At 44.5% G+C, this 288,358-nt stretch overlaps 1 protein-coding gene across 1 annotated transcript; it reads right to left on the bottom strand.

Annotated features, from left to right (window-relative positions):
- Nucleotides 1–56,386: 56,386 nt before the first annotated feature.
- On the bottom strand, nt 56,387–247,044 carry SLC15A1 (solute carrier family 15 member 1). Its single transcript, XM_069640488.1, has 23 exons — nt 246,699–247,044; nt 197,421–197,449; nt 172,335–172,419; nt 172,099–172,240; nt 163,072–163,191; nt 160,047–160,146; nt 155,109–155,199; nt 154,224–154,307; nt 138,295–138,377; nt 134,438–134,524; nt 129,225–129,314; nt 114,951–114,995; nt 114,811–114,843; nt 114,608–114,696; nt 108,433–108,514; nt 107,716–107,844; nt 96,653–96,796; nt 90,241–90,287; nt 77,074–77,184; nt 76,875–76,971; nt 64,012–64,161; nt 60,493–60,600; nt 56,387–57,230 (listed from the first exon to the last, which is right to left on the bottom strand). The coding sequence occupies exons 1-23, from the start codon at nt 246,700–246,702 to the stop codon at nt 57,030–57,032; spliced, it is 2,151 nt and encodes a 716-aa protein (XP_069496589.1). The 5' UTR covers nt 246,703–247,044; the 3' UTR covers nt 56,387–57,029.
- Between the last annotated feature and the right edge of the window lie 41,314 nt (nt 247,045–288,358).

Genomic DNA, 288,358 nt, shown 5'->3' with positions numbered 1-288,358 from the left:
GACATAGCCCAAATCTACTCCTACAAAAACAATGTCACACCAGATGATTCTGTCACATAGTCAGTCTCAACTTGTGAAGGAAGCCTAGTGAAATTTCCAAACCCAGCCTAATGAATCATATAAAGTTATCATTTAAATCTCTGCAACATAGAGAACATTTTTACATGGCCCTACTACAAACTTTTTAAACCTTGGAGAAAAAAAGAAGAATTATAAGGTGACTATGTCTCAATTGAAGCTGCATTCAAAGCAAATGAAATTAGTATAACAAATGTCAATTTCAAACAATACAAAGAAATGTTGTACAATGAGTGCCAATAAGAGGAATACATTGAAGCTCAACTAGATAAAGACACTCCTAAGGGCAGTCAACCTTCCCTAACAGGAAGCCAAGAACCATTTGGAGAACCACTCATTCTAAATGAAGCAGCCATGACTGAGGTAGAAAATACCATGTATTAATAAAAACAATCTGAAGAAGACTAGTCAGTGCTGAAATCACAGCTAAATGATGAACAACTCACCATTTATCTAGAAGTCATTGAAGAAAATGACCATGATTTTAAACATAAAACTAAAACTTGTAGCTGTAACAATCACAAACCTCTGCTCCTGTATGTAAGTGGTGAAGCTGGTTCTGATAAAATGTTCTTAATTAAAATAATCAGCAAAGTTCTACAAAACTTAACAAACAACAACCTTTCAGCTGTTTTAACAGCCCCCACAGGTTAAGCTGCCTACAACATATGAGGTGCAACTTTACACCGACTACTGCTCCTTCCAGAGAACTCCAAAACAAATTAGAATGCTGCACATTATCAGCAGAAGATGCTACTGAAGTATCCAGAATTCTGAAACAAATGAAAGTGGTCCTAATAGATGAAGTAAGCATGGTTTCCAACCTCATGTTGGCTTTAATCCACCTCAGAATGCAAGATGTCCTGAAAGCTCACTGCAAAGAACTGCTTGGAGGAAAACACATTATTGTTTTCAGAGACCCCCTACAGCTAACATCAGTAAAATGGTCAGCCTATTTTCAAAACATTAGGGCACTAACAATGCAGCAACACACTCAGCAGCATTGGAAATGTAAATCTCTGGCAACATTTTCAGTACAGAGCACTAACTCAAAACATGCACCGGTCTGCAGACCTCACCTATGCCAACATTTAAAAAAGCATTATAACTGGTCTGCTTACAATAGATGCAAAATCCATCTTAAATACCAGACTAATCCATGAGCTATAAAGGCAAAACAGATCTGCTCTTATGCAATGGAAAAATGAAATCAACAAAATCTAAAATGCATGTCTTAATGCCAACCCTTCCAAGCTGTAGCCAATTCAATGAGACAATGTTAAAAAAGAAATGCAACCCATACTACATATCAGCTCCACAGACAAACTAGAAGTGCACAGCATGACATCTGTATGTGTCAACAAGCAACAGCACCACTGAATACCTTAGAAAAATCTATCTCCGACACAGCTGGATTGGAGAAAATATTAACATTGTGCCTAAAAAGCAGAACAATTCTAAAACATAACTTTGATGTAGAACAAGGTTTAGTTATTAGAGCAATTGGTACAGCTTTTGGCTTCCAAACATATCCACATGACAACAACATTCAGTTTGTCAACATCTCCATTAAATCAATGGTCGATTCCTGGTTCACTTTGATGCAAACAAAATCAACGCTGACATTCCTTGCATCCTACAATACAAGAGGCTACGTGCACTGGACAACCACATCTAGATATGTACCTAAAAAACTTAAAAAAGAACATTAATACAACTACAACCTATAACAGATCTTTCAACAATACTGCTAAAAAACAATTACCAACTGCTTCTCCATCAAATAATACAACTACAAAACGGTCTACTACAAACTGAACTGGAGATCCATCAGAAGACAAAGAGTAAAATATCTCTTCTCAAAAAAAGTGCATGCCCATCAAACGATGCAGAGCCACAACTCTCTGGTCCATTTAAATTCAGCAACACAACTGGAGTAAATTGCTATGAAAATGTAACAATCAATCTTCTCTTCCAATTGCCACCAATTGTTCATGTTCACAACATTTACTTAAATGGCTTGGACCAGTTGTGTTTGCAAATGCTCATCTTTCATGTAAATGCCACAAATAATCCTGATAACACTTACAGTGTTTCAGGTATAAGGCAATAATTCGACTAGTGTGCAGGAATGGTAAAATTTACCATAAACACACAGGAAGACCCACAAGAATTCCTAATGTACGTACTACATGTACTGGAAACCAAACACATCCCTATAAATGAAATCTTCCAGCTTTCATACACGTGGAAACATACATGAACAGTCTGCAACCATGTTTTACAAGAGCACATCCTGAATGAACGATTTGTATACGTATCCATACCAAATTGTGAATCCATGTCATTTCACCAGCTTCTGCAGAATGCAAATCATGGCATAGTGTGCCCTTTTTGCAATTCAGTCAATTGTTCCAGCATACAAATAAACTCACATAGCCAATATGTCATACTAATGCTTCTAATGTACAGTGCAGATGGTACCAAAAATAACTGTAAACTCACTACCTTTACACACGGTCAAGTATCTCTTGGCAAGAAAATCTTCACAACAGTAGGCATAATATATATACGCGTGCCACAACCACTTCAGTTCACAATACTGCATATGTCACAAAAAGAAGTGGTTGGTTTGAATGTAACAACACCTCTGTTACTCCAAAACATAGGTTACCAGCAAATCTAACAAATGCCTACTTAATATTCCTTCAACCCAAATGTACTCACTAAACTGTAGCACAATAATTAGTTACAATATGCCAACAGGTATTTAACTACATACATAATACTGCAATAGTGTTTTTAAAAGTGAAAATAGATAGAATACTCCAAAAGGTATCTAGCTACTTCAAACATACCCTTCATTCCAATACACTTCAAATATGCCACCACAGTTCTTGTTACTGCAAAACTTCTTGTGAAGTCTAATATAGTTAGAATATGCCAACAGGTATGTAACTATTTTAAACATTCCCTTAATTACACCACACTTCAAACAAACAGACTATCACACTTACACTCACATAATTATAATAGGGTGTTTTTAATCCTGTATGGATGTTTTTCCCAATGACCCAATGATTGTCTCATATCAATACAACAACAGTGTAGTACACACTAATGTTGTACCAAAAATAGTACATATATTCTACTCTTTATGAGGGTCAAATAAAGTAAATGTATATGTAAAATTGTATACAATTAGAGCTTTTGAACGATCCTGCTTAACATATTTTACTGGGGTTTATTCACAGCAAAAGAACTAGAGATTTCAGCTGTATTACTGTATGCAACCAAGTAACCATACCAAGTATAAACAAATACATATTCCATAAGCACTATCCTCAATTGTACTACAATCATAAATTCCATATACACTTCAATTATATCATTCCACCACATTACACATACTGTATGCTCCCCTTACAGTACCTATAATTACTGTACACATATTACTATAGTGTTTGTGGCCAGTGCCCAGATTATTGGGGGCATGCCCCCAAGAATCTGGCCACTGGCCTCATCCACCACAATATAATTAAACCATATAACAAGTACGTACAATACACCTTCAAATAACAAAACTCGCCCTGAACTCCCTGCAATTAAAATTATGTCAACGGACATCAAAATTGACCGGGCAACATCTGCAAATGCTTTTTTCACCTACATAAACAGCTCCATATCCTCTTTATTCCACTCCTCTACCCTTTCCATGCCCTCTTTCAGCCACAAAATAACCCCAAATGTGTATTTCAAACTGTCCATTCACAGTGCTGTCCCCAGACTACCGCAGTGTCCGCGGTCTCAGCGGCACCTACATGCCCTTTTTTACCTATTAAAACAGCCCGCGTATTATCTTTATTCTACCCGCCCACCCTTTCCAGCCCCTCTTTGAACCACCAAATAACCCTAAATGTGTTTTCCAGACTTTTCCCCAGCATATTATCCATGGACACCGGCAGCTGTCCACAGATCCATGATGACCGTTTCAAAAGATATGACGCACCTCAGGCTTTTAAGCATCCAATCAGTGGGTGCATATGATGTCCGCAGATATCACGCCGGATACTGGTTGGTCCAGGGGGCATCCACTGACCCGAATGGGGAAGTGAGTTGGGGACCGGACCTGGATGTCATTAAAAAAATGTTACCTACTTTTTGGCCTTTTTTTAAAAAAAACAACTGGATGGATTTACACCAATCTTGGGACCAAGCTGTCGCTCCTGGCACACATTTGGTGAAAATCCGTCCAGTGGTTTGGGCTGTATGCATGAGCAAAATTAATTTTCCAGTGCATCTATGAGAATTTCCACAAATGTTTGGATCTCGTCTATAATCTTTCCCCCCTTGACAAAACTGCACCAAACATTGCAGAATCATTACTGGGGAGTCACATACTTATTTTGCAATGTTTTGTACCGATTTGTCCACAGGGAAACACAAGATCAATTTTTGCCAAAGCGCACAGCCCACACCGCTGGACGGATTTGGACAAAGGTCCAATACAACTTGGGCATGAAGCATGACTTGCGATCCATGTGTGGTTTGGGGTTATTCTGTCCAGTAGATATTATAATAACTGACAGATAATGGTGTCCCCCCTAAATTACCCGAAGCAGGGTTTTTTAGAAATGAAACAGCCTCCATCTTGTTTTTCTCTCAATGTGAGAGATAGCCGTGGATAGAACCGAGAATATTGAGAAATGAAGCATAGGAAAAAAGCTATTTGCAGGTCAAAAAAGATGCAACTGCCATCATGCTAGAGGTGGGGGTGGCTAGAGGGCACCAAGTGAAATTTGGGAGTTGGAGTGGGTCTAAGGACTGAGTTTGCAACACAAAGCTTTCTGTAGCCTTGAAAATCTGACATCTCAAAGCAAACTATGTCACAGAAACAGTGTGTGTTGTCAGGAAAAAGTGAGTGGCCGGAGAGTTGAGAAGGCCATCTGAGGATTTGGGGGAGCTGGCACAGATGAGGGGGGCACTTGGTGAGGGCCTGGGGGCAGGAAAGCATTTTTGTTTTTGGCCATTTTTCTTATATTCGCAGCTCCAATGGACCACAGATAACCGAGGGTATGTGCAGTTCCGTCAGGGGCGACAAATCACTAGCCATGGCCAAAGACCATGGCCAGTGACACGAATGCCATCTAGGTCTCCCATCCATGCAGCAACCAGTACAGATCCTGCTTAGTTTCAAATTGAGGAAGGGGCCAGTCCCCTCAAGCCTTGGTGCCTGACAAATGAGCCAATGTTACAAGAGCACTTAGATAAATAGACAGCCCTTTACTTGCTTTGAAGCTAGGCAGGGTCAGTCACGGTTACAACATGGATGGGCAACCAAATGGGCCTCCGAATTATTATTATTTTTGAACCGTGCTACTGTCAATCCTTGAAAGTTTTGCACTCAGAGATCATTTTTTTTCCTTTTGTTGAATTGCATTCTGGTATTTGTCAATAATAATAAAAACAGATATATTTACAGCTACAGTGTATTTCCCATCCATGCAGTAACTGGGACCAACTCTGCTTAGCTTTAAAGTGAGGAAGGGGTCAACCCCCTAAGACCATGTTGCCTAATAAATTAGCTTACCTTATAAGACTGTTTAGAGCAACATGGCCTAAGGGGGATGGGTCCTTCCTTGCTATGAAACTAAGCCGGGTTGGTTCCAGTTACTGCATGGAAGGCAGACAGTCCACAGTCCCAAATGCTGTGTGTTTTCTTAGTTTTCAATGTCACATAATTCGTATTCCTTTTTTAAAACTGTGCTACTGTCAGTCCTTGAAAGTTTTGCACTCACAGAGCATTTTTTTGTCTTTTGCTGAATTGCATTCTCCATTTGTAGTATAACAGTCAAGATGAGGGGAATAATGCCACAATTGTACACTTTATGCCTAGCATAGTTCTATAAGGATTTATATATTCCAGTGACACTATGGTATGTGTACTTTTCAAGTTATCTTTATAATGAAGAGTATTCTTGAAAGCCATGTATGGGTGTGAGGAGGGGAAATGATGAAAGGGCAAGTAAGTCATGAGTATTTACCCATAATGTGGCAAGATAGAATTTATATGTGGGGCATTCATCAATAGTCTTCTTGCGACAGTATTGTGATGTCCTGAAATATATATGTAGTCCGTGAACTAAGTCACATTTAGAGTGTCAAAGGAGTGTTCCCCATCCTCCACACAACCATGAAAACAGAAAGACACTCTCTGAAATGCGCCACATATTCATTGAATGTTGTTATTTATGCCCACTGGTTAACACATGTTTCGGCCTAGGAGCCTTTTTCAAAATCAGACATGTGTCTAAGCGTTGTAAAACTGAAGTGCAGGAAGTAAGAATTGGCAATTTAAAGGTGAATGTCAGGAACGCAAAGGGGAAAGTGAGTAGGGGAGAAGGGCATAATCTGGGGTTACCAAAACGACCAACAGAAGTGCCAGAAGCAAAAGAAGGCAATGTAAAGGTGAATGCAGGATCACAAAAGGGAACGCAGGGAGGGGAGGAAGGGATAACCTCGATCTTCAAAGGGCCGTACCATTTTAGTTGTTTGATGAGGGGTGAGATTGGGTAAATAGTAGGTGCTGTGAATCAAATGTAATGCAGTAGTTGGGAGAAGGATATAAAATCGTAATGATGGGTACCCATATATAGCAGGATAATAGAACCTCACCTTCTATCCAGGATGAAAGCCATCTCTTCCTGATCACCCAGAGGATGCAAATGGCATGACCACAGCTCCTGCAGGTGCAGCTGAACGTGGTCCACTCATTTGTATTTCCCAAAATACACTGAGGGTATTCCTAATGTGCCACAAAGCCACCACAATTCAACAACGGCCCCGTTGCCCCACACAACACAAGAGCTTTGAAATGGCTAAAGCTGTGCCATTGCAGCCACAACTATTGGCAAAAGGGAATACAGGCCTGCAAAGGAGACCAAGGTGACGCCAAGGCGCGGGCTGGGTGGGGGAGGGACGGGGCTACTCCCCATGCAGTAACGAGCTGACACTGAAGTAGCGCCTCAAGTCTCAGGAAACGTGCCCACTAAAATGATTGCTTAGCGGAGTCCAGACAGAATTATGGATGTTTTTAATAAAGTTAGGATATTAGACCCAGCACGGAAATGACCGTTGAATATACATGAAACATTACCCCAGCGCTTATACAATTAGAATTCTAAATCCAGTGCTAAAATGACCCGTGATAAACACGAGTGATTGTCCCAAGCTGTACTTTAAGTGGGATTGGGAATTGAGGGGGGGGATATTTAGGGGGGGCTGCCTAAGGACCCACCTCCTAATGAGAGCCCCCCCTATTAAGGGCGGGGGGGAGGGGGGGCGGCGGCCGGTAAAAGATGGAGCAGTGGCACACTGGCATTATTACCTTTGATGGGCCCAGCCCCTCCTTTTAAACAAAAGAAGGGGCTGACACCAGTATGCCCCATCTCGCTCGCAGCAGGCAGTCCTTTCATTCAAGGAGCCCGCTTTAACCACGGGCTCCTTGAATGAAATGTCTGCACTTAAAACAGGAGGAGGGCTGGAGGGCCCAGTCTCTCCTTTTGTTTTCGATTAACTGGTCATCACCCAGCAACCTGCTGGGTGATGACTAGTTAGTTACTCGAAACAAAAGGAGAGCTAGGCAGTCCGGCCCTCCTCCTGTTTCGAGTACATAGACATCAGGCAGCCCGCACTGCACGGTTATGCCTGCTGCTTGCAGGTGTCAGCACTTCGAAGTGCTGACACCTGCAGGCAGCTCGCGTAACCGTGCAGCCTCTAAATGGGCTGCCTGAGGTGTTGGCTGGCTGGGGGTAGCCCTTTCTGGAGACTGCCAGGGCCCGGCCCGGCAGGCCCCGGCCCACTTAAAGCCCTGGTCCCAAGGTAGCCTTAGATGCGACTGAGAGTTTGCTTAGTGGACTCCAGACAGAATTACGGACGGTAAAGGTCCCTTTGCAGAAATATGAGCGATCATCCCAGTTCAACATTCTAATCACATCCCAAATGCTAAATACCATTTGGATTCACTTGTAAATGCCAAAGTGCGAGATGCTGTTGCAGTTCCATCTATGACTTTGTAACCAAATTCCAAGTAATATTTAGGAACATCGAAAAGTGCTGCACATTTCTGCAAAATCCCACGGTCGGAGTGTACAAAAAGAAGGAGAGGAACTATGTTCCCTGCTGGCCTGACCCCGCCCCCACTAACTCCATCGCCACGCCCCCTCCCACTCACAATACAAACCCCCAAACCAATGCGCCTGCTGTTTCAGAGAGCATTCAGCGGAGTGCACTTGAGTGCAAGTTTCAACTGCTTCCTACAATTTTATATCAAAACAAAACTTCTTCTTAAAATAAAAGTATAGGATTGGTAAATTGTGATTAAAAAAAAATAGAGGAGCACCGCTCCCGCCCACTTCGACGGCTGGCAAAATCCCATGTAGTATTTTGGGGTAGGCTTATGAACATGGCACATGTCTGAAACGATAGTTGAAATGGACGAGGAACCTGCGAGTACAATCTCTGAACACGGGACAGCATCCGAAAATGCCTTTTAGATCAGCGTAGACTTGCAAAACGTTTCAGTGTTTGCCCTAAAATAATATGTAGAGTGGCCTTTCTGTGTATGTGAATTACAGAGTAGTTTCCAATTCTAGCAATTACATGACATGTTGAGTCACCACTGATAAAGCAATATGCAGAGTAACATTAAACTAAACCTGGAAATGTCTCACTTTAATGCTGAATAATTAGGGTGTGTGTAGGATAGAGGAGTGTGATGCTCCAGGGTAGCTTGGGTCGTGGGTCTAGTTGTTTTGTCAATGTGAGCGCCGTGACTGTGTCATGACGCTCACGTGCTCATTTAATAAAAGAGGCTCTGCTGGCACTGCGAGGGCAGAGCAGCAGAGCCCCAGGAAGTGGCAACTCGTGTCTGTGTGTGTGTGCGTGTGTACAGGTTGTGGGCCTGCCACGTGGTCGTGGCCTTGTGTGCGGCGCGGCCCGAGTCCCCTCGGAGCCGCGACCGCTGAAGTCTGGGGGTGACACCCCCGCACTGTGGAGCCTGCGCCCAGTGACACTGGGTGCCGTAGGGTGCCTCCCTACACAAGACACGCCGGTTGTCCACCGACGTGTCTACGCCATCGGGTGATCCCGACGGCATCTGTGGGCTGCCCCGGAAACCGGAGACAGCCCACAACACTGGCGACGAAGGTGTCGCGCCCGTCTGCGGACATTTTCGGCGGGTGGACAGAAGGACCTGCGTACGTGGCCAGGGTCGGCGGCTGTGTGGGGAGCAGCCCCGCGGCGGCATTGAAGGGGAGTGGCCGCCCTGCCCAGAACGGGGCGCTTCTTCGCCAAGCCGAAGAGGTTCGGACTGCGGCATGTGCCGCATGGGGCCCAGGCCCTATAACAAAGAAAAGGGGCGGGGCCAGCCCTCTGGTGTAGCGTTGGCGTCGGCCGCTGGAGGAGTGGCACGCGCCACCTGGCACGAACGGCCGTGAGGGGAAGGTGAGAGACTTCCCTGGCCCGTGGCGGTGAATGCACCTGCCCTGCACCTTAGCACCTGGGACAAAGAGAGGGGGCGTGGCCACGGTGGGCCCGGGAGACGGGCCCAGAACGATGAGGGGGCAGCTTCTCACCTTGCACATAGTTCAATCTAAAGAAAGGGTGGCGTGCACCCCACCATCACTGCCCCATAAACAAAGTAAGGGGCATGGCCTATACGGACACCCGGCCTGCAGTGTCCCTAGAGAAAAGGGGAGAACAGGGCCGTGGTGGTGAGGAGCCTGGGCTGGTCCACACTGCATGTGGGCCCATCAACATCCGGCCTGAAAAATATAGATATAAAGACTGCCTGAAAGAGGGGTGTCATATCAATCCCGCGAGCTGTGACTGCTCAGACCCTAGAGGTTGCGGCTCCACTTGGAGTGCTCGTGCGCCCCTGGGCAGAAAGAACAACAGGCACCTATCAGCACCGGTGACTGCATTCGGCATTCCCAGCGGCTTTCAGCATGTCGGACGACGAGGGAGTATGTCGGGGTCAGCTGGCACCAATACCCCATTTCGCCGTCCTGGGTGCGCCGGCCAACCTGGGGGCCCGGTGGGTGGCCTGGCTGGAGAACCTGGAGCTGTACTTCGCGGCAATGGAGATCAAGGAAGCAGCCAAACGTCCAACACTCCTATACTCTGCTGGACTGGCCGTCCAGAGGCTGTTTAAGACATTAAGGCCCCAAGATCAGTCATACGACTCAGCCATCGCAGCCCTGAACGAGTATTTCAGACCCATGGTCAACAGGGACTATGAACGGTTCAGGATGAGGTGTGCAAGGCAGGAGGAAGGGGAAAGCCTCGATGCATTCCACGGGAAGCTGCGCAGAATTGCACTCTCCTGTGACCTGGGAAATTTTGAGGAGGACGAGATCCGGGCGCATATCATCTATGGCTGCAGCTCCAGCAAACTGCGCAAGCAGGTTCTGAGGGACCCAGCGCTGACCCTCGATCGAATATTGGAGCTTGGCCAGGCCCAGGAACTGGCAGAGGTGCGGGCCTCGGTCATGGACTCCTCTAGACACCACCTAAAGATGGAGGTCCCCATGCCGCGAGTGAAGGTTGAGGAGGTGGCGGCTGTCGGCAGGTGGCCAGGAGGAAGAGTGATGAGGAGGGGAGACTGGCGGAAGAGAGACCCCAATGCCACCATATGTCATCAGTGTGGGTGGGATCTTCCACACCCGCAGGACTGCCCGGCCATAGGACAAATCTGTGGAAGGTGCGGGAAAGGAGATCACTTCGCACGAGTGTGTCTCGCTCCAACCCCAGCCGGCATGGTGGGGGCATCATGGGGGAATGAGGCGAAGGGGAGAAAGACCCCCAAGGTGGTGGCGGTCCAGGTGGCGGAGAGTCCCCGAGAAGCACTGCAGGATATGGAGGAGGTGGAGTATGAAGAGAATATATTCTTCTTGTCCTGCAGCGGTGCCGGGGGCCAGTTTGATCCCGGGATTTTATGAGTTGGAGGAGCCCGTTATAGGGCCCCGTGGTGTGAGGACTGGAACACACCTGTTTGTTTTGCAGTGTCAAAAATGTTTGAGTGTTAGTAGCTTTTAGGTGGTGCGCGGACTAGAATGCACCAAATGTTTGCGGTGGGTCTTTGTTTGATTTTGTTTGCTTATAATAAAGGAGGGATGTTATGTGGGGGTCTAGTTGTTTTGTCAACGTGAGCGCCGTGACTGTGTCATGACGCTCACGTGCTCATTTAATAAAAGGGGCTGTGCTGGCGCCGCGAGGGCAGAGCAGCAGAGCCCCAGGAAGTGGCAACTCGTGTGTGTGTGTGTGTGCGTGTGTACAGGTTGTGGGCCTGCCACGTGGTCGTTGTCTTGTGTGCGGCGCGGCCCGAGGGCCCTCGGAGCCGTGACCGCTGAAGTCTGGGGGTGACACCCCCGCACTGTGGAGCCTGCGCCCGGGAACACCAGGCGCCGTAGGTTGCCTCCCTACAAGAGACACGCCGGTTGTCCACCGACGTGTTTACGCCATCGGGTGATCCCGACGGCATCTGTGGGCTGCCCCGGAGACCAGAGACAGCCCAAAACAGATGGCACCAAGCACTTGCACACCAACCTTATTCACAAGCACTTCTGTCCCCAAGTAAGCCTTCTTGTACAGCTTCACGATGTCCGAGGGCAGTTGTGCGTTCTATAAATACAAATAAATAAATAAAAATAGCTTGGCGTATGACTTTAAGCAGTCGGTAGGTTCTTGTAGTAAGAAGGCCCAAGAATGCACCCACACCTCCGCCGCCTCACACCGCCACCACCCTCGTCTCCCCCAAGGGATGGCTGGTGATTAGGGCTGAGAGATGTAGATTATATGAATTTAGCAAACAGTCGGCTTGTAAGAGAGTTTCCACTTTGAAAATACAACTGCCTTGTAGAATAAGTTCACGAGTGAACCCAGTGCAGACCCACAGATGATAAACATCCGAAGTGAAAGAGCAACCCAGTGGGTATAGTGTGCTAAAGATAAGATTGGAAAGCCAATTTGCAAATGCGACCTTTGTGGCAAGGACAAGGTCTGCCGCAGCAATGTGTCTGAGCTAAGGATAGGTTTTGCTCTGAATAAGTGAAAAAGCGTTGCTACATTTTAAGGATGCTGGAAAACAGCGCGATGTATTCTGAAGCGCGGCTGAACTCTAGTGGCCAGCATGGGTAACTACGGCGGTGCAGAATAGGCCATAAACCGATCCATCCAGTTTTTAGCAGGTTAAACGAGGCTCAAGAGTTCAAATACACAAGTCCTTCATTTTGAGGTCCGAAATAGCAAGAAACAGCCAGGTATAGAGGACAGTAGAGTAAGAAGTGGGCTAGCAAACCATGTCTTTTCAACAACCAGGAGGGGAAGGGTATTAAGACAGGAAAGGTGCTGATGAGGACACCTACATCATTCACTAAATCCCTCTTAGAAGAAATGTCCAGGTTTTGTAAAATACCTCTAGGGTCGCCAAACTTAGGCTCTCCAGACATTTGGAACTAAAACTTTAATCCTCCCTTCCCAATGCAGCCAATGGCAAAGGATAATGGGAGTCATAGTCCAAAATATATGGAGGCTAGCCACAAGGTGTGGATTTTTGGTCCTAAGTGGTGTGCACTGAGATTAATAGTCAATTCCTTAGTGCTAACACACCAGGCCTGGGGCCAGTGCTTTAAGTGGGCCGGGGCCAGCTGAGTCTGGGCCCCGGCAGTATCCAAAGAGTAGGGCTGACCCGGGGCCCTGCCGGGCCCCCCCCCCGGTTCCACCACAACATTGCTGTGACACATTATCCTGCTGCAGCTGCGACGGGAGATGCGTCCACCATTTGCGAGTTAGGCAAGCTGATAGAAGTCACTGTAACTTCCTCTTGTGACTTCTCACGCAAGGGGTCACAAGAGGAAGTTACTCTACTTTTGTTTCCCCGTCCCCCCCAGGTCACCGAGGCATCTTTGACCCTCAGCGAACCTGGAGACTGCGTGCTAATTTCTAAGTTTATAAGAGATGGCTTGAAATGTACACAATTCAAGCCATCTTTTACAAGGCTTTTCCGATAGACAAAGACGCCTCAGACTATGTCCGTCGTCAAAACTTTATAAAAGATGGATTGAATTGTGTACTTTTGAAGCCATTTTTATAAACATAGATGTTTAAAAAAGGTGGCTTGAAAAGTACGCAAACCATAAGATATGCACACAATTATATAAATGTTACATATTTGTGTGCGTACCTTACTATGGTTTGCGTACTTTTGAAGCCATCTTTTAAAAATATAGAAATATGTAGAGAGAGAGAGAGATATTGCTTTCTTATATGTGTGATGTGCATGCAGTAATGTGCTTTCTTGACGTTAAACTCATAATTGTCACCAAGGCCAGGGCACAGTAAGTCTAGATAATGGTGCTCCAATGCTATAGAGTCTTAAAACCTTTGTGTGTGTAGTGGCCCCATCAGTAAACCAATAACAATGTGCATCGAGCAAGTGCACAGAATGCTTACATTTGTATGGCCAGTAGACATATTACAATGTTCTCACGATCACTCTGCATGGGCGCATGCCCTGGGACACTGGGCATTTGCTTCACCCCAGAGGATCTTCTCAATTTCAGATATTTTCCCTCCACGCAAAGCATCATATTCAATTACTACTTCGCTAATGCTCCCAAACATCACTTTTTTCTCTTTCGTTTTTTATTAAAATCCTATTTAGTTTCCATTCTTACATCACATACAAATCTCGTAACAAATGCTATTTTCCAACACTTTAAAGCCATGCCAGCCACATGCTTGATTATCCATATTATGAATACAATTGTGCTTGGGTTTCATCAAATCCAATGCCAACCTTCAATCACAAACCACCTGCTTCAACCTTAATACACCTAACAATTTAGCGGCATGACTCGACTCCCTCCTTCATCTGGACACCCCTACTTTTTCAACTATAAAAGTACTTACATGGCCCTCCCTACTCGCCCTCCCTCCACCTTGGTTAACACGTTCCCCACCACCCCTTCTCGCCCTCCTTCCATCTCCTTTTAACCACAGTAGCACTTACCTGAAATGTTCTTTCAACCCATAGCACTTTTGCCTCGTCAGCAAACTGCACTTACTGTCATTCTAACCCTCCCCTCCCTTCATCGCTCCTCTCCATGCCTGCCCATTACCCTCTCCCCCCTTTATGTCCCCTTAGCAATCCTGGAACATACTCTCTTGTGTCTTGAAAGTGTTGGCTGACTAACCCGTATAATGTTAGTGGTCAATTACATCCTGGCTGCGACCAGATGACTTTGGCTCCTTGAAGTACTTGTGCGATCTGGCGTCTGTATCTAAGACACAAATACAATAAAATAAATATATTGCCAGTGTGAGTATCTATGATATCTGCCTTCCCTCCAGAAGATGATCCCAGAGCCCATCTGTGGCAAGAGTTTGGAGATCATGCATGAATTTCCCCTGGCACTGCTCTCTAGATTTCATGTTACACTACAATTGTTCAACAAGTTCCTGACGGATTCAATTTGCTGGCCTTTCTAAATAGCCTACAGACATGTGGTCCTATTTCTTGCCCCTACAGCTTACAAAGTAGCCAGTAAATGAAATTTAAAATACATTAAATTAATCCTTTTATGACAACTAGGGAATCGAGAAACATCATGTTGAGTGCTACAGCATGCTGGACATTCCCTAATGTTCTCACGGCTCCATTTGTTTCCCTTCCATATGCAGGTATTTTTTCACCTATCACCACAGACATTTTCCTTTCAAGTCCATTCTTTATTATTTATTTATTTATTTTCCCATATGTAAAGCGCCTAAGCCCTAAGGCATCAGGGCACTGTTGCATACCAGTTACACTTATACAAGGCTTAGGGATAATAACAAGTTACACATGAAAGTCTGTGATCATCAGGGGGAAGGACAATGTATTAGTGGTTAGGCAAAGAGCCAGGTTTTCAGGGCTTTGCGGAATGGCCACTAAGATTCTTGGGTTCTGAGGTCGGTTGGCATGGCGTTCCATTGGTGAGCTCTAACTGAGGGAAAACTTGCTCCTCCAGCTTTTGCTCTTTTCACTCTTGGGGTAGTTAGTTATTATCTCGGGCAGTACTGCTCAGTCCAATCGTTAAGTTCATTTCCTGTAGCACACCCGAGTACTGATGATCCATTGCGTTAGGAGTCCACAGTGTCCGCTTGCCATTGCTTGCTCGATGTCATATAACGGAGAATCTTCCATCACATTTATCATTTTGATCCACCAGCCCATTTTCGTATGATTGACCGGTGTTAAAGGTGCAGTTAAGTTAAGATCTGCTCTAATTGGATGGATTGGAGTATCAGCGGGCAGGTCAAGTAGAAGTGTCCCTTGCTTGCCTTCGTTTTCTAAAGAGCCGGGCATCGTGAACATTTAGAATTATTCCGGATGAACTAAGGTGTAAACTCCTAGTGGGCCCTCTTATCTCGGGGCAATTGGCTTTAGTTAGATTTGTGAACATATTGTTTCCTTTCAAAGGTATTAAACCTTTGAAAGAGCCACATTAAGAGATATTGGGGATTGGGGAACATGTCGGATGATTTTATCTTTGTATTTAACTCATTTTTGATTACTTTTTTTGTATCAGAACATTTTTATGTGAATTACATTTATTATACAATGTGTTTCACTTTTGAATCTGTTTTTCCTGTATCTTATTGCTGTTGTATGGTTGTACGCTCTGGCGACTATATTGCTGTGTTCTTATTTTGCATTGTGAAAAGCTCATTGTTTGAGCTATAACGCAATTGAATTTAAAAAAAATAATTATTTCTGAATTGTACATTAACCAATGAATCACCTTTTGAGCGTATCACTTAATCAAAGGTAACACTAAGCAACCCCTGTATTCTGTATGATTTATGAAAGATTCATATTACATTTCATATTTAGTCTTCTCTTAAGAGCCTGCACCTTTGAGCATAGTATGTATCTGATAGCCTACATGTCTGAATTATGTCACTGCCCCAAATAACAGAGAAAAGATTCTTCCCCTTTCTTTGTCGGAAAAGATGATAATTTTCATAATTTAGAAGCAATCCATTTCTGTCAGCAAATTGATATGGGTTTTATTTTATTTTATTTTATTTTATTTTTAAAGCGTGGATGTAGCTCGAGGACAGCGGAGTGCGGTATGGGTAGTGAGCATTTGGGCTGGCGTTTTTGAACAGCAGCGCAGTACTGTGAGTTGCCGACTGCTCGCCTGTCTATAATCCATTAGGATTAGTCCTCGATCAAGTGTTTTTTGAAAAAGCCACTTTTTGAGAGATTTGAGAAAATTGAGAATTGTACGGCATTCCAGGCAGACACCACAATCAAGTTCCCGTGGGTGGGTGCCTGATCCCAATTTGGAAGGAAAATTAAGTGCCTTTTGAACTGTATATTGCAAATCTGCCAACTAGACATTAAGGGGTAATTCATGGATTATTTGCGCCGAAGAAACGGGATGTGTACGCCATTCTGCCCGCAAATCCCTGTTTAACAAATGGGGATTTGCGGGCAGTGTGGTGCACACATCCCGTTTTTTTCGGCGCAAATAATCCATGAATTACCCCCTAAGTAAAAAAAAAGAGCAAGAATGGCACCTTGTTTGGCTCTCACATTGGAGCATATCACCTGAGTGAAGGTGCCAGAAGGTTGTGTGTGTTCTTATCCTTATTGAGGAGTCACTATGGAAGAGGGTTAATCGTTTAAGTAACCCAGTCTCTGAACTGCAGTCCCTTAGCACAATCACACAGTCGAATGCTGTTGAAAAGTCTAACATGAATCACTCGGTATAAATGGGATTCATTGTTGGTTTGTGCCTGCCCTAACAGAGTTCTGGTAAGTTCATTCTTCATTTTAGCACCCGAGAGGTCTCCTCATGGGACCTCCGAGACAATCAGGAAGCTCATGAGGTGGGTTATACCTCATGAAACTGCCTGCATTTTGACTCCCTTCACACGCGGGAGGCTGCCATTTCCCCTCCTGGAGCACCAGCCCTGGTGGCCTGCACCTTTTTCCCCTGCCCACTCACCACTTCCAACTCCCCCACGTACTCTCCCCGCCCCGGCCCGACTTACCTGGTGCATCGTCAGAACTTCGTCAGAGGCTGAAACACTCGCTGTCTCACCCCTTCCCCTCTGGGGCAGTAGCCACCATGGAAAAGAAGGAACTACATTTAGTTCCCTTCCCCCTATATCCATAGAGCCCATAAAGCTGCCGCTCTTAAATGCTTTCCTTTAGTCTTAAGTTTATTGCAGTTTACCAAATGCTTAAGGTGGCACTGCAGTTGAAACCATACATCAAAAAGCAGGGTTGTACTGTGCACAGATGTCATTTAATTATTTACGGTACCTGGGGAGTGGAAGATGAGTCTTTCTGAGGTTTATTTGCCCCACCCCCATCTTCCTTAGTGCTTAGGTTTGTGGTCTCGTCTCGATTGTTGTCTGCTAGGGCATTTCTGTCTTTCATCATAGAGACCTAATAAATTAAATAAGACTCTCATTTAAATAAACCTTTTTACAAGGAGTTGCTATGTGGTTCATTGCTCTGCCCAAAACTAGGATTTAAAGGCAAAGAGAGTGGGTTTAGGTGGAAAATAATGTAAAAGACAAAAGGATGGGTGTCCCTCAACCGTAGACCAGGGTAGCAAGGAAACTCAAAAAGTAAGGAGGTTTGCTCAAATGGATTAATGCACAATTAGTTCAAATACAATCGACTCGGATAGGTGGGAGAGTAGGCTCAGTCAGACATGGAATTATATAATCATATTTTATTGATATCAAAAATGACAATAGAATAGTAAATAATTATAAAGGTGCTAACATAAAGTGCTTAGCACTAAGCACTTTATGTTAGCACCTTTATACTTTTCCTTGTACACTGCCCTCGAAATCAATACGGCATGACTCATGACCAGCATTGTACTAAATGATTGTTTTTAGAATTTTCTATGCTCATATACATTTTATGATGTTATTGTGTGAATTATTTTTATTCTATTGTAATTTATGATACCAATAAAATATGATTATATAAATCTATGTCTCACTGAGCCTACTCTCCCTTCCACCTATCCGAGTGGATTGCATTTGAACTAATTGTGTATTAATCCGTTTGACCAACCCTCCTTACTTTTTGGGAAATAATGTAAGTCACACTGTGGAAGTGAAACTATGAGTAAAGTCTTGCCTGGGTGTATTCAACTAAGGAGGCCGGTGGGGGAGTGGAGGGGGGGGGGGGTTTGGAAGGAGGCAGAGGTGCAGAGAGGTGCAGAGGAGCATCCTGTCTTAAACCTCCAGGTTATCGTGTCTGCAGAAGCAAGGTGAAGTAATGTGCTTCCGGTCTAGATATGGCCAAGACTCCAAGCAGGTAAGGTAAGTGCTGCTTTATTGCTTAGGTCCTTTAGTCTGTAATGACACACCACAGCAGGATCATTGGTAGCAAGAACAATGGTTCTCCACACCCTCATCAACCTCTCCTTCCAACTTCCTGGACCAACGCTCCAACTCAGAACCCCAGACTCAGAACATTCTCACAGCTCCAACCTTCCATGTATGACATCACACAAGGCCCACAGCACTGGACCAAGTAACCACACACCTCCCCCCATTAATCTTACAATAAAATAGAGAACGATACCAAAGATGACCGGCACCTCAAGATACTACTGCACCACGATTTCCAAACCGCCACAAAAGCCTCGCTAAAATATGGCCACCAAAGTAGGGAAATGCCCAGGCGCTCCATGACCAAAAAGAAACCATAACCAGTTCTGTACCCAAAAACAGAGCAGAAACCACGACCAGTTCCATACCCGAAAACAAAATACCTGCCAAGAAGAACAAGGATGCCCATAATGAGAAAACAATGGAGTCTGGCTTCTTAGAATTAATGAAATTGTAAGAATCAGGACGAACAACAAATCTCACACGAGTAAAAGTAAACTTGTGAGATAACCAGGATGAACATAAATCTCACACGAACAGCTACGCCCAAATGCAAATGCATACATGCACAAAGTCAAAATTGCTCAATCAGGATAGCAATGCAGTGACCTGCCCCACCCACAACTTAACTGACATAGAACACAGACCACACCACTAGCTACTAATCCAAACCACAACTAATACAAACCACAACAAAACAGCAGAAACCAAGTCCACCAAAGTAACAAAAGGCCAACAAAAACTGCTCCTATCCCCACAGGAAATCACATATCAACAAAACAAACATCCCATTGCCCTGATCTGCCCCCCAATGCCTTGGACCTGCCACATCCAAGCACAAACCCAATGTATACTCCTCCTTGAGCAACATTTAACAGACTCTACCAATTCGAAACCTGTGGAGAAACACACAAAACGAACCTCACACAACCACCCTATAAAACCAACCCCCAGCAACTGAAGGGGCATGAATAATATGCACCCAAACGAGAAAACACCATAAACCATTCACACGCCCCACCAAGGATGCTGACTAACCTGGGAACAAAACCAAAAACAGTGAAGCCCCAACCCAATACACACACCGATGAAACACCTCAGAGAGCTGAAGACAAAGCCAGTGAAACCCTGAGAACAAAATCAGCAAACTAACCAAACTGTCAACCAGTAACTGGGATAACACAGCAAGTTAAAACCACCCAAATCTGAACCATCCAACCTCAAACAACAGTGATGGAACAAACTGGTATAAAACATATTCTTGTGTTTAAAATTACAACTCGCTGGGGCGTGGCTAGCACATGAACGATGAGGATGTGAGCCCCAGCAGCTCCCGCAAACGCCGGCCCTATCCTGTACAATATCCTGTTTTTTTGGGTCGGAGACTTGAATGGAGGGCACCATCCGACTCTAGAATACATGAAGCTACTTCGGATCGAGTTTCCCGCGATGAATTTGCAGGCTAACGGAGCAACAGCGATAATTGCTGTATGCCGGTCTCTCCCTCGAGCGGGGTTCAAGATGGCCGACAGCGACTGAAGCACCAGACAGCCGCGCACCGAGACTTCGCCAGCTCCATGTCACAGACCCCCGCGGCAAACCAAACGCAGCCCAGTATGTCCGGAGGCCAAAAAAATTAAAAAATAAAAAATAAAGACAAAACTGGTGGCTACCCCCTGACACGGGACTTACACAAGCGGTGCAATTGCACATCCATGCTTTCTGCGCTGCCCAGAGCCCACCCCGGTATTACTACCCCCGGAGACACTGCCCAGGAGCCGGGGAGCAACTACCAGCAGTAGAGGTGGGGGTGGCGAGCCATAACGAACAGGACCGTAGGGGACAAGACCGGAGCATCGGCCTGCCGCCCACAGGGACACATGGCAATGGCCCCGAGCAGAGGTGAGAGGAGTGGATCCCAGGCGGAGGAGCTGGGAAGGACTAAAAGGAACACTGCAACCACGACACGGAGGAAACTAGCAGCCCTGCCGGTGACCTGCCCGCAAACCGACTGCTCCCAGAATCAGATACTGGACCTTGTGACGAAGCCTGCACCTGAAAGCACCGACGCGTGCTAGCTGTTAGGCAGAATCCTATGCAGTTCCCTCAGGGAGTAGTACAGAAGATTAGCACTACAGGTATATGCAATAAATCCCCTTTGGTATCAGTCTGTATCGCACATATTTAGTTGGTAGCTGTGGCTGAGCAGCCAGACTTATCTCAAGAGGGAGATGAGCAGTATTCAGGGTTTACACAATAGGACTACCATACTATGGAACAAGGAAACACTGACCAAAGCTTTGTATCAAAAATAATATATATTTATTTTACACACTCTTAGTTCAACACACAAATCACTATCATTAAAGGAAGTCAAAACAGTCAAGAAAAGTATACACAACTCCCTATATAAATTGTAGACAAGTTTGAGCAAGAGTGAAAACTGAGCAAAATGGCACAGTGTAAACCAAGGCGAAATGGCACTCTAACAATTTCTTCAGAGAGAGGGAACTATCAAGTTATACAGAGTTAGACTTCTAAACACACCAGCAACACCTCCCAATTGGATTGTGAACAAGTAGGTAAGATAGTACTTTAGCATAAGCAATACTTAGGTGAAAACTGAGCAAAATGGCACTTCAACAATTTATAAAGGGTAAGGAAAGGTGGTTATAAGAGGTTAGGTGCACCAACACATTTCTTGATGAAAAGCAATCTAGAGAAGGCAGTTGTAACAGGATTACCCAGAGTCTATAGGCCTGTGCCAGTGTCAGTGGTACCAGGCAAAGAGCCCAGGATCAAACGGTGCTGCAGTCAAGTCTTTGTTTAACGGTCCAAAAAGGAGGGTGCAGAAAGTAAAAAGACAATGTTAGACGATAGGAATGGCCAGCCCAAAAGGTAATTAAAGGATTTAAAACACCTTTAGCAGTACCCAACGAAACGGGAGGCCTGGCGGAACAATGTACCTTAAAAGTGGATGCGGCTCCTGCGGTGGCGGTAGTTCCTGGCAGTTCAGGAAATCCAGCAGAGGAAGAGAGGCTCTTGTCGTGGAGGAAGGTTCAAGTCACTGCACTGCCCAGGGAAGAAACCAGCCGCGGTGATGCCAAAATGGAATAAAAGGTACGCTCCTTTAAATCGCGGTCGTGGTGGACGGGTGCCTGGCTATTCGATCTCCTAGTGCTTGGCACTGGCAATTCGACCAAGTCAGTTCCTCGAAGGCGATTGGTCAACTGGTTGGCCCCACCAGCTCAAGGGAAGAAGGCTCTTGCAGGCGAAGATCTTCTCTTGTCGTTGGAGAAAAGTGGTGAGGATCTGCAGCAGGGCTTCATCGGTGGTTCAGTCATTGCAGATGTCTTCGGCTTCTCTCCTCTTCAGATTTCTTAGGTCCAGTGGAGACGTCTTGTCTTCCAGTACTCAGATCCCTGCTTTTATGCAGAAAACCCCCCATTCATACAGCTTAGCTGTCACTCACGCAATGGGGTGGCTATCCTGGTGGGATAACCCTCCAGCCTATCAGGGCAGAGTGCGACTTGGGTTGCCTAGGTAACCCTGTCAAGGGTGCCTATTCCCCCTCCCACACATCTTGTCTACCCCAGCCCCACTGGCGCCGAAAGGAGGGCTTCTGTCCAGAAGCCCGCCAGAAGGAAGAACAAAGGATCCCGGCCTGGGTTAGGATTACAGAGGAAGATGCGAGAAAGAAGTTTTAACAGAGATATGGCAAAAACACCCAACCAGAGAATAATTAATAATTAAATAAACCGGGGGTATGTTTGAGGCTACTATTAAAAAAATAGCCTCGAACAATGGGAAAATCCCATAGGAAACTATTCACGGTACAACGAAAAGTGGTAGGACCAATGCCACCAGCCATACTCTGAAAAAGGGGGACGAGACATTGTCCTCTATGAAACAGACACAGCGGAAACACCATTAACCCCTCCAGTACTTCCATATAAGATGGTTTGTATTGGTTCTGTTCAATAGATTTGACTAGTAAAGTCAATGGTAACTTTACATGCCCTGGGAGACAGTAGTCAGTCCCACGGTATGAAGCCTATGTTGGGTGTCACTATGACACCCCTGTGTTACTGCAAAAGATGATACCTATGAGGGTGAGAAAAATCTCATTACCGTAAGCACAAAATAGCCTAAAACACACATCAGCAATATGTCTAAGAGTGGGAAAAAGAGTCTCACTCTTAGCAAGAGAAAAAAATAAACCCTTCAAATCCAGCAAAGCTGCTGGGGGACTCTATAGGTAAGGGAAATTAGCCTTTTTAAGAGAATTCTCCCTAACACTAGTGAAGGAGGTGGCTGAACACCCGCCAAAGGCTACATGACCGGTAAGAGGGTCACGACACTTGGCAAGTGAGGGGGCCCCCCCTTCAAGATTCCCCCACTAACACCCACAGCTCTCCCTTCCCCAGCCAGAGACATAGAGGCAGCAACTCTCTGGGAAGCGAGCCACCCAAAGGCCAATGCATAGGCACTGGGTGCGACACGGGAGGAGGGCGATGACCTCGCCCCCCGGTAAGGCGGTCTGCACTCAACACCCCATTGGACACTTACCACCCAACAGACCGCCAAGTGCGGGTCCCGCGCCGGCAACAACTGAACATTGGCACAGTATCACGGCCCCAATAAGCCTCTAACACAGAGGTGCGGGACAAGCTGAAGGACAGCGGCTTCACGACCATCAGCCTCCAGCACTAGGTACCAGAACCCCAGGGACACTGCAAACCCCACCACCTCAGGATCTCGACACCTGCAATTAACCAGGGGGTACCCATAACGGTACTCCACAGTGGCCTAGGAGCCCAAAGAGACGCGGAAGTACTGAAAGACAACAGGGCCTGACACTCCATACGACATCCAACAGAGGGCACTGGTGAAGGGAAGAGGGCTCTGCAATCACTGTCGGTGAAAACACGAACCGAGCCTCCCTGGAACTGCTGAACTGGTGGCGCACAACCACGTAACAGGACAGGGCCTCGATCCCGGCAAAGTTAGACCTCAATAGAACCAATACCTGGTGGCTGACCTAGTAATACAATGGGCAAGGATAAGCAACAACGGAAAACAGCCACACAGAGTAGCATGGATCAATTTGCGATCGCCAGCACTCTGATGTCGGTGAGTCAGGCGCTGTGCCCGAACTCCCCCGGGGCAAAGAAAACCTATAATTACGAGATGTAATGGCCGCAATAGCCAGCTCACGCTCCTCCATGGAGATTAAGATGGACAGCATTGCAGCGGATGTCTCTTTCCTATGTCATGATCTCCAGAAGCTTACCTCCCGCACATGAGAGGCGGAACACCTCATCTCTGGAGTGGAGGACAACATTAGAGGCATCAACCAGCAGCTATCACAGCCCCTGAGTCACCTGAAAATACTGGAAACCTATGTGGATGAAGGTGAGGGCAGATCGCGTCGCAACAATGTATGCATTCTCGGACTTCCGGAGGGGGAGGAAGGACTGAGAATGGAACTGTTTCTAGAACAGTGGCTGACGGACATTTTTGAGCCTCATTCCTTCTCCAAATTCTTTCCGGTGGAAAGAGCACATAGGATGTCCTCGGGTAAACCACCTCCTGGCACACAACCGCGAACCGTAATTGCTAAATTGCTGAACTACCGGGACAGAGACGCGCTGCTCCAAATGTCCCGCACAAAAGGAACAATTACCCATAACGGATCCCGAATCGCATTTCTTCCCGATTACACCAGAGAGGTACAACGTGCAAGACAATCATTCGAGCCACTTAGAAGGCAACTAGCCCTCATGAAAGTGAAATACGGGCTGCTGTTCCCGGCTCAAATTAAAGTCTACCACAAAGGGTCTACAATCCACTTTACTGATCGACAGGAGGCCTGGAAGTGGGCGGAAACAAACATCGAAGACAACAGGACCGCAAAATCAAAAAGACGTGAAGGGAGGCCCTGGCCCAGACCAGACCGCCCCCGCCAGGAGAAATCAATAGCCCATTGGATGGACGCCCCGGAACCTGCCGCAGACCGGGATGAACGCTGAGGGGCACGCCATGATCCCGTGTCAAGGGACCGTCGCGGGTGGTGGTGCAATGGCACACTACCACAGAGCTTCGGCTCGTTGCCATGTGATCTAATCCAACATGGAGGACCCAAACAGATGGCGCAGGAGACGGAGCTCCAGGAAGAGCCCCCCCAAAAGTTTTCTTCTTTTCATTTGTTCCTAATAGTATAGAAATGTAAAGCTGACCCCCTAAGCTTTAGAGGGTCGGCAATGTTCAGGCGACAGGTACTTCAGGTTGGGGTGGAGTACAGGGAAGGGGAGGGAAGGGAATGTTTATATGGTTCTTTGTTAGTTTGGGGCTGTCACATGTTCACACAACAATCCAATCACAACCCTTTGCATAAGTTACTTCACATTACAATACAGGGCACCCTACCCCGCAACACACACCAATGAGAGGCTGTTCTCCCCCGACTAAGACATCCTGTGGACCCCACAATATGTGCTCTAAATGGCACCTGCACAATCCCATTCGTTATCTGCTGATCGCGCCAGGTCTTTCAAACTGCTCACCTGGAACGTGAACTGGATGGGCTCTGGGATCAAAAGACGACTGCTGAACAGACACTCCCCCGATATGGCCCTGTTAACCGAGACACATCTAGCAGGGTCACACTGTACCCTCTTCCAGAGAACCAACTACCGGGCTGCATTTCATGTGGGATACACAATGGGATCCAGGGGTACTCTTATCCTCATACATAAACGTGTCCCATTTGCCTCACAGATCGTAGAACAGGACCCCCGGGGTCGCTATGTGTTAATCCTAGGAAAGCTTTGGGGTGAGAAACTGGCTGTTGTGTCGGTGTACTCCCCACCCAGACTGGGGCAAGAACTGCTAGACGAACTGGCCACTCTCATGGGAAAACATCAACTCGTTAGTTGGATTCTAGGGGGAGACTTCAATGACGTCATGTGCAACACCATAGATCTCACCCATCTCAGACAGCGCAACCCAGATACTCCCACAAAACTGGCCAATTTTGTATCTGCCTTAGGCCTTCGAGACGTGTGGCGGGAACTACATCTGGGAACTAGGGATTACTCCTTCCACTCGGGAGTCCATGGCTCCCTGTCCAGGCTGGATTACCTTTTTCTCCCAAACACAGACCTACATAGGGTAATGTCCGCAGACTTGCTTCTCCGTGGTATCTCGGACCACTCGCCTCTGATGGTGGAATTGCGGATACACGGCATAACCCCCCCTAGAACGTGGAGATTGAACAATTATTATCTTGGGTTCCCCGAACTGGTTGATCGCCTTACCGAAATATCAAACGAATGAATACTTTGTGATCAACGAAGCCGCAATGAACAACCCAGTAATAATATGGGAGGCCTATAAAACAGTGCTGAGGGGAGAGATAATCTCCTGGACAGCGAACAAAAAGAAAGAAAGACTCCAAAAGATCATAGAAGCCGAAAGGGAGATGATCCAATGGGAAAATAAACACATTCTCGATCCAACCACTGAGACTCAAGGGTCCCTTAAATGAGCCAATGAGTGCCTCCGAAACATGGTGCTGGATAATGCCAAACAAGCCCATAGGGACTCCAGAGCGAGAATTTACGAATTTGGGGACAAAGCGGGCAAAATGTTTGCCTGTCTGGAAAAGAGAGATGAGGGACAACGCCATGTCCGGGAGATTATCACCTCACGAAACGAGAGGTGCCAGTCAGACGCCGAAATAGCAGAAGCCTTTGCCCAATTCTATGCCGAATTATATCAAGCTCCAACTTCTTCACTAGACCCAACCCTGTTAGACGATATAACACTCCCATCTCTGTCAGCACAACAGAGAGAGCAATTAGACTCTGATCTCTCTGAAACAGAAATAGTTGAAGCCCTAACACAACTGCAGGCAGGGAAAACACCAGGCCCTAATGGGTTCCCAGCCGAAACCTGGCAAAAACTAGGCGGGAACAAAATGGCGCCCCCCCTTTCATAAAATGCTGCTTTGCGCCCGTGAACAGGGCACCCTTCCACCAGACCTGTGCAAGGCTACCATCGTAGTTATTCCTAAAACGGACAAACCCCCGGAGAGATGCGCATCCTATAGGACCATCTCGCTAATTAATAGTGAAGCCAAGATCCTTGCTAAACTCCTAGCTAACCGACTACAGTCAGTTGCACACACCCTGGTCCACCCAGACCAATGTGGCTTTATGCCACACAAGTCAACTCGAATGAATCTGCGGCAGCTCCACCTAGAATTAGAACGTGCTCCCATTATAGATACACCACTTGCCCTATTGGCAATTGATTTTGAAAAGGCCTTCAATTCGATCCGGTGGGACAGCCTTTGGGAAATTATGAGATGCAAGGGGTTTGGGGACAACTTCCTGGGATGGGTACACCTACTTTATACAAACACCCAGGCAGAGGTCAAGGTGAATGGGTGGCCCTCCCGGTCCTTTCCTCTCGGCAGGGGTACGCGGCAGGGATGCCCCCTCTCTCCCCTCCTCTTCGCCCTCGTGATTGAGCCACTCTCCCTGTGGCTCCGCCAGAGCACAGCCTGGATGGGATTTAGATGGCCTGAGGGGCATGAGGATCGGACCTCTCTATATGCAGACGATCTCCTGATATATCTGGGGGATCCAGCCCGGACTTGCCCTGTAGTAACACAGATGCTCATCCGCTTTGGTGAGTTTAGCGGACTGAAAATTAACTCATGGAAATCCATTCCCTGTCCGGTGAACGGTGGAGTGCTGGCTAACCCCCCAGGACTGCCCGTACCGAGTGGAGCAGCGCGGCTTTCAGTACCTTGGAATGTGGATATCCGGTGACCTCACTAACTATGTGATACACAATTTCCAGCCGATCATTGACCGCTTTGTCAGCGACGTTCACCACTGGAAACTTCTCCCCCTGACACTCATGGGTAGAGCCGCACTCTTTAAGATGATGACCCTCCCAAGATTCCTATATGTCTTACAGAATGCCCCATTCAAGAACCCAGACTCCGAATTTGACCGGGTAGAGACCCTGCTCAGGGAACTCATATGGGGTGGAGGCCAACCACGTATAGCATTGACCACGCTCCAAAGATCGATCTGGGAGGGCGGGAAAGGGGTGCCCCATCTCCAAACCTATTACTGGGCCTCACAACTTGCAGTGGTGAACGACCTGCTTCATGGGGACCGGGAACTACCCCACATAAGGGCTGAAATTTCCCCCATGCGTGACACGGACCCACTTCACTTATTATACCAAACTCCCCCGAGACCCCCCGCCTACAACCGCAGCGCACATTATTAGTGTTTCGAGACAATCACATGTGTTTGTAGGGTGGAATAATAAAATAACCACTGCACAACACCTTTGGCAAAACACCAACGTAACGGAAATCGGGAAACTCGAGCCATGGCCTCGATGGGTAGGGGCTGGGATTCTGAGAGTTGAAGACATCCTTGAATAGGGGAAGCTAACCTCGTTTGAGGATATGCAACTAAAATTCCAATTCCCGGGTACTGAACTACATACAACTGGCCCATGCCCTGAAAACTCATATACCTGCAAATGCCACCGTCCCGGACTACACACCGATAGAACATAATATGCTGGCCAGCATACATCCCCACCAGATGCACCTCCATTCTATACAATGCAATCTCATCCTTCGCCACTCCTGAACTGACAAGCTTGAAAGCTAAATGGGAATTGGATGTAGAAGAGATAGACCCAGAAGACTGGATTCAGGTGCTAAAGCACCCGCGGGAGGTTGCTATCTCCTCTAGGCTCCGGCTGGTGCAGCTAAAAATCTTGCATAGATGTATTATCCTAGAACGATCCTACATGGTTGGAAGCGGGCTTCGAATTCGAGCTGTGTCCGGTGTGGAGAGGAAGAGGGAACTTTCTTTCATATCCTATGGGCATGCCCCCAGATCTAAAACTTCTGGAATGCATGCTTCAATGAACTTACTAGAATCCTCGCTCACACCAAACCATTGGACCCAAAGGTCCTACTCCTAGGCATACCAGATGAGAGTGTTCTTAATAAGAGGGAAAGGCTGCTTTTGACCACAGCAGTGGGACTGATGAAGCGCAACATTGCACAAAAATGGGGAGCCCCAGAGTCGCCGACGCTGGAACAATGGGTAATGGACATGGACACATGCACATGTGCTATGATAGAGCGTAGAATATACAACGCAAGAGGCTGCCCTTCCAAAGCCTCCAAAATCTGAGGGAGGTGGGAAGAGGAGGGGTGCTTGAGCCCACGGACACAGGTGGTAAGACTCCCAACAAACACGTAAATGGCCATGGGAAATGCTTTTGGTGATTGGTGATACCGGTACTATTATTAGCCTATGATTGGACATGCTAGTCCTTAATTGTTCTTTTTTGTTGTTGTGATTGTCGTATAAAACAATAAAAAATGTTTTATCAGAAGAAAATAATTACAACTCGCAACAGCTGGAACCCCCAGCACAAACACAATAGAATGCAATGCACACTAGTGCAAAAATCCATAACCAGTAAAACAGGACCCACCTGGCCTCAAACAAATCCACAACCAGTAAAACAGGACCCACCTGGCCCCGAAACACAAATGATGATCTAGCCATCAGGGAAAGCAGGAAACCCACCTGGCTATTTCCTTAAACCCAACAAGGGTGACACAGTGACATGACAAATATGACAAATATGCCAACACCCCCAAGGTCATGCCCACAACCCTGCGCCCGCATACCTCAGACCCAAGAGTAGCAAGTAAATGTTCCAAAAATAAAGTCCATCCATAACCTGTAAAGGAAAAAAAACATTTTAAAAATGCACCAGTCCAAAAACCTGAAAAGGAAATAATTGTAAACATTGTACAGATTGGGAACACCTAAGTCCAAAAGGAAAAAGTCAATCTGAAACCCAGCACCCCAATGTGCAAATAAAAGAAAGAATTTGTAAAGTTAACCAGTGATTAAAACACTTCCCTGTGCAACCCCTCACCCACAAGTCTAATGACCCCATATCAGAATTGCAACAGAACTCCCTAATGATGGCCACCACATGAACAGCCCGCATGATCGAAATAACACAAGGCCTCACCAACTAACATATACCCATGCCCCCCAGACTGCATTACTAAACGCAATTGGCCATGACACACAAACAAGACAATGACAAAAAAATAACAAACAGGCCAAAAACACACCTAATCAAAAACCATACATGCCCCAACCACAGCCAAACCTGGCTGGATCCATAAACCACCTCCACAAATCAAAATCATGCATCTTCAGATTTTCTGAAATGCTCCGGCACCTCCTGCACACTTGCAGAGCACACCAGTCCCCATTGAGTCATGCCTCCTCAGCTTCCCCACGGTCGACTGCAGCAACAGGCTGGAACACCCGTTGAAAATCCCCATGTCCATGACACAACGTATCTGAAGACCCACACCCTGCAAAAGACCTCTGGGTGGACCCCTTTCATATGAAATAAGATAAGTAATTTATAACACATCTGTACATCTGAAAATCCATAACAGGGAACGCCTCTCCTACAACTTCCAAAGTACTGTGGCAGGGCAACAGCTGCATATACCCCAACGTTCCACCTCCTGATGTTGCTGCGTCCTGTGCTGCTCCATCATGAAGGCGTCCGTCTGCAAGCTCCTCTGCACTGCTGTGGTACTGTGTTGCTGAGGGTAGTTCCTAAAGTCTTGTGTCGATCCTGTGTAGCTGAGTGGGTGATTTGTGTGTTTGCGAGTTCGCCCATACCGTTCGCTGAGGTCTAATGCTGGAACGCATGTAGAGAGCCGTCTATGAGTTCCATGAAAACTTCCTACTAACTCTAAAGTCTGTACTTACTTGTTCAATAAGAACTCCTCTGGAACTCTGACTTTCCTGCATCTGAGCCCTATCCTGACCTTCCTACTGTTGGCCTCTGGACCACCAGTGTCCCTCTTCTGCCTCATAATAGGGAAGGACTTTTAAGTTTAAGGCCTCTGACTAGAAAATATATCAAGTGCTGCAAAGTACTTACTTGTAAAGGTGTTAGTGTGTAACTTTGATTTCTGAAACAGATTAAGTTACAAAGTGTTACTAAGTTCTTACTTACCTTTGAGCTGCTCGTTGCCGCTCTGAAAAGTATAAGAATGTATTTACTTACCTCTGAATTGTGTTCCATGTCTAAAAAGTAACTGAGTTGGTATTGCTTTATTATTCCTGAAACTGAATAAGTGTAACTGTTTACCAAAACGGTTCACTCACCTTAAATAGCTGCTGCTATTCAAAATGTGTACCATTAGGTTCTGACTTACCTTGAACTGTATACTGTCTTTCTGAAAAGTTCTTGCTTACCTTCGAATTGTGTCCCACTATTCTGAAAAGTATTGTGGGTGTAATTGTATCATTCCTGAGAGAAGAATAAGTTACATATGTTTATTTATGTATTACATTGGTTACATGCCCAGACCCTGGGGTATCACGTTGCAAGGGGTTTACTTGTAAAAGTGTTGGTATTACTTTATTATTCCTGAGACTGGATACATGTAAATGTTTACCAATATGGTCTACATAGTTTGAATTACATACTACCATTCTAAAAGTCTACCAATGTGTTTTACTCCCCATGAATAGCTTACTGTCATTCTAAATGTGTATCACTAGGTTTTACTCACCTTGAACTCCATACTGCTATTCTAAATAAGGTTTGTACTTTGGTTTGCATACATACGTATACTGCTGGTTTTTATAATTGTGTTTATGAATGATAATAGTACTTACCTTTCTAAATAATTCTCTTTACCTGTGCATATATAAAATAAACCATTATTTTTACAATACATATGTGTAACAGTGTTTCTTTGGACCATTTGTATGGTACAGGTTCTTTGTACATATCTACAGCCCACTCTCCCTCCTAAGGTAATTCTGACTGCTCTGTCCACGCTACCAGCAGTACAGGATTATAGTTAGAGTTGGAGTTTACTATATTGCCCCATAGGTATAGTTTTATAAAGCCCTGGGTGGACTATAGAGAATCTGTACTAACAGAGAGTATACCAGGTATAGATAAAAAACGCTTTTAAAATACAAAGTCCTGGCAGGAGAGTATACCAGGTGAAGTTAAGTTAATAATTTTGTGAACAAAGTCCTGGCAGGAGAGTATACCAGGTGAATACAAATGTGTGTACACATTGTGATGACGCTTAAGGGAGGACCATGCCTTTGAGACTATATACTATTGTGTGAATTGTTGAGACAAGTATCTCAAGAAGGGTAATATCATTATGGTAGTGAACTGTGAACAGAGTGAATAAAGGAAAAGAGAAGTCCTTAGAAGGATGTGTACCCTTTGGATAAGAACTGAAGAGAAAGCTTGGGAAAGGAGAAATTTCCTTGAACAAAGTGAGTACTTCCTCTTGGAAATTTGATGAATCTGTTTGGAATTTATGGTTATGTTATAAAGAGTCTGAAGAAGGAGGTTTTTTTCATAAAACTGTGAACATCGTCCAGGTGAAAACCTTTTTGTTGCATTTGAACTTTTGTGTTGAACTTTGTGCAGCTGAACAATTTAAGAAAGAAAGAGACATTACCCTTTCCACCTTGGAGCTACTTTAGAGTGTGAGGGCTAGAATAGTATTATGGACACAGGACGTACTTTTTTGTTTGGACATCTTGACATTGGACAGACCCATTACTTTTGGTTGTGGTAAGAAAACCCCTCTTAGATTAGGGGTACAGAGGCATTTTACAACCCCCATTTGTTTTAATAAAGGTTTGTAGCCACAAACATGTATCCTGTGTGTCCGTGTATCATTCCTGGCTCCCTCCCCCTGTTTCGTAGGGACACCAAAGGGGATATTATAGATCTGTCTGCGTTTATGAGTAATCCTAAAAATGTATGAAAATTATTGAACACTTCTAATAGTATCGGGACATTTACAAAAGGGTTGCCTACATACAATAGAGCATCATCTGCATGTAATGATATATTGTGCCAAGTAACACAATGTCAATTCCTGTCTCCGGTATACATTTCCTGAGGTAACAGCAGTGGTTCTAGGGCCATAGCAAATAAAATTCCAGCTACCAGACAGCCTTGTCTCGTCCCTCTCTCTAGTACCCAGGGAAAGGAAACCCATCCCCCTGTCTTTAACCTGACCATTGGGTCTCTGTATAGTAACTTGAACCATTGCAATATATCAGAACCTAGGCCAAATGCATCCAAGACCTTAAACAACCATGCCTACTCCACAGAATCGAAGGCCTTGACTGCATCTAAGGACATTAGGACCATATCTGCTTCTCCATGGCGTATGTGTTCCATGATGTAATGGAGTCGCCTCTGATTCATGAGGGTGTTCCGGTCCCCCACGAACCTGCATTGGTCTGGGTGTATCAGACCCAGACCCCCTTCAACAGCCTTTTCGCTATAACCCTCCCCAATATTTTTGCATCTACATTGATCAGTGACATTGGTCAATATGATTCAAAGTAATAAGGGTGTTTCTCCCTTTTCAATAGGACTGTGATTAGTGCCTCCTGCATCGATGCCGGGAGGATCCCCTTCTCAAATGTAGCATCAAACACCCTCTTCAGTTGGAGAATCAGTAGGTCTGTTTATCTATGGTAAAGTTCTACTGGGAGGCCATCGGTCTCCAGAGATTTATTCCTTTGCATAGTGCATATACCTGCCTGGATCTTCCCTTCTTCTATGGGCGCGTTGAGTACCTCATTCTGTACCTCCATCACCCGCGGTAGTTGTCCCTCATTCAATACATTACGTGTCTCCTCCTCCACATACATGCCCTCGGTGCTATACAGTATTCAGTAATATTCCTGAAATACCCAATTTACATCCCCCTGCGAGGTGGGCAGGTTTCACCCAGAGACATAGATATGTGTAATAGCGGTTCTTGGTGCCTCTTTCCTTATCAACCATGAAAATAAACTACCTGCTTTGGCGGTCATTACAACCTTGGTGCTAAGTGCACCAACTTTACCACCATGGTGTAAACTCTGTTTACACCATGGTGGATGGCGGATTTACCGCCCCATTCCAAGGTGAGTGGGGCGGTAAATCCCCATTTCCCATTTTCCCTTCCCCATTCCCATTTTTGCCCCATAGGGCATAATGGGAGTGGGGAAGGCGCTAATTACGCCGTCGTAATTTACGGCGGCGTAATTAGCACCATGGCGGGTTAGCGCCATGGATTTTAACGCCTGCTAAAAGCAGGCGTTAAAATCAGAATCAGGCGTTAAGGGTTAACGGTAGCGTTAACCCTTAATGCCTGAGTTGTAATGAGGGCCTTTGTGTCTCCTTCTCTGTATATCTTCCTAGTGTATTGTTTGCGCTCAAATTTGAGGAGCGCTTCCTGCAGGTCCCATTGCCCCTGTAAATCCTCAGCCAATTCTTCACCTACCCGGAGCCCCCTGATCTGCTCATCTTCTAAGCACTCAATATACTGTTCAGCCCGTCCCAATGATTCATTTAAGGTCCTACGTACCCCCACTGTTTTAGATATACATACCCCCTAATGGTCACCTTGAATGCGTCCTGTCACTGATCTCTCAGCCTAAAATAATGGAACCATCTCTTCCCTTACTGTATCTCTGAAGGCTACGTGCTACTGTGCCTCATCCTTCAGTAGCAAAAGTGATATCACCGGCCGCCTCTCAAACCAACTGTACTCTGTGACCAACAGTGCGTGGTCCGATAACATCCACTCCAAATACTCTGTTTTTAAGAATGTCGTGCATGCTCCCTCCCCGTGCAGATGTCTTCCAACCGAGAGTATTTTACATGTACCGGGGAGAAGAAGGAGTACCCCTAATGCTCCCCCTAAGATATTCTCCAAAGTTCCACCAATTGCAGGTCCTGTACCAGTTCACAAACTGAGTCAGATGATTCTGATTTAGTCAGCCCAGTTTTCCCTGATCTATCCTTATCCGGATCCAACAAACAATTGCAATCTCCTCCCGAAAGAAAGGTCCCTGCTCTGTCCTCACCCACATTTTCTTGTACCAACCTAAAAGAGTTCTCTGTGTCGGTGTTCGATGTGTAGGAATTCACTATGCAGAGGGGCTGTCTACTTTACTCTGTAGTGCTAATATCCTACCTTCCATGTCCCATGTGTCCTTAATATGTACCAGGGCATCTCCTCTAATCCAGATCAGAGTACATTGACCCGAACACCCTGCCTCCCTATTCGTGGTGTAGCTTGGCTAGTTCCGGGCCTAAAAAATGTGTCTCCTGGAGCAACGCTACCTGTATCCCATTTTGCTCCCACTTTCATTCTTTTCACCTGTTTCCCCAAACCTCAGACGTTCCAGGTCCCTATCTTACGTATCATGGTGTCTAGTTACCAATATATCTCCCCTCTGGGGCCCCAACCGCATGCACCTCCCAAGCTCATCCCATGACATGCATCTTGCTGCTTTCTTTAAGGTTGTCTCACTGTACCCATGCAACAAAAACATTGCAAACCTCAATCCCCTAAGTGGTCCAACTCCCAGCCCCTCTATCCTCTCCCCCTTTCCACACACCCACCCTTTGTCCATTAATAGCAGCTCGCCTCCCCACAGTATACTTCCCCCTGCTCGGTCGGGCCCTATCTCCCATATACCCCTACCCATCCCCACTGCCCAACATATCACAGCCCAACCCATTAACCTTCTGTAACTGTAGCAGCAACCTCCTCCTGCTGTCAAATAACCCTGAGTGGTAGTATCAGCAGTTCCTCGGTTGTGATAGTAATTTGCCAAAACTTGCCCCTAATGTTTTTCAATGATCATAAAGCCTTGAAAAACAAGTGCATCTTCTGGCAATGGCACACCAGAGGCTGTCTATTTATTATTAGAGATTATATTGTACATTGTATCAGGGGGGCATGTCCAACACTAATTTTGATTACATCCATGTGTTTTTAGGCTCTCAAAGTCTAATGGATGGCCTTTTATCTATTGATCTCAGATCCTACCCATTAGTGGAGGTAAAGATTGGCTTAAGATCCTTTGAATTTCTGAAACCCGTTTTGGTCTACCCCACCCAACCGGATATTAGGAGAGCCCATGGGCGTAGTTTTAGGGGGGGCAGGGGTGTTTGTCCCCCTAACTTTCATGGCACACTATTTTGTCCCCATTCATTTGGCTGGGGAACCTTTACTTCAGATGTCATGTCCCCCCAACCTTTTCAGCAAAGTTACTCCACTGGGAGAGCCACCAATTGCTCTTTCCTATGGTCCAAACCCATGGAACCATCTGTGAAAAATTCTAGCATATGGCTTGGTCAACACTCTGACGACCTTGAGCAGGTGGATTGACTAGGAGGAGGGGCTGCCTGTTGTATAGAGGATGCACAGGGCTATACATTGTTATCTTGGAATGTAGCCGGGGTGAATAGATTGATGGCTGATCCTGATTGGCATGTGTTCATTTGCGGTTTCCACATTATAGTAATACAAGAGACTTGGGTTTCTGAGTCCGTCCCACTGCAGGGTTATCCGTCCTTCCACTCTGCAGCTACAAAAGGCCACCAGGGCAGGCCGAATGGTGGCCTTTCGGTGTGGGTTGACATTTCATTAGGATGGAAGGTCGAAGTTGTGAACATTGATTCACCAGACTTGCAATCACTATTATTTTGGCTGGCTAAGGATGATCTGCTGTGTCTTTATCATGTATATAACGGACCCATACAGGGATTGGAGACACTCGTCCGTCTTCAGAACCTAATTAATCATATGACTTCTTCCTATTCTTGTTCCTATCATATTTTTGTGGTTGGTGATTTCAATTTACAGCTTGAACCCCTCAATGATTTGCTAAGACTGTGGGATGATCAGGCTTGGGCTATATCACCTCTATATGCTGCAGCCCCTCTACGAATGAATCATCTTTCCCTGGATTCAGCTTGTCTCCTTTTTAACCAGAATCTAAGGGCTTGTAATGGGCAATCGACTAACGATCAGTCCGCTAAGAAGACCTCTCATTGTCATAATGGAAGCTCATTGTTTATGTGTTGATCTCTGGGAAAGATTGGGCAAGGGTCAGAGATGTTTTGATCTATGAAAGAATGGAAAGTGATCACTACCCTTTATCAATTGAGGTTTCGGCCTGCCCAATAGATGTGGGTAGAGGTAGTGAACACTTCCCTAATCAAAATCTGGAGCTTACTGGCCACGCACGTAAACTGTTAAATTGATCAATTTCTTGGAACATGATGTTAAACCAGATATTTATGCTTCCATTCTAAATAATCTTAGTATTACATATGATGAGAATTCTGGTGATCAGTCTATTTTGGAGGAGTACAACAATCTTAATAGTAATCGAATTCCATTCATCTCTGTTGCCACTGGTGACAACAACAAGAGATTCTTGGTTAAGGCTGAGTGGTTCGACAGTGCCTGCCTCACGGCTAAAAGGGGCATTGAACTCTGTGTAAATTGCCCATTAGGGGTAGATAAAACTACATTACGGTTGCTTAGATCCAGATATAAAGGGCTCATTACCTCCAAAAAGAAAGAATTTGTTAAAGAAAAGTGGCATTCATTACTTAGTGCGTTGCAAACAAGAGATGTCTGCCATTCTTGGAAATTGGTTTCAGATAAAGAATTGAATGGGTATTGAGATATCCATTGTATTATTAGTGAAAATGCCTGGTGGTGTCATTTTTCCAGTTTATACCACAGATGAGTCTGCTGTGTGCTCAACCCAGTTGTTTTTAGTTCCTCCTCTTTTTCGAATTTGTTTTTTTTCAACTAGTGAAGTTGTAGCTGCCCTTAGTTCTCTGAAAAATTGCAAGGCTGCCAGTCTGGATTTAATTCCTGGTGATTGTTTTAAAGATGAGGTGGCAATCTGGGCTCCAGTGATATGCAAGACTTTTTAATGGCATTCTGAGTAGTGGCAAGATTCCTGAGTCTTGGTGTATGGCCACAATTTTGCCAGTCTATAAAAAGGGAGGCAAGGATCTTCCAGCTAACTATCAACCTATCTTCCTAATGCTGGCAAATGTTTTGGGAAATTAATCCTTAACCACTTGCAGAAGTGGGTTGATCATGGCAATATTATTAGTAACCTTCAGGCCGGATTCAGGGCTAGCAGGGGCACAATTGATCAATGTTTCATATTATACATGCTTATTCAAAAGTAGACAGGGCTTTGGAAAATGCATTTGTATGTGGTCGTTCTAAACTTAAAAACTGCTTTTGACTCATTTTCTAGAGAAATCTTGTGGCAGATCTTGTTGGCTCACAATGCCCCTATGTAATTGATTTCCTTTAAACACTCTTTATATAGTGCAAATAAAGCTAAAGTGTGTTTTGGGCCTGGTGGTGAGTTGACCAAAGCTTTTGATGCAAATATCGTGTCTCACAGTGTTGTGTCCTGGCACCCCTCCTATTCAACATTTATATTCAGGAAATCATCAACGCATTATTGGATGGGTACCAGGACTGCCGAGGCTGGCTACGGATAAGTATCACGCTTTATGTTATGCAGACGATGCCGCCCTACTTGCCATCACCCTGCAGGTACTGAGACAGCCCACACCTATTTTTTCTACTAAATGCAATAATCTGTGTCTTAATCTGAATCTTGTGAAGTCTACAGTAATGGTAATTAAACCTCCTTTTGCAAAAAGTAAGTCATTATCGCTGAGTGTGTGCAATACAACCATTGAGCAGGTCTCTCGTTTTGATTATCTTAGGGTGCACTTCCATCACTCTGGGTTTTGGGGGGCAAAGGTAGCGACATCTGTCATTACATTTGAGAAGTTTAGTGGTGATATTTAGTCTCTTTTTGTCAGCATGGCTGTGGTGCTATTTCACCTGCGTTGGATTTGCTCCACAAACAAGCTTTGTCAACCTCATTATGTGGTTCTGAGTTATGGGGCTGTAGTAATACTCGTAAGTTGAGTATCTGTGAAAACATTTTCTTGAAGAAACTGTTGCTTCTCTCTGTAAGTACCCCCTCTGCCCTGCTTTACTTGGAAATTGACTGTGTTCTGGCAGAGGTTCAGCTATCTTTTAAACCAGTTCTCTATTGGATTAGAGTTTGGAATACTGAAGGTCTAGAAAGACATTGGGCCTCATTACACGGTAGGCGGTAAGGGTTTACCGGTACCGGTAAGGGAACCGGTACAGGTAAACCCTTACCGCCTTTCTACGAGTTCCCTTTGCGGGACCCGACCTTAACGGCTGGTCTTACCAGCCGTTAAAGTAGGGTGCCGCAAAGGGACCTCGGTGCTAATTACGGTACCGCAATTTGCGGTACCGTAATTACCACCTTCCCCATTCCCATTATGCCCTATGGGGGCAAAAATGGGAATGGGGAAGAGCCTTGGTGAATGGGGAATTACCGGCCCGCTCACCTTGGAGTAGGCCGGTAATTCCGCCATCCACCAAGGCGGACACGGTAAAATACCAGCGTCAACCATGGCGCTATTAGTGCCATGGTTACCGCACAACATATTGTGATGCTCTAGTCCATATTATGAGCCTAGATGGAGGTAAGAGTTGGCTTACACATGTGAAATCAACGCTTACCCATTTGAACAGGATAGATTTTTGGAACAATCTGCAACATCTTAAGGGCCAGGAAAAAAGTGCCTAAAATCTGTTGTAAAAATGAGAGGCTATGAGATCTTGGTCGTTGGTGCTGCCAAACCGAAGCTGGGTCTGGACTATTTGGAATTTAAGATGGAGCCGGGTTTTAAAGACTAGTTGGATACAATATTTCCCTCTTTTGAAAAGTCTTTATATCTGCGCTTTAGACCTCATTACGACCCAGGCGGTAAGTTACCGCCTGGGCCGTGACTTTACCACCATGGCGTAAACTATGTTTACGCCATGGTGGTTGGCGGACTTACCGCCCCATTCCGACCTTGGCGGGGCGGTAAGTCCCCAATCCCCATTTACCCTTCCCCATTCCCATTTTTGCCCCATAGGGTATAATGGGAGTGGGGAAGGCGTTAATTACGCCACCGTAAATTACGGTGGCGTAATTAACTCCATGGTCCCTTAGCGCCATGGATTTTAACACCTGCTAAAAGTAGGTGTTAAAAGCGCCATGGCGCTAAGGGACCTCGTACTCAGGCGGTAAGGGTCGGCGCTGTTAACGCTGCCGTTAACCCCTTACCGCCTGGGTCGTAATGCCTGTAGCTTCCTTCACGTTATCATGGAGAAACTCTGACTCAGCCATTTTCCCTTTATGCATGTCTACCAATGAGACCCTGCTGAATTTTGTGTTAATCTGCGCAAAAACCTCTTGTTTGAGACGCATGTATTGGAGGCCCATTTTAAAGGATGCTGGCATTCGTCATGTGGTGCCTGCTCTGCTATATCTAAACCAGTGTTAGCATCCTTATGTGTTATATGCAACCAGGGCCAGCCTTAAGGCCAGCAGCGCCCTGGGCGAACTGGCACCCCCCCCCCTCGCCCACCACGCCCTCCTGGCTAACAGGGGGCGGGGCGGAAGGGGGCAGAAGGGGGCAGGGCCAGGATGGGCAACTTTTTTTTTTTTTTAACCTCCTCGCTCTGGTGAAGACGTTAAATAGGTGCCCTTAGCACCCCATTGTCATTGAATGAGCCCGCCATCGCGGGTTCATTCAAAGACAATGTGGCGCCTGCCACACCTTCTGCCACCACGCCAGCTTGGGGGAGCGCTTGAAAGACTCCCCAGAGCTGGCGTGGTGGGGTCTAATGGCGCCTTTTCTTGTGAAAAGTGTCCATGGCGAGGGGCGCATTTAAATGCACCCACCGCCGCGGGCACCTTTTACAGTAAAAGGCCGCCTGCTGCGCCTTGTCCCACAACGTCAGCTCGGGGGAGCCCTTGAAAGACTCCCCCGAGCTGGTGTGGCAGGGGCAAAAGGTGCCCTGAAGGGCGTGGCACCCCGGGCAGTCGCCGGCTCGCCCCCCCCTAAGGCCGGCTCTGTATGCAACCGCACGCTATATCCATAGGGTGTGGATTCCGTGTAACAGGGCTCTGAAGCAAGGTCTTAGTAGTGCTGTGGCCATTGACCGATAGGGTGTGATTGTGATTTTAGTTATTTTTTTCACTTTTATTCATATGATCGTATCTAGATCATACTAGTGTATTATCACACAATTAATTTATATTGTAATCTTGTTCTATGAATTCTATGTAGTTTTACCTATTTGTTTGTGCTTGAAGGTCAATACCGAATCAAAGCTCTTTGACTGACTGACAAATAACCCTGTGTCATCAATAACCATCAGTGCTATTCCTCCCTTCCCAGATTCCCCCTTCAGGGCAGGCAGACCAGTTGTCTCAGGGGTTAAACACGACTTGTGGTTCCACCCCATTCTCATTTTCACCAGCTCATTTGTGTGTTCTTCCCTCCCTCCTTCTTGTGTTCCTCATTTTTACCCACCATTCAACGTCAGTCCAGCGTGATTTCCATCACTGCGTTTCAACTCTGTTGGTCCATTCACTTTCCATCAGTTTTCTTTTTTCTTTGCCACTCTCCCTCCTACCCCTTCGGCTCCAGTCAGTTCCACACTTCCGTGGCAATCAGAAGAACGATTTTCTGTCTGCCAACACCTTCAATTTCACAGGAAAGAACATCATATAGCGCTGGTTGCAGTCTCTCAGTTTCCTTAACTGCGTCAAACGATCACCTCTGATTCTGGACCTCTTGGGTGAGGTCCAGGAAAAATAGGATTTTCAAATTATCTTTTGGGAAGTGTCTTCACCGTCTGGCCTCTTGTAAAATAGCATCACTGTCCATGAAGTTCAGCAGTTGTACTACAATTGCCCGCACGGTACCCCCAGCGGTGCTGCTCTCCCCGGTAACCCCTGTGCCCTCTCCACCATGAATAGTTGTACAGACCTTTCTGCTTGAACTCCTCTAGCAAGAGTTACTCCATAAACAATTCCATGCATTGGCCTTCCTCTCCCTCTGGCACCACAATCAGGTGGAAATTACACCTCCCAGAGCGCCCGCCCCTCTGCATCTTCAGCCCTGCCCTCCAATGTACTAGTCATCCCCGACAGGCCCATAACTTGATTCTTCAACAGAGTCAGGGTGTCCTCCACATCGCTCACTCTTTGTTTCATGTGCGTCACTCTTTCATTTACCTTGTTCAGGTCAGCACATATCAGAGTGACGTCCACTCCCACCTGCTCGATCATCCGTTCCAGGGACACCCTGGACTCTTAACACTGTCAGAAGGCTCTCCATGGAGACTCCTTCTGAGTTTCCAGCGATCTCCTTGTTTTCACTTTCCATTGCCCGAAGGTGTTTCCCGGGCCTGGGTTTGGTACCGACATATTGCTCAATTTTTTGTTGCCCTTTCACCATCATAGCCCTGCAGAGCGCTCCAGCAACGGATGTTCTGTACAGTTTTGGTTTCTCATCGCTCCTCGCCTTTCCTCTCACCTCTGGTTTGTCTCCACGGGGGTGCCTCCCCGTGCAACATTCTGTCCTCTGCTTTTGCGCACCCGGTTCTTCTCTGAGAGCGCTGCAAGCCTCTGGTGCCCCTTCCCACGCAGGTGCTAGCCATTCTTTTTCTGCTCTGCTTTCTGCCTGGCCACCTTAACAAATGTTCCCAGTTTCTACAGGACAAGTCTCGAGTGCTCAGCAGTCGCTGAGCTGCTGAGTTTATCTCCCCAAATATATCTCCACTTACGATAGCATTTAGGGTCCAGTTATAGGCCCAGTATCAACAGAACGCTGCTGCCTCTCTCAATCAATGTCTCTGTGCCTTCATGCACGGATTCTCCATCACCACCCTGCTTGCTTGGGGAGAACTCACATTGGGTCCTCCTTGTTGTTTGGTCCCTATCTCCAAACCAGCAATCATCCTCATCTTAATCTGCTGAACGCCTCCTGGACCATCAAGCTGCCTCGCTGGTAGTCTCTCTCATAGGCCACCATCTGACGTGTCCCACGGCCTCCAGCCCTCCGCTGCCTGGGATGTCGGATCTCTGCATCAGGTAGGCTGCAGCTCAACCTCCTGTCAGGTCTCCGTTGCACTGAGTGTGTGGGCACCCTCCTTCACTTACGTATCCCTGCTGCAACGCCGCTGATCCGTCTCATCACGCGTGATGTCAGGCATCTCGCTCACTGCCTTTTAGGCCGGCCACTCATTAATCCCACAACATGGCTGCTCTCACCGAGCAACGTGGCATTCTTCGTTCTCTGCTGTTCCAGCACCTATTGCTATGGGGAGCCCTGTCTTCTTTCGATCGTCACACGCTCCAGGAGCTGCTCTCCCATTAATTATCAATCCATCTGGTGATTATAGCTGATTTTCACAGGATATTTGCCGGTGAGCCACAGAGCTCCCAAACTTCACAACCTCATTGCTCAGCTCCTGGCCACGCCCCTCTACTCACAACTATTTCTTCTAATGTTGCTTTCCATTTAGTAGTCATGTCTTCTTTGGCTTCTCTGGGTGCTCTGAGACTCAAGCGGTGCTCCACGTGGTCCGAAGATATCATGGAGCTATGCAGGTCGTATCGCCAGGAGTTGTTTGACGATACCACTGGTTCGGGTCGATGAGTGACGTGATGCTCCAGTGGTTCAAGACAGGCTTCAAGTGAAGTCCTAGTGGTCTGATGCTTAGTTTCAAGATGGGGTGGGTGTAAGTCGACTGCACAGTGCATAAGTGCTCAAGCCGGTCAGGGGACGAGGCTCTGCTGGAGTGATATGGGTTTTGAACCGGTTCGATGGACGCAAGCACCATTTCAAAGGTGAGTTCCAAAGACTGCACCATGGGTCCTGGTGGTTCGAAAGCATTGAACACAGTTCAAATTCAATTTGAGTTGGTTTGAGCGATGAAAACAGGAGTCATGGCTTCTTTAGATTCTCTGGATGCTATGAAATCCACTGCTTCGGTTTCAAGGACAGGGTGAGTCCTTTTCAGTCTTTGCTCTCTCAGCTGAGATAGTTTTGCTGGCACAGTGGTAAGCCTTGGCCCTTAGCAAAGTCACCCCCATGTGCTCAGGGGATGGGTAGAGAGCATGTCTTTCCTCTGACTTTTAATGCCTGTCTTCACCTATGGCAGAGGGCTTTGGAATGGACTGCTCTTCCAACAGGGTCCAGACAAATTATTCCTGATGTCCTTAAAGGCCCAAAAGTGACTCAAAGAAGCAGAGGGAGACCCCCTCTTTTAAGGTTAAAAGGCAATAGGGGAAAGGATGAAAGCAAGTCTGCTTTAAGGGATCCCTTCCCTGTCCTTAACACAAGTGACCCGTGCCACCTGAAGTCATACCCACAGTGCATGGTTCCGCAGAAACGTGGATGGGACCGGAAGGAAAGAAAATCCCACAGTAAACCAAGATTGAGGAGTCTTCCCGTAAGCCCACTTGTGGTCTCTTACTGACCTAGCTCTGCCCCTATCCCAGCCTGCACATTCAAAGGCTCTGTGGTGCCACATACTAGCGCAAGGCAGGTGTTTGATATTGAAGTGCCTCTGCAAGCCAGGTTCCCAGCAGCTCTTCTATTGTGAGCTTCTGGCCTGGCATGGAGAAGTTACCCTTCATCCCAGAGAGTCAACAGAGGCAGGAAGCCTGTTGTTTGTCCATTCACTGGCATGCAGATAGTCAGGCTGGCTGAAATCCACATGGCCGCTCAGGTCTAAACTCACAGGGTTGATATGGGCATGCTAGAAATCGTATGGAGCTTTAATAATTATGTGAACTATCAGCTACTATACCACAACCTAGATATGTCTTATATTTCCAGATTAAACTGGCAGCAGATGTTAGTTTAGCATAAATATTATGGTTTTGGAACAGAGATGCAGATATAAATGCAACCTCTGCAGTGACTTTGTTGGAACAGCATCTGTGAAACAGGGTAAGTGTGACCTCTGAACCTGCTATGCGCCACTGGAGAGCAGGAGCAGCATATTAGGATACGTATGCAGTAGGGTACAGGTATGCACTATGCTTTTGGCAGGGAGTTTAAGGAAAGGGGGGGTCTGCTTAGCAGACAACACTTTCTGAGATGGATCACCTGCGTCATTTTATTATAAATGCACCTTTAAAAAATTGAGGGTTTTTCCACCCTTGCCAGATGATAATCCTTCCCAATCAGAACAGGTTTACAAGTCCAAGAAGCCCTTCTGTCTGCCCTCAGTAGATCTCAGAGCTAATCCTTAACCACGGTTGATTAATGAAACCCACGTATATGTATACCAGAAGATAAGTCAGGTGCAAACAGCATCTCCGTTCATCCAGCAGACAAAGTTAACTATGGAGCCCCACACAGTGGCAAACATGGCTACACAAAGTTCCAAGATGTTACCTGTTAAGATGGATTTTCAGAGCTAGCCCTAAGGGAGGGTCTTGAGAGGCCACCCTAGTTAGTGAACAGGGCATTAAGGTACATTCAGTAGATTAGGTGTACTCTCTCAATCTCACCACTCAATGGGAAGGCCATGGTGGATCATGGACCAGAACTCCACCAATTATGACCAGGCAAAGGAGAGTTGGGGTGTGGACTTTATTCCTGTACAACCCTATGGTGGGGGGGAGGCAGAAACATGTATGCATATTGCCCCCTTACTTCAAGCCACTGAGAAACTACCCCTTGGGTTCTCAGATCCATTGGGCCCACATCCTTTAGGTGAAGGTCCAGTTGCAGAAGGTCCGCTGCCCGTGGGTGAAATGGCAGTTTTCAGTGATGAAATCTGGCTAGATAGCTGTTCTAAACTCCAATAAGACGTTTCATGAGACCTTGACCCAGACACCACATGCCACCCACCTCTTCGAGTCCCACAATGAAAAGAGACCCCTGAGACATTACCGAAGCAGGCAACAGTAAAGAACACCCCAATCAGAGGGCAGCATGTGAAGCTCATTACATTGAGGAAGTCTCTGCCCGAAGAACGCCACTCTTTATGAGGAAAGCAGCAGCTTCACGGGAACATTCTTGGACAACAAGATGGTGACTTGCGAAGTTCAAAGCCAAAACTCAGAACTGGGACTGATGCACAGAAGATTCTCTGGATGAACCTGGTCAGTCCACAGAATGGTTCCGGGTTGCTTCTGAAGGCTTCTGAGAGCTGGAATCCTCATGTTGGAGTCTGGATTGTTGGTCCTGTCAGCCCATGAGTCAAAGCACCAACAGGGGTCTTCTGCAGATTCAGTAGTTCACCAGCTAACAGCTGGAGGCAACGCTGAATGTCTTCAATGGTCATCATCAGGTCTTCAGTGGCATGGAGCTCTTCGTAGGGGTCTTGACTGCAGACGAAGAGCTGAAGGACAGCTGCATGACTACTCCTTCTATTCAAAGCTCATGGCAGAGTCGCCCCAGCCCACCAAAAGTGATGATGTGAACCATTCAAACTGACACAGAGGGCTGGAGTGTGGATTGGGACTAGACCGGCCCAGCCCCACATTCAGCCAGATGTTTACACCACAGATTATCCCCCAGAAACTCAAGGTTTTGCATGGAAAGGGCATACCATGTCTGCATTTCCTGACCTGAGATGGAAGGAAGAAACCCAAAGTACAAGATGGCCAAAGGGCAGGGCAAAAACGTGTGATACAGCCATTTTGAGTATGCGGTACTCAAAATGGCATTATACAGTACAATGCAAAAGTGCAGGCAAAAAGAAAAACATGGTATAAAACTATCTGCTCCCACAAGCCAACTTCATTACATAGTAAAAGTAATGCACTGTCACAATAGAAAAACAAAACTAGCATATGAGGTACCCCTGTAGCACTGTAAGGTGATATTTGCTACATTAAAACAACAAAGGAATCTCACAAAGGAGATAGGGTCTAGCTGACCAGTGCCCCTAAAAGAAAGTTGATCAAACGTCAGCACTGGTTTCAAATTATAGCAAAATGCTGAGGGGTTCCATTGATATAAATGGAGGGAAAGCTGTAAAAACAAAATCTTTCGAACCATTGCCTATGACGCAGCGCACTTTAAACACTGCGGAACAAGCTAGTGAGCATATTAGAGGCCTTTAACCATTAATCCAATGCCAAACGGCTAATTAATACTTCTTAAGGGCCCAATCAGGGAACCGTTGGAAAAAAGACCAGTCAGATAACCCAGGATGGGTCCCCCAAAATGCAGACCAATACAAGGCCTGCTTACAAAGAAACATACCAGCTCAGGTATAAAGAATAGGCTAGAGCAGTCTAGTTAGGGGCCCATGCCAAGAAGAGGGAGCTGTGTTACTCGCGGCTCCTTGGGGAAAAAGGTAGACTCCTATTTGGACTGAAGAAGCCCACCTGTATAAAGCGCCATGCACCAAAGCGATGGGACAAAAAGGAAATGGTACAAAAATGTGTACAATTGAAAAAGGAACAACAATTTCAGTTAGATTACAAAAGAATATTTAAACAAGTGCAAAAGAGAGAAAAAGAACAGGAAGAACAGATATCAAGAGGGATTTTCAGTGCTAGCAATGAGAAGACAAGGAGGGTGAGGAACGGAAAGAAGAAATTGGGATTTTGAACTGAGTAAAAGGGAGCGAGAGTAGAAAGAAACTAGAGGGGAGCCGCTCCATGAAGATATTGGAACACTAGATAAAGAAAATGAAATAGTAGAGGAGCAAGCTGGTATGTAAGAAGACCAAGCATAAGTGAAAAGAACTGGAATAGGCGAGAGGATATGAGATCAGGATTTTAGTGCCATGAAAGGACAGGAATGGGCATTCTTGAGGGACATTTTGAAGATGGGAACGACATGACCGAGCCACAGAGGAAATGTAAAGGAAAAATTATAGGGAAACATCGAAGAGGACTCAGAGATTAAAAGCAGAGGAAGAAACAGAAAGGGATGAAGAGGGAAAGAAATAAACAACAGAGGCATACTAGAGGCAGGAAAGAAAACAACCTTTGTCTTGGATGGATTAAGGTGAAGATAGTGATCATACATCCAATATTGGCTATACAAAAACAACAAGACAAGGTTTATTGAATTGTGCCAGAATGAGAATAAAAAGATAGATATATTTGAGAGTTGTTTGCATAAAAATGGTGTGAAAGACTGTAAGAAGATATAATAGTGGCAAGTTGAGCTGTGTATATTGAAAAGAGAAAAGGGCCAAAAACAGAGCCTTGAGGAACACCAAAATGGAGTGAGACAACTGAAAACGGAGGCCCAGCCCATGGAACAGAATAAGAGCAATCAGTCAGGTAAGAATACAACCAATCAATTACAGAACCCTGACAACCAAGAGTGGAAATAGAGGGAAGTAGAATAGCATGATCAACAGTGTCGAAAGCAGTAGACCAATTAAGAAGAGGAAATTGTTTCCTATAACGGGCAGAAAGAAGGTAGCTGCAGGCAGAGAGAAGAGCAGTCTCTGTAGAGTGGAGAGAACGCATACTCGACTAATATAGAGGAAGAAGAGCAGACTGATTTACAAAAGCAGAGACTTGATTGTGTACTACGAGTTTCAAGAGAAAGAAGAGAAATGGAACAACGGTTAGAAGGTAGAGTAGGATCTACAGCAGGATTCCTCAGAATAGGGAGAGTGGAGGCATGTTTAAAAATTGAAGGAAAGGTTGCTGTAAGTAGAGAAGAATTATACCCGAATCGTGCATTTTCAATCCCTGGTTGTTTTCTTACTCTCATATTTCTTCTCTGGCTCGTACCCGTTGGTTTCAACTCTATAACAGTCATAAAATCAGCATTTTCTTACTTTTGCACTAACAATAGTTTCACATCTTAATTACTTCTCCTTCCTTTAGCCTGGTCTCTCTGCTATTGCCTATCTACTCTTGCAATCTATGTTTAATTATTATGCTTGCATAGTCTTCTCTCTCCCACTGCGTTCTGTGATGAATCTGTTGTCTCTTCTTCCCTAGGGGGAGCCCTTTTCCATGGGGGTAGGGCGGTGCATCCACATTATAATAGGCCCCCGGGAGAGGTGCACCGGGGGAGGATCACATGGGGAAGCAAGCAACCTAAGGGATTGGGAAAGACCACTCTCAGGGAACGCAGTATACCCCCACCTTAATACCTCCAACTCCTTCCCAAATAACAAATGCTCCTCACCTCTCTAAGTAGAGGAAGTTTGTTTGTTGCCAGATTAGTCACTTTAATATACCTGACAAACCTAACATACAAGAGAATACTAAGCATCTTACATCTGAATTGAAAGTGAGTACTGTGTATAAGAAGATGATGGAGTCCGAGGATCACTCGGGAGAAGCATAATGAGCGTTATAGATTCTCCCGAGATGTAATTTACCCGAACGAATATAACAGACCAGCACAGGAGTTCAGAAGGAGCTCAGCTGGGAGACAGAGAGAGAACACTGTGCACCGGACAGGCAGGTAGAAGCCACAATGGGAGCCAGGAACAGAGGGGAAGGAGAATTTGAGCGTTGTCCAAGTGGGAAAGACTACTCAGGCAGCTGCTGAGACGTACCTCTGGCATTCCAGGCTCCGGGGTAGCACCTGTGAGGAAGGACGTGCAGCCGGACAAGGACACCCTGTAGAACCGCTGGCGACCCCAATAGTCATCCAAACATGACTGGAGCCTCGAGGAACAACGCAGCTGCTGGAGAAACGCTGGTACCCATTGAAAAGAAAGGAATAGGTACAATGGTTACCCAGCAGCATTGGAGGTCCGTGGAAGTAAGCAGGTAAATATAAACATTGGTAAAGGAGGGTCTGGGACCCTGAAGGGATATTGCAAGTCTGGGACCCGCACCCATATGAAAACCAAAATATAAGAGGGTCTGGAACCCCGGAAATCACCAGGAGAATGGAATCATATGTTTTGGCAGGAGAGAAAACTGAACAAATATAATAATTGTGAGTCTGGGACCCGCACACATATGAGACGGAATCAGGTGTTTGACAGGAGAGTTAACCAAACACATATGATACCACAAGAATAACTAAGATACATGAGTCATAAGAGGATGTTAGCTTGCTGGTAGAGTGAACCAAGCTATATTGCAAGTCTGGGACCTGCACCCATGTGAGAATAGTTTGGCAGGAGAGGGAATGAAACTATATTGTGAGTCTGAGACCCGCATCCATGTGAGAAGAATACAATGATGTAGGACCCATGTGAAAAAGAGAGAATCCATGAGAAGCCATTAGCCTGGCAGGAGAGTGAACCAAGCTAAACTGCGAGTCTGGGACCCGCACCCACATGAGGCATGGGAGGATAAAATGTTGGCAGGAGAGTGAACCAAGCTATACTGCAAGACTGGGACCCGCACCCACATGAGGCATGGGAGGATAAAATGTTGGCAGGATAGTGAACCAAGCTATACTGCGAGTCTGGGACCCGCACCCACATGAGGCATGGGAGGATAAAATGTTGGCAGGATAGTGAACCAAGCTATTTTCCGAGTGTGGGATCCACATTCATGTGAAATGTGGAGAGGGCCAAGGACCCCAAAGCTGATAAAAGAAATCCTACACTTGATAACCGACTGTATAAAGTTGGTAGGATAAAGAATTGTGAATCCAAGAAACATATCCTCGGGAATTGTCATGAGATTTATCCCTAAGAGGATAAAAGGGCTCACAAGAGAAAAAAGGAAAGAAAATGAGACAAGGGGAAATCTTGGGGAAGGAACCTAACCCTAGCATTGAAGTCTTACGTTTGCCTAAGAGTGAGACAAGAAGAAATCTAGGGGAAAGGAACTAACCGTAGCTTTGAAGTCTAACGTTTGCCTAAGAGAGACAAAAGGACTCACAAGTCCAAAAAGGAAAGAAAGTGAGACAAGGAGAAATCTAGGGAAAGGACCTGGCTCTTGGTCTTTTTTCATCTAGCAGTTCTTTTTCCCTCCTATAATCCATGCCCTTCTCTTTCCTAATATTCTTGCCATCTCTTAGTCATTCCTCATCCACAATATGCTCACTCACGTCTTTCTTCTTTTTCTCTCCTATTCCCTCAGCTTTGGAATTTGCGTCCTCTCTTGTGGCGCTCATCTCACACTCTTGCTACATTGGGTGGCTTAGTTAAGATTCATTTAGTTTCTCCTTCTCAGTGTTAATTCCTGACGCTTGTCTTTGCTATTTGTATTTACTTTTATTTGTAACTGATTGTTCAACTACATGTGCAGCGCTTTGGCCAAAGCTCTATTTATTTATTTATTTTTAAAATGTATGTATGTGTCCTTGGTTTGCACTCAAACCGTACACAGGTAATAACAACGAATGTTAAAACAGCAGCAAAAAACACAAACCATAATACATTCACAAGAGCATAAAACTATTAATAAATACAATCTGCATACATCTCAGACACCTACAACCTCCTTCTAAAGTGCAATGAGTAAGTATAACAAAACATTTCGTTCATAACCATATCAAGTTAATTCTACATTCGGGAGCATAGATCAGGGGGTAACAAGCTCGCCTTGCAAGCAAAACGACACGGAGCATCACAGATTCGATCCTCGGGTCCGCACTTAGAAACCTCTGGGTATTAAGCGCCTTATAAATAGCCTGCAATATCTATGTAAAAATTGTAATAAGGAATTTGAAAGTGCAATAGAACAACCGCTATATATCTTTTTCCATAGAGACTGTCAAGCATCACATACACACTTGCTTATAGATCTGCCAAAGCACAAGGTTCTTAAATTCGTAAGAACGTCACAGTAGAAAACCAGATGTTTTAAGCGTTCTCCATATTTTGAGCAGCATCTGCACATGGGGCACAGGGTGTAAAATGGATCCCACAGGCAGATACATGTTCTCTCTGGTGTGCAGGAGATGCAAGCTAAATCTCACAATGGAAGATCTAAGCCTAGGTGAAGTGAAGCGCAGCAGGTACAGAACCTGCTGACCTAACATGTTATGTGTAGCTGCTATGTCTGAAACAGGTTTATATTTCCTATATCTAGGCAGGCCTCACACCAGTCCTACTTTCAAGGCTTCTTTTTCTAAGAAGAAGTCACACATGATTTTGATTGCCCGCAGTTCGTCAACCAGGCCCTGGAACGCATCAAAATCCTGAGCACTTTCAAAAGTGATGGCAAAGTCCTGACACTCTTTGCAGAACACATCAAAGTTAAAGAGTAGATCATATGGCTGGAGAAAGGAGTGGTCCTTTTGGACATGGGGACATATGGAAGGATCAAAGCCATGATAGGGCACGGTGGCTTCTCTGTACCTCATCCAAGACAGAAACCAAAAGAATCAAAGGTCCAGGAGGAGGATGAACCTTCCAGGGGTGAGAAAAGAGACTGCAAAGCATCTGGAATGAGGAATAATGTCAGCACGCAGACCTGGGTCCACGAAGCTAGGGGTGGGTGATCTAATTCTCTCATAAGGCCCCACGCACATAGTCCATCGTTTTCAAGATAGGTACATGATGGAGTAGTTGTCAGAACAATGGAAATTCTGCTTTCCTTGTGTGTATATGATAAGTCATTTATGACGTGCCTGTACACCAGTGTTTCTAGGCGCGATAAGATAAGGAGGGGGGGGCAGTGGGAGGACAAAACAACGATCTTACTAGGGCTTTTGGCATTCAGAGCGCACAAGTGCAGGGAGGAGAGAGGGGGAGAAGTGCCAGGGGGTGAGGGGGAAGTGCAGGAACTCATAAGTGCTGTCAAAAGGTTGCTGATAAGTGCAGAGAGACAGGGGACTGTAGGGTTGTAGGCACAGACCCTTAATTGCTTTGGGGGGTGCCAGAGGCAGTGCAAGGGCAACTGGGCATGCAGGAGCCTGGACCCCTGTTTCAGTGGGTGGCCAGGCAACCAGTGTGCAGAGCAGTCAGTGACATCAGCAAGGGAAAGGGTGAGAGAAAGCGTAAGCGAAAAGGAAGGTCTTGAGTTGCTACCGGAACCAGAGGGGGTTCTGCTCAAGTTTGAGAGAGGCAGGGAGGCTGCTCCATGGGAGGACACAGCCAAAGACAGAGATCTAACCCCCACTCTCTTCTTGGAGAAGTGTCTGACCCTCAGAGAGTTGGAGGTGGATGAGCGGAGAGCTCGAAAAAGGAAGATGTCTAGGAAGAGAACGTTGGAAGTAGTGCGGTCCCAGTACCCAGAAATCCTTGTGGACGATGCAAAGAGTCTTGAACTTGATCCTTGCAGCCATAGGGAGCCAGTGGCGAGATTTCAGAGCAGGAGAGATACGACCATCCCTGGGCTTGAGCCCAAGGACAACTCTCGCAGTCCTGTTCTGGATAAGTTGTAAAGGTCGAAGTGCAGAGGCAGGCAGATTCAGAAAGAGGCTGTTGCAATAGTCCAGCCTGGAGAGGACCAGAGCTCTGGAGACTGTGAGCTTCTGGGGGGAAAGTGAGAAAAGGCAGAATACCTCTGAGGAGGTGCATCTTACAGTGCGACTTCTTAGAGACGTCAGAGATGTGAGGAGAGAAGAAGAAGGTGGAGTCGAAGGTGACACCAAGGTTCTTAGCCTCACAGGAAGGAGCAGTATGAGGGCCCAAGGTGGGCAGGCCGAGTGAGAAAGGAAAGGAGGGAGCAGGTCCCCCCGATGAGGAGGATCTCAGTCTTACTGGTATTAAGGCAGAGATCATTAGCAGCCAATTACAAACATTATCACTTTGATTTCCATTACCATCATCTGGGAATAGTAAATCATGAAAATCGATGTGCATGGCCATTGGTGCCAAATGTAGTATTCAGTTTCTACACATAAGACATAAATGTATATTGTATGTGGCTCAGGATAAATTACACAAATTCATTTTTTCAAAATATAACATAATTAGCTATTTATATTTTGTTTTGTTTTTCTTATGTGTAGTATCCCATGTATCTCAGGTGATTGGATTCCTTCTTTAATGCACAGAATCCAGTTTCTGCACTAATTAGTTCCATACAATTTGAGAGTACAGCAGGTGAATCGAGGCCGCCTATGATGTATGTTTACATACTGTAGCAAACTAGGTGATGACAATGTTTCTGCATGACTTATGTTTTTATTAAGTATGCAAGAATTGTGCTATGCAAATTCGGCCACATCTGTTTCTTGAGAAGGTCTTGTATTTTTACATTGAATAGTAATTGCAGCATTGCTTAATTAAACATATTCTATGGATAATTTCAAAACAAACTGCCACATCAATTAAAAAAACAGACATCTGTTACCTTGAGCATTGCACTTCCACGGATATCCTGTGTAATGCTTATGCGAAAAGACGAGCTAAAACAACATAATGCCAGTGTGCAGCCATCTTGGACATTCACCTCCCATCACTGCAATGAAAGCCGACATCTTTCGTGGGCTCAGTAAAGTAAACGTGCATCTCAGCACTGAAGACAAGGCAAGGTCACATAAATATTGTTGCTGAGTGGATTTACTGTGGAGAATAGTTATTGCATTGTCCGCTGAAGGACGAGCCAGAATGGGAGTAGGAGCGTTCTGCAGGTGCAGTGATAAGGGGTACTGGGAATGAATGCGAGGAGGTGGAAGCTGGGTTTTTCCACTTCTGCCTGTTTTTTTCCACTCTTTGCCCCTTCTACTTGTGATCTGCTCTTCGGCCGGAGGCAGTCATAACTGAGAAGGGCTGGGACTGTCCCCATAAAGGGAAGAGGTTTTTCCTCTGTGGAAGAGAGTTAGAATTTGAACCCCCGGGTGATGCAGTCTCGCTGAGATGGAGGAAGCTCCGCCCCAGATCCTGTTAACACGAGTGAATCTCTCTGCCTACCTGCTCTGGGACTAAGCAGTGTTACTGGTGGCCGAGATTTAGGTGTCTTCTGCAACTATGATAAGGGTGATGATTTCTCTTAATGTCTATGTATAATCTACTATATATGTCTGTGTGATGTGTATATACGTAAGAGGTGAATAAAGGGCCTATAACGAGCCATTTACATTTTTTCTGTAACTATTGGTCTAAGCGTGATTTTTTTGCTTGTCTGAGTCCAATAACTGGTTTTGTCAGAGGACAGGGGAACGTAAGTTTGAGGTTCCCCCCACGTTGCCAAGCAAAAGCAAAACACCTGAAAAACAGATGTCTCTATGTAAACGTTCATGTCTTACAAACGCCGGACATCCCCAGTAGGAATATGGTTTGGCATGTGGCTGGTTTCAAAGAGGACGTTTATGAAACACGGAACTTGGGTCCACCATAAAGGGAGTGTGAAAACTGAAAACTTAGGGCAGAATGTAATGAAGAATTACAACGTAGACCCTGAAGAAGCTTTGGCTATGAATCATAGCATGTGTACAAAGTGCAAGCCACTTAAAATCCGAAAGAAGAGTCGCCCGGCATTATTCGCTCACTCCACGCGCATTCACTTCCCAGGGTACCTGACACTCGTTTTTGGCACCCCTTAGGCCGGTCACTCTAGAATGGGCGAGAAAGGTCATGGGTTTTGGCTTTGCTGTAAACATGGTTATTTCAAATGAGCTACAGGACCTCCACAGGCATGTGCTCAGAGCTAAGCAGTATGTCTTAAAAAGCTATTTGTAAACAAAGTTGCTAACTGGGAAAGGAGCAGCGATTTGTAAACAAGGTGCTGCTAATCAGTATGGGTACAGCTATTTGTAAATAAAGTGCCGCTTTGACTTACCTGCCCGCTTTAACCTTTCACCTTTAACCTCACCTCTGGAATCTTGCTGCAAAGGGATCATGTCAACTTATCATAAACATAGATCAAGAAAGGCGCTGGGGGGAATCGGATGGAATAACTGAGATAGGGCACAGACTGTGCAAAGAGTTCAAAGGATGGGGCAAGGTACAAGAGGACACAGATTGGAGACACAGACATGAAATTAGGGCACAGACAGGAATAGAGGGCACAGAGTAGAAGAGAGGGCAACAACTGGAAGAGATGACACAATATTCCACATACTAGGAGAGGACTCAAACTACCTGCTAGAGGACTCAAACTAAGAGTAGTGTACAAGAGGCTACATATTTGGAAAGAGGGCATATTTTATTAAGATAACAGAAAGCGATGAAAGATTGGACAGGCTAGTGAGAGGGCAGACTGGGGAGAGAGGGAACGGGTGAGTGAAGAGGGCACTAACCAGTGAAACAGCGCAGACTCATAGAGAGAGAGAGAGGACAGAGGCTGCTGCGATGTCAAATAGTGAGAGAGGGCTGCCTGCGTCATTTTATGTCTGTGAGTGCCTGCAGGTGTGCTTTTGTCAGCCAGTGTGTATTAGTCCTTGCCCCACTTCACTGCTCTGGTCATGTCTCTTTTGTCTATGGGTCACTGTGTTAGCAGTGGACAGGAGATCTTTTTAAAAGGGAGTCTGTAGAGGGAAGGAGGACATGATTTAAAAGGGGACCATACCACCTCCTAGCAGCTTGAGGAAGACTCGTTCATCAATGCACAGTGTTTTCATTGTACCGCCCACTCACCACTCTGTAAATGTGCACTGTTTTACATCTGGTTGAGCAGTGTGCAGATGTATGTTTTTTTCTAAACTCCCCGGCACTGTGTACACAAATGTCCTCATTTAACAACACATATGTACCAAGGACTTCAACTTCACAACACCGTCACCAGTGTTTAATTGTGCCCCGATGCCAAGCCCTCTACCACTGTAAAGCAGTTTGCTCGCTTCATTTCCCCCTCTCCTGTGTACCGTGGACATACCAGTGCTTACAAGTGATACCCATAGCACGGACCACGGTCACAGTTGTAGAAATATACCACAACTGTGCCCCCAACCCCTCAGCGTTGTATAGATGGATCTTCTAGTACAGAGGGGATCTGCCTCCTTTGTCCCTCCAGATGTTTTTTGCGCTATGACTCCCATGATCCCTCATCATTGACTATGCTTACTGGGGATGCTGGGATTTGTAGTCTGAAAGACCTGGAGAGACAAAGGTTGAAGACCCCTGTTGTACAGAGACTCTCATCAGTGCAGGAATGTGCACAATTCTGCTTCTGGGTCTCCACTGTCAGAACCTCATAAAGAACTCTAATAATAAAGGACTTCATTCAGAGAATATATTATTTATTTAGTGGTCCGTTCTCTATTTCTCCTACCTGGAAAGCCTTCTTAAGCATGTATCCGGTTCATGTTACCGTTTATTACAATGAATCATACAGTACGTGCTACCCAAAAATACATGTGCAATTGTTGCAGCCAAATAACATAGATTCACTGACCATAGTGCATTATGTAACCATTTGATAGGGGTAAAATTAGACAAAGGTATTCGAAAAACGAATTTCACTGGCTTTCTGTGCCCATGAACAAACATGAACACACAGCATTAATCCGACACTTCTTAAGGATACTAACAAATAATACATCACGGAAGAAAACAATCCGATTACGTTATCATTGCGCGGCGTTGAATACTGAATCGTACTCTCAAAGTTACACATAATCGGCACAAATCCCCCTGATTGTAGATGGTATGAGATCTGCCCTCAGGGAATAGCCCCGATAAAGTGGAAGATGGCGGACACAAGATTCCGGTCACGACTTGGTAGATTGTTCCGGTAAACGAAACGTCTAGTTTAATTCCCATTTCGGTGAGGTAGGCCTGCCCGTGTTATGCAGAGCAGTTTCAAATTTTCCTTAGTTGGCACTGCACTATTGATATCTGTTTTATCCCATCTGGCCTGCGAGTTTTACATTTTGGTTTGTGAGAAAGGTCCATCCCCATTTTCGTACATATTCGCCGCTATTTCCTTTTCCTTCTTCTTCCTGTCGGGGTCGTCGAATTGGGCTTCAATCTCGGCTGGATCCACGTAGGTGTAGAAGTAGGCCATGATAGAGAAGATGATGCAGACGGCAAAGAGTAGAGCTGCAAAGAGGAAGTACTCCGCCCACTGTAAACAAATCAAAGGTTCACAGTTAGTACCATTTGGTGGCATTTTACTGCTACAACCATTGTGGGCTGCTGATAAGATATTAGTAAGAACCTAAAAATACGGACAAATCACTAGCCGGTGGTGGCAGGGTCGTCGGTGCCCCTCTAAATGCTACAGATTCAGGTGCCACTAAGCCATGACCTGCGGATGTGTTAGTAAGGCAATAATCAATACTGCTTGCTTTCCCGCGTGCCCCTCCACATTTATACTAGGGAAGCAATAGTCAGTGCCCGCATCCTGACCTGCGGGCTGCGATTAGGCAACAGGGTGGGAATGCATTCTTGCACACAGTAGGGAAACTGGATGCGTGCCCCTTCTCTTCACCTCAATCCTACTGGAACTGAGATTCCCCCTACCCTCATGACGCTCCGGCCCTGCCCTACATTTACTTTACCCACATCAGTCTTCCTCTCAGATTCTGGGCAGTCATTTACCCAGAATCTTGGCATCATCTTTGACCCCTCACTTTCTTTCTCGATTTATTTTTCCACCTCCGGCGCCTTCCTGTTGCTTTCGACTTCATAATATTCACACAATCTGTCTTTTTCTCACTTTCTCTGCGACCAAAACTCTCACTGCCTCGCTGGTCTTCTCAGACCTTGATTCCTGTTCTTCATGACTACTGGGCCTTCCAAAAAACAAGGGGGGGGGAGGACCTGGGAGTCTCTCTGCCAGACATTAGTCCTGGTTGCGAGAGCCTTACCCAGATTCTTTAGCTCACTATCTTTCACAGAATCTGGGTAAGGCCCTTGTAACCAGGACTAATGTCTGGCAGAGGGACTCCCAGGACCCCCCCTTGTTTTTTTTATACTGGGCCTTCCTGCATGTGAGCTCTTGCCCCTCTTCACTTTATATTGTAATCTGCTATTCATCTTCTCTCTCTTCTTCATATCCAATCTCTCTCCTACTGTTACCGTTCTCCAGAGGCTTCCTTCCCACGCACATCTTCTGTTTATTCATACATTAGTTTTAAATGTGTCCATGACCTTGCCCCCCCTTCACTCTCGTCTCTCGTTTCATTGTGTCCTTCTAGCCGTACTCTTCATTAGCACCCTCGGTGGGTGCGCTGGCTAACCAGGAGTCTTGGTACAAGCCCGCGTTCCGAGCTGCCTGGGTGGCCATCGGCCCCTTCTCTTCCGGTCTGCCCCTTCACCACTAAGCAACCGTGTAGTTCCTACACGGGTGCTAATGGTGTCTTAAAAAAAAGAAATGTACCTTTATCCCGCGGACCAGCGTGGCGCAGCGCTGCTTGTCAGCGAAGTCCGTTTTCATGTTGATGACGTCAGCCTCATCAGCATTGAATACGGACTTCACTGACAAGCAGTGTTACGCGGAGCTGAACCGCAGGATAAAGGTAATTAATTTTTTAAGACACTATTAGGGCCATGTAGGGAACTACACGGGTGTTAATGGCGAGATGCCCCTCGGTGGCGGGCCAGCCCGGCCCTAAGTAATGGCACAGCCGTCCTCGTTAAGAAACCCCTGCTTCACTCGGGCCCCCAACTTGGGTGGCTGTCCATTACCAACAGGGTTGGACCGCCGTCTCGGGTCATATCCCCCAATCTTCCTCTCTTTTTCTACCGCCTGTTCCACATCCTCTATGCTCAATCCCAGGTTCGTTCTTATTCCCTTCTCACCCCCACCCTCTGCAATGCCCGCCCTCTGCCCTTGTGGTCCTCTCCTTCTCTTGCCTCTTTTCCCTCTGTTTTAAGAGCCCGTCTTCTAGCTGTCCCCGGACCCTAGAAAGTAGCTTCACGTCCATGGCCTCTTCTTTTCACAGATCGTTAAGTTAACATGTATTCATTTCTCTGTACTACACTTAGATGAACCAGCTTTATGAATTCAAATAAATAGAGTGACAGACGGAATTGACAATCGATTTGCCATGAGGCCACCATAAATAAGAAATAGATAATATGGCTACATGGAGATATAATGTGTGGTCGAGGATAAGCAAACGGTAAAAGGGGGAGTACAAGTATGAAATGCCTGAAGGGATTGCGCAGAAATTAAAACTGCCAGCGATTGTACTATATGCAAGATGTGACTATATTCTCCTTAATGTTATTTATATTTGGGGGGGGGTTGCATTGGGGCTAATTGTCTATGAATCTGCTATGGTTAATGAATTTGCTGCAATGTATTGATACAGCCAGAGTATATGTTATGATAAACAATGAATACTTTAAAAAAAAGCAATGATAAGTACCCCTCTATAGCAAAGTCACGTTACAACTTTGACATACCCCCTATGTGTATATTGCCAGGACCCTAGTTTTGGCCCGTGGCATGGTTTTCGTACCTTATTGCCATTGCCCCAAAATATCACCAGTGTCAACAAAGTGACACCACAATCACGCCAGCCAAAAGAGATAATTAAAGTGCCCTCTCTCCTGTAATTTAAATAAGGAGGAGTTTCTGCGGAAGGCAACTGGTTGCTCAGTATCTGAAATTGACGATGAGGAAAGTGAGGCCTTCACAAAGATGTGTGTGTCATCGTTCCAGGGGCCTGTGGCCCTTAGTGCCAGGATGTCTGTGCTCTTTAGTGCCACATTCCCAGTGACAACATCTACCAAACAATACAGCATGGACCTTGTGGAAATGGGCCAATTCCTGTTTTGGGCAGGCAGCACTGCCTCTCTGAGCCACTACATGCATGTGTGCATAAAGCACCGTGCACCTGTGCATGGATTCTGGGTATTCCATGTGTCATATTTAGGAATTCAATCACAGTGCGAATGGGAGCTGTTCTGCGAGTGGTACACTTTATAGCAATATTCATCACAAGATATCGTGGGCCTCATTGCAGGTTTGCCGGTATTTCTGCAGTAAATCTGCCAAAATACCACCAAACTCGATTACCGTTACAGCCACTTGGTCCTGCAAATTTAGCACGGGATTACAAGAGATGGAAGGATGCCGTGGGGATTTCGGGGAATTAACGCCAGTGGTAATTCTGCAGAGTTTTGGCAGTAAGGTGAATTCACCTCCAGCTTTTTGCTGGCGGTTTATCCTCCACCTTGCCACCCAACTAGTAGCACAGCAATGCAGTAATGCAGCGGTAAAATGGCGGTAACAGAATTACCACCAGGTTACCCCTGTTTTTTCCCGCATCAGCGTACTCGTAATGAGGCCCCTTACCTCATATTCATCTGTTGCAAATTCTGCTATATTGCAAGATTTCATACATTTCAGCAAAACGTGTCTTCTACCCACTTACCTGCTGTTCCAGACGAGATGCACCCGCCACAATCAAGACAATGACATTTCCGAATGCCACGGTCAGCTGCCAGCCCCCCTGAAGCACGGCCTTCATGTTGGAGGGTGCCTGTGATGAGAGAAGGAGCCACATTATTATTGATGAGAATGCCTTTGCTTTCCTCACTAAGACTCAGCTCAGATGCTGATATGCTGACTCTTAAGCCATTGGGCCTCATTACGACCCAGGCGGATTTCGCGGTGCTAAATGCACCGCGAAGCATGGCGGAAAGCCGCCGATAGCGCCATGGGGGTTGGCGGATTTACCGCCCCATTCCGACCTCGGCGGAGCGGTAAATCCCCAATCCCCATTCTGCCCTTCCCCATTCCCATTTTTGCCCCATAGGGTATAATGGGAGTGGGGAAGGAGTTAATTACGCCACCGTAAAATACGGTGGCGTAATTAACAACGAGGTCCCGTAGCGCCATGGTTTTCTCCGGCTGGTAAAACCAGGCGGAGAAAACCTCCATGGCGCTACGGGAACTCGTAGTATGGCGGAGAGGTACGCCATGCACTACGCTGGCGTAATACCCTCTCCGCCAGGGTCCTAATGAGGCCCATTGTAGCAAACTGCAGCGGAGGAATCTGAATGAAACCGCTCAGACATGCGACCATGTACATCAGAGGCCTACAACCGTATCTTTCCAGATGGCCCGGACTACAGCTCCATTCAACCCGAGACAGCATAGGCAATGGTGAGGTGTCGTTGGAGTCATTGTTCTAAACACTTGGAGAGCTGCAGTTTGAAAACCCATGCATGCACGTTCTTGATGCACTATAGAGCAGGGTTGTCCAACTCCAAGCCTTGAGGGCCAGAAACCTGATCGGTTTTCCTGATATCCCTCATTAAAATTCATGAGGAAAGATTTGCATACTCTTAGAATCATTGTATGCAAATGTGTATCATGAATATTAATGAGGGATGTCATGAAAATCTGACATGGATCTGGCCCTCGAGGCCTGCAGTTGGACAATCCTGCTATAGAGTCTAGACCCAGGCACCTATATGCATACAGATATATAGGGCAGCTGTGAAACAGAAAGGGTAATAGTGCAAAAAGCATCCAGTTATCAATAGTTCCCCAGTTTCTCTTTGTGTGTTTATTCCAATAACCCCATTAATTCTACATCCTGCAAAGACGCTGGCTTCAGGAAGCGGAGTCCTTGCAAATTAGCAGTGTGGCATATACTCTCCACGGCAGGTCTTAGTTCTGGCAGTGCCCGCAGCGACGCGAACAAATGTTGGCACCCCTTTTCACCCACATTGCCCCCCTTGCCGGTCAAGGCAGGGGAAGGTGTGGAGGGGGGAATGGTTGGGGCTGCTTTGCTAAACAGAGTGCTGCTGCCGGAACAGCATAAGGCGGCCCCATGCCAGTGTAGCACCAGCTACCTATTGAAATGAAAACCACCCCACTCATGTGCTGGAGCATCCAGCAGCAGCACGAGAGCGGGGCGCATTTCATTTCAATTGGGCACCTTGAACACGCCATCTCAGGGGAGCTGTTGAAAGACTAACCCGAGCTGACATGGCATGGCAGCTAATGTGGTGCCCCGGGCAACTGCCCGTGTCGCCCATGCCTAAAGCCGGCCCAGATACTGTCTTACACTTTACATGTTTATAAGGTAAAGCAAAAATTGTTTTTCAGAGTTCTACAGCATTCTTTTTTTTGTTCTGCAAATGCCTCTGAGACAGTCAATTTGGCTCATATGGAGCGGGACATGGCACAGTGGTGGGAACGCCCTTGTGCACTCAACGCATGATCAAACAGAATCCCTCCGTAGGCAATTTAACCTGTTGGCAATTCTAAAAGCTACTACTGGGAGAAACTTCAGTGGGCGGAGGGGAAGATTCAGCCAAGCAGGACGCTTTAGCACACAGCAGCAACAACCAATAATCTACCAGAGCTATCACCTGGCGTCATCCTAGGATGTCCCACAAGTGACTGTTATCTATTCATCACATGACTTCTTTTGGACACGTATAAAGCCCAGACTAGACCATCTAGGTGGTCCGTTGTCATTGGTAAAAAGGAGGAGAGAAACAAATAGGACGAAGGCGTGAAGAACCCAGACTTGGAGGTCCTCCTGGTCATGAGTCTTCCTAATGGATTGCAGGGGGGAGGTCCACAGACTAGCAGCTGGAGCTGAAATGTCACAGCCGCCAATCCTTGTCTAGTTGTGGAGTGGGATTGGCTAGAGGGGTGAGGAGAGGAGCTTAGGGGTCTTACAGATCTCCTGTCTGAATTTGTGGATGAGAACGTGCGGACTGAGTTGGTGGCAGGTCCGGCTCGCATAGTCTCCTGAACTTGGATCTTGCAGAGTGTGGTAACCAGTCAATTGAACCGAAAACAGGCAATTGTTCTCACTTTCTTCTCTTCCTCCGAACGTAACATGCTCTGCTTCCTGTCTGTACATTCTTTATTTTCACATGTTTATGTCGCATGTCAGTCAGAGAGTGTGTAGCCTAGGGTTGTCCAAGTCTGGGCCTCCAGGGCCGGAATCCTGACGGGTTTTCAGGATACCCCTCATTGACAGTCATAAGAAAAATGTGCACACATTTAGAATCATTGTATGCAAATGTATCTCATGAATATTGAGGGTACCGTGAAAACCAGGGATCGATCAGGGTTTTCAGGATACCGCTCAATGATAGTCATGAGAAAAATGGGCATACATTTAGAATCATTGTATGCAAATGTATCTCATGAATATTGAGGGTACCGTGAAAACCCGGCATCGATCTGGCCCTCAAGGCCTGGAGTTGGACAACCCTGTAGCCCTGCTGTCTACATTTCATACAGCGGGTCACACTTGACAAAGGTAACACATGAATGCACATCCCTGCGTACCTGAGGTGTCTTTGTTCACAAGTGGGATTTGCGCGATCAAGGCTTGTCCGCGCCTATATGAACTGTTGCGCCACAGGCTACACCGCAAGTACGGAAGGACTGTAGAATATTCATCTCTGACAGTGTGTGGCGATAAGAATGCAGAGATCAACAGTATAGGCATTTTCACAAGGCATGCGCACAATACCACACAGGCCCCAATTCACACTGTGCAGTAAGTGTGCGCATGCAGCCCTGGTAGTGGTAGCTGAAAGAGGACGCGGGTTGTGATTGTGTGAAATTATAGCACTGTATTTAGTGCATAAAGGAGGGCTGCACAACACTGTATCATGCTGTGTTCATGCAGGCATGTACATAAGTAGTCAAATGGACAGTTGCGCATCCGTAGCTTGTGATACAGATGTGAAAACCGTGTTGCTGGGTTTGCGGTTGTGTGCAAATTCAGAGCTTACGAAGGCAGATGCTGCACCATACCTTCTTCCTCATCTCAACTATTTTGGCAAATCTGGCCCTCTGGCTTTATTTCCCTACAGCTTTGAAATGCATGTCCAGTGCCACAGCTCGTGAAGGTGCCCAGAAGCAGCTGAGCACGAGTGGCTTCTGTGGTGCAGACGGGTGGCAGGCCACCTACCTGGGAATAGGAAAACTCCAGCCCGGTGACCGAGAAGACGACTTCTCCAGCCGTGAGGATGAAATACTGGGGGATCTGGAGAGCCATGTGGACACTGTTGGGTTGGATGTCCTCGGTGGAGTTCAGCTTCAGTCCAGTTGAGCTTGAGCACTGCATAAAGAAAAGAGCAGAGAATACAGCTGAGCATTCGCAAGCATAAGTATAAAATATCAGACAACAAGAACAGATGCTTGCAGACAACACTGAGACATTGTTGAGAAAATTCAAAATGTGGCAACTGTCTCACAGCTCATATCTGGAATGAAGCAAAATAAATTGAGGTTTCTTGCTTCCCTCCCTCTGTTGAACCCCTCTGCATTTCATAGAAATATGGTTCAGCCCTAATCAAAAAAGAGATATATGAAGAAGGATCAGGAACTCACTCAACACAGCCTTAGGAGCCTGGCACATGTGCATGTGCTCTGCGCTCTCATGTGCCATGTTTCAACCCAGTGCCAACGTTCACCCATGTGTAGTCCTCCTTCAAATCAGGAAAGATGGAGGCAGCTCATGCTACTTAGGTTCAATGCAGGCGGAGGGTTCACCCTGCCAGCGCGCCCTGACACCAGAGGAACAGTAGAGAGTGTCTTGTGGAACTGCCATTCGTTGGATTGCCAGGAGAAAAGAGGTCTAAGGAAATGGTGCATCTGCCAAAGTCAAAGCCACAGCCAACATTGCAGACACTGAACCTTGGAGGTCTTTACCAGATTCATCATTGAGGCCTGGGGGCTGGGAAAGACGGACACATAGAGTTATGCTATGCAAGCTAATTTAAGAGGGCACATGGAGCACAGCCCCCCTAAAGTCTCGGGAGGATAGCTTGGGGGCAACACGCTCGGCTTGGAATCAAGACGACGCAGAACAACACAGGTTCAATCCCCAGGTCTGCGCTATGACACCTCTGGGTATTAAGCACGTTATAAATAACTAATTATAATCATAAACTGACTCCCTTCTCTGTGGCTCCCTCTCTGCACCCCTTTGGCTTAACATGGAGAAGGATTGTGTCCTGCCTCTTTTGTGCTCTTCTGAACATCCGTGAAGATCTGCTCTCCAACCTTGACTCTAACATCTCCTCTGTCCTCATCCTACTTGATCTCTCCTCTGCCTTCGACACGGTCAACCATACCATCCTGCTCAACCGTCTCTGTGACAACTTGGGTATCACTGAACAAGCTCTGGCCTGGCTGACCTCTTTCCTCTCTGATCGACCATCCCAGGTCCAACTTGGGCCCTTCCTTTCCTCTATCTCCCTTTCTACTTGTGGTGTTCACCAGGGGTCTAACCTCTCACCCTCGCTTTTCAACCAATACTTGGCAACTCTCGCCCACCGCATTGCCACTTTCTGTTCAATTTTCAGTGCTATGTTGTTTTTTAAAAAAAAAAATATTTTTGAATTTTACATACCCTTGAAATACAATCGCACCAACAAGGTGCACAATCAAAACTTGAGGAAAAGGAAATGGGGAGGTGTAAAAGGTGGAGGTTTGGGAAAAAAGGAAGGGAAGAAAGAAAGGAAAAAAACATTACCCATTAACTGTTCCCCCCCCGAAGGCCCCCATTCCCCTCCCGCCCCGTATGAAATTAGAGCCCAATTTAATTCTTCATCAGTGTCCGAAATGTAAAGTTCAGAGGGATGTGGAGGATCTCAGTTCCATAGTCTCCTTTCAGGTGCCAGACGAATCAGAGCCTACAGATTCATTACTGTTTAGCAGATATGCAATATACAGTCCCCAGATGTCTGGGGGGCGTGCATGTAATGGTAGGGTTCTTATAAATTCGCTTTCCACATTCTGGCAGTATGTTATGTCTCTTTTCCAGTCATCAAGTTTGGGTGGTGGGCCTCTGCCCCAAGACATGGCGATCCTCTTCCGGGCCAGTACCAGAAGAAGGGCTGCTAATTTACGTGATGCAGCTTGAAGGTATTTAGTGAGACCCAGGAGTAGCCCCAGCGGAAGCGGGGTCACCTGTTCGCCTATGATGTCAGCAGTTATTTGTAAGACTGAGTTCCAGAAACGTCGTATTCCGGGGCAGTCCCAGGCCAAGTGGAGGAAGTCCGCACGAGCCGCTGCGCATCTTTTGCATTTGGGCGACGTGTCTGGATGATGTTTGTGCTTCTTGACTGGGGTATAGTATATTTGGTGTACAAAGTTAAAATGTATTAATTTGTAACGAGTATTCAGTGCGACCTTTTGGGTTTGGTTTAGGATATAGGACCAATCTTCAGAGGATATTGTCTCCTGAATGGCAGTTTCCCAATTTTGCTGGGTTTTAGTGTTGGGTTTCCCAATATCGGCCACCATGGATTTATATAACAGCGAGACCAATCTCCCTTCCCCATGCGCTTGAATTGTGTTATGTAGTAACTTCCAGGTGGGGAAATAACTTGTGTAAGGTATGGCGTAATCTAAAATAAAGGAAAACATCTAGGGAAGCATTACCCCCCCTATCTTTGGCCATTTGTGGGGTTAGAAAGGTGCCCTCAGGGAACAGGTCTCCGAGTGAGTGGACATTGACCTTGTCAGCCCATATTAGAAACACTTTTTCGTTTGTGAGGGGAATGCCGGGAATAAATCTGATTGGGAGTAGAGGGGAGAATCTCACGTCTACTCCGTATTTGGTCTCCATCTTTTTCCAGATTGCGTATGTAGACAGGACTGTGTTAAGCGTGTTATTCGGGACTGGGATTTGGCTTATAATGACAGCGCTTAGCAGGTCGGGTGAGGCCAGGGCTCGTTCCACTTGCACGTGTGGGCGAACGAAATGCTCTGCGTACCAATAGCTCAGGAAGTGAGCTTGGGCCGCCCAATAGTATTTTTCTATGTCTGGGAGCGCCAGACCCGCCTTGGATGTTGGCAACACCAGAGTGCTATACGCGACACAAGCCGGTTTACCCGCTCATATGAGCTCTAGAACTGCCGTCCTGATTTTTTGGAGAAAGGATTTGGGAAGGAGTAGTGGCATGTTTATAAATAAATACAGAAGTTTAGGAAGAATGACAATCTTGATCAAGGATACTCTGCCCCATATCGTTAACGGTAAAGATTTCCACCTATGGATACGTTCTTGCATTGAGTTTAGCGTGGTGACATAATTATCTTTGTAAATCTCATGATGGTTACGTGACATGTAAATGCCCAGATAGCGCACCTTTGAGTGCTCCCATTTAAAGCCATGATCGTCAATAAATTCAGTTGTATTGGGGGTCAAGGGAAACACTACCGATTTGGAATGATTAATTTTCAGCCCAGACATTTGGCCGAATCTTATCACTTTGCGCATTACAGGGTTAAGATTCTCTTGGGGGTCACTGACAAACAATATGACGTTATCAGCGTGAAGAGAAACAATCAATCTGTGAGGACCTAGTTTAAGCCCTCGGTGCAGTTAGTTTTCTCGTAATCTCGAAGCCAAGGGCTCCATGATAAGGGCGAATATCAGTGCTGAAAACGGGCAGTCTTGTTCCACGCTCTAGTGATATGCTCGTGGATCTAGTGTTACCCAGAGTGACATATGACCGCAGGTCGTTATATAACAGAGACACTAACCTGATAAAGAAATTACCAAAGCCCATCTGTCTAAGCGCTGCCGTCATGAATGGCCATTCAACAGAGTCGAACGCCTTCTCGGCGTCAAGAAGTAACGCAATCGCCTGTTGTGTTGGATCTATGCCCTCGATGACTCTGAACAGTCTTCTGATGCTGTATGTGGTACTACGTCCTGGAATGAATCCGGCTTGGTCTCCAATCACCAGGGCCGGCATGAGAGGGAGTAGTCGCGTTGCAAGTATTTTGGAAAGAATTTTGTTGTCCAGGTTGATTAAGGAGATCGGCCTGTAAGATGCGCATTCATCTGCGGGTTTGCCGGCTTTATGTAGTACCATAACATTGGCTTCGCGCAGTGTGGGGGGAAGGCTTCCGTGCTCAACTGCTTATTCATAGACGCGTAGCAGGAGTTGGGCGAGTATGGATCTGTGGGCTTTGTAAAACTCTCCAATGAGCCCGTCTGGTCCTGGCGCTTTGGAGTTTGGAAGGGATTTTATTGCCTCCAGAATTTCTTCCTCTGTTATCGGAGCGTTTAGTGGTTCTCGCAGGTCTGCCTCCACCCAGTATAGCTCAGTGTCGTTAAGATACTCCTGTATAGAGTTCAGATCTGAGTTACCTTTGGAACTGTACAGGTTCTGATAGAAATTCCGGAACGTGAGAGCGATTTCCTCCTCAGTATATACCCGCTGTCCTTGAGCGTCCTTGACACATTCAACTTGTGTCGGGGTTTTGTCCATTGACAGTAGGCGGGCCAACAAGGTGCCTGGTTTCTGTCTCTCCCCATATTGCCGGATTTGGTGACCATGACCCAGGAATTTTATCTCCCGTTCGGCCGTTTCCCTGAACTTCAGAAGATCCTCCTTTAGGTCGGCTTGAGTGTGAGAATTTGGAGCAATGAGAACTTGACGCTCTAGAGCTTTCAAACGCTTCTCACTACTTGAGAGCTCTCTCCGGATCAGTCTTAGTATGCTGTTTTCTTTGGCCAGGCATATGCCACGTACAAAGCATTTTAGAGCTTCCCAAATGGTGCCGGGGGAATCAACAGAACCAACTTTGTCTCGATGAAGGCCATTATTTCCTTGCGTAGTTCATCTGCAAAGACTGTGTCGGCGAGAGAGCCATGTTTAAATCTCCAGTTGAGTCCAGGAACTGTTGCGCTCGCTAGGGAGACGTCGAGTGTGACCATTGAGTGGTTGGACAGGGTGCGTGGCAAGATTTGACTCGTCCCCCAGATGAATGGGCTGTGGGAGGATGCCAAGATATAATCAATCCGGGAACTGTTGTTGTGGATGGCAGAGTAGAAAGTATAGTCCTTCGCATCACGATTATGCTGCCTCCAGGTGTCAGTTAGGCCAAATGTCTGGCAGATCACTTGAACCTGAGCGCTGGCTTTGGACGGGTTCCCCGCTGTGTTGTGGGATTTGTCTAGTCTGGGATCAATTGGTGTGTTGAGATCTGCTCCCCATATAATGGTTGCCGCATTGGTTTTTCCCAGTTGGGACATCACCCAGTTAAAGTTGTTTGGACCATCAGTATTCAGTGCGTAAGAGTTCACAATTACTACTTCTTTTCCCGCGATTATCCCCCTCACCAATAGGGCTCTTCCCTCAGAGTCTTTCTGCGAGTCTATTACACTGAAGTTCGTTCTCCTATCTATTAAAATTGCGACTCCTCTGGCATAGGATGAGTATGATGAGAAATACCTATGGCAGCCCCAGGATCTGGCCCAGTGCCGTTCCGACGATGGCAGGAGATGTGTTTCCTGCAGTATGGCAATGTTGATTTTATGCCTTCGGAGATATTGGAAGACTTTCCTTGTTTTCGCCGGCTGGTTACCTCCACGAATGTTCCAGGTGGCGACCTTAAGTGTTGTCGCTGCCATCAGGAAGCTCTGGTGAATTTATATTTGATGGGTTTGGATGATGTGACTGATGAATACATTCATGCGAGATTCTGGAGAGCTTGGCTTCTGTTCGGACAGCTTTGAGCTACGTGCTCATTGCGAGGTGGTGCGGGGTGAAAGGCGGCTGTGTTGAACTCGAATCCCTCCCTTGGGTGGGCAACCCCCAACAGGCCCACGACAAACAATCCCCTATAAACCAAACTGTCAACATTGCTGTGCAAGGGGCGCTAGTAGCCCTCCAAGACGAGGTTGCTCCCTCCCACTGTTGTATTTCTATTTCGTGGAGATTAATGTATTGCGTCGGCAGAGAGCGGGTGAATTTAATTTGTGTTAGCTCCCGGCGATGGCTTTATGGCGGGTCTCTCCTCGGGCGGTTCCCTCTCTGTGGGAGACCATTGTTATGGGCAGGCCTACAGCCGTTACGATCCAGATAGTCACTTGTCTCTTCGGGAGTGTTGAAAAATTGGGTCTTCCCTTTGAATTGAATGCAGAGTTTCGCCGGGAATATAATTGAATACTGAATTAGGTTTTCCTGCAGTCTGCGCTTCACAGATGTGAACGACCGTCTTTGTGTCTGGACAGCTTGTGAAAAGTCTGGGAAGAACTGTAACTTATCTCCATAGTATTGCAGATCTCCTTTGTCTCTTGCGGCCCTGAGGATTGCGTCACAATCTTTATAGTTCAGCAGCTTAGCTATAATGGGACGTGGGTTCGTCCCGGGGATAGGTCTTGAGTTAGGTATTCTGTGAGCTCGTTCTACTACAAAAAGCGTGGACAGGATATTAGGGCCGAACAAGTCCGTGCAGATCTTCTCTACATTGTCCTCCATCTTGGTGGTCAATTGGTACTTTCTGACTCCGACGATCCTTATATTATTGCGCCGGGAGCGACCTTCTAAGTCCTCATTTTTGGCCGTTACTATTTTCATTTGCGCTTCGAGTGAGGACACTCTGGTAGCCATGGCTGACGGCCCGTCCTCAAGGTCTGAGACCCTCTGCTCGACTGCGTCCAGTCGGTTCGCATGCTCATCCAGACGGTATTGGAGCTGGTCCACTTTGGAGGAAAGTGTGTCTAGTTTGCTACTCAGGCCTCCTATGCCGGCTTTGAGGTCAAGTAGTATTTCCCTGATATCGAAGTCCTGTGATTCTTCTCCGTCATGAGGTGGAGCCTGAGTGGGGAATGAGACCTACTGTTAGGGGGGGCCGTTTTGGTAGAGGAACAACTTTCAAAAGGCAGCTTTCTCTGCCACCTATCTGGTTTCCCCATTCTTGTTGTGGACAGGCGCGTCCGTGACTCTGGAAGCTGTGTGGTGCTGGTCTGTGCCATCGGGTAGGGTGATTGTATTTATACCTTGCCGGGCCAGGCGGTGGAGCGAGCCGGCCTGGAGACAGGGCCTTGTGTCACCTTCTATGATATGGCGTCTTCGTTATGCACCGGATATTTGCTGCTGGGTTGAGGGGATGTGGCAGTGCTGTTGGGAAGTATGCTTCTGGGTTAGCACCGGGGGCCGGCGCCACGGGAAATCTATAGCAATTCTCAGGGCTCGGGTCCGTATGGGGTGCCTATGTATGATGTCCAGAGTTCCAGGACCAGCGAGGCGTCCCAGTGTGTTTCAGCGTTGGGGCCCTGGGGTGCCACTCGCTGCCGAATTCTTCTCCCCGGACTCTCATACATGCGTGCCCGGGTCGCACCTCCCGTCGCTTTCTGCTGCTTTCTGGACTGGGGGCAGCGGTGTTCCAGGCCGGCATGGCCTCTGGAGTTATGCCTCGTGGTCGGGGGACAGCGCCGCTCACACCCGGCTCGCTGTCACGGGACCCGTAATGGCCTTGGTGGTTCCGTTGACTTGCCTGTCACACGGGGGAGCTCGGGGATTTGCTGCCGTTCCGCCGCGTGTGTGTATGCGGCGAGGGGAAGCGTCGGGCGCTCGTACCTGGGTTGCTGCTGGTCGCGTGCGGCTGCCTCGACTTTCTTCCCCGCACCGGCGCTGGTTGGGTCGCTCCTCTGAGGCCACTCCCAGGTGCCGCGGCCGCGAGACCGCAGGGCTCATCCGGCAGTCTCAGAGCCCGCCGCCTCCCGGATGTTGCAGTCAGGCGGCAGGCTCTTCACCGCCGAACGATTTTCCACGCTCCCAGTCCCCTGCGCCCGAGCAGAGGCAGCGACTCCAGGCCCGCACGGGGCAGAGGAGGGGTTCTTCTCCACCGGGAGTCTCAAGGCGAAGCATCAGGCAGCTGGCAGAATAATTGTGGATCTGAGTTCGAAAGCGCCTGGCCTAGATAATGCCGGCGTCAGAGCTTAGTTTCACCAACACGATAGCAACAATTCATCAGGATTTTGTGGGAGCTTCACAGAGCTCAGAAGGAGGCCGCCATCTTGGACGGCTCTCTAGCGCCCTCTCTCCAGTGCTATGTTGATGACACTCAACTCATCTTCAGGCTTTCCTCGGCCACCTATTCTCCTTCTCTCATCTCGGATTACCTATCTGCCATTCAGGATTAGTGTGCCACCAATGATCTCTGCCTGAATGTCACCAAGAGGGAGATCCTCTTCATCGGCATACCTTCACCCTCCTTTCCTGTCACTCTTTGGCCAGGCTCCCTTCGCCGTGCTCCTACGCCCACCTGCGAGGCTAAGAACCTTGGGGTAATTTTGGACTCCACGCTTTCCTTCTCTGCCCACATCTCTGAGGTCCCTAAAAAGTCAAACTTCCTACTGCACCTCCTCAGAGGTATTCTGCCTTTCCTCTCTTTCCCACAGAAGCTCACTGTCTCTCGAGCTCTGGTTCTCTCTAGGTTGGATTATTGCAACAGCCGCTTTCTAAATCTACCTGTTTCTACTCTCCGCCCTTTGCAACTTATCCAGAACAGGACTGCGAGAATTGTCCTTGCCCTCAAGCCCTGGGATCATATCTCTCCAGCCCTGAAATCTCTCCACTGGCTCCCAGGGGCTGCAAGGATTAAATTCAAGACCCTTTGCATTATCCACAAGGCTTTCTGAGCCTGGGACCAAAATACCTCCAGTTTTCCCTCCGTAAATATCTTCCCTGCCAAGCTCTTTGCTCCTCTACCTCTAAATCCCTCAGGATCAGTCATTTTTCAAAGAAATGAGCTGGGGGTAGATCTCTGTCTTTGGCTGGGGTTTCCCTCTGGAACAGCCTCCCTGCCACTCTGAAACTTGAGGAGAACCATTTCCGGTTCCGGAGGCACCTCAAAACCTTCCTCTTTGGTTCTGCCTTCTCTCCTCCTCTTCCTTGCTGATCCGTTCTGTCGCGGCATCGGGCACCTGGTCACCCTCTGACTTTCGGGCCAAGGTACCTGCTCACCCTGCCACCCAGCCGCACTGCCTCCTGGCAATCCTTTGCACTGGGGTCTGTATCTGTAACCCTACAGTGCCCCCCTTTTTCTGCAATTATCAGACACACCCTGTCTGCTGCCTTAAACCGAGCACTTGCCACTTGCTGACTGTACTACCACTGTTTGTTGGTTTTTTATTATTTATTTGTTTATGTTTTATTTGGTTTTGCTCAGCACTTTCCACCTCTCCCCCCTCCCATGCACTTGCGCGTTCTCAATGTCACTGGGACAGGTAAGATCGTTGTTTTGTTCTCCCTTGTTCCCCCCCTTGCCTCGTCTCATCCTGAAACACTTGTGTACGAGCGCGATACAAATAAAATATCAATTCAATTCAATTCTCCCTTTGACCTTAGCCCTCCAGAACACAACTTGGCTGTCACAGGGCGATGTGACTGGACCCTCAGTATAATGCAAGCCCTTTCTTTTTCGGCACTTTGCCTGCTCCGCCCCATCTACCAGCGGCTAAGCAGCGTTTTGTGTTTATTTTGGAAGCTGAAGCACTTTCAGTCTTCATGCAGTGGTACTTTATCGCACTACCCACGAATAATACCCCCTTATAAGCCATTAATACACAAATGATATGTGTAGTGGATCCATTTTATTCTAAAAGTTTAGTAGGTGTCGCATGTTCTGCTTTGCTAAGCATGTTTCAGCAGGTCTATCGCAAAGAACAGTATTTCCCCTTCTCTGTCCCCTTGTCCCTCTGCCCTTCTACTCCTCGTTTTTTTTTTACCACCTTCTATTGTAATGCTGGTTTTTGCATTTTGTAGATATCTTTTGTATCGTGCACAAAGACTCACTGTCCCAGAACCAAAGCTTTTTATTGACCTTTAAAACGTAATCATTCAGCACTTTGACCCTTTAGAATTTCCTTATGTTTGTAACGCTGTGGATGCTTTTTAAAGTCAGCAATAACCCTCAATGTAGGGGGCATTTCTGCTTTCAAAATGGCCAATGGCCAAAGTTACAAGCCCAAAAGAAGCTAAGGCCTTAATAAAGGCCCCAGCGTCACTAACAAGCAATAATTCCCCCCGTAGAGGGGGTTAAATCTATCAGTACCCTGGCAGGTTGTCTGGGGTTGCTAATAGTTTTTTTTTCAAAATGGTTAAACTCTGAGGTAGACATTTCACAATTGAAACAAATAACAAAAGAAAATGGCCATCATAGCAAAAGGAGTCCCATATCCCTTTCCATGGTTTCCATCGGTCATGGGACAGGTTGACTGGCTGTGGAAGCAGCGGCATGGTAAAGGTAGGTCCCGGGGTGATAGTGGGTGGGATGCTGGGGACCTGGAATCCAGCACTTGGTGCGACTTCAGGGGAGTGAAGTGGAGAAGAGACACAGAAGAATGGGGGGGACAGGTCAGAAGAAACACAGGAAGCAAAATGGTACAGCGGGCGACATCCAGCAGATCACGTGTCTGGAAAGACGAACAATACCGTGAGGTAATGTCTACCTTTGGAGCCCCCTATTTGGATGAGACGACATCCCAAGTCTCGAGTGGACTGCTAAATCAGTTTATCAATGTTTGGGAATAGTACTCCAGCTGCTTTAGCTGGTTTTTGAATATGTGATGGATAATCAATGACGTGAGGGGGCAAGAACATTTGAAATTTAGTGGACTGGTGCACCGGGGTACAGTGCGCGATCCTAGCTTAAGCAGCATGGGTACCAGTAGTCTTACAACCACCATCAAGATGGCCGTCAGCTTTTTAAGCGTGCCTGGCCTTTGTCTTCCCTGGAGAGGCATACCAATGTTCCAGCATCATGATTGGCCAATGGAACCAGCAAATCCACTGACCCGACAGAGCCAGGAGCAACGCCGGACCGAAGAGCAGATTTTAAGGGTCCTTTCTTTCCCTGTCCTTGCCTGGGAATTGCTCCTCTTGCCTGATGTGTAATCGTATGCCCTCCGCCACCTGTGCGTGCCCTGGAGCGCCCCTGCTGTCTCTTCAGGTAAGAGGTGCACTTTATCAGGCTCTCCCACTACTTTGGCCATTACTACTTGATACAGCCTATGTGCTGTCTACATCATCCCGATGCGAGTGCCATCTATCCATACTCCTTATGCTCCCTTTGAGCGTCTCTCGCATCATGCCTGCCCTGATTTCTGCAGCTGCCTGTACCGTTACTGCCTGGATCCCTTCTGAAACCTTTGCAGCACAGAACAATGGTCACCCGTACCGTAAACACTGACCGTTGCGCCGACATGCAACTCACCTCGTTCCTCTGGACAATGTGCAGTTACTAGTGTTGGTCTCATGTATTACGTCCCCCGATCCCTAATACAATAGCATTTACCTTTACCGATGGATCCTGACTCATCCGATGTCTCCACCGATACTGGGTTAACAAGTGTGCATTAATCCATTACTTAACTTTGCATCCTCTGTCAGGACTTCTACACATTTCTAATGTTGCAATTATCATTTTATAATACAAGCCGTTTTATCACTGCTACGCCCTGCTTACCTGCTGTACTATCGCCATACCATATCTGCCTTTGCCTACTTATTTAATATAGCCCTCTTATCCCTAATTGCATCTACCAAGTATGCACCTTACCACCTTCACTATCATATCCTGCATGCATTTCTGCCCGGCAACAAGAAGCAAGCTTTCCAAAGTATGTTCTCTATGTAACTGCCATGACCCTATATGTACTATGATGTAGTTCCCCGCAACAAGAGGCGAGCTTTCCAAAGTATGTTCTCTATGTAACTGCCATGACCCTATATGTACTATGATGTAGTTCCCCGCAACAAGAGGCGAGCTTTCCAAAGTATGTTCTCTATGTAACTGCCATGACCCTATATGTACTATGATGTAGTTCCCCGCAACAAGAGGCGAGCTTTCCAAAGTATGTTCTCTATGTAACTGCCATGACCCTTTATGTACTATGATGTACTTCCCCGCAACAAGAGGCGAGTTTGCCAAAGTATGTTCTCTATGTAACTGCCATGACCCTATATGTACTATGATGTAGTTCCCCGCAACAAGAGGCGAGCTTTCCAAAGTATGTTCTCTATGTAACTGCCATGACCATATATGTTCTCTATGTAACTGCCATGACCCTATATGTACTTTGATGTAGTTCCCCACAACAAGAAGCAAGTTTTCCAAAGTATGTTCTCTATGTACTATGCCATGCCCCCATATGTACTATGATGTAGTTCCCCGCAACAAGAGGCGAGCTTTCCAAAGTATGTTCTATATGTAACTGCCATGACCCTATATGTTCTCTATGTAACTGCCATGACCCTATATGTACTTTGATGCAGTTCCCCACAACAAGAAACACGTTTTCCAAAGTATGTTCTCTATGTACCATGCTATGCCCCCATATGTACTGTGATGTAGTTCCCCGCAACAAGAGGCGAGCTTTCCAAAGTATGTTCTCTATGTAACTGCCATGACCCTATATGTACTTTGATGTAGTTCCCCACAACAAGAAGCAAGTTTTCCAAAGTATGGTCTCTATGTACCATGCCATGCCCCCATATGTACTATGATGTAGTTCCCCGCAACAAGAGGCGAGCTTTCCAAAGTATGTTCTATATGTACCTGCCATCGCCCCATATGTGCTATGATGTAGTTCCCCGCAACAAGAGGCGAGCTTTCCAAAGTATGTATTTCTCTGCACTTTCAAGGCCGAATGTTTTGCCTGTTCTGTAACTCTATGTAACTTGTCTGATACCAGCACTTACTGTAACCATATAATTAAGTTAAAGCGCCTAGATATGCCTCTAGGCTTTGTGCGCTATATGAATACCAAAATAAATAAATAAATCGAATTTTATGAAGAGCAGGGACAGTTTTTGTTGCCCTCTATTAAAACATAAAACAAATTCAAAAGAAAAGGCCAAAAAAATGATAGTCAATGTTTTTCAGTCAAACCTTTCCACTGGAGCCACACAATAACGTGGCTAGGCCAGGAAACACAGCCCCCACAATGCATCAGTACTGAACATATGGATATAGAAGTGTGACGCAGCCTTTCTTAAATCATTACTCGGTCCCACTTGCCTCATCTATCACAAAGGTGTACGAGCTGCCGAAGCCAAACGCCATCGTGTTTTGACTGCACACGGGCCCGCCAGGAAGCGCAACTGAAATGTTTTTCCTGGAGAAATTTGAATTGGAAAATAACAAGTAGGTTGCAGCTTAAACGGTAAATATACAAAACAATATGAAAAACGGTCTAAATGTTGAACTGAGTACTCACGCTCCGGATTTGACCATTGTGTAGTTGCTGGACTCCAAGTAATTGACCGTCTGCAGCCACGCACCGTCCACTGTTATGTTGAGAGTGCTGTTCACTATGTTGTTGATAAATCTATAAGGGAAAGAGACAGGATTTTGGGGCCAATAATCATGTTTTGTTGCACAACTTCTACAGTATTTCTTGAAAGGAGGGCCTGACGCGGAGGAAGCCTGGGGTTCCCTGCGCTGTCAATCTTGGGCTTTGCTAAGCTGAGGATCCCAGGCCTGGACGCATTTTCCCAGCTCCTTCAGCCAAACCTCTCATATCCATCTGGAGGTGGCGCCTCCACCTCCAGATGGATATGAGAGCACACAGGTCCACGTCCTGCAGGGCTCTGCAGCCTGCGACTCTCCAGATGTTCTGGACTACAACTCCCATGATCCGTTACCATTGACTATGCTAGCCAGGGCTGATGGCCGTGCAGTTCGAAACATCTGGAGATCCCAAGGTTGCAGATCGCTCTGTTAGAGGGCGGAGAGAGGAGTTGAACATTTATGACACTTATATTTCGAGAGGATGGACGATATCCTGTGCTGGAATGAATGGCAATGCTCATTATTCTGATTGGGAGTAAACTCAATGACGCCTTGCGTCTCCCACCCCCACTGCATGACCTGCACCCTTGGTGTAGCTCCAAACACCGAAGACGGAAACAGAAATCATCAACTCTCCTCCCCCATGCCTAGATAAATGCAATGGTTAATTGGGTCAACTTTCAGTTACGCATAGTCCGGGAGTACCCCGCACCCCAAATTCTATTGCAATCATCACAGTGGGTCCACCAACCAGCTGAAAGGTCTTTCATGCATATTCTTGGGTAATGCATATTCATGCATATTCTTGCAATATTCTTTGCACAGGGGTACCCAAAACTGCTGCAACAGCAAACCCAAGGCCCCCGGGTTGAGCCTCAACCTGAATAAATAAGAACAGATCATGCAGGCCCTGAAATCACTCTACTTGTCCCAGGAGGGGCAAATAATCAAATTGAAAGGTTTGCGTGCCATGCACAAGGCCTTCTGGAGCAAGCAACTCTGATTACTGTCAATGTTGATGCCAGAGTTCGTCCCCACAAGGATCTTGATAGCCAGGCACTTCTTCACCATGTCTCGGGGGGATAGCTCAGGGGCCACGTGCTCGCCTTGGAAGCAAGATGGCACGGAGCAATACAGGTTCGATACCTGGCTCCGCGTTTAGAAACCTCTGGGTATTAAGTGTGTTATAAATAACAAATCATAGCTGGGGCAATTCAAAGTAAAATGCAGGAATTACTTTGAGGGTACCAGGTCATTTGAAACCCGGCCTTATCTTTCGTAGAGCCTGAAACGTTTTGACTAGCTGCCAAAGGGCTCTCCGTCACTCCCAGCGCAACTTAACACCATTTAAAGGTTTGTTCCCTGCTTAATCTGCAAGCAGATGTGTGAACCACGTGACTGCCAGAGAATGAAAGCTAACACCTGTGTATCAAAGTGGCTAAAAGTGAGCGTAAAAGGCGTCAAAGAGACTCGTTTAGCACTATCCAGAACTCCCTAAACACGTAAGGGACTAAGAATAGCACAACATGGTTTCTTACCCGGCAGTCTTACAAGTACATATTTACACACTCAACACATCCCTCACTCATTTGCTCGCTTATTTGCAGACCAAATCAGTTGCTTGCACACTTGCTTGCTCAACCCTGCCCCTTCTTATCCACTCAGTTACTCTCTCACCCACTTGCTCACACATTCACTCCCTCTAATCCACACGGGTTTCAGAATTCGTGCTTTTCCCAGGAGTGCCTGGTCGTTTCAGCCCCAGGGAAAGCTGTTCCATCTATTCAAATATTTTTATTTAAACGTAACTGATGTTTTGAACGTTCTCCTGGTTCCTATTAATGGTGCGTTACCATTCCCCCAAGACCGAAGAAGATGGAAGAATGAAGGAGCGGCGGCTCGGTGCCATGCATACTCGGACAGTGAGCCATTCGATGGGCCTCATTACGGGTTTGCCTGTATCCCGGGATACCGGAAAACGGTAACACCGTTACTGGCACTTGTCTGCCCGTAATACCAGCAGATTATAAGTGTCCGTTTTCATGGTAAGTCCCCACTTCCATGGAGTCCCATAGGAATGATCAGCAATGGTGTTACTGTGCCGGTAATACAGGTATGTTTTTGCCGGTAGGGGTCGGATTCCCCTCCAGCTCTTAGCTGGAGGTATATCCATCACACCTACCAGCAAAGTTGCAGTTGGCCGGTCCAGTAAAAGTGCTGGCACTTTTACCGCTTACCGGCCAACTCTTAATGAGGGCCACGTCTCGAATCTCACAGACTCTCAGTGGAAGTTTTAAGCAATCCAGCTAGCAGAAGCATGGTGTCTGGTGGGGTATTTGGACGACACTGCCCACACCATTTGGTGATAAATCTCTTGTTTTAGGGCACACCAAGCATTAAGCAGGCAGGGTTTGTCACACCTGTGCAGCGTGACTGCAGTGAAGTGGGCGGATTGGTGTAATAGGTTGCATGGTGGGGCCCACAGTTAACACACACTTGGCAGATGAGGCGGTAGTGTAGTGGGTCTGCAGGCACTCTAGCTACTGTAGCGGGTCTGCAGGTACTGTAGGTACAGTTAGTGGGTCTGCAGGCACTCTAGCTACTGTAGCGGGTCTGCAGGTACTGTAGGTACAGTTAGTGGGTCTGCAGGCACTCTAGCTACTGTCCCGGGCCTGTAGGCACTGTAGGTACAGTAGTGGGACTGCAGGCACTCTAGCTACTGTAGCAGTTCTGCATGTACTGTAGGTACAGTAGTGGGTCTGCATGCACTCTAGCTACTGTAGTGGGTCTGCAGGTACTGTAGGTACAGTTAGTGGGTCTGCAGGCACTCTAGCTACTGTAGCGGGTTTGCAGGCACTGTAGGTACAGTAGTGGGTCTGCATGCACTCTAGCTAATGTAGCGGGCCTGCAGGTACTGTAGGTACAGTTAGTGGGCCTGCAGGCACTCTAGCTACTGTCGTGGGCCTGCAGGCACTGTAGGTACAGTAGTGGGTCTGCATGCACTCTAGCTACTGTAGCGGGTTTGCAGGCACTGTAAGTACAGTAGTGGGACTGCAGGCACTCTAGCTACTGTAGCAGTTCTGCAGGTACTGTAGGTACAGTTAGTGGGTCTGCAGGCACTCTAGCTACTGTAGCAGTTCTGCAGGTACTGTAGGTACAGTTAGTGGGACTGCAGGCACTCTAGCTACTGTAGTGGGTCTGCAGGTACTGTAGGTACAGTTAGTGGGTCTGCAGGCACTCTAGCTACTGTAGCGGGTTTGCAGGCACTGTAGGTACAGTAGTGGGACTGCAGGCACTCTAGCTACTGTAGTTGGTCTGCAGGTACTGTAGCTACAATTAGTGGGTCTGCAGGCACTCTAGTTACTGTAGTGGGTCTGCAGGTACTGTAGGTACAGTTAGTGGGTCTGCAGGCACTCTAGCTACTGTAGCGGGTTTGCAGGCACTGTAGGTACAGTAGTGGGACTGCAGGCACTCTAGCTACTGTAGTGGGTCTGCAGGTACTGTAGCTACAGTTAGTGGGTCTGCAGGCACTCTAGCTACTGTAGCAGTTCTGCAGGTACTGTAGGTACAGTTAGTGGGACTGCAGGAACTCTAGCTACTGTAGTGGGTCTGCAGGTACTGTAGGTACAGTTAGTGGGTCTGCAGGCACTCTAGCTACTGTAGCGGGTTTGCAGGCACTGTAGGTACAGTAGTGGGACTGCAGGCACTCTAGCTACTGTAGTGGGTCTGCAGGTACTGTAGCTACAGTTAGTGGGTCTGCAGGCACTCTAGCTACTGTAGTGGGTCTGCAGGTACTGTAGGTACAGTAGTGGGACTGCAGGCACTCTAGCTACTGTAGCAGCTCTGCATGTACTGTAGGTACAGTTAGTGGGTCTGCAGGCACTCTAGCTACTGTAGCAGGCCTGCAGGTACTGTAGGTACAGTTAGTGGGTCTGCAGGCACTCTAGCTACTGTCGCGGGCCTGCAGGCACTGTAGGTACAGTAGCGGGACTGCAGGCACTCTAGCTACTGTAGCAGTTCTGCAGGTACTGTAGGTACAGTAGTGGGTCTGCATGCACTCTAGCTACTGTAGCAGGCACTGTAAGTACAGTAGCAAGGTCACAACAGTACTGAAACTGGGTCACTAATGGAAAGGAGGGCCATGTCGATAAAAGTGTTGCGACATCCGATCTTTTTTTGCGGTGGAAATGTAATTCGATAAAGAAACGGGAACCCGACAGTACAGAAAAACGTATTAGTAATGTGTCGTGTAAGCCTACACTTTTTATGTGATAAAGTGTTAGCCTTCGCATTAGTAGTAAATAGATTCAAATCATAATAATTTGATAAAAACCTACATTTCCTGAAAAGACATGTCTCATTCTAAAAAGAAAATGAGGGTTCCATTTGAGAACTATAATGACATTTTGCACTCAAAATGTCACTATTTGTGAACTGCCCACTAAAGGAAAAGATAGGCTGCTTGATCGGTATTTAACATGTATTGAAGTTTGTTGTATTAGACAAAGGTTTGCTGCAAATGGCCGCAATTAAACAGTTCCGGAAAGGAAGGGAATAGCCACCCCTTCAAGTGCCAGGCTATTATGCATGCTCGTCCTTGGCACTTAAGGGGTTAAAGTGTACAGTCCTGATTCCAACTTCCTCCTTCTCCCTCTTTAGGACGCTTTTGGGGCAGTTAACATGTCGTGTGAGCCCTCTTCAGAAACAATCAACAGAATCGCATTCAAATAAAACAGTGGATGTCACCAGAGACTCTTGGACCACAAGGGCACCCACAGAAGGCTGCCTGCCCCGGGTGGGTTCCCTTTAGCATGTGTTGTCATTGACCCAGGACTCATTAATGCTCACTCTCATAATCCTGATGGCAACATGACCCTCTGTGCTGCCCTGCCAACGAACCCTCCCCTTCATGGCCTACATGTGACTGTAATCTATACAACACCACAAACCACTCATCACCGCATGGTAGACCTCTCCCCTCCCGCCAACTGCAGCCCTTATTGGCCAGACATCCCTGGCTACTCTCCCTGCTCTTGTTGGATGGTATCACATCACAGCCAGCTTTAAAGTCTCAGGTTTTCAGAAACACATTTGCCTGTGAGACTACCGACAAATCAGACATAGGTTCCACATGTTTATTTGCACATGACAGGGTGGCATCGGATACATGCCTACTGGGTCTAGGGTTTTCAACTATAACAAAATAAGGAAGATTGCACCAAAGCTGTCAGGATGGAGTTTGCTCAAAAATGGTCTAAGGGCTTATTTTAAAGAGAGAAGGAGGTAACCTGGATACCTTGCATTTGTCAAGTTCAAGAATTATATTCGCCACGCAGTTTTGTGCTTGATTGTGAACACCGTTAGTTTATTAGGTTTGTTAGATTGTATATGCCCTTTATAGGTACAGTCGGAGTTCTTATGTCCCCATGTGGTCAGCCGACATGTGTTTCAGCCCGTAGGTCCTTCTCAAGGCTATGAAGTGCGGTCCGGTGCCCCCTGTGGGTTCTGGTGGTAGGTAGGGTTTGTTCTGTATATACAGTGGCTCCTGTTGGGCTCTGGAGTCTTGGAACGGCGTTAGTACACAGAGTCTCAGGGTTATAGCATCCAGCTTGCTTCTTGGCATCACAAAACAGTCCCAGGGATATAGCACCTGGCTCTAGCTCAATCGGCTGACCCATAAATATGTCTCCTCCTTGCTTTGAGTACGGGATTAGACATAGATATTATCTCCCTCCTGCCACAGGTTGCCATCTTGGGCTTGCAGCGACATCTTTAACACACTGCTACCATCACGTTTTTCCTACTCTTTTCATTGGGGTTTTTTCAGGCTGGGATGACGTTGCTCAGCAGCTATGGATTGTGTTTATAGGCAGCATATTTCAATGGCTCCTCTCTCTCTCTCTCTCTCTCTCTCTCTCTCTCTCTCTCGCTCTTTCTCTCTCTCTCATGCGTCCAATCTCAGCTAGTGTCTGAAATACATCCCTCAGCAGGCGTTCAACACATTCTCCTTGCCTGGGTCTGATGTCAGCCATTGTTTGGGATATAGGCCTCAGCAGGCGTTCAACACATTCTCCTTGCCTGGGTCTGATCTCAGCCAGTGTTTGGGATATAGGCCTCAGCAGGCTTTCAACACATTCTCCTTGCCTGGGTCTGATGTCAGCCATTGTTTGGGATATAGGCCTCAGCAGGCGTTCAACACATTCTCCTTGCCTGGTCTGATCTCAGCCAGTGTTTGGGATATAGGCCTCAGCAGGCTTTCAACACATTCTCCTTGCCTGTGTCTGATCTCAGCCAGTGTTTGGGATGTAGGCCTCAGCAGGCTTTCAACACATTCTCCTTTCCTGGGTCTGATCTCAGCCAGTGTTTGGGATATAGGCCTCAGCAGGCTTTCAACCCTTTCTCCTTGCCTGGGTCTGATCTCAGCCAGTGTTTGGGATATAGGCCTCAGCAGGCTTTCAACCCTTTCTCCTTGCCTGGGTCTGATCTCAGCCAGTGTTTGGAATATAGGCCTCAGCAGGCTTTCAACCCTTTCCTCCTTCTCTTGGCATGGTCTTAGCCACTGTTTGACAGGTAACCCTCAGCAGACTTCTATCATTCTTTGTAGAGCTCTGGCTTCTCCTTAATTCCTCCTGGTTGGTACCCCAATCTGACCCAGTACAGGCAGTGAGATTGTATAGTGCGTCTGATTGCACAGCGACTCCTAGTCTGATCCATGCATCAGTTCCCGCTCGCTATGTGTGTGGGCCCCAAGTAAAGGTTTGGCTCTTCCACTCAAGCCGGCACCAGGACTTGTGTGGGACATGTGTGTAATAAGTGTTCCATCTGCAAGTACATTTACAACGCGCAAGTCTGTTTCTCGGTTTCTCTGAATCAGTGCGTGTGAGACTGGAGAATGCAATACTTACTCTGGGGCCTGAGAGGGTGATTTCTTTGTTTGCTTTTTGGTGGAGAGTGCTAGTATCTATTGGGCTCTCACTGGCAAGGCCAGTGGGTAAAAGGAGGCCTCAGCAGTGTTAGATACCAGACCCATAGTCTACTGCTCTTCACCCTCTGGGTAAGTTGGGTAGGTCCTGCACATGCCATTAGGATGTCTGATTTAATGGTATGCGGTGGGTGTTTGGGATATCCTCCTATTCTATCCTGAGTGGTCTTGTCACTTAGTGGGCATGTTCCCATTGGTCCCAGTGGCCTCTCGCTCCAAAGGCCAGGCCATCCCTTGTGTCCCGGTGACACTAGGCATAGAAAATTCATCACTACAAGTACAAGTACTCCACAAGCCCTACAGGAACTCATTACAGCATACACAGACTTTATGTCATCGCGAGACCTAAAGGTCAATGCCTCCCAATCGACGGTCATTGCCTGTCATATTTCGAAAAACAAGCGCTAGGATGGTAGCGATGGTTAGCAATAATATGTTAATCCCGAGAGTCTATGTATTCGACAACCCGGTGATACACATCACCTCAAACCTGAAACCTACAGCACACATAGCTAAACAAGCTTCCAGGTTCAAACAAGCACTAGGTGGGGTTCGGAGATTCATGGCCATGTCAAACACAAAGTCACTGTATCTCATAAAAAACAGTTTGCAATAGCAAGCAGCGTCCGTGGGCAAACATGGAGCTGCAATATGGGGCTATGTTAATCTTAATGAAATCCAAGTATCTGAGAATCAATTTTTAAAAACAATCCTGGGGCTTCCACAATCAGCCCCAAATTACGGTGTTCATTTGGAATCAGGCATGCCGTATCAGTATCAGGAGGATGAAATGGCAGGCAAACCAGCCTTGCATTGGTTTAGGCTGTGGGCTAAACCCAAAGCCTCATTGATACATTTCCTAATATCCTAAATATTAGGCAGCAGGTGCGTTTTTGATATCCCTTGGCTATCCTGTATTAGGAAGCTGGTCCGAAAATTGACCGACCCTACCTTGATCAGTTCAGCAGCAGCACCCACTTAAAAACTGAGCTGCTGCTGAATCTCAAGGGGAACCGAGAGTCCTGCGAAATCCAGAAGGGTACAAACAGACACTTGGCCATAATCTCGTATGACTCAATCCAAAACTACCTGCTGTGGGCAAATAACCCATCTCAAACAATTATTTAAACTCAGACAAGATACAACACTGTCTAACTGGTCAAATGGCATGGAAGAGAAGGGGTGCCCCTGCTGCCCAGAGGCCGATGAGGACCTTTTGCACTTTTCTTTATTTTGCCCAGTTTAAAGAGACATTAGGGCAATGACGCTGGTAGCCATCTTGAGAGATAGTTTACACAATGTCGCCCGGCCCTGCTATATCTACTGTAGGCAGAGACTCCATTAGTGAGTTGGTCTCTCTTACAGTTCTTAAAGAGAACCCTGTCTAGAAGGCCATGTGTCTTGCCTCAATAAATCATGCTAGGCCCTGGTATCAAGTTATATCTTTGAAACCAAACAGTTCATAGGGTGCGTGTGCCTTTGAGATACTAAGCTAACGTCTTTGTTTGATAATATATCATGCTTTTTCAATGTTTTAACTAAATATTCTCATTATTTATATGTATCTATATGGTGGCTTTTACTGTTTAACCCTTGTTCCATTTTTAATAGATTGTCTTTTTTATTATTATTTATTATTATTATTATTGTTGTTGTTGTTGTTGTTGTTGTTATTATTATTATTATTATTATTATGAGCATTGTTAAGTTCATCATACGAACACCGTCCTATATGTAAGAATAGTTCTAAGTGGTTATCATTGCTCATTTGAACCTTCTGGAACGTTCTCGTATTGTGAATTATTTATTTATTATACAATGTGGTTGCATGGAAATTGTGATCGTGTTTTTGTTTTTTAATGTCTTTTGGTGTGTTTTATGGAATCAAGTTCCCGAAATAAACATATTAAACAGCAAGATTCACTAAAAGGGAATGTGCCAAGGGAACGGGGTTTGACTCCATGGCAGCAGCATGTAAACTAGATGAAAAACATAAAAATAGAATAAACCACTTAAATAGACCAGTCAAAGAAAACTGTATTGGTGTGAACCAATTAAAGGGAAATGGCATGGGAATGATGCAAATAAAGAGAGTGAGGATAAGCTTCAGCACAGTGGGAAAAGGAAAGGAAGAACACGTGTGGGCTGTAGGAGGGATTTTACAAACAGGCAGCATGTATGGGCTCTGGTCATGCTTTGATTTCCAATTCTTGCCTTGCTACATCACTGCCTATTTTCCCCTGGCTGTGCTCCCCGGTGCCCCAGGTGCCACACTAAGCAGGAGAGATATAGGGGGTGCTCAAGGCCCACACAAGGGGGAAGTTCATGAAACCCTGAGCCTCGAGAGTTAACAGATTGGTGGGAGGCAGTGTTTATTGAGTGTTGGGTCATCGCCTGGTCTCTTAGGGAATATTCCGTCAATCCTGAAACAGCTATTATGATACTCTGCTCCACTGGGATTGACCGCCATGCTTCACATTTAGCTTCTCAACGCCCGGGGCATTTGTGGCTAATTGTGCAGTTATTTCAGAGACCCTTAGATGGCAGTCACTCTTTGGAGACCGCTTACATGTGAGATTACACAAACTGTAGTCGCTGCTCTGCAGTTCACTTAGGAACCGACAACGACTTGAGATTTTGATACCAGGTAACATTGACCTAAAGGCACAACCCTTGGTTGTTCTGAGGGGCCTTACCTTTTCTGTGAGAAAAAATGGACATAATTTTTCTGTTTCTCACACTGTTGAATTTCCAGGAAAAGCCCCTTGCTCGGTTGTTGCATTTTACCAATTACCGCTCTAGCTTTCTCGTAAAAACTGGTAATGGGTCTTGCAGGAGAACAATAACAATTTCCCATTGTTTGTTGCCAGGAATTTTGGTCATTATGTGAGATTAGACATGTTGAAGGTTTCTATATATAGCACCCCCCTGGTGCAAATTCCTTCCTTCCTCCTTGGGTTTCAGGGTGTCCTACCTATTCTCCTTGGCTGGAGTGACAAAGTGTTTCTCTCCCCAAGTTGGTTAGGAAAGGAGGAGGTCGTGGGCTTGCTAAGGTGAATCAAAGAGCTGATCCCTGGCAGACCCTTGACATTTCTCGAAGTTCACCTGCCATTCTTCTCTCCTTCTTTGGCTGAGCATATTTGACTTGGAGCGTCTTTTCTATCTGCCTCTCCAAAAATGGATGAATTACAAGGTACAACATTTGAAACGGTCGGTCTAGTCTTTGTGGTTCTATTCCTATAAAGGTATGTTAGTGGAGTCATCTACCTTTAATTACACGTATGTCCATGTAGTGTTAGTTCAGATAGTAACATCATGCAAGGAATAGGATATTTTTGGATTTAGGGTCACCTCTTTAGGTGTCTGATTATTTTTTTAATGTTTAATTTTATTATTTATTTATATAGCGCTGGAACAAAACCCAGAGGCTTAGAGGCGCTCAAGGCAAGCGACAGACAAGCAAAGAAGAACAAACAGGTTTTATCACATAGGGGACATTAGACTCAGAAGAGGACTATAAACAAAAATCAGCAAAGCAAAGATCAGACCGGGACAATTTGCATCATAGAAACCAGTGGCAAATTGTTCAGCATTTTATACCGGTTCAAAAAGGCAGGCAGATTGCTCTTACCACAACCAATAATGATCCAGTGTGTATTACTTTCAGAGCACCAATCCGGGATTTGAATCTGCCGCAAAAGTTTCACATCTTGTCGTCTTACACATTCCTGGCCTCTCTTTGCATGTGCCAGGACAAGACCTTATCCTGTAATGCCTGTCTGGTCTCAATCCTTTCAGACCTGGCCAGATTAGTGATAATATATTTCGATGATCCATAATAAACGGTCTTTGGAGTGAATCCACATTCTGCAGCATTATGGATTTTTTTTAAATGTATGTCCCTCCACTGAGAAGAGATAACTAGGTTGTCTCTAATCGCCACCAAATCCAGTGATAGAAGTGAGCCGGAACAGTCGGGAGCGGTGTTCCACTACTTTTATTTTATATCTGTTTGCCATTCCTCTACTTCTAACGACCATGTTCACCATTCTATACAGAGGTGTTGACCATTCATGTTCTTGTGCAAGTGTAAAGTTGTAATAGGAGCCTTAGATACTAGTCACTTAGACTATTGGAATGCCCCGGCCGCACCATCTTGTCACATGTTGCACTATGCTTCTGCCTACCCTCTCTACTGCCCAAGACCACAGTTCCGCTACTTTTTCAGTACACTTCTCTGTTCAACTAGAACACAGCTACGCTATGACACATTCGGCCTAGCTGTTCTCATACTAACATGACCTAATAAAACACAGCTAGTTGAGCACATTCCGGCTAGCTTTAGGCGTCTTTTCAGGCGTAACGCAGCCAGAACTCAGTCTGAGTGTCCACCCTCCAGACTGAACACATCCAACTGATTTCCTCAGCACCACACCTACCACCATGAAGCAGCTATCATGCAACAACCACACCAGCTGCACAGATATCCGTGCGCCCACACACCATACCACATTCTCTCCCTCTACTGACTTGAACTACGGTTCCCAAGGCCGTTCAACCTACCAGCGCTTTGAGGTCATACCAATGATACATAAGGCGCTATATAAATGGCAAGTAACATAACATAACATACCTGCAGAAGAAACCATTTGGCAAAATTGTCACCTTCAAATGCCACCACACCCCGGCCAGGAAGCTACTATTTTCAAAGAATGGAGTCACAATTCTTCAATAAGTTATCAAACCACCAGAAAAGAGGTCATATTGGACATTGATAGCTCATTTGCACAAATCATCTGTCAGAAGACAACTCTCGGGGGTATCCTTAAGAAGCACCCAGTTGCACTCAGATAGCACAGATATAACTGAACAGCCATATGCAGGACCGTGATAGTTCATCTACTGTCTGGAACTGTCTCAGACCTCATGTCCGAAAAGCACAGTACTGATTACATAGCTGTTTACCCGCAATATCCTCCTCATGGGTTTTTATTCACCTCTGACACAACACGTCTACCTGCAATATCCTCCTCGTGGGTTTTTATTCACTTCTGACACAACACACCTACCTGCAATATCCTCTGCATGGGTTTTTATTCACTTCTGACAACACATCTACCTGCAATAGCCTCCTAATGGGTTTTTATGCACTTCTGACACAACAGATCTACCTGCAATATCGTCATCATGGCTTTTTATTCACCTCTGACACAACACATCTACCTTCAATATCCTCATCATGGGTTTTTATTCGACTCTGACAAAACACATCTACCCACAATATCCTCCACAAGGGGTTTCCTTCACCTCTGACACACCACTCTGATGCACAGGACCCTGAACCATTCAGGGCAGTAGGTGCAGTGGAACAGGAGGTTACCTCAACCACGGCACAGATATCTGGTACTGCAAGGTTTAGAAAGGACTGCATGGTGGCCGGAACTGCTCTTTTACAAATCGATAGTGCATCTGCTAGTGTCCCCGCACCACTAATATCTTGGAAATGAGAAGCGCTTGATGTTATACTCAATATCTTTGATGCCTGATAGGAGCTATGAGCTGGACACACTCTGCAAAAACCAGGACATTGACTGCCAATCCAACATTTCCCAGATCAGAACCAGCTTCAGTCTCTTACAGCCTTAAAGTGACAGATCCTGCCATCTGTGAGACAAGAAACACACCTTTTGTCATATGTGCATGGTTAAAAACCTTCTCATGATCTTACTTTGCTCAGTATATCTTTTGATCCCAGGATAAAGAAGCCCATTTGCTTTATTAAAGACCTAATAAAATTGCTGAATGCAGACGTGAAGTCTCTGGAGTGAGAACACGTAATCAATAAAGCCATGTGAATCCCTAGTTTTGTCATCCATCTATTGATCAAACATCGTCTATCTTGCCACGAATGCAACTGGGACATCGGAAACAAATGTCAATAGTTGACCTGAAAATGTTTGCCAAACAGTATTTTCCACCGCACACCAAAGGTATATTCGGATCAAATTTGTGTGATCTTCCATGGAACAATTATATGGCAACATCCTTTACTTTTGAGTTTGATGGCAAATGTTTTGAGACAAATCAAAGACATAACTAAGAGAGACGTACCTGATTTCATTATTTCCTTGCTCTGGCTTTTTGGTTACATCTGAAAGCTGGGGAGAAATAATAGATTTGAAAGAATTAAACATGTATTGTCTGTTATCAGAGAGCTCATGTGTATCGTAAATTAACAAATGTGTTTGCAGTGATGACGATGATGATATATTAGACTTAAATTAAGCCAGACAGTGTAATAAATAAAGTAAAGTTGTGGTACGCAGTGTCATACAATCAGAAGACTAAAGTGGTTCTTTACTAGATGACACTTTGGGTAGGACATCACAGAACTGGGATGGGCAAGGAAAAATTGATTCTACCTCATTCGAATGCTAATTTAATCCCTTACCCGTTTGCGTGCGTTACTTTAAGGTATCTAAAGAGATTGGGATGCGTACACTGATTCACCTCCTACTTTACACTGACTTTCTTACATTTGGTTATAAAGGTATACAAAGAACTAGCTCACCTCCACTACTCACCGAAGCCAAACTGTCATTTTGGTGTGTAAAGAAAAAAACCCTGAATCTACTTATTTTCAAACTGTCTACTGCACCGTTAAGATGTGTCCATCATCATGCACAAGTGTACAACTGAGCAGGTCTAATAAGGCGGGGAAATCCTTCATTGCTGGTCCTGTCAGGGACCATGTACCTATGGGATGTGGTTGCTTCTCTGGGGTCATTGATTAGGCCTTTGATAAATTGATAGCATTTGCAGAATAATCTATCAACTCGCTATCCACCACAACAATCAAGGTTGCAATGTCCGAAACTTCACCTGCGAAGCGGCTTTGTTGTCCGAATGCTAAAATGCTGGGGGCAGAAGCCATTGGACTTCGAGTAGACATAGCAGGCACTCACTGATCTATTATAGTGTCATAGTTCTTTCTGCAGTCATTGGTGGTATATTGGGCAGGACATTTTTTACAGCCAATTACATAATCAACTTGATTTATTGTGAAGCGAGTCGGCAATCGGTTAGACTCAAGCCCTGACAGCTATCTTTGTGTGTTTTGCTTCTGAGATATAAGCATATGTTTGCTTTACGTTTTCCGCTGAGGGTGGTCCTCTTGGAACGCTGTGTACTAATATGAAGAACGCTAGATGCCCCGAAAAGTCAGCCAATGGATTGCGTTGGTTTGGTTTAACATCTCATGGCACAGACTGACAGAGTCTTGCATAACCAGACTATGCAACATTATAATGAGGATACACTCCTTGGTATGGAAGGACAAACTGGATACCGCCTCGGAAAGAGAAGCAGGGTGGGTGATGTGGTTCAAATATAAGAGATCGAGGGTTCATATCTGGAACGATATAAGATGTATTTTAAGGCTATTTGTAGAGATCCCAGAGCTTATGGACGCACGCTCATTTCCTACAGGTTTGACCTCTAAAAATGTCGGTCACAATTAAAGAATGCTGAAAGAGATTAGAATTAGACCGGGGCTCTACATCACAAAATCATGTATTGAAGTTAATGTTGTTGTCTGCCTATAAGGGTGAAAACATTGAAAGCAAAATTATCCCCAAAAATACGTAACAGTGTTTTTTCTTTCCAATGTTAAAATACGTAACAATGTTTTTTCTTTCCAATGTTAAAATACGTAACAATGTTTTTTCTTTCCAATGTTTTTTTTCACACAATCGTACGTGGCAAGAAAGAGGCACCCATATTTTGTTTCTCCCAATCAGCTCATGCCAAACAGAAAGGGGAAAGCAAGGTTGCAAATGGTGGGTAGCAGGGAGAACCGCTGGAAAATATTTACGTCTCAAAAAGGGACAGATGACCACGAAATGATCTTCTCCCACTAAAACACAAAAGGAAACCTAGAAATGGTGCCCCAAAATCATTGATTTCTTACTGTCTGTTGGTTTACATTCATGATTTAGTCAATAAACCCCCGAAACGAGAGGTTACAAGATCAGGTCATGTCCGGGGGCGCTGAGTCAAGGGAGGTTGGGGGGCGAGGGCGGACGAGAGTGGAGCTGTGCTCCCTGAGACAAGATGGCAGCCTCCCGCTGCTCGTAGGGCTCAGAACATGGCAAGGCAATGAGGTAAAGCCTGTATTCCGAGCTTCCTGATTGGGTGGGAGGCCCCATAGCACCCCATAGGGTGCTAATATCATATTGAATAAATCACATAAGAGAACGCACCTTTTGTGAACCATCTGTGTTGTCATTAACATGCTGCAAGCTCATTGCGCATGAATGGGGCAGATTGAACTCGATACGCTTTAACATTGGGCATACCCCCATGGGGAATGCCTCGCCCCCCCCATCGATTTGAGTTCCTTCTTCTTAGTTCACGAATCACTTCTCAAGTGGAGGATGCCTTCACTAAATATAATCATACAGGACAACAGCGGGCGAGCTGCCAGCAAGCTAACTGCTACTTTACATTCAGTGGGCGACTGATGTTTTCTCTGAGCTTTGCATAGCATAGCGATCAAGTGCAGGGTTTTATTACGCAGGCACCCACATGATGGCGCTGCAGAGGTCTTTATTTTCTTTATTTTTTTGTTTTGTTTCTTGTCACTAAATATTTGTTGGGTTGCGCACAATTAATGTTATCCATTAGCCATCTTTGAGATTTTCCCATTTCGCGGATTCAATATCCTTTTTGGTTTTGTAGCAGCACTTGAGCACCACCTTGTGGCTAAAGAAATGGTACAAAGAAGAGAGAAAAGAGAGAGGGTGTTAACAAGCAGAATATTTGGCCGCATCACTCAATATTAATTGTTGTGTCCTGTCGCTCATGATGCCTCAGTTTAGGCAAAGATAGATAAAACATGAATGTAGAATCCTCCCATTTGTGAAGTCTGAGTCACAGTCCTTCCCTCGATTTCTGTCATATATGGTGCCAAATATTAAACACCATTTTCTGAATATGGCCTGACACGGTCCTTGAACAGTCATAAAATGGCTTGCATGACTGTAATTATATCTCCATGTTCATTAAGGACAAAATACACCCTGCTCCGTAAGTTTCTGCGCGAGGTGGTTCATTCATGTATAGATTGCACCCCCAGACACTATTTCAGCTTTAAGTCAGATTTATCACCACATGTGGTTTTAGTCAGTGACCTAATTTTTGATGTAAGTAGAGCCCACTTCAATTCAGTAGCCTACTTGCAACCAATTTCTTCACCTATTCAAAAGGGGGTATCTGGTGAGGGAAGTATGGAATGAGGAATGCAAGGATAGCTGGGCAGTGCCCTATGCATTTCCATGTCTGGCTATTAGTTGATGCAGGAAGTGGCAAGGCACAGCGGATCTGCCACCATATGTCGCCTCCCACCCATGGCACAAGGATATGAGTTGGGTAGGACTGTTGGGCAATGGAACAAAGCTCACCAGTATTTTATTTTGTCATTAAGGCTGCCTAGAACCCGCCGTATCAAGCTGTATCAAGCGAGGGATCTTGACTGTGATTAGCGACACTCTCAGTAGCCAATTGAAATTTGCAAACGTTGTTGCTCACGTGGATCAGTAAATCCCTTCTGTATAAGTCGAAAAAAGGAACTAATACAAAATCTTGGCAAGCTTCACTATATACTCGACCTCATTTAGAAGCTGCGTCAATCTACTGCGACCTTTAGGCCATTGCTATCTTCATTGGCATAATGACCAGAATCCGGAACATTATAGAAACACGCATTGGCAATGCCAAGAGTTTGGGCTTTTGTGTAGGCATGCGAAAGGCACTTGCCAGGCACAGCCATAGTGGCATTAACCGGGCATTGATGGTAGCAGGTGAAAACTAGTGCGAGTTTCTGTACATCTAATAGCAGTGCCTGGAAAATGCCTAAATCTTATGCACATGCCAAAACTGTTGGCTTGCCAATGCTTGTTTTTAACAGGACTTTAGTGAAGGACACGGAGAGTGCTTATAAATCGAGTGGCTAAAGGCAGACCTGGCAAGGCATTTTTATTACACCAGTAGCAGGTTTACAACTCCAATGAAAGCCATTAACTCTCAGAAGACTGTTTTAAAAAAAACACTGGCAGGCACTTTGGATGCAATGTTTGATGGTAAGAATTGATTAAAGCGAGCCTAAAGAGCTCCCATGAGGTGTTTTATTGGGCAGGGAGGGGCAGAAGCTGGGTGGGAATGTCCATAGGGATTAGCATTACCATGGGCAGTCAATGGGTGGGCAAATAACCCAACAACACCGACAAGCTTTGTGTCCCTCCTCATATACCATTTGTTACTATCTATACTCTAATGCAACAGTTTCGGTTTATAGGTGTCGCAAACAACACCTATAAGCCCGACACCTAATAGCCCAAGCTAAAAATGGAAGGCATGCATTAACTCAACGCAACATAGTCCCAGGTACCAAGAGTATGGCAGGTTTTGCTGTGCTTGACCGTTTATCTTCTCAACAATGGCTGGCACTTAGTGGGGTTGAGAGCATGTGTGTGGCACGCCTGATGTACAAAAGTTAGCTCACATTTTTAGCATTGATGGAAAGTGGTATTGGATAGTGCTAGGATTTTATAGGATTCTATTTTATGATGTAATTCTTAAAATACATGGATTGAAATCGAGGACATGAAATGTTACAACCACTTACTAGCCGGACCAGAGGCGTTGCTAGGGAGGGCTAATAGGGCTATAGCCCCTGTTCTTTTGGTTGTAGCCCTGGATAGAATCGGAGGGGCTATAAACAGAAGGCTAGCTAGCCCTGAGGGTATGCAGTAATAAAATTGTGGCAAAAATGTCGCCTTTACAAAAAATGCTGTGGTTTGACCCGGTAAAGGTGTACCCCATTATACCATTTAAGGGGAGCGGGGATTGCGGTGGTGTCCCCTGCATCCTTTACATGGCTTGCGGTGGCAAAACCACAGCCTTTTTGTCACAATTTTTTGTGTAAACGTCAATTTTTGCCGCAATTTTAACACATGGAACCGCCATGAGTCCCGACAGTCCCGACATTAGCATAGCCCTGGATCTTTTACAGACCTAGCAACACCCCTGTCATTATTTTGTAATGTCTCTGAGAAAATGTATATTATTTTGGATATTGAACTAAATTAATATGTAAAGAGGATTGGTATAGGATATTTTGCAATGTTTTCAGAGAAAGGACACATTACTATATTTAATGGAAACTCATACAATGGTGAATCCAATTTTAAACAAACTCTAAATTGATGACTAATGCCCTTTTAATGTAATGTATGAAGTAAAGTATTCTTTCTTTGTGTCTCCGAAAAAAGTACTTTTAAAAAAAAAAGTATATGTCATGCCTTTTAATTCCTAGAGCCACACTTTTTCTGCCTCTAAAAAGCAAACTCTGAAAGGGAGTTTGACCAGACTGAAAGCATCAAACTCATCAGAGTTTGTGTTGAGCTTCCTTACCTAGATTTTATTTTTTGCTGCTATTTTGATTCTTCCGTTTAGACTATTTTCTCCTCTCATGATTCAACCTCTTAGTTTTTGTAATGAGAGTGTGAGAGCACCTCCACTGAGAACGAAAATGGTTAAAAAAAACCTCTTCTATGGAATTTCTTTCATTCGGGAGGCTTTACAACCTGAAAAGCTTGGCTTTTTACCTGGTTAGTGCTGTTCCGATAGTATAAAAATGGTCTTTGGAAGTAGAGGGTTCCTTGGGACTACTAGATTCCATGTCAACATTTACTGACCCACATGAAAAAACAGTGTACATCTCTGGGGCAGCCGACTCTTTTGTTAGGTTGCTCTCATCATGCCTCAGTGCCTACGATACGTGGATCTAGTCGTTTGTGCCAGAGGCAATGGTTTGCTTTGTCCAGGATCATTCTTACAACATTGATATCACATACCAGCTCAAAACATCTTAAATAAAAACCTTTCATGAGTTGCTTTAATTGAGGGTGCCTCATATTTGAGATTATTTTCTAGACAAGACAAACTGTCAATTGTACTGAAACCTCCACTGCTGACTATGACATACATTATAGTAAAGAAGCTGGACTTTCAGTGATATCATCTGCTGAAAGCATTGACCAGTTTTCCTATCACTTTGATTTGCCAACTGGCCTTTCTGGTTTGACCAGGCATGTCAGATCCTTTGCATACATTTGTAATTAGAATGGGTTACTTATCTCTGACATGTTCAGACTTAACATATCAAATGATGTTCCTTAGGATCAAATTAGTGTACGTGGAAATAGCAGTGAGAGAGATGTACCTGATTGGCGACAGACCCAGTTGGCAAAGAGTGCTATACAAATGTCATCAATCAATCATCAATTAACTGTGTAATTCATGTAATCATAAGAAATGCGCCCAGATGCCTCAGGGCTTGGCGCGCAATATAAATAAAATACAATACAATAATCAGTGCTCTTCGTGCACCACTGCTAAGTCTCATATAATAGTCAGAGGCATCTCTGTGTAGTAAAGGCCATCAGAAATGCATCATACTTACTACTGTGGAGAAGTTGGGTTTTAGAAGTAGGGTATAGCGATTTGCTCCCTGCAGTCCATCAACAGTTATAGCAGAGGCTTGGCTTCCATAATTAACATTTATGTTAAATGATGGGTTCGTCTTAAAGAGTTTGTAGTTGTCTGCCTATTAAATGGAAAGCATAGTGGTTATGTTTAGCAGATGAGACATACAAACAATGATGGGGGGCATCTTGAAATGGGGGACATCTATGCAGTAGGACAGCCACAGCAACCAGATGAGATATAGAAGAAAGACTATCATAGAGAACACCTCTGCAAATGGGGACCATCTTGGAATGGAAATATGAAAACACACACACATAAGGAATTCAGTTGAATTACATATCAACAGCAATAATTGTAGTTTTTTGTAAGATAACAAACCATAATAGGAGCAAACGTTTCTATTTGGGAGGCAATGAGGATTTACCCCCAGAAAATAGCATTTTGAGATATACATATATATTTATGGCACATCATTTCCATATCATCATTATTAGGAACTAGCTGGGTTACCCAGCATTGCCTGTGCCCTGATCGAGTGGTGTCTCATGTGCCCTGGAGGATGTTGCTCTTGTCCTCATGTCAGTAAGTCTTGCTTCAGTTTGCTCTGGCAACTCATTTGCCCTGCAGAAAGTTGCTCTTGTCCTCTGGTCGGCAAGTCGTGCTACTGTTTGTTGTTGTGTTTCAGGAGCTCTTGATAGTGATTTTCGCTTTGCATCAGATGAAACTTTTCCAAGTGATGTTTTTTGTGCAGCATGGCTTCAGCACATTTGACAAAATGTCCAAGAAAGATTGTTTTTTTTTTGTTTGCTTTTATTTGCATTTGGCTATTGAACAAGCCTTAAGCAATACACAATAATAAATCAATAAAATCATTACATATCATAATTAAAATCACATTACACCAGTAAAATGTAACAATACATTTTCACAATTCATGAATATCAGAACATCCTGATACAACTTGGAACTTGTTATCAAATGTCAAGATGTACACACGTCAGCATTGTTTCAATGGATAATACAGACGATTATTCCAGACCCTAATCAATAGTACTTGCATAGGCCTCAGAAAAGTTTCACCAGCCCAGATCAAGTTCGTTTCAGCAAAATTATGTTCCAAGTGCAGTAGGCTGCTGAGGTCATAAGCACTGATTCCGCTGCATATGGTGTGTTCCAAAATTGATCTACGCATATGTGGTCTATACAGGTTACCATAGCGCTATGGCCCTTAAAATAGTGCGGCAGGAGGGATGGGCACCTCGTTAAAAGGTGGCGAATTGTTTCCACTGCTTCCTTACAAAAATGGAAATTCTGCCTCTCAAGGGTTATCCCACACATTGCACGCCTATATTCTCCAGTAGGGAGAATGCTCAGTCTTAAGTATAATACAAAACACTTAAGACCAGAGGAGCATTGTTTTGTCAAATAAGTCCGATGGGTCTTCAGCGTGAACACTTGTGAGGTGAAATCCATGTACCTTTTCTTAGCTGCCAACTCTTCAACGTTGTTTACAATGTTTACAATGTCCCATTCTGTAGACTTCCTTTTTATTAATAGCTCAGTACTAGGAGAATAGGTGAGGGTCTCATTAGTTAGGTCAAGTGCTGCAGGAAAATTCATAACGGTTGCCCGTAATTCTATAAGGAAGTCATTTTTTGTGCCCTCCCCATAACCTTTCCCCATAAGCGCCATTAATTAATTATAGTACTCAGTATAGTATCTCAATTTCAGGTACAACAACGTTCTCTGGACAAGCCATTGCGACTCCAAAGATGCCAAGTCATACTCCATTCGCAAAGCTCCCACAGGGACAGATTGTGGCAAATTAATAAATGAGCGCAGGATTCTGCCCGCTGCAGTCCCAAGCCATTGTACATGCATATGCTTTAAAACCGGCAGGCCATATAGCAGTCCCGGGACAATACTGACTTTATAAATCTCCAGGATTGCTGCAATGTTGTGCCCCACTTTCCTGGCTATATAATGTTTCATAGCTACTCATTTTTATCTAACCATAGGGAGTATAAACTCCCCAAAATAGGTATTCGATGGTTCAGCACAAATTGAGAAGCCCAAGGGGGTATAATCCTTTATTGTTTGGATTTCAGCATCCTGAGCCTTCCAACTAAATCGCTGTTTCCCTTAATGTATATTTGAGTACCCCAGCACAATACTTTAGTTTTAGATATATTTATGATCATGAAATTGTTTTGTGCGTAGGCTGTAATAGATGGTTGGAGGCCTATCAGTGTTTTGTCCAATAAAAAGGTATTGTCCAAAAATGTTTTGCAAGATGTCCATCAACGGAAGTAAGCTGTAATTGGCACGGTCCAGCCTATCACACTTTTTAAAGACCAGACCAAGATGGATTTTAGCAAGCTCTCCGGTATCGTAGCCGTTCTTTCCACCACCGTAAAAACGTTGTATAGCACCTTTGCCCATCCCTGAGGATTTGATTTAAAAAGGGAATTAGGAATACCGGCCGAGCCAGGGGCATGGGACGGTTTTAACCCTTTAATGATGCTCACCAAGACTTCTTTATCAAAACCCAAAGATGTTTCCTTGCTGCGGCACACATAGTCTCTACTTAGTGACGTTTTGGATGAAAGATCGTAATTCAATTCATCGACAAAATCACACCACACCTTCTCAGTAGTGGGATTCAGTTCCTTCGCTGTGGAGGGGGCAAGAAATTCATTGTATCTGGCCCAAAATGTATAGTTGTCATTTGAGTTCAGTAAGCCCGCAAGGCAGTGGTAGAAGTGAGGGGAAGCGGTCGGGAGCGGTTCTCCTCTACTTTTTTAAATGACCTTTTACAGCTCCTATACTTTTATTTTTAAAAAGAAACCGTTCCGGAATGGTTTCGTTTTAAAATAAATGTGTAGGAAGAAGTTGAAACTTGCACTTTCAGTGCACTGCACTGAAACATCCCTTAAACAGCAGGTGCATTTGTTTGGGGGTTTGTATTGTGTGTGGGAGGGGACGTGGTGATGGGGTTTGAGGGGAGTCGGTGCAGGCCAGCAGGGAACATAGTTCCACTACTTCTTTTCGTACACTTCGACCACTGCCGCAAGGTATAACCAATTAACATTATTAGCTGAATGCCTATGTTGGTGGAACCAATTCTTGCACCCAGTCTACAAGTTCAGGAGTTGGATTCTTGTCCTACTCTCAGGTATAAATGGGTTGTTTCTAATTTCAGTCCTCTGGATCCGGCAGATCTGTTTCCTATGGTGAATCGCTGCATCAAATAATGGACTGTATTTTTGCCCTGATCCCATGTTGAGATTTAACTTGTCATAGTAGACCAGCTGTACAATTTTGGCGAATAATTTCTCCATCAACCACCCTTCCTGAGCCATCTCTGTTTCAACCCGGGTCTGATTCATTGCAAGGAAGTTGTTCACTGCATTGATCTTTGAGCGTGACCATACAATGCGTGTACCATGTTGATTGCTTATGTCATACCGGACTAATCAGAAACTTAGCCAAGCATGGCTAAAAATGGCATCCACCTCAAGCCCAAAGATAGTCTAAAGCACCAAATCATTTGCTTCACTATCAATTGTGACCCAATATTCATACTTCGCGTCATCAAAAGGGGCCAGGTGGCTTGGTCCCAAATAGTGCTACTACACAAAATCATGCACTTTCTGCCATCCTCCAATTTTAGGACAACACAACAGTAGCGGGTCCTGTCACAGCCAGACAGAAGCACAGCAACCTTCTTAGGAATCTCCAAAACAACCCTTCCATTACTCCACGCAGTACATCACGCAGCTGCTAGACTAATCAACGGCATCAAACCCCTCTTTTGAAGACACCCAAAGCTAATCCTACTGTGCAATCCAACGACATCCTGCTCTCTAATCCACTTTATCCCAACAGAATTCTGGGAAAAGAAGTGATAGAAAAACTGCAGGAACAGCTGAAGACAGGTGCTCTGATCTCAGATATATGAGAGGCTCCAAAACTGCTCAAGTTAACATCAGAGAGTATTTCCATGCTTCCATCAATGAAGGTTACTGTGCAGCACTGATTCTCCTGGATCCCTTGGCAGCTCATGATATTTTAGACCAACAAATCCTTTTAAGAAGGCTTGAGCAATGGATGGGAGCTTCAGATAATGTATTGGACGGAATACAGTCACTCCGTCATAACCACAGGCAACAAGACATAATGAGATCAGTGTATTCCTCCACTCTCTGGGATGTATGCTGTTCATACCCATGTTCACATCTGCCGAAGGACAATGCTGACATGCAGACAGATGCATCTGAATGTCCCATACATATACATATGCACGAAGGCGAGATTCCTCTGTCTGAAGGGTGAAAAAACAAAGATCCTAATCCAAGGGGATCCACTGAAAGAGGAACTGTCTTTCCCCCAGGCCACAAAACTAGGTACTCATCGGGCGCATTCCCAAAAGTCAAGAACATGAGTTTAATAGTGATTCACAACTTACATTTGTTTTCGAAAGAAAAATACAGTGGTCCAGGGCATCAATCAACATGCACAAGCCCTGAAAGATCCTGCCTCTTCTACAAACCAAGCATCTGGCGGCTCTGAAGGGAGCGCCTTGGTCATGGTGCGTCTCGTTTGTTACAAAGTCATAAGGACTCCCCGACCAAAGACGTTCTTAGGCTTACTGCGAAGACTGCAAAATCAGGCCTCTAGGCTGTGCCTCAGCTTGAAAAGTAATAATCGCATGACATCTCCTTTAAGATCTCTCCTTGGCTTGAAGTCGAGGCCAGAGTTCTATTCAAAGTACTTTTCTCCATAAAAAGGGTACACTCGAGCAAAGGCCTAGGATAGCAACATAAACGGTGCAACGTCCTTTCAGCGAGGGATGTTTTTTCGCAGGGATTTGTACTGCACATTTTTTTGCAAAAAAACCCATCAAATTTTTTGGGGAGGGTTAGAAAATTATATATATGGGGTGTGGGTGTTTGGGAATAGATACAAAATTAAAGGGAATGGGTGGCTTAGGGGGGACACCCACACAAAAATAATTGTACAAAAATGTTATTTTTTTTTCATAAAAAAAGTGTAGTAAAGAACCCTGCAAAAAAACATCCCGCAATGAAATGATATAGAACCGCATAAACTGGCACCTTATTACACCCCAGCCAGAAACCTTTCATGATCTTATACACACACATACAATCCAGCAACCATCCCACAAATGTTAAAAACACTGAGCCATATCTTTAGGAGTTCAAGGACCCAAGCTTGGAAAGCCCAGTTTAAGAATTGGATAGAACTTCTTATGGTTGGGAAAACGTTTTGAGAACTGAGCTGCTCAAACAGGCCGCAGTGATTGACAATCGTCAAACAGCTGTATCCACCCTTCATGGAATATTGCTCTATCAAAGTTCTCCACACACCTACAGTCACCAGTATGTAAACAAATGTAGTACCTTGTATGTATAGAATAGAAGTCATTGGTTTTTGCCATAGCCAAAAATTCTTATTCAGGCCTTTTAACAAATTCAGAAGTAAAACTCTTACAATCTTTGGTAGGGTATTTTGAAATGCAATCAAAGGGAAAATACGAGGCAATTATGATCACTTCTAAACGGAAAAAACAGAACAACAAACATGATCCAAGAAGTTGATCCATAAGCGTGGACTGCACATTTCAACACCTTATATAACAACAGTGCACATTCAAAGGCTATCCAACAAGAATCCACCTGCCCAAAATGGAACCTGAAATCGGAAACAGAGGACATCATTCAAACCATTAGAACTCTAAATCCATCAAGAGCGCCAGGTCCAGACGGATTATCAAACGCAATCTTGGAGGCTGCACCGGAAAACTGGGCTAGCCTCTTCTCCCACCTGCTCCTTATCATTGAAAAAACCCAACGAATCCCACATAGCTGGACAGTAGCCATCTTGATTCCTATCTACAAAACTGGTGACAGAAAGAACCCACATAACTACAGACTCATAGCCTTACTCGACCCGTTAGGAAAACGTTTTGCGAACTTTCTACTGAAAAAACCTACTGATTGGGCAACAAACAACGGGAAAGTTGAAAAAAGGCAAACAGGATTCGTAGGCAAAATCGGAACCAACGTCAACTTGATAATACTGAGCTTCCTCAAATATGAGGCGACATTAAGAAATCAACAGGTTTATGCGGTTTTCATTGACCTAAAAATGGCATTCGATTCAGTATACAGAACCAAACTATGGACCAAACTGACAGCATGGGGCTGTCCACCAGCAATTCTTCACCTAATCAAGCAACTATACACTAATACCTCAGTCCGAGTCAGGCTAACAAAACAGGGTAAAGTCACACAACCGATCAATACCTCCAACGGTCTCAAGTAAGGATGTCCCTTAGCCGCCTGCCTCTGCAATCTATACACCTACGACTTTGTCAACTCAATCAAAGATCCACTCTCAAATCCTCCGAAACTAAATAATGAATCAGTTCTATCATTAATATATGCTGATGACATCACAGTCATGGACAAACCCCATCGGGTCTACAAAAAACTCTGGACAATGTGGCAACCTACATGACAGCCAATGAACTTCAGATCAACATAAACAAAACTAAAGTAATGAACCTAACAACCCAAAAAACAATGAAGAACCGGAAAACCCCAAAGTTCTATCTTGAAAGCAAAGAAATTGAAACAACAAAATCCATCAAATATCTAGGGGTAATGGTTAATGCGTCATCCACGGAACAACAGTGGAAAATGCACATCGAAGACAAAGCCAGATCCCTAGCCAGACTAGGTTGGTTCTATCACTGCAAATTCGGGACATATTCCTTTAAATCAACAATCATCTTCTATAAACAAAAGGTTGTTCCCATATTGACCTACACTGGCGAAAGCCTGGTAAACAACCAAGGACTGAAATGGCACCTCTACGAAGCAATATTCTGGAGGAAAACACAAGCACTACCAAAAAACTTCCCCATGACAAGGATCCGTTTCGAACTGCCGTTGGAATCATTATAATCCATAATATCATGGAAACAGATGGACCTCTACAGGAAAATAATAAGCCACGAAAAGATCCCAGCCATAGAAATATTGAAAAGCAAAAAAAACCGCTACAAACGCAACAATTCTCCAACAATGGACCAACAAGGTCAAGACTCAAATGCAAGCTGAAGGCATCACCGTAGAAACGTTAATGAACAGGCCACAACATGCAAAGCTAACACTACAAAGGAGCGACTGGATAAAAACTCTCGAAGATCAGACTAAATATAAACGCCATCAGGTATGCGAAATAGACATAAGAGCCCTTCATGAACTTCCACCATACTTGACCTGTTTTCCAGATCGACATACCCGAGATCTCTTCTTGAGGTTCCGATTGAATATCTTACCAACCCAAGACTATCTGAGTATCACCCAACAGACAGAAATCAAATCCTCAGACTGTCACTTCTGCCAGCGCAACGGAACCAAAGAGACATTGTTCCATATCATCATGATTTGTCCAGCCCTACAAGAAAAAAGAAATCTATTCAAGGATTTCTTTAGAATATCAAAAAAACAGATGACTACAAAAGAATGCTGGAACCATCTGCTAAAAGGCAACAACAAACATCTAATTCTAACGGCCATTACATTTTGGATTGAGAGCGAAAAGATCACGAAAAAAAATAAGAAGTAAATCTTTCTTTAGCAATTATCCTAACGATTCTTCGAAAGACAAATATAATGAAAAGTTTGGATTACCAAACATACCATTTTAAAATAAAAAAATTAAAAAAAAAAAATTGAAATAAAATATATTTTTCAAAATGTACATTCAACTTTTTAAAAAGGTTGCAACAATTATTGTTATTGATCCACGTGGGTTTACTGCCAGATTACGAGTGGTAGTAAGGTGGTGTCACTGCCCCGCCCCCATTTTTGGAGGCACGGTCGATAACTTACCTGCAGCTGCATGCTGGAGGTAAATCTTCAGTTTCAGAGCGGTAAAGATGGCACTAATTCCATTACCAGCAAAAACAGTGTTAATAGCGGAAGTACTGCCAAAATCTTCCCCACCAGGGAACGCGTAATGAGGCCTATTGCCTTAAAGTGCATTCGGACCTTCAACAATGTCCACAACAAACAAAGAAAAGTGACTTAGGCGTCCAGACCTGTTGCTTTCAGTATTGTCCTATACAGTGGCAAACACTTTTAGTCGGGGCATCGGTATTGGTTCCCATGTGATGCAAAGTTCAGCGATGTGAAAATAGCTGCATGCTTTCTTGTAATTCCCTTACAAGCCTACAACACAAGGATGGTTGTTTTGCATCCAGAGCCATCATTTCAACATTGCATAACCTTAATGGAAATCCCATAGCAAACACCTGTACTGTGTAGCAGAGGCAAGTGATGTCATCCAGAATGTGTGAGTCTGCAGCTAGATTCAGGCGGAGGGATGTCCAGCAGCTATCGTGTGTATCCTGCTTGCCATTCTCCCCTAAAGGAATGTTTCTACTTCACTTGGACTCAGGCCGTACTTGGGATGAATGCTATTGCTGACCTATCTAATTCTCCTCGTAGGTTTGTGAATCTTCCTTTCTAGCATAGCATGCCATTCCCCTGTGCTCCAGGAGGGCACTGAACCGGATAGGCAAAAGCCAGTGTCAGTAAGCATGCCCTTGATTGTGCCGAAATGCTAGCTGTACCCAGTGTGTCCTAAGCCGATCAAGCACTCTCTCTTCTCTCTCTCTCTCTCTCTACGCTCTCTTTCTCTGTCAGTCTCTCTCTGTCTCACTCTATGTCGATGTTTCTTTCTATGTAGGTGAAAGGAGAGTTGCTGGTTGGGGGTGCGGGGCTGTCCCATAAAAAAGGACGTTATTTCATTGTACTAACATTGTAAACTGTTTTTTTATTTAAATGGTACAATGTTCAATTCTAATGATCACTTCCATTATTTGTCATTTATTTATTTGTAAAGCGCAGCCAGGCCCGTGGGCATAAGGGCGCGTAAGTTAGATCTGGTTACAGTTACAATAAAAGCAGTCAACAGTGGTTACGTTACAATTACAGAAGGTACAATCATAGTGTTGCAAGTGCATACAAATATACATAAATTACATGGTGTGCCGGCATCAGTGTAGCGTGCTAGGATCCGGGGGATAGGATATATATTGTACTCATAATAAGAACACTACTCTTAACTCTTATCACCTTATCTGAACTGAGGCAGTGTGTGTAAACTGCCGGCCTACATCGTTCTCTGGCATTGGATGGGGTGCTGCTTATTCCGACCAATGAGGGACCGGGAGGATTCCTCTCTTAGGTCTATGGACTTTCGTGTGCTACATTCTCTTTCAATGCTGCTGTAAGCGAGGTTCTGCAGCCTTGCACCTCGTCCTTTTTAATCTCTGCTCTCACCACGGACTTCCTGATGGTTGCTGGACTGCTGAAGGCCCATGGTGCAGGTAGGTGCAATTATTGATGCACCTCTGTACGGCACAAGAAATATGGGCGAAATTTCGAAAAAAAAAGTAAAGATGCAGAAATATTTTAAATTGTTTTGGGAAGTCAGTAATTTGAGTGCATGACATAGCGCCATTGTGCATTTTTTTGTCAAACATCCTGCTGCCTTCTACACCACAATTTTTGAGTGTTTCTTTCTTCTGGCCAGCACTCGCATTTCCCATTTGGTGCTTTCATCGTGGCCGCCCGAGCGCCAATCTGAACTGAGGCAGTGTGTGTAATCGGCCGGCATACATTGTTCTCTGGCATTGGATGGGGTGCTGCTTATTCCAACCAACGAGGGACCGGGAGGCGTGCCAACGAGGGACCGGGAGGCGTGAGCCGGCCCCTGTTCCAAGGCTCACTTCTAAGGCACCTGTCAGCTTCCCTGTCCGCTTTCGCAGGCTGCCAGATGAGCCCCCTGCCACAGTCCAACCCTCCCTGAGGCTGCTACCCCTGTACTATGGGACTACCATGACTCTCTTACAATAATCTTCATGGGTTAGTTCCCCACTTCTTGATTTCCCTGTTCTTCCCTTCTCGTCAGGAATCTCTCAGCTCTCCCTGTTATGTACTAATTTGGAGCTTTTTCTGTACTCACCTTTATCATCTGTCTCCCACTTCAAACTCCTTAACCTCTGGGCCTTCATTTAATCTTGAAATCAAACAAGAAGCCAAGAGGACTTCCCAGCGAGTGCCACCATAGATGGGATGCAGAAGGCCCAGCATTGTGTCCTGGCAGCCTGCTACGCTTGGTGGGAAGACACCTTCATGCATTGGACAATCCAGTAGGTCCACTGTATACAGATTAAAAATCAGGAGTGCAAGCCAGGGTTTCACTGCATTGCAGGTGCAGTGCCACCGAGTTGCCCTCACCTTCCATTTGGAAATTGACTGATACCCAGGGGCCGGTGTGTAGTTCCATGGTCAACGAGCAGTATTGGTACAGCATCCCACCTATTTCAGCTTCTGTTGATTGAAGTGCATGTAGTTCAAATGTAGATGAAGCAGAGGCCTGCTTGTATTCCAGTAGGTCTGAGCCAGGTGGAGATGTAGCATCCAGAAGTTACTTAATGCAGACCACTCTGGTTCCATGGGACCAGACACACGTTTCTACTTTCATATCTTCTTCAGGGGCAGTTTTGCAAGAAACCTTCTTTGTGAGTCGACACGCACAGCCAGAGTAATTCATCAGCCTTTCCCTAGCTCTTTGTGCCTCCTTTCCAAGACACCCAAATAGATTGCATTGCCTGAGCCTATTTCTTCAAATAAAAGAGCTTGAATTCATTGCCACTGTGTTAGTCATATTTTGCAGAACCTCTGCATACAGTCCAGTCCAGGAGCCACCATGAGTTCAAGGAGGAGGAGCCTTCATGGTCTCTCTTCTAGAAGGTCCAGCTAGGGCCACTGGGGCTGGAGGTGTATAATGTGCATAGTGGCCCATAATGTTATGTTTCACCAATGTTCTCTTATAAATAAATCATATGCACATGAACTTGATTGATACCAGGTATTTCTCATACACATGTAATCCACACACGCCCCTAATCTGGTAACTGTAAATATGCATTACCTGTAGAGAGGGTATTTTCACTGGAGGCAAAGAAGCATCTGGAGGATAGGTTATGCTGACTTCATTGGGGCCTAAATTCAACACTCTGAGTTGGATCTGATCTCCATTGGGGAACGTTGGAAGAGTTTTCTGGAAAGTAAAAATCAATTGATCAGTAAGGAGTACATTGGAACAGTTTGCATGCTGCAATAACCCCCGCATGGTACAGTAGATGGACACATGGCATGCATGGAGAAGCACTCTGGTAAAGACCTATTTGAAGCATGCTTGGGGATAAGGATGATGAGTGTGTGTGTTTCTACAGTCAGGGCATTTAAATAGAACACCTGCAGCCTTTTTTTGCATGTGGCATCAAGTTCAGGGATCGGGGTTCACACATAGCTGAGTCCTGCTCTAGGCAGTAGTAGATGGCAGCCCAATGTACCACCGGCTGTGAGGCCACCAGGAGGTGGCATTACTTTTTGCACCGACCATGTGGAGCTGAAATATGGTATTGCCTTTGCATTACTTCAGAGTGGCACTGAATGTGGAGCTCTCTGTGCAGTGTGTTGTCTGCGCCTGAAGTAGGATTCGCCCATCAGTCCACAAAGGAGCAATCCATGCACACCTGCGAGTGTGGCAATTTACCGAGGATGCCTTGCATTGTGTTGTGCACATTCCTAAACAGCTAAAATGATTGGTCCATCGCCTAATTTAGTTGAGCCTTGATCAACTTACGTCGATTTCCATCTGCACCACGGCCGCCACAATAAAAGCTGTAGCCGCAAGGAACATCCCAACGGTGATCCTCCGCAGGGGCCTAGAGAAGACAAGGAAATTATGTCACAGCAGAGTTAACTGTGGTAATCACTGACCTTAAAACCTATCAGTACGTCACAGAGCATTAGCACGAGATAGGGCACCAAGGATAACTGTATCAAATGTGTTGCTCCTCTTTCTGCACAGGGTGAAATGGATCATGTGTCTGTGCATATGAAGAAGACTAGCTTTGCAGATGCAATGCAGCAATTCACAGAAATCCCTACACACTGTAATCTAATGTAATGTACTGAATGTGTAGAGCGCAGACTGTGGCACAAGGGCATCTAGGCTAGAAGACAAACACTGGTTCACTCAACAATCGTTGAATATACTCACAAAAAAGTGCGTTTTTAAGGCTTTTCGAAAACTGCAGATACTCTGCAGTGGCCCACAGAAGAGAGGGAGAGCATTCCAATGAGTTGGGGCAAGGATCGAGAAGGACCGGCCCCCGATCTGTGCTTTCTGAAAGCGTGGAATGTTCACCAACATTAGGGATTCTGAACGTAAACACAGAATTTGCTGGTAATGCTCCAGTTTAGCTTGAAGGTAGGCAGCACCTGTATTATGAATAGCTTGGTGGTTGATACATAAAATCTTAAACTACATTCGAGGTTTAACGGACAGCCAATGAAGCTGCTGCTACAGAGGGACAGTAAGTCTAGATGCATCTAGGACCAATCATGGTGCAGAATTTTTTAGCACTTGCAAGCATTGGATCTGGAAAGCCGGTTGGCCTAAATGAATCCCGTTGCAATAGTCTATCGATCCCATGATTGACGAGGTAACCAACTTAATCTGGCAATTCGTGGGTAGGAACAGGAGAACTTTCCTCAGTACTTTACGTTTTGCAAAGCCGGTGTTACAAACTGCAGTGATCTGTGCCACTCACAACCATGATGAGAGAAGCTTCACGCTCAGGCTTTTAACAGAGATACTAGGGGCCGGATAAGGGCCAAGAGAGTCTGGCCAATACTGAGCACTCCAACTGGCTTTGGTTGTCTGAGAACCGAATGCCAGGACCTCGGTCTTCATTCCATTTACCTTTAGCCAGTTGTTTGACATCCAACTTCCAATTGCTGATAGGCAGTCTCTTAAGTTTATGTGATGGCTCAGTTAGGGGCGGGTCCAGAGGAAACACAAGTTGTGTGTCATCAGCGTATGCATAGAAACGGACCCCATACTCAAAGATGAGGTCTGCCAGAGGGCTCAATTTTTTTTAAAAATAACATTGGAAAGGGAGGACCCCTGGGGCACAACGCAGGTGCATGTGCAGATAGTCAAGAGTGGAAGGAGACAATCTGTGAGCGCTCTGCAAGAATAGATTCAAACCAAGCCAATGGAATGCCTGAGATCCCTGCCTGTGGAAGGTGGCACGCAGGATGTAATGGTCCACTATATTGAAAGCCGCAGTGAGGCCAAGGAGAATCAGCACCAGGACCCCACTGTGGTCCTGGAGAATCGCTAGATCATCCAGGAGTGAAACCAGGACCGAATATGTGCACCATCAATGGTCTAAAACCTGATTAAAATGGATGCAGGTAGCTATTTGTTTCCAGAAAGCGGGATACATATGGCGTTATGATCACTTCATCAGCAGTGGGAGCAGAGATATGGGGCGGTAGTTTGTCACCTCTGATGGATCAAGACTGATGGATGAAGGCTGGGCTTTTTGAAAAGAGGAGTGACCAGAGCGTGTTTCAGTGGAGCAGGGATCATTCCCAGTGAGAACGAGTGGCGAAGAGCCGCTGTAAATACAGGCCTAGAACTTTACGGGAGGGCCTGAAGAATGTGCAGTTGAACCGCGTCCATAGGAGACGCTACTCTAAGCTGGCTCAGGGCCTTAGATACAATTACATTGTCAATTGGTTCAAATTGCAAAGGTTCAGTTTAACACACACTGGGAGTCCCCTCGTTCTGTCCGATGTTAACATGAGTCTGACTCTCATTGGCAATTGACTGACGAATCAGACAGATATTCTGGGCAAAAATGCACCGATTGCATCACATTGAGTCTGGGTGTGGGAGGACACAACCTCTGGCGGACAAGTAGAAGAAAGACATTTTGCAACTTTAAATAGTTCTCGTGTAGAGCAGGCAGCAGAAGTAATGTGGTTGGCATGGAACAATGAGTTTGCTGCTGTAATTGCCTTATGGTAATGTGTCGCTCCTAGTTTATGTGCATTTCTTGATTCTTAATCATAATTAGAGCATGAAGTAAAGCGTCTTAATCATAATTAGAGCATGAAGTAAAGCGTCTTAATCATAATTAGAGCATAAAGTAAAGCGCTGAACGGATCTTGGCCGTCAACTGCTGGGAAATGGTTGGCACTGGCGACTAACCATTCTGCCAGTGGGAGTGGTTTTACCCCACTCCAGAAACAGCGAGTTCGCAAACAGTTGGAAACCTTACGATGCAGAGCAGGCAAAGCAACAACATATGGTAAAAGAACATGGCCTCACCATATCACAGGGAGAGGGCAGAAGGTACCCATCAGTACCTCTTCGGAAAAAAATCGATCTAGCATGTTGCCACCAGGATGAGTGACAGGGATGTATCTTCTATGCTGGATACCAGATTTTTGACGTGCTGGTCAGTAAGGTGATTGAGATGGGTGTCAAAATCCCCCATGACAACAAGGTTGGAATAGGTTAAAGCCAAGATTGCAATAAATTGTCAATAATTACTTTCATAATTGGCTAAACGTTGAGAGGGAGGTCGGTATACTATGAAAATGTGAACAGAAGTATTAGGTGTCAACTGGACTGTAATGAATATGATATGATATGATATGATATGATATGGCATTTGTAATGCGCCTATACACAAGTGTTTCAAGGCGCGATGAGGCAGGGAGGGGGGGAAACAAGGGGAAGACAGACAACGATCCTACTAGGCCCGGTGTCATTCAGATCGCACAAGTGCAGGGGTACGGGGAAGGGAAAAGTGCAAGGGGAAGGGGAGGGGGGAAGTGCAATACAAGTAAGTAGAATAAAATAAATAAATAAATAGGGCCATCTGGTGGCAAGTGCAAAGTAAGTGCAGACAAGTGCTGGGAAGGGGGGGCTGTAGAGATACAGAGACAGTCCCGCAGTGCAGAGGTTGCCAGGGAGGCAGTGCAAGTGGAGAGTGGCTGGGCCCAGGACCAAGGTCGGTGAGAGTGGCCCAGTTGCAGATTCAGTGCAGTTTCAGTGAAGGATTTAGCAGGGGAGAGGGAGAGAGAAAGCAGAAGCAAAGAGGAAGGTTTTGAGGTGCTTCTGAAACCAGAGATGGTTCTCCTCAAGTTTCAGGGAGGCAGGAAGGCTGTTCCAGAGGGAGGCCCCTGCCGCGGAGAGAGATCTACCCCCAGCTCTTTGCTTCGAGAAGCTGCTAACCCTGAGGGAGTTGGAGACGGATGAGCGAAGGGCTCGGGAAGGAAGATATTTAGGAAGAGAGAGTTGAAGGTATTTAGGCCCCAGGCCTCAGAAGGCCTTGTGGACAATGCAGAGGGTTTTGAACTTAATCCTCGCAGCCACTGGGAGCTAGTGTAGAGATTTCAGTCCTGGAGAGATACGGTCTCGCAGTTCTGTTCTGGATGAGTTGCAGAGGGCGGAGAGTGGAAGCAGGCAGATTAAGATAGAGGCTGTTACAGTAGTCCAGCTTCGAGAGAACCAGGGCTCGGGACACAGCGAGCTTCTGGGGGAAGGAGAGGAAGGGAAGAATACCTCTGAGGAGGTGCAGCTGGTAGTGTGACTTCTTAGAGACGTCAGATATATGAGGAGAGAAGGAGAGTGTGGAGTCAAAGATAACCCTGAGGTTTTTTGCCTTGCAGGTAGGAGCAGGAAGAGGGCCAAGAGAGGCTGGCCAGAGAGCTGCAGGGAAGGAGGGAGTGGGTGTGCCGATGAGTAGAATCTCAGTCTTACTGGCATTAAGGCAGAGGTCATTGGCGGCACACCATTCCTGGATAGCAGACAGACAGTCAGAGATGAGGGAAGGAGAGGAGGAGGCAGAGGGTAGCCTGAAAATGAGCTGGGTATCGTCCGCATAGCACTGAAAGTTGGGGCAGAGAGCGGCGATGCGGTGGGCAAGGAGTGCCAGATACTGGTTGAACAGCCAGGGAGAGAGGTTAGATCCCTGGGGGACACCACAGGTGGAGAAAAAGATGTCAGAGAGGAAGGACCACAGTTGAACCTGGGAGGGTCGAATGGAAAGGAAAGAGGTCAGCCACGCCAGAGCCTGACCAGTGATACCCAGGTTATCACGGAGACGGTTGAGCAGGATGGCATGGTTGACAGTGTCAAAGGCAGAGGAGAGATCGAGCAGAATGAGAACACACGGAGTGTTGGAGTCGAGGTTCAAGAGCAGGTCCTCACGGATGTTCAGGAGAGCAGTTTCCATGCTTCTGGCAGCTCTGAAGCCAGATTGATGGTCGTGAAGACTACCAACAGATTTAGCATAGAGGTTAAGCTGGGGGATGGCCAGTTTCTCCAGGAGCTTGCCCAGGAAGGGAGTGATAGAGATTGGGCGATAGTTAGCCGGGCAGGATGGGTCGGAAGAGGGTTTCTTAAGAACACTGTGCACAAGGGAGTGCTTGAGGGGGGATGGGAAGACTCCAGAGGCGAAGGAGTGGTTGCAAAAGTCAGCCAGGGCAGGAGCCAGGGAGTCGATGTGGTCCTTGATAGTTTTGGAGGAACAGGATATAAGGCCAAGTGCGTACCTAATACACACTGTGGGCGTTCCCTTTGGCAGCTGTAAAATCTTTTGCCAGAACGCGTTTTCACACACGGCCCTTGTTGAATAAGGGCAGCCCAGTTTGCAGGGCAGAGAATGAGCCACTGGCACAATAGTGCAGTGAAATGTATCCCGATGGATTAAGGCTAGGCCTCCCCCTCTAAAGGGCTGGGGCCTGTCAAGGCGTGGCAATTTATAGGCCTGCGGGAACATCTGTATAATATCAGGGTCTGAGTTCGGAGACAAGCAGGCCTCTGTGAGGCAGAGCAGATCTGGGGCATTCTTTTCTAAAATAGTGTAAATGACAGCCTGGTGCAGCGCTGCTGATCTTGCATTATTAAAAACCCAGTGTAAAGATTGGCCAAAGTACTTCCAGTGGCCTGAGTTATGTTTAAAGTGACTTTACCCTGCATCAGGTTCCCAGCAGCCTTCAATGTAGCCGACTTAACGTGGCTCAGTTGCATGTCTTTCCGTACATGCGGGCACAAGTTAAAAGCAAATACAATTTTGACAAGCTAAAGCAGCGTCTGGGCGCTGGCGCCAGCCTCACCACTGTAACACCTCCTAGGGCAGCCACTTCCCACTTCACAATATGCCCCGGAATTTCGCTTTTGTGACCCTTGTCTCTTTGAGGGACAGCAGTTACATTTATGTTGCACCCCACAGGAAAGCCCACGTGCTCTAATACTACTACGGTGGTGATTTGGTACAGTATTGAAGCCTATTAACATAACATTACGAAAGCGCAGGCCTCCATTCTTGCTTTCAATGAAGCCCACTGAGAGGAAAACTGAAGACCATTGCCCCATGCAGATAAACGAGTAGTGTGGGCCTTGCTGCAATCACTTTTTCTCCTAGAGTGCAATGTTTACACCCAAAGCTGGTCTCGCTGCAGGACAATTTAAATACTTCTACTGCATTCCTTAACCAAACAATATGGTGCACTACATGCAATAGGCTAATATTTAAGCAATACGCTGCGAAAAAGAGGTTGTGGGGGGCATTACCACTGCAGGTAATGCCCAGGGACCCATAGTTATATTTACAGTAATTCCAGTGGTATTTACAAAATATCGCAGGGATTACCTTCTGTTTGATTCAGAGTTTGGTGACATTACCTCTGCTGGTATTCCAGCTTAATACCACCAGAGGGAAGGTCCTTGGGCGGAATGTTGTCAAAGTCTGATTGTTTCGATCTCCAACTCAGGAGTGGAGGTTAAAATTATTACATTGGCCACAAAAGTTATATTTACCACCAGTGGTGTTTTTGGAACAAAGTCTACCTAACTTATAATTACCCCTTTAGTCTTTTCATGTATATGTTTAGCTGGTCACCCTGGAACCAAAAACAGTTATTCCAGGTTTTAATTTGACAAGACTTACGTGAAATTGAGTTTGCATTTTTTGATCAACGGATAAAGGCAACCGTCAACAATCGGAACCAGTATGATGATCAGGATAGGGTTCACCGTCTGTGGTGAATAGAAAAAGGCAGAAGGTACGGTAAGGAATCAGCGTTTCTTTCGGAAATAATATCCGCTGTAGGAGAAAGCCAACCGTGTAACACCCAACACTTGGAAACATACCTGCATCTGATCTGGCTGGATTGTTATGGCTCCCTGAAAAGTGAAATACACATGATTACTTCAAACGTTAGGTGGTCCATTTTGATAAAAAAGGATCCATAAGGAACAAAGCTTTTAAGAAAACCAAGCGTAAGACTTACAAAGTTTCCGTCCATTGTGGTAGCTTGTAAGGTCCATCTTGATCCCTTTAAGAAATAAGAATCCAATGTTAAGAATCTGGGAGGAAAATAATATTTCCGTAATGTACAAAATGCCTCCAAGAGACACTAGCGCTACTCAATTTCTTGCTAAAAGCCTATCACCTGCAAATGAGGGTTCATTTTTCCATTAGCAGGGACCTACCAGGATCACTAGTGACTGCAGCACATACAGGTCCATCTATACTTTTTAGAGCGCTTGCATGCTTTGAATCCCCTTGCCTCTACACAGTATTTACTTAACCTTCACGGATCTTGCACAATGGATTCTCCTAACCGCACCCTTTTTGACTTCTGATAATGTTTAGCCAATAAAATGTGGGGTGGAAGGCAGTTGCATGTGCTTGCCCTTCATAACCTGTAGAAGAACTTCCTAAATTAGCCCGGCATACACCGTTCTGCTTTCCCCCGCATCAGATGAAAAGAGTTCGGAGTTTGTTGGTACATTTGCAAAGTGCCTGGGGGCCAATCCATCAAAATGAGTGGGCCAAGTGTGCTTGCCCTTGGAGAAAAAACTGCATTCTGTGGGTGGGAGATCACAAAGCTGAAACCTCCCAGTCCAATGGCTTTACTTAAGAAGATTTTCCCCACCTGCAACAAAATGTGTCACATGGGCATGCCGCACAGTGGCTACTGCATCGCAGGGAGAACCCTTGGTTCTGCGTGGGATGAGTTGGTGGATCTGACAATCCCTGTACTTGTTTCATCTGCACCGAGACTCCCCTTCAGCAGGATCAGCACAGCGGACACACCAAGGCCATCAGTGGTCTTTCAAAGCCTCCAAAGCATATATTTAAGGTTTTCTAGAATACTCAAAGTGACATAGGTGTGCCGGAGACCGCCTCTGTGGTGGTAACAGTGGTAACGGTGTGGGGTATAAGTCAAGATGACATAGTATAACATATGGCCCTTTCTTTGTACTGAAGATGGGAATGGAGGATCTCAGTGATGTAAGGTGGGATAATCAAAGGAAGAGAACACGGTCTGGGTGCCGTAGGTGGATCAGGAGCCGGCAGGCTTTAGCGTTCTCCTGTTGTTCTGTGCTCTATTCCATACGCTATATACACGCTATATATTTTATATATGTAAAAATAATAATGTACATGGCGTTATTTAAGAAAACACAAAAAAGTAGTAATTTTCTCCAAATAACTATAGCTAACCCTAAGTACTGCAAATTCCTTAAAATTCAAATCTAGAATAATAAAACAAGCATGAGTTGTAAAAACCTTTTTTCAAACCTTACATCAATCTATTTAAGGTTGTGCCTCTGAGGACAGAGCCAGAGAGCATCGAGCAAGATGGCCATATCTCAAATAAGCGCAGCCGAGCCGCAGTAATAGCCTTTTGGAATATCCTAAGGAATTTCTGGCAGTGGGGTAGGAACTCCTGAGCCCCTTGGACAACCTTCCTGCAAGCCGGGGCTTCGTAGTGTCTCGATTCCCTGTGCTCGACAGACTGCAGAGAGTGTGCAGCACAAGTGCCACACTAGGCTTTGTGGTGTGAAGGTACATCAGGCGTCTGTGACCATTGCATGTCAGGAGCTGTGTTTGGCTAATTTGGGTGACAAGGCGTTCTGTTTCGTGTGTTGATGGTACCGCAATGAGCCGGCAATGGGGTCCTGATCTCCTGGATCAAAGCTGCTAGTGGTATTCCGAGGGCGCCATTTTTATGAGTGCGCAGGTGCCCCAGAGTGGGTGGAGTTGATTTCCTCCAAGCTGACCACCATTCTAAAAGCAGGAGAAGAGATGGAGGTGCACTCGTTTATATGAAACAGTATTGGTTGAACTACGCTGGAACACTGCAATTTATATGTTTTTTATTTCGACTCCCTAAGTTAAATGAAAAGAGTGGAGTGTGGAAAGAAAGTGGGGTTCTGTTTAATTAATGTTCCTGGTACTCACTCTGCTTAATGGTGGGTGTCATGCTAGGGTCTGAAGAACACATTGCATTATCTCTCTGTTAAGAAAACCTGCTATGTGTCACCCAAGTGCACCATAGCTACCATGTTTCTACCCAGCCCTAGTGTACCAGTGCCCATGCCCATTGCCCAGGGAACTGGAGATTCCTCGAGCTTATAGTGGGGATGGGAAGACTATGGGGCCGGCTGACACCTCTTAGCTAAGATTGGACTTGCCGTCACTTACTCAGTGATTGGTGGACTGAGGCTCTCATGGGAGCTACTTTTAATGAGTGTGCCCTGGGGTGAAGCTTGAGGAAGGTGCTCCTCAGATGGCAAAGGTACTTTAAATTCAGTGATTGCATATGCTTCCCACGCCATATGTAGTGAATGCCAAAATAGCTTAGGCGGTAGCAGGAGTGGAGCTAAACACCCAGATCATACCATGAAGCACTACCCCCGAATGAAGTGGGCCCCAAAGCAGGGTTTGCCCGTAGAAGACACTAACATCGGAGTGAAAGATTGTACTTTGTGCATATTGATCCCATTTGATTTTCCTACACCTGCAGGAGAGGACACCCACATTGAGTAAGAGGTCCTAGACGTCCTGCAACTTCATCACCTGAATCTTTTGGCCTGCTGCCAGCTGCTATGCTTACAAGGGGCAGGGTCCATTCCCCACAATCTCCACATTGTCCCAGAGGTCTAATACGTAACAACTGTGAAGATTCACTAGGTCTTGCTACTTCTCCCAGAGGGGAGCCCTTTCCAATGAGGCTAGCCAATAGTCCCCCTGGGAGGTAATATGCGGTATAACCTCCCTAAAAACCTGTATCATAACACCCTACCCTCATGGTCACCCTTTTCTCCCACCATTGATAGTGAAACCATGTGCTATTGTAAATCCATGACTGTAACAAAACAAACTGGGATGAAGAAGAACATGAGAAGTATATGGACCAACCATATGCTGAGTCAGCCAAGCACTGTAACGAGGTGGCTCACTGGAGGAGTAAGGAGTGGCAAACAGACTTTCCAGGATGGTGTTGACATTACGCTAGGGCAGTGTCAACAATATAAAGTAGAAAGCAAGAACGGACTAAGGAGATCTCACTGCAGGAACCAGGGGTAAGCGAATGAAACACAGGAAGTTCAAACTTTGAAGGTTGCAGCTGAAGCAGGTCCCTCTCTCCAGGAGGGGGACAAGAAGAACAGGACATTGCTGGAGCATCCTGGAAGCCGGCAGGAAGCTGATTCCCTTGGTGGTGGCGTGACCGCAGAAACGTGGACCGTCGGATCCAGAAATGACACAGAGACCACCAGCCTGCTTCAGAGCCGTGCAAGAAACCAAAAGAGGAAGAGGGTATCAGGTAATAAAATCGTGGCAAAAATGTTGCGGTTAAAAAAAAATCGCGGCAAAAATGCTGTGGTTTGACCCGGTAAAGATGTGCCCCATTATTCTATTTAAGGGGAGCAGGGGTTGGGGGTGTCCCCCGCTCCGCTTATATGGTATAATGGGTCCGGGGGTTGCCAGGGTGTCCCCCGCATCCTTTACATGGATTGCGGCGCAAAAACCACAGCATTTTTGCAGCGATATTTTGTAACCACAGCAATTTTTGCCGCAATTTTATCACATGGAACCAGGAAGAGAGGCCCCTGCGGTTCCGTGAACAACCATAGCCATGTCACAGAGGTACCACAGGTAACAGGAATGGCAGCAGGACTGGATGGGGTCCCATTCATTCAGAGGGCATCAGGAATTATCTCCTTTGTCACAGTGGTCAGCACAATGCCACTGCAAAAGCAGAGGGCATCGGGAGTCCTCTCCCTCGTTGCAGTGGTCTAGCCAATACCACTGCCCAAGCAGAGAGGAAGGAAGCCACCCGCCTCCTCACAGTGACTGACCAAATGCCCCTGATAAACAGGGAACATCAAGAGCTATCTCCCTTGTTGCTGTGACCCAACAAACATCATTAGAGATATAGAAACCAGAAAAGAGGCATATAAGAAAGATATAGCGAACCCTGGAAAAGATATCCACCATCAGAGTGTGAAATGGTAGCCAAACATGACTGTGAACTTCTCTACTTCCTAGAAGGAGTTAAACAGACAAATCCAACTTTTCTGCAAAAGTGTCTAAAGACCACTGTGGAGAACCTGTATAGAAGAGCCAGGTGAGGGGAATCATTAATTTGGTCCTTTGTGATGGGATATTGAAGGGGTGACTTCTGCTATAAGATTGAAGCAGGAAACCAGGAGAAGGGAGTCAATCTCCTGGTGAAGGAGCCTTAAACTTCACTTTAGTAAAAGACTTATGTTTATAGTGTTAGGGTTAAATTATTCGGTTTCTGACAGAGGACGGAGAACATTTAATTTTGATGGACATTCTGCCAGGTCAGCAACATTTTCCCAGTTTGGGGCAGGCAAGCCCCTTTGAAGTAGGGAGAGATAGGTTTTCTTGACTTAATAAAAGTGTGCAGCCCAACAAATGACCCCTCCTTGCCAGTTTCCTTCTTTAACACCCTCACACAACCAAAAGCAAACCAGAATGCATGAATATACTCAGCAGCAGGCTAAGAAAACAGTGGTAAGATCAGAGCCTCTTGCATCTGTGGAACACAGGTGTGCTTCGAGGTCTATGCGGTAGGGGCAGTGGATGGCAACTTTGGAATCCCTTAAACAGAGTGTGGACAACAGGAGCCAGAAACTGGGCACTCTTGTCTATTATGTGGTTGACACATTCATGGCTCTGACTAAGAAACTCTGCAGCAAGATGTCTGAGGTTGAACGGGGCATTTGCGCAACAGAGAGCACCACAACAAAGCTCCAGGGAGAAATAAAGGTGCCAAAAACAAATATCAAAAAGATATTACTTAGGTATGAGGAACTTGAGGGCCACTCCAGACGCAACAACATCTGGGTCTTTGGATTGCCTGTTTCCACATCAATGAAGAAAATTTAAAAATTTCTTGAAAAACTCCTCCTCGAAATGCAGAGGCACCCTAGTGCGTCCCAACCCTTCTTGGTTGAGAGAGCTCACACAGCACCAGGCCGATGGCCTCTCCCGGGGGCTCCTATACCCCATTATTGCCTGATTAGTCAATAACAGTGACTGGGGCACTTTGCTGAAAGAAGCGATAAAGAGGCGGGGCTGAGATCTCAGAGATGCACACTTTCACTCTACCCTGACTTTTGTTGTGCAGTACCGGATGCCCGTAGAGGCTCTCATGAGGCAAAAGCGTTGTTGTGCAATAGAGAGATAAGAAATACATTGCTATTTCTGGCAGAAATTCATGATAACCTCAGGTGGCAAACCTCACTTCTCCACGGACCCAGTTCAGGCAATTGATTTTGCAAAACGACCCGCGCAGAGAAACAAGCATGGTGAGCCGCACAGCTCAAACGCTCCAACATCAAGAAAATCTGCACTAACGTCCTAACTTGGTGTTCTTCTCATAGACCACTTGGGTAGTCTATAACTAGGTTGTTATGTTCAGCTTTCTAGGAACGTGTTACTATAGCTCCTGGCTTTCACCCGGTGTGAGCCGCTGCAGTGGTCAGAGTGCTACCGCTAGCCACAATAAAGTGAAAAGCCACACTTCGTTATGTTCAATGTTTTGAAGGGTTGTTCCCAGTGGGAGAAGCCGGTCAGTTGGTGCTAGTTACTGGTGTGGGAGCAGGGTGGGTGTGGGCACTAGTTGCCAATGCAAACGTAAATTCACTGTGAATATTGTGTACAGGCAACTAACATGCTGCAGGTTTTCTGAGGTGCCTATTGACGGTCCCCCACATGGTTGCAGTGTGCTCCTCTACTATTTTTGATTAACTGCATGATGACTTTGTGTGGTGATTTGCTGAATCCCTGCTCTGGTGGTTTGAATATGGGGATAATTACATGGAATATAAGGGGTCTTACAGATAGTATGAAACATCACGGGAGGATAGCTCAGGGGCAGCATGCTCACCTTGGAAGCAAGCCGACACGGAGCAACGCAGGATCGATCCCCGGGTCCGCGCTTAGAGACCTCTGGGTATTAAGTGAGTTATAAATAACATATCATATCATATCAGCAAATATTATCCTATGCTAACAGGCCGTAAATATACATATGCTTCAGGCAACCCAGTCACAAGAGGTCTAGCAGTTCCCTGCTTCTGTAGGATGTGGTGCACACATTTATCACTCATCATATTTATCTATTTCTAGAGGAGTTGCAACATACATACACTGATCACCACATATGGTGGGTTCACAATCAGCATGAATTCCCACATGCAGCTAAAGAGCAGGGATCCGCAACCAGTGGCTATCAAGATGTTTTGGACTATGACTCCCATCATCCCTCCCCACTGCTTATGCTGAGTAGGGCTGATAGTAGTTGCAGTCCAACTGTCCAAAACATCTAGAGAGCCAAAGGTTGCAGATCCCTTACAGATCCAACGCTTATACCAATTATTGTGTGGAAAAGTAGGGTGTCAAAGCTTGAAACACTAAAAGCACAAGACCAATTGGTCCCAAGGCAGATGACGGCTAGATTAGCCTTTGTGTTTCTATATTCTGGATGCCCACAGGCTTTGGCGCGGTACAAGTACAATAACATAACATTCACCATCATACATGTTACTTAGCACAATGGGCCTTGAGATGATATGACTGATGAGCAAATGCCACAAGAACCCCAGATCTGCCTCTATGCTATTTTTATACACAAATGGCTGAACGCCGCAGATTTCTCAATGTGGCCTCTGTGGCTGCCAGGGGGTGATAGTCAGAATGTGGTATTTGGGCCCTCTATCACCTTTTGAGGCAAGGTTGCAGGGCTTGACTGTCTTTACTGAATCAGAAGATATGCATGCAGGATTGCGTCCTCCCACAAACCATCCTTAAGGTACATGGTCTAATTTCCGAACATTCCTGTACAGGCTGATTTATTGGTCCGTATGAACTGATGACTGATGAATCGGCAAGCACCGGAAGTGTCAATGTATTTCAAACTCTAAATTTTTGGATAATGTATGAGGGTTTATAGCTGAAGACTGGTATAATTGCATGTTACTGTGTTGGGCACTTAATTGTTAAGTTAGTTGACATTTGTAAAGCGCCTACTGCCATTGGCATGGCATAGAAGCGCTTTGATGGATGAACACCCTTTGAAAGACCGCAGTCTGAGCAGACATGTAAATGAAAGGAGCAGAACAATGCGTGCGTGCATTTATTGCCAAATCAGTGATAAGCAGAGAGGACTAGGTTAAAGAAAATGTCTTTAGCCATGCAGCGCATATTGCAAAGGCATAAGGAAGAGTGTTGTGCCAGTGGCTATGTGACAGCTAGACCGCATTTTTCATGGGACTCAGCTGTATTCTATGGATTGCAGTGCGTGAGAGGGGAAGGGTGATGTCAGTCCCATGGCAACTGTTTACAGTTGAGGGTTCTGCTGTACGGTATATGCAGAGCAACCTGCCTCAATGGCTGTCATGCAGTCGACATTCATTTTACATGCACAGTGTAAGGTAACACCCAGATACCATCAGCATGCGTCCTCTTGTCTGAAACCATCTTTTCTTTTTTTTGTTGAGTAGAAAATGCTGAGTTGGCTTCAAGCGCCAAGGTCATAGTGCGTAGTCACCTTATGGAAAATCGAGCTCGTAATCAGTGCCATTGCCAGTCTCCTGTAGTACCTGGCCCTCTAGAAAAAAACACTTGCTAAGCCCCCCAATCCCTCAATCACCAACATACCAGAGTCCCCTGGGTCTCCGATTCCTCAAGGTAGAATTCTGACTTCCTAGTCCATATTGTTTGGGAAGGTAGGGAAACCTGAAGGACAGACTGAGTGCCTGCGGGTGTACACTAGGGAGTGACAGGTCACGGAAAGGTTCTAATGTCCGGAGAGTCCCTCGGGGGAAGAGGGGCTTAAGTTGAGGAGGGCCTAATTTATAAAATGCCAGCATGAGAGGGCTTGGTGAGGTGCTGGGAAAGCTTGAGTGAAGATAGCCTAGAGTTGCTTACATTCAGCTAACAGGTGGGCTCTGGGAGGGGCTACAGAGGCTTTTGGGCACCTGACTCCATTCAGTCTCATTGGCTGGCTCTTGTCGGGCAGCCGGTTCCAGAATGAGTGGGTAGCAAGGCTGATGGATGGGTTGTGAGGATAGCTTGAAGGGGAAGGGGAGATGGAGCGCTGAGAGTTTGTAGGGTGGGTGAGGCTGATGAGGGAGTTGTATTGTCATGCTGGGCCAATGGCTCAGCTTATGTAGACAAGTGTGCAGGTAGGAGGCTGATGGATAGGATACGTAGGTTATATAAGGGGGGAATGAGGCACTGAGAAACCTGTAGGGTGGATGAGGTTGGTGAGGGGGTTGATTGCCATGTTTTGCAAGTGGCCCAGGTTATGTATTCAAGATTGCAGAGGGGAAGGCGAGGTGATCCTCTATGTGGTGGATGGTTACAGGGAGAGAGTTGCAGATTGTGGGTGCTTGTACTGAGAAGGAGGTGCCTTCCATATGAGTTGATTTGGTGGCTGGAATTCCGAGTAGAAGCGCTGAGCCACATCGGAGGTGTCACGTTCGACCTGTAGTGAGTACATTTTTCCTGCATTCATTCAGGTCCTTTGTTGTAGAAGACTCAATGAGTGATACACATCACATTGAAGGAAGTTTGAAGACCTATCGGGAGCTAGTGTAGAACTCAGTGGGAGAAATGTGTTCTCTGGGATCTAAAGGTAGGAGGAGTCTTGCAGCAGCTGCGAGGGTGGAGCTCCTAAGCATAGTGCATTGGCCTTGTCTAGGCGTGAAAGGATGATTGCAAAAACAGTGGTGACGCTGTGTGGAAAGGTCAGGAGAGGAAAGATGTGCCGAAGGATTTGTATGTAGAGGAAACAGCTTTCTAACACTGGGTTGATGTGAGGTGACAGGGTCAGGTTTGAGTACATAATGCTCCCGAGATGTGATACTGTGTTAGAGATGGGTAGGGGAATTGGGGGTCCTAGACAGAGGGGCCAGGAGGTGGGTTGAGTGAGAAGGGGGGATTGTCCCACCTAGCATGATCTTGGTTTTGCCTGGGTTGAGTAGATGGTGATTGCCCGTCATGCAGTGTTCGATCTCGGAGAGGCAAACATAGGATGCATATTGGATAGATGCATTTTGTTCTGTTGATTTTCTCTGAAAATGCAATAACGTTTCTTTTTTTTTTAAAAGAGGGTTTGTGAGGAAAAATAGATATCCTTTGCAGTGTTGCTAAATAATTTAGGCTATTGAGCGACTATGTGGGGGAACTGGGTCTGGGCGTGACCAGTCCTGGAGGGAATGGGAGTTTCAATCATTATATTAGAATGCTCCATTATTAGTACTGATTGGGTTCAGGAAGAGGTATCAAAGGGAGGAGCCTTTCAAGTCAAAGAATATCTATTCTTTGTCTCGCAGATGAAAAGTATGCGCTGCGAAACAACCTTAAGTTATGGAGTAAGCCACAAGGGTACTGTTTCACAGGGCAACTTCAAGAAATAAGACAGTGTCAAACAAGGGGTTCAGTTGACATGTTCTTCCTAAACTCCAAGCAACCATATCTAAGACTCTGAAAAATAATTCATGAATGGAGAGGTCAGGGCCCAGGAGCGAGAAAAACTATCTTTAGTGGTAAAATAAATTAGAAACTAGTAGTGCCTATTTCCGTTGGGGTGAATGTTGTGTGATGGCAGCAATCAGCAAGGTGAACCTGCAGTTGAGGATAATGAGCAAGGTATAGCATTTCGAAATTCATACAGCAAACACCATCAATTTTATGGTGGGTTGAAAAAAGCGTGACAGCAACCTCTTCACCTCAAATGAGAGAGTAGAATAGGTATTCCAGTTAAGCCATAAATGCCACAGCGCTACGTAATAGCCAACCCCGAAAGGTCCCCTCCAGTTCAGATCCACTGAGCAATGCATTGTGGGTATGTGTATTCGCTCAAAAGCACATATCTTGCCCCAACCACAAGAATGTCAGATTATACTGCACTGATGATGCCTAGTAAGGGTGAAACGTGGATGCGGTTATCTGAGTCCTTGAGACTTGCCTGCCTTGGGTGGATAACGCTATGTATAACATAGTGCTACCTTACAAGAGAAAGACAATCTTCTGGATCAAAAGGTTGCTTTTGAGCACATTTGCATGGTTACAATGCAAATGGAGGGGAACCTCCAGGGACGGCTACCGGGTGGCGCTGTGGCAAGCGTGTCGTAGCTGAAATGAAATAGTACACCACTGGAGATATCTTTTTTATCAGATAGGCTGATAAATGAATGTCTGATCTACCAAACATTTAGATGTTTCATATCACTGATTTATTCCCGTTGCACAGCAGTCCATAGTGTTTCCCCTTTCGGTCTCCTGATTTTCAGGGCATGTTTAGTAAAGCCAGATGCCATTAGTGGAACCAGTGGCAGGTTGTTCTCGGCCATTTCCTGCTCTGTCTCTGCTCCTGCCAAGGTCCGCCTCTTTAAGCACTTGGCATGAGGTCTCAGTCGAAGTCAGGGACACGCCATTCCCTCAAAGTCTCTTATGAGTGAATGGCGCGTAAGGGCAAGCGAGGGTGGAAATGCCATGGTGTGACTGTTGTTTGGATGCATAGTCAATACTTTTGTAGCCCATTTCCTAAACTAGGGCCTTTTCCACTCCCTTGATAGTGAAGCATGAACAGAAATGGTGGGACCGTTTGCAGTTCGCAGCTCTGAAGGAGAAGGCATAGATTGGCTGTGCAGGTAACAGTGATAGAGCTAGTCGGCCATCTTTAAGACATGACATGTGTCCTGCACCTTGGTGATAGCTGCCTCTGGCCATCCAATGTCATCAGAGTGTTTTCTTATTTTAAACTCAGCACAGCAGGCAGCTCCTGGAGCACATGTTCCACAACAGCTGTCTTCAGACAGCATTGTCGCAAGGCCGTCCTCTTGAAGCCGTTTGGGAGATCTTAGCCAGGCAATGCCAGGAACTGTCACAGAAACGGGGCACAGGGTCCTTTTGTCACCATTCATTTTAGTGGGATATGGCCTAGGTTACTACCCCTTTTAGAGTGGTGGTCCCAGACCAGCAAAAACATTCCTTCCACATTATCACACTTCCAGCTGACACGCACACACAGGCACACTCACTCAAACACAAACATATACACTCATACTCTCTCTGCGATATTCAAAACAAAATGCACAACTCGTTATGAGGTGACATCCTTTCTTGCTTCTTCGCTTTATATCACAGTCAGTGGTCGAAGTGAAAGGGGACGGTCGGGAGGGGTGTTCCACTACTTTTATTTTTTTACTGTTAACTGCTCCACTACTTTTTGCAACCTTTTTCACCATTACGGCACTGTTCTGTGTGTAGTTACAGTACACACTTCCACACTTTATTACCGGACCGGATATCAGTTACATCTAAAGTGAAAGCTGTTTCAACTCAATTGTCCGTCAACCAGCATGGCTGCACCCTTTGAAAAACGTACTGCACTCTGTCTGCCACCTGAGTCACAGTTCTAGTACTTGTTTGGTACACGTCTACCACTGATCACAGTGACGAATCAAGACTTATTCCCAAGCACCTGCTCAATCCCATCACTTGACGCAGTCTGATTCTTCCCTGTGACTCTTGTGACTGTCATTCTATGTGTAGCGCCTCTGCTAGGCCACTGCCTCCAAGAGACGTCCTTGCTTCGTGGATCGCAGAACTAGGACACGGTGTGTATCACAGAACTAGGACACGGCGTGGATTGCAGAACTAGGACACAGCGTGGATCGCAGAACTTGGACACGGCATGGATCGCAGAACTAGGACACGGCGTGGATCGCAGAACTAGGACACGGCACGGATCGCAGAACTAGGACATGGCATGTATCGTAGAACTAGGACACTGCAAGTGTTATTTGGCTCAAAGAGAAACAGGTAACTTTTAGGGCATCAAAAATGAATTGCACTCATACTCAGCGGGCGGTCCCCTACTTCTAAAGATATGGGGTTTCCCCATTATTTGTCCATTTGTTTGTCAGTCCAGTGTCCGGGGTGTTATCTGCAAATGATTTCGGCTATATTCAAGCATCATTGGCTGTTTGGAGATGTAGTGCAAAAGCAAATTAACGTGCTAGCACTGCCTGCTTCTCCCATCGGACAACGGCTCACAAATATTGAACTCAACTTATAACATAAAACGTTATTCACATGGTTTTCAATAACGCCATCCGCCACATATGGCATTGTCCACGATAAGAAACCAGAGCCATTCTGCCAGTCACCAAAATATAGCTCATAATGTCTGTCAGTATTTCAGGCGCCATAATAAACCATGCTAGTGATTTGTCAGCGGTGAAGGGAAAAAGAGGCATGGTACTTAGTTTCAGGGGACCTGTGATATGATTGCCACACCCAGAGGCGCTGCTAGGGGAGGGGGTTAGGGAGCTATAGCCTCAGGTCTTTTGGTTGTAACCCGGATAGAATCTCAGGGGCTACAACCAAAAGGCTAGCCACACCTAGCCACATAACTTGTTGTCCCTATGCATATTTCTACTTTTAGCCAACTGGCCAAAATCGTCATTTTCTGATGTACTTATCCAAGAAAGGTCGGATGTAAAGGGGGGGCAAAATAACTTGTGGGTGATATTTGTCTTTTTACCCACCCTTTCACCACCCTTGGCCAAGCTAATCCCTTCGAACATTCCCCCCCAACACCTACCCATCTCCACCCGAAACATGCCCTGCACACTTCTGAGTTTCTTGTCTTATCGGATTTTGTGTTTACCTTTCTACAGGAGGCTAGTTCAGGGGTAACATGCTTGTCTTAGAAACACAGCAGCGTGGAGCTGGTCTCCTTCATGAAGTGTGATTTAAGAGCCAAATTAATTTGTTTTACACAAAAACCAAATGTGTTAGCTTTGCCAATGCATGTTTTTAATGAATGGGACTCACAAACGCCTCGCCCCCACTTCCCATGGTGCTCCTTTTCACTACATTTTTTCGTTTTCTCCCTTTTTTTTCTTGTGTTCCGCATTTCACGTACCTTTCCCTGACATTGTTGTTTTCATTACCATACAATGAATTTGCTAAAAAAAAATGGTTGTGTGTCACCATCATTTGTTTTGGAGCCATATGACTCTGTTGAAATATGAATGTAAAAATCATTGAAAGTAGAAATGTCAATGTTTAATGTCAACTTTGAAATTGTTGAAAAGGATTTTCTGTTCTATTTCAGTGTTCTTTTTCTCCCCTCTCTGACACATTTCTTGTTAAATGGAGAAAAACTCCCTATAAACTTTGTTTACCCTTAACTTTGCTCTTCCATGGCTTCAAACCCATCCTTTGTTTACAGCAAGTATCTTTTCTTCTAAATTCAAGAAGCTTTTTGCTTTTTTGAGTTGGTTGAATTTCAACCACGCGTTACCTCCTGCAAAGTTTGGTGAAAACAGCTACAATTATTTCTCTTGTAGAAGAGCGCCAATTTTGTGTATTACATTTCAATATACAAACAAAATGGCCCATTGCCTTCACCAGAGATCTCCAGTTGTCCCTTGTTAGGTTCAAGAGGTCTGGCCAGTTCTGGAGTTTTACCTGACCTCATTTTGGATTCTGGTACTTGTAGTTGTATCGTTTATGCCGGTAAAGCAGGACTACAAGTATTATGCCGAGTTCTTGATCTGACATATTATTTTCTTAAATAATTCCTAATTACTAACTGAAGTATAATATTTGTATACAGTTTTATGTTTGTTTGTTTGTTTGTTTGTTTGTTTGTTTGTTTGTTTGTTTTATTATTTGTATTGCGCACCAGACCCATGGGTATCAGGGCACATTGCATAAGACAATTTACAGCTTAGTTGCACATAAGAGCAGTAAAATACATGTGAGTTATTCAGGAAAAGGAACAATATACATGCTATAGATACAGAAAGATCAAGTAGGAACAACATAACATGTTATGGCTTTAACTGCTGAATTAAACTATGAAGAAATAAATATTCTGACTGATCACAAATGAAAGTGGAAGAAATGTGGGTGGCTCAATTATGCTGAAAAAATGAGCATGCAATTAGGTGAAAATAGCAGGCATCTATGTACTCTCAATGAAGTAGGAAGACAATGCCAAGGCATTTGCCAGGTGCTATGTACTGGTCAGTCAACAAATATTCAGGTAACTTTGAGGTTCAATTCACTTAATGGCAAAGTATTGGTGGCTTGTGGGCTCAAGGTTGTAATTAAAGGCGAATTTTAAACTAGCTATAACGGTATGACTTGCTCTCACATCTGCTTGCTTAGAAATACCACTTTAAAGTAAAGCTCTGCAACATTTCAAGCGTATTACCTGCTGATCATAAAGGGCCCAGAACATGGGGAGCGGAATATACAGGAACAAAACCTTGACCACCATCTTGATTTGCGCAATGAGGCGTTCCTGCAGGAAAACACAAAAATAAGCCTTTTCAGAGAAAAACATGCTGGTAAACAAAAACAAATACACTCACAAACGTCTGTCTTGCACAAAATATTTTCACAGCCTTCCAGCATTATCCATAAGCACCCTGCTGTTTGCAAGCAACCAATCAGTTTGCTTCAAGAGCAGGCTTCACCTCATGGTTTAAGCACACCTTGCAAGCCTTCTGGTGGCCCATCTTGCCTACTTCCCTAGTGAAGTCCTTTGCCCGTTTCCCTCTCCCCACCTCAAACTCCCCAAATATTAAACTGAAACTGACCCACGTAACCCAGTTCAGCAAATGCAGGTTGACTAGCCCCTATGCTCCCGCATAATACTCTTCTCTCGCAGACCACCATAGAAATGAAAGAGGCGCTCCGTCAGAGGCATCACCCACTATTTGCATGGTGGCCATCTTGTTTGTAGTTACTTTGATGCCAAAAACGGGCTGCTGGTTTCATACACCACAATATTTTCCTTTCCAGCAAGTGGCCCTTAGCACCCCAGTTGTTACCGCAAGGTGGAAATGGACAATAAAGCCGTCAGTGCAGGCAGGACAAGACAGTAATGGCTCTTAGACATTTATCTATGGCCCTTACTTCACTTCTGCCTTTAGCCTGGGGTTCCGGGCCATAACCAGCAAGTAAAGCACTTCCCTTTGGGCATTATTGCTTAATTAAACTCACTGATAATTAACCTGGAGAAATATTAACACCAGCAAATTCGTTTTGCTCTATGTATGATTTCCCAGCTAATTTTCGATGGCAGGGCCCTTAATTTGTATATTCCCCGGTACAATTTTTGCATGACCACATTGTTAGTTTTTGGCTGACAAGCATTGCTTTTAACACTAAGTGGAGCAATACTAGTCATATGGATAGTGGTAGATAATGTGTATTTCCACATGGAGATCATTGTTGACTTCCTATCAGCCAATAAGAATGTTCAGAGTGCAGTCAATAACTGTTGGTATTGACAGCATTCTGAACATTCTATCTTCAAAAGTAAACAGGGAAACAACAGTGCAGTTTCCAGGCAAGATATTTTCAACAAAATTCTTCCTCTCTGGGAGGAGCTTGTTTGCTTCAACATGCCATTTAACACAACAAAGCGAAAGCTACAACATGGGAAAATGCTTTCACTTTGTTTAGGGAAATCTTTTACTTTAACATGACACCTTATATGTGCCCATGTTAAACCTACTCCAGTATAACCAACAATTTAAAAGCTTAACTTATGAAGACATTATTAAAATACTACAAAATAAGAACAACATTTAAGTTCCTAACTCAGTTTGTCTATGTATTCATTACTTCACCACAAAAGCTCCAAAACATGCAATGTCACTATGTGCTAATAGCTTTAAAGACATTGCAAGGGTCATTATTGCGTGGGCTAATGACCCTTCCCCAATTTGTGGTCCTCTGCAAACTTGGTGGCGACTCATTATCCTTTGATAATGACCCCTCCCTTGGTCTATAAGACTATATCAATGCACACCCACCTTAGTTATGTGTCATTTCCCCCTAATGTTGTATGCACCTGGCATTATGAAATACTGAAAGGTGAACCTTCCATTCTTCACTTAGTTGCTGTGTGTTACCATTGGGTTCAATTTAATGGAACGAGTCCCAGATGTGTGAGACTTGTCAGTGAAGTGTTTGTTTTGGTCAACTGTACTATTTTGTTTGAAGTGTGCGGATGTTCAGTTTTAAATATGTTAAGACTTGTTATCACTTGCAAACTTCATGCCAGCCAAGAGCTTGGAGATAGCAATGTTTTTTTAATATATTTTTTTTAATTTGCTTTGTGTCTTGTATGAATATTCCATACCACTTATTCAATGTTACATCTTCTGCAAAGCCCTTGGAAATCCATCAACAAAGAAATGGATCTGCAAAGACATGAGTGTCCATCAGAGGTTTGCCTGCCGTACAATTTTACAACAATCTCAAAAGTAGGAAATAGATCCCTAAGGCTCTTTCGAGTTTGTGTTCATGTGCGTTATTTGGGATTGCATTAGTAGTGGCATTGATTGCAAGTTAAAACCTACTAATGATTTTTTATTTCCACTGCCAGCCTGCGCAGCTAAGGGTCTAGCATTGGAGATTGGTCCTTTTATGACAAATTGTATTAATAAATCACTAGAGCAAAGGTTTAGTGCCTCTAAATCTAAACACAAATGTTAATACACCACTCCTGAAAAAGTTGAATCTAGATATATCGGTTTTGCAGAGATATCACCTGATTGCTGGTATTTCATGGCCGGGAAAACTATTGGAGAAGGTTGTTGCTAACCAATTGCAGACCTTCGTGGAAAAGGAGCATTACACAGCAGAATTCGAACTTCTACTGGATCATTTAATTAAAGGCCTGTCCAGTTTTCAAACTCCTTTCTTATGAATTGTTTGTACAATTCGCAGCCATTATTTGATAAGGAGACATTTATACTGTGTGTTTATCTGACACTGCTTGTTACCGCTTAGGTTGAACCGGCTTTTAATTGCATTTTATTAAATCTAGTTGCAATACTTGTTTGCAACACATTACAAACTGCAATTTTATGGTTTGTTTGCCAACCTTGAGAGAGTCTGCATTGACTCTACATGTGAACATTCGGTAAGATATTTTGCGTCAGAGGACATATTATAGAAACTTTACACAGGTGCAAGTGCAGTTTTGCACAGATGTATCACTTTAGCAACGTTTGCTCTAGGGCAAGAACCTATTCTTTCAATAAATTTTTAGATCAGGGCAGAGATTGTCGCAGTGCTAAAACTATGGAAAGCATTGCCCTGTTGCGAAAATGCATATAGTTTTTGCACTAGGTCACTTGTTGCCATAGAGCAAATACTGTGCAAAATGGCTCTTAAACCAGAGCAAAGTTTCTTTAATCTCTGCACCAGGCTGTTTTTGAGACAAAGGGCCTGATATACACAAAAAAAAAATTCAATGGGACTTTCCCATGTTAAAACATTTTTGTAAATCAGGCCCAAAGTATTGAAGGGGTGACGATAGAACATGTATTGTGAGGAATAAAATACCCCCCCCCAACCATATGCCAAAATTATCATGGGGGTCACCTTGGAATTCCGAAGCCTTATAAATGAAATCATCAGTGACCTATAATATATTTATACTGTACGGTAGCGGATACTTTATCCCACATACAATGTAAAGTTGTGTGTATTTGTCCCCTCGAGTCATTCCATGGACAGCACATATGGTCCCCTGCTTCTGATAACAAAGATGGTGGCATCCCTCGTGAAAGAGGTCAATTATCCAAACAAGATAGTGATGCAGTATTTTCGGGAAGTAAATACACGGGTATTTGAAATAATCGGCCTGTGCACCTGTGTAATCACATGTTAGCCAGGGTTAAAGCTCGCATGAGAAATCATTCTGGCAATGTAAAAATTGTATGTAACAAATCAGTTTCTGGAGAATTGGAAGGAGAAAGGCAACTAGAAACTGCTGTTCCTCTGATCTGTCTTGTCATGTTATGCCAAATAAAGTTTATAAAGTGCAAAGCCAACACCCTGTAGTGGGCAATGTGGTCCAGAAACAAGTAGCAGAAATGAGGGACGCAGATTCGATCTCTCTAGGCAACGGGTAGGATTTGGGTGACTTTCTAAAGGCTATGTCGGTAGCCTTCAACCTGTGGCTCTCAAGATGTTTTGGACTACAACTCCCATCAGCACTAGCCAAGATAGTAAATGTTGAGGGATCATGAGCGTCGTAATGCAAAACATCTGGACTGCCGCAGGTTGCAGACACTGGGCTCGATGGTTCTGCTAGTTTTGACGGAGCGTATTCCATAGTGTTGCTGCCTGAGCAGGGAAGGCCCACGTGCCCCATTTCACTGTTCCTGTGAGTAGAATTATTATTAGACTGCAGCCACATATCATTTGCACCCGGGGAAGGGCCCTCAGCTAATCAGGTGGCTGGAACAGCAAGCGAGAATACACAAACCTTGCCCACTGTTCCAGCCACCCGAGGCCCTTTAACCTTTTTTTTCAATGCACAGAGGCAACAAGGAGCCTCTCCCTGTTGCTTACTTCCCTGCAGACCTGGAGCATTGCCCTCTGTCCCAGAGCGCCTACCTTCTGGCCGCCGCCATAGACATGGAAAAGGGACTTAGTCCCTTTGCCATATGGTGGTGGGCATCTTTTTTTCATTTTTCATCGGGAGAACGGCTGCACTAGCAGCACAGAGCTCCCGATGAAAAATTGTGAAAGCCATTTGCGCCCCCGGACGAAACCCGGGGTGCGAATGGCTTTCATGCCCTGACAGTAGGGCAGGCTTGGCCTTTAACGGCCCACAGCCCGAGCTGAGGCCATCAGGTCTGCCTTAGCTCGGGCTGGCAGGCCGTTAAAGGCCATGTCCGCCCTCCTTGCAGGGCATGAAAGCCATGTTATTTCTGTTTTTGCTCTATGGAACTTCAGCCTATTAGAGACTATTCTATTGCAGAACATGGTCATTCACTTCAAAAATGTGCTAAAACGTTTTTTAACAAAATTGAATTATTGCTCAATTCATTAGATGGCCTGCTTGCGTCTATTCAGTGCTAGGATAGTTAGGCAGTGGAATAAAATGCCCCCTGCCAGCGTTACACAATCCCTTGCACTTGTCCTACCCTGTTCAATCAAGGTGTGGTGAAAGTCTTTGACATGAGTGTGCATTTCTGAGTCCTGACTTTTGAGAGGCAGGGATGCCCTCAAAAATGTACTGACCAGCCTCCCGCCCTACATCCTTCCAGACAAATGTTGGCACTCAAAGCAGACACAGTGTCACTTGTAACAATGCAGTGCTAATGCCAGTTGTGCAGAGTGCTAGGAGTATATTGGAGCTATTTTCCAACTTCTACACGCAATTTGAGAAGTAGTTTTGCTATTGTCCACATAGCATGAATACTGTGTGAAAGTTACAGATATTCTCTTGACGTTGACCAGCAGTGGTGAGCTCCAACATAGGCAGATGTCCTCCTTTTTCTTAATCTGAAAATGACTGGAGACCTTTCCCCTTACTGTGGGTTGTGTCCTATTGCTATTGCTATTGCATCCTGCAAACAGCGTGGATGTCGCAGAAACCTGTGATGGACTCACATCATACTTTTCTTTAGCCCAGTCCATCCAGTGCTCCCTCTTAGGAATTGCCTTGCTGCGGTTCCGAAACCTGTTCTTAATCGCGAACTGTGAAGAAAGGGACACCATAAAAGTGTGTTACATAGCAACCACAAAAATGCAACAGTAACATTGAAATCTAAACTATGGATAGTACCTGAGTATTTCCAGTGAGATATTTTGTTATTTTCTGAGATGTCATGCCTCGCCTTGGAAATTCTGCAAGCCATCTACTTAAGATCTCTATTAAAGTTACTTTCTGTGTACATAATACTCCACACCATAGTACCAAACAAAAGTGCTTTAGAGAGGGGTTTAACCCCAGAATCAAGGGGTCATTAGATGTTTGGTATCCCGTCAGTAAATCCGGCAGGATACCACCAACCGGTATTACTGTTTCTGCCACCTGATATACCAGTATTACTGGGATATTACAGGCGGCTGGAATACCGGTAATTCTAAATTCCATGGTGGGAATTGCCAGTATTTCTGGCACCGATAACACTAGTGTAGGAAATACCAGCTGTTCTATGCCAGTGGGGGCCTAAGTTACCTCGAGCTCTTGACTGGCGGTAAGTCAGATAACCCCCACCGGCACACTTGTACTCTGCCGTTGAGGAAAAGTGCTGGTATACGAAATACAGGCACTTGTTTTCTGGACCGACAGAGTCATAATGACCCCAATAAATAAACCTGGAGCATACCACTGGCCATCACACACCAGAGCCAAAATAATTCATGCAAGATACATTCAAACTATACACCGTTACATATTTGCTTCCCGGCTCTGGATCATAATGCTCCCTACAGGCCAACAGTGCTAGGAGGCCCCACAAGTGCCAGATGCGCGCAATAAAAAAGTTAGTTGCAGAAGCAGAACGGTATGCAATTTCTCAATAGCTACTTCCAAGCCATACAGGTTGATTAGAAAAAGAAAGCTTGCTACCAAAAGTAATTACCCCACACAACGCATTCACTATGGGCCTAACCCACAACCATTTGCACTGGAGCAAACCAGCAGATCCCCAGGAGCTATCCTTACTCTGTAGGGACACAACCTTGAGCTGGGGCAAATCTAGGGATGCCAGGAGCACCTCAGATATCCTGGCATCCAGAAATGTTCTCACGGGTATTTCAGAGATGTTCCGGGCCGCTCCAGATTTACACCATTTAAAGGCTTCGTGAACATGGTACGAAGTAATCACAAAACATTGAACTGGGGCAAATCTGGAGATGCTAGGAGCACCCTAGAGATGGCAGGAGCACCTTTGAGATGCCAGGAGCACCTTACAGATACTTGCATACAGCTATGACTCACAGAGATGTTCCTGGCAGCTCTAGTTATGCACTATTTAAAGCTTCAGGAACATGATGCGACGTAGTTACTAAACCTTGAAGTAGGGCAGCTCTCACCTCAGAGACACGCTTGTGCTAGTATGACTCTCAGAGATGCTCTCAGTGGCATTTCAAAAACGCTCCTGGCAGCTCAAGATTTGCGAACCAAAACCGGGGGATCCCCCTACCCTCCTTTATTTGGCTTCACCCTGGTAGTAAATTCTACATTGCCTTCATACAGTAATAATGAATATTGCGATTTCTTTGATAAAAGAGTATTCTTGTCTTTTATTTGTAATACTACACTGCTAACGCCGGAGTGGCAGAGCAAGTAGCCAATGCATTTCAAGTAACCAGGGGGAGAACTTTCTATGGAAAAAGCGAGATGTCTGGCATTCTTTGTACATAGTTCTGGACTCTCCAGGTGCCCCGCCCCCCCTTGGAGATTCAATTGGGTATCAGTTGCTAGCCACCGCATAACTAATAAAACCTGAACTTATTTACATACCGGCTATGCCTCTTTGGTACAAATCGCCAGTGCAAAAGTGTGCCAATATGTTTGAACATAAAAATGAAAAAAAGACTTTGCACTCTGTGCCTACCAGTCTGCTGCTGTGACCCGACTTAACAATTAACGTTTTCATTCAGCAGAACATGTTTGTTTATAGATATTCCTTCCAGTGCAAACCCTTATGTTGCAATATAAAGCTTTGTGTAGGTTACTAATGGCCTTGTTGCTTTGCAGTCCTTTTCATTACTCTGAGGCCACCCTCATTGCATCCCTTTAGATCCCTCCCTCCTGGGACAGAGTGTGCTTTAACACTTTATAATTCTGTTTGATAGTTAAGCAGAATGTCTGGGTGAACCATAGCACCTTTTAGATATAGCTGGGGGTGGGGGTGGGGAGTTTTGATTAAAAAAAAAAGAAAATCAAATACATTTTGAGAAGAATTTTGTTTTGTTGTTTTGAAGGGTCTTGGGAATCACCCGTTCTCCAGGGGAGGACTCGCCTCAAAGAGTAAGGACTGTGACGGGGAAGGTGGACATGGCCATTACATTTTAGTGATGATTTCCACTTGGCCAAGGATGGTCAAGTTATTAGATGGTGTGATTCTGTGTATTGGAGGCAGTATTTCTGATGAGGGAAATGGGAATTTCCAAACACATGTGTCTCCCGACGCCACCCTCGCCCTCTTAATGGGCACTCCTCATGTCAACTGTTTCCCACCACTGAAGCAGGTCTCTGCCACATCTATCGTTTTGTTTTCTCTGTGTAAGGTCTAGTTTTGCAGTTCAGTTAGCCTAGTTGCATCTACCATGAACATTCACACTGAGTCAACATATCCAAGGTTTTAAGGACTTTATTCCTTCTTGTGTGGGCCTTGCCCCTTTACTATGGCTGCCACAACCCTATGGTGGCTGGACTAGTAATCAGAGAGAGCCACACACTTTTACATGTTTCATGTCAGCATTCACCAATACTAAGTTTGATAGCCCAGCTTCAGCCTTCGCTATGTAAAAGTATTATTAGTGTTGGATTTTTGTAATATTGCCTCAGTGACCAGAAAATAATTTTATATAAGAGAGATAATAGTGCGTTGTGATGCGCTGTGGGCTCTGGTTACGCAGCTACACCTGAGCCTAGAGTTCTAAGTACGCCATCCTCACTGCCTCACTGACTTGACTTTTCAGATCTCCGTCGCCAGGTTTGACAACATTTTGTGAACTTAGAAACAGAGTCAGGACCAAGGTGAAGAGCTTTGTAAAAAGTGGACTGTGACTAGGACAAATCATATGGCGGTGTGCTAACTTCCACTGTGATGCTGATTAGCAGCCATTTATGGAATGTGGAACGTACAATGTTCTGACAGAGAGGCTATTCCGCCTGATATTGCTTACAGGTGATCTGAGCATCTCATGTCTAGCTTCCGTCCTTCTTTGAGAGCATCTGGGGATACCCGACCCATGTTTTTTTTGTATTCGTGCTTTCATTATGCATGTCACTTTATTCTCTGCCTAGTGGGCTCTTGGATGTTTATGCTACACCAATATGTGGGTATACAACTGGATAGTTGAATACTAAGATTTTCAATAAAAACTATTTACAACACAACTTTTAAAAGACAAATAGATGGCAAGCATAAAATGGCAGCACATCACTGCTGTACAATTATCTTCCTTTACCACAGGCAAGATTTCAGGGGACATTCTGCAGTTTTTACCCTCAGCTCTTGTGTGGAGGTAAACAATGCTGGTGTTTTCTGGCAGTGTTTCATCTCCATAATCAGGTGGTATTTACAACGGATGGTATTACCTTTGCAATGCAAATACCACCAACCATAACAGTTGGTGGCTAGTAAAAAAGGCAGAATTTAGAAATGCCGCCTGAATTACCATTAACAAAATGCCTATAATGAGGGCCTCTATGTACAAAATGAGGAGCACTGTGCATAAATGTCGTATGTTTGAAAAGAACACATTTTCAAAATGTTAAATGTACTTACACCAATACAAGAGCAAACTTGAGCTAAGATGTTGCCCTGAGGAGCCACTTTCCTGTATAGGCTGCTTCCACTGATGAACACAACTACAAGGAGAAAAATACATATTTTCAGACATGGTTTTAATATGACTTGAGCTCAAATCTGTGTCATATGTTTTATTTTTACGTGGAGGATAAGTACATGGTGGAAGCACCTCTTAACATTGGGCCTCATTCCGAGTTCGACAGAGCAGTTAAAAAGTGGTAGTAGTTCCGTTACCGCCACGTTTCTATGGCATTTAAGGCAGAAATATCGTCGGGATTATCGCTTGCAGTAGTTCTGCCAAAATTCACATGGTGTCCTATGGACTCCAAAAATGGGGACTGGCATTGCCTTAACACCACTTGCAATCCCATGGTAAACTCACGGGACCAAGTGGCGGTAATGGTTACTGATCTTTGCAGCAATTCAGTGGAATTACCAATGAATTACCACCAAACTCAGAATGAGGCCAATGTATGGCGCGAATACCTTCATTAAAAACTGAACTAGAATCCATACCAATTATTTACTTTACTATATTGAAGAGATAATCGATAATTGTCGTCTTGCATAGAAGTCAAGAAAATCCAAGCAAGTATCTTGGATTGTGTAAACATTTATCGATGCTCCAGGAAGAGAATGTGCAGCAGAATGTGATATGAAGGTTCAGAAAAACTGATTTGGTCAAAACCATAGTGCTTTCTTCATTATTCACTCTTTAAGTGTTGTCTAGTTGTGGGCAGCTCGGTTGATGATTACCAAGTCTTGAACATGTCAGATAGAGTTTTAATTTATTTGAAGCACATTTTAAATAATAAATGAATTACCATAGTATAACACATTTTTTTGACCATTGTTAGAACCTTTGACATTAAACTCAGGCAGAACTGTCACAGATGCATTGCTCCCCTTCCTGTAGCATGGTGCTATGGAATTCAGGGTTCTTCTAGCAGGTGTCTTCATGAGTTGAAGCTGTTACCCACCATGAGCCCTGTTTTCTTTTTTCCAAAAATTATGAGTGGCATCTGGTTCTGCACATGATAAGGCTGAGCCTTCCAACATCCGCTGACATCTGCGAAGTCTGCGGCCTCCACAGTCCTCTTTCTATGCCGGGAATGATTAAAGGACACGGGTGGCACGTGTGATCTGTTGCGAACAGGTGCAGACATCAAAACACAGGGCAGCCCTTCTTCCCTTTTTACATGTATCTCTGTAACACCCATGATTGGCTACATTCAAACAGTCACGCACCCATCCACCAATCACTCCCAAAAACTGTGCATCTAACCATGTCACCTTAGTTCAACAGTTCGAATGTATCTTTCAACTCTGAGAGTGCATGTGTGCTGTGATTCATAGCCTACTCTATTACAAACTAGAGTGCAAACCTTTACAGATTTCTATTTTCAGATTCAACATCTACATTCCACAATTTACGTCTAAGAAGACATACTACAGGTATTCTTTCAATTTCAAAAGTAATTTTTTGCGCCACCTGTTTAATAATATAACTTAAACAACAACTAATGGCCTGGCTGGAAACCATACTTCACTGCAGCACCAATTATTGCTTTGAAAACTATTTCTCTGTACATAATAACTCACATGAAATTCTAACTATTAGAGGTTTATCATCAACAAAAGAATGGCGTTTTTGTACTGATCAACCAGTCAATCCGCCATCTGATCTTAGAATGTTCCAGTACTAGAGGAATAAGAACATTGTATTTGTCGGACATTCTAAGCGAGTTTGTACTAAGTGACCAAGATAACTGCTGGGCTAAGCTAATAGGGGGGAACAGAACACGATGGAAGCTGGCAACCTTCAACATTTTGAAATATGTAAACTCTGTCCTACTTCTACAGGACACCCAAAGCTAGCTTGCTAGTTATCTAAAGACTTTTCTTTGAAAGACTTTTCCTTGAAGAAATTGCTTTTGCATATGACTGTTTTTGTAATAAATCACACTGATTAAACACAAAATAATAATAATAATAATAATAATAATAATAATAATAATAATAATAATAATAACTCACATGTGCTACTACCTACACCACTCCACAATTCCATAGTTGACAACATGCCCCATTCCAATCTATAGATCCATATCAAAAACAGTTTTTTCATCTCTCCATTCTGTAAAATGTACTTCTGTATATTATCAACTACACAATTCAATAAAAAGTACCTCCATTATCAAACTACAGTACAATTAATATTTTCACCTTTTAGAAAATGATCTGCTTTGTGTGAAAACTTTAGCAGACCTTTATATTACACAACTTTCCCTTTAACTTCATTTCAACTGCAAAGGGTTTTCGGAATGGTAGTCATTTAGATTAGAATGTTCAGGGACGCTGGTGGATGAGATGGTTATCGCCAGTTCAAAGGGAATTGCTTTTTCTGCTTTCCTCCATGTGCAATTACAATTAAGGGTAAAGGGTTGAGGTCAGTTGTTACTTGTAATTAATTATTTTTGCACAACAAATGCTTTGCTCTGAGATGATTTCACGACCTACCATGGACGAACACCAAAAAGGGGTGTGCTATGCAAATGATCTGACGATAAAGTTAAGATAACAAGTGGCCAATGAGAATGGAAGAATTGGAGAAAGATGGGATTTCTTTGTGTATGTTTTGTCCAAATACATGTGGGAGGCAAGGGGTGGATTGTAATAAAACATATGGGAGTGTTTTAACTGTTGCAAAAATGCATAATGTGTCAACTTATGTGGTTCAGCGATATTTGGGTTAGTTTGACTCTGCAGCGTCATCTAGAAGATTGTACAACAAACTTGCTTTACGTACAAACGTGTACTCATTCCTTAAGTGGTGGGCCCACTTTGGGTTAAGGGGATTAGGGGCCCGCAAACAAAAATATGTACTTCTCAAACACTGCCATAGTACTATTAACTGGCACTTGACGGTAGCAAGTGTGAAATTGTGCAAGTACATGGCCATCTATTAGCAGTGGCTGGCAAATGCTTATACATAGCCTTTAACTGTTGCCTTTACTAATGTCTCTTTTTAACAGCCCAACAATGAAAGACACACATAGTTGTTATAAATGTACTTTCTGAAGTCAGACCTGTTTACAGCATCAATTAAGACATTAACGCTCAAGAAACTGCTCCAATCAATATTAGCAGCCACTTGACAAGAAACTTTGGTGTACTGCTTGATTAAAGCAATCTGAAAGAGTTTCCATTAGAAGGTGTTTGGGGCAGGGAGGGGCATCAACTGTATGGGAATTCCTATAATAATGACCATGGCCATGCACAGTCAATACTCTTCCCCATCACCGGTGACCACAAAGTAGACTCTAAAGCACTCAATAACATCTACTCTGTCATCCAGGCCTGGATGGCTCAACATGGGCTCTGTCTTAATGACGATAAGACAGAGCTACTCCTCCTTGGCTCACAACACAGACTCAACAAGCTAGATGCCAACTTTGACTCCACCATAGATGGCAATACCATCAAGTTATCCAAGGATGCAAAAACACTTGGCATATACTTAGAGTCCACTCTAGCCCTTAACAGACAAACCAACGCAATAACCTCCGCAACGGCCCATACTTTCAAACTAATCACTGCATGCCGTTCATTCCTTACCAACAAAAACTGCACCACTATAGCCAGAGAACTAGTCCTGTCAAAACTAACTTGACTACTGTAATGCGCTTTATCTAGGGGTTAGCCGATGGAACACAAACAAATTACAGGTTCTACAAAATAACGCCATCAGGGCAGCAATGAAGATCCCTAGAGCCCATCATATCTCAGAAATCAGATGTAGCCTAAACTGGCTTTCAGTCTCCCAAAGAATTGCCTTTAAATCACTGTCACTCACTGCCTCACAAACTTTGCACCAAGCTACCTCTCTAAACTATTCATATGCAACACCACTGACTGTCCCGTCAGTGCCGTACAAGCACACTGCCTTAAAATCCCGAGGTTCAACCTTCAGAAGGCGGGGGGGGTAGCAGTTACCCTGTGCTTGCCGCTTAACTGGGGAATACGCTGCCCACCCCACTCAGATCTGAACCTTCCTACCACTCCTTCAGAAACAAAGTTAAAACTTGGCTTCTAGAGCAAGATCACTAACCAGCCAGTACTAGACGCTCCGCCTCGCCTTCTCCTGCCTGTTATCTGAGATTCCTAACTGTAAGCTTGTATATATGTCTAACATCAACACTCACATATGTTCAATGATTATCGCCTGTATTTATGTAAATAATGTACTTATGTATCTCTGTAATGTATATATGCAGCCGTGTAATCTCTAAGAAATGCGCCCAGACGCCTCAGGGCTTGGTGTGCTTTATAAATAAACAAATACAAATGAGTAGGGAACTAACCAAACAACACATAAAAGCTGGGTGTCCATACTCAAATATCATGTCTCCCTATGTTTACTCTAATGCAACAGTTTAAACTTACTTGAGGCTCTACGCAAAGTAAAATTAACATTCCTTCTGTCAAAACAATACAAACCCTTCATATGCCACTATATTATACATCCTACCCTTTAACAATCTCCACTGCAGGAGCGATCACGCAACTTTATTTATTGCTTTTATAATGACGTCTGCTACCATAATAAATGCCATCCCCTAATACTTATATCAGTGCACAATTATCACATGTTCCAACTTCCTTTCTTTTACATTTACAGAAAAAAGATTACCGAAGAAAAAACACTCTTCCATTTTTACAAAGTAAGAATGTTAATGTGCCATGTATGTCACAACAATTGTAGTAAAATAACTATACTGTGTATTATGCTATATTCTATTACACATTTACTCATTACATTGCAGCAATCACACTGTTTTCCATTACAGCACAGCATTCCTCCTTATTCAATAACACCACCACTTCCTCATTCACTAACACCACCACTCTGCAACCCATACCACTACAAATACTTTATCAAACAATCCTCATCACATACACATACTCATTCCACAAACCACAATCAGTACCCAACATGTATATACATAGTCATATTTACAACACTCTCCCTCATGTAACTGAACTAACACCAATGCATTCCTTCTTCCATTCCCCCTTCCTCATACATTACTGAAATCACATTGCTTTGCTTTATCCTCACATCCCTCTTCCTCATACCACTTCACCAGACGTCTATAACCTCTACAAATATTTCACTCCATACCTCCCACTATATATGCATTCCTCTTCCACATACTACTACACAACTCTACTCTATATTATTAATCCAACAACTATCTTCCTCATCCTAGTACTTAATATTAATGTACATTACTACCCATACACAACTCTTCCTCATCCCTGTACAATAACACCCACAGAACCCTCATCCCTTCAGGAGTCTCTTTATCTAGTATTGTTTCTATTTCCTTTTCTTGTTGTTGTTCATTGCCCAACATTTCTTTGCACTGACTTTCTAAGCACTGGAAAACAACAAAAAAGGAATCAACATAATATTTCCAGGAGAATTTGGTTCTCTCGATCCTGTCAATGGGCCTCCTTACAAGTGTGGCGGTCCGGAATCATGGGTGCCGGTCGCACCGTACCGGCACCCATTTCCGGACTGGTACATTACAATTCTGCAGGCGGGAGCCGTTGCGCCCGTTAGGTCTGGCAGAGTTTTCACAGAAGCACCAGCACCGTTAGTAACAGTGCCAGTGCTTCCGTGTCCCCATGGGGCTCCATGGGAATGGGGACTAACACTTTCCAGCGCCTGACTTCCCGATCTGCCAGGACTTGTAATGTCAAAGAAGACACCCCGGTTCAACATTCAGTCATTGAAGAAGCCCTAGATTTAATCAAACATCCTCGCCTCGACAACGAGGTGGCAGAATTGCTGGATGCCCCATTACTACAAAGGAGTTACTGGCCACTATTAGAACCTTGCCCAAAGGCAAAACTGTGGAGGCAGATGGTCTGTCGACTGAATTCTACAAAGTATTTGCAGCAGAGCTAGCCCCAGCAATGCTTGACATACTGATGGGGGCATAAGAGTTGGGCTCACTAACCCCAAGGTTACAAGAATCAGTAATAATACCTTTACCCAAACTGAACAAACGGCTTATGGACCGTGACTCTTTTAGACCCCTGTCCATGATCAACCAAGACAGTAAAATACTCACTGTGTTATTAGCAAATAGGTTGAAAAACCTGATAGCAAACCTAACACATCCAGACCAAACATGCTATGTGCCAGGAAGAAACACAGAATGGAACCTACAGCGCTTGCACCACATAATACATAGCACTAAATTAAGCAACAAACATTTCACGGTAGTATCCCTCAATGAAATTAAAGCATTTGACTCCATTAAGTGGGAGTGGTCATATGACACCCTACAGTGATTTGGAATCGGGGCACAATATCTTCAATTGGCGCAATTAATATACACCAAGTTGAATGCAAGACTCAAAAATGGCCAACATTTCTTGGAAGCATGGGAATTAGAAAAATGCACAAGACAAGGATGCCTATTGTCCCCAAAGCTTTTGATCCAGGCTTCAGAACCCACAGTAGCGTTCCTCAGAGAAGAATATAAAGATGCATGTATGAATATAGATGGAGTGCAACATTTACTATCCATGTATGCAGATGATATGCTGCTTTATATACAACAGGTTAATATTAAGAGGTTAATGTGCAATATATATTGGATGTCCTTGACCGGTTCGACAAACTCTCTGGCATCATAATTAGCCAGGAGAAATCGTGTTTGTTCCCACTAGATGGTCTAGTTGGGAAAAAGAAGGAACTGTTACCAACCCTGACCATACAATGGCACACCGAATACTTTCAGATATTTGGGAATTGATGTATACCACGATCCCCTGACAGAACACACACACAACACGCAAAAAGCACTGGATGGTGTAATGAAATCCATGAACATTTGGACACAACTGTCCCTATCATTGATGGGTACGGCAGTGCTCTTAAAGATGGTCGTCCTTCCCCGGTTTTTAGATTATTTTGTGAAAATTCCATACAACATACCCAAACAATTCTTTAGTAAACTATACACAGTGTGCAGAGGGTTCTTATGGCAAAATAAAAGACATAGAATGGCCTTAAGTTCACTCCAAAGAGCGTATGATGAGCCTGGGATCAGATAACCACAATTTGAACTATTCTTTCTGGCAAGCCAACTGCCAACTACAGTTAATTATTGGCTGGTTGGCCGATGACCCGCCACTTGGCACCATATTGCTCCAACCAACACTGAAACATTTTTATTTGATGGCGATACTATGGGTGTCAACCCCCCACCTTGGTCAACAGTCGCACTTGCTGAGGCTGGGCAAACAGCTATGGCACAGAGCTTGTAAGGTTCTCAAAGTTACAGACCCCTTTTCCCCGCAGATCCATCAGGCTGTGGTCATGCTAAACAAACAGCAACCTAGATTGGGTTTACGCAAACATTCGGAGACCTGCGGTGTTGCCACGATAGGCGACTTGCTTCAGAACGACACACTGATGGGCTTACATACACTGGTAGAACACACTGACATACACAAGGGACAATACTTACTACATCTAACCATGGTACATACACTCACAAAACTATGGCCAGGACTTCATGGACACATAGACGTGAATGTGTCTGTAGAAGCTATATACGATATGACTAAGGGGGGACACGTAGTGTCCAGACTGTATTATTTGCTCCTCTCTTGCCATTCCTCTCCAGAGTTGAAGATGAGACTGAAGTGGGGGACCGATTTGGGGAACCCATTGACAGACTCTGAATGGGCAAGGGCAATAAGATATCCCAAACAAGTCTCCAGGAATGCCAAACTGAAACTTATACAGTTGTATGTAATGCACAGAGCGAACTTGACACCTTGAAAAATCCCCAACTTTAAAAGCTCGGACAGACAATACTGCCCCAGATGCGCTGAAGAGAACTCAGGAATGTTACATATGTTCTGGTCCTGCAGGATGATACAACGATACTGGGGGAAATTGCAAATAGAATGTCTAGAGGGGGAATTACGGTGCATATCCAGTCTCTGGTGGCCTGCCTTTTGGGGATCTTCCCGCACACAAGGAACATGCATTACTTGTGCAAAATGAAGGACCTGGCTTACGTGCTGGCCAAGCGTAGAATTGCAAGGTCATGGAAATCCTTGGAAGGCCCAATGGTGGAGATGTGGTGGAGAGACCTACAGAAATGGGCATTGATAGAAACTGTAGTATGGCAACGAGCAGCCTACCAAGGTCTGAAATAATTCATTGATGATATTGTGTCCTGGAACGTGCTGACACAAACCTTATTCGTACCCCTGGAAATGGAACCTCGGACCCATTAATCCTTGTAGAACAAGTCGTTATCTAAAAACAGCTAATGAAGAAGATAATCATGGACTACGCATAGAGGGAACATGTTGAACGGACAAGAAGGCAATGTTAGGGAGTTTATGGGGAGGGGAGAGGGAGGAATAAGTATAAGTGGTTTGATAACCTGTATTTTGTTTGTGATATAAATTATGTTATGTGATGCTGCAGGTCTGATGTAACAAGCACAATGATCCTTTTTCTTCCCCCTTAAAATAAAAATTGGTAAAAATAAAAAAATAAAAAACAATGAAATCCAAAATTGCACCATTACTGTGTTCATGGCCAGTGTCCAAATTGTTGGGGCATGTATTGAACGCAAAGTAAAAATATGACTATATCCATGCCCAATATCCACAATACTGGTTTTACAATGTTCACATCATTGCATCATTACTGTTGCGATGGCTAGTGTCCAGATTGTTCAGTGCATGGGTGAAGTTCGACCATGTCACAAACAATCTAGCCACTTCCATAACCACAAATATGTATTGTTATTATAAATACACATAAATAATGTATTCACACTTACTTGTTTCATTAACTAACTATAAAATCAAAACTAATCACTGTTGTAACATATTACAAAACACCTCCAAGTTGAAAAGAAGCCAGCGGACCAATGTTCGTGTCTGTAAAGGCCACGAATGGTAAAGAAAAGACCATGGACTTGGCCACAACCCCACCGCCATTTCTAACCCACAACAGCGCTTCCATTTTCCAGTTTCTTCTCTCCCTCACCTTCCCCAGACACTCTTTGAGCCTCAAAATAACCCCAAATATCTTATCCTGAGACATTTTGTGGCACTGTGTGTCCATGGCCGAAATGCGTGGTTCGTGGATCCAATATGGCATCCGCTTCAATTGCTTTTAATCAACCAATCAGCAGCAACATATGATGTCTGCGAATGTTACGTGGCCTCTTATTTGTCCAAATGCATTCACGGACTCCGAACCAGGAAGTGAGTCTGCAGTCCGGATGGAGATCTCACCCATTTTTTAAAACGACTTTTTAACCATTTTAAATGAATCTACTTCACGGATTAACACCAAATATGCAAAAGCATACTTTCGGGTCCAGTCCGCTCCTCCTCATGCAAATGTGGTGCAAATCCGTCCAGCGGATTTGTCTGTAGCTGCAAGCAAAACATTATTTCATGCATGTCTATCTGGATTTCAAATGTTTCAGGGCCCCCTTAGAACTTTGCTCCTCCTAGATGAAATTGCGCAAAACTTATTCAAAATAATTCAAAGGTGGCTGTACAGTTTTTTTGCAAAGGATTCATCAAATGGCACCTAAATTATGAGACACCCAAAAGCTGCTCTTCCTATGAGCAACTTAACCATAACTACAGGGTCGCTACTACAGACCCTGTAATACTGTGTTTTGATCTAGATAACAGTCTCTGAAGAAGAGCTATACTAACAAAAAGCATCAGACAGCACCACAAATCATGTGGGTCATCGTCAAATAATGAGACTATTATGGTGCTCTGTTTGTATTACTTGTTATAAAATGTAAATAATTTACAATTTGAGATTGCAAAAATACACATCATTATGTGATAAATTGGTTTAGAAATTAGCTGATTAAATATATTATAACATTACTAAAAGCTACAACTCGAAGTTTGTTATTTTCTGCCTTTTAGGCATACTTTAGGGCAGTGTGCAGCAATTGTCCCAACCATGCAAGCGGAGTGCCACTTTTGAGTAAATCCTATTTTTGATCCGTAGCTCTGTAGGATCACATGACTGCAGACACCCCCTTGTTGAATGACTACATTAAAATCTATGTTTACTTTCTTATAAGATAGGACAACAGGGACACCCTTTCTTTTTTAAGATACTCAAGGCAGGCACATCAAACCTGTGCTTGTCACATATCACACATGAAGCACACACCACCCATCAGACTGAACTTTACAAGATTTACTTTAGAAGTTCGCAAAGCACTCACAGCTTATAAAAAATCAATTTTTCTGGCCAAATCTACCTTTTTCCATAAACAAATGTTTTCTGCCACTAATAGACCTGCTAAGATATTTTTGATAATCATCACTTTTACAAATCCCTCTTCCTCCCATCAAACACTTGAACTTTCACTATATTTAGCAAATCAATTTAATACTTATTTCATGGAAAAAATGCAATCAATTAATCTAACTCTTCAATCTACGCAAGATTATTTTACCCCTGAGATGCCTCAACCTGACCCAGCATCTAACCACTCATTTGGATTTGATCTCATCCTCAGTCAGTAAACTCAAACCTACTTGCTCCAGCGTGGATGTATTTCCAGCATGTGTAGCTCAAGCTCACACTGGGGCTTTGGCCCAACATGTTACACACTTGGTAAACCTATCTATTATGCAAGGGACCGCTCCACTAGGTCTCAAATCCACTACTATTATACCATGCTCAAGAAATCTTCTCTTGACCCTACCGAATTGGTCAATTATCATCCTATAACTGGCCTACCTTGGTTGATCAAGATCTTGGAGAAGGTAGTTCAAATACAATTGACAGAATACTTCATAGAACACAATTCAATTCTGGATCAATTCCAATCAGGTTTTCACCCAAACATGGAACAGAAACTGCCTTTCTCTCTGTATGGGACGATCTATTACACCATGTCCTTGGCCTTGGCCTCAAGCCCAGGGACCGTATCTCTCCAGGACTGAAATCTCTACACTGGCTCCCAGTGGCTGTGAGGATTAAGTTCAAAACCCTCTGCATTGTCCACAAGGCCTTCTGGGGCCTGGGGCCTAAATACCTTCAACTCTCTCTTCCTAAATATCTTCCTTCCCGAGCCCTTCGCTCATCCGTCTCCAACTCCCTCAGGGTCAGCCGCTTCTCGAAGCAACGAGCTGGGGGTAGATCTCTCTACGCGGCAGGGGCCTCCCTCTGGGACAGCCTTCCTGCCTCCCTGAAACTGGAGGAGAACCATCTCCGGTTCCAGAAGCACCTCAAAACCTTCCTCTTTGCTTCTGCTTTCTCTCTCCCTCTCCCCTGCTAAATTCTTCACTGAAACTGCACTGAATCTGCAACTGTGCCACTCTCTCCGACCTCGGTCCTTGGCCCAGCCACTCTCCACTTGCACTGCCTCCCTGGCAACCCCTGCACTGTGGGACTGTCTCTGTATCCCTACAGCCCCCCCTCCCCAGCACTTGTCTGCACTTACCTTGCACTTGCCACCAGCTGGCCCTATTATTTATTTTTTATTCTACTTACCCTGTACTGCACTTCCCCCCTCCCCCTTGCACTTTTCCCTCCCCCCTACCCCTGCACTTGCGCAATCTAAAAGACACCTGGCCTAGTAGGATCGTTGTCTGTCTTCCCCTTGTTCCCCCTCCCTGCCTCGTCGCTCCTTGAAACACTTGTGTATAGGCGCGTTACAAATGCCATATCATATCATTCTGACCAGGGCTTTTTATCCCTGTTGGTCATCTTAGATTTGTCTGCCGCATTTGACACAGTGGACCATTCGATCCTTCTTTCAGGGCTGGTAGACACTATCAGGGCTGATGGCCTCGTACTAGAATGGTTTTGTAGCTTCCTTTCAGAGAGCACGCAAATGATATGATATGGCATTTATAACGCGCCTATACACAGGTGTTTCAACAGGTGACGAGGCAAGGGAGGGGGAACAGAGGGAAGATAGAGACAATGATCTTACTAGGCCAGGTGACATTGAAATTGCGCAAGTGGGGTGCTTTATATAGCCTATGGACAGAATTTAACAGTGTTTCGATTTCACCCTCTAAATTCAGGGGCATCTATGCAACCAACGAACTAGCCAAGACACACAGGTACTTATTACACCCCATACCTATGGAAACTGGAAACTAGCTGAAGGCCTGCCGGTCCTACCGCACGCATCTGCTACCATGCACTACACCTCTGCCATAGGAATGCAGCAATCGCCATGACAGAATCTTGTCTCTCTGCACACATAATGTTCCCCTTACTCTCACACACTCACCGGACTACCTTTCAGAACCCTTACAATCCCAGCACTACTCTAAGACACACTGCATTACACCTTTACCATAAGAACACAGCTATCGCCCATGATATAACTCAGTCCAGCTGCACACATAATGTTGCACTATTTTACGGCACACTGCACAAACACCTCTGCCATAAGAATGCAGCTAACCCCCACACAATAAATTCAGCCTAGCTGCACATAAATTGTTCCCCCACTCTCACACACTCTCCAGATTACCTTTCTGCACCTCTCCACTATCTGCACTACTGCACAACACTGCTGCCATAAGAATGCAGCTATCCTGCACGATACAATTCTGTCTAGCTTCGCATATAATGCTGCACTACCCTGTCATAAAAATGCTCCTATCCCCCATATCAAAATGTGGTCTAACTGCACACATAATGTTCCCCCACCCCCACTCTCACACACTATCCACACTACCTTTCCGCACCCTTCCACTACCAGCACTTCTCTAAGAGACACTGCATAACACCTGTGCCATAAGAATGAAGCTATCCCTCATGATACAATTCGGTCTAGCTGCACACATAATGGGCGCATTACGAGTCCGGTTACCATTCCGCCTCTGTGACTCCCACAAATACCAGGGCATTACGACCCTGGTGTCCTGGGAATTCCGGAGGCGGAATTCGGTAAATCCCCGTTCCCATTGAGTCCCATAGTACTCAATGGGAACGGGGAAGTGGAAACACCGGCACCATCTCGTGATGGTGCTGGTGTTTCCACGTCCACCTGTAGGCGGGCGGTGTTAAACCCGCCAGGTCAGACCTGGCGGGAACATCACCTCCCGCCTGCAGGAGTCGGGATCGGCAGTCTGGAATTAACAGTGGCGGTGGCTTTACCGCCACTGTTATTTCCGGACCGCCCGACCTGTAATGAGGCCCATTGTACTTCTCTAAGACACATTGCACAGCACCCCCACCATAGCAACGCAGCTATCCCCCATGATAATATTTGGTCTAGATGCACACATAATGACTCTCCTGCTCTTGCATACTCTCCAGACTACCTCTCAGCACCCATCCACATGTGCACTTCTCTAGGACACATTGCACAACACCCCCACCATAAGAACGCAGCTATCCCCCATGATAGAATTTGGTCTAGATGCACACATAATGACTCTCCTGCTCTTGCATACTCTCCAGACTACCTCTCAGCACCCATCCACATGTGCACTACTCTAAGACACATTGCAAAACACCTGTGTCATAAAAATGCTCCTATCCCCCATATCAAAATTTGGTCTAACTGCACACATAATGCCCCCCCCCACTCTCACACACTCTCCACACTACCTTTCTGCACCCTTCCACTACCGGCACTACTCTAAGAGACACTGCATAACACCTGTGCCATAAGAATGCAGCTATCCCTCATGATACAATTCGGTCTAGCTGCACACATAATGTTGCACTTCTCTAAGACACATTGCACAGCACCCCCACCATAGGAACGCAGCTATCCCCCATGATAATATTTAGTCTAGATGCACACATAATGACCGCCTGCTCTTGCATACTCTCCAGACTACCTCTCAGCACCCATCCACATGTCAGCTCGACATGGTTGTCTAGCAGGGACTTGGCTAGCCCTACCTTCCTTCGTATTGGCTAAAATGCACACATGCATTCTATACCTCTCCAACAAATTTCTCATACCAGGACTTCGGTCCCCCAAGGGCGTTCAACCTACAGTGCGCTAGGACCATACCAATGGTGAAAGGCGCTATACAAATGACAGATGATGATGATGATAACCAGCTTCACTTAAAAGTCTTTGGCCCCCTCGAGGAGACTTTTGAAAAACGTTGGCTCTGTTGGGTGGAGGTTAAATGCTGGCTGGCCGATAACAACCTCCAACTTAACCCTAATAAAACTGAGCTTATGCTCGTAGGACCTGACATTCTTATTGAAGGACGTGTCACGTCCACCTACAACTACACAACTATTTGACCTTCCAACCAAATTTGCTAAGAAAATTAAAAACCTGGGAACCATCAGGGACCTTGAATTTTGGCTGAACTCACAAGTTAACGAAGTGGTCAAATCCGTTTTTTTCTCTGCCTCCGAATACTGAGGCGTGCTCTACTTTATCTCCCTTACGAGTCTCATGCAAAAGTGGGTGGGACATTGGTGAATGGGCGCCTTGACAAATGCATTGTAAATAGGCCTCCCATTTACCTTTTACATTGACTCCAGGTCGCTCAGAATGCTGCTGCCTAATTTTCCATGTACCTAAATCTCTCCCCACTTCTTATCTTAGACGATCTTTGCATTGGCTTCTTGTCTGTCATTGTATCAATTTTAAGATATTTTGTTTAGTTTTTAAGTGCACCCATGGTTCAGCGCCACAGTATTTAAAAGATAAAATGTACTTGTACCAACCACCCCGCCTCTTCCCTCAACCCAGTTGCATCTTTTAACCATCCTCGGCTCTTGCTGCACCACTAGGTGGATCAATGCTTTTCTGTTGCTGCACCTCAACTTTTGAAAAATCTCCCAATCCAGCTTCGACCTATGACCTCCTTACTAGCCTTTAGGAGAAACCTTAAAACATATCTTTTCTTCTAATTTCAACTGTGCAACTTCATGTCAATTCATCCCTGTGCAATTTCTCTGCCCTGAGACATTATTTATATTGCTTGGTACCCTACTTGGGTTTTACCCTATACAAATAATTAAAATCAAATCAAATGTAGTCTGCATCACACTGAGAAGCCAACAGATGGTTCTGACAAGTACCTCAAAAGCCCACTAGAGACTGCAATGTCATCACTCTCCCAGAAAACCATTATTACCCTCCCAAAAACTGCTTACGACATTGCTTTCAGTGGGATTACTCTCCAAAACATTTGACCTAGCCCCCCACCCTCCGGTTAAAAGGATAGTTTCACTTATTTCACTGATTCATCAAAGAATTGGTAATAAGAATTTTTTTGCAGATAATTCCCGCATGCCATTGCTACTACTCTTCATGGTAGCAATTGCCTGTTTCTATCAGTGCCCCTCGGCCCACCATATGCATTGTACTAATCCTAATGTAACCAAAGAATGCCTAAAAATGCCTGTAACAGCGCCCTGATCCCGTCGGGTTTGGTGCGCTATACAAATAAATAAATAAATAAATATGCCAAATGATAGTACTTCTCTTTTGGTAACTCTTTGTTTTAATAAAGAATTAGGTGTACCTTCATTTTGAATTACATGTTTTAGATGACATGGCCAGCGTTCCCTGTGCTCATGGAGCGTGGATCATGTTTTAGGAGAACTTTTTAAGTAATTGCAAGACATAAATAATATGCATCAGGAACATTCTTCATTCGTCTGAGATTTACAAATTAGTTTCTCTCTCAAAAAGTAGAGCCTCTCCATTACCTACTCTTGGTTTTACTGACCATGTGTATGAGTGCAAAATGGCAGCCCCGTCTAAACCAAAAGACAGCCTTTTCAAGTGTTTAGTTCAGAAGCTTTGGACTATCACAGCTGGAGATGCAGAAGGGATGGCACTGTTAATGTGGGCACTTACTTAGAGCGACAAACATAAGGGCAGCAGGGACTCCAAATGCCAGCGGGTAGCACTGCTGCTTCGTGTGGATTCCGCATTGCTCACCTGAAAGTAAACAAGTTCTTGTTAGAAGGACCAACACAGCCTACATCACTTCGATCATAAGTCTTAGACTGGTGACCGTAAACCGGAAGTGCGTGCTGCATAGCTTAGTCTGAGTGGGCCCAATCCTATAGAAAATGACCAATTGATATTTCTTTTCAGTCACGGAAATCCAGACCACTCGGTAGGCTACCCACATGAATTCCATTTTTTTTCAGCCCAGGGAAACCCAGACTACTCACAAGGCCGCCCACACGAATTACATTTTTGGTTCAGCCCAAGGAAACCAAGACCACTCACTGAGCTGCCCACAGTGACTCCATTTTAGGTTAATCCCAAGGAACATAGGATCGCTTACTAGGCCGCACATAGGGACCCCATTTTTGGTTCCGGCCAGAGATCCTAGGGCACTCACTTGGCCACCCACAGAAACGTTTTGTTTGTTTGTTATATTAACCTTGAACTAACTGTCTATATTCCCGTTGATGTTAAGAGGAACCAAATAATTTTCCAAAGGACACCATTCTTCTTAGATAGAATGGCCACTGAGTTACTCGCGACAATGAGCCACATTGATTTTTGTGACATTGGTGATCAGTTAATAGTCTAAGATCTAAAGCACGCTGTTTCAAAAGTAACCAAGGAGACTAAACTCAGGAAACGCCTGGCTGTATGTTTCCCTTCGCATTCAGGAAGGATGAAGACTCAATCCAAAATCAAACTCTTTGAAAGCATGCAACAAGCGTGTGTCACTGCTAGCCGGAGCAGCGCGTCCTTTGACGTGGTGATGCAGGGTGGGCTTACCTCGCAGGATAGGCGTGATGATAGTGGAGAGCAGACTTCCAGCGTTGATGGCCAGGTAAAAGATGGAGAAGAACCTGCCTCTTTGCTTCTCCTACAAAGATGAAGAAAAGGCGTCACTACTAAAAACACACAATGGGTCTTTCTACGTGTTGTGCACAGTAAGTCTAGTCACTAATGCCTTGCGTTCATATAACACCAGCAGCCTTATTTTAGTTCATGCACAAAATGGCCTGGAGCTCATTTATTAGAGCGATGGTTTCTGCCTACATTGCGAGTCATTTTCATTGGATTGAATGCGCAGAGTTGGGGCACAGAGCATGAACTCTGCTCTGCCTCTTACACAGGGGCGTTGCTAGGGGGGGCTAAGAGGGCTATAGCCCCTGATCTTTTGGTTGTAGCCCCGGATAGAATCTCAGGAGCTACAGCCAAAAGACTAGCTAGCCCCCAGTCCCAACAGTTCCGACATCAGCTTAGCCCCGGGTCTTTTCCAGACCTAGCAACTCCCCTGCTCTTACATCAGCCCAATGCAATCTGCCAGTAACACTGCCCATGTCTAACTTTGATGCAATGGATTCCGCCTGTTTTCTACCCCTGCAAAAACTTGACATAATCCATAGGGATTCATTTTAATGCCACCATTCATGCACACGCATGACAACCAGCATTATATCTTGCTTTCAGTCAGCAGTTCAAAAGACACTGGAACCCGGATTTGCGTGACTTTTTTTATTACCCTAATTGAAAACAATAAAAATTGCATGAAAACTGCAGCCATTACGCAACTGTTAACAACCATGGTCCTCTCAGTACAATGTATCCGACATATAAACATATAAAAAAAAGGGTCAGGATATGTCTCCCTAGACTGTTCTGAGATTGTCGGAAGCAACTAGCTAATCAGATTGGTGTGTGCTGGTGCGGCTTGACGGTCTACGTTGATGTGCGCTAAGGACGTGCGGTCCTTTCCTCTGCGCTTACTCGGTCTGCGCTGAGGATCTCGCATTGCGCAGAGAGCGTCCCCAGTCCTTCGGCACACCCAGTGATTTTTGCTAGTTAATGAAGAACTGAGAGTTGATCCTACTTTCCCCTACTTTTTCCAAACCATCTACTCAGACACACTGGGCTTGCTTGCGGCTTTGTGATACCTTGCGGCCCTGCCTCGTCCTCCATGGACGGTATCTGCAAACCAGTGGATTCTACATTATGTGAAAATATTTACCAAATCAGGAAGTGTTTTCTATAGGCCGCCAGAGATGAAGGGAACGGGATGGTTCATTCCATTTGACAAGGATGACTTGGTGCAAGTGGATCCAGGGCCCCAGGACCTGATGGCATCACTAACCTGATGCTCAAAGCAGCACTAGAGGAATGGGCAGCCTTTATGTCAACCCTCTTTAAATACATTATGAAGCAAGAGGGAGTGCCCAAATCACGACAGTCAGCAGTTATTGTCCCAATCCACAAGGGAGGTGATATGGCAGACTCAGAAAATTATCGACCTATCGCCCTCCTTGATGTATTGTGCAAGACCTTTGGTAGATTACTTCTTAGTTATCTTCAGAAATTGATCTCTTCTTGTAAAAGATATGAACCCAGATAGATGGGCTTTATAAAGGGGGTTGGAATTTACCTAAATGTGTTTCTGTTAAATGTGCTCAATGGTAGAGCAATTGAAAAAGGAATACAGATATAGATCGCTTTTATAGGCCTCAAAAAGGTGTTTGATAGTGTTGATAGACAACTGCTCTGGGCTAAAATTGAGTCTTGGAATTGCCCTGCGCATTTGCTAGAATTAGGCTTAGTGCGCAGGGACTTCTTTCAATGCTCATTTACACACAGAGAGGACTGAAACAGGATTGCCCTCTGGCCCTGACACTTTTCAACCTATTTATGTCTGACCTACCTGTACCACTAAATGCGGTCAATGCCTTTGCTCCTAAGATGGGTGATCACAAGATGGCTAGGCTGCTATTTGCAGACAACCTATTCTGGTAAATCAAACCCCCATAGGGTTGCAACGGAGTTTGGAGGCGTTGCAGATATTTATGTCTGCTAATGGTCTCGAGATTAACCCAACAAAAACTATGGTTTTTAGGGTCCAGAATTAAGAAAGGAAATTTAGATATAAGTGGTACCTAGAGAAAGTGTCCTTAACTGAAGTCCAATCTCTGGTTTATCTCAGGACCCACATCAATAACTGGAGAAATGATGGCCTGAGACTGCTGATCTTGAAAAAGAAAAAGCTGCTATGCTAACATCACAGGCTATCATGATTCATAGGAGATTTGGCAAATACTCAAAAGAGCCAGTAGTTACATTTTATGAAGCCAAGCCCACTCCGGTACTCCATTTTTTGCATAGGAGGCTTTCTTTTCACTTCTTATAAAATATGGTCCTCGCTAGAAGGGGCCTTTTGGAGAAAGATTTTAAAGCTCCCAAATTTGACAGCGACTTCAGTAATCAGATATGAACTAGGTCTAATATCTCTGTATGCAAGAATGGTTTGGAAGTCTCTATCGTTATTTTGGAAATGCTCGCTGCCGACCCGGTCTCCACCTTTTTAAATTCTCAGTGCAGTGTTGGACAAGATGAGCCCTGACATCCTGGGAAAGTGGGAGAGATGTTGTAGGCCACGCTGGAGTATTTAGGTGAAAACATTTAAAAGCCGATAAGCGATCCAGACAAAATAAAGAGAAAAATCTGGGAACTAGATTGGGTCCAAACAATGGAAGATAGAAACACCCATCGTTTGCAATCAGTGCGATATTTACAGCTCTTCTCTTCGGCCTGGTATCGGATGCAATTCTTGATATTTCGTCCTTAATGTGCACCCAACAAACGAAATCAGGAGGATTTATTCCAAAACGAACGAGACGACGGGTAGATTCTGTCAGGCCGTATCCCAGGTTAAAAGCAGATTACAGTGTATTGTAGGGGTTTAATGGCAATAAGAACTAGGCACCTGGGTGATTGGATAAATAAGAGACAGTGTTACGAGGCTGAGAAGTTTTGGAACCTGATTGGATAAATAAGAGACAGTGTTACGAGGCCGAGAAGTTTTGGAACCTCCTAATGGGGTGTGAAGATTTTAAGGGAATGTTAGTGTTCATACCGTTTTTGAAAGACATTTTCAAAAGGAGGAGGGAGATGGAATTGAGGGCTTGACTTATTGTGGGATAGGGAGGGAGTTTTGGGGAATTGTGGATTTTAAAGGGAAATCTTTTTTTCTGCATGAGCAATTGAAAAACATTTCTGATAAACTATGAGATCAAAGAAAAACAAATACAAAAAAATTAAGCGTTAACTCCCCATGAAGGGGTTGGGGAAAAGGATCATTCATACCTGTAGACATTGTAATGTAAAGAATGGGTCCGAAATATTAAAACACCTTTTGCTGTTTTGCACAGGCCTAACATCTTCAAGAACACTGCACTTTGGGAATTTTCTGGCACAAGCTAGCACTTTATCTCCAGAGGAATGGTGGGTCATTTCAGTAAGTGGGGATAATAACCCCCTGGTTTTGGCAGCTGTCAAATAATCTTTAGATTACATTTTGAAAGTAAGTGATATTTGCTGCTAGAACTAAAATATTATGAATTAAATTGTGATTTTAATAGACTAGGAGATGTTACGTGTGATGATGTGTATTTTGTTTTCGAATTTTATAAGATGGAAATGTATTTGTTGTTAATGATTGCTAAAAGGTTTGTAATAAGCCAAATGCAAATCAAAAAATACAAAAATGAATAGAGATCTGTCTCTCTAGAATCACAGAGAGCCAGAGGGGGGGCACAAGGTCCTGCAGCACATCCTTGACACCACACTCGTTGAACAGAATCAAGCCATTACTCCTGGGAATGCATTTTATGTGTTGGCAGATGGGGTTAAAATGTTTGATATGAGTATACAGCCTCTTGCAAATTTCGGGTGTGAAATCTGTGCTGTTCGCCATATTTCTTCGAGAGGCTCCCCTGAGTTTTCAACTGCTCCTGCAACGTGTGCCCCTGTCTCTTTCCCTGAGCACTTGCTATATGTCATCTCGTCGTCACACGTGAAGTGACAATTTGACATCCACATGCCCAGCACGGTGGGAATATTGTGTGGGCAATCTGGTGCCCTGTAGCTGATGACACTTCCTTGCCCTGCATCTGACTCTAATCGTCAAGGGAGCAATCGTTAAGTGTGTGTGTGCGCGCATACATTAATGTGCATGCATATGTGCGAGTGAGAGTGTCTGTGTGTTCGTGTGTGCACATGGGAGTCTGTGTGTGTTGGACGTTGGATTTTAGGCATGACTCCAGTGGAAATGTTATGGTGCAACAACTCTTAAGATACCTCCCAACATCAGAGCAATGGCATGTATGACAACAGGAACAATTTCACGCATAACATATTTACTCGACACAAATAAAAGTATAAAGTAAGTGGAAACATAGAGACAATGGGCCTCATTATAAGTATGTCGGTCTGGTAAGAAAACGGTGCCGGTAAGCTACTGGCACCATTGTTACCGGACCGGCATACTCCGAGTTCAGCGAGCGGGTGCCTTCCCACCTTCCAGGCCTGACCTGGCGGGCGGAACGGCTCCCGCTCGCAGACCTTGACGGTAGCACTGAAACCATTCATGAATGGTGCCAGTGCTACCGTCCTCCCCATTCCCATTGAGTCCAATGGGACTCGAATGGGAATGGGGAGTTATTTTGTCCGGCGCCCCGGCAATGAGGAATTACCGGGACCACCAGGGCTGTAATGCCCCAGAAAGTCCCCATTGCCGGGCGCCGAAAAAATAATGACTGCGGCGGCAGCCGTGCCGTTTCTACCGGACATGGCTACCGCCGGATTCATAATGAGGCCCAATGACACGCAGCTTTAAAAAAAAGCCCTTATTTTGTACCCAATCAGAGAGAGGGGACTGTGAAAGATGGAACACTGCCCTACCTGGTGATCCTCAAACTGGTCGCCGCCGAAAGCCGCAACACAGGGTTTGATTCCGCCGGTACCAATGGCAATAAGGAGGAGACCAGTCATAGAGAGGGCACTGTAGGAGGGAGAGAAGAATACCACTCCATTAAAACAAATACACATAAAGCCACCAGAGAGAACACTGAACACACAGGGAGTTTCTGGGAACTCGTATTAGCCATTGAAACTCTGATAGTGAGAGCATCATGTTAACTCAAATACAATTTACATCCACTGTAATCGGTTTGGGTGAAAGTTAATATGGAAAAATGGTTTGCTTTAAAAAATCGTAGAACGCGCATTAAAGGGATGGGTGCACTGAAGCTTGCTTCCAATAGATATCTGACAGCACTTTCATCAAAATACCAGCATGAAGGCTTTAGCCAATTTTTATAATGTATGTAATCGAAGCAGAATAGTTAGGCAGGCAAGATGGCCGTCGAGTGACCTGTTCCACATCTTCTGATGGTTAGCTTCTTCACGTCTGCCTCCCTTGCAGTACATGTCAGCCCTCCACTGCAAAGCACTGGTGAGCTGGACAACATACCGTCAATGGAACATCCCCCAAACACACTGGGGTCATGCTGGGGTCTTCTATTATCCAATCTAAATTCCTGTTTTTTGGCACATTTTGGGGGTCATGCTGGGGTCTTCAATGGTCTTCAGATGATCCCATTTGAATTCCTGTTTTTTGGCGCACACACTAGGGACATGCAGAGGTTTTCTATGGGCTTCAGAGGATCCCATCTGAATTCCTGTTTTTGTTGGCACACACACTGGGCTAATTCTGGGATCTTCTATGGGCTTCAGAGGATCCCTTCGGAATTCCTGTTTTTTGGCACATTTTGGGGTCATGCTGGGGTCTTCAATGGTCTTCAGAGGATCCCATCTGAATTCCTGTTTTTTTGATGCACACACTAGGGACATACAGGGGTTTTCTATGGGCTTCAGAAGATCCCTTCGGAATTCCTGTTTTTTTGATGCACACACTAGGGACATACAGGGGTTTTCTATGGGCTTCAGAAGATCCCTTCGGAATTCCTGTTTTTTTGATGCACACACTAGGGACATACAAGGGTTTTCTATGGGATTCAGAAGATCCCTTCGGAATTCCTGTTTTTTTGATGCACACACTAGGGACATACAGGGGTTTTCTATGGGCTTCAGAAGATCCCTTCGGAATTCCTGTTTTTGTTGATGCACACACTAGGGACATACAGGGGTTTTCTATGGGCTTCAGAAGATCCCTTCGGAATTCCTGTTTTTTTCTTACGCTCACAGTGGGGTCATGCTGGGCTCTTCTATGGACTTCAGAAGATCCCAAAAGAGAAAAATCCCAAGGATGCCATAAACTATTATCCGCTGGGGAAGGCTGTACCATAACATGCTATTCCGGTATACCTTTGTGGTATGCCTTTTTAACCCATGGAGCCTGATCAGCTATAGCACTTACTGACAGTTTGGTTGTGACTTTATAATGCCTGCTGCTAGAGCCCACACACGCTATGAAAGGTTCGTAAATGAACAGAGTATCCCCTTTGGCTTAAACACCAGGTTAACGTAATGACTAGCTTTTCAGATTCCTTTCTTCTGGAGTAATATTCTCCGACAGTATACAGGCATTATTTATAAGGTGACATTTATAGCTCTCTGTTTATTATACACACACTAATGGTTTATTGCAGGAGAGCAGGCATCTATCGGCCTGTTGCAACACAGAAGAGTGATTTCTGAAAAGTTTTGAATGAATCCAAAACCATTGCCATAGCTCTGGGCAACCCAGCAGGCCATTGTCCTCAGCCGGCCGCGCAGTTACAAAAGTGGAGAATATGACACTCAAAGCAGGCCTGGTGCCACAGCAGAAGGGGCGGTCCAGCTTGAACTGCTAGTTAACATCCCTTCTACACGAGAACGCAATCAAACCCAGACATGTTTCGGACTCATCAGGACTTATCAGCAGGCTCGGACTGGCCTATAGGTCAATAGGCCCATGGTCGAACCAAAAACTCAAAATGCTGGTTCAAAGATAGAAGCCATCTTGTACCAGAGCGAGCAAGACACCAAGAACTAAAGGAGCGATGGTGTGGTGATGTAGTGTAAGGAATACAATTCCCCCAATTGAACATGAAAAGAATATTGTATGTCAAAACGCCGAGTTCTTTGACCTTATGGCCTGTGCCTCTCCATGGTGACAGAATTTCTCAGTGACTTGCAAAATCCTTACCGTGTAAAATACAACTTATATATAATAAATACATATTCATATAAAGGTGTCATTTAGAGTGAACTGATTTAATGACTGGTTGCATCCTCAAGAGCTGACTGTTTTTGGTTGACTAAGGTATATAGAAAATAAAACTGTCCTATAAAACAATGATGATTTTCTGCCTGGAGGATAAGGGCAAGCTTTTCCGGTAATTTGCATACCCATGGTGCATTTCTGCGTGGCTCTGATTTCAAGGTGAACTTCACTGACAGCTACTGAGTGGTGGTGGTGTGTGTTGGTGTATGTGTGCACAAGCTGAAATTGCCTATTCTCCTCTCGCATTACAGGCAAGAGGGTGTTTCGCTTGCTTCTCTTAAACTCCTCACCATAACATTGATTATATACACATTTATATATATTACAATTCCACAGCTTGCTGTTATATGTCTATAGCTACATAGTCAAACGTTCTTAAAAGTATAGATGGACTAATTGCTAGGATTCGATTAGTTAATACATACGCTTAGTTAAATTTTACAGTATTCAAAACCCCACTCTCTACTGCATGCTTCAAGAGTTCATCATGAGGTAAAATGATCAGCAGATGTACTCTTACCGCAGTACTCCAAATTTGTTGTGACACTCATTGAAGAAAACATCAACATTTTAATATACCCATAGATCCATAACAATCAATTTATTTTTTTGTGGAAAATCAGTATCTCACACTTTGACTCATATCCCCCTCCTCGTTCCCATATTTTCCAAGAAGGCTTTTCAGCAGCAAGTACTTACACATGTACCACAAAGGTGTCTGGTGTCCCATCCTTGTTGTGGTCAGTGAGGTCGTTGATGGAACTTATTGCCAAGATGACCTGCCCAACTGCATACACGATGGACAGGTAGATGATGGTCCTGCAGAGAAAGAGGGTGGGAGACAGTGTTAAACCATACTGGAGGCCCCTCTGCTCAGATCATCTGTGTCTCATTCAGCAGCATGAATATCAAGCATTGGCTATGCCATCAGTTTCGGGTTTTGTGTAGGCATGAGAAAGGCATTTGCTAGGCACTGCCGTAGTGTTATTAACTGCCCATTGATGGCAGCAGCTGCAAAATGGTGTGAGTTCCTGGGCATTTGAAATGAGTATGTTCGTCCTAGTCATCAGTATTTAAGGGGTTAATAGCAGTGCGTGTCAAATGCCTAATACTTACACACAAGTCCAAACTATTGGTTTTGCCAATGCTTGCTTTTAACAGGACTTGAATGGAGGACACTCATAGTGCATGCTTTTACTGTCCAAAGACTTCTGTCAAAAGGCATTCAAGAATCACACAAATGGTGCACCTTGCTCTTACCTCTTTGGTGTGGGGCAGCCAATGTGGTTTGAGATAAGTGAAGTTCAAGGTGGGGCACATGTTAGGCACCTTCAGGATAAAACCCAAAGAATCCCCATTTGGAATTTGGATTAGGAAAAGTTGTAATAGGAGCCTTAGTTACTAGTAATTTATTAGACTACTGCAATGGCCTGGACGCAACACCTTGTCACATGTTGCACTATGCTTCCGCCTACCGTCTCCCCTGCCGAGACCACAGTTCCACTACTTTTTTCGGTACACTTCTACCACTGGCCAACTTAAAACTTAAGTTATATCAGACACTCTCATGGGTCATGGGGGGATGCACTAATCACAATGAACAACTTGAAGGTGACAGACAGAGCCAAACCCTATGTATTCAGTGTCCCATATTTAGGGCCTCATCACGAGTCTGGCGGTAACCCTTAAATGCGGCGGTAGCGCTATTACCAACGCATTTAAGGGTCCACCAAATCATGGCTTCAGCAATCTGCCAAAGTTTTGCGCTCATACCGCCGGCGGGAAATCCGCCGGCGGTAAGAGCGCAAAATTTCCCCATTGAGCCCAATGGGGAATGGGGCATTCCCGAATGGGCTCAATAGGGAATGGGGATTTCCAGTTCCACCAAACCCGTGATCCAGCACTAATAGCACCGGTGAATTTGGCGGTAGGGCAGATAGCGCCGGCGCCATTAGCGCCGGCTTTAGCGCCCAACTCATGATGAGGCCCTGAGTGCTTTACCTCATGATGGAGAGAAAGCAAAGGCTTTTGGCCAGCACATTATTGAGCACTGCATGAAGACTAAAATAAGAAGAAAATACAATGTCATTTTGTAGTTCTACATCCAGTATTTACTTTTAGGTCAGATGTTCTGGAATGGCAGGTGCAGCAGATGGCAGGCACTGTACAAAAAACACATATTATCAACACGCTCAAGAATGCAGGGTGTAAGGTGCAAGGTAAGCGGTGCATCCTGTCCCTGCACAGAAATCCATGATGCACAAGAGCCAGTTGCATAATGGTAGAGGAGCGGACTGAGGATGAGGGGAGCGGAAGGGGGGTGCATGCATACATAAGTGACAGGAATGTTGCCACCTAGGTATGCATTGCGTGATTTACCCCACGGGGATGGGGGTGCTGTATTCAGCACCCTAACCAGATGGGATATTTATGTGCATTTGCAGTGGCTGGACTTAAAAGGTCATCATTGCAAATTATCTTCTTATATTTGCACCTCAGATTAGGGGCTTAGGGGTGCAGAGATGCAGCAAAAACCCCTTAAAGACACTTGGTAGTATTGTGTTCTCCCCAACACATGACTAACAAAATGGGGAGACCACAGGAGGTGCACATCCAAATGCATCCATTTGTAAATCAGGGATGCGCTTTGGTCTGCGTCTCCCGCTCCTGTGGCAAAGAAAACTCGGGTGGCTACGTCATTGCAGCGAATCGCTGCACACAAAGCTATTTGCATATCCACAGTGACTTCTCTGAATCAGCGTGCCTGCACAATGCAACCTAGACAAACTCCAGATCATACAAAATAACACCATCAGAGCAGCCCTCAATATCACTAGATCAACCCACATCTCGGAAACTAGGAAGAACCTTCACTGGCTGTCTGTCCCCCAAAGGATCTCACTAAAATCGCTTGCCCTGACCTACGTGCATGAATAACCAGGCCCCCATCTATCTCTCCTCACGGTTCACACAGTATACCCCATCTCGATCTCTAAGGTCTACCCCTAGCCAGAGCCTACTGATCCCCAGATACAAGCTCCAAACAGCCGACGGGTCCAGCTTTCCAGTTCTGGCAGCCAAATTGTGGACCTCTGTCCCTCTTACTATCAGAAACCTGCCTTCCCTGAACTTATTCAAACACAAAGCCAAACTCTGGCTAGTCACCTTAGACGACCAAGCTTCACTCTGAAAACTTGATTACCTATGTATTTCTGTCTATACTTCTAATGTGTTCTGATTACTTTGTTCAATTCAAATGTTACTTGAAATGTCATACTGTTATGTAACCACTGCCTCTAAGATATGCGCCCAGTAGCCTCCGGGCCTGGTTTGCGCTATACAAATAAATAAAATACAAATACAAATACAATATGGATGTTTTCTAAACTACACAGAAATTGACTGTGCTCCATAGATATTCATTCTAACACAAAGTGACTTGTTTTGTTTGGCTTTAATGTCTGAGAGGTGGCCACAACTCAAATTAGAAACACCTGAGTACGTATGCACTGGAGCAAACACATTGGGCCTCATTCAGAGTTCGGCGGTTATAGTAAAATCGACAATACTTACCAAAGAGCACCAATGTTATCATCCACCCAAATGACGGTTGGGGCAGATACCATGAGAAGAGTAGTATTACAGGCAGACTTGCAGCAGAAAGACCGCCTATTTTTACCTCCAGGTCACTTCCCTTCAATACAGTAAAAATGTTTTGTGAATGTGCCATGGTAATCAAGAGAAATGGTGGGCTCTTCTGATGCCCGCCTCCACCGTCTTAGTCATGTAATGACCAAAAGGGTCAGAGTTCAAAATAAATGTGCAGCAGTGGCATGAACCACTACTATACATTACCCATTTCCACCTTCCCAATGAAAGGGGGAGTGGCTAAAAAAAGGACTGAACAGCACATTTCATGGTTTTCACTGGAAGAGGTGGTATTTCTGGAATGCCTCGAAAGGTATTCCAGAAACACTACTCCCACCAGTGGTAAACTTTGAATGGGGGGGATTTTCAGGAATACCACTGGATGAGCTGGAGGTGGTAACCTTCTGCAGCGACATTTCGTTATGGAAATCTGCCCAACTGTAAATAAGGTAGGATCAATTAAATGCACCCACAATCTGCACCTTTTCTTTGCCTTCAACCATTTTTCATATCCCATATTCAGTAGAACTCGTCGCTGTGCTTTTCTGCTAAAATCCTAGTATGTTCATTTGAAAATCACATTTGTATTTTTTCATTTTGCATGTAAAGATTTTATTAAGGAAGGCGGGAAGTCGTAAAGACGTCAAGAGCATGTATAATAAACAAGGATTTAGCACATTATGCTAAACATTACTTAGTGTAATAGGTGTGCAAGAAGGATCATAGAATATTAGTTTTGGATGGGCTTCTTCCAGCGGAGGGTCATGAGCTAAACTATTCTGGGTGATCTGCGGAAGGTGGCCACAACACTGGAAACTTCGCGCCCTCCCTGGTGGATCTGTGAACAGCTGTTTTAATAATAAAAGTGTTTCAGATTACAATGTAATTGTAATTGGTTATTTATAATGCACTTAATACCCAGAGGTTTCTAAGCGCAGACCTGGGGATTGAACCTGTGTTGCTTCATATCATCTTGCTTCCAAGGCAAGCACATTGCCCCTGAGCTATCCTCCCAAGACTACGTGCCAGTCCTTCTGCGGAAGGGCTTATGGGGGATTTCCACACCCTCAGAATTATATTCCAGGCCATCACCAAGACTCTTCTAAGCCATACATTGGGACTGAAGGAGAGGCCTTCCTCATCCCCAAGGCACTAGAATGTGTGACTCCGAAACCTCCTTGAGATCTGCTCTGGCCAACCCCCATAAAGGTAACCCATTTGAAGACCTCCAAAGCTTATGAACCATGAAGCTGCTTATATGTTTGCAGCCCCATCAGCTGTGCAGGTCTCTCAAGGTCTTCCAGAACTTTGTCCTAGGTCTACAGTAAGTACAATGTAAAATGTTCACCTTTGATACGTTGGCAACTCAATGCATGTATGAACGTTTCATGTTGGCACACAGATACCCATGCCTCTCGCATCACTTCCCTCCACAGGTCTCAAGGCCATGCCTCAAGTAGAATTTCTTCAGTTTCACATTCTATCGTCAGCAGGTCAAGGCTGATGTAGCTCAGAGAGGGTTGCCCATCAGAAGCATCAAATTGTCGATCCTTTGCTGTCCAGATCACCTAATCGTTTCCGCAGCTTCGTATATTGACTCTAAGTGCAGTTGTCCAACCTCATATCAAGTCTTCAAATGGAAGCCGGTTATTCTCATTAGAGTAATTATCAGGTTTAGTCCGCAATGAGTTCAGAAAATAAGAATTATTTGAACACCAAGATTGCCAACATTTGTACCGAGCATTTTCTCAGGAAATCTGCGAGTATATTCTCCTTACTGCTTGGTGAATGAGCGGCAGTAGATAAGGAGCCGGCTTCAGTAGACTCTGCCTGTGTCCAAGCATCATCACCATCACCTGTGCTCCTGCACTCCACTTATATAGATGCTGTGCAGTATATGTCATAAGTTATTTCTCAAAATCTGGAAGGCCGATTCCCTCACACGCTTGTGGGAGGAGTTTTTGCAGCTGTGCTGCGTACACTAACTTCTTGACCCAAAAAAGGGACCTTATCATTTGATTCCATTCCTTGAGGATCCTGCCTGGGACATCAAACGGGTGCTCCGAGAGAACATAGCTGATCTTGGATGCAATTACCATCTTGGTCGGGTTGGGTTTGTCCTACAAGGAAAGCTTGATTGTATTCCATCTATAGAAGTCATTCCTCAGTTTGTCTTTTTTCGGTGGTCCATACTCAGCATCATGGTGTTTTTTGTGTCTGCTTGTATCCACATATCAAAGTACTTCATCTTTTCAGGATAGCCCTTAAAGCAGTGCCCCTTCAACTGGTACTGCCTGCATGCTGAGGAAATTGGTAAGGTCTCCGTTTAAGCCCAGCGGATCCCATAGCAGGAAATCATTCCACAGGTGTCTATCATCTGCAGGGCCATGGGTAAAGAGCAAGAGATGTGTTTCAAGGCCAGAGGGAGGTCATTGGTGTACAACCATAGTTCTTACAGCCCCACAGCAGGCTCGGTGCACAATTGCTTTGTCACTCCTTATAGTGACTGCCAATGGTGGCATTGCTGTGTTGAACAAATTGTCCTTAGTTAATCTGTTTTTTTGTCTTCTCGTCTTGCAGGTAAGAACGATTCAGACGCCATTTGACGGATCCCATTAGAGCGGATTAGAACAATTCAGACGCCATTTGATGGATACCATTAGAGCGGATGAGAACGATTCAGATGCCATTTGACGGATCCCATTAGAGCAGATTAGAACAATTCAGATGACATTTGATGGATACCATTAGAGCAGATCAGAACGATTCAGACGCCATTTGACGGATCCCATTAGAGCAGATTAGAACAATTCAGACGCCATTTGATGGATACCATTAGAGCGGATGAGAACGATTCAGACGCCATTTGACGGATCCCATTAGAGCGTAATGTAGACACAGGTCTAGACTCACACTGGCATGGTCAGACATCAGAATGTAGCCAATGCCATTGTTCATGATGCTCTGAGTTTCTTGAGTTGATGTAACAAAAAAGGTCTAGCCTAGAGTGCACTTCATTGACTACTGAGCGAAAGGTAGAACCTCTCTTGGTGGGATGTGGCAATCTCCAAACACCTGAGGCGCCATACGCCTTAATCAAAACCTCCAATGCTGTAGCTGCTCTACTCTGCCCAAACCTGTTAGCTTTCTACACTGTCTCATACAAGACACTAACACATCATAACAATACCCCTCCTCCCAAAGTACGCAGTCATCTCTCTGGTACCCAGACATGTTTTGAGACCTTGTGGAAGAAGCGTGGATCCCCGAAAGTGGGGGCATAGATTTTCGGGAGAAATGCTGAAATTTCGCAGTAGCTGAGAAAATTCTGCCCCAATATCGTGAGAAGGAGGCACATTTGTAATGTGAAAAATGTGGCTTTCTGTTTGTGTCATGATTGTGGTCTGTTGGCGCAGGCCTAGTTACAGGATGCACATTGTAAGGATGACGCGCAGGATAGGTTGAATAAGCTCCTTTATTGAAGACCAGAGACCCGCAGCCTGTGCAACTGACTCCACACAATGGGCCTCATTACGACCCTGGCGGTAAGGGGTTTACGCCAGCGTTAGCTGCGCCGACCCCTTACCGCCAATTACGAGGTCCCTTAGCGCCATGGAGCTTTTAACACCCGCTTTTAGCGGGTGTTAAAATCCATGGCGCTAAGGGACCATGGAGTTAATTACGCCACCGTAATTTGCGGTGGCGTAATTAACGCCTTCCCCACTCCCATTATGCCCTATGGGGCAAAAATGGGAATGGGGAAGGGTAAATGGGGATTGGGGACTTACCGCCCCGCCAAGGTCGGAATGGGGCGGTAAGTCCGCCAACCACCATGGCGTAAACGTAGTTTACGCCATGGTGGTAAAGTCACGGCCCAGGCGGTAACTTACCGCCTGGGTCGTAATGAGGCCCAATAACAGTTAATGGGCCTCATTACGACCCTGGCGGTAAGGGGTTAACGCCAGCGTTAGCTGCGCCGACCCCTTACCGCCAACTACGAGGTCCCTTAGCGCCATGGCGCTTTTAACACCTGCTTTTAGCAGGTGTTAAAATCCATGGCGCTAAGGGACCATGGAGTTAATTACGCCACCGTAATTTACGGTGGCGTAATTAACGCCTTCCCCACTCCCATTATGCCCTATGGGGCAAAAATGGGGAAGGGTAAATGGGGATTGGGGACTTACCGCCCCGCCGACCTCGGAATGGGGCGGTAAGTCCGCCAACCACCATGGCGTAAACGTAGTTTACGCCATGGTGGTAAAGTCACGGCCCAGGCGGTAACTTACCGCCTGGGTCGTAATGAGGCCCAATGTGTTTAAGCACAAACACTCTAAGGACACCTAACACACTCTACTATGGAATGAGGCACAGAACATAGATCACCAATACATTCCATAAGAAGATGATTACAGGGAACTATAGGGTAACTCCAGACATAACATACATGCAACTCATTATGACTGAAACTTGAGCTAAAACATTTTGTCTGACAGGGAGCCAGTAAAATGTACAAGCATGTAAAACTGCGGACGTTTTAAAATTCACACGCACATTGTCACGAGGATGATGTGCAAAGTAAAACACTCTAAAACTCTGAACTTAATTTGGGTGATTACAAGGTATAGACCACAGGCGGTACTGTGCCATAAACCCTTTGCTCTAATGCTAGAACACTTGAATGGTAGCCAACAGGTCTCTGGGGAATTCCTTTGAATGATGCTGTTTCCTCCGCCAAGACAATGCACATTTGCGCCATTCCAAGGAAAAAGGCTTCCTATGATAGCAGAGAAGAGTTGGGTAAACCTGTTGCACAGTCAATGACATATCCTAGTCATATGTGGCCATGCCTCATTCTACACAACAAGGACTGGACCGCATCAGGTTGGTGGTTCAGAGAGCTTTCCAATCAGAAGTGCTGTCTCTCAGTTAAAAAACCAAAAGGAAGGGCCAATACTGGGGCATAGTTTACCCAGAATTCCTAGCAACTGCCACAAAATGTTTCGTAACTGCAGTAAAGGTGTCTGGAGGTGGGGCGGAAGGTTGGCATCTCAACAAGTAGAGTTACTGATTTCCCATCATAATGCGAAGAACTGGGTCACTAGCTTTCAACACTATTTGTGGGCAAGCCCAGTTGCTAAGCTTGAAGCTCCATACTTGCCTAGGCCGCTGCGGTACAGAAACTGCTATCAGAGTAACGCGGACTCCTCTCTGACTCTATCCCAAATCAGTGCCATCTTCTCCTTTACTGTAATCATTGTGAAACTGACCTGCTGCTGGAGATCAGGTGCCTGCAAGGCCTGAGGAGAAGTGTGGTAGGTGGAATGCAGAACCACTGCTGTTAGGAGATGAAAATGTAGTCTGAATATCTGAAATAATGGCGATTAAGGCTAATGGAGAACTATACCATTTGTCAGGGAGCCAGTGCATTCACCCTGTTCCGACGATCCCTCATCATGCACAAACTGACTCTGGATCCCCATTGTAATGCCCTGTGCATCATGCAGTGGACTTGAAAAGAGCCGCTTGCCACAGTGGCCACTGTTTTATCTTCAAAATACTTGGGACCCTTTTTAGGTGCTACCTACACTTGGTCTAGCTTAGGAAAACTGTGCTCCAAACTTGAATTGAGTGTGTAGGCCAGGAGTGCAGGACCTGTGGCTCTCCAGATGTTTGGGACTAGAACTCCCAAGATGCCTCATTGTTGGTTGGGCTGGCTGATGGGAGTTGTAGACGAAAGCATCTGGAGAGCCAAAAGTTGCAGACTCCTGAGTAGGGCAAAGCTGTGTTTCAGTGCCTAGATGCCCCTGGGCTAAGTGTGCTTAACAACTGTCATAATAAATAAATAAACAAAAGCACAGAATGTGGACCTAGACATACATCATGCGTACCCCTAGGGTTTCTATTGCCCTGGACTACTTTCATTTGTTCATCTGATCTAACCTCGCATTTTACTCTTCTGATGACCTTCTTGTTTAAAGGGTATATAGTGTTTTTATGATGTGGACTTTATATTTAAAGATTCTGTGTTGAGAAACTCTGCATTAGTCTTGGTATTCAATTTTGTGGTGGGGTACTCACTTGAATTTTCCCAGCCAGGAGTCAGCAATGATGGCACCCATCAGCGGAGTGAAGTAGCAGAGCGCGGCAAAGGCATGGTAGATGATGGTGGCAAGGTTGTCATCCCACAGCAGGAAATACTTGAAATACAAAACCAGCACCGCTGCAGGAAGGCACAAAAGGAGGGAGTGGTTAGCAGAACGGGAGGAGGCCATGTTGCGCAGAGGAAGGAAATGTCACGAACGGTAGAGGCTTACCTCGCATTCCATAATAAGAGAACCTTTCGCAGAACTCATTGATGACAATGATGAAGACACTGAGAGGGTAGCCATGGCAGCTTGGCTGTTGAGGGGAAAAGAAATGACATTCATTACCATATTCTCATAGGCACGTCACCTTATTGGACACCCTGGAAGACCTTGTGTGAAGTTCTTGCTATTGCACTAAGATCATGAGACGAATCCTTCCTGACATCCAACTCACTGTCAGGGCTTGTAGCTTTGACCCACTGATTCTCTTCCAACCTTCCCCGCTCGTGCCCTGCCTCCCATCCTGCCTGTTCCCCCTCCCTACTCGGAAGCGCTATCCTAACACCCTGTGCAAAACAATGGAACAGAAGTCTACTTCCACCTGAAGGCCTGGAAAGTTGTCGGCCCGTCTTCTCTATTCCGGCACTGGCTTTTCTATTAACCCTTTAACTAATGCCTATGTAATATATAAGAATGTAAAGCTTTGTGCTGGTCATGCAGGCTTAGCGGCTGATTGTGCCATTGTGAGTGAAGCACATGTAGCACCACAGTGATAGCCGCGCGCCCTTCACCATGTGTGTAAAACCCACATAAAAATTATGCGAGCATAGCTCGGCACAGCTAAGCAATGAGTAACTCATATATCAAAATCAACTCATAGATCAACTCATAGATCAAAACCCAAAAGCTGGCTTTATTCCCAGGTACCTTTCTAGCCTCAATTCCAGTCTCCAGCTAACTGCATATATTACCTCTGTACCATCTTTAGTAACCACTGTATTGTATGGCTATAACCTGTTTACACTTCTCCTCCTTTTACTGTATACCCTGACGATTCTCACTAAAACACTTATACTATTTTTTGATGCAACCTATGATCTCTGTATATATTGTTGTCCTCCACTCCTATGTAACCCCCTTATTACTGTGTATATTGCTGTTTTGGTGCGCTATACAAAGAAATAAATACAAATACACATCACACAATTGGCTTCTACAAAGCTTATTTGTACTGACACAGCTTCAATTTAATAGGTAGCCCCACATCAATGGTTTTAAAGTTTTCCATCGTTAACACAATGGCCCTTCAAATTAATTTACTGTTTTGTCGGGTGTATTGAGGATTTGTATGATTTGTAAGTGGTCATTTATGTATGGTAGTAAACCATAGCTTGGATTTGTAATGGCAGACGTTGGCCATCAAGCCCGGCAGCAATGTCTGCCGCTCGCGGCCTCTACTGTCGCTCTGTTAGCGCTCTCCCTGGAGCATGTGGTTCAGCCATTCTTCAGGCCGGGTTCCACTGCCTGCAGTGACATCAGTGCATGGCCCAAAGCCCTGGTCTGTAGGCACTGCACACTATGCCTTCCCTCCAGCCACGCTGTCAGCATAATGACCCTCGCCTCAGTGCTTGTGGGGAATGTGCAGCAGGCATGGCGGTAAGCCATACTCAGGTGCATGGCTGCATGGCTGCTACCTACACTGCCATCAGGTCATATGCTACCACCAATGCCCTGTTTCTGTGTACTGTCAAAGTCCCACTACCCACAGGGACAGGTCATGTCCTACTATGTCCATTCCCGGATGCATGGCCACTACCCGCACAGCCGTAAAGGCGTGGCAGGCAATCATGCTCAGACACAATGCCTATAACCGCAGTGCTCACAGCAGATAGCTTGTGGCCATGCCCAGCCGCAATGCCACTCTGCCATCCTATGCAGGCTCTTTGCCAGATACAGTCCTCCCGGCTGGCCCGGCATGTAGACCAGGGTCTAATGCTATGACTGGAGGCAATTGTTTCCTAGATGAATTCACTTCATCTTGACATCAGCATAGACGAACTGGACTTGAAATCGATCACATATCAACATATCTATACTCTACGTAGTAAAAGCTTGGAACATGTGACCCTTCGAGACCCTTGCTGCCAATGCTAATATGTCCTATTGTCTTGTGAGTGAGCCTCAAATTTGCAAAACCAACAAAAAACAAACCGGTCTGCCAATCTCCTTAAAAAATAACTAAAAAGGCTACTACCGCTTAAGTGAAAATGCCTGTAGCCTGGGAGGAACTTTGTTCGTGTGGGTCAAAAGTAGTTCTGGGCATGCTTAACGGGGCATTCCAAAAGGGTGCAACCATGTATATATCTATATGGAAATGGGAAATGAAGTCACACGTTGCTCAAAGGATTATGGGTAAGTTTATCGAAATATCCTATGCACTGGTACTGACTGTACTTCCTTGGGTTCTGCCTCCCCGTCATCGCAGTCAGTCAGGCCATTTGAATCGGCTTCCCTAGTCCAAGCGGGGCCTAGAGCGGAAAATCCACGCTGTGCCTTTCTACACTCTATGCAGGGAAACCAATAGCACCCAGATACCTCTGAGTTAGGAGCACTATATAAATGAATGAATAAATAAATAAATAAATAGCGTCTCTGCAGGCATCACATTTTTATGGAGGCACAAAGGTGTGATACAGGTGCAAGCTGAATCCGTAGGAATCCTGAAATGGCAACCTGGTCGGTACATGGCAGCCACTACTTTTGATGACCCGAATGCATTTTCCACCTGGGTCGGGTAATGGCACGGGCTTGGAGCCCGCGGGCAGTCTGAAATGCTGTGCTGTTATCTGATCAAAACCCAAAATGACCCAAGTCTATCTGAAAGAGTTGGGCATAGCGAATCGGTCACCCACATGCCCTTTTCAATGGATTAGCCTTCAAGATGAAAACAAGCGGTGCCCAATATCAAACTAAGGGCTTCCTGCTGAGAAATGCTGGCACAGTCCCATTCAGATTGTATGAGGCCCTGCTGAAAACTGCAGCTACTCTCTCATAAACAGTAAAGGAGCCTACTGGGCATTATCGCATAAGTGCCAGGCTACCATGCAAGACTATGCAAGCATACTCGTCCTTGGCACTTCGGGGGTTAATATATGGCAGGTGCGCTTCAATTGCTGAAAATGAGGTGGTGACGTGATGAGTTGCTTGCATCCATTTTTCTAAATCAGGCTGTAAACTACCAGGGAATCCCTACCATTCTCCTGGCCCTGCCCCTTGATACACCCCTCAACCTTCACACTCCTGGGTGGGGAGTTTCCTCAGCAAACGCTGCCTGTTTCCAGCATATAGATCAGGCAAGCGTGTTTTGCATCTGGCTAGTTAAGGCGCCGTTTAAGGGCAGTCAGAGGGCCAGCAGATCACTTTTAGCATGCAGTGTGTGCTGCAACACTCGAGGGCCCTGATTCATTGAATTATTTGCGTGCAAAATGGGGATTTGCGTGCCATTCTGCCCGCCAATCCCTGTTTGAAGAATGGGGATTGGCAGGCAGAATGGCACGCAAATCCCCGTTTTACACGCAAATAATTCCACGAATCAGGGCTCAGGTGTATATGAATGATGAAATAGCTCTTATTTTCTTGAGAATGCAAAAAAGGGGTAATTGTTTGCTGCAGACATCAATGGCGCCTTACCTTTAACGAAAAGCATATGTCAGTCCATCATTCCTGTCACCAGTCACAATGACCAAGGCTTTAAGAGCCTCATTCATGGAACTTTTAGCACGGTGTAAAATGACTTTTCACTGTCAATTATATGATATAATAAGTCATTTATAACGCACCTGTAAGACAAGGGAGGGAAGAAAGAGGGAGGACAACACAAGCGATCTGACTAGGCCTTGTGTCATTCAGATCATGCAAGGGTGAGAACGAGAATTGCAAGGGTAAAGGCAGGGGGGAAGTGCAACGGAGAGGGGAGGGGAAAACAGGCCAGCATTGCTCTTAGTACGTGCAGCCAGGGCAGCGTGGCTCGGGGTAGTGCACGGAGAACAAGGGACTGTAGGGTTAGAGTTACAGCCCCTAACTGCGTGGTAGGCCGGGGGCAGTGCAAGGGTGACTGATCAAGAAAGAGCCTGGCGCCCAGTGAGCCTCTGAGGGTAGCCAAGCAACCAGTCGGGACAGCAGAGACAGTTATGGCAGGTAGCGATAAGCACGTTGAACCGGCCCTGACTCGCGGAGCGCTGCAAAGTGTATTTTTCCGGTACAAAGTCACTTTGCACTGCAAAAGTACTCTTTGCACATGTGAATTATGCCCATTTAGTGCAGTGCAAAGAGTACTCTTGCAGTGCAAAGTCACTTTGCACTTCAAAAATACACTTTGCAGCGCTCTGTGAATCAGAGCCATTTCACTGTGTTTATTGGCAGTGCAAAGTCGCTTTGTACTGCGCTAAATGTTCCATGAATTAAGCCCAGAGTTTTGTAAAATATGCAAGCTTGCCAACCTGCCCTCCCTCAATAATGGCACAATATTCCAGTCTTAGCATTTTAGCCTACAGCAATGCGTATGCTAAGACTTGCTGTCAGGCTTGCACTAGCCCAGAGGGAAATGGGGAAATACCAGAAGGTTCCATCCAACAAGTCACTGTGGGCCTTTTTTGGGGTCCAGTTTTATGACTTAGTTCACATTTCAGCTGGTATTTTCGACTGATGTTAATGGCCCAGTGGCTTTAAAAATCACCACATGCTTCAAATATTCTTCAAAATGCACCTCCAGGAACTTCTCAATTAGTGTGTCATGAAAATGTGCCAACTGCTATTCACGAACGTGGGCCGCTTTGTTTTCGGTGGCCACCCCTAATGTGTGTCTTACTCTGAGCCTGCGTGTAGGCCCACACATATGATAGAAGGATTAAAGCTAGAAGTCCCAGCATGCAAAGCGATGTGCGCTAAACCAACAGGACAGGGTACCAGGGACGTCATTTCACCAAAACGCCAGGGGTGTCGGAAGTGACATCACATGACCCTTGACCACTGATGACATCACAGAAAAGGATGTCATTTGACCCCCACCCCGAAGTGATATCGCGGGAAGCGATGGTACACAACCTTTCACCCGTTGACAAAACAGGAAGTGGCATCACATAGCAGTGTACACTATGAAAAATATGGTTACGATATCACTATAGTGTGATGTACATTTCATACAAGAATGGATCACCATATGTATCATTAAGATCAGTGTGTATAGGCCCATATTACCAAAGTACTGTGAATGCAAGCAGATGTTTTTTTTAAAATAATTTTATTGGTTTACATACAAACCTTTAAAATAAACATTTCTTTACAGCTCATTAGCTCACTTTACAATCTTTCTCTTTACCAAGTCCAACTCTCTCCTTTTGTTCTGTGTGTTTAAACTTTCTCATAGTCTCATACTTCGAAAGACTTTTTCTGTGCCTTCAGATCGGTCCAAGTACACTTGGGACTAGCAGCCGATTTTCAATTATCGCCAGAAAGTGTGTTAAAGGCAGTACCAGTTTCATGTCTCTTCCATTAAACATTTGTTGCCACCACTCGTCAGCATTAAGAGACGGGTGGGACTCACTCCAGGGCCCCAGAAGTCGAGCTATTTCCGTTCGTAGATTACTGCAGAATAGCACCAAATGTTTTAAGGTTTCAATTTCCTGTGTGCAGCATCGACACATCGGATTCAAGTTTGCGTTGGCTGTCCACGCTCGCAGACGTTCTTTGGTTCGAAACACATTCAGCCGAAATCCCATAAACAGCCTTCTGGCGTTTGGATTGGGGAATAATTCAATGGATTTTTGCAAGCTGTTCAATGCTCGGGCCTCCGATGGTACCTCACTCAACATCTTAGAGGCTGCTCTTTTCGAACAGTCAGATCCCAATCTGCACGCCAAATTTTTGTCTTTGCTGCGTTCGGATTACCCTGGAGCAACTCAGGCCTGATGTCATAATCTGCCATTTAGGTTTCGCAACGTTTCAGCCACATTGACAGGACGCCTGGTGCAGACGAGGTAGCACTGTGGAAAATTTCAAATTGCGGAATTCGTTCACATGCTTTTGTTTTGCGATATAGTGATAGCAGGCTCCAACAAACACGCACATGGATGGAGATTAGCGATAATTCATATCGTATTGCTGCCGTTGCTGTTCCTTTCAGTAAACCCAGTACTTTGGTCCAAAAGATATTCTCGAGCGTGGACCACACCTCCCATGAGCAGCACAGAGCATTTTCTGCCCCGTACGTTAATACCGGTATTACCTTTTGTTGATAAAATCGCAAAACCGCTAGCAGAGAAAATTTCCCAAATCTGTTTTTTATCACTAGAGCTTGACATGCCAGTTGCTTACATTTGCGTTTTGTCACCGTTATCCACGGACCATCATTAAGACAGGAACTAACTGTCATTCCAAGGTATTTTACGCAAGATGAAATCAGCAATTTTTCACGCCCCATAGACCATGGGCCTCATTACGAGGTGGGCAGAAAGGGATTACCGGCACCAGTAAGGGCACCGGTAAGGGCACCAGTGCCAGTAATCCCTTACCGCCCTACTACGAGTTCCCTTTGCGGGTCCTCCCTTAACGCCTGGTTTTTCCAGACGTTAGGGACAGGACCCCGCAAAGGGACTTTAGAGCTAATAACCGTAATGCAATCTGCGGTACCGTTATTAGCGCCTTCCCCATTCCCATTGAGCCCTATGGGGGCTGAAATGGGAATGGGGAAGGGCCCTGGTGAATGGGGAATTACTGGCCCCGCCAACTCTGGAATGGGGTGGTAATAGCTCTATTCACCAGTGCGGAGTCGGTAAGGTTTTGGAGGCAGCCATGGCGCTAATATCGCCATGGTTACCTCCAACCTCGTAATGAGGCCCCATGATGTTCTTTTTGCAAGTCTAACCCTGCCGCCTTTGAGATTTCTGAGGACTAGAATTTCACATTTCCTCGTGATAATGAGCAGCCGGTTTTCAGCCACATATTGTTGAATTGCATCGAGTTTCCTTTGCAGGCCAATTGGTGTTAAATCCAACAATATGAGGTCCTCTGCATAGAGGAGCCAACTTAGCTGCGATCTATGCATCTTTGGAGGAAAGGATTTGACTGCCTCAATGGAGTTGTCAATGTCTGATATAAACAGGCTAAATATCGCCGTCGCCAAAGGACAGCCCTGCTTAACCCCCTTGAATGTTTTAATCGGTGGTGACAGAGTGCCCGTTTGATCCAGGCGTACTCTAATTGGGGTTCCAGTATGCAGTTCTTTTATTGCAGCCACTAGATCTTCCGGGCAATCACATGAACGCATTTTGTTCCATAAAAGTGCTTGATCGATCGTGTCAAAAGCATAGGAAAAATCAACGAAGGCGAGATATACCGTTGTTTGTGATATAATCGCCTCCATTTTGAGTAAATTCAACAGCAACAAATTCAGCGAGCAGCCAACCTGCTTAACAAATCCTGTTTGTCTGACATCTACATGTTTCGATAGCGTTGCCCACTTTACTAGTTTGTGCTGTAGCATGGTTGCATACATTTTCCCTAAAACATCAAGTAAAGCAACCGGTTGATAATTTTTCAGGCAAGTTCTGTCCCCCTTTTTAAACACCGGGACAATCACGGCGGATTTCCATGATTGTGGTGTCTGTTGCTGGAAATTTGCTCTCTGAAAGAGGGCCACACAAACCTCTGCCCATATTTCCGGGTGTTCCTTAATTGTAAAATTCGTCAAGCCGTCCGGCCCGGGAGCTCTTGAGTTTTTTGCTTTGCTGATTATTCTTACAATGTCATCTTTGGGAAAAGTTAGTGCCCATTTTGAAGTGATTGGGTCATGTGAATTGAGTGGTCTTTCGCTTTCTTTATATAACTCTTTAAGGTGGGCTATCCACGCTGCTTCCGTTACCATAGATGCTTGTAAAGCCTCGTGGGGGGCTTGTGTGTCATTAATAATATTCCAAAAGTCTCTGGTGTTCTTGTCTTGAAGGCTTTCTAGCATTCGTTCAGAGTCTCTTTGTAGCATTGAACCTTTATGTGTTTTGATCCAATTTTTGTACCTTTGTCTGTCCGCTCTTATCTTCGAAACACATGTCACTTTGTCAGACGCCCTTGCCTGCCGAATTGCGCTTCTCATTAATCGTTTCTGTTTTAATATGTCCAAATCAAAACAATGAGAGCGTTTCACGTTCATGTGTTTCGAGCCTCCGTTATTTGTTTTGAAATTGACCATTAGGTGTGCATATTCTAATATGGTTCCGTCAGCGCAATATTGGTTCGATAGCTGCACTACTTCTTCTTCCGCTAGTCTTAGTCTCACCCTACTTGCTTCCACAGCAATCTTCTGTGGCCATTTTGATTTGACATTTAATGAGATATGCATGAATTCCATAATCAGCATGTCATGATCGCTGCTTTTCTTTTGGACCACTTTTAGCGAAGTCACGCGTTGATGAAGATCTGCCGATACAAATATGTAATCAATTGTGGAACCCTGGTTTGACCGGTTCCACATAGGGGCCGGCGGTATGTCGCCCAGTGTGCGACCGTTTAGCATCTGTACATTTCTTACACTCATTTCCTTCATCCATTGGGTAGCCAAGGATTTTTTCTGGCACGTCTTTGGGTTAAAGTATTCTATATTCAAGTCACTGCAGAGTATTATGTTGGACCCTTTTTGGTCAACAAGTAAGCGATCTATAATACTTGAAACTGCATCAATGAACTCGTGTTTCCCAGCTCTACCATGGTTCCAATACAAGTTTATTATAGTCATTTGTTCCTTGATTTGGGACTGCTTGTCCATTTTAGCAATTGTTGATTATTGAATGAATGGTGAGTGATTTACTGAATTTATGATGACATAGCCTGATGAGCGTCTTACTAAGGTTATAAGCCCTGCTGTGGGGCAACCCTTTTCTGGTTTTATAGCAGGGTTTAATGCTATCTCAAAGTCTTGTACAACCGGGGTGGAACTTAACCATGTCTCCTGTAAGCATGCGACAGCCAAACCGCCCAACCATTCTTTGTTAAACAGGTGATTGAAACCTTGCGTGTTCCAAGATCCTAACGTACAATGTTGTAAGGCAGGTTCCTTCTGGCATTATTGGAGTGTGGTGCTGTTTAATGTTTCGGCCAGCCATTGCCAGTCATGTGTTGATTCTTGATTATGGCTACTTGTGGGGTGGTGGATCACTGTTCCCCTGATTGCATCTTTCCTTGTATGGTTATACTTATTTTCTCTATCTCGCCCCCTGGTGCAGGGCGTTGATCACCAACAAACGAGACTCGTTTCTTTTCCGATGGCACCATTCTGTTTTTTAGGCCGTCATCACAGATCTTGTTTCTGGTTAACCTGGTTGGTCCAGCATGCTGATTGGAATCAGATGTGGCAGGTGCAGCTGACGGTTTAGGTGAGGTTGATGCACGAGGTGCAGGGTGAAAAGCCTCATTTCGATCATTTGCTATCATCGCTGACTGTCCATCTTCCAACTTGTGGACGTCAAAACCCAAAGAGAAAAGAGACACATTTGCGTCGAGGATGGATGTCGCTATTAAGGTCGAGGTAACATGAAGCACCACTTTATCATTGCGCCGTTCGTCAGTAAATTCGACGATCTTTAAGTCGTCAGTGGTGATTGCACGTAGTCCAGGTACATGATGGAGTAATCTGATGATATTACTTCGATTTAAAATCAAGTTGTCCGATGACTGTAACCTCTCAACCAGTAGTCTAACCAGGATTCCTCGCATTATGCCCCTAGTTGAGTTGCGCGTTGTGCCTAAGTGGGGTCGTTTGTGCTGTCACTTTAATTGATCGTTGTTTTGTTTGTCAAACTGCTTTAAAAGCTGTGATGCATCAAATTCGTCACAGTCATGGTCTCGTTTCTCACACTGTTCGCTACCACTCTGATTATGAACCACCTTCCTTGTAAGATGTTCCCGGCAAAGTCTGTTTATTTTATGCCGTTTTTCCTGCATTGTCAGGAAGGGAGGACTCCTCAGTTTCACTGTGGTAGACGGTGTATCAGCTACCATGTCATTACTGGTGGTCGATCTTTCAAGTGGAAGCACTGTTTCAGGTTGACATGGAACTGATGCAATTAGTTTTGGTGCTTCTTTCTCAATGACGGCCAGTCTTCCCACCGCCGGATCTTTTACCAATTTCATCCCCATGAGTATGTCGGCACTGGTGCCTTGTACTTCTACACTTGGAGTAGTGGACTCAACGATGTTCTCATATTCAGGGTCGTCATAAATTGACATGTTTAGCAACTCACTCGGAATTTCGTGCTCATCTCTTTCTTTGTCGCTTGTGCAATCTTTGAGTTCAGTTGCAGGCAGAATTTCGACTTTGCTGAAAGCTTATTCTGCTCCACTAGTACATTACTGTTCATGCATAGAGCAAGGCCGTGAGATACTTGTTGAAACATAACGCAGGCGACCCAGACAGAAATGCCCGGTCTCCTCCCTCACTTATCCTTGGAAGTAAGCAAGAAGGCATTTAATCATTACACAGGTGCCAGCCAGTCTCGCTAGTGCGGTAGAAATGTTAGAAACAAACAATTAATGGCTTGAATTATGCTCTCCTTTACGGCCCCCCTTTCCTGAGCCCCGTAGAGCCCTGGAGAGCGGGCTGACCCCCAGTACACGAATAGAAACTAGAAGATAGCGAGGCCTGGAATGTGTCTCTCCCCTGCACGCAGCTTGATTGCAAAGAACAGGAGCAATGTGTTCTCTAAAGCAAAGAATTGTGTCTGCTGGCTCGCAAAATTGCAAACTGTTGCTAAATGAATATTTGAAGGTGTCATATTCGTCACAATTGTCAATCATCGAACCCAATTCAAAGGAAATACATTATGGGCGGTATTGAATGTGTCACTGCTGATTGTAAGATGCTCGCTTTGTATATATGTAACTGGTGTAAAACTCTCGCTCTCTTGGGGTCTGGAGACACACGTTGCGGGGCGTGAGACCCAGTTGGCCAACTGAGACTATTTGCTTTGCAATAAACTCTAGATTTTGGGAATACAACCTCGTGTCTGGCGTATCAGTTTGGTGTGGTGATTGGGCCTTGTTTCCATACGCGAGGGTCCCCTAGGGGCCCCATTAAGTTTTTCGTTTTTTTACATTGTTGGGCTTTCTGTTGTTTTACAGCACCCGTGCTTTTAGGTATAACAACCTCATTGTTAAATATCGGGAACAACATTGGCGCTGGGTTTGAGGTGGGTGTTTTATAACTTTGACCTACTCCCTCCAACTGAAGATTAATATTTGATGTAGATTCGACTTGAAGAGCACCATGCGCCAGGTTTGTGGAACTTCGTGCTTGCTCAAAGGCGGTATGAAATGACACGTCCATGATTTTGACGATCGGTACTAACACGGGGCTTATGTCGTCGGTGCTCTGTGGCATTTTTGTCACCCTCAGTGAGGTACTGATTGGCTCGCTGTTGTTAAGATTCAGGGTCAAAGGTGCATGGAGTGGCAATTGTGGATTTGATTTCTTGGTAGCAGCAGATCTTAGACTATCCTGCGATTTATTATTCACCATTAATGGGTGGAGACTGTGTAGATTTAAATTTCTGTCTGTATTGGTCGTGCCATGGGCATTCCCATTTGTAATCTGCTGTGTACACTCATCAGGTCTCCCACTGGGCTCTACAGATTGAGGCCTTCTTCCATCATGTTTGAATATGGCAAGAGCTTCCTTTGCTACTTCGGCAAACAGTCATTTGTCGATTGTGTCATTTCTCCTTTGTTCATGTAACAACTTGTATGATTCATAGAGTCTTTTAAAGCCCTCATGTTGCTTACTATTTGTGTTTCCACAAATTTGTTCCAGTTTTACCACTTTTGAGTTTAATAAGGCCACCACTGTAGTCAAATCTCGGGACGCCTCATTTAAGTTTTCATACAACTTCATAAATGGTGCCAGAGAAATGGTTAGTGATGAAATAAGCATCGCTTGTATCTCCATTGGGGGCACAGCTGTACTTATGTCAGGACCATATGACAGGACCTTCGAGCAATGGGGGACTCTGTCGGTTCTGCCTCTGTTTCTCCTAATTTTGGGGAAAGGTCGTTCTATAAGGGAAGAGTCGGCAGTCTCATCTGAGTCAGAATCATCAGTGTTAGATAAATGGAGCCTTTTTGTTTTTGGGGTACAGCGAGTTGTCTCGCGTTTTTTATTATTGCACAGCCTTTTCTGAGATGGAAACGGTAAGCCTGATAAATCGTGAGAGTGAGGATTATGCTCACCTTTTTCCGACATTTTTGCGCATTTATAAGCCACTCTGGGTACTGTATCTTCACAAGGATCAGTTATCACAGTGTTAGGTCGCTTCAACAAACCCATTGCACCTCCATTATTGTTTGTCGGCACTGTATCTAATACTTTGTTCTTACAAGCTTTAGTCATTGTAAGCAAATTTTGAAGCACATTGTTTACAATCTCCAGCGAATCACATTGCGCATTGTGCTTTGTTGTTAAGGTCAACATTGAGGGGTCAACTAGCGTGCCTGTTTTTGAGGCAGGAACGTGTTCCTCAAGCCAGCCACCAAGTATAGCGTTGACCGGCTTTGACCTATTCAAGCCTTCAGAGACACTTACAAACGACCCTGCTGCGGCAAACTGAGAAGCGATCGCTGAAGAGCAAACACCAGGAGAGCTGGCTCCCAACGGATGTAAAATACAAGATCCGTCATCGATTGTGCAGCATTCGACCCGACTGGTCTTACACGTCAGCCCCTCGCGTTCAACGCAGCCATCCATCAACCGATTCGCCCGCCATGCACACTCTCTAAGCGATGCCGGCTGGTTCCACCCCTCAGCAGCCATGGAATCACCGCAACATCGACCCCCAGAGGTAATGTTCCGTGCGCTACCAAACATGTGGTTACCGATACTGTGTTTTGTTCATTTTGTGGGGCAGTTGCCGGCTCTCTTTTTTCTGCTTTGTCCTCTGGAGACGTCAGAGGAAACATATCCGAGGGCAAAGACTTGCACAGGGTAACTTCATTATGTGTGTTACTTGAATTGCTTTTTTGGGTTGATCCATGCTGGACAGGGATGTTAGACACAATTTCTTCAGAAAACACTTTGTCAATAACATTCACAATTGGTGTCAGTGAAGTAACGGTGCTATGGGCTTGTGAATGTGGGACTATCGACTCAGGAATAGCCTCACTTGTAGAGGTGCATGAATAATATTTGCTTACTTTATTTAGCCGCACGCGTTGTGGTACTGTACTCTCACTGCAGTCTCCAGTGCATTCGCGCCGCTTCTGTGCACGCGTTTTCAGCATCGATGTTGATGCTGTCATTTGACTTAAATGCAGCTCGTTAGACATGTTTTGGGATACAGTCTCTCAGGCGATTTGCCACAATGCCATTCAAGCAAACGTCCACAGCCCTTCACTCCTCAAGCCTTAGCGCCGCAAGGGCGGCAGAGCCGGCCCCTTGTACCAGCAGACCAGCTGACCAGGCAGCTGAAAGTTTAAAGGCACAGGCACACGCACCTCTGACTTCGAGTAACACGATCCAATACAGATGAGAAGCAAGGCTATTAGTCCAAGCACTCGCCACAGCCCAACAGCAAACGTCCACAGCCCTTCACTCCTCAGGGCTTAACGCCGCAAGGGCGGCAGAGGCGGCCTCTTGTACCTGCTGACCAGGCAGCTGAAAGTTTAAAGGCACAGGCACACACACCTCTGACTTCGAGTAACACGATCCAATACAGATGAGAAGCGAGGCTATTAGTCCAAGCACTCGCCACAGCCCAACAGCAAACATCCACAGCCCTTCACTCCTCAGGGTTTAGCGCCGCAAGGGCGGCAGAGGCGGCCTCTTGTACCAGCTGACCAGCTGACCAGGCAGTTGAAAATTTAAAGGCACACGCACCTCTGACTTCGAGTAACACGATCCAATACAGATGAGAAGCAAGGCTATTAGTCCAAACACTCGCCACAGCCCAGCAAACGTCCACAGCCCTTCACTCCTCAGGGCTTAGCGCCGCAAGGGCAGCAGAGGCGGCTTCTTGTACCAGCTGACCAGGCAGCTGAAAGTTTAAAGGCACAGGCACACCCACCTCTGACTTCGAGTAACATGATCCAATACAGATGAGAAGTGAGGCTAATAGTCCAAGCACTCGCCACAGCCCAACAGCAAACGTCCACAGCCCTTCACTCCTCAGGGCTTAGCAGATGTCCATAACCAAATAATAATGATGTGTTATTACATAGCACTTACGGTTAATCGCTTTATATAGAAAAAATATACACCCAATATCACCCAACCTGTGTTGGTACTCAGTTATCAACCTCAGAAGGATGAAAGGCTGAGTTGAGGCGTTTAAGAACAGACTAAATCAGTGACTCACCCCCTGAAGTGTGCCTGAAATAAACCTTTAATGAGTCTAGCAATTATTGTATAGAATTCCAGAAAGACACATTATTTGGTATTCTTATTCTATCTTATTTAGGGTCAGTGCTGGAAGTGTTAGACTTGTGGAACCCCTGTTCTTATTTTTCTTCTTTTTTTAAGAGGCCTGAACAAGAAAGCCAGCCACTCTAGAAGTAAAGAGCCACCTGGTGCTGCCCCCAGCCCAGGAGCTTGCATTACAAAAAAGAAATACATATATGTGACCTCAGGCGACCCCCAAATGACGTCCCTGCGGGGTACAAGCACTCCCGATCCATGGTCACTTGTAAACTTTGGCCATGGGTGCTCTCTAATCTTTGTAAAGTTTCAACATTGCCCGCTTATGGGCCCACCTCCCAAGACCAAAACTCTGCAAGCTTTAGGACGAAAAGGCGACACATCCGAATTAAAAACTAAATATTTTAAGCAGGCCCACTCAGCGTGACTCTTCGTTGGCCAATTAAATAGAGTCTTCGAGGCAACCACAATTATCATTTGTTTGGTTTCCTTTGCTAACTGCTTCTGCATAACTTGCGTGTGATATCCAACCAGCTAGTCCCTGGAACAAGAACTTTCCAATACAGCTGTGACCAGGTCTCAATCTATCACGAAATGGACTCCCCTTTTTGTTCCTGCTCCCTAGTCGCCTGTCGGACCCTCGTCACATCTTCCTGACACCTAACGAGACATGCCTGCGTAATCTGCGGAATCTGCGTAATCGGCCTTTTAATTTAAGTGCCAAGGACGTGTATGCTCGTCCTTTTTTCATAGACTTGCATAATAGCCTGGCACTTAAGGGGTTAAATCACAAAGAAACCCATCATTGACCAATCCTATCTACTCGAGGCACACTGGAAGAATATGCAACATCTGTGCACAAGTGAGGGGTACACATTATCCCCCCTCCCTGGCCACAAAATGGATGGTCCTGCTCCTTGTAAGTGTAGCAATTTAGCAATCCTATGATGACGCCGTACGTCGCATGGAAGTGAGTAGGAGTGAATTTAACTCTGGTTGCAGAATATTTTCCATCTGTACAAGATACACTTTGCTGAGGGGGGCAATTTGGGAAGATTGTTATGATAAATTGCATTGTTGTGCTACTTTGCTTCTGCGCCACAGTAACATGGCATTTGTTTTAATTATAATTGGTTATTTATAACGCGCTTAATACCCAAAGGTTTCTAAGTTAGTACTCGGGGATCAAACCTGCGTTACTCCATGTTGTCTTGCTTCCAAGGCGAGCGCGTTGCCCCTGAGCTATACTCCCGAGACATGATGCATATTATTTCATTGTTGCAGCGCCATGGACTGACCGAGAACAGCTGGGCATCAATCTCATGACAGCTGGGCGTCAATCTCATGACATGCACGGTACACTGCAATATTTAGATTTAACCATAACCATCAAGGTTGTTATCGCTCCGTCTACAGTATTTGAAAGGACACTGGGCCTGATTTTGACCCTGCCGGTATCCTGGCAGTAGAGCCACCAGGAAACCAGCAAATTTTCATACTGTTCCAGCAACCGGTCCTGCGGCATTGCTGCCGGATTACAGGTGCCAGAGTGACGGAGTAAATTCCCATTCATGGTTTCCCATAGGGTTCCATGAGGGGATTTGCCATCATTACCAATTCTGGTGCTGATAATAAGGTTTTTTTTGCTTTTAGGGTGCCTGGCTTAGCTGGATGTTACCCAGGTGCTCCACCAGCAAACCCATAGTCAGCCGGTCCGGTAAAGTGCCGGTATCCATGAATACCAGCACTTTTCTTGCAGACCGGCTGACTCAGAATGAGGCCCTGGGTCTACTGCTGCTGTTACTGGCAGTGGACAGGAGAGGGCAGTAAAGAGATGCACAGCTTTTTTTATTCTTTGTGCTTGTCGAATCATCCGGTAATGCGCAGAACTGATCGCCTCTCTCAGGGCTGGTGCCACAAGAAGGGAAGTACAAGCAGTTACCAAAGCACCAGCAGAGTGGCACCAAGGGGCGTCGTTTTGGCCTTGCAATTTCAAATCTAGGCTCATTGTAAGGGATAGGGGGTGCCAAAATGGAACTTTGCCTAGAGCAGCATGAAGAGTTGGCCCTGGCCCTGGAAACCGTGCCGTGCTTTAACCTTCTCTTATAAATCCAATTGCAGCATTGCCCTTTTTGAGAAGGCGTATATTTTTAATTGTGGAAAAAGATACGTGTAGGGTTTTAGCCGAACACTGGATTTCGCCATTTACCTCTAACACTGGTTGCATTTTCGCCTTGTTCATATGTGTTGGTTTTTTAAGGTGAGATGTGGTTTAGTGGTTAATCTGGTGAATGTGCAACCAGGAGATCTGAATTCTGTTCTAGGTTCTCCTACCCATCACAGAAGGTGGATCACCTAATATTTGCACAAGCTAAAGTGTGCTTTGCTGTGACTAAATGTCTTCTGCCCCGTACGAGTACATGGGTGAGCAGTGACTAAAGCGCCTACTCAGCCCTCACACAAAACAAGGGTGATCCCAATCATAACGTTAAAACACGCACAGTTAAGAGATATACCTCCTTCCTATTTTGTGGTGGTGTGGGCCGAGGGAAGGATACACACCTAAGAGGGGTGTGAATGTGGTTCAGTTGCAAACCAAACAGCAAAGTATAACATTCCAAAATAAAGAAATGGCCAATCAACGGTTCCATAAAAATGTATATGCTTTAATTATACGCATTATATGCAAAAATGGCTAGATATAAAAACACTACAAAAACCCAACCCAGCAGAAAGAAAACAGACTATGCAAAGATAGAAAGATACAACACTCTAGGTAATGAGACAGAGGGAGAAAAGGCAATATATTTCAAAAAGGATATGTTCTTGAGTTTCAAAAAGGGATTAATGTGACCTAGCCAGTCTCTGGTGCCCAAAATGGACCACGGATGCAGTTATCAATCAATAATACCTTTGCAGTCTCTTGAAGGTTTGACAACGACGAACCAGGTTTCCCCATGCTGTTCAGCGGTTCTATTCAGATGCAAATATGGGAGTCGTGGTGGTTCAGAAAAAAGCAGATATCAAGGTGGTTCCAACTGAAGGATGCTTTGGTTCAAAGTGTTACTTGAGCGATGCAGGTCGTAGTGGTCACCAGGTTCAGTTCGATGATCGAGGCTCAATGGTGGCCAGGCTGATGTCAGGCAGTGCAAAGCGAGTCAGTTTGATGCAGTGTTCAAAGATCGCGTTCATGAAGAACACCAGGGTCGGTTTGATTGTTGACGCGTTCGGCAATGAAGAAGCTGGAGGTTCGAACAGCGGTTTGAGTAGCCCAGGAGCAACAATGCTTCTTTGTTTAAGCAGAGGCAATGATGAGCTTTCAGATGGCGCAATGTGGCGGCAAACTTGTTTGAACATGCAGGACAGGTCCAAAGATCGGTGATCACCAAAAGCAGCTCCTAGGAGATCCTTTAGGTTCGAAAAGGGTCAAACAGGCTCAAATAATGCTTTGCAGGTGTGCGACAATGATACTGCAGGCATCTTGTCTGTCTTGACTCTCTGGTGCTGTGAGTCCCACTCAAGGGCTTCAGAGGCAAGAGTAGTCCTTTTCGTGGGCCCCTAAACACAGGGGAGGCTGTCACACACCTTCTAGGATCCTTGCGCATGGTGAGGTCCTGGGCGTCAGTGTGCTTCAGGCAGCAGATCACCCCCAATGTGCCCTGGGGGTGATTAGGGGACATAGCTGGTCTCTGCCTTGGACTACCTGTCTACTTGGACTAACTGTCTTCAACTCACAACTGAAATTGAAACAGTTTAGAAAGGACTGCACTGCCTACAGGGTCCAACAAAATCTTTTTGAAAGTGTGTAGTCCAGAGATCATTCAACAAAGGTGTGGCTAACTCTTCCTTAAAGGCATGTGTCTACAGGTTATTGGATAAAAGCAAGCCTGCTTTAATGTCCAATCCCTGTCATTGGAGCAAGTGGACCTTGCCTCCTGACATCCCACCCAAAGTTATTTGTGCTAATGGAAGCTCAGGGGACAGGAAGGAACAGTGGTGGCAGAGAAAGCAAGATGGGGAACTTTCCTTCAACTGGTCTCAGCTACCTCTGTCTACACTATCCCCACCCTCCTCTCTTCTCAATAGAATCAAAGGCCTTTTTAGTATGCAGTGCCCTCGTGTGAGGCTGTTCCATTTGTGAATGTGTGTGCCCTTTGATTCCTGCCCCTAGGACAGCTTCCCGTGGAGTATCTGTCTCTCTAGGGAGGGTGTTACCTGCCCTCACAAAGGAACAAAGAGAGGCAGCCCTCAGGGCAGCCCTCAGGGCTAAAGTCGTCTTGCTGGGAGCAGCAAAGACAGCCTGGCTGGGTGGCATACACATAACCCTTTCACAGCTAAACTGGGCTGGCACGTGTGATATCAAATTGATGTTGTTTGGATAATTATGAGAGATGCTAACACCAATACCTCAAACTAAGTTCACAAGGATAGCACTCTCATAGTAATTTTTTTTTTTTTGGAACAGGGATTCATATCTTGAATATAGCCCATGCGCTGCGGTGACTGGACTGTCACAGCAGCTGCCAAATGGGCACCTATGACCTGTGAACCTGCTCTGTGTCACTGGAGAGCAGGCGCTGCAGATCAGTCTACTGATCCAGCAGGGGACAGGTGTACACAATGGACATGTGATTAGCAGATTTCCCTTCCAAGGTGGAATTAGCCGAATCATGTCCTTAGTTCAATTAAAATAAATTAAAAATCCAATCCGTCACAATTCCACTCATTTGAATGCACAGCAATATTTTAGACATATGCAAGATTCTGCACCCAGACCACATGTGTAGTGGGCATGCCACATCAGAGTGGGCGTCTTCCCAGCTACTCTGTTAGAGGTTCCCTGGTAGAGGGTGTCCTCCAAGACATATAGGGGGGGGGAATAAAAGTCACCTACCATGATTAATTAAGTCACTGACTGCTCAGACCCTCCTGGAAGTGCTCAAGCACCCCTTGGAAGAACAAAGTGTCGGAACATATGAAAATACTGACAGTGTGGCCCGTAGTCACAGTCAGGGACGGCGTCACAGCCTTTCAACATTTGCGAACAATGCCCATGGGGTTAGCAATCTTAGGAAACAGCAACATAAACTTTTAATTGAGGACATTAAATGTATGCGTTACAGCATGCATATTACAGGCTGGCTTGGTGGGCCGTCGCCTCCCTGCCTTTTAAATATCCAGCAAGGTCCTTCTCACCTCATTGCCTTTTTACTGTGGTTGCCTCTACATTTGTAATGTGCACTTTACAGCACACATGTTAAAAGCTGCTTTTGCTAGCACCTGCAGGCCTTCATCTCTTCTCAGCTTTTCAATATCCAGCAGGGTTTTTCTAACCTTGTTGCGTTTTTACTCTCGGGTTCGTCCGGTTTCATCTATATTGTCCCTTGCTCAGAAAGATTGATTCAGGGACCGTTTAGTGTTTCAGCTCCCCTCTGGATACCGGCCCCATGAAAGTCGGCACCCCCTCTATATTCTTTTGTCTTGATTGTAATTTAAGCACCTCATGGTTGCCTCAGGCTGTTTTTCAGAGCTGCAGTCAAGGGGGCCCTCCCAAACATCATTTTGAAATGGGCCCCACCATCTCTGAAATAGCTTTGGCTGGTCCTTCTCACAGCCCTGCCCTGCATTACTTTTCCAGGAGGGCATGGTGGTAAACCAGCTCAGGCTGGCATATAGGGCAATAGGGCAATGCCTAAAGTGGCAGCCCATGATTCTAGTATGGACCTATTTTTTGGGCACAGAATGTGCCACCTTTGCGGCTAGAGGGGGCTAGTTTCATAAGTTAATACACTCGTTTTAAGCAATGTTACAAAGTCAATATGCTTTTTAATGCATAATTTACAACATATTTGACTAGAAATTCCCCCTTGGGTAGTACTCAGAAGGTACATTCTTATTACTGCTTACAATTCATGGCTAAATTGGGGTGATTGCTTTATGCATTAATATCTTAAGAATTAGTACGGTGTTTGGACCTGAGAGGACCTGCAGCTGATTTTATTTTTCTCAGTGTTATTTTGCTGTTGGAAGTCTCTCTTCCCTTTCCATTGAAAGACGATCTTGCCGGCCTGTGAACACTCTATAAGCCCATAGCCCCACGCAGAGTGTGAGCGGAGTGTGGGCAGAGTGTGTTTGGACCTGAGAGGAGCTGGAGCTGATTTTATTTTTCTCTGTGTTATGTTACTGTTGGAAGTCTCTCTTCCCTTTACATTGAAAGATGATCTTGCCAGCCTGTGAACACCCTATAAGCCCATTGGAGTGTGGGCAGAGTGTGTTTGGCCCTTTTCGGCTGTGAAGAGGTAAGCGCCTTTTCCTCTTGTTAATAGACATGCCTGGTAAAGCGGCCCTCAAAACGAGGCGTTATAATTTATGCAAGGGGAAGCTGTATGGTAAAAACTTTAGCTATCAGCAAGAGAATAAAGACGCACTTAGTAAATTGGATAAAGTGAGTGTTTCTCTTCACATGGGTATGGACTCTGAGCCGCCTCGATTAGCTAAATCTTCACGCTCAATCTCATCTGCCCAAATGACGGACTTTTTTAAAATTGATAATGAATCTTTAAAAAATTTTGATACGCTAGGTCCTCTACCCTCTGGTAAAGAAACTGTTACCCCGAGCTCTGATTTACCTCCACAGTGTTCGACTCTGGTTGTTGATGTTTATCCGCCCAACTTAGGGTCAATGGAAATACCCTCCCTGCGACCTATGCCAGATGTCATTGATGACAATTCATTATTAGAACTTTGTTACCGCTTGTGTGGAACTAATAGGGAAACTGCTGAGGCTGAAGTTGCAATGGCTGTACATCAGCACTTACACTTAATGTCACCGCTGAAAACAATCACCACCCTCTGCGACTGTCTAGCACTCCATCCCTGCTTCCGTTATCAGGTATCTCAAGTTACCAGTTTCCACACTAAAATGAACGAGTGGAAATAATTAATATCTCTGATGGGTGTGCGATTGAACCAGTTAAAACAAAAGTGCAAACAACAAATTAAAATAACTTGTTCCCTAACATTGGCCTTCTTCACTTTGCTCTTAAAATCTTAATTAAACTCAAGGATCAAACTTTTACCAAATGTAAAAAAATGGTTTACTGCTCGAATCTCTAATGCAGTCAAAAATGGAAGCCTGGCCAAGCACTGATGACAATTTGATTCAAAAACCCACAGTGAAAATGGCTAACGTACCTGCTCCTACTGCCTTGCCTACACCAGGTAAAGAACCTAACAACTCTTACAATGTATCAGAGTCCCTTGATGTACATCCTCCACATAAACAAAGAAAACAGCTAGCCAGACTTGGTAAACACAAAGTGATGTTACTGATTGCTGAACACTGTGTCGATGAAACATCGAATAATGATCATTTGCCCTTGAATTCTACTATTGCAATAAAGGTGAATAATAAAATTAGAACAAAACGTCTTCGCAAACGTGAAAACAGAAAGAAGAAAAGGCAATCGGTCCAACACAGCACTTTATCCAGCTGGTTAATTTCTGAAGGTCATTCAGAGACAGAAGAACCCAAAGTTAAGGAAGATTGCGACTCCAATGACACCTTGACAGATGAAGCTGAGGCATGTGGCCACCCTGAGACATCAAAGTCAATTATTAGTAATTCTGTTGGTGAGGCAGTCGACTCGTCAACAGAAGAACTAAAAACTAATCAAAAGCTACTTAAAAACAGAGTAGTCATTATTAGTGAGCGGCCGGATAAGTGTACTAAGCATCCCCTGAATAGAATGTGCATACTTGAAATATTTACCAAGATCCCTGCCCTTAGAATACTTAAGTCTTGTGACTTTGAATTTGTGCAGCCAGCTAAGCGCCAGTTTGGCGCAGCTTCTAGACTTCATTGTATACTTCCTGCAACTGCGTCACTTATTCGCACACAGGAGGATTCCATAAACTTTCTTGGGTATGAACTGGATATTCCATTTCCTGAAATATCGATGTCCAATTCATGTGCACATTGTAGAACGACGAAACTGAAGCAAAAATCTCATACACCAGCTGGCCCAGTGAAGGACATGGAAAATCAAGCTGGCTGGAAATGGCTAAAGAATCTGTTGGCAAAGCTTTAGAGCCCTGAAGCATGAGTGTTGGAAGCAAAATCATGGAATACAAGAGGCCACGATCATCTATTGAAAACTAGTGGTTCCCTTGGATCATTAGTTAAAATTCCTATATTTCTGCTCCAGGAAACATGACTCATGTATGATTTTTTTTTATGTAGACTCCCGCCAAATCTTTCAGCGTCATACAAAAAAGGGGCACTTCTTACTCCACCTCCCACTTGTTCATTTGTGTTTCCCACTCCAGGTTCTCAGCGTCAGACCCTTGTTTCCTAATTGGTAAATCGATAATCCTTGATGTATTCAGCTGCTTAAAGCTTCACTAAGGTTATTGGCGTAAGGGAGCATGAGAACATTTTACTATTTTATTACAAACTTCACAAATTGTTACTGTGTTTACACTTTTCAACTTCTGTAGAGTCGAAGTTGGCTCTGGGTCTCATGTGGCAATCATTGGTAGGCAAGACATTGAACAGATTGTGTATCATTTGATGTGTGTTTATACACATTTTCTCTTACATTTGCACTAAGGTTTCTGTGTTTCACTTCATAAAACAAATAGACAGTTTCATTTATGGACGCAAACAACAATTTAAGGACATCAGTGCTATGCGCTTGTGAAAACGCCATCAACCACACCTCCTTATTACCGTGTGTAGCTCCCGGATAAATGTGGGTGTGTGTGTGCCTGCTCTATGCACGTAGACATCACAAGAAACGCTGACTTTTAAAACTGAGCATGAATGATTTCTCTGTTTCTTTCTCTGATTTTTCAGACTTCTAAATATGTAGGTTCATTTATTTTTCCACAACCACAAAATACGTAATTTTGTAGAGGAAATAGCAAGTCGCCCGCAGAGCTGCAAAAGGGGTAACAGCCATAAAGTGGTGTTTTCAGCCATAAACTCTTTTCATTTTGGGACTTGTAGTTCGTTTGTCCTCATTATAAGTACTCTGTACCGATAGTGGATATATGTGTGCACGCAAAGATCATACCATTGATTGCATTTCATGCATGCAAGAGGTGAAACAATGAATTAATTTGTCTTGCTAATTGTGACACACGCACCCCTGGTCTACATGCAATCCCAGTCTCTGGGGAAAACAATGGAGCTCATTAGGAGTTTGCCGGTCTGGAAACAAAGCTGCCGGTAATCTCAACGGCATCCTTGTTTCCAGATCGGCAAACCCTGTGTCTGCCTGCCGTGACCGCTGTGCTTGACAGGTCTGACCCTGCCGGGCACAGCGGCCACAAAGGCATACTCTTCATGCGAGCATGGGCACCGTTGCTAACAGTGCCAGTGCTCCCGTGTCTCCACTCCCATAGACTGTATGGGCATGGGGACTAACAATTTGCCCATGCCTGACTTCCCGGGCCGCTCGACTCGTAATGAGACGGTGACAACGGGAAGTCAGGTGCTGCTAAATTATTACAGGTCCGGCGGCAACCCGCCGGTAGCACCGGCAGGGTTACCGCCGGACCCGTAATGAGGCCCAATGTGTGCAAGCCGCCTGATTTTGGACTGTATTGTGCTACTTTTCGGTGCTATATTTTGTATATCATTGCATCTGTTTACTGCACTGAATTTATGTTTAAAAAAGGCATTAGCAAATCCAACAGGTTTGGCTCATGAATAGGCATTACATAGGCATTTGCCTGGTACTGCCATCATATGCGCAGGCTGGCAGTGGATGGCCCCCAGAAATAGCAGGGTACTGGCGCTGGTCATATTTAGAACTGAGAAAAATTGTGCATCGCCCATAAAAACTAGAAACCTAGACATTTGCAAGACTGTTTTGCAGTCATTGGATCGGACACAAAGAGATTTTGTGCTTCTCATGGTATCAGCTCATTGGGGTCGGATAATTCCAGAAGGTCTTTTTTATGTGTAAACAGCACAGCCATGAATGTGGCTTCATGTTTGTCTGGAATATATATTTATTCAGTGGAAAAACTTTGATAAAGGGACGTTATGGTTAAGTTGCACTGGTAAAAACCTGTGAAATTCAGTGAAAAAACGTTGTTAAAGGGATATTATGGTTATACGTAAAACTGAAAAACCCAAGAAATTCGCCCATTATCGTAAGCTTAGCAACAATAACTCACGCCACCACTGTACACTGCGACTAACACCCAGGACGTCAAAGATGACATTATAGTATTTTCTTTGTGAATTGGCACCTCTGTTTTCACTCAATGGCTACCATCTCAAGAAGAAAACTGTTCGACTTCGAAAGCTAATAACTGGTACCATCTTAGCATATTATTTTCATTTTTATGTATTTTGGTGTGTTTCAATACTTTGGGCCTCAATTTTCAGCAGTAGCTCCACAGAAATCACTGCCAACTCTTATACACTCTTATACTGTTGCCCCCATTCAATACAGAGGAAATAAGGCTGGATTGCAGGTGTGGCAACATCAGTGTTAACCCTCAGTAGTATTGGAGTCCATAGGACTCCCTGGGGTTCTAAGGGAATTACCACAGTGGCAATTCCTCCTGTGGTCATTTCTCCGGTTTGTGATACCTCTTGCAATATGCCGGAGGTAACTCTGCAACTTTATTTTTGTAATTCATTATACAGCGGTGTGGAAAAGTGGTGATAAAATGGCACTAATAGAATCACCGACACTTTCCTGCAGTTTTTACTAACACTGTTGAATGATACAAGCGCGTTTATCAGGCCTAGACAGGGACGTTTTCACCGGACCTTGACTTCAGCGTGGGCAAGGATCCATGACATCATCGATCATTTGCATTTAAAACACAAATTAGATACTCACCGATTTGGATTTTTCCTTTTCATCTTTCCCTGTTAAGAAAAAGACAGGCATTCGTGTGAGATAAAATACCACGAGCAGATTTTCCAGAACAGTCACAAAGAACGTTTAAAACAACTTCTCCTGAAGCAAACTACCACTCTTTTCAGTGGTATATGGTGCTAGCATTAAATACCGTCGTATTGGATCAGAAACTGGTGCTGTTGACAGCTGGTAAGATAGCTTGAGAGGTGAGTGCGCTCTCGGCAGACCTTTTCACACTCTGTAGTTTATACTAGTATCGCAGTTGCGAATAGTAAATCCTGTTATTGATATAGTGGTGGGACAAAGCACAGGCCTCTTTATGAATTTGGCAGTACATTGGCATTAAACATGCGGCTTTACTACTGAAGTCATTTACCTTAACTGCCACTCGGTCCCGTGGCAAGGTGGTGTAAATCCCTATTTTTGGAGCTGTTTTGGTTTCGGGAGGATAGCTCAGGGGCAACGTGCTTGCCTTGAAAGCAACGCATCATGAAGCACCACAGGTTCGATCCCCAGGTCTGTGCTTAAAAACCTCTGGGTATTAAGTGCCTTATAAATAATGAGTCACGTCAATACGACTCCATGGGGATTTTTGGCAGTTTTACGATACACGAATAGTAATATCACGCAATAAATCAGATGGTTTTTTGAGGTAAAGCAGAGGCTTCACTTCCAGCACTTTGCGGGAGGTGAATCCTCCGCTTTACCTTCAAACTCGGAATTTGGCGGTGCGGTAAATGTGCCAGTATTTCTATTACTGGCCAAAAAAGTGCCGGTAACGGAATTCCCACCACTTTTTTACTGCATTGCAAACTCACAAGGCCTGCAGATCTGCAAGTGGGCGTCCTTGCTTCCTCTGAGTTGGGAATTTTCAGAATGTTGCTTCCTTACAAAAGCAACATGGTACATTGCGTTCATGTCAGCACAGGTGCAGGTGATCTTGTCATTCGGACGGTTAATATTATATTTCTTTGCGATTCATCTGATATGGAGGCTGGAGAGGCGCAGAGCCTGGGAGTTGATATTAAGCAACCTGCGCGGGCCCTTGTCGAGTTTGAAGAATATGTTATTTAAGCAAAGGTGGATTTGGGATACTCTTTGAAGGTACCCATGAGATTAGGTGCCTTAGGCAAGGAGCTCTTGATGATGCACTTAAAATGTGCTCCTGTTTGCAGGCCCCAAGTTACTGATTAAATGTTTCCTGATATGAATGTAGCCGACAGAGTCTGCAGTTTGGAGCATAGCGTTGGAGAGGACGAATGGGGTTCTTATAATTGTATTTGGTTATTTATAGCGCACTCAATACTCAGAGGTTTCTCAGAGCAGACCCAGGGATCGAACCTGTGTTGCTCTGTGTCAAGGCGAGCACGTTGCCCCTGAGCTAGCCTCTTGAGACAAATTGTGTTGAAGGAGTGCAGCAGGTGATCTGTTGTGGAGCTGTAGGGAATGGCTGAGATGTTGTTGATGAGTGAGTGTTGGAAGAGTGGTGAAAGGGCTTTTGTCAAGGTACAGGTCCAATGTAAGGAGGTTGAGTTTGTTGCTTGTCATTGGCGGTCATGGAGGCAGGGTGAATGTAAAAGGAATAGCACGGCAATATATCCGGGAAAGAGCTCTGCAGCCTTTAATTATGTTGAAAGATTTGTTCCAGTGTTTGAGTAGGTGTGGCCTTCGACCAGCTTAATTGCCTGGACGTTGGATTGGTTAATGGGATATGAGGGTTAGTTTACTGACAGTTGGAAGTCTCTGAGCAGGCAGAGGTTACATGAATGGTGTCAGAATTAGGATTTGCTGTCCTGAGGGCTCTAGAAGGGGAGTGTGTGGTGGTTTCATGTGATTAAGATGTAGTGGCAAGTTCTGCATTTGATAGTTTTGCCTGCAGTGGCTATTTCTTGAGGTTAAGATGTGAGTAGTGTGCGATGACCAGATGGTCCGCCCCTCCGCTGACTTTGCTCAGTCTGGATGGAGATGTTTTCTGGCACAAGATCAGAAATGATGTGGTTACACTCAAGCGTGAGCCATAGTTCTGAATGAAGTGAGAGTCTGAATTGGGAGAGGTTAATGAAGGCACACGTTTTGTGTCTGTTTCCGACAGCTGCCCTCCTACTGGGAAACCCCATGTTAGGTGGGTCCATGGCATGGAAGGATTGCTGTTGAGTAGAGTTTATTCTTTGAGGGTAATTTGGAGGCTTGTGGAAAAGGAGATAGCGTTGCTTTTTAGGGTGCATGTGAATGCGTTGCTTCAAGTTCACACATTTCACACCAAGTTACAAATCTAATGCACGAGGAAATAGTGATTCTTATCTGAGTCACCTCTTTTTTTATAGTTAGTTGAAGGATCAACATGACTCAACACAAACTAGAGAGTGTTTACACGTTGGACAACTCATAGAAAACATTCAATGTAGGTGTCACGTCAAAATTAAGGTCATTGAATCTTTGTGTAATTTGAGAGTTAGGTATTTGAGCATTGGGTAATTGATCCAAATTCGGTCCTCCTGCCAGCTATCAACAATTCTCTCAGACAGTCAAGCCCACACTACTGCCACCCAACATATAACAAGCGTTAAAGATGATATTACAGTACTAGCCGTCTCTGCCAAAGCAATTGCTATTGTGCTGCAGTGTAACTTACAGTTTATGGTCTAATATGTTGAGATTACGCATGCTGCACGGAATGTCATTCCTGTTAATCGCAGGACCCATAACTGCAATCAGGTGCTTTGGTGGAGTCGTGCCTCTGCACACTCTGCTTGCTCCACCTTTTAGTGCAGTGTCCCCATAATTGCTGCAGAGCCCCATGACCTAAAGTGGTTCTCGTGCCAGCCATCCAGATGTACTTACATAATCAAACACATATCTATTGAGTATCCAACACATGACTCGTAAAGATAATGCTGTACAGCTAATCATCTACGTCAAAACAAATGTTATTTTTCTGCAACGTGATGTGTAATTTATCATTTAACGTTCAGGCTACTGCCTACTGAATTCCCAGATAATCACAGAGCTTTGAAGCCATAACAATGGCAGTTAAGCACTTTATAAATGCTACACGACATGAAATTGGAAATAGAGATGAAGACAATTATAATAGTCATGGGTATTATATGAGTTGCTTTATGTGGCCCCATTCAGGGTTCAGTTTCTAATGTGAAGTACACCTTAATATCAAAATGGCTGCTCACACATACACAGATTATTGCATAACATTCCTTGCAATTCATACAAAATTATATTGGCAAACCACAAATGGGACGTGTTCATCTCTTGATAATGCATTGCAATGTAGTGTGATATGAACATAGAGTAGTATGTGCATTTCTCCAGGTAGGATTTTAAACCACATGCTAAAGACGCTGTGTATCTTCACCATTAAATAATGTCATATGAAGCTAGTTGGCTTAAGAGGGCCTAATTACAGGTTTGGCAGATACAGTAAAAAATGCAGCATTTGGAAATACTGCTTGCGTTATTGCTCCGCCAAATTACGAGGTTATTTACTGGAACTCCACAAAGAGTTACTGCCACAGAAAAGCATTATCGCATGTGAAAATCTCACATACATTAATATGGAATTTCCCCCTACAGTCCTATGACCACTCATGTATTGTTAGCTTTACTAAGCACGCTGACTTTGAAACGCATTTCTATTCCTGTTTGGGGGCTAGGAATGCAAGTGGGACATAAATGGCTCAAACCACTGCACTCCTTAAAAGAAATGTATGGAAGGGTTGGACATGTGTGCATCCTCCCACCCCAATTCGAACAGGTGCAGGGGAATGCTTCGATTTCCTGTACATTTTAAAGCGTGTCCTGAGCTTGGATGTGGGATGTGCTTTGAAAAGTCCAGAAACACACTCTGATTTGGCTATTTTACCAAGTAGTTAAAATGGCATCTGCGGGTGAGGTGCACCTACAGAGGACATTCATTAATTCTGTGCTATGTTTTAGCACAAGCGAGAGATGTGCAAGTGCATCACTTGTGGCAAAAAGAAAAAAATCAGAATTACGCCCTTTAAGTTCTTTTCGGAAATATTGACTTTTACTGTGTACATTAAAACAAAAAGCTTGGTTCTTATCAAAGTTAATGCCCCTGCTTAGACATGGATATTTATTTATTTATTTATTTATTTATTTATTTAATTATTTATATACAGGAGAAACAATGCTCTTTTGATCACAAAGGAACATACAATAGATAAGAAATCAGATTTTATAGAAAGTGGTGAGCTTCTGACAATGGGGAGAGTTTGAGGGACATCCTTACCAGGTTGTGGAGGGGAGTAAATGAAACAATCACCGTCCGGGACAATATATAAGTAGACATATAGATTAAGGACAATGGGTATTGGACATTTTTAAGTGCAGGAAGACGGTACAGCCAGCTGTGCCTCGGTTATGGCCATGATGGGTGAAGTGCTACGGTGGAGGCAGAGGAAGTGAGGGACAGAGGCACTTTAGAACTAAGGGAAACATTTTAGCTAGTAGGCAGGTGAGAGGTAGGTTAAGAGGGTAACTTGGAGGCGAGGAGGTAGGTTTTTAGTTTGGTTTTGTATGGCCTGTTTCTCGGATGCCCAGAGGAAGAGAATTCCATGCAAGTCGAGCAAGAAAACAGAAAGAGCGGAAGCGAGCGGAAGCATAGGAAGGGTGAGGAGCCACAAGGGCAGACGAGGGGGCAGAGCGCAGATTATGAGAAGGCTTGTAGAGTTGTATAGAGGAGGATAGAATCAGTGATGCCTTGCCGTGGATATATTTGTAAACCAGGAGAAGACATTTTAATTTGGTCCTGTTTTGCATCATCAGCATCCAGCCTGGTGACGGTACTAGGAAGTAGGTGTGAAGTGAGGGAGTTCAGAGTCCTGGTAGAGAAGTTAATGATCATGTAGAGAGGACAGAAGGCATAGTTGGGGAGACCAAAGAGGATGCTGGCACAGTATTCCAGTTTAGAGAAGACAAGTGTGGTTAAGAGATTCTTGGTGGTGTTGAAAGGAAGCAGGTGTATGATTTTTTCTAATATTTAGGAGGTTGAGGTGAACTGCTGTTCCAGTTTTGGAGATGAAAGTAGAGAAGGTGTGAGAAGGGTCATAGGTGATGCTGAGGTTTCTAGCTAAGGGAGTAGGGGAGAGTGTCAGGTGGCAACTGGATAGGCTGAGGAAAAGATGAGAGAGAGCTTTTGGCAGAGAAGAAGAGCACCTCTGTTTTGGTAGAGTTTAACATCAAAGTATGTGAAGTCATCCAATATTTAATGGCAGAGAGACAGTTTGAAATTTTGATAGAGAGATCAGAGCAGAGTTCAGGAAAAGAGGAGAAGATTTGGGTGTCATCCGTGAAGAGTTGGTACGAGAACCCAAAGGAGGAGATTAGTGCCCCAAGAGCCGAGGGGTAGAGTGTAAAGAGGAGTGGACCCAAGATAGAGCCTTGTGAAACACCCACAGTTAGAAGAGTGAGTTGAGAAGTGTTTTTTACTCCAGGAAACTGGGATGCAAGTAGGATTCACTCCAGCCAAGGGCTTGATCGCGAATCCTAAGAAGAGAGTATTAAGGAGATCAGAGTGATCGACAGTATCAAAGGCAACAGACAGGTCAAGGAGAATTAAGATAGAGGATATAGACGATAAGTTGGAGTGCTTAGCAGAGGCAATGAAGTTGGACACAGTCATGAGAACAGTTTCCGTGGAGTGACAGGAGCGGAAACCTGCTTGTAGGGGGTCTTAAAGGTTCTGGATGCCTAAGAAATTTGTAAAACGGTTGAACACAACCGTTTCAAGAACTTTAGAGTAGTGTGGCGGGAGAGACACCGGGTTAAAGTTATCCGGTAGGTTCAGGTCAGCCCCTTGCTTTTTTAGGAGAGGGATGACCGTGGCTGTTTTGAAAATAGAGGGAAAGCAAACAGAGTCAAAGGACAGGTTGAAGAGTTCAGCTACGTGAGAGGATAATATGTGGCAATAGGCTTGGCTAGCTGAGGAGCAAGAGGGTCTGATGGGGCACAAGAGGGGTTAACCTTCATCAGAAGAGATAGCTCTTTGTCAGTATTAGTGTGACTAAAGGCAGAGATAGAGACAGAGGATAATGGTAGAGTAGGCAAAGTGTAAAATGTAGGAGGAGGGATTGTGTGAAAGGACAGGCGAGAGTCTCTAATTTTGGAACTTTTTGCAGCTGGGTTTCAGATAGGTAATTGGCTGTAAGAGTGGAGTTGATAGTCGTAAACTTAGGAAGAGTGCGTTTAGGGTGCCCGGTAGCTGGCGAGGATGGCTGGGTGAGAGTTAATGAGGGTTAAGTAGAATTCCCTTTGAGCTCTATGAAGAGTGGACTTGAGAGAGTCCAGGGCAGAGAGGTAGAGTGGGTACGCCTCCATTTGTGCAGCAGTCGATGCATGTCTTTGCGGAGAGAGAATATGAATAGGGTGACCCATAGGTGTGGATGCTGAGACCTAGGGGTGAAAGTAAGCAGCAGAAAGTGAAAGGCGAAGGCGTCATGTAGTAGGAATTGGAAGCTGGAGAAGGCAGTATTAGTGGAAGATGCCTTGGGTGTGAAGGAGGAGAGTGTGAATTGTAGGTCAGAGAGAAAGGGGGAATGGCAGAAGGTTTACACTTCCTTTTAGTAATAGGTGAAGCAGGTGGTTGAAAGTGTGGTCACTAAGAAAAGACTGATGTTCAGATTTCTGAGAAGTGGTTGGAGAGGGAAGGTTAAAGTCACCTAAGAGAATGAGGTGATGTTTTGTGGAAAAAGAATCAAGGAGTTCACCAAGATCATCAAAGAATGGTCCAGTGGGAAGAGGAGGGCGATAGATGGAGATGATGTGAACCGAGTAAAGCAGAGCAATAGTAGAGATGCTGAATTCAAAAGAGGTAGGAGAAAACGTGGCAATGAAGATTTGTAAGGCATTGAGGCGGGAAGAGAGTAGGTGTCCAACGCCTCCACCTCTGCCAGTCAGTCATGGAGAGTGAATGAAGGATAGTTTGGAGTCTTGTAGAGCCGCCAGAGTAGTAGTGTCAGATGGAGTGATCCTGGTTTTAGTGATAGTGAGAAGGTCTAGAGGAGGAGAGCTTGGGTGAAAGTAGTCAGCAATAAAGGATGTTTTGTTGCGTATAAACTGAGCATTCCAGAGTGCAATGTTCAGTTGATGAGGTAAGGAAGATTAGAGAAGTTCAAACTCAGAGGAAGAGAGGCTTTGTCTGTTGGAAGGAGGTGGAAGAGAGATGGAGTAGTGGGAGTTTTGAGTTGTGAGTTTTATAATAGGGATAGGAAAGGAGGACGTTGTAGCATGTCTGGTGAAAGCGTAGGGAGAGGTGAGTAGGAGGAGCAGGAGTGACTGCATTAAAGGTGTGTAGCACAGTGTGGAGAGACAGTACAATAATTAGGAAGTAGGGGTATTTGCAGGTGTAGGCAAATATTTGTTTTAGTGGAGTGTTGCAGTTAGATTTGAATGCTGTTTGTGTGCTGTGTGCAAGGCATTTTTGTGGCAACTATTGGTAAACAGGGGCTAACAGGGAACACAGAATGAAATAGAAAAGGATATAGTAGCAACCCTTAGCTCTGTCTTCCCTTTGCTCTGGACGCCCAGGCGAATGGATGCCCAAAGGACAGTGCTTATTTACCCAAAATAACCCGGAAGAAACTTTGTCAGAGGTCACAGGGCTAGTCCCTAGATCCATCCTGGATGCTTCTTTTAGGTCTCCTGCGGCAGCCTCAGGCAGACGGAATTTTGCCTACAATATTTAATCATGTTGCCCTATATGTGATAACACTAGACACACCTCTAAAGACTATGATTAGAAAATTCTGCTAACAGTGAGTAAAGGGCAAAGCGTGTAAGTAAATGACATGTGGATTTATTGTGTAGTATTTAAATTCCAAAGTTGTATTTGTAAGTGAAATATTTTATTTGTAAGCTTGGTGGAACTGGAACAGATTTAACACAAAGCCTGATTAGGTGGTTTCCCTATGCAAAGTGAAAGCATTTGTCCATGTTTTAGCTTTCACTTTAGTGCGATCAATGGGATGTTGTTTGTCCCACTGAAGGTGCAGTCAAAAAAAGATGCTAGCACAGAAAGAGTGCCTTGTAAGATATCTTCTTACTGGGAAAATAAAAGTCTATTTCTTAGATGCAGAAACTTGTTTACTGCTACTTCCCTGTCCACTTCTGAATCAGAATTCTTGGACTGCAGTCAATAGCCGTAGTTATTCACTCCATTCTGAGCATTCTGGTTGGCTCAGATGAGGTAATTGTGGTATTCTTTTCTCTTTCTAAAGTAAGATCTACGATATGCTGATCCAGAAATTTCAAAATTGCAAAAAATGCAATCTCGCTATCTGCTACAGGGCTTTGTTTCCCTACTGATTCTTGAATTGACTGTGTCTACAATGAATGATGCCTTTCAGTTAATACAGCAAATGGTGTTTCAAGGCACAACAAGGCAAAAGCGGGGGGGGCTGGAGGGAGCATGAAGAATAGAAAAACCGATCCTACAAGGCCTTGTGTCATTCGGATCGTGCAAGTGCAAGAACAAGAAGTGCAGGGGAGCGGGAGAGGGGGGAGGGGCCTGTCAGAGCAGAACATGCTAATGCTAAAGGAGGGAAAGGAAGTGCAAGTTGGAGGGGGGCAGGAGGGGGAGAAGAGGGCCCCTGAACTAGGCGAGCGCTAAGGGGAGGCCAGGTGGGCAAGTGCCAGGGGAATGAAGAGAGTGCAGGTAATGATGGTCCACATGCAAAGGGCGAGGACAGGGCAGGATTGGCTCAGAAGGGCTGCAGGCCACACTAAGTTAGAAAGGGGGGGGCAGTAGGGCAAGTGCAAATATGAGGGGGTCAGGGTAGACCGAAGTGCTTGGGTAGACTGTGCGTGGAGGGCCTGGTGCCCTGTATGAATTGAAAGAACCAGGCAGCCAGTCAGAATGTGGCAGAGGGGGACACTAGCAGGGCAGGGTCAGAGAGAAGGAAGAAGAGAAAAGGAGGGTCTTGAGAAGCTTCCAGAACTTAAGAAGATCCGGCTCAGGCCTGAGAGGGGCAGTGATGCCATTCCATAGGGAGGCTCCTGCCGAAAAGAGAGATCTACCCCCCACTCTCTGCTTGGAAAAGTGTCTGATCTGCAGAGTTGGAGCTAGAAGACCGAAGGGCTCCAGCAGGGAGGTATTTAGGGAGAGAGAGTTCAATGAAACAGAATGAACTGGTACAAAACAGCATTTTTATTTCCCAAAATGTTGTGTGCTTGAAACATTGCACAGACTTAAACATGGTATAACAATATGAGTGTGGTACTAAAACATATGAATTACAACAAATGATGTCTAAAATAACATTCATGCATATGTATGAATTGATGTCTACTTATTAATTGCAGTTAAAGCATAACGTCACAGTATAGTACCATTAACAAATATAACCTTACTCCCTTATTGTCCTCTCACCATAAACATAACACATACTAATACACAGAAAATAAATCACAACTGAACACATCAGAAGACATACATTATTTATAAATACAGTATAGTGTAGAAGCTGGAAAAGTAAAATAAATAATAATTAAATAAAACCAAAAGCTCAAATACTTAAGTTCAAATCAAAGACAAAATTACAGATCAAGGGCGGGAATCCCAAAGGCAAGAAGCTTATTTTAGAAACACATCAATCACTATGAATCACTATGAATCACTATCAATATTTAGGCTTCTGTGTGTAAATGCCTTGATGTGGTGTACCATTTAATTTCTTTTTGTCATAACATAGCCTTATAGAACGAGGGAGGGGTCGTTATTGTGCGCAGATGGCCATACGTTTGGAAATGGTCATTATCCCAAACAATAGTGACCCCTCCCAAAGTCTATAAGGCTATTAGCACATGGCTGTAGTAGACATACATGTTTTGCAGTTTTTGTGGTGAAGTTAAAAATGGTTATTTAAGAATAAGTAAAGAACACAGACAAAACCGATTTAGGTTTTCTTTTGCAGTATTTAAATACCATGGTTGTCTTCATTAGTTAAGCATTTTAATTGCAACTTGATTGATCGGGTACAGGGTCAATAGGAGCAAGCACCAGGTCTCATGTAAAAGTCACTAATTTCTCTATAAGAAAGTGAAAGCATTTTCCAATGTTTTATCTTTGTCTTTCGTGGATTAAATAGAAAAAGGTCCTCCCAGCGAGGAATTGCCTTGTTGAAACACATTCTTGCCAAGAAATTGCATTGTTGTTTCTGTCTGCTTCTGAAGAAAGAATGCTCAGAAGTCAATAGTTAGTGACTGCACTCTAAACACTCTGATTGGATAGGAGCAAGTCAATAAGGATTTCAATGTGCTAATAAATGATATTGATAGCTGCCTCTAGGAAGGGAATCCAGGCTTTAGCTAGTGAAAGAACTGCATCCATTTTGATGTGATTCTCAAAGGTGTAGTGCTATTGAGTAGCTTGGGTTAATGTTACAACTGACATGCCCTTAAGAGTGAAATCCTTGAAGCATTGTACTTGAGAGAGGTTTTGTGTTGTTCCACTCATTTGCAGATTGAACCACCAAATATGTGGTAATCCCCAGCTTTGGAATTTCACCAGGAAACACACTCGCTGGAATATTCATATTGATTCTTAAAAGCTTGGAGCGGCCATCTTGCCTTTTGTTGGCAATTTCCGATAGCTAATTGCCAGACTTGGTGTTAAAATGTATACAAGATCAAGATATGACCATAAGAGAGGTCATTGTTCGACAAAGATTTTGGAAATTTTGGGTTGCTGGCAATTAAACGTTGTAATGGATCATATTATAGCGGCATCCTGTTTAGTAGTTACATGCTGATTAGGAGCGTACGTTGAAATTGTCTTCATGTGTTGATAAAGACTTTACAAAGAGCATGGGAAAGAATAATATCTGAACAGCCTGATTGTGTTTTTATCCCGCTCTTCATATTGGAAGGGAGAAGAACAGTTTTGCTTAAGGCAGGGCAATTCTCCATAGGGAATGCTATTTGCCAAGTAGTCCAGTGTGTGCGTTTGTGTGTGTGTGTGTGTGTGTGTGTCTGTGTACCCTTGTTATGTAAAAGTGTATTTCTAACAGTGGTCTTCCTAGAAACAGTGATTACCAAAGACAGTAAGGTCTAAGCATGCCAAGGATAGTGTGAATTGGGAGTCTTATCTTTCACTGACACTTTGCTGTGTCCACTTTGAACTGGTGCTGATGTTATCCATTTTCCCTCCCTGTGGTGCCTGATAACTACTGCGCTTCAGCGTCACACACAATCTCAGAAAAGTGGTAACATGAGGTACATTACTTTTGTTAGTGATGTATTAGTCTGCCTATGTGCCACTCCAAGATGGCCGCTGCAGTTGAAAAATAAGCTGCAGCCCATGCAGCATCCCCTGACATGAACATCTCTCCCTGCATAGGGCTCTGTATGCCATTGTCCTCACCACGCAAGCAAGTGGCACACAGTTTGAGGCAAGCAGTTGGGTTTACAAACTCCAGTGAAGTGTTACACGGGCTGGTGGGAACAGCAGGGCACTGATCACTTAGGTACTGTCAGCTGGTGGGCACGAGATGAGTGCAATGATGAAAATGGCTTGCAGGGTGGTCCCGGGACCAAGAATCCGATCCAGCGATGGGCCCTTACTGATAAGCTGGAAGTCCCTGGCTCTAGCACCAAGCAAAACAACAGGCCCCACCTACGGTAATGAAAGGCAGTTTCTCCACTCATGTATTGTTCTAAAAAATATGCCGCTAGTGTAATAACTGAGGAGAGACCACCCCGTTACACAAGGAAAACCTCTTTGTAGAAAAGCCTACTTCTCCCAGCCTTTTACAGCAGTCTACTACACTTGAGTCCCAAACAGCTATCAACGGTGTCGTCACTTCCTCTCCTGGGGCTCTTAGAGTTCCACTAGGACAGGATTGGACAGCAGTACACGGATCTGTTATTTTAGGTACACAGGCAGACTATTGAAAGGGGATCCCAGCTCAGAATAATCCCTGACTTGATTCATGGTTGGATGATGGGGAAAACAGGTCTGATCTTTTCCTAAGGTCAATGCAAGAAAGTCTAACTCAGGATTAAATGGTCGAGACTTCCCTATGACACACGTACGATCCTTGCATTGTCAGAGCGGGTTGATGTGTGTAGCACACACTGCTGGCAAAACAGGCCTCTGGCTCTTACGTGAACTCTGGGAATTCCTGATATAGGCCTGTAAATAGAAATTGTCCACAGCGGTACAACCTTCCCACCACAGTGCACACATCCTGCTCCAAAAGGTATAAAATGACATAGGATAAAATGTGTATTCAGTTTCCCCACACCCCTTGTCCACCTCCCATTCATCCCCTACTATGTATGCCCGCCGCCCATCTCCCCCTGCGTTTGTACTGCGAAAATAACTATGCACTGACGTTGCACAGAGTTTGCACTGCAAAAATACACTTTGCACAGCTCCATGAATCAGGGTTGCATCAGCAGTGCAAAGTCACTTTGAACCGTGCAAAACATTCCATGAATCGGGCCCGTAGGCCTCTCCGCAAGGCTTTCTCTCAGGAAAGGTAATGATCAATTACAAGTGTTGTGCGGAACAAACAACTTAGCATTATTGACTTGGCAGTGTCATAATCGCTGGATAATTGCCCCCCCCCCCCCACAGTTAGTCAGTAGGCCAGACCCATCAATCTGGAAGTGATGACGTCCTCGGCATCTGTTCAATAACACCATTAGCACATTGTGTTCAAGGTAGTACAATGTGTTCATGGTCCGACGTTGTCCTCACATTGCTTGAGTGGCTAGGAAGAACAGTTAACAACTCCAGCAGGCTCCCGCGGCACGGCTTTTAGATTCTGCAGGGTAGAGACCTCTTTATGGGGCAAAAAGGGGCATGCACCCCAGTATTCCACCTTGGAAGGGGCCTCCACATGGTTGCCTTGTTCAAAGACGTCAGCACCTTTTTTGTACAAAATGCAAATGACGCATGTCATGATGTTGACATGCTCCAGAAAGCTGGAGGTAGTAGTTTCCCAGTGTTAGCTGCTAAACTGTGGAACACCCTACCACTTACCTCAAGAATAGAACCTTCCTTCGACCTATTCCGAAAAACTCCAAAAGATGTCTTCTCTCGCAAAAGGAGTAAGCATCCCATGACTGTACCATCTTTACATCTGCTTTACCAGTCTGCAAAAAACCAACTATAACAAATGTAGCGTATGTATCTGAAACTACTTGTCTTGTATTAACTATTTCTGCTCTTATTGTGCCCAGGTAATTGTAACTAATTCGTCTTGTATCCTATGTAACTGTAAGAAATGTGCCCAGATGCCCCAGGGCTCGGTGAGCTATATAAATCAATAAATATATATTGTATGGTGTGCTGCTGATGGTCTGTGGCCGCTGCCTGGCTTTTTGACAAGTATAATGTCCTGCAATGCATTGTCTGCTTGCTGTAGTATATCCAGTTTGTGTGTTCACCATGGCACAAGTCATGAAACATGTTCACCGTTCTATTCATCATGTGCAATAACCAAAGTTAAAATGCATCTTAATACGTGTGAAAACCACTATGGTTCAGACGATAGCTCAGAGTGTTAAGAGCGTGTTGCAAAGATCTGTTTTTCGTATAATGGATCACAGTACCAAATCCAGCCTTTCCGCCCTGTGTGGTTGATGAACTTGAGTGCATATATACTTTGGTGATGTTAGCACCCTGGGGGTGATGTCAAGAGGCCGCCCAACCAATCAGGGAGCTCGGAGGGCTGCAGTAGCAAACGGCATTGCCCACTCACTGAGCTCCCTAAGAAGCGGGAGGGCCACCATCTTCCTCAGGGTCAAGCAACACAAGCCTTGTTCCCAGCCAACCTTTCCTCAAGGTGCCTCCCCTGCCAGCACCTACATATGCCGATTCGGCAACACTGCTCACCCACTCGCATCACTCCTCCGGTGCCAGCCATAGAAATGGAGAAGTGATTAAGAGTGGTTCATTTCTCCCTTTTCTTTGACGGCTATTTTCTAACCCCCTGGAAATCAGGCCAGGGTGCTAATAGCTAAAGCCCTCCAAGTGCAGGCCATTACTGGTAGGCAATGGCACTAGAGCCCATGTTGAGTTCCTGGCTTCATGAAGGCCTGTAATTTGGGCCCTGGACCAGCATCTGCAGACAAGGCCCCTCACCCACGGTGCATTGCTTAAGTAACACCCACTCAGTTACAAACCTGTATCAGATAGCACTAGTTATGCAGACTAACATAGCAACCGCATGGTGCAGCTCTACAAGCATGTTTCACTTTCATGAACTTAAATAATTAACTGTGTTGTATACCTGACTTGGAAACTTAGCAAATCACATAATAACCCAAAGTGATAATATGCATATCTTTTTAAAAAAAAATGTAAAAAAAAACTTTAAAGGAACAAGATATGCAAAATGCAAATGTATGAAACTTCATTTTCTCCATCGTCATGGTAAGAATACAAGTACCAGAATGCTAATCGATGTGAGCCTCACAATTCTAATCCTCTTCTTACTACTCACTACTATATTTGAAATACTTTAAATTCACTGACGAACACACAGATGTGTGGATTGCTTCAGAAGAACATTTGACACTGTACCCAAAAGCAAACTGTTTTGTGTCAAAGAGGCAGAACTGAAAATATGCTTGCCAGAGGCCCTGTGGAATTTGCTTGTTTCGCTTCTGTCTATAATCCCTTCCTATCAAATGGTCTACATGAAAAGAAAGAGCAAGCAATGGGCTAAAATATGCCACAAGAATATGGGAAGACCAACCTTTTCACAAAAGATACTCCAGAGCGAGATAAGATGATTTGTCCAGGATCACAATTTTGTCAGATGGCAAAGCCGAGATATGATCCTTGACTTTCTGGCTACAATGTCTCGAATTTAGCTGCTTAAACTCAATCACCTCTCCCCACTAAGGCATTATCCTCTTCACGAGGGGTGGCTGCCCAGTTGTGTTTTTATTATACTCATTTAGAGGAACTGAGCTCTATTCTTGAATCGTGCTGATGCAGTGTTCGTTTATACAGTTTGCCCTTTCTGCTGTAGGAATATTGTTTTAAGCACCATACGTGTTTACAATTGCAGAAGTATATATACTGAAGTGTTTCGACCTCAGAGAGGAGAAAGGTGAACTCTACCTTGCCAGAATGTGCCACTGTCATCTGGCATATGAACACATCTCTGCATCATTTACTTAACACACTGAGCTATCTTATGAACCACTGTGGCACTCTGAGTTATAGATATGCATTTCAATTTTCTTTATTGCAGGTGATCAATATCATGCTGAAATAAAAGTAAATAAAGTTGGGGTTGTGCCATAAAGCACACAGACACACACACACTAAATGCACCACATTGAACACAGAACACATTACAAGCTTAATTGACCAAATCGGAACTCAGTCATCAACAACAGCCAGGCCACATGCTCGGGGAATTAGCAGCACATTGTACATAAAACAACATTGCAGGTGTTTTTTTTATGTTTTTCAAAACATTTGCACTAACGTCTTTGCATCAGGCAGTCAGGTGAGGGCCAGTGTCGGGTGGGGGCACATGCTTATTTTTCTCTGCAGCCATTTGATGTTCAGAAAACACCTAAAACCCCGCTTATTTTCTCTGTGCCCCCATGCATAACCACTATCTCACATGCAGCAGCCTAGTGGCAAGAAACCTTTCGGGTGATGTATTTACGCTTGACACATGACATTTACATTATAACCAATCCTGGATTAACGCAATGTGCTGGAGCCGAACAAAGCACATTTTAACTTCACTCTGATAGTGTGTGAATGTGTGTGTGTGTGCCAACTCCTCTGCCAGTCATGATGTTTGGTGCCCCCGTTTTAACGGTTTACGCAGACTCAGGTTGGCTGGAATACGGGCCCTGGCTCCGCCTACAGTGGACTGAAAGGCGCAGCAGCCAATGCCCAGGGGAGCTAGAACATGTCTCAAGCTGCTGCAGCGCCACAATCCTCTATGAAGGGCGACACACGCTCCCCAAATACCGCGAGGCATCTTGGAAACGCTGCTCTGCCCACCAAAACACACCGTGATGCTCTGCCGTTCCGCCCACATCTTAGTCTCGTTCACAGTGCCAGTGCTACACACTTCCTGAACATGAGTAACTCTCCACGCCCTGCGTTCCAAGTGCCAAGCTACCAACAGGTACATTCTTGGCACTTTGCTCTGCCTAATCCCACAGTTTTCTGTTTCACTGAAACTCGGTTGTCCTCTGCTAATGCTGTTGACCCTCGTGCGTTGACATCCTCAGCTGCTGCCTTCTCCGTGCCCCCTCCCCCCCCCGTTCTTTGAGTCGTGGGGTGTTGTTGGCATTCCCTGTCACTCCTACACTGTCTCTCCTCCCCTTTTAATCTTCCTCTTTTCACTATGTTTGAATATCAACACGCTCAGTTTCCTGAACCTGATTCTATAGCTTTTCTCCTGATCTATCACCCCCCGCACCCCACTCCCCACCCAAGATGCAGCACCTCTTTCTGTGATGATCTGGATACTCTACTGTCCTCTCTCCTCCCCTCTAGGGCCCCTCTATTACTTTTGGTCAATTTAATCTGCATCTCTCTTCGACCCACACTTCTATCCCTTCTCGAATCCTACTACCTTTCTCCTGTCTAATCCCCACCTTTTCACGTCTCTGGCTCCTGCCTGGATCTAATCTTCCCTTCCTGGCTATCTGTGACTGCCATCGCTGCCTTTCCTTTCCATTTCTCGGATCACACTCTCCTTTCTTTTTCTCTTATTCCTCCTCCTACTTTCTCCTGTCCTTCCGCTCCTTCTCCCACATTCCTTCGTCGCGGCCTATGGAGCTTCGATGCTTTGGCTTTCCTTTCATGCAAAAGCGGAAAGATGCAGGAAAACTCTATCCTCTGGACCAGAGTATTATCGTAAAACGAGAAACTGAAGAGATATCCAGAGAGCAAAACACTATTATTTACAAAAGTATCAAATTATTTTATTTATCATGATACAAAAATTTAAACAAGTCAATTAATGGCATTCTACTTTGTAGAGCATCAATAAATCACGTAACACAACAGCATAGATGAACAAATAACTGTGACTAAAATACATCCATCTCAACAAACATTCATAGTGCAGCATCCAAACCATACATCATACATAGTGACATTCAACCAACCAACAATGGCTAAAAAGATAACTAAATTAATTAACATTGTTTGCCAATTGGGAGTGGGACAAACATTCATCACATCCCATTTGAATATTTTAATGTTTACAAATATATTAGACAAACAGCAATAGAATTCATTAAAAACAATCTATCACAAGGGCGGATCTGTAAGGAGAAGTGTTGTGTAGATCACATCCCTAAAAGAATAAACTCAACCGGTTTCGACGTAGAGTGTGTAGTAAACAACGTCTTCATCAGGAGATACAAAGCGAGAAGCTTATATAAGTAGCCATTAATATGCAAAATGCCAAGGATGGATCGTATGCTGGAATCGTATCGCCAATGGAGTTATGACTGTAGTTAACATGACACTGCTCTCAGTAGCCCCCTTCAAGACCCAGGCCCGGGGTCACAGCACAGGAGAGTAATTGCACAAAGACAGAGCTGGAGATCAGTACACTAGGCGTACATCTGCTGACACGATTTGCTTCATTGCATCACCCTCCAGAAAGCCACCGTACCATAATCCTTGAAGGGGGCTACTGAGAGCAGTGTCATGTTAACTACAGTCATAACTCCATTGGCGATACGATTCCAGCATACGATCCATCCTTGGCATTTTGCATATTAATGGCTACTTATATAAGCTTCTCGCTTTGTATCTCCTGATGAAGACGTTGTTTACTACACACTCTACGTCGAAACCGGTTGAGTTTATTCTTTTAGGGATGTGATCTACACAACACTTCTCCTTACAGATCCGCCCTTGTGATAGATTGTTTTTAATGAATTCTATTGCTGTTTGTCTAATATATTTGTAAACATTAAAATATTCAAATGGGATGTGATGAATGTTTGTCCCACTCCCAATTGGAAAATAATGTTAATTAATTTAGTTATCTTTTTAGCCATTGTTGGTTGGTTGAACGTCACTATGTATGATGTATGGTTTGGATGCTGCACTATGAATGTTTGTTGAGATGGATGTATTTTAGTCACAGTTACTTGTTCATCTATGCTGTTGTGTTACGTGATTTATTGATGCTCTACAAAGTAGAATGCCATTAATTGACTTGTTTAAATTTTTGTATCATGATAAATAAAATAATTTGATACTTTTGTAAATAATAGTGTTTTGCTCTCTGGATATCTCTTCAGTTTCTCGTTGGCTTTCCTTTCAGCCACAGAGGCGTAGCCAGGCATGTCTAAAAAGTGGTATACCGTCGTTTCATCTACAGGAATTTTTACGACTGCCTTTTTTATGTGGACACTATTACGAAAAAGTCATCGAAATTTTGGGGGTGTCGGAAAGGGCAGATACGGGGCTGGGGGCCCGGGAATAGTTAAAAATAGGTGGGGAAGGGGCGGTTTGGGGCGGGGGAAATACAAGTGTCCACGTAAAAAAGGCAGTCATAAAAATGCCTGTAGGTGAAATGACATGGAACCTAACAAGTGGGGCCTGAAGCTAATGTAGTTGGGCCCACCACAGGGACAAAAACATCTGTAAATGCCCACACAGCGCTGCTGAGGGGCATTTACATATTTTGGGTGGGCCTTGCCCGCTCAGGCCCTACCCTGTCTATGCCTCTGCTCAGCTATCACTTCTTCCCTACCTTCCTTTTCGAACTCATTTCTTTATCTATTGATTCTGCTTTCTCTCTTTTCTCCTCGGCCATTGTTGATTCGCTTGACACTCATTATCCTGCATCTCTGTTTATTCCTTCTCTAAAGCCACCCCACACCTGACTATCCCCATCCCTTGGCAGAAGTCACCCTCTGCCGCCAATTCTCTCACTTTTCTTCACACTACTTACGGCAATACCCTTTTCTCTTCCAAACAACAATTCTACACTGATCTTCTCCATTCTTTCTCCTCTCACCCTCAGCTTCTTTTTCAGACTATGGCTTGTATGTGTTCCCCTCCTTCTCCTAACCCTGTTTCTACCTCACCTTTATCTGCCTCTGACCTGGCCTCTTACTTCTCTTCTCAGGTCGCTCTTTTGAATTCTTCGATTATTTCTTTCCCATTGCCCCCTCTCCTCCTTTAACTCCCTCTGTTCCCCCTCAGTTCTTTTTATCTTCATTTCTTCCTTCGTCTGATGATGATAGTGCTACCATTCTTTCCCATGCCCATCCTACTTCTGCACCTATAGATCACCCTTCACTTACCCTTAATTTCTAAGGTCTTCCCACTCCTTCTCCTTCTTCCTTATCTTACCTTTCATTTCAATCCCTCTCTTAAATCAGTTATCTTCCTTTCATCCTTTAAACACGCAACGATTCTTGCTATTCTCAAGTAACCTACTCTTTTAAAGATTTTTTTGTCATTGCCATTTATTTTATACCATAATCATTGTGTGCAGCGCTTTGTTGTAAAGGGATGGGTAGAATTTAGGAACAATTGCCGATGGGATAGGATTGGTGGGGGAAGCAGTTGGATGAGCTTTATCCAGTGGGAGAGAAATCTCTGTATTGGTACTGGGTACAAAACAGAAGATAGAAACAGAGGGGGCTAGAACAGAAAAGACAGGCAATGTTGGAGAGGCAGAGGCTTCAATGTCAGAGCAGAGAGAAGCCACCTTTCAAGAAAAGAATTCAGGTAAGTCAGAGGCTGAAAAAGCGGAGTTAAGCGAGGAGTCAGGAGAGGGTGGATAAAGTAACCATGACAGGATTTAAAAAAGACACCTATGATGAGTTGTAAGAGATTGGAGAAATAGGAGCGCTTAGCAGAAGATAAGCAGTCATCGTAGAGGGCATGATAGGAGAAATATGAGGAGTAGACCGTCGTAGACTTGGATATAAGCCAATATATTTCAAGACGGCAAAGAAAGCAGCGCATGGAGCGAAGTTGAGGAGAGAGCCATGGATGTGAAAGTTTACGAGTAGGATAGAAGGGAGAAGTAGGGTAGAGTGTGTCAAGAGAAGAAGATAGAGAAGAGAAAAGAGTTGAAGCAGCCTCGTCAGCAGACAGAAGTGCAAAAGAAGAGTGAGAAGGTTGGGCAGAAGTACAGCAAGAAACAAAAAAACAAAAAGTGAAATATTGAAATTGCGCAGGTCGTGACGGAGAATCAAATGAATGTGTAAGAACTTGAAAAATGGATACAGATAGAAGGTGATGGTCCGATAGATAAAGAGCAAGTGATGAAACAGCAGTCACACATGGATGAAGTAAAAAGCAAGTCGTTACAAGAACCAGAAATGTGAGAAGGAGGGGTAGAGAGAGGACATAGGAAGTGAGAGTCAATAATTGGGAGCAGAGGAAGAACCGAGTGGGTGGAGAAGAAATGAAGATTGAAGTCACCCAAGAGTACAAGAGGAGTAGAAGATGGAAGAATAGTAGAAAAGATCAATATCTTCAAAGACGGAGCTGACTAGTCCGGGAGGACGATAAATAAGGATGAAAGAGTTAGGATAGGCTTTAGTATTAAAGGAAAATTCAAATGAGGAAAAAGTAGGAAGGGACAGGGTAGAGGACGCGGTTATAAAGGAGGAATGGTATAAGATACCGGTACCCCCTCCCCGGGTCAGGGGACACAGGGTACAACAGGGTATGATAGAAGGAAGTCTGGGAGGTAGTCAGGGAGGCAGCAACCGTAGTGTTGTGAGAGGGAATCCAGGCCTCTGTAACACAGAGAAAGTGAAGTTTAAGACTTAGGAAGAGATTGAGAACAGCAGAGTACTTATTGCAGAGAGATCTGGCATTCTATAAGCCAAGATCAATAAGTGCAGGTTTAGAAGTACAGGAAGGACAGATAAGGTTAGAGTAGTTCAGAGTAGAAGTAAGTTGAGAAGGAGATGGATTGCTTAATGGTAGCATAATATTACAGGCAGGAGAAAGGAGGAACAATGTTACCATCTACAGAATGGAACGAATGAGAGAACCAGCCATTTGCAGTGATGGTTGTGCTGGCAAATGGCAGACAGGCAGCACTGCCATGGCTTGTCCTCAGATGGTAGTCCGTCCAGTGCTGGTGGACAGGCAGGCTCTGGGTTAGATCATATCCATCCGCGGACAGAAATGGAGGTGTAAAAGCATTATGCATTCCCTTATGCCTCCATTTACCAGACCGCCCATTGGAAAATACGCCCTTGGATTCCTGTGGAATTTACATGCTTTTAGCAGGTGTTAATGACAGGCGGATTCCATGTGAATCCATTCCTTTTACGCGTGCATGAAAATCTCATGCTCCTTTTCCACCTCTAAACGGCCAAATTCCAAGAGTGTAAATGTACGGTGTAAATGGCTAAGGCCTTGCTTTCACGCCTTACATTTTCAATCCAGGGCTTATAAAATGAGTCCCGATATTGATTTTTATGGAATCTGCCTGCTTTTAGCAGGTTGTAAATGCAAGCGTATTCCATAGGAATCCAATTGGTTTATGCCTACATGGAAATCACAGGCATGAGTAAAACAAGGAGGCATTTGAAGGACGAGAAAGAATGCACTGCGAACATTGTAAATTCATTTAATGGCCTTACTCTCCTTAAAATGCATTGAAAATCCAGTGGAGTCTAAAGGGTAGGCATAAACAGGGTACTAATTGCTGTAGCACCTTACGTTTTCACTTCACCCCTTGTAAAATGACCGGCAATGGTGGAACTTCTGAGGAGGATCAGTTTCCCTCACACTGACGCATGGTGTTCCATCCATCGCTGCCATTGAATCCGTCAAAGGAGTCTGCATCGTTCACAAGGCCATCGGCCTCAAAAACCTATCCTATCTTGACAACAAACAGAATAAGTTACAAGTGTTACAACGTTATTACTTACTTGTGAATTGTTTACTGCCATTCATAAAAGTATTACAAAGTTATTTACTTACCTTGGAATTGTGGGCCAATATTCTAGAAAGTAACATTGTTAGTATAACAATTGTTTGGTGACCTGGGCACTTATGTGTCCTTCTGGGTCCTGGCCTCCCCCCAATAGCCTTGTGCCTCCACCCACGCCCAGCACTTGCCATTGGGGTCCCACTAGCCTGTGCTATCTCACAGGCCTGCACTTTTTGTTTTCTTATCAGCTGACCACTCTGACCAAGTGATCTCTGCCAGGCACTTAATAGCTGCTTGCAACTTAGCCCGTTGCACTTCCCTCTGTGGCACTCCCAGCCTTACCCCCCCTCCCCTCATCCCTTCTCTCTCTGTACTTGCACGTTCTGAAAGCTCACAAGGCCTAGTAGGACTGCCTCTCTCTTTCTTTTATTATTGTATTTGCCTTTCTTTCCCATTTTCCATCCCCTTTGTCCTTTGGGCGCTTTGAAACACAATTTACTTGTTCTATAAGCGCCTTGCCAATGCACAATAAATAAATAAATAAATATAACTGTATTATTGCTTGAAACAGTATAAGTATAACAGTTTACTACCAATAGGGCCTGCTTACCTTGAATTGCATGCTACCATTCTACAAGTCTAATTATGTGGTTTTACTCCCCTTGAATTGCATACTGCTATTCTAAATGTGTTTTATACTTGTATATGTATTGTGTTGGTTTTTATAATGTGTTTATGACTTATAATAGTACTTACCTTTCTAAAGAATTCTCTTTGACTGCGTATATATAAAATAAACCATTATTGTTACAATATATCAGTGTGTAAGTGTTTCTTTGGGCCATATGTATGCTACAAGTTCTTTGTACCTTCCTACAGTCCTCTCCCCCTCCTAAGATAAGCCTGGCTGCTCTGTCATAGCTAGCATTATATTAAATAGTAGAGGCCTGTACTAAGAGTTGGAGTTTCTGTATTGCCCAAGGGATAGTCTTATAAAGTCTTACTTAGGTGAATTTTACATCTATCCGAACACATAACATCACGTCACTGCAGAAAGTATATTTTGCTTAGGCTCTGTCCTGTGGCTTTGTAGCTAACTTATACAGTTAATGCTTAAAAACGGTGCACAGATATATTGACACGTATGCATGTACATATGTGTGTGTGTAGTGCTTGCGGCGTCAGGTTTGCAGCTTCAAAGTACCAAAGGCAGGTGTTATTGTTATTCCAAATCAAGCAGCTATCCCCAATACAAGCTGCTGTAAAATACACCATCACACTTGCACATGTAAGAACAATGTACCATCATTAGTACCCAAATCCTAATGCTTTTTAGGCCATGTTAGTGTGGGTTTCAACAGTAAATTTCACATTTTAGAAACCATTTTTCCCAAATTTTCACGGCAGGAACCAACGCCTCCAGCCACCCACCACCACACGCCTTAATGCGGGTAGGGCTCTCTCAATACCAGATTCGCCCTGCTAGATTTACGCCCCACAACCTTTCAAAGTCATCAGCCAACGCTAATGCTGATTTCAAAATGTCGTTTTCCCAGAGAAAAATTGAATCCCATCCGTCGTCTGTACCTTGATTTTGGGGTGCAGTTCCTCGTTACATGTTTCAAAAAGGGGCACTGTAGCGTGTTAATTGTCTTGGTTAATGTATTCTTTCAGGTACTGAAAAAATATATATTTTTACAGCCCATAGTCGATCCCCTTTAACACAGACAACCAATTTCAGGCCATTCACAACTATTAGGCCAGGGTAAATTTGCTAACGGAAAAGGATTGTTTACAGATAATAGAGGTGTGGTGACCCGATTGCTCACTCATCAACAATCTTTATTGATTCATTAAGAAATTAAATACTTCATTCAATTCATGAAATAAGGTCAAATAAAAACACCTCAAAAACATTTTTAAAAAATAAGACATTGAAATCAAATAAAGGTGATAAGGTTAGGCATCGAATGGAAAGACGCCCTCCTACCCACCATTATGTCACCCTCTTATAAGGCAACATATCCACTCCGGCTTTCTCTCACCATGCCCTCACACCCTTTTCCTGCAATGTGCATGCTGACTCCATCCGTGTGCCAGGAATTTAAGAGTGTCTCGCACAAACAGGATTTTCTCATATGATCTAATGAGATTTCCTCTTCTACATTGCTTATTCTTCTCGCCCTAAAATGGGCCCCAACCACTGCCGCCTTAAGTGTTTTGTTCTATATGTATGCTGCACTCCTCCACATTTTGACCATGTGCACTATGGCCCAAGCACGTAGAGCGTAGTCATATAAACGATAGTGTTGTCTAGTAATTCCTCCTCCCCTGCCACCACACAAGGTAATTTGTGGGATTTCGCGTGGTCTCAGGTGCTGCAGTATTGACCGATTCCAATGACGAATCATAAACCTGAACTGGTACATGTATGTCGATCCTCTACAGCACCTTGATGCCTCAGGGTTTGTGCGCACTATACAAATGTAAAAATAAATAAATATATAAAGCATTACTGAAGACAATGTTACCACGTTGGTGATGTTCGCACATACCTGTGGTAATTCTGCATGCATTCAGCAGGCAATAATGCTGCATTACTTAGAATGTGCGCATCGGCATCAATCAGGGATAGCTAAGAGGCCGAGCTGCTAACGCTTGCAATCTCCTTGGTACCTCTAGCCCCGCTCCTGAGAGCCATGGACTATTGTAAAAGAGCGATTTATTGCTCATGGTAAAAACACTGTTGGCACTCTAAGTGTGTATGGTCCCATTTACCATTACAAAACGATGACTGCTTGTTCATTCAGATCAACACCATAAATATTTCCTGAAGGAGTGCAAGCTTTGTCTATTGGCATAAGGAAAATACATATTTTGCACAAGTACATCTCTCGAATGATTATTGTGTAGGCAACTGAACTCGCGCGCGTGTGTGTGTTTCGTAAGTGAGAAGTTAAATGTCTTATATATGCCACTTTTTGCGACTGAGCAGCCACTTACTTATTTTGTATTTTGTTTTATTTGTATAGCACTCACAAACCCTCAGACATCAGGGCGCTGTGAAAGCCAGTTACTTGCAGCCCAGGGGCAAAGGGTCAGCATGATAACATGCAGAGATGATAACTTTCAATTTGTACTACACATCATATCATAACACATGGGGTTAAGTGGTCACAAATGGTAACAGAGGTGATTGCTTTCAACTAGTATACACATAATACTACACATAGTATAGGACACCCCCGCAACCCCTGGACCCATTATACCATTTAAGGGGAAAGGGGGACACCCCCGCTCTTCTTAAATGGTATAATGGGGTACACCTTTACCGGGTCAAACTACAGCATGTTTGCCACGATTTCTTTTACCAGTGCCATTTTGGCCGCAATTGTATTACCTGATACCAGATAAGAGTAAGGGGTCAGGTCATAATGAGAGGGTTAGGCAAATCCACTCATTATATATAGAGAGAGTTATGTCTCTCTATATGCTATTGTACATTTAGAAAATTACCTATTTTATTCAGTATGTAGAAGGGGATGGAGATAGCTCAATGAATTAATTGCTTGCACTACCAACTGTGCTCTGTTTGCATCCTGTCAAATCATGCTAGTTTAACCCACTGAAATGTATCCTCATTGATCAGATACCTGCTGGTCATGTGAAAGCCCCGGAGCATCCTTTAAACACATGGGGTCTGATTTACAAAACATGTTTTCAATGGGGCTTTCCCATGTTAAAACATTTTTGTAACTCAGGCCCATGATCTTTGAATGCAAATCTGTTCAATCATTTTGGAAGATTTTGCATTTTTTTTTTTAATTTGATGCCCCTCTATCTTTACAGAACATTTGGATAACTTTTTCTGGGACCTCTGATGCTACAATTATCGATTCCTCAAACGTATTTAATATATTACACTATCCATACAAATGATTTCTAAATACTGAAAAAATACTCAGGGATTACATATTAAAGAATGGCGGACTTTACTGTTTACTACTCACTGAATCGAATCCTGTATTGCGAAATGTAATAATTTAATACTGAAATTTCAACGCTGACTGACTCTTTTTATTGAATCTCTTAATCTTAACGTTCCATCAACTGGTGTTCAACATTTTGTTCCTAATTCCAATGTCCCCAAACCACCATGAATTTTCTATGATATGTGTTTTTCACGTGTATTGATCCCCTCCCATTGTCCTGTTTATCGTCTTGTCACTTGTTCTATGGCATTTATACATTTTTATAATGTGATTTCCACTTTAAGATGAATTTTCAATATGAATTTCTACATTCTATTTCACGTCTTTGTTATGAACTGTTCCATTTTAATATCATATTATGGCTATTCATATAAACTAATTGTACTTCTAAAATATTTCAATAAACATCGAAAATTAAAAAAAATTTTTTAAAAAAGATCTCTTTTGTGTTGTCAAATTGAGTAAGAAAGGGATATGGTGCTGCTGATATCCAGTTTACGCAAAAGAAGAAAAACACAATTCAATAATGTTATAATGTTGGGGTAAAACCAAAGCTAAGATGGTAGGGGTAGCAGATTTTGTGTACTGGGTAAATTGGAGGCAATACCATAGGTCACCTGGGCACAAATCCTGGCTTCTCAAATTGTTCAACTTTTGTCATCCTGGATACATTTGTTACCTCAGACGGCCCAATTGTCCTTATCGTCTCAAATTGCTATCACACTGAAGTGGTTCACTTCTATTTGCTTTACAAGAAAACCAGACATGCTGCATTATGTGTCTAGCATCTCAGGCTTTGCCTAGCATAGGATGACAGCACTTGGGCGATTGAGGCTGCACTTGGTATATTATCAGAGCACTTGGGTTTGTGAGGCTGTAGCCTGAATAGGGTGACTACACATGACATATGAGGTCTAGCATGGCATAAGGTGGCACTACTTGCACTTATGATGATGGACTTAGCCAATGCTCCAGATAAGATTTTGAGATGGGAGAATGTTACTTCCTATTTCTAGAATTGGGGAGTAAATGCAACTTCAAGAGAGTAAAAATTAGTTTTCTCTTTCACAAGATGGTAAAACGTATCTGGTGTTTGAAGGGTACCCCATCCTTTCATCGTGGGATGAAACAACAATGGGTTTTTCTCCGTTGATATTTCAACGCGAAAACTCATTTTTGTTTGTAGGGGGGGTTAAAAAATAATATATAGAAGGGGTGTGGGTGTTCGGGGATAGTTAAATAATTAAAGGGGACAGGGGTTGGTGGACGAACCCCCCCCCCAAAAAAATACAATGAGTTTTCATGTTGAAATATCAATGGAGAAAAACCCATCGTTGTTTCATCTCGCGATGAAATGACATGGAACCGTTTGAAGGATAACCCTCCAGTCCCAGCATACGGACAGTAATAGAAAGGAGCTCTGACACATGAATGCAGACCATGACTAAGTAATCAACCAGTACTGAGTTGATAACTGGACCAGGAAGGGTTTTGGAAAGCAGCAGCACAGTGGAATGTTTCCCGCTCCTACAGTGTGCCAAACGTCATGGCAATGCACAGGGTATACAGCTTGGACGCACTGTACCTATCTACTTTGCACATGCACTTAAGCAGCAGTTTCTGGTCAAGCCATAGTGTCGTGAAAAGTCCACTGAGGCAGCAAAACGAAAGAACCAGAGGTGATCCTCATTTTGAATGCACAGATGGGGCAGTCCAGAAGATGCACCAGGCCCGCAACTGCATGGAAACTACACGAAGCATGAATGAAGAAGTAGGGACCGCCCTATTTCCTGGCTTGCAGAAACTATGATTTACACAAAGCCTTTGCTAGAACGAGAGTCAAAACCGTCCAACAGTTGAAGTCTCATTGTATTAGTAGCACTTTTGCCCTTTTATGGCAGAGTGCAAAAGTTAGAAAACCTTTCCACATAATACAATTATTTTGGTTAAACCACCTTGATGTTATTTAGTCTTGTATGAAATGTTTTTTGAAACCTATGGAATGTGGAAGCAGTTTGAGTTGAGGACCCAAGTGCATTGAGAGGGTTCCATGTGTAAAAATTGCGGCAAAAATTGCTGTTTACACAAAAAATCACAGCAAAAGGCCATGGTTTTGCCACCGCAAGCCATGTAAAGGATGCAGGGGACACCCCCAGAGCCATTATACCATTTAAGGGCAGCGGGGGACACCCCCACAACACCCGCTCCCCTTAAATAGTATAATGGGGTACACGTTTACCGGGTCAAACCAAAGAATGTTTGCTGCGATTTTTTGTAAAGGTGACATTTTTGCCACGATTGTATTACTGCATACCATTGAGAGAAACATTGTTTCCCATTGGGCTTTCTCCCCTTTGGAATTCAGTGGCAGTAAGGACCCAAGATCATCTACAAACGATGAGTTCTTCTGAATGACTTTGAAGGTTCTCAGACCTTTTGTGGGGACACATCAACCACATGTAACAATCTTTGTGATCAGGGTGTGGTTTACCAAAACAGAGATGAAGCTAGCGCTTTCAATACCAGGAAAACAAGCAAACTCATCCTTGCCAAGTTTCAAACCTGTAAATCCCAGATAATAAAATCTCTGCATCAAGTGCATTAACCCACTGGGGTAATCCTGTACCCGATTCAGTATTCAAGGATCATGCAATGCCATTCTAGACAGAGATGCCAACACACACATGCACTTTCAAGTGTATATATTTGCCTATTCTCCAAGTCTTACTAGCTGCTGGAAGGCAGACTCTATAATGAACCTCTGCTATCCGTAGGCTTCACTTTATAATGCTATCCCATTCCACTCAGATACTTAATGGGTCACCTGATGTTTTAACAACACGTCTTATAGGCATAATCAAAGATTCAAAAGTTTAAAGGCTTAGCCAGCATTGAGGGCCTAGATCATGTGACATATAGGATGTATGCAGATCTGTGCAGCTGGCGCTCAGCCCAATGAGCTGTCTTATTGCATTTCAAACAGGCGCAGGATTGTTCTCCAAATACCTTTGCTTTCAAGGGCAGTGAAATAGAATAGAGAGCATTTTCTGCTTGCATCTCGAAAAGATGCACAGTGTCTCGTGTTCCAGCAACAACTGGCAAAAGCACAGCAGCACACATGCTCACTCAGTATCAGGAGCTGTCCTAGGTCTAGGATACTGACCCCCTTCTACACATCAATTTGATTCACTCTTCAGTTCCACCCTTGCAGCTCATCGCCCCCTCACCCTCCCTGTCTGCCACACCATCGCTCATCCTTGCTCTTTGTCACGCACATTCACTTTCATGCATCCTTGCACTTTCATATACTTTGCTTGCACGCAGAAACGCAAACACACATTCTGATTATCACACTTGTGAAAGTTCTCATATCTGCACACCTTTGCACTCTTGCTTTTTATCCCCCATGCTTTTTTTTAACACACCATTCCATCCAGACAGCCACTTCCATAGCTCAGTAGACAAACTGGGGTTTGAAAATCGCTGGGACAAACAGGTTTGAAAATGTCAATACACATGCACTGCAGGGGATCAGCACACAAATCTGGCCTGCACAGTGTCACATACAGGAGCGTAGCAGATCTAAGTGTTCTAAGGAAGGCATGGTTTCATGAATGAAGACAGACGCAAATGATGCACAGTTCAAGGGTGTTTAGCAAAGATGGGGTGGTAGAACGCCTATCTAGCCCTATATCTAAGGATGGGAGCAAGCTCAACCATCAAATAATAAATAACTCAGTCCTAGAAGTGTCTTGTCAAATAAAAATGGCCTATACTAAAAGAAACTATTGTGAATCCTTAAACTATAACAAATATGTGCGGAGAAAATGTGTATCAGGATGAATGAACATTGGGGTTTCCTTCCCCACGTTTTCAGCACGGGACAAGGTGGCACACTCGGGCTTTGGAACACTCTCTGGCTTTTTCGGCTCAAGGATCCAGTTTGGGACATAAACCAGGGCCTTCTGCGACAAAGTCTCTTTCCAAAACAAAGTCTCTCATTCGCAGAATGTCTGGGCACACACAAAACAAAGTTCCTTCTCTTTAGGATCTCAAAGTTCTCATGGCTCAGGTTCACAGTTCATACTGTGTCACCCTCGGTCGGGCTCGGACCCCTTTTAAACACAAAGTCTCAATAGGTCTCCCTCAGTCGGGCACGGACCCTTTTTAAACACAATGTTCATTTACAGGTCTCCCTCAGTCGGGCTGTGACCTCTTTCAACAACATGCACTTGATTCCACGTAGGTCTCCCTCAGCCGGACTCTGACCTCGAAATCAAAACACTGGTAGGAGTTTCCTTCTCCTAAACTTCCAAACCCTTCAATTCACAGTTTGTCACAGTCATAAATGTTCGTCCAAACAGAGACTTTCGATTGGGCACTTTCACTATGCCGGACCACTCTGTTACTGTGTAGCATCTGTCCACAGTTCACAAGTTACAGGCAAGGTGCAGATGTCTACGTGGTTGTCCACTACATGTTCTATAATGCACCATGCCTTATGGTTTAATAGTGGATTTCATGCTCACAAGAAAAGTTCAAATATTTCGGTCAAGTTCCTGTTTCAGCCTTACACGCGGCGTGCCGGATTTCCCCTCACTCAGAAATTTACTGGCCACACAATGTTGTTGGGAAAAGACTTGCTGCTCTCACATCTGAGGTCAGTTTCTCACCAACTGGCCCTCTGTTTCCCTGGGGATCAACATTCACCCAGTGAAAGCAGCACTGGCCTCTATATGGCCTGCTGCGAGCAGCTCTCCTTGCTTTTTGTCTCTCTCCAGGCTGCAAGCCTCCAGCCACACCAGGTCAGCGTTCCGGCGTCTCGCTTTTCCTTGGCCCAGGCAGCAAGTGGTGCTGGGATTGAGAAGGGATCCCCTGCTGCACACAGCCTCCCTTCAGTTCCCCCAACTGCTGCTGTCTGTTCGGCCTGGAACTCCACCTTTTATACACATGGGTTTCTTAAACAGGCTGCAGGTGTGAGTTCTGGGCTGGGTCTGCCTGTCCTTAGAGTTATTAGTGGGACAGTCTAGTATTAACATGGGGCAGTCTTTCTTCTGTCTCTCAGTGTGGTTTTGAGTGATCTTTATTCTTCATAGTCGCCTCCTCTTCTTCTTAGTGATTTTTGAAATTGGGGAGGGGGAGTTGTGATGGAAAAATTGTCCTTTAAAGGCAGAATGGGTGTAATTGTGATTAGGCGCTTCACCCTGCTTGGTCTCAGTGGGGCAGGGGTACTGCATAGTACTAGAGGTATTCTTTCTAGTTATAGTACATGGGTAACTCAGCGTGGTAAGGGATTTATGGGAGTTGTAGTTTCCTGTCATGACGATAGATAGCTCGTGTACGGACACATCAGAAAAGGGGGGATGTATTAAATGTCCTCTGGGTTTAGAAGAGGGGGGGGCTAGCTTACCTTTAAGGGTCAAAAGATGGTTTGATTTCCCATGGTGTTTTCTCTTTCCATTTTCTAAGTTAAAGAGTTGGCGTGCAACAGGGTTCTGCTGACAATATCCCCCAAAGTGGATATCGGGTAGGTGTGTGTCGGACAAAATGGGAGAATACCGCGTCCCACCTGAGGGCATTCCTACAACAGTCCCCAAGGCCCGCCCTGTCCAGGTGATCCTCTTGCACAGGTCCACCCCCAGGGTCTGGTTCCAAAGGTGATGGCCATGCCCTGGTCACCTGAACAAAGAATCCCCAGGTCTATATGTGAAACCACCCTCAGGTTTCTCACAGTGCTGCAGCTACGATATCATTTCAGATTCTTCTGGCATGAAAATAAAGGTACCGTTCAGATTCGTACTGACAGGGCCAGGCAGATTATTTAAAGCACTTGGCACTTACCACTGCAGGTTTAAACAAACAGAAGTTCCAGAGAACTATTAAAAGACAATTATGGCTGGTGACGTTTCAAGCATAGATTACCATGTATTCCATGACTGGCACCTGCTGTAGTGATGCTGTACAATTCAATGAGTTGAGGCTGTGAGTCCAAAGCGCGGCCACAAATGTGCAAAGCTGACTGACAAGTACAACAGCAAGCAATATAAAAAGGGGGTGGAGGACTGCTGCCATGATTATTACGCCGCCATTGGTGGTACTACCAACCTTTAAAAAATGCTGCTCATGTGAAGGCCTTGCTCCGTTCTATGCAGCCCGACATTTGGAAAGGAAATTCAGGAGTGGCACTGAAGAGTCTGCTCACAAAGCTCACATGGTGCAACCCCTTTTGGCCCATGTCATTAGGAACAGCCATCTGGCCGCAGAACCCCTTTTGGCGTAACCACAGTGGTGCACAAGTTTATTTGGAGCGAGAGTGATTTGGGCACTAAATGGTGCTAAATGTCGGGATTTGTGCTTTAAGTCACTGCCTTCTCCAACAGCGACACTTAGCATATTCTTAGCAGCAGAATAGACTCATACTCCACTCTGAGTATGATTAATTTAAAATGTTCAATTCTCATCCATATAAAGTTGCCATATTGTCGACATTGCTAAAAATCTACATGCTTCATGATACTCTATATGTTGTATTTTTGTGGAATAATCAGCCTGATGTTGTGTACAGTAGGGATATCTACTGTAGCTCTAATTGTGAGATGGATCTTTGAAAGTGTTAATCTTTGCACCAGTGCATGGAATCCTCAAAGTTGTTCTCACGTGTCTCCAATTATATCTGCTAGAGAGGTGTGATGAAGATATCCAGAATATGGTATTGAAGGGTTGCATGAACCAAATAACCCTTATATAAAACGGGGGCCTAAACAGATCTGTAAAAAAGAAAAGTATAAACATATTTTCGCATTGGCAGATCAGTGAGAACTGAGATGCTGCGAACATCAGAGTGAGGGACCCTACAATGGTCACTATTTATTCCTAGGAATTAATTAAAACTAACTAAGATCGCACACCCCATTCTGTATCCGCAAATATCACCCAGCAATTCAACCAGGTGGTTCTTTATAAGTAGAGCATTTATATTTAGGAAGGTTTGAGCATCTTTTGAATACACCAGTCACATAGCCTTGTGTCTGCATATTGACTGGTGCCCAGAGTTAAAGTACTCTGTCACAGTAAATATGCTAATACTTTCTGACTCAGAAATGTAAACATGCAGAATAGGCAGATACATAAGGCATCCAGGTCTTGCCCACTCCCCTAATCCCTCCATCATGGTCCACACCTCGTCTTCCCTCTGACATAAATATAATCAGTGCTTAATAGAAGAAAAAAACCTGGTATTGTACAAAGTACCCCAAAAGGGTAAAACAGATGGATCGGTGGCTCTTAAAGACATAAAGCAACAAAGTAGCATGGTTGCATAGATGTGCTTTAACTTCATTCTCAGTCACTGGTACAAGACATATGTCAACAATCTAGGTTAATAACAATGTATAACATTTCTATACACATGGGACTCGTAAGGAACACGCTTGCCTTACTCGCTGCATACAGCATCTTTGAGTTATCACTCTGAGCAAACACTCTCATCTGAAAATGTATACCGTCACCATTTATGTGGTCAGCATGAAACTAAGTGTTCTCAGGTAGCTCTGTGAAGTTAGGCAATGTAACTTTACATACCAGCCATTTTAATCTCTTCTCCCATGGGCAAGGAATGGAGGATTTATCTGCAACAGTGATGCGCCCGTCTCCAGTAATTGTGCACCAAAACATATTTGTGCCTATAGGTCCCTGGGCCCTGCTGGCCACAGCCATCAAGGTATGCCAAAAAAGGGACTTGCACCGAATGAGCTGCGCCAAATCATCCATCGCTAAATGGCTTGCGCCCAATCATCCTGATCCATAGCTCACATGGACAGAACTAATGATGCAAACGACAGTGCCATCTACTTGTGGAAAGAGGAAGCTGTTCTTATATATACTGTAACAAGCTTTTGTAAATGTACGCATTGAAAAATGAAATGTGCTGTAATTGCAAGAATGACATGCGTAAAAAGGACCAATACACCCCTTATCTGGAGGGCTGGACTTAGCATATGGTACATTACCTAGCAGGTACGTCAGTATTTAGCATAGTATAATACCTGACATGTGAGGCTTTAACAGATACATGGGAATAAGTGGCCATATGAGGCTGCACATGCATAAGAAAGCAGTGCTTCTGGCCTATGACGGTCTGGTGTGGGGTGTGCCTGGTTTATTCTGACTACATAGTTTAAAGATTTAGGCAGCACTGCATTTAGTATATGGTTGAAAACTAAAATAGACCTTTGTCCATTTTAGTACTATTTGTTATTTTATTAATCATACAGTTTACTCTTGTGATGTCGCTTTCTGACATTTCAGCCGGGACAAAGGTCAGATGGCACCAAATCCTCTGATGTTCTCAGGGTCAAAGGACGTGTGATTTCATTTCTTTTGATGCCATCAGTAATGTGATGTGGGATACTTTAGCCCAAGACAAAAGAAAATGCATTCGGCTATTTCTGGGCCTAAAAGTGCAGAACCTGGGAAACACACTGCTGGCTGACAGAGGCCTAAACACACACATGATCTAGAAAATAAACTGTGACCTGACAGACAAAAAGGCGCATCAAAACGCTGTTTCCATAGAACTAAAAACAAAAGGCCTACCCCTTCATGACCTTGTGAAGAAAAGAAAGGCAGTATTTTGCATGCATCTGCCACAATTAACACTGATGTGTTCAAATTAAGAGAAATACACTTATTCAAAAGGGCCCTGCCTGAAATTAAGTCCAAAACTAAAGGCCTACTGTTTGAATAGAAGTGACTGAGGCCTCAAAATGCACATTTCCCACAAGAAAGATGTCATGGAGAAAGGTGTGCATTTCACAGTATGGAACATGATGGGCATTCTACAGTTTGGAAGGAAAGGAACTGTTTACCACTGAAACTCTTTGGCCTGAATCACTTTAATATATATTATAAGGTACATGGGACATTGATGTCATGATGTGCGCTATTCAAAAGCCTCATGTCTGATATAAATGGAATATCTAAAATGTGAGTTTTGTGCATGGAGATAAGCTGTGTGTTGATCCCAGGATAACATTTCTCATGAGATTGGCAGGCCAAGGCAAAGCTACCATCCGCCCATTACATGCTATATGCTCTGCTGTGCTATCTATCTGAAAGACAATTTCTTTGAGGTTTCAGGGCCAGAGAGAAGGGCTGCCTTCATGCATGACAGAGGAATGTATTGGTGTGGCTGGGTCAACAAAAGGCCACCCTTCATGGGTTGAAGTCTAAAAATGCATGATTTAAAATGTAATTAGTGCTTTGGCCTAGGATTTGACTGACACATGACAAATGACAGGACTGCCTCATGATGTTGAGAGGGAAAAGGTGAAACATATGGCCTAACAAGATAAGGTCACTCCAGCAGACCTCTGACTTTGCAAGACTGATTCATGGCTTTATTGCAGGCCAAAATCAACAAGGGAGCAGAGAGGCCTGGAACACATGTTTCAGGAGAAATGAAACCTAGGGGACAATGGAACTGAAAAGTATGCATATAATTAAGAGATGCCAATATGAGTGTATGCAGAATCATACTTTAGGGATTTTCTCAGCAACTATGAGGACCACACAGGCTTATAATGAGGCCGATCTGTTGATTTAATTCTCATTAAAATGTAACATTGCCTGGGAGACAACCTGACACTACCTGGGTTGGAAATGCTAATGAGATTTCTGAAGGAAACAAGGGAAACAGAGACAGATGCTGGGATCTTGGCAAGGAGAGCAAATGTAGGGTCCAGAAATGCTGATGTCTTTCCTGAGCGCCAAGCCCGGAGATATGCAATGTGAGTAGCTTGTCCAACTGAACCAAGAGTGTGGGGATCTTTATGATGTAATAACCTCCCCTTAATTAGTGGTGGAGGTAGGGAAATAGACCCTTAGCATATTTTGATAAATAATACTCTAATTATTTCCCCTATAGCCAACTAACACGGGGTAATTTTATTGTTCAAAACTCACAATATTTCTCCCAGTGTGAATAAAATTATAGGGCCTTATCACAACCTTGGCGGTATTACAGCAGTAAATCCACCAACGCAAATAGCATTAGTGCAACTAGGCCCGGCGCTATTAGCTACGGATCCCGAGTTGAGGTAAGGCCGTTATACCATTTTTTGAATAGTCCAGAGGACTCTATGGGGCAGTAATGGCGCTATGACCACCGGAGGTATTAGCACTGTGGTAATAGCACCGCAAATGCACAGAAAGTGGAGCGTTTTACCTCCAGGAAAAAGCTGGAAGTAAACCTCCTACTTTGCACCCAAACTCGGGATTGGGTGGAGCCGTAATGCAGCGGTAATAGCGTTACTGCCGCATTTTTGCTGCACCCCCCAACCCCTGATGAGGCCCTCAGTCACTTAAAGTGTGTGGGTACTCCTAATTTAATTCCCAACCCCACATCTCCCTAAAGGGAACGGGTGTCCTTGTCTAAAAACAAAATTCCTAGCTGTCCCCATTCCTCAAAACTTGCCTTTAAGCAGAGGGGTGCTACATGTAAACTGAATGCCTGAGTTTTTGTTTTGGGACAGAGAAGTGCTTGGCTAAATTAAACAAAGTGAAGTCCCTAATTGAAAAGCGATAGAGGGAGAGAGTGACTCCTGATAGAGATTCTGCATTGCATGGGGGCAAAGGAAGAAATGTTCCACAAGTGATAAAGGTGCGGTTTTTCAAAGTCTGTTGTGCTGTCATATTGCGGGTTTTGACATGCGTGGAGGAAGATAAAGAGTGCTGCGCATGGGAAACTGTTTACGTGTAGAAAAATGTGCATGTTATTCAAATCCAACTTCATCACGATTTTGTAATGTTCCATGGCATTGTTCATTTTGGCATGAAGGGGTTTGTGGGACAGGAGGTTTGAACTGTTTATTTGTCCTGTGTTCCATGTACATGAGACCCAAAAAGTGAAACCCCAAGAAGTGAGTTTTTGTGTTGAAGCCTTGTGTTTTGCCACATAGAGTGTGGCGTGTCAGAAGTAGAGTAAATATTACATTTTTCATAATAATGATTACAAATCTATTCTTTCTGTACAGCGGCCTGGTTCTTGGCTTAACAGTGCTAAAGGGTGCGAGATTCACTGGTTCTAGATGAGTCACACACAGTGGCGCTGTTGACTGGGGGGGGGGAGTCCTCCCCCACATTACCCATGGTCCCATGAATGTATCCCACAGTGAGGTCACTTCCGCTATCGCCTGCATTTTGGTGAATTGACATCCCTGAATAAGCAGAAATGGAAAGATGTTTTTCCAGGATATGTTCCGATTCTGCGCCAGGTATTTATTTATTTTATTTATTTATTCAGATTTATTTAGAGCGCACATCAGCCCGGGGGCACCGTGGCGCTGTTACATGAGGACATACATAGTCTGGTTACCGTGGAAGGAAGGTGGTTACAACAAAGCAGTTTTCATTACAAGGCACGTTACGTATCAGACATATTTCGAAACAGACGTGTGCGAGCTGGTGTGGGTGAAGGAAGGATGGAGTTAGTTGAATAGAGTGGTTTTGAGAGATTTGTGAAAGGAGTACAGAGAAGGTTCTGCTCTGAGTGCGTTAGGGAGGGCATTCCAGAGCTTAGGAGCTATGTGTGGGAAGCCAATGCCGCCGGCTTTGGCTCTTTTTACAGTGGGTTCTCAGAGTTGGTTGGCATGGTGGCTTCTTCTGGGACGGGTGGAAGAGTTCTTAGTTATAGTTTCAGATAGGTAGGGGGGTGCTGTATGATTGATGCACTTGTGAGTGAGAGTGAGGATTTTAAAGTTGATTCTTTCCTTAAGTGGGAGCCAGTGGACAAGTCTTCTGGCCTGTGAAATATGTTCAGTTTTGGGAATGTGTAGTGCAGCGCGGAGGGCATTGTTTTGCACTATTTGGAGTCTGCTTAGGTTCTTTGACGATGTGCCTGCCAGGAGGGCGTTGCAGTAGTCCAATCTGGATGAGGATTCATGTTATGATCAGTTCAGGCACAGGCAGTACTGCCACACTGCAGTAGACGCGCGCTCAGTGGTGTCAGGAGATGTTGAGGTCTTCCTAAGAGGTGCCTCGTGCAGTCGCAGATCTTTTCTGAATCAAGTTCTTCATTTTGCTTTACCACATTAGTGAGTGTGATAAATGCCAGTTCACAGTTCACCGGGCGCCCCACAGTCAGGCAGATAAAGAGCAATTAAAGCCTGGCAGGGGCACGCACTCTGAGATTGCCAATTGCACATTCAACACATTGTCGTTAGATTGCCGCGTTCTTGGAAGCAATCGCCACTGTGCGAGATGTACTCTTGATATTTTCCGGTTCACGGCATTGATTAAGTGGGGTCATAGTTCACTGTGCTGCTGTGGTGGTAGGTCAAACTCGTGTTCCTAGGCAATAAAACAGACTTGAACGAATGTGATTACGGTTGAATGCTGACTCGGACGTCAGTTATCATCTTGAAGTGCGGTCCATTATGCCTTCTCAAGGGCCCTAGAAACCAACAGAAATGGACTTCCTGTCCCCTCGAGTCACAAGAGGACAGTTTCGCTCAAATCCAACATTAGCCAATACAGTCGGGAGACACTTGCAGAGTCCTGGTTTTAACTTTGCATTTGGGGCTTGTAGTCCTCTGTTACAATAGGGAAATCCAGGACTACAAGTACCAGAATGCAAAGTTAAAACCAGGACTGCAATGATCTCTCCCTAATGGAACTGATAATGTTAGCATGTAGGTAAAGGGTTTGTTGGGGACCAGTATAGCCTTTGGGTTCCCTGCTTCCTTCTGGATGTATTATGATACTATTGTGGCCATGTGGGAGGGTAGAGGACATGAGGGATTTCTTGTCCTGGGCCATGCTCCTAAGGTGGGCCCCAACACTTGGGTCAGGGCAGTTGCTAGACAATATTGCCCCCGTGGCGAAACACTAGAATGCGCCCCCTCCACGTTGTTCCTCTACTGCTACCCGGCACAGCACTCCCTCTACAAAATAATGTAATCATTGCAATTTTGATACCATTTTTTTGAAATGTACATAATATTAATATATTAATAAGTAGACAACGTATACAACAATCTTTTAAACAGGAAATCATTGTCTACCTCATGTTTATATTCATTGTCTAATGGCACCCTACTAGATGATGCTGCCGCAAAAGCGTCTATTGCTGCTGCGTGATTTGTTATTCCAACAATTTTGCTCTCGATTGAAAGCGTAACAAGAACCAATCGCTCTCTTCAGTTGGGTAACACGGCGCTCAGAGGACATTCCAAATGCTCTGGCAGAAAAGTGGAAGATGGCTGCGAAATAAAGGGACAGAGTGAGGCGGGGTGAAATAGAAGGCAGCTCTTAGCTATCTTAAGGCTACGTTACAAAGAATGCCTTGGAACTACTTCAAAGCACTATAGGGGAAGATCCGATCAGTAGGTAAGCGATGAGGCGAAGCAGTCAAGTTGCCAATTGATCTGTGTGGCTAGACAAGGCATAGTAGTACCTTTCAAATGCTGTGAGCGCCTGAGCATCTTACTGGAACACTGGTTTTATTTATTTATTTATTTTATATGGTAAGCGAACCTGAGCATAGGATTGCAATATCTAGAAAATGGCATCTAAACCTGGGCAATAGCTGCCTGATGGTGCAAGTTCCTGGTGATATAATGTTAACGCCTCGCCAGATGGGTAGCTCATGTGCAACGTGCTGGTTTTCGGAATGGGGCAATGCTGTGCAACAAGTTTGAAACCCTTGGGGCAACAACAAAGCACTTCTAAGCACAACTATAAAAGAACTAAGCACATTGTTTTTAGGGCGTTGTTATAATTGCATTTTTGTATACCAAGTTTGATATGGCGCTCAGATGCACTTGTTTTTTGTTCGTGCCAATTAAAACGGATCAATCAAAATAATTGATTATGTCACTTTCGGTTTCTTTGCAATCCGTGTTCAAGTCTTCCGTATTCAGTGTTTAGTATTCTGTGTTGAGTTGTTCCGTGTTGATTGTTGAAAAAAGACTCCTTAAAGGGGTGCCTGGCAAGGGGCAGTGCCACCATTAAGGCTGAAAAGGTGAGTTTGCTGGAAGCCAAGGTTTTTTTTCCCTCTGATTATATATTGCACATTTATTAAAGAAACATATCAAACTATTCTATTATACACATTATGAAGACGTTTTTATGTTTGGCTATTCGTCGGTGCTGTAAGCACTGCCCCTAAACTGAAACAAATTGCATGGGATGACAGGAGAATGGCGGATGAGTGGATGGACACACAGAATGTGGTTGTTGTTTGGCTTTGTGGCCACCCATTGACAGCCCTGGTCCGTGCCAATCCCTATGGCCCCACCCACTTCCGGCCCCACCTCGCCCATAACACACAGACCCTGGGATCTCTTTGAATTGGCTCTGTGTGTTTAAGGGGATGCCAATATTATTTCTAAAGAGTCTCTTCTGAAAGGTATGAGGAAATACATCCCACAACATTGTAAGAACATCATCGTCACGCTTGAAATTGTGACGGATCAAAACGAGTCAACCACATAACATAGTGGTTTAAAAATACCCCTAAGGCTATTCCTACAAATGTTTAAAAAAGAAAATGTATTTTAAAGTTTCTTGCATGTATTGCTTTCTTTTTTTATCAAGTCCGTTTGCAAAAACAGAAAGGCTTGCACACCAACACGTTTCTTCAGACGTCACATCCTCTCTGACAGTTTTACTCGAGTGCTCTTCCCTACAGACCTCTGTCCCCGGGAAAAGTCCCTGGTAAAACAGGCAGCTGCCGCACATTCAGCCGTCGATCATTGCTGGCAACCGGCCGCGCTGGGCACCTGGGGGCTTTGCCCAAGCTCGGGCTGGCCAATAGGGCAATGCCCAAAGGGCTAGCCCAACAGGGTAGGTGTGGGACAGGTTTTTAGGACAAAGTGGGTCCGTTTTATGGGGCAAAGTGGGGCAGTTGAATGAGTTACATGTGCAGATGGTAACCGTAAATCGAATACAGTGTTTATATCGAATCCTTTATATTGAATGCACATATATCGAATATTTTATATTAAAAACCTTTACAGTTAATGCATTTAGGGGTGGGAAAAGTTTGGGGTGGGGTTTTAGGGGAGGGAAACGGGGGTTTTGGGTGGGCACCCCCCACCCCAAAAAAAGAATGAAAAAGGTGCATTCACTATAAAATGTTTCTATATAAAATATTCGAGATAGGTTCAATCAATATAACATATGTCGGTATAGTTTGACCAAAATGATTTTGCAAAGGAAAATAACCGTAGTTAGTACTCAGTTCGTCCGAAAAGAAACAAACTGCTATTTGCAATTGTGGGCCACTTTTCTTTTGGTGACAGGGTCTAATGTATGGCCCAGCCCGGGCCCCTTTGATGGATCAGGTTCATTGTTTCCAAAGTAAACTCATTGTGCAAAGCCTCCTTTCAGGGATATTTGCTGAGGGTCACAGCTTCAGTGTCACTGGGATAGCCTTCAATGTTGGGAGGGGGACCCCTGGAAGGTCTTTTGCCGCTGGGAGATATTTACCATAGCTGAAACTTTAAATTCTAATACTTTCATTGAAAAATTGAACAACCTACAATTGCTGAGGGTCTCCCAGAACCCCACTCCTTGTTTTACATATTAAGTATCTTTGGGTTTCACCCTATGTTACCAGGAGAATCCAGACGATGACCCCTTGCTCACTTTGCTTAGAGAGGCACAACTCCACCTCACTGATGAGGCCCGAATAGGCAGAAACACGTGTCTGAGGTTGCTGTTGGTACTCTTGTTCAGAGGAGAATTGCCTAGCATTGCAGTGCTGGACTGCCCCTGGGCAGGACAAAGGCTGATATGCAGGGAAATGTCTCCTCTGTGAAAGGGACAGTGAGCTAAAGACTTAGTTGAGACTCTCCCGGGGGCCATACACCCAAGAACAGGCCAATGGGCTTCGTGCTGGGAATTGTGTTGTCACATTGTAAAAGCGCATAACCACCTTAACAACTACGTCAAGGACAACTGTGACACAAGGCAAGTCCAATATCTTTTAATGTATGCACTAAAGGCTGTTCCTTTCAACTGGAAAGTTAGCTGCCTCTTTTTTCACATTATTGCAATCCCAAAAGAACCTGTTCTGATTTGTTCAAATTTGATTGATTCCGTAAATTTGCCATTCCAACCCCAAACCTAAGGTTTCTTGAACGTTCATAAAGGCACAGATGAACTATAAGGCGGATGAGATTGGTTCGCTTTTGCAATTGCTGCTGAGCCCTCCGGACTGGTGACATGTGACCTTTCTAGACCCGCCGTTTTCTCTATGTGTACTCTACCTCTGATCCGAATCATCTATGAATGGATTTGAGAATCTTTGAATAGCCAGGCCAAGTAAAAAAACTCAAGATGCTCAAATGTATTGAGCTTAAGACATCAATCCACAAAATGAGATGTGGTCTCCCCCTAAGAAAATACAGACCTAGCCCCCTCACTGCCACAACAATGGAGAATTAGTGAATACATTTATGATGCATGAGTCTGCATTGGGTCATATAATGCTTGTTGCTCTTACTGTGTTTATAATGCTTGTCATCACAAGATGTTCTATTTTCCCTCCTTCTGATCAGCATGTCATCTGCTCGACTGCCAAGGACACCCCTATTCACACAATCACCCTCCCTCTCCCCTGACATATTTGCATATTTCTAATTGTTTGTCTGTGTTCCTACCCTTACGCCCGCTTTTCTCTTCCCCTCGCCTTTTACCTATTCCCTTACTCCACAATCCAAGGTCTGGTTACCCTAGAGGGTCTGGGGTGGGGAAACACAACATGCTATTTTTGGAACAAACCCCAAAAAAGGGTGCCCACCTGGTCTTGGAAGGCTGGACACCGCTGCTCGGCCCGAGGATCCACCTCCGTGGGGAGAGAGGGAGAAGACCCAGGATGATCGTTTGGTGGGCTCCCCGCAATCACGCAATATAGGAGAGGATTGTGCTGGGGCACAGTGTCATTAGGATGGACTAGGGGAGAATATGGCCAACAAAGGTGTGCTCCTGGAGGCGTATGAGCGGCCTGCACTGGCTCTGGTCCCGGTGCAGAGATTACATTTGCACTAGATGGATGGCGAAGGGCGGGTGGCTGAGCCGCACCACATCAGTGCGGCTCGATGGGGCACAACTAGGAGGGAGGAACAATGAATGAGCATGTGATGGCATTGGCACACCAGATGAAATCGCCACTTGGGTTATGGTTCTCAGTGGGGTGGGTGGCTCCCTTCAGAGTGAACGTAGGAGAGCGGTCAGGCAGGTCCACACTAAGCCCAAGGCAGTGGCATGTAAAGGGGTGTGGTGTTTGAGTTTGGCCTGAACGTTATCTGGCAAGTTTCCTAAGGAACAATGCCCGTCCTTCCACAATCTGACCCCAAGAGCTCTCCTCGAGCTCCAGACACAGGATCCGGGTGGAGTGTGCGGCTTTCAGTATTTCATCAGTTATGATTTGCATATTTTTTATTGTATTAAAGTGATGGCCGAGGCTCAAAAGCAGCAGAGCGCTGTACAGTGTGTGGGTAGCCAGCATTTGGGCTACCCGTTTCACCATTAGCGCAGTACTGTGAGGCCTGTGCAGCGTTATGTACGTCGATTGGAATTAGTCCTTTGTCCGGTGTTGTTGAAAGAGCCATGTTTTGAGAGATTTTCGAAATTGGAGAATTATGGTGGAATTCCGATTCAACCCCATGATCAACTTCCATGGGTTGATGCATAACAAGAGAAGGATTGTTTGCGGGTCCTCTCTTTGTGGACGAGTTGTGATTCAAGCGGTTGGTCAATTTGCTGCACGAGGAGCGTGTGCCACCAGATATATGAAGCTTAACCGCCAGGTACGCTGATGTGCTACTCGTGACTGCTTTGGAGAGGATACATGCAGCCTTGAACAGTATCCTGGTTTGGAGTGGAAGTCAACGTAGTTCCTGTAGGATGGGGGTAATACGGTCAAGTTTCCGTGCTGCTGTAATAAGAGGTGCTGCAGCACGGTGGACGATACAGGAGAGCCTCCCCGGGACTCATTTGTAAGGGAAACCATCTTGCATTAGGTGGTCTGTGTGCAATAATGGGTTCTCTACCAGTTATATACATCCCGTAAAGGGTGAAAAATTAAGGCTTTAAACCACTTAAGTGTTAAGGGCGTCAATGTTCGTCCGGAATTCCCATAAGGAATCATTGTAGGCTCCTCCCACTCCAGCAGTTAAATTAAACTTAAGCTAAAGCCCCCCCACTTTGACACAGCAGGCATCACTCTGCTGTTAAGCCCAGCCCTGGCTCAGAGTGCAAGAACCTGTCACATTTTTCACCTCAGAGAGCAATGTATTTACTAAAGCAAACACACTGCTCTCAGAGGTGAGAAAACAGTCATTGAAGTGAACACCGAGGCAGAGGACAAAAGCCTGCCCAGGGGATATCAATATACCCCTCACCCCCCCCCCCCCCACACACACACACATTCCCCTCTACGCTGTAGCTAAAAACTGCTGGCTCAGCTTTTACATGACCCATGCTTTCAATAATTACCATTAACTAAAAAAAAAGTATATTTGTGTGGATGCAGGGATTGTATGTATGCGTGCGTGCATGCATGCGAGGGAGTGTGTAAGTGGTTGTACGTTTGCATGCTAGGGGGTGTCTGCAAGTGCACACTTCTGAATTAATGCAGTGTGAACGGTGAACATGTTAATGAGAGCGCAGTGTAAATGTTCTGGGTGGTTCTGGGTGGTCGTGTGAATGATAGATCAACTGCGTGGGTGCGTGATTAGTGTATGAATGTATCTATATCTCTGTATGTGTGTGTAAGCAAGCTGGGCCAGGAGAGGGGCATTGGAGCATGAACATTTCTTGACAAGAGCATGGCATGTTTCACAGCCGTTTTTGGGCAAAGGAAAACCAACTTGAGTGTTTTTATGTGAAGGAGGGGTTGGAGTGCGGGTGGGTGGAACACCACAGTTGGGCTGGCCTGGCTGGGTCTTACTGTGGCATGGAATGTTGTACTTGCATTAAGGTCAAAGGCAACATGATGGGTGTTCTTAAATGGGGAGGGCATGTTTCCTTATTTTAACTTGGCTTTTTATTTAACTGGTGTTAAGGTCAAAGGCGACATAAATATTCTTACATTGGGGAATATAACATGATGAGTGCAACCTAAGTGTTCTTATATTGGGGGATTTGTGTAATGGTATGCTATTTAGATAGCGCTTTGCCAAAGCGCTGTACAGAGAACATATTTACATAGAATGGATCACCCAGCCGGAGTTTGCACTCATTCAATGAGCTTTATTTATTTATTTGTTGCATTTATTGACAGCGCCCAAACCCGTAAGTATCCCAGCGCTGGAACAACTTGGTGAGCAGGGAAAACACAGTACAGTACAGAGTAAGAGAGAGGTAACCAGGTGCAAAAGCAACATAATAAATAGTACAGGGTCCGTAGAGGAGGGTAGACATCAGGGAGGTCACTTTGAAGTATGAAAGGCAGAGTTGGCCTTGCCAGGATTTGAACCTGCGAATCACAATCTGATTACAAGAGCATGCGCTCAGCCCGCTGAGCTAACTTACCAGCTGGCCAGCCAGAACATGTTTTCTTACTGTGGCATTGCAGTTTATTACTGGTGTTAAGGCCAAAGGCAACATAAGTATTCTTACATTGGGGTGGGGGCATTCATGCAGCCTGCAAGGCAATGTTTTTTTACTGTGGCATCAACATTTTTACTGCCGTTAGGGAGCAAATACAGCATGAGTGTTCTTATATGGGAGTGAGGGATTTGTGTAGCCAGCAAGGATATATTTCCTTACTGTGGCATGGCTTTTTTCCACTGGCATTAAGGCAAAGCCAACAGGAGTATGTTCTTACATGGGGATACTGGCATGTATTGGGAGAGCCAGCATAAACATGCTTTGTTATAGTATCCTTACTGGCATTATGGACAAAGCCAACATGAGTATTTTCCTATGTAGGAATAGTGGCATACATAGGTGCACCAGAATGGACATGTGTGAGCACAATCAATATGAAAATGTGGTTTACACTTGCAGTGTGCTGGCATATAGTGGGCAAAGGCAGTATGAAAATGTGTTTGAAAATGCTCCTGTGCATTGTTGATGAACTGGCATCTAATGTACTTTTCATGTATTACCCTACAAAACCAATTGTAAACTGAGTGATTTTTTACGTAATTTATCACAGAAAGTGTACTGTAAAATGCGCTATTTTAGCCCATTCTTTAAAAACTTTTCTCAAGGGGACAACCGCCCCCCACCTTGATTGGTTCGCCCTCCCTCACTACTCTCTGTCACTCCTATGCATATGGCTGGGGGCAGAACTAGTGCCCTTCCTTCTGTAGGCTCTTCTTAGTGTGGGCCCTACTACATTAGCTCCAGACCCCCCTTGTTACACCATCCTGGCTAGGACTCTGGTGAGTGGGGGTGCAAGATGGATCTAATGGGCCAAAGGAAGGCGTGATATCAACTCAGCCTCCTGGGCTTGGGGAGGGGGCGGAAGGACGGGGTTGGATCAGTAGAGCAATAGGTTTAATGTCCCGTCTCACTAAGAGTTTTCAAAACTGCCATCCAGTCCTCCCAAAATGTTGAGGCTGACTCCGCCCCTGTAGATAGCATTCTCATCTGTGCCCCTGACGGTGGCAAGCTGGGCAGAATTGAAGCGCTTGAAAACCACCCTCCACAGCCCGAAAGAAAATGAACACTGTCAACTTACAGCAACAGGTAAAGAGTGTTGCGCAAAAGTAATACAATGACAATGCTCCTCACTGAGTTAGGTGTGGGGCTAAGATGTGTAAGAGTGTCAATAGGAAGAGTGGAGGAAATAGTTAAGTGGCAAAACACACGGACTGCGAACCCAGCCAACACGGTGCAAGGCCCAAGAATAGCAAAAAGCCACACGTATGGAAACAAAACAAGTGCAGACAGGCGGGCGCAGGCCCGAAGCACTCGGGTCTTGAGTGATGTTGTTCTTCAATGGGTTTGGGGATATGTTATGAAATGCGGAGAACCCGAGGTCTGATCCCTTGAAGTGCTTTGTGGAAACCTAAAGCATTTCATTGTTGGCACCTGCATTCAAATTAATAGATTTTTCGGCAATGGAAATCGTGATGTCGGGTTAGTACTTGCATGCTAGGGAAGTGATTGGAAGGGTAAAGAGGGGAGAGGAGACCACTCATTCTCACAGCAGCCCTTAAGTGGGTGCTTTGTGTCTAGAAACACTTGTGTATAGGCGCGTTATAAATGCTATATCAGATAATATAATTTCGGACTTAAAGGAGAGAGTTAACTGCTTGCAACATTGGACTGCACTAGAATAGTCTCATTAGAATGCCTAAAGAAGTTAAATGCCCCCACACAAATAAGTTTGCCCCTCCCCCATAGCCCCGGAAGTTAGCGCCTCTTCCAACATTTGAAGGGTTAGCCCCGCCTATATTTTAGCCTAGGTGCACCCCTGGATGTGCACACTTTCATTTTGTTATGCAGGGAGTTGAGGGAAGCCTTTCCCGAAACTGGCGGTGTTAAAGTTGTACTGTGCTTCTGCAGAAAGATGTACTTGAACAAACGTAGTAAAACTTTAAAGCTGCTCCTTTCAAGAAAGGCTTCCATCGCCTCTCTGCATATTGCGCTTCAATACGTACTATTTAATAGTTGGTCCCCACACCAGACCTTGGGGGTAGAACAGTGGGGTCGGAGTCTCCAAGGTTGCCCGGCCTGTTTTCTGAAGTGGCCCCTCCCATCAGCAGTTTGCCCCTCCCCCTTGAAATGTAGGTTTTTTTGCGGCCCTGCGCGCAAGCGCGCACACACACACACACACACACATATCACGTGGGCATCCATGTTAAGGAACTTCTCCTGAGATCCCAAAAAAAGAGAATACCTCCAACTATTTAAATGGAGTCACAGTGATGAAAACAAACAGAAATAATCGAAATACTACCCTGCCCTGCGGTTCACTTCTATTCAGGGATTTGCGGTTTGTTAAGCAAACACAATGTGAAGCGATCGGGACGTCCTGCCAGCTTTCAGCAATTAGCGTCTTAATCTTATGGTTCCTTGGCTCGCATTCGTCTTTTGATTGGTGGGTGAACACATCAGTTCCTAAGGCTGGCGGTGGTCCTCCTGGCTGCGCTGCGCTAGGATGGGATGTTGAACTGGGGATCACAAAAGCATTCTCACTGGGACAACAGGCCTCCTTCATCAGACAAAGAGAGCAGTTGAGCCAGATTACAGAAATTTTGCACCAGTACAAATGCACACTTTGCACGGTATTAGCACTAGTGCAAAATTTGCCCTATCTTTTAAAACACTGGGACACATTAAAAAATCATTGCACCTCGAGAAGCACAGTTTGGCATATTAAAAGCACCACAGCAAAAATTGCCCTGGTGCAAAGAAGATGCACTTTCACTACATTTTTGCACCAAGGCAAAGTTTGCCCTAGTGCTAACACAGAATCGTATTTGCCCGGATGCAAACATGCATCAAAAATGTATCTTTTTAGCACAACGGCAATTTTAGCCCTGGTGTTTTTAATATGCCAAACTGCACTTGTTGAGGTGCAATGGTTTTTTAATGTGTCCCAGTGTTTTTAAAAATAGGGCAAACTTTGCCCTAGTGTTCATACCGTGCAAACTTTGCACTTGCACCGGTGCAAAGTTTCTGTAATCTGGCCCTTGGTGGGAAAAGATTGATTGGTGGACCAAAGCAGAATGCCTCCTACTGCAACAAGTGGCCCAAGTCAGTAACACGCATGCCCAGACTGGCCTATAAGGCAACAGGGCAATGCCCGAACCAAAACACAAGATGCTAGTCTGGACCCGTTCTTTTGGTCAACATGGGCACCTTTATTGGCTCATGGGGACGAGCTTGATAAGTTACTTCACTATGTACTTTTGACCAGTGTTACTGAATAAATATTATTTCAAATTCACAATTTGCATCACAAAAACCTCCCCCTCAGGTGCCACTCAAACAGGCTGTCACAAAAGGAATTCATTGCCATTTGCAACGGTGGGTATTGGTGCCGAGGCAAATGTATGGCCCAGTCCGATCCTGGCAATTTAAGTTATTTATAACCTGTTTAATATCCAGAGGTTTATAAGTGCGGACCCGGGTATCGAACCTGTGTTGCTCGGTGTCGTTTTGCTTTCAAGGCAAGCGCGTTGCCCCTGAGGTATCCTCCTGAGCCTATCACGCAGTGACCTCAAGTAATGTGAAACACTTTGGACAGCGAACGGACATCCCCATGGATTTGCAGATGAGTAATTTAGAAACTCCATGAATAATAAAGTAGCCAACTTCTGCAGGTGCTGGTAAATCTGTGGGGAGATGTTCTACGCCTGAAGCACAGTCAATACGAACAATGAAAGATCATAACCTACCCATGGTGGCAATGTTGCCTTGACTCCTGACTGGGCTGTGTTCTTCGCCGACTGGGCAGCTCCGGCGCAGGCTGCTGTTCTTTAATGTTTTTCACGCTTGGAATCCATTCAGCCACTGATCCCTCTGCTGTCTGGCAAGGAAGGTGTTTTCAGTCAGTGTTCTGCCCTCCTCCCCTCTGCCCTGCCTTCCGCGTGGCTCCTCCTCATCCAAATGCCTCGGACGCTCCCGGGCAGGGTGCAGAGGAGGAGACCCGGGCATCTCTCAGGGTAAGGGGGTGAAGGGGAGTGCCACTGATAACTCTGGCATGACACTTGTGCGCTGCAGCAGGATTGCACGCAAATGCTGATCAGTGTCAAACAGCCGCAGTCGTCCCAGTGACGAAGTACTCGCTTTGTGATCACGCGGCTAGCGTTCCTTCCAAGGGCTGTGGCGGTACAAGTTGGAGCATGGGTCTCTCATCCTGACTAGTGACATAGGCAACCCACCTCATCCCGCCATTTTCTTTCAAGGTCATTTGGGGCTGTCAAGTTTGCTCATTGTAATGCAAACACATTTCTGAAGTTTGTTGTGCACATTTTCTTCGTACTGACAAACGAAAGACCAATTAGAATTTTGCACCTATTCGGCACCTTACTGTATCAATAGTCCGGTTCAAGTATTAAAAGTTCAATTCCATGTGGCCTTCTTTCATCATAAAATGTGCTGCGCTTTCTTTTGCAAAGGGAGGCCATCGTAGGGTTCTGCACACTTACAGCCCGATTCATGGAAAAGTGTGCATTTATCCTGCAAAGGCAGCGCGCAGAGAATGACACTGCGCGAGCCTGCGCACAGAATAAAAAATGCGCACCCCACGTATTCATGGAATGCTCTGCGCAAAGTAACTGTATATGCAAGTCACGGCCGGAATGCACTCGACACGCCGCCACGCAAAGCAAAAACAGTCAGAATAGCTCCCTTTGCATGGTCCCCCGGTGCAAATACACACACCCTCCAAACAGTGAGTAGGGTCCCCCGCAAGTAGGCCTGCATCTCGGGAAACCTGCGCGGGGTCCCCCATAACTGGCGCCGGCACCCCGACAACATGCATACCATTTATTGCAACTCGGGTGAAAATCTGACTGCGAACCCCCGTAATCCGTTCCTGCATCACACTACACTGTGTACGTGCAACCCTAAGTCTGATCGGATCCCCGGCTGCGTACTCGCATCCCTAAATCCGACATGAAAACCAACCTCCACGGTGCGATTTCTATGCGCAAGTGTCTTTACGCCTGCCTTCGGGTGGCGGAGAGATCGAGGGATTTGCGTCGGCATTTCGCAGGCGAGAGGTTGCACGGTCACAACCATGAATACACATTTGTGGGTGTGCTATGGACTGCCTGCGGCCCGTCCCCCGGGACACCAACTTTTTCCCTTGTTCTTCCTCATTTTCTGAGTTCCGCCTCCTACTCCACCCTCTGCGCAGGCCTTGCAGACGCTCCGCATGGTGTCTCGCGCAGGGCGCTCCTCCACTCGCAGAGGCGTGCCGGGCCTGCGCAGAATCCTTGCAAGTCACGGAAAAGTCCTGCATATTCAGTTCCATGAATTGCAGAACAAGGATTTGCGCACAGATTGCCATGCAAATCTCAGACTTCCCACGCAAATATTTCCATGGATTAGGCCCTTAGGCAGTTCAGGGGCAGCAAAGTAAAAAATTATACACTGCCCTCCAAGGGACACAAAGACAAACTAAATAACCTGAAAAAAAACACACTGACCCAAAATGCAATGGCATCACAAAGAAATACACAATTTCCCCAAAGTATCTGAACTCTGCTAGCAGTACAGCCTTTATAAGAGGTCCGCCGTGGAAAATGGATGACCTCCAAACCAAGGCCCTTAAAGTCTGCCACAGATGTGGCCATGTGTTTATGTAAAGTTGTATCACCTTGTTTTGATTTGTCATAGTAATCTGTCAATTAATTCCTTGGCACAACCCGGTCATTACTGAGTTGATATAGAGGAAAGTACAAAAAACGCAGCAAACATTAATCAGGGCATAACCCCCAAACAGAAAGGGAAAGCAACCCACCCCGCAATAACCAGCACAAGCTACCCCCCTACACAAAAATCCTGAAAGCGGGTGCTCGAGGTGTGCCAGCAGATAGCAACCCACCTGGGCTGCATAGCTTATGAGTACCAGCACGGATATAGAATCTTTGCATTCGGCTTCCAGGTTACTGCCAGGAGCAGACTCTTTTGCACCCTCTCTCTGAACCTTAGGCAATACCACGTGCCCCTGAGACAGGCGCGCAACGCCATTGAGCTGGCCCAGCTTCCGCTGAGGGGCGGGTCTTTTTGTTACTCAGAGAGGGGAGAGATGCCTTTCCTAAAACCCGTGGCTTTAAAATGTTACTGTGTTCGTGCAGAAACGCAGCAAAACGTTAAAGCTGCTAGTGTCAGGAAAGGCTTCCATCACCGCACTGCCTAACACAAATGAAACCCACACATCAGCCCCCTCCCCACGCATGCAAACGAACTGTTTAACATCCGAGGGGAGGGGACTGATGTGCACACTTGCTTTTTGTTAGGCAGAGAGACGAGGGAAGTCTTTTCTGAAGCTAGCACCGTGAAAGGGTGTTGCATGTTAGCTTATTATGTATGCATGTATGGATGTGTGAAAACAGTGTGTATGTAATGTATGAATGAGTGTGTGTGAATGAGTGTATGATGTATGAGGGCTGGGTGCGCATGTACATGAGTGAGTGTATGGTCAATGGAATGTTTAAATGAGTGAATGTGTAATTGTGTGTGTGTGTATATATATGAGTGTGCTTATGTGTAATGCTGGACTGTGGAGCTGATTCTGGCGGGTAAAGGGTGGTGAGGGTGGTGGTTGGTAGGAGTCAGGACAGCTGTGGAAAAAGAGGGATAGGATATATGGGCTCCCCGCCAGACAAGCCTCGGGGTACAACAAAGTGGGAAAATCCTCTAAGTCTGCCCTGACCAGTTTCTAAAGTTACCCCGCCCATAACCAGTTAGCCCCCTCTGCCCACAGAAATGTAGTTTTCGTTGCACTCCTAGCCTGTGATGCATGCTGTGGTTAGGGAAAGCTCTGGGGTTTTGATCCTGGCTACAGTTATTTCATAGTTGTTTTGTGTCGTTAATGAGGGGGGTTGCTATTTCACTAGGCAACACTAATTCCATCGAATGCACAGTGCACAGATCTATCAGTCGTGACTCGTATCACATTTGCTAGAATTGCTCAGTAATGCTGTTGAGCATCACACGTGCTGTAGATTTCCGGGTCCGGCTTGAGAAGCATGTAGCTCTCGCGAGACCCTTTGTAAGGGAGAAAGACCAGAAGCATCTTTTGTGGAATGTCGTTTCCTCTTGGGGGTTTGTTTTATGTATTGTTGCTTAGCATGGCAAGCAGGAGTGAGGCATTATGCCTGACGTGTGTCGATTTAATGTGATTCCGTGTTTAGTTGCTGCTAATCGTGCATGTTGTTTTCTCTTGGGGTCACAATATGGGAACTTGCTCCCAGGTTCTGAAAAGGTGCCTTTTGCTGAGAATGCGCATGCTGGCAGCGGGTCAAACAAAGTACTCATTCTTTTTGTTGGAGAGAGAACAGGGTTGTTCTTTTCCCCGTGTTGCTGCAGCCTCCTCGTGCCTCATCTCCTGAGGCTACTTCCTCAGCAGCTGCAATGCTGCACTACTGCCCCGCTGTGGTGAAATCAGTGGAGAGCCCCCCACACCCACAGGGTTGCATGCACCCCCATTCAATTCCCACATGCAGGTGCTTGTGTTCTCGTACTGCTGCCTGCACTATCCCTTTAATTCCCTCGGGCTGCTGCCTGCCCTTAATGCTTCTTCAGCCACTGTACCCGTCCTCTCGTTACCAAGGTTTGGTTTTCCCTTCCCATCTTGCTGCTACATTTCTTCTCCATCTGCATTTTGGATCCCATTACCTTAACATTGGCCCCCCCTTCACATACAGTGCCGCATCTCTCCTTGGACCAGAAATGACCACCCCTCCCAGGCTCTAGAGACATTCAGCTTCTGGGGGGAAGTGAGGAACGGTAGAATGCCTATAAGGAGGTGAAGCTGAAAGTGGGCTTTCTTTACAAGCTTCAAAATGTAACGACTAAAGGAGAGAGAGAACTTAAAGATGACCCCAAGTTTTTTTGGCCTCACTGGATGGTGAGAATAGGGGATTCAGGCACAGAGTCTCAGTCTGCCCCAGTCTGTACTTTGTTTACTCTATGAGAGGAGCTGCTGCAACGAAGTGAACTGTCCTGTTTCTATCTCTACTGCTAGATAAACTGTTTTCAAGCGCGGATCGCGACGCAGAGTCCAGGCACAGAGTCCCAGTCTGCCCCCGTCTGTACTTTTTTGTTTACTCTATGAGAGGAGCTGCTGCAACAACGTGAATTGTCCTATTTCTATCTCTACAGCTACATAAACTGTGTTGCCATTCGGAGCGTGACGCGGAGTCCAGGCACAGTCTCAGTCTGCCACAGTCTGCCGCAAGTCGTGGTGAGTCATGGCTGATTTACCTAAGACTGGCCCTCTGACGCGGCACAAGATGCTCCAACAACGCTGCATGATCAATCCTTGGACGGCAGCTAAAGCATCAACAACTTCATACGGCAAGGTAAGCAAACTGTGACCCTGCCGCTGAATACATCCCCCAATAACTCTGCAATTGTTTCATCATGCTTGCCCGAAATGCTGCTGCCAGACCTTGCAACCCACACGTCAGATCAAGGGTGTAATATTGAAAGTACGGCCCCTCACTTGCAGGTGCCTGTTCTAACACATGCAACAACTGCGCTGCTTTCCTTGACTGATCTCGAACCTGTCTCCAGCCTCATTCCCGACGAGCTAAACAAGCCGGCAACAGCCGACAACTCAGATATTTATTTTTCGCCCTTCGACATCACCGATGCCGGTTTAATGGGCGCCTCTCACATTGACACCCTGATCTGTCCGTCAACTCAAAACCGTTCAACGTACATTGGTGGAAGCCCCCCCTCCAAACCTGTGAGACATGTGCAGTCTGGAGAGCCTGAGGGCCGCTGCTCGAAAATTCTTGCCAACACAGAGGGCCTCATTACAACACCGGCGCTAAACCATTACGCTATTAGCACCATGGTTGGTGCCGGTGTTGTAACGGGTCCGCCATGGTTCAATGGGGAATTACCACCCCATTCCAAGGTTGGCGGGGCGATAATTCCCCATTGAACCATGGCTCTTCCCCATTCCCATTTTCGCCCCATAGGGCTCTATGGGAATGGGTAAGGGGCTAAGTATGGTATCGCAAATTGCAGTACCGTACTTAGCACGAAGGTCCCTTTGCGGGTCCCTACTTTAACGGCTGGTGTAGACCAGCCATTAAGGTCGGGTCCCGCAAAGGGACCTCGTAGTAAGGCGCTAAGTGTTTAACGGTGCCGCAGCCTTTTACGGCGCCGTTAAACACTTAGCGCCAGGGTCGTAATGAGACCCAGAGACTTCTAGCAAAATTGTGATTCTTGATCGACTGACAACGTCCAACATGTCCACCACATCATGCCCCCCACGATTGCCTTCAGCGTCGCCCCCACCTGTTTTTATCACGGAATCATCGCTCATTCTGTCTCTGAGGGTATCGGAAACAAACCAACAAATGGACAGTTTATTGATGGAGCGTCTGGCGACAACGAAAACACCCACATTGAAATACTCACATCAATGCACCTACCTGGCGACCTTGATACTGTCCCTTCGATAACAACTGATGGCTGTCCGACCTTGGGTGTCATTGTCAGTGACACCACACCAGGTCCGACTGAGCCCCATAACGCTTGCCCCTTGCTTTCTCCAAAGTCGATGATCCCGCTATGGGCCATCCAGCTCTCCCCGGATGTCATACAAGAGTCTCATGACTTTCAACCTGTGTTGGACGAGGTTGTTGTGGCATGTAATCCTGAGCAAATAACAAATTGGATTAAGCCGTGCCTGCTTATTGTACCTAACACTGTCCCTCATAAATCTAAAACTGTCCATCCGCTAATGCCGTCTAGTCTGCTCTCGCTACTCTCGCCTCTCAAATTACCTGTCTTCACTAAAGACAACGCAAGCACGCCGCTCATGAGTGGACTCAAAGCAGTTTCCAAAAGACCAGTTTCTCTTAGTAGGCAAGGTTAAACCTCTGTAACACGAGCATCAAACGAAGCTCCTATTGAAATTTCTTTTGTGGAATCTGAACAGCATTCTAATCAAGGTTCAAGATCTAGCCTCTCTGCTGTAGCCTCTAGCCAGATTCACAACAAAGTTTTGGCTGCCTTGTCTCTAGCGATTACTCCTTTTGTTAAACTTTATGAATCTCTAAATGAGGCCATTCGTGACCAAGGTGCCATGCTGTTAAACCTGTCTGCAAAAAAGAACCAAATTGACAAATTTAACACTTTTCTCCAACTCCAGATTCAAACAAAGCTAATTTAACCTTACAGTGGCAGCAGCGGCTGTGTGATCTAGCCGCACGGCATCACTGTCAAAACAACAGTCTTGCCGAAGGTCTGCTTGACGCAGTCAAATGGATGCGTCACCACGTCAGTCCTGTGTCTAAAGAAAACCACCATACTGTGGACAAAACACGAACTTTAGGCGACTCCAACTTAGCCACCCATGTCCTTGTGTTGGCCCTAACCAGCACCTCGTCTACACATGAAATTCAGCCTAATTTGAGTCAGTCTACTAAGCAACCAACAATTTCTTGACTCACTCCTGTAAACCACGTGGTTGTGAAATCTACAACTATTACTCAGGCTGTAAAACATGCTGATCTACTAACTAATGCAGCTGTAAACCAAAGCAACCTTGCTGGATTGGCCGCTCCCGATGGCGCCATCGATGCCCAAGTCCCCAGCCTGGTCATTATGGACAGACCAGAAAAGCTTTTTTCCTCCTTTGGCATTTTCACAGGCGCTGCAAAGCCAGCTACAAGTATCGAGCCTGTCAAGCATGATGCTGTTGTAAAGGCCCCCGTGACAAACGCTCTTAAAAAAAGACCAGTCAAAAGAAGTAAGTTGTCCAGGTGCTTAAATGCCAAGAAATGTATCCGAAATCTCTCATTGCCTCCTAAAATTAGCCTGTTCAATCGAGCGGGCACAAAGTGACAATCCCAGTTCTAGCCAACAACGATGTCCCAATTTTATTTACTAGGGGGGGCAAGCCAAAACCTTCTAATAAACGAAGACGAATAATCTCAGACGAAGACTCCATCTCTTCAACTACTTCATCACTTCCCATCAACTTTTGTGACTTGTCAACTTATTCGCATCATGACGATTCAATAGTTTACAATAGTGCACCGATAGATCTCAGCAATCACTTACCAGTGTCACAAACCCTGTTTAATCATCTACCTAACAAGGTCAAATCACAAAACTTGAAGCCTCTTACCAACACGATAGTCGGACAAAAACCTGTGCTGGTGGACATAGCTTCTATGCTCCAAGTTGCCTCAAGTCTAAACCCCAAACTAACGACAAATCAACGAAACACCCATGTTCATCACAAATCAAGGGTTCACTTGAACAAGTGCAATGAAGACCCAACTCACATCTGGAAATGATTTCTTCAAAATATTTAAGCCGACAATATCGAAGTGAACATAAATCGGACGAATGTGCTGAAACTATTCAACTGTGTGCCTTCACTTCGTACCATGAACTCCGAGGACATCAAGATCGTTGAATATGTTACAGAAAAAACATCCGATCAAGTTTTACTCCACATTCTGTCGGCTGGAGTCCGTAATATAATCTTGAAGGCTGCTGATGATTTACTATTCTTTGGTTTTGAAATTATGCTCGAATCAGAATGTGACAACATGCGAGCATCAAATCAGTTCTCTAAAGTGACTCAAATTTCAACTGCTGAACTCAGTGCTTCATCATTAAGGCAACCATTGACCTGCATCCAGAACGTGGCTCAAGCTCAGACAACCCAAAGCTCCCTCCCCCTAACTAAAGATCATCACTGGCGGCGATGGCCTCAACACTAGCCATGATTGGAGGTGCAGGACTGCTTGAGCACAATTCTATCATGGAACACACGTGGTTTTAGGCACCTATTCAATAATTTTGAGGTTTTTCTTGATGGTGTACTTGTAATTTGTCTTCAGGAAACATGGCTATGTGGAAGCTCCCATGCGAGACGGCTTTTCCACTTTTCTTAACCCAGCAGTAAAAAATTCTAAAGGTCGTCCACACTCAGGCTTAGTGACAATGATAGTAATATCTCAGTGGTGGTCACCTACAGCCTTGGCTAACCGGAACCCTTTTGTGCATAGCACAATAATTCACACTAATGACCATGTGTTACAAAATCGGAAACATGTATTGATTATAAATGGGTATTGGAACCCGCTGAAAATGAGCACTTAGAAATGTGTTAATTCAATAAGGCAGCTAATTGACCAAGCAACTTTAGCTTATAACAATTTATCAGTTATCTGCTGTGCTGACTTAAATTGTTCTTGGTTCCATCGTGATATTGATTACCATACTTACATGCGTATCCCGAATCAAGCAGTCTCGGCTAGAGGTCAGATTTGGGCCACAGCGATGTCAGCTCGAAACTGTTCGATGCTGAATGGGACCATGAAAGGCGATGTGCCCCCTCAGACTACCCAGCAGTGTGGCGAGAGCCAGAGCATACTTGACTATATCTGGGTCTCTAGAAATGTAAAAAAAAAGGTTGTGGACCTTCAAATCCAATGGACAATGCAAAGTGATCATAATCTCTTGCGATTGCGCTGCTTGATGGAATGGGCCCCTTTCGCCTCAATTTATCATCAACCGGTTATAACTAATGCTGGTGGAAACCAGCTCAGAATCAATGCAACGCAAATCCTGAATCTTGGTTCCCGATATACAAACTCCGACCTTACTCAGGGAGTCGATTACTCTGCTCTGCTTTACTTGCACATCATTCCTCCCGATCTATCTCGTCAAACTGCGTGCCTCCATAAACATTTATACAGTAATGTCATTCATAATGCAAAAAAAGCTCTGAGAAGGGACCTGAGGATCTTAAAAAAAAACCTGCCTAAGAAAGATGTGCCTGAAGTAGTTAAAATCAGAAGGACATGCTATCGTCTTTGGGCCAAATCACATGCCATCATAATCGACCAAGACCGTGCTGAATTAATGATGAAACTGTTAATTTCTAAAGACAGAAGAGAAATTTGGCAGATCTTGAATGCTGGTCCTTCAAATTGCCCTTTAAATATTGCAAACACAATCTCAGGTGCTGACTGGTCATTGCATTTCACTACAGTGTTTATGAAGCCTCAAGCCGAGCCAGCAGTGACAACTAACTCTGACAGCGCCCCTTGGGCTGGGCAGTGACAATGTCGTTGGCAGAGATTGAATTAGCCATCCATGGTTTGAAAAACATGCGTGCCGCCGGTCCGGATCTGATAACCAATGTGATGCTCAAAAAACATCCGAAACACTGGGCTACCTTTATTGAAAAGGTGTTCTCTCATATTGCAATCTCTAAACAGCTTCCAGAGTCATGGTCTACGGCTATTGTTGTACTTGTCTACAAGAAGGGCAATCGGGATGATCCTTCCAACTATCGCCCGATTGCCCTTCTCAACACCATTGGTAAGATCTTTGGCTCGAATTTGCGACAAAAGCTAGCCCCGTGTCCACAAGCATCACTGATTCCGGACATACGCCAAACGGGCTTTACGAAAGGAGTGGGAGTCGAGGTCAACTTGCTGATTCTAACTATTCTGAAACTTGAAACACTGAAAGCCAATGGCAAATTACATCTAGCGTTCATCGACATGAAGCAGGCTTTTGACAGCCTAAATCGGGCAATGCTCTGTCTAAAACTGTTGAACTGGAAGTGTCCGGTCAAAATTCTTGAACCAGTCATTGCCCTTCACGCACATACATCTATACACGTTAGACTCAATAAAACTGGTGAGGTATCTGACCCCATTAAAACAGCAAAGGGTGTCAAACAAGGGTGTCTCCTTGCCGCTGACTTGTTCAAATTATTTCTGGCCGACCTCCCAGCACATCTTGACCTTGTGCACTGTTTTTCCCCAAAGCTAAACAACGTCCCAGTAAAATGCATCATTTATGCCGATGATCTGGTTCTGTTGAACCGAACGCAGATCGGACTCCAGCGTTTGCTCAAGAATTTATATGAGTATCTAGCGATCAATGATCTTTTGATAAACACATCTAAAACAAAAATTCTCACAATTGGCAGTTCGGCTAAAAAGAAAGACAAATCTTTCAGGTGGATGCTAGCCGGTGAAATTCTCAGTTCGGTGACCTCCATAAGGTATCTTGGTACCCAGTTTAACAGTTCCACCTGTGAACATCACTGGATCGCTGAATTAAAAACCCGGATGACAAGGCTTGCCTTGCAAGGGGCAAAGATCAACAAAGACTACGGCAAATTTATCTTGGCACCCGTTGTAACTTTCTACCTTCAAAATGTAGCTCCAGTTATTGTTTTCGGCGCTGAAGCTGGCTGGAATATAAAAGAACATATCTGGCAGCTGCTGGGAGGCTGATTTTGGCGCTATGTTTTGAAATTGCCTCAGTCCACCTCTATGACAATGTTAAGATATGAACTGTCATTAAATTCTCTTCACACCAGAGTCACGTGGACTTCACTTTCTGCATTGTGAAAAATGCACCTGCCAACACCGGCCCCTGCTTATCAGATCTTTGCAAGTGAGAGTAACAGCAACCAACCTAGTCTATTAAAAACTTGGGCTAACCAACTACTTGGAATTATGACTGCCGCCGACATTAACCATCTTGAACTGTTTAACCGGCCACAATGTGCAAAGAAGAAGTTTGAGTCTTGAGCATGGATAACTAATCAGGAAAATCGTGCAAGCATGCACTCTGACATTTCTTTGGGCTTTTGAGGAAATAAATTAAACGTGCTTCCTCGTTATTTGCTGCATTGTCCATCACCTCATCACCGCCACCAATTTCTAAGGCTTTGAATGAACCTACTAAGAACTAAAGAAATTCTTTGGCAAAGACATGACAATGCTGTGCTTGACAACCTTTGCCGTTTTTGTCGACTCAAAATCGAATCCTCTAAACATCTAATAATTAGCTGTGAAGAAACCCGTAATCAACATATGCTGCACTTAGGGAATTTTGCACCATCTGATGATGTCATGGAAGCCTGGTGGTCTCACATCATCTCTGGGAATAATATTAAACTCTCTTGTGCAGTGGTAGATTGTATGGATTCGGTCCTGAAAACGGAAGTTTGATGAATGCAGACACCATCAATGATGTTCCGATTTGAGACAACTTCATTTGAATTGGTGTCACTCTGTATAATTTAGCCTTACTAAGGCTTGGAAAACAGAAACATTATTTAGTGTGGGTGTTGTGATACACGGGCCATTTAAAGTTTGGATGAAATCTGAAACAAAAGTTTGAACCTTGTGTTTGAAACTGTAGTTTTTCAATAAAAAAGAAATAGGGGGTTCAAAGAGGGCAGTCAGAGGCTAGGAGAAAAAAGGACACAAGTGTCACAATAAGAAATATTTCCGTCTTACTGGCATTGAGACAGAGATTCCTAGCCGCACACAATGCCCCAATGGTGGTCAAACAATAAGGGATAAAAAACAAGGGGAAGAAATTATTTGAGGGAAGTTTAAGGAATGCTGTGTGTCATTAACATGACACTGGAAATGAGAAAAAAAGAAGGACATCAGGTGGGCCAGAGAGATGAAATTGATATTGAGGAGCCACAATCATAGGATAGAACCCTAGGGTAATCTGCAGGCTGACAGTGAGGTGGTGGAGTACAAATGGCCCAGTTGCAGCTGGAAAGGGTGGTTAGTGAAGAAAACAGGTCAGCCAGTCCAATGCCCAGTCCATGATGCTAAAGGTATCATGTAACCTTTTAATGAAGATACAATGGTTGACCGTGTGAAAGTCAGAGGAGACATCAAGGAGCAGTATCCTCAATTGTACTACAATCATAAATACCATATACACTTCAATTATATAATTCCACCATATTATAAATACGGTATACACCCCTTACAGTACCTATAATTACTACACACATATTACTATAGTGTATGTGGGCAGTGGCCAGATTCTTGGGGGAGTGATTTACAGCCATGCCCACAAGAATATGCCCACAGGCCACAACCACCACAATATATTTAAACCATATAACAAGTATGTACAATACACCTTCAAATAAAAAAAAACTCACTAGATTATGTCTGCGGACCCCAGAATTTACTGCAGACTCGGCACCACCTGCAAACCCCTTTTTCACCTAGAAAAACAGCTCCATATCATCTTTATTCCTCTCCTCTGACACTTTCCAGTCCCTCTTTCAGCCACCAAATAACCCAAAGGTGTTTTAAACTGTTTGTTCACAGCGCTGTCCACGTATTACTGTGGCGTCCGCCGATTCAGCAGCACCTGAATGCCCTTTTTCACCTATAAAAACAGCTTCATATCATCTTTATTCCACTCCCCAACCTTTTTCCAGGCCCCCTTTCTGCCACCAAATAACCCCAAATGTGTTTTCCAGACCTTTCCCTCACTGAGCTATCCGCAGACACTGGCAGCTGTCCGCGGATCCAACATGGCGACTGTTTAAAAAAATATGATGCACCTCACATTTTCGTCATCACGTGCCTCCTGATTGGTCCAGACGTGTCCGTAGACCCTGAATAGGGAAGTGTTATGTTGCGGTGGTTGTGATTCCAATCATTGTATATTTACTGTTTGCTTTCTTTAGGCTGCATGCAGTGTTTTGTCACGCAATGCACCCAAGACTGTAGGCACTGGTCACAACCATTGCCATATAAGACTCCCATGCAAGCAAGCATTTTGGGTTGTGGTGTGTGGTATGGTGTTTGCTTTTATGGGTGTGTTATGGTACAGTGTTTGTGACTCCAATGATTCTATACTTTCTGTTTGCTTTGTTAACGTTGTATGTTATTTTTTCATGTCATGGGAAATTGGAGCAGACATTGTTTTTTTCATTCTCTGTGATAAAAGAAAAGATCGCATGTTAGTTAAGGTAGTTTGTAATGATTTATTGCATTGCATAGCTGACATTTCTGTACTTTGTCGACTCCCATAGTTAGTGCTTTAGAAGCACTATGCTTCAAACCAGTGTACTGTGCAATTTGCCCAGTTCCTGTGTTGGTTTGTAAAATCATTGGGTCTGGGGGATAAAAAATCCATGAGGATAAAAAAAAACTTTGTACATTATGGCACAATATTTTTCGGTGGTTCATTTCAGTAGGAGAAATTGAATAGGTGTATGGTTTTTGGTTTGGAAGTGGTGGTACTATTGTTGTAATTAGATACTAGTTCGCGTATTCTAACTGTTTATTTCTTGTTGTATTTTAGCAGTATTCTTTTATCTGTTTGGTTGTTGCAGAATTTTGAGGCAGTTAGATACCTGTTGGCGTATTCTCACTGTTGATAGTTTTGAAGTTGTTGAGATTATTTTATATGTAATAAGTGATGTAGGGTATCCTTAGAAAAATGTATATTGCAGTTGTCTGGTTGTAGTTAGATACCGGTTGGTGTATTCTAACTGTTTATAGTTTTTCCACTGTTAGATAGCTGTTGTTCTATATTATTATTTTGTGGATTTAAAGGTTGTTGAGGACATTTTGTAGATGTTTATAATCAGGTTAGTGAATACATTTTGGGCTTAAAAATATTAATTAAGCATTTACAAGATTTGCTGGTAATCTTTGTTTTAGAGTAATGGAAATATCATTACATTCGAACCATCCACATTTCTTTTTTATGTATGCAGCGTAGTGACCTGCATTGGTTGAGGCTCCTTCGTGGTATGTTATGCCTACTGTTGTGAAGGTTTTCTTACCAAGTGATACTTGTCCATGTGTGAATGCAGTCAGCTTGCAGATGTTTTTGGTACCATCTGCATTGTAACGTAAAACCATTGCTATTACATATTCACTATGTGATTGTATTTGTAAAGTGGAACGATTATCAGAGTTGCAAGGAGTACATAATCTGCCATGGTTTGCATTTTGTACAAGTTGCTGGAATGGAATGGATTCACAGTTAGGTATGGATACATACTCAAAGCGTTCATTAGGGATTTGTTCCTGTGCCACATGGTTGCAGAGAGTGCATGTATGTTTCCATATGTATGTAATCTCGAAGATTTCATTTAAAGGTATGTTTTTGTTTTCCAGTACTTGTAGTAAGTACATTAGAAATTCTTTTGGATCTTCTTGTGTGTTTGCAGTGAATCTGACCATTTCAGCATAGTAGTCCAATTCCTGCCTTATTCCAGAAAAACTGTGTGTTGTCAGGATTGTTGGTTGCATTTCTGCGAAGAACTAACATTTGTAAACATAATTGGTCTGTCCCGTTTAAGTAAATGTTTTCAATAACTGGTGACAATTAGAATAGAATATTGATTGCTACATTTGCATAGCAATTTACATCAGTTGTATTTGAAAATTTGAATGGACCAGACAGTTCGGTGTCTAAGACATTTATTGGAACTGTGCGTTGTTTCTTTGAATATGTAGTTGGTTTTGTTTGTGTAGTAGATAATTCTTTGGTTGTGGTCATTGATGAAGTATTAGCTTCTTTTAATGTCTTTTGGGGTATGGTTGTTAGATCCTCTATAATTTGAGTCTGAACTAGTTTTCCTTTTTACAAACTTTTGCTTTTTGAGGAACAGGATAGGTAATGAGATGGGGTGCATAGAGTGCATGTAGTCTATTGTATTCTAGAATGCAAGGAATATCAGTGTTTACTTTACTTGCATCAAAGTTGACTAGAAATAGTCCTTCAAGTGTACGCAGGTGTGATAGTGCTACATAGATCATGCCTTTTTTAAACACTGTGCTGCCAATATCTTAGTAAGACCTTGTGATTTATGAATGGTGACTGCATATGCTAGAGATAGAGAAAATTGTTCTCTGCGTACATACATGTCTTTGAAAAGAAGGAATCGGGCTGTTGAGTGTCCTATTCTTTTAACTTATGATAGTTTGTCAAAGTGAATATTGACAAACTGAATGTTGTCACGTGGGTATGTTTGAAAGCCAACAACTGTACCAAGTGCTCCATTAACTAGTCCTTGCTCCACGTCAAGGTTACGTTTGAGCATGACTCTACAGTTTAAAGATAATTTTAATATTTTTTCTAAACCAGCTGTGTTAGAGATAGAATTTTCTAAGGTATTTAGTCATGCTGTGGCTTGTTGACACGTGAGTAGTGTCATACCGTGCACGTCCAGTTTGTCTGTGGAGCAAATTTGAACTATTGGTTGCATTTCTTTTTCAACATTGTTTCATTTAATTGTGCACAGCTTGCAAGAGTTGGCATCAAAATCATATAGTTTACTTATTTGTGTGCTAATTGTTCCATGACATCAGTAGCACATGAGTTATTACTGTGTAGGTCATGGATGTGTCTGGTATTCAAGACACTTTGTGCTTCTTTAGATAGAACACACTTTGAATACTTTTCAAAATGTTGGCATAATTGAGATCTGCAGACTGACGCATGTTTTCAGATAATTCTTTGTATTGAAAATGTTGTTAAAGATTGACATTTCCTATGCTGCCAAGAGTTTTACGGCATAGTTTGTGCCCTAAGGTTTTAAAAATAGGTTAACCTTTAACTGGTGTTGATTGAAGAAGATCTATGAAAACAATAATGTGTTTTCCCCCAAAGAGCTCTTTGTAGTCTGTTTTGAGGACCTCTTGTAATCAGGGGTGAATCAAAGCCAACATTAGATTGGAGACCATGCTCACCTCATCTATTAGTAGCATTTTCATTTGTTTCAAAACTCTGTGTAGTTCCATTGCAGCTTCTGCAGAAAGTTTGTAGTAGTCTAATTTGTTTTGGTGTTCTACTGGGAGGAGTAGTAATCGGTGTAAAGTGACACCACCTATGTTGTAGGCAGCTAAACCTGTGGGGGCAATTACAACAGCTGACAGTTTGTTGTTTGTCAATTGTTGGGGTAACATGCTGATGATTTTTATTAAGAATGTTTTCCCTGAACCAGCTTGACCACTCACATATAGCGGTATAGGTTTGTAGTCTTGGAAGGTAAACGTTTTAGTTTTGTGCTGCACACCATGTTCAATTTGTTTTGTGATTTCTAGGAAAATGCTATGCTGTTCATTGTTTAATTGTGATTTGAGTATAGCAACGTCTTCGATAGACTATTCATACTGGTACATGGTGTTTTCTACTTCAGTCATGGCTAATTCAGCCTCATTTGCTATGAGTGGTTGTCCAAGTGGTTCTTGGATTCCTTTTAGAGACGGTTGACTGCTGTCTGGAGTGTCTATATTTAGTTGTGCTTGGAGTTCTTCTTCTTGTTGCTGTTCATTGTCTAACATTGTATTGTATTGGGAAAAGTTTATGTCTGTTATAGTGCTTGCATTTGCTTTGAAAGCATCTTCATAGGAGACATAGGTATCTAATACATCTTCTTCTTTTCTCCATGGTTTAAAAAGTTGTAGTAGAGACAAGAAATAGAGTTCTTTATGTTGAGGAGTTTTAATGACAATTTCATATGATTAATTAAGCTTTGTTTGGTAAGTTTCACTTGGCTGCCTTCACAATTTTTGACTTTGTATCTACCTTTCTTCTCATCTGGTTTAATATTATTTTTGTATGTGAAGTTCTGGGCTATGTGGTATAGACACATGGGGCCTCATTACGAGTTTGGAGGTACTCAGGTCCGGGTTCCCGGAATGGGGAAATACCAGGCCATTCTGACCTTGGAGGGCCCGGTATTTCCCCATTCAGGGAACACGGATCCGGACCATCCCCATTCCCATTGAGCTCACATAGGGCTCAATGGGAATGGGGAGCATGCTAACAACAGGCCTGTTAATGACGTGCCCGTTGTTAGCATGCTGGGCCGCTTACGGTACCCGCTAAGGACGTCTGGTAAAACCAGGCATCCAGAGCGGGTCCCACGAGGGGACCTCTGCCGGCGCCATTAACCCCTTACCGCCCACCTCATAATGAGGCCCATGGTTTCCAAAGTGGTACTCCTGTTTGGGTAGTATGTGTCCAGTAAATTCTTTTCAAAATGCCTTGACTGTTGGGATCATATTTGGCTATTGTTTCTATGTCTTCATATGATTTGAGAACTCTTTTTCTGGATTTGGCAGATCCAAAGCTTAGCAATACAATCTTTTCAGATTTTCCATACAACGCAGTACCGGTTAAATGGTCTGTGGCTTCGTAGCAGCCACATTCTCTATGTGAGAGCCTTTTTATGCCTAAACTGTACAATTTCTGTGGCAGTGTTTTGTCAGATGATATGTCGTCCCAGAGCTCTTTGAGCTCTGTTTTTTCTGCTTCGGTTAAGTAGGCTGTGACATATCGTGCAACTGCAGTGGAATTGTCTGCAATGTATTGCACATCTATATTTGCATTTCATAGGAGGGCAATGATTGCATTGCAATCATTGATGTACTTTGTTCTTTCTGTTCTTTTTATGCAGTAAGTGTTCTTAGGTGATTTACCTTTGGCACTATGTGTAACTGAAGACATGAAGTTATTCACTTGACCTGTTGTTGAAACTGGTCTAGGGAAACCAAAGTGACATTTCGTGTAGTATTTCCCTTTGTTTTTATATTCGCGCCGACAATACTTCCCGCACGTGTGTCTTTGAAACTGTCAAATTTGTGCATGTAGGTCACCATGTGTAATTTGTGAAGGGATTTCACAAGTGACATATTTCTGAATGAACTGCACTGTCCTGACCAAATTTAGGAGCATCTTTAATCCATAAAAGCATGTAGATCTGTGGTGCTCCTGTGGCTTGGTATTCTTTTCTCCAAAAGAAGTGTTGCACTTCCACCAGGGGAGGCACTGTTTTATTACAAATAAAGTGTAGCATAGCAATAAAGCGATGATGGAAATATCTTGATACATTTACAGGATCTAGAGAGCAGAGTCCTCCTGGTGTTTTCATATCTATATTTGTTTTGTTTTTGTTTGCTATGCGTAGGAAATTGTGCAAATCTTCCCATGAATATTCTGCACAACTTAATGTCACAAACAATGTGGGTGGGCCAAGGTTTCTTATCATACACTGTACTTCTTCGTGTCGTCGGAAACCAGTATACTTTTGTACCACGCATGTTTGCTAAAAGGTTTGTAATGCTTACCTGTAAAACGTCGTCTTTGTCTTGCACTTTTTGTAGCAATTGTCTAGCAGACATATTTTGAAAATTGGTACCTTATTTCAATGTGTGTGCAACTCCATAGCATAGAGTTGCTAGTTCACTTTCAAAGAGAAGGTGGAATATGTATTCCATGTTTTGTCTGAATTTGGGGTCTTCAGAATACATTTGTAAAGAGCGGTATTATGATGCTGTTATTTGTATGGGTCTTTCATCGTACCTTCCTCCTTTTCCAGTCGGAAAGAGTAGAGTAGAGGGAAGGCTTGTGCTTCTACACTTTTTTCCCATATGCTAATTGGAGATCCTTTGGCTTGCCGCATTTGGTAAGTTTCCAGTGCATCATCTATGGTGTCTTTAGAGTGCAATAGGTGAATTGTAAAATGGTCTAAAATATTGAGTTCTGTCTTAGTATCTAGAAGTTGAAATTGGCCAGTTTCTGATGAGTCTTGAATTATTTTGGTGGTTTCCCTCGGTTTTCTTCAATGTTTATTTCTTTGTAGTATTCATTGTTGTCTTTTAGATATTGCAAGGCTTTTCTAACTTTATGTAAGTCCACTAGATGCTGCTAATTAGTTTTGTCTCTTGTAGGTTCGCCATTTACTAGGATAAACAAAGATTGTTCTATTGGCTGTTGCACTCCCAGAGTGTGTACATTTTCTTTAAGATCTAATGGCAAAAAAACTACTTTGCCACAAATGCCTTTTAGGAATTCAGATGGAGGTAGTTTTGCTGTTTTTGGTTGACGGCGTATTATTGCTTGAAATGGGTGCACTGTTTGAATTATAATGCTCGCATACAAGTTAAGTTGTTGCAGTGGTTTTGATAGTGGGAATAATTTCAAGTTATTACTGATAGCACGTGAAGGTATTTGGTTGTTGTCAAGTTTTGCAGTGCAGTATTTGCAAAGTATTGAGGGGTTAGTCATTTCATATTTGTTTTCTGCTATAAGATAGAGAGCCAATTGGAACCATTTGGAATCTTCATTGTCTTCTATGTTGTACATTATGTCTACAGCTATTTTTATTTAAAAAAAGTCAATTCTGCGGCAACACACACACACATGGTTTGGTACTTCAGCAAATGTGCTTTTAAACTTTAGTATTTCTTTTTTGCATGTGTGTAGTAGAAGGTTGCCATCTGTAAAGTTGTTGCTAGTCTGTTATAAAGTTATTGGATTTTGACAGCGGCTCGCACTTCCAAAATATTTTCTCTGGATGTTCTGTATTTCTTTGAGTAGTTCTTTGGCTGTACCATGTAGAAGATTATTTAAATTGGCCAGTGCTAAAGCAGGACTTTTGGCATAGTACAGTTTATGAATGAGATGTCTTAAAGTTGAATATTGTGTTGCTATCATTTTGATATGGTGGAAGGTGCTTTTGAAAATAGGTCCAGAAATGCAGGCTAATGAATGTCCTTGTAGTCCTTTGTATTTGCGCACTGGACTGGAGTCCATTGTTTGTAATAGTTTTATTTTCAATTTATCTTTGCCTTTCACATACTGATTGAAGAACTGGTGTAAAGATGTGAAATATTTTTTGGCTATGTTACACATTGATATACATGGCCATTTGTAGACTGGACGTATTGGTTCAGTGGAAAGAAAAGTTGATGCTAAGTTTGCTGGAGATATTTGTGTGATCAGCATTTCTTGTTCCATGATAGTATTATTAATCTTTTCATACCCTCGTCCACTGCTATGTATGGCAATTGGGTTTGTTTGCTTTTGTTTTATGCTTCTTCATTGAAATATGGTTCTGTGCTGGTCGTGTGACTCCACTCACCTGCACAGATGTTTGCAAAACTATCTGTGTCGATATTTTGTTTGTTGAGAAGTCGTTGTAGTTTAGTAGTTAGTTTTGTTAGTGGTTTCATTCTGTTTAAAATTAATATAAATAATTTCCTTTTGAGAAGGATTGTACTGTCGATGAGAGCTTCTAGGATTCATTTTCTGCGGTAGGTTTTGAGGGGTGAGCATGATTTCTCTCCTGTTTTAAAAGGTTCCGAAGGACTCTGTGGCAGAACATTTTTTGTAAAATAATTTTTTTGGTACGCTTATTTGTGGCTACATCAAGATTTATAGGTGCAGTGATAGCACTAGTGGTAGCTGCAGTCTTTTTAACAACTGTCTGTTTAGTTTTACATTTTGAAAGAGGAGAATTGTTGAGGTGCCATTAGTAATACTGAACTTAATGCTGCAGGGTTGATACAATTGTTTGTTCTACACTATTAGAGTTTTATAGTGTTTGAGTAGCAGTTCGATTATGACAGCATTGCACTTACTTTGTTGGATGCAAAGAGTAGGTTTCTTCTGGGTTCTGTCTTGTACTTCAGACGCTGCTGGTTTTTAGGAGTGTGGTCTTCACTGCAATTGTGAAAGAAGGAAGTTAGTACATATGTGTGTTAATGTCACAGTGATTTCCTTTGAAGAATAGATTAGTTACATTTACAAAAGGAATTCTTTCTAGGAAGAGGTACTGTATGTGTTAAATTGCATAGCTTTGTATATGAATGGGGATTTTGGAGCATCAGCTTCATTACAAAGGGGGTTAGTGGTGTATTTATAGGTGTGTGCTATGAGCTGCACTTTTGAAAGTATGTGTTGCTGTTGCACTGTTTAGTGTGGTAATAGATTAGTGGAAGTTGAGGGTGCGAAAAAAAGCTTGCAAAAATATACAGATTGAAAGGGAGAATGTTTTTGTGTGTGTAATTCAATTTTTTTCTGCATAGATGTTTCCTACATGAGTGCTGGAAACCTTTTAGTTCTTTGACTTTGTTATGCACATTCCTATTAGCACTTTTCTGAATGTACACTTGTATTTGTTTGCTTTTGCAAGTATGGCAAGTGTCAGGTATTCTGTTTAAATAAATGCATTTTCTGTTCTTGCAATGCTTTTGTGTTTTGTGTGCATTCTAGGAATTTATAATAATGTGTTAAGGGGTAAACTGTTGTATAAATGACAGAAGGACATAAGAGAATCATAGGTTGGACATTGCAATGAGTAATATGACTAAACTAAACTTTGGAAAGTAGATAGATTTGTAAGTGAACTTTATTATAGGAGATGGGAGAAATTAAGAGTATGCTTTCTTTGCAGATTATGCATGGTGAATGGCGGTACCCGGTTTATATGCATTTATAAAAGAGTTGCAAGTTTATTGTAAACAAAATATTCATATCTTTAGTTTGTATTGATGTATGTAGATGTAGTTGAATCTGGAAGGAGAAATATTGAAGAGTTTTACAGTAGTTTTAGCTGTAGGTGCTTTGCAATCACAGGACACTTGTACTCAGAGTGATGAACAGTTAATCTAAAGTGTTGAATTGTGATGATGACAGAGTTAGATGAAGAGTTCTTGAATGTGATTGGCGGATGTTGTGTGATTTTTTATGTGTATCCAATGAGAGAGTGGTGCAAACAGTGACGTGGAAAGGGAAAAAGGGCTGCTCCTGTGTTGCGGGGTCCGCGGACAGCGCAGCTGTTCGTGGACATGGCGTGCCATAATCATAGTTTCTCAGCAAATCCAGCATAGAAAGGGGACTGTAGGGATTAGCCAATCATGTGTGGAAGTTGTTCATTGCAGGAAGAGAGGCTGTGTGTGTAGTGAAGATGGCAGAGGTGAAGAAAGTGAGGGTGTTGGGTGTTGGAATGGTTTGGAGCGGTATGCTATGTTTAAACATAAGGCTGTCAGTTTTGGTTTTGAAGGAGTGGAGGTTTTCTGCTCAACTGTGCCTGGTTCCAATATGCAGGCAGTGGTTGGAGCTTGTAAGAGTTTCTGCATGTGGAAGAGTCAAGATGTAGTGGTACTGCATTGGGGTCCTGTCCATTTGGGATACATCAGTGCTCCTACTTTGTTGAGTGCTCTTGAAAACCTGGTTCAGGCTGTGATGGAGGTTGTTCCAAATGCCAAGGAGATTTTTCTAAAATATTGCCTAGGGTAGTATGGGACAATTGTAATGTTTTTGTCCCTAGCAAAATGGTGCAAGGTCTTTGATGAGCAGAGGGATGTCTGCTTTCCTATTTAGAAGTGGAATGTTGTCTTGTAACAATGACAATATAGATTTTGTTAATGCTGACTATTTTAAAGCAGATAGCATTTCTTTGTGCATATTGGTAAATGCTATGTTATTTCAAAATATAAGGAGTGCTTTACAGAGGATAATGTGAAGACATCAGGATGAAAATAAGTGAAAAAATAAGAAAATGAAAGGTGTTTTTTGTAAGCACTTTTCAGAGCCACCCTCAAAGGGGAATTGGGGTACACTATTTACATTTTTATTCCCCACTCTCAGATTTCACAATCTGTCCGCGGACACCACGGCTGTCCACAGATTGCGCGTGTTATACACAGGGATTTTGAGACTGAGAGGCATGCAAATAAAACTGTGCAGGCCAAGGGATTGGTCAATATGGTTTACTGGGTGTATGGTGTAAGGAGAGACTTTGACAGAAAGTCTGTTTCCTGAGAGGAGAGCAGATAGCTATGGCTGTGTCTTTCAGAAGGCAGATTGTCTGGATCTTGGGTGACTCGTGGATAAATTGGTTGGAGGTGCATGCAGATCGCTGTGGAGTGGCTGCAGATCTTGGATTCCCTCATGTGATTGTGCACTGGCATGGAGTGCGCGGAATGAAGTGGTTAGATTTGGTTCCTCTTTGTGCCACTTTGATGACACACTGTCATCCAGACATTATTATTATTAATTGTGGAGGGAACAGTTTAGGACATGTCTCTGGAATCTCATTGCACTTTGCAATGAAAGAAGGACTTGGGAAAGTCATGGACATGTTTCCAAACTCCCAAGTAATTTGTTCTCGAATTGCACAGAGATAAAATGTGGCTGCATTCTTTTTCATTAGGTCCACAAATGGAGAAAGCGAGGCACAATGTCAACAAGGCTGTTTGTGCTTTTTTAAGGGATGTTGGAATGTCCTCTTTTCACAATGAAAATATTATGTTTCGTTGCACACACATTTTTCGCAGAGATGGAGTCCATCTTACTCATGCTGGGGATCAGATTTTTCTGCGAAATATACAAAATGGATTGCGACCCTTTCTGGAATTATAGAAAACCTTTTTCTAGTAGGTGTTGACCACTTGAAGTTTTCGAAACACAAAAAAAACACCACAAAAAGGCTCTTTTCAGAGCCACCATTTCCTCCCGGAGAAGAGTGCAATAGTGTTGATAGCACAGCACCCCGCAGACTTTTAAAAAGGCACATGGTGCTGCAGCATTTCATTGGCACTTCTATTTTTAAACTGTGAAAGGCGGCTCTGAAAAGAGCCTTTTTTTGGTTTGGTTTTTTGTTTAGTATTTTTTTTTAACAAGACACACAAGGAAAGGAAGGGAAGGGAGGGTAAGGAAGGGGCACCAACCACGGTGATAAGAAAGGGCAGGTGGGGAGAGGAAGATGTTGGGTGGGCCTTAATCAGGTAGGTTGCAGATGTTCCCATGCTCCTGGACCGTAGCTTCGAAAGCACTTTGAAGTGTCTCCCCCCTGCAGAGTACCACGTTGCAGTACATACACAATATCATGACCCTCGAAAGGTAAGGGTCTACAGCATCACGTATGGCCTGCGAGGCTGGTTCAGGGATACGCTGCCCCAAAGGAGTGTTTCTTGTATTGACAGGAGCAGAAACAGAGCTTGCTGTAGAGGAACTCAACCTAGTACTTTTATCGCAGAGGACGACCCTGCGATTTGCACCTCTGTGGAACAATCTTAGGTGTCACCACATGGATGTAGTCCCGTAACTGTACAAACCCAGTTTGCCACAACTGAGCTCCATCTGGCACTCAGTGCAGCGCACCTTGTGTGCATGAGCTTTGGGTACCCCTCCAATGGTGATAAACAGCCTCCACATCCAAGATCCACAGGGGCTGCTAGTAGTGGAGACTTCCACTACCTCAACCTCATCATCCTCTTCATCACTCTCTGCATCTTCACGCCTGTTCCCCTCTCCAGGCCCTTGGGAAGGTGATGGTGGTGGAGGGGGTGGGGCTGGTGCTGAGGCAGAAGTAGTACCAACAGCAGGAGCAGCCATGGATGTCATCTCCAAAGGTGTTAGGTTCCACCAGGATGTTAGCAAACTGCAGACAGGAAAGAGCAATCCAGCAATGTGGAGCAGTGTCTGTCCTGGAAGTCCAAACAGAATGATAGGGGTGCAGGAGCGCGTTTCGCGGACAGCCGCAATGTCCGCGAACACTTCAAACACCAAAAAGGGCTCAAAAAGTTCCAAAAAATATCCAGATCGCTAGGGACATGGTCTGGGACATGTGCAAGGGTGAAGTTTGATAGTAAAATATGTTGGATTGCTCAAAAAGCACTTTTCTGGTGTCCGGGGGCTCAGACTGTGTCCACAGACAAGGACCCGCGCTTAGCGTGGGTGCGGTCACATGATGACGTTGCGGACACATTCGCGATTGGGACGGCTGTCCGTAGGACTCCGAATGCACAGGGTCGGTTGTGCGAATGCGCACGGGTGTTCTACGGCAGTGTTTGGGTCCCCGAACTAATTAAAAGTGTGACGCACATGCAGCAGACAGTTACGGACAGGCGCAATGTTCGTAGGACCCGAGAGTGGGATGCACATGCGCATAAGTGTCCGTCGTACAGGATTTGGGTCCCAGACCTAATTAAAGGTGTGTCACAACTTTGCAGACATGCGGACGGGTTATGTGTTCTACGGACACCTCCACTTGGATTGTGGACAATATGAACAGGGGGGGTTTTCTTAGAGGACCCCATTTTGATAAATCACGGACAGGCAAACAGGTTATATCCTACGGACACTTCCATTTTGATTGCGGACAGTGCGAACAGCCATCGTGTCCTTAGGACACCCCCATTTTAGTTAATTGCGGTCATCTCGGACAGCCGTGCCGTCCGCGGACACCCTAACAGCCTTTAAAAAAATTAAAAAAACACAGAGAAATATAGTAACAGTATACATAATATTTTATTATTGTACAAAAATATAGAAATGATGAAAGAGAGGGGGAAGCATAAATTGAGACAATACGGGGGAATTAGGGTTTTCTACATGTTGGATGGTAGGGGAGGAAGGTATTGAGGTCTCATCATAAAGGTTTTGGTGATGGGGATTTTTTGTGGGATGGTTGATTGGGACATGGAGAATAGGTACAGGTGCACGTGGGACAGTGAAATTGAATTTTTTCCATGATATGGTTTTCTACAAAGGTAATCAAAATAATGAAATTGGTCACTAATTGATCCTTTTTTTTTCTAAACGCTGTAGATGATTTTCCACAGTGTCTTTTTTCAGTATTATTCTTATTTTCTGTATGATCTGTTAAAGAAAAAAAACTGTGTTAGATACATATTAAATAATGTGTATTAATTGGCTTACTTTGAAGTCTGCAGTGTCTACCATTAGTATCACTGTTTTCACTCATTTCATCCCGGGGAAAATCTTCTTTAAGCCACTCCAGAGTGCTAGCCATTTCTGTGTAAAAAAAGATACAATATTTTTTAGTGTATCGTAATATAGAAGTTTATAGCTATAGGGATTAATATAGTGTACTTACCAGTTTGTCTTTCAGTTTTCCTGTTAGTGCTTTGTAGATGTGCTGTTGTTATTTGTTGTGCAGTTTCTGTATAAAGTATCAAAGATGACATCACAAATATACATCACTGTCTAGCCTCTTCTTTTATGTTCACTGACATATCTAGGACAGGTGGGTTTATTCACTGACCATCAGAAACTTAAAATTCAAAAGGTATAATATTTGTAGACGTTGCCATTCTCACATGTTCTTACATACTTTCCTTAGAGTTCAATCACATCTTATGATGCATATACATTGGGCAAGAAGCACGCCTGAAACACAGCAATCATTTCAGTTATACACAGTTGCTAATGATTCTGCCTCTTGTTTGCTTACTTTACTCTCCCCATATAAACCCCATATTTTTATGCATTGTGGTCTCTTTATGTTTTGTGTGTAGTAGTACAAGTATGTAGTAAGTGATGCATTATTAGCTACTTAGTACATGTTTCACGGTACGGAAAAGTCTGATACAGAAGCATTCACGTTTTACTATCTAACATTGGAAAATTACAAATATTGCACCTCTATGGTGTATAATGCAGCCAATACCTACGTTTCTGTATGTGTAGGTTCCTGTACTAAAAAGAACACTGCAATGGAATGTTCTTAAAAGCAGTACATTGCGTAATGAAGTACGTAGTTAATTACACATCTCCCGATCATCCCTGACACTTTTTTGACAATATTACATTCACAACCCCTTGTAGGGACTTCCTATGAAAAGTAAATGCACATGTGATGTCATCAGTGATATTTGTGATGTCATCTTTGATGTCATGGGTGTTATTCTTAGCAGTGCATAGTGGTGGCGCGAGTTATGGTTGCTTAGTTTACCATAACTGGCGAATTTCAGAGGTTTTTCGGTTTTACTTGTAACCATAACGTTCCCTTTAACAAAGTTGTTTCACTGATATATATATATATGTAGTCACTCCAAAAAAGACAATATGATGCCTTAGTTAGGCTAACAAAGTCATTTATTTGCAAGGTTTCGTAATCTTCAGATTATTTCATCAGGCATAGGAAGAGTCAGGCTCTTAGAATAGCAGCGCAGCTCAAGTATTCACCTCTGCAATGTCTTACCTGTTTGTGTCCGTTTCTGATTTGTTTCCTTCACAAAAAGCCTTACACTTCAGAAGTTCACCCATGTATTAAGTGTGGCAGTGAAAACGGCAGGGAACAGAAAAGAAACACTGATGCGATGCTTTCACAGAGGCATGAAGTAATGGGGTAGTGTTAGTCATGACATCTGCAAACCTACTCAAGACCGGCATGTTTTAGACACAGTCAATTGCAGGTCCAGCTCCAGGAAGCATGTGGCACACCATACCCACCTACGTTTAAGCTTGAGATAGGAAACACAGCCAGTCACTTGTTGGACAATTGTATTTAGAAAATGATTCAGGCTGTTGGTCACATTAGTCATGTCTTGGCCCATTGACTTGTGAAGGCTGAAGTGAAAAGAATAGTGCCATATCAAGAGTGTGCTTCTCTACATCTGGGTGGAGGAAAAGAAAGAGAAAACATATAAAAAAACCATTTGGCATAGAACAGGACGACTCACCAGCCACCATAAAGGTCGCCATCGCTGGACAGCAGGTGCAAACAGTTCTGGCTAGCAGCTCAAAGGTTAACATTATCTATGAGTCCTTCTATTGAAAGCACATTCCATAGATCCTGTTGGAAAATGTACCTGGTTTGAACCTTCTCAGCATGAGCAGTAACCTCTGCAAATATATTAGGTTTATCCAGGTCAGGAAGCAGAAGTCAGCACTGCATACCCTGACTCTGATCTGCAACAGTCTCAGCGAGAACCCAGAAACACCTATTGTCAACATCACACATTCCTCTATGATCAAAGTCTTAGCCGAATTGTGCCATGCAATGACAAGGCTTTGGTATACTAGCATAGTGTCTATGCAACCTTTTTACCAGCAGGCATTCTTATGGAGGAAGCTGTTGCCAGAACACCACCTGAGGGAACATTTGGCGATGGACACACCACCCGGTTGGTGCAGACTGCCATCTCTGCCAACACCACCATGATTCTTCTTGGAAGAATATTTCTTAGTGGAGGTCATCGGCTAAGACACCTTGTGATGAAAGCACCAGAGCAAGAATCCCTTTCAGGCAGATTACTGGTACAGTTGCCCTTGTGACTGATGACAGTCGGGGTCTGACCTTTTACTGATGTCGAATACTTTCGAATGTGCGAGGTGTTCTCACAGACCTCTGCAAGACCACTTTGACTTTCACTTCAGCACTCCCTTATGTTATTTGCCCCAGTGTCTCTTGGTCTTGGAAGTTCCATAACACAATCAGATCAGTTCAAAGAAATCTTTCTCTTAAAACATTCACCTTTTAACTTCCCTTTTCGTCAGGATTAGTTTGACCATTGCGTATTTCAGAGTTCGTTCACTTTGTCGCTTCATCACAAAACATCAAATATTTCACATAGACTTTCGAGTGGGATATTTCCTTATGACCGACCACACTGCTACTCTGTATCAGTGGCTTCACAGTTATCAGTAAGTTTAAAAGTTCACTACTGTTTTGCTTTCTTTCGCATCTTATCTATCAGCATGTGCGCAACCTTCAATTGTACGATACACTGTTGCAGCTTCAATCTTTCCTTGACACAAACTGGCCTTTATATCTTTCGCTAACTCACCGGTTGTGTGCATAGCTTCCTTTTCTCTGCAGCTTTGATTCACAAGTCAAGGTTGATACCCCAGGCTTAGCCTCGCCTCCCCAACTGTTCCGTTCACCCAGAAGGGTTGCTGGGATCCTTGAAACACAATGCAGGCCCCTTCTTGTCTGGGATATGGCATCGGCCCAGTGTTTGTGTTGGAATGGGGGGTTGGAACGCTGTAGATTCCTATAAAATAGGATGGGGTATGGGAACGGGAAAGGGGGATACCACGTCTCACCATCGCTTGCCTCACACCCACTCCCCAAAGATCCCCACCCAGGTGATCCTCCCGCACGGTCCACCCCCAGAGTCTGGATTCAAAGGCGAAGGCTGTGCCCTGGCCACCTGAGAGAGAGATCTCCGGGGACTAGCAAGTCAGACACTTTTTGGTTTCTCACAAAATAAGGGTACAACCTTATCCGGAAAAAGAGATAAGAGTCAAGCAATCAAGGTGCAGCAGATGAAAATTGACGTGGGCACACACTATTTGGCGAATACTGACTGAGAACTTTCACAGAATATGGCAGTGAAATTTGTCTGGAGGGTAGAGCTTAAGTCTCTACCCAAAGACGCGTTGGACCATGGATACATACATACGATGCCGGCAACTGGTGACTATGCCAGTTCTTTACAACCATCCCATAAGGATCGACGTCATAAGTGGTCTAACCCATGTAATCCACAGAGTGCTAAGCTCCCTAAAACCACATCACTTTATCCATGATGCATATGTATTGAAATTGAGACAACTATTGATAATCCATTCCTAAATAGAGGAAACTTGATGCTATTGTTTAAGCAAATTGAAGAGCTGTCAATTATGACTTCACAAGACAGTGAAAGGGTAGAATTGCCAATTTTCTATAATCAATCTAATGGTTGGTCATTAAGTTGGTTAATAGTATGGTTGTGGAAAGGCTTATGACATTTGCCAATTAATTTTACTCCATGGGTTATTGTATGCAACTTCACCATGACCTATTTAATGAAGAACGATTTGGTTCACTGATGCATATCATGGAGGGCAAAGTATCCACTAATGTGAAATGGATTCAAAAGAGGAGGGGCAATCAAGGCCATCAAATTAAAGTGGCTCAATTAACTCAATTTAAGAAGCTATGGGAATCAGCTTTCGAAGAACCACTCTATTAACCTCTGGACCATACTAATTTGTGACCTGTCCTATCATGGAATACGATGGGATTTAGATCGTTCACCTCAAACCCTGCAGGAATCACTACCCTGACTTCGACTGAAATCTTTTTGCCTCAGGAGACTTGGCTAACTATGACTTTTTCACTGGATGGTCATCAAATATTTTTACAACCAGCTGTCAGGGGCCCGATTGGGAGGCCTAAGGCAGACCCTCCATCTTATAGCGATTTTGCGATCCCGCAAAATGCTGGGAAAAACGGCCGTTTTTGCAAAAAAGTGCAAAAACAGCCGTTTTTGCAAAACAACCACAAAAATGTCAATTTTTGAAAAAGCAAATTTCATCACTTGAGTAAAAAAAAAAAGAGCAAGCGATCCACAAAGGACATCTGAATGGACGCTTCTTACATGCGCCCATTCAGATGTCCTTTTTCACCCCTTTGCGCAAATCAGGGGCATTTCTGTACATTTAAAAGTGCATCCCCAATAGACAAGTAAGATGCGCTTTTAAATGTCCAGGTAGGCCACTCTATGTGCCCACTTTAAATACATGCACGAGGGGTGCCACTGCTTTACAGGGTCTTTACTGACCCTACTGACTCATGCAATACTTTGAAAAAAAAAACCTTTTTAAGTGTGACAGCTGCTGTCTCACTTGCATTTCTGTTCCCCAAATTGGGTAGAAATGTGTTTTTTTTGGGTTGCATTTTACAGTGGCGGGAACCTTGAGGGCCAGTTACGGTGAAATACACAGGGGGGCCTGTAGACCATTGTCGGGAGAGCGTTTCTAACACAAACGTATTCAAGGTGGCTGGCCAGGGTTTCATTTGCGCTACAGCTCTGGCCCGTGGAAATGTGCAGGTCACCTTTGAGATTAAGGTGGACTGCTCATTTCCAAAAATGGCTCATCTAAAAACAGCACATTTTCTGCTCTATTTTTAGATGCCCCATTTTTTTAGAACGAAATCTACAGTTTCCTACCAAAATTTAAATATGGTCACAATATCTGAGAGAAAGGAGTGAGAAAGGAGTGAGAGGGGAGTGATGCTGAACTGTGGTGTGGTAGGCAATAAAGCGAAGGGAGATCAGAGGGAGAGCAGTGGGTCAGAGGGGGAAGCAGTGGGCAAGAGAGCTGAGCGGGAGCAGTGGGGTGGTGGGCCAGAAATCAGAGAGAGCGGAGGTACAGAAAGTGGAAGGAACGTGGCTCAGGGGTAGTCGTGGGCTGCAGATTGGGAGAAAGGATGAGTGAAGAGTGTGATAGAATGGGAGAAAGGATGGAAGATGCAGAAGTAGCATGCAAGAATGAAGGACTGTATACTGCAGGAGGAATTGGGGAGTGTACAGTGCGAGTTGGGAGTATGATTTGGAGTTTGACAGGGACTAGAAAGCGCAAATTGTGACTTGGCAGTGTGACAGAGCATGTGAGTATGTGTATGACTGAGAGTGAGGTTCAAAAATACAAGTTGTGATGGGGAATTGGTGAGACCTGCGAGGTGTGTTGGGTGAGAGAGGTGTGTGGGTGTTTGCGGGATTGGTGAACATAGAAGGGGAATATTTTCAGCATTACAACTGATAATGATTAATAACGATTAATAACGTTAATAATATTAAATAGGAATGCACATTAAACCAAAAAATGTAGCCAAAACAAACATTGTTCTGCCAAGCCAGAGACATCTAGGACTCTTCCTATTTGATATAAAAGATACATATATTGACACCCTGGCTCTCTTGTAGCCTTGCACACAACGTCTTTCCTGCAATGTACCAATCTTGCACCCTCCAGTCAATACAAATTGTGCTACAAAAATGCTGCCATAAATAAAAGTTTGTTCCGCAAAATTTGCCATTTCATGCCACAAAATTTGCCATTTCATGCCGCAAAATCCTAGAGGGTCTGGGGTGGACTATGCATAGATCTCTGACAAGATTGCGAAGCAGTTGGTTATAACTTGGGTGTTGCCCGTGACTATAGTTTAGCAGTGGAAACTAAGAATCTTCTTGACAGCAATGTTGAACGTGTACGATCTGCCTGATGGAACACATACTGATTCACTGTTGAAATGGGTGACAGTGTTATTGTCTCTCTGGCAGCTAAAGAATTTGAAATGATATATTATGTTAGCTGGAAACTTTAATGGCAACTACATTAACCTAGAAAGAGATGACATCACTGAAGAACAACGGATGTTGCTTAATGAACACTCACAAATATTAATCCAGAAGGGTCGGAGATGGTCTGGAACATTATTGGAATTAAATTTGGTGCCATTGTTGCCTAGTAAGAGTGAATCACTGCTGGAGGTTGTTACATGGATTAACAGGAGTTGTGTCTCATGTTTAGGTTGTATATTTGTTACTGATATCCTACACTGTAAAAAAACTGAGGTACAAAATTACATTTACTTCACTTAGCGATCATGCAATGTTGAAGGTCTTGTTCCAAGGGTACTCCCAGAAGAATAAGAAGGTGGACTTAGGTAAGGTTTCAGTTACTGCTCAGGGCGATAGAATTGTGTGGTCGGAGGCCAACTTAAAAAGGGCTAATGAATATATATGGTGGATAGTTTGCACCCCGGAAGAACTAATCAATCACTCTAATGATGATTTGGGTGAACTATTTTCCCTTATTAAGCCCGTCTTCACATGATGGGGAAGGTGGCTGTACAAGGCAAGGATAATCTTCCAATTTTTGACTACAAGATTCACTTTGAAAAGTACCAGCTACGTAAGAAAGTGACAGCCATTAATAAAAATAAGAACTCCAACTATTTAGAAAAATCCTATGATTGGCAATGTGTATTCTAAATATAAGAACAGGCTTTGTAGTCACAAAACATGTTTTGACTGAGCCAATTGGAAAATGGTATATGGCCTGATACATACGCATGATTCAAGGACATTTTGGCACCTCTAGCGTATTTATTTGGCTGCAATGGCACTGAAGGAAATCTGTGCCATAGCAGAAGAAGAATGGAAGCCATATGTAAATGGGCTTTACTGGGATCAATCTAACATTAAATGTAAATATCTGGGAGGCCCAGTACTGAATTTTGAACCAACTGATACCTTAAATATTTTGGCAAGAACAAAACCTTCCATGGCCCTGGGACTGGACGGGTTAGCCAATGCTATTCTGAAGTCTAATCCTCTGTTTTGGGTCCGAGTGTTGTACCAATTGTATATTAAAATATGTACCCTGGGAGTGATTCCAGTGTCTTGGCATAATTCAATATTGGTACTGTCAGGAAGGCATTTTATCAAACAGTAAAACAGACACAAGTGATCACAGCTCAAGGGTGTTTATTGAACTTCCATTGGGTTTGAAAAACACCTATTTAAACCTAAATCTAAAGATGGGAGTGAGCTACAACCATCAAATAATAATAACGCAGTCGTAGTCGATTCTGTCAAAATAAAAGGGCCTATACTAATAAATCTATTGCCAATCCTTACTTCTAAATACAAATAGTGTGGGAAACAATGTTATGCAAAAGAAAAGTGTTCAAGAAATGATATGTCAGGATATTTAAGATGATGGCTTCCCTTCCCCACATTTTCAGCACAGGACAAGGCGGCACACTCGAGCTTAGCACAGTCTGTCTCTTCTCTAGCAGTTCAAAACCTCAACATCAGAACCTTCTGTGCTAAAGTCTCTTTGCCATTCAAAGTCTCTTATTCCAGAGGGCCTGATGCAACATGACAAACATTAAAGTTACTTTCTTCTTAGGATTTCACATATACAACTTCTCAGGTGATTTACTGTTCACCCTGGGTCCCCCTCTGCCAGGCTCAGGCCCACTTTAACAGAAAACCTTCAATTGGTCTCCCTCTGCCAGGCTCGGACCAAATTTATCTACCTTTCCAAACTTTCTCAACTTCATCAAAATCAAAGACTTTTGACTGGGCGCTGGATTTTGCTTGACCCGTCGCAGGACCACTTTGATTCCCAATTACTCATTCTTTTCTTGATATAACCATTTTCTCACTTTCACTTTGCCTCTTCTCAGCTGGATACCTTAAAGAGACCTTTGATTGAGAAGCCATGCGGTGAAGGACCACTCTGTCAAAGGTATTGTATCTTGTTTTTTAAGTTCAATCACTCATCAGCATTTCAGCTTTACTTGTGTCTCTTATCACACATGTTTTAACAATGTTCGTTCCAGCGCTCACCATACAATGTTGCTGCTTGCAACCTTGGCTTCAACACAGACTGTTATTGTACCAGTCTCCCCAACTCAACGGCTGTGTTGCTTTCACTGAAGCTGCTTTGTTTTTGGAGCCAAGGACTGTACCATGGCCGCAGCTGTTTCTCCCCGCCTAGATTATTGACACGGGTGAGCCCCGGGTATCTCTGACACACAATGCAGTATTCTTCAGCCTGGTTTCCTGGTCTTATTACTATTCCCGAGTTTCCTGGAAAGTAACGGTTCCTTGTCAAAAAGGTCAAGGAAAGTTTCCTCTTTGCGATCCCCTTCTATTTTGCCTTCTTTCCTCTCTTGTTCAGCTGCCGTCTCGAAACTGCTGTTTCCGCATGTGCTTTGCCTCGCTCAGATTGTGCTCTAATGCTCCGCCTTTCATCCGTGTGGGGGATGCTTAATGGAAGTCAGGTGTGTGTGATGGTCGGTAATTGCCTGACCTCGCCTGACCATTGTATTGGGACACGTCAGATATACTGCTCAGGTGTTAGTCTGTTTTCTCATATCGGGCTGTCCATGAGAAAGTGTTTATGTTGTAAAGGGGTGGGTAGAGTTCCTAAATATCCTACCTGATAGAATGGGGTAAAGGTGCTACAGGGAAGGGGATACTGTGTCTCACCATCTGATGCCCCACTCCCACTCCCCGAAGACCCCTCACCCAGCTGATCCTCCCGCACTGGTCCACCTCCAGGACCTGGATCCAAAAGCGATGGCCGTGTCCTGGCCACCTGAATGCCAGATCCCCATGGACTAGTGGGTGAGACACCTTCTGGTTTCTCACATTCCCTTCTCCTATGCGATCTAGCCGCATCTGTTTCACAGGGAAACTTAGAAAGGAAATCGACGTTCCCCAGGTCTTTACCTTTTCGGTGATCCACAGTGAAACAGTAGGGTTGCAGGTCTAAGAACCATTGCATGACTCGACGGTTAGAGTCCTTTTGTTGGGTTATCCACACTAATAGGGAATGATCTGTGATGAGTGTGAGCTTCCTTCCTAGGAGATAGTATCTTAGATGGGTGATGGCCATTTTGATAGCAAACGCCTCTAATTCTAACACAGTCATTTTTTCACATGGGAAGAGTTTTCGACTAGTGAATAGGATAGGGTGTTCTAATCTATCACAAACTTGTGAAACAACTGATCCTAACCCTGTAAGGGAGGCATCAGTTTGTAGCACAAACTCTTTTGAAAAATCTACTACCTATAGGATTGGGTTTGGCTTTGGCACAGGGTTTGTTCCAAGCTGTTGTAACATACATCATCCTTGCCAGTTCAATGATTATTCAGAGGTTCAGCGTTCTTTAATTTGTCTGTCAGCCTAACTGTTGGTCCGAGAAATCAGGGATAAACCTACGGTAATAACCAATTAATCCTAAGAATGCTCTTTTTCTCGCTGAGGTTGGACACTGCCATTCTCTACAAAGAACCCAAGGTATTTCATGGCTGATTGAGCCAGCCTACACCTGGATGGATTGGCAGTTAAGCTGGCTTCTCTGAGGGCTTTCATAATAGTAAAGAGATGGAAAAGATGGTCTTCCCAAGTCTTACTTTAAATGACTATGTCGTCAATATAAGCCCCACCAAAATCAGATTAGGGCTGTAATATCCTGTCCATAAGCCGTTTTGAAAGTGGCGGGGGACCTGTGTAGGCCAAAGGGGAGGACTTTGAACTGGAATACTCCCAGGGGCACAGAGAAACCGGCCTTTTCCTTAACAAGCACATGCACTGGGACCTGCCGGTACCCCTTGGTTAGGTCTAGAATAGGAAGGTGGCATTTCCGAGTTTATCAATCAATTCATTGATGTGCAGCATAGGATAGCCATCAAAGTCAGAGATGGCGTTGACCTGTCAGAAGTCTATGCAAAACCTCCAGGAATGATCAGGTTTTGTGACCAACACAATAGGGGAGGACCATGGGCTTGAAGAGGGTTTGATAATATTTCCCCTTAGCAGTTTGTTCACTTCCTCACACAATATCTGTCTATGGGCTTCCGGGAGTTTATGTGGTTTCAAATGGACCACTTTTCCCTTTGGAGTTCTGCTATAATAATAAGTGCTGTGCACTCTCCCTGGTTTCTCTCAGAAAACATTGGGGAATGTTGTGACTAAATCGTTTACGTCTTCTTGTTGTTGACTAGATAGCTTTTGGGGATTTAATTCAAAATGATCTATTTTCTCCGGTACCAAACAAGACAATAACGAGGCAGTGAATGTGGAAGGACTTTCTTTCCACTCTTTTGAGAGATTTATGTGGAAGAGGTGGGTCTTTTGTCTCATGTCAGGCTGGGCTATTTTATAGGTACAGGTCCCTGTTTGCTTGAGTACTTCATGTGGCCCATACCACTTTGAGACAAGTTTATTTTCAGAGGTAGGTAAGAGGACTAATACCTTCTGTCCTATTGAAAAAGATCTTAAGTTTACCTTCTTGTCGTAGGCGGACTTTTGTTGTGCTTGGGCTTTTTTCTAGTATAGACCAGACTAGATTTCAAACAAGTTTCATATGCTCTTGCAATCGGTAGCTGTTTGTGAGAGGGGAATAGGTGCCTCTTCTCTTTCCTCCCTGGTCTCCCAGAGCATGTCTAGGACATTTCTTGGTTCTCTACCATAAAGTAGTTTGAAAGTAGACAATCTGGTCGACCCCTAAGGGATCTTTCTCACTGCAAATAGGGCCCAGGGAATCATGCAATCCCGGTTTTTCCCATTCTTGTCTACCAACTTTCTTAGGATCGCCTTATGTGATTTGTTAAATCTCTCTACCAATCTATCCATTTTGGGGGTGGTAAACTTAGGTTCTTAAGGTGGAAATATGGAGCAATTCCTTGACTTCACCCATGAGTTTGGTCATAAAATTGGATCCCTAATCCGTTAGAATTTCCCAGGGGAAACCAACCTTGGAAAAATATGGCAATAGAAGTTTCAAAATGTGTTGGGTTGTATTATTGGTAAAGGGTTAAGAGGGGCAGGCATACTGGTTTTCTGACATATCTCACATGTCTGAATGAAGGTCATTATATCAGCATGGATACCTGCCCAGTAAAACCTCCCACTGATGTGTACCTGGGTGTTAGATTGTCCTAAGTGGCCCCCTGTCAAATCAGAATGTGCAATCTCCGGTACGATCTTCTGATGGGTTTTGGGGATTACTAACTGAGTTTTACATAGGCCTTTTCTGGAGTTTTCCATTGTATGCAATAATCCTTGCCTTAGGAAGAAAAAAGGACTTCACTTCTCAAATTCTTCCCCTTCAGGAATCACCTGAATGAATGAAAACCTCTCATTTGTCCCCATGATGTACTTCAAATGGAGTTTCGCCATGGTTCTGTAGGAGAACCTTTATGTCTCCCCAGAAGTCAGGATCTATGACACCTGGTAGGACAGCCAGACCGAACATCCAGGCCAGTCCAGATTTTGGAGGCAATCTTATATAATACCCTGGAGGGATAGCATCTTCTCTGCTGCTACGGCTATCAATACTAATGGATTCTTCAGTGGCGATAGAGGGATTTGAGGCTCTATGACTACGCTTCTGGAATTTTAGGGTTCCCAATTTGTGTCAATTGAGTTGCATCCCACACCTGACACCATATATAAGAAAGGCATGGTATCAAACAGTAAGACAGACATAAGTGACCACAGTTCAAGGGTGTTTATTGAACTGCAATTGGGTTTGAAAAATGCCTATCTAATCCTAAATCTAAAGATGGGAGCAAGCTAAGACCATCAAATAATAATAACATAGTCGTAGTCGAGGCTGTCAAAATAAAAGGGCCTATACTAATAAACCTATTGCCAATCCTTACTTCTAAATACAAACAGTGTGGGAAACATTGTTAAGCAAAATAAAAGTGTCCAAGAAATGATATGTCAGGATATTTAAGCCATTGGCTTCTCTTCCTCACGGTTTCAGCACGGGACAAGGCGGCACACTCAAGCTTAGCACACTCTCTGTAGTCTCTAGCAAGAGGCTGCAGTACAAAACCTCTACATCAGAACCTCTTCTTTGCCAAAGGCTCTTTTCCATTCAAAGTCTCTTATCCCAGAGGGCCTGATGCAACACAACAAACATTAAAGTTCCTTTCTTCTTTGGATTTCACATATACAACTTCCCGGGTGATTTACTGTTCACCCCAGGTCCCCTTCTGCCGGGCACAATCCCACTTTAACACAAAACCTTCAATTGGTCTACCTCTGCCGGCTCAGACCAAATTTATCTACATTTGCAAACTTTCTAGACTTTATCAAAATCAAAGATTTTCGACTGACTATGTGTGGGATTTTGCTTGACCCGTCGCAGGACCACTTTGATTCACAATTATTTGTGCTTTTCTTGATATAACCTTTTTCTCACTTTCACCACTTCTCAGCTGGATACCTTACAGTGACCTTCGATTGAGCACCCACACAGTGCTGGACCACTCTGTCAAAGGTATTGTATCTTGCTTTTAAAGTTGAATCACTAATCAGCATGTCAACTTTATTTGCATCTCTTATTACATGTGTTTTAACAATGTTTGTTTCAGTGCTCACCATACAATGTTGCTGTTTGCGATGTTGGTGAACCGGACAGCCGACCCAGCCCTTTAAGACGAGGTAGCAATAGTTTGAGATGAATGGGGATGCAGAAGGTACTCAAACATCAATAATCAAAACGACTCACGAAGTTGGCAAAGTTGACTGTTTTAATGTCAATGATCTAAAACAGAGAGAGTGCAACAGACATCAATGGACGTCTCACAGCATGATCTCAACACAGGTTCGAATCCTGGCAGGGCCAAGCTCAGCCTTTCATCCTTCCGAGGTCGATAAATGTGCACCACACCGTGGGTAATAATAAGCAGCGCTCAGATACCCGAGGGTTTGTAGCGCTATATAAATGCTAAATTATTATTATTAACAAAGTTCATAAAAAACATTACTTTTATAGTAAAAACACATCATTGCTGATGTCCACCTATGTGGCAAACTACAAAAACCTAGTGGCACATGTGATAGGGTTAGAGGGAACATCTGTATTTGTATAAGCGTGAACAAATATGTAGAATCCTTTAACCAGTATCGGCCAAGCAGGCCTACAGAGAATGAATGTACTCGTACAGTGTACGAGCGTATCAGCCCAAACCACGTTCTCTCCTAAGTGCACGCAGACTGTAATATATATGTAAAATAGTGATGGTAGTAAAATGGGGAATATGAGACACATATTTAGAATCTTATCTAAGTATTATTAACATATGGTTAATTCTCCTCAGACGGGCGCATAGATCTAACAATGTTAGATACAGCTACCTTATACGCAATTGGAAAGATACGTAGAGAAGCAAGGCCCATTCCATAATGGGTGTATTTTGAATTGTTTTGTACATTGCTAGATTGTATTCTTACAAGGATACACGCACATGGAACCGATATCTATGCAATGCTTAGCGTAATATGCAATATTCATTTTCACATACAAATGGCTGTCAACAGGACCGATTAATGGGAATATGTACAGTAATGGCATAATCCTATTCGACAACAAGACGCGCAATTAAATGAGCCTTACATTTAATCTACCTACAGGGATCTAACCCTTTAAACAGAAATATCCATGAGGATTCTAATCAAGACTACGAAATAAGGTAATCATTCACTCTAATACCTTGAAAGTGATCTATGGAAGTAGTAATGGACAACCTGTAAACCAGATTAATTAGGAATGTGAATCTAACGTGATATTTCCGTTTTTCTCCTTTTTCATCTTTAAAAACCCCAACAATCCTCCCTTGCACCAACCCCTCGATCTCTCTGTGGTTTTGATAAAAATGATTCTTGCAAATAATTTTGTGATGCAACAAAATGTTTATTTATTATATGTTTTGTTTTCATGTTATTTACTTATGTGTACCACAAAATATGCAATGTATATAATTACTAAAACAACAGCATGAGCCCTGATTTGAAAAAGGCGCAATAAGCCGAAACACATGTCATCATTAAGGGCAAAAACATGACAAATTAAAACTCATTCTCCATTAAAAAAACAAACTGGTGCATGTCTTATATCTGAGTGTGTTGATAAACTATGTTCCATACTAGTCTGAGAAAGTGATAGGGTCTCTAGCATCAGGTGGGGCAACTAAGCCCTCCCCTCAAACAGGTAACGATGAACGTCACTAAATACACAACGTATCATTAGTTACACAAACTATAGGGCCCTTAATTGCACGGCACCCTATAATTGGTTGGCACTCTAACATCCGTCAGTATTCTTCCACCTATGTTAGCAGCACGCAGGCTGGACTTCCAGGTGCTGGTGAGCTGGTCATAACCATAGATCCACACCAATTAGCATACCATCTATCATCACCTCAGTGGTCTGCATGTCAATTAAGGCTTTGAACTCAGCCTTGGAAATTTTCCTTGCTCTAGGGAATACGAGGGAGCGGAAGCTGCTCTATCTCCTTGCGTAGGTGTGGTTCATCATGTTTGCCCATTTCCATCCCTCCACGTGACTGAACACTACAAATCTGAGCTCTGGTGCATTTAAAATACTATTATTTAATGAACCTCTGACATCTTCCTTGTTTTCGTGCACGTCTTCTGAACAGGAGTTTTGTTCTTTCACATGATTGTAACTACTGTCTGATCATCCCAGCCCAACATGACCTTGGTTTCTTGGGGCTGGTCCAGCCTCGCCCTTCTGAGATTCACTTTGGTAATTCAACTGCTTTTCAACTGTGACACACTGGAAAAAACCCTTCCATTCTTGGTCCAGCTCTGCTATAACACGTAGTGGAATCATCCATACTTTAGTTACTCCTATATGTATATACATTGGAGCTTGCCGCAGTCTATTCACTACTTAGCTAGCCTCAAGAATACTTTGTCTGCTTGCGTTTCTTTGCATCTGTCCAAGTGTAAAATGACTTGATATCTTCATCGTTTATGTAGCACAAGCCTCTTCATCTCGAGCCTGAGATGTCACCTATCCTTAATACTTTCTTGATGCCTTTATAGAAAATCTGCATCCTCTTGTCTCTGCATCTCTTCTAGGCACATTAGTATTACTTCACATGATGTCACCAATCTTCTCTTTTGCTCTCTTTTCATGCTTCTTCTGGGATTTCATTCAAATGGCTATCATACTGTCTTGTATGCAAGTATGGCTTTCTCAATGCGAACCTTGCTTCCAGGATTCTCCTTGGTATCGGTATTTTTACTGGTTCTGCATGTGTTTCACACTCTGGTTCCCAACATATATGCAATATGGGTGTGATGCTTGAGGGGGAGGGTACTTGGCTCCTTCTCTACATTGACTTCAACACAGACCAGTCTTGTATCAGTCTCCCCAACTCACCAGTTGTGTTGCTTTCACTGATGCTGCTTTGTTCTTGGAGCCAAGAATAGTACCACGGCAGCTGGTGCTTCTCCCCACATTGATTATTGATGGGTGAGGTCCCCGGGTATCTCCAACAGACAATACAGGATTCTTCAGCCTGGTTTCCTGGTTTTACGCTTTCTATTCTCGTGGTTCCTGGAAAGTAACGGTTCCTTGTTGAAAATGTCAAGGGAACTTCCCTCCTTTCGGTCCCCTTCTTTTTTGCCGTATTCCTCTCTTGTTTCTCGAAACTGCTGTTTCCTCGTGTGCTTTGCCTCACTCAGAATGTGCTCTCGTGCTCCGCCTTTTATGCATGTGGAGAAGCTTAAAGCAAGTCAGGTGTGTGTGATGGTCAGTAGTCATTTATTTCCTGACCTTGCCTGATCATTGTATTAGGACACGCCAGATATACTGCTCAGTTGTTAGTCTGTTTTCTTTCATAGCGGGCTGTCTATGACAAAGTGTTTGTGTTGTAGG

Source organism: Ambystoma mexicanum, chromosome 7q (assembly GCF_040938575.1).
Source record: "Ambystoma mexicanum isolate Mex_15411 chromosome 7q, UKY_AmexF1_1, whole genome shotgun sequence".
Taxonomy (NCBI): Eukaryota; Metazoa; Chordata; class Amphibia; order Caudata; family Ambystomatidae; genus Ambystoma; species Ambystoma mexicanum.
This window is presented reverse-complemented; position numbering and strand designations above follow the sequence as displayed.

Excerpts from the sequence above, each read along its gene's own strand:
- SLC15A1 (XM_069640488.1), bottom strand. Across the intron at positions 172,420-197,420 it reads AAAAGGAAAAATCCAAATCG|CCAAGCTGCCATGGCTACCC; the intron begins GTGAGTATCTAA and ends TCCCCTCAACAG. Across the intron at positions 129,315-134,437 it reads GGGCTAAAGAAAAGTATGAT|GAACGCCTCATTGCGCAAAT; the intron begins GTGAGTCCATCA and ends GTTTTCCTGCAG.